The sequence below is a fragment of the Macaca fascicularis genome, chromosome 8 (genome assembly GCF_037993035.2).
Source record: "Macaca fascicularis isolate 582-1 chromosome 8, T2T-MFA8v1.1".
NCBI classification, from domain to species: Eukaryota; Metazoa; Chordata; class Mammalia; order Primates; family Cercopithecidae; genus Macaca; species Macaca fascicularis.
Genome location: NC_088382.1, coordinates 38,029,510 through 38,317,867, shown reverse-complemented (window position 1 = coordinate 38,317,867; position 288,358 = coordinate 38,029,510). Strand labels below are relative to the sequence as shown.

The 288,358-nt window shown below is 37.9% G+C and overlaps 1 long non-coding RNA gene across 1 annotated transcript; it reads right to left on the bottom strand.

Moving 5' to 3' along the window:
• Nucleotides 1-160,604: 160,604 nt before the first annotated feature.
• Nucleotides 160,605-255,521, bottom strand: LOC107130586 (uncharacterized). Its single transcript, XR_001492882.3, has 4 exons — nucleotides 255,346-255,521; nucleotides 247,623-247,830; nucleotides 209,416-209,549; nucleotides 160,605-160,750 (listed from the first exon to the last, which is right to left on the bottom strand). It is a non-coding gene; the product is annotated as an uncharacterized lncRNA (long non-coding RNA).
• Nucleotides 255,522-288,358: the final 32,837 nt, after the last annotated feature.

Here is a 288,358-nt window from a genome sequence, read left to right as displayed (position 1 = left end):
TTTAAGTGGAAAGAGGCAACCTCCCATAAATCTTCCTTTAGTAAATTCATATCCGACCCATGTTAGACAATTAGGTCCCTCATGGGGTATGAACAGAAAGGAGGTAGGAAACAGGGTGGGAAGGAGGCTGGATGCTGCTGTCTTTTTCTTTTGTCTTCAGAAAAAATAATGGCCCCAAGGGATCAGACTTAATCTCCTTTTATGGAGAAGGTGTAGAGAACAAGTGCAAAAGGATGAAAGAAAGAAAGCCAGAAGAGAAAGAAATAGCTTGGATTATTTAAAATCTTCATAGTGGGTTTAAAATTGGTATTATTTATTATTTCCTTGCTTCAGGGAATTCAATGGGCAGAAATCCCACATACAACACAGACAAAAGGCTATCCTTGCTCTTTAAGGGATTCAAGACAGGACTGCCTTAAAGACAGAAGCTGCATTAATGTTTTTAAAAGAGATTGATTTGCAATCTATTTCTGAAGAGTCCTCCTTTAATTATTTATTAATTTTTTGCATGTTTTTCTTTCTCTCTCTCTTTTTTTTTTTTGAGATGGAGTCTCGCTCTGTTGCCCAGGTTGAAGTACAGTGACATGATCTCATTTCACTGCAACCTCCGCCTCCCGAGTTCAAGTGATTCTCCTGCCTCAGCCTCCCAAGTAGCTGGGATTACAGGTGCCTGCCACCATACGTGGCTAATTTTGTATTTTTAGTAGAGAGGGGGTTTCACCATGTTGGCCAGGCTGGTCTCAAGCTCCTGACCTCAAGTGATCCACCTCAGCCTCCCAACGTGCTGGGATTACAGGCGTAAGCCCCCGCGCCCAGCTTCTCTTTTTCTTAGTAATAACTAGAGCTTCTGGAATCTCTGTGAAATCCTGTATCCTTCTTCAAATTTTTGAATGAGCAATGGTGGTGAGATTGAGGAAATCTTAATATCAGCATTGGAAAATATTTTGAAAAAGAATGGAAGGCTCACCAATAACATGTTAGTGCCTAATGAAGGGTTTATTCCATCTGATTTACAAAGTAGACAAGACTAGACAATCATTTCAAAGACTTTTACCTGTGTCAGGGTATGACAGCCACAGCCCTTGTTTTAAAGATCACCTTTGTCTAATCCACATTACCTGGACTTACAAATTTCCCCCTTTAATGTTTTGCAGGTTTACCTATGTGTAAATGTGAGATATGTTTAAATAAAATGTTAATACATGTTTAAATAAAAATGTCTGTTTAAGTGAAAATACACTTGATACATGTTTAAATGAAAATAATTTAAGCCAGCAGATGGATTAATATTTTTCTGAGTCAATGCTCTTTACAAGGTGATTCAATTTTTCCATCAGTTCCTATATAACTCTGTTACATTCAATTGCAAAATGTAGTAGTTTGGCTTAACTATTGGCCTGGTGTGCTACATCGTCCTCTGAGTTGAATACTTTCCATCTCTGCTTGGCTTCCTGTTAAATATTTATTATTGAACAATGTTGGGAATTAGGGGAGATTTTACATCCAACTAAGACACAAATATTCCATGCTGAGACCTGCCCCCCCAGTTAAACCTCCAGATTCTGTCCTTGCAATGCCTGAGTAAAGAACATAAGAGAACAGCAAAGATCTCCTGATTAGGCCAGACTGTGTTTCCAATGTCATTACATTAAAAAAATAAATAAAACTAGTGAGAAACAAACAGTATTATGAGCCTTTTCTTTCCTTTTTCAATTCTTAGGTGATATGTCAGTTGCCTTTGCTTCAAAACATGGTGTAAACAATGTGTTGTACTCATTATAACTAATTTATTTACTTGATTAGTTATTTACTTTTATTTCTGCTTTCTGAAATTGGTCTCAGGTGACAAAAGCATATGTGACATATGAAAGTGTTTAATCAAGTAGTCTTTTCTCTCAGTTATCCTAGAAAAAAATACTTATGCCCTTTTAACTTTGGCTTTCTTTATACATTGCTAAGGTTTGAATATGTACTATAAAGTTCATGTTTTGGAAACTTAATCCCCAATGCAACAGAGTTGGGATGCAGGGCTTAATGAGAAAGGATTAGGTCATTAAGCTTCTGTCCTCAATAAATGGATTGTCGTTATCAGGGGGAGTGGGTTTCTGATAAAAGGATGAGTTCAGTCCCCTTCCTCTCCTTCGCTCATGCTCTCTTGCCCTTCTGTCTTCCACCATGAGATGATGCAGCAAGAAGGCCCTTACAAGATGCCAGCCCCTCAGTCTTGGACTTCCCAGCCTCCAGAACTGTGAGCAAATAAATTCCTGTTCATTATAAATTACCCAGTCTGTGGTATCCTTTTATAACAGCAATAGATGGACTAAGACACTCGTGTTTACCAGTATGAGCCCAGGTTCTCACCTAGAAAGCATGGTTCAGAGCACTTTTAAACAAATAAGGTCAGGTTCATTCTAAAGTTGACAGCACTCATTGGTCTGTTTTCCCTAGCATTCTGCCAATAGATCAACAGGCACCAAAACTATATTTGTGTTTCTCTTCCCTAAAAAAAGTTATAGTTATAGCCCAAGTATATCCATGTCTGTACCACAGAGTCATTTGAAACACGACGTCCCCTCAAATAGTGACTTCCTCTATATTTTATGTCATCTCATCCTGTTTTTGAGAAAAAAAAAAAAAAAGAATCTTGCCAAATGATAGTAACTACAGCTCCTAATATGTAACTTGGAATTCAAATTTTCTATCAGGATGATTTCTCTTCACATCTCTTCTTAGAATGAAAACTGAGTGCAGGGGAAGCCATGGGGAGAATAGCCTCTGGTTTTCTGCCCCACACATAGTTTTCTCTGGCATTTCTGGGATATTTCTCATCTTTCCTGGTATCTGCATTCCAGGATGTTTCTGCTGCTTTCTGAGAAGTGATGATCCCACCTGAGTTCCCTTGTTAGCATCTCCTTTGGGTTCCTTGTTAGCATCTGCAGCTTCAGCTTAGTCCAAGCTCAGACATCCATGACACAGTTCCTGGTGTCAAACCTCATAATGTAAAGCCTTCTGATCTTAATCCCAAGCTTCTTTAATGGGGTTCACTAGAAGAATGAGTTTCATTTAAAAAGTAAAAATTTTGCAAAAAATTATTTTTGGTTACATTATTTTATTTGATGTGTGTGTTTGATTTATTTGATTTGATTCTGACCTGCCTGATATTGTAACTCTTTCCTATATATCGTCTCCTCCTTTAAATATAGAGGTCATCTATAATTTGACGTTGGATACAGGAAAGATACCCATTATAATGTTTCTGCCAACAGGGTTAAAATTTAGGGAAATAAGAAATTGTCAAAATTCCTTATAGATGCTGAATATTAGACCTTTGTTGGATGCAGAGTTTGCAAAAATTTTCTCCCATTCTGTGGGTTGTCTGTTTACTTGGTGGATATTTTTTTCCTGTGCAGAAGCTCTTTAGTTTAATTAGATCCCATTTGTCAATGTTTACTTTTGTTACAATTGCTTTTAACATCTTCAGCATTGAATACTATATAGCCATAAACAAAAATGAGATCATGTCCTTTGCAAGAACATGGATGCAGTTGGAGGCCACTATCTTTAGCAAACTAACACTGGACAGAAAACCAAATATTGCTTGTTCTCAATTATAAGTGGGAACTAAATGATGAGAACATATGGACGCATAGAGGGGAACTACACACACTGGGGTCTACTGGAGGATGAAGGCTGGGAAGATGCAGAAGATCAGGAAAAATAACTAATGGGTACTAGGCTTAATACCTGTGTGATGAAATAATCTATACAACAAGTCCCAATGACAAGTTTACCTAAATGAAATTCCTGCATATGCAACCCTGAACTTAAAAGTTAAAAAAAAGAAATTGACAAAATTAATCAATGAGAACTATTTAGCCACCCTTTTTTTCTGCAAAGGGAAGGAAGATGGTATCTGTAGTGACTCTGAAGCCAATGGATGACTGCAGATGTTATCTTAGTGAAGCAAGTCTGGGCCAGCATTTCTTTTGGAAGGTTCTTGGCTCCTTTTCTATGATACTTTGATTATTGCAAACAGCAGATATCAATGTAAGCATTTATTGTCATTAGTATTCTCTGTGCCTAGGATACTGCCTGGCACAGAACAGTCACTCAGTCATATTTGTTAAATGAAAGACAAATGAATAGATAGATGGTCATGCTGTTGCTACTGGAGGTGAAGATGTTAGAAAGAAACTATGAGGTTAGCTTTTTAAAACGAAAGAAAAATAAAAGAGACAGAAGGGAACGGAAGGTCAGAGCAGAGAATAAACATGAATGCACCACACAGAAGCTACAAGAGAGCCTTTCCGGATTCCTCCATAACATTCATGGCTTTCTTGTTATTCTTAGACAGTCTGACTCTCTCTTTATAAAAAATATCTTATAAATCTTCCTCTATTACCTATAATGTCTTGAGATCTTTATTTTGTTTCCCTTGTTAACTTTTCTCTTTCATGCCTACTTGCTTCTCTCTTTCAAAAACATGAGAGCAATGAAAATCAAGTAAGCCTATTAACAAGATCCAAAATTGCAGGATGCAAAGGCTGGAGAGTCAATGATTGTCCTCCCCTATCCTTCCAGATCCTTGCCAACATCAAATACCCTGATTTGTCAATGAATGACGCTCTCTCAAACCCAAAGGGGTGTCCAAATCTATGTTAATCCATGGTTATAAAATGCATCTTTTTAAGATCAGCAGAAAGTCCATTCTTTTTTTTTTTAATAGCAAGGTCTGGGAAAGCCTAGAAGAAGGGGGAATTCTCTAATGATAGCACAGGAAGCAATGATTTTCCTTTTTCTGACCTTGGTATTTGCAGAGTATCATGGCCTGTGAGGCTGGGGCCACCTTTGTAGGCAGAAAGGTGATTTTGTGGCTCACAGCACTCTGCAAACCTTCCCCACCAGTTCACTGCTCAGAAAGTACCTGTACTAAATATTTTATGCCAAGGCCATGAAAATCCAGGGAATGCAGCTGTCCTCAAAATTTCTCATTTCTTACCTGCAGTGGCAAGGTCACTAGGTGGCTACACAAATGGCCATGGGATAGATTGCATACGGCAGGGCAAGTAGAAAACAGGAAAGGGGTTATATTGAAATGGCACAGAGGCCCTTCTAGAGATTTCCTTCTTGCTAAGGCAATTCACAGAGGTCCTCTAGCACTGCTGAGTTCATGAGCTTCATTGCAAAAATTCTAAAAGGCTTCCTCTTCTCCATTCTGAGTTCTGCTTCCTGTTTTATGAATGTTTACATGTGGTTTTCTCTCCCTCAGCTTCAGAAGGAGTAGGCTCATATTTAGCACTCTTTCTTCATAGTATATGATCTGACTCCACATTTGTCAGCTCTGTAAGCTTCTAAGCTCTAAAACCCTGTTTCCTCTTGAAGGTGCAAACTATTTCTGCCAAACTTATGAATATAGTCAAAGGGAGATAATATGTGAAAAACTGCTTTACAGATAAACTCAACAGAAAAATGTATGTGATGGGTATTGAGTCTCTATGTCACATGTTTTCTTTTCTTTTCTCAGAGAGTCTTCTAGAGACTGAAATTGGTGTTGCTTATGTCAACCCGAAGCTCAGTTAGTATATAAAAATGGAACCCAGAGCTTCCATAAAAGATACCTCTCTGAAAGGCTTTCTAGATGTGAGGTTCAGAAAGGAAAGTTCTGCTTCAAAGGACAAGTTACACTGGAGGAAAAGGAATGCCAGGAATGCCACAGGTATTTACAAAGATCTAAAAAATGTGCTACAGGCAATTTTTGCTCCCAGTCAACTGCTGGACGATTTTCCCATAGTTTTAAGACTGTTTCTCTAATATTCAGGCATTTCATTTTTATTTTTATTTAAAAACCTTTTCCTCCTAATGCTTTTTACTTATTCAGTTTAACATTTTTTCAAATTTACGTATAAAGTACCTTATTCTATTTTTAATCTTTAATCCATTTTCCTTTTACATATTTAAATTTTTATTTCATAGGTTTTAGCCTTTTATCCTATTTTTTTTATTTTTTATTTTTTATGTGTTTAACCTTTTATCTCATTGGCTTCTTGCTCTTTATCTTTTATTATAAATCTCATCTCTTTTATCTTTTTATTTTTAACTTTTAACCTTCTCTTAGAGTTTTAACTTTCCTTTTTTTTTTTTTTTAATGGAGTCTCACTCAGTTTCCCAGGCTGGAGTGCAGTGGCATGATCTCGGCTCACTGCAACATCTGCCGCCCGAGTTCCAGTGATTCTTCTGCCTCAGCCTCCCGAGTAGCTGGGATTACAGGCGCCTGCCACGGCACCTGGCTAATTTTTGTATTTTTAGTAGAGACAGGTTTTCACCATCTCTGCTAGGCTGGACTTGAACTCCTGACCTCGTGATCCACCCACCTAGGCCTCCCAAAGTGCTCGGATTACAGACATGAGCCACTACACCCAGCCAACTTTTCTATTTTTAATTTTTACAAGATGCATTTTATTTTCTCTTCTACTTTACTCTCGGTATTTTAATTTTCCATTTAACTGTCTACCACAGAGTAATTACTTTTAAAAAGTAAAATATAAGTTCTTCTCTTCTAATATTTATCTTTATTTTAAGAACTGTTTTTATAATGATTGGCAAGAAGGAACCTGTATGTGAGGTGTCATACGTGAGAATCTGAACCATAAATCTCAGATGCTTTTTCCATACTCTAAGTTCCCTTAGGAAGTTGTAAATGTAAATTCTATATTTGAATGAGATAACTGGGCTGGAGAAATAATTTGGGGTTCAATAACATGTTTATGGTATTTAAGCCAAGAGACCAAATGAGATCACTTAATACAAAGGTAAAGATGAAAAGAGATGCAATCTAAAATCTGAGCACTAGGGCACCCCAGTATAAGGGGTTGTGATGAAGAGAAGGGCCTAGTAAATGAGATAAGGAGGAGGAACCAGTGAGTATTGGAGGAAGACCAAAAGAATGAGAATTGTAGTGGAGGGAAAAAATATTTTGCTCTATCTATCTTAGGTTCATTGGTTGGGACCCTGCCAGTTAGACTGACAAAAGACAAATTAACAAGATAAGAAAACACAAATTTTTATTAACATGGGCATCACTCACCTATATGGAAGCACTCTATGATGAGTAATTCAAAGGAGGGATTAGAACTTAAGCTTATATGGCATCTTAGCAAAATAATAATAATAATTTTTTGCTGAAGTGATAAGAAAGAGGAAGAGGACTTTGAGCTCCTAGAGGTGGCAAATTGTGGAAAGACAAATGTATGGTGAAACTATTGGTAAAGGAAGGCTAGTTGTTAAGGTATGTTATGTATGTTCTTCTGGAGTTGTCTCTGTTGTTTAAGAATCCTTCCGGCCAGGCTAGGTGGCTCACGCCTGATATCCTAACACTTTGGGAGGCCGAGGCGGATGGATCACCTGAGATCAGGAGTTCAAGACCAGTCTGACCAACATGGAAAAACCCCATCTCTATTAAAAATACAAAATTAGCCAGGTGTGGTGGTGAATGTCTGTAATCCCAGCTACTCCGGAGGCTGAGGCAGGAAAATCGCTTGAACCCAGGAACCCGGGAGGCAGAAGTTGCAGTGAGCCAAGATTGCGCCATTGCACTCTAGTTTGGGCAACAAGAGTGAAACTCTCTCAAAAAAAGAAAAGAAAACAAAAGAATCTTCCCATCATTCCTGGTAAAGAGAAGGTGGGTAAAGAGTTTTTTGTCTGCTGCTTGATAATTATCTTCAGCTCAAAATAACCAATAGTCCAAAGTGGCATATTTTGGGGTGGCCTATTCACCTACTCTTCATGTCCTGAGAGCCAAGTCAATAAATGGTTTCAAAGAACAAAGAGTGAACGACTGTCCCAAGAGCTCCTAGTCATTTAAATAAGCTGATGATTGAAATTGACCTTTATTTTTTTCACATCATGGAGGTTTTCGTTAGCCTTGGCAAGACTGTTTTGGTGGAATGGTAGAAATAAAAGCCTAATTAGAGTTGGTTCAAGGGAAATTTGGAAGAGAACAGGAGAAATGTGGAAATTTGCTTTAAAAAGAAAGAGATAAATTGGGTTGTTACTAGAAGTATTGGGTCAGGAAGGATTTTAAAAGAAGTTAGATAATTCATTTTTTCTTTTTTATGACAGAATTGATTCAGGAGAGAAGGAAAACTTGATATTTCAAGAGAGAGAGGGGCAACAGTCATTAGGAAGATTAAGTGGTTCTGAATTGGAATCTAATGTGTACAACAGAGGGGCTGACCTTAGGTAACACAGCTTAGTCATAGGGCAGCAGGAAGCTATGGATGCAACAAGGCTGACAGCAAATGCTACTCCATTTTGGTGACGCATAGCGTGAGCATGGTGTAACCCTGCAGGTGCGTTAGGGGTCAGCACATCTGAGCTGAGTTAGAGAAGTTGTGCAGCTCTTTTACAAGCCCAGCAGCTGGGTCAGCTTGTCTCTAGGGATTAGGCTCAGGTCTAATCCACATGTCTCCTATTCTGAGGCCCAGGCTCGTGGAATGGCTAAAACACATGAAGGCCAGTGGAGGAACTTAAAGCCACTTGAGACCTTTTGGTTTTCATTTTTTATTTTTGAGACAGTCTCACTCTGTCACCCAGGCTGGAATGCAGTTGTACAATCACGGCTGATGGAAACCACCGCCTCCTAGGTTCAAGCAATCCTCCCACCTCAGCCTCCTGAGTATCTGGGACCACAGGTGCACACCACTATGCCTGGCTAATTTTTATTTTTGTATTTTTGTAGAGATGGGATTTTACTATGTTGCCCAAGCTGGTCTTAAACTCCTGGGCTGAAGCGATCCTCCCACCTTGGTCTCCCAAAGTGCTGGGATTACAGACATGACCCACCATCCCCAGCCTCACTTGAGACCAAAACTTGGAACTGACATTGTCACTTTTGCTCCATTCTATTGGCAAAGTAAGTCACAGTGGCAAATCCAAAGTCAAAATGTGGGGAAATATACTCCACCTCTTAATGAGCTGAACTGATGAGTATGTTTTAAGCGCTTGTAGAAAGAGGGAAGTTATCATTGGTCCTAGAAAAGCGGTGAATTTGTGGATTAGAAATATAGTGGAATGACTGGGCAGATCAAAGAGTTTGTGAATTTGAAGTGAAACCAGTTGACACAGATGTGTTTCCTTCTATGTTCATTCAGCTGTGTGGTTGCTGCCACTGATTAAGGTTGGTGGTTGTATTTAATCACATTTACAGGTTGAGCACTTTTAATCCCAAAATTCAGCATCTGAAATGCTCACCTGTGTCTAGCACTCTGGGAGGCTGAGGCAGGAGGATCACTTCACTCCAGGAGTTGGAGGCTGTAGTGAGTTATGATCCTGCCACTGCACTCAAGGCTGGGTGATAGAGTGAGCAAGACTCTCACTATGAATAAATAAATAAATAAATAAATAAATAAAGTAAAATAAATCTCTTGGCTACCTGTGTTTATCTAGACCTTCAATGCTGCCTTGAAAAAGAATATGAGCAGACAGTTCACTAAGAGAAAGAAAACAGGAGCCCATAAACAGAAAAAAAAAGGGTAACCTTTTTACTCAAATACATGCAAATTGAGAATACAAGGAGATAAAAGTATTCAGCTGTCAAATTTGCAATCACGAAAATAATTATAACATTTAAAACTCCTGGAGTGGGGTCAGAAGAGCAATGTTATAACTGCTAGCATAAACTATTAAAACTCTTCTGGAAAATAGTTTAGCAACGTGCTTCAAAGATAAAGAATGCATTTTTTTTCTTGATTCAGTAATATTACTTTTAGAAATCTATGAAGAAATTTATCAGAAGTGCAGAAAGGTTTATATATAGAAATATAGTTTGTAATAGTAAAATGAAAATAAACTTATGTATTAAAATATATGAATATATAATAAAAATATTAAAAAACTTGATCTATTCCTATGATGGGAGACTGAGACCATTGAAAATCATGCTTTCAAAGAGTTTTTAATGAATTAATAATATACTTATAAAATATTTTGTTAAAATACGTTAATATAACGAGAAATGATATAAAACTCAAAACCGGTTCTCAAGATAATCCCTAGTTACTGAGTTATTATTGTTCATGGAAAGCCATGATATTATCATCAAAGGAAGTTATTTTGGACAATTCCAATTTTTAGCATTTCAAAATGGAGATTATTATTCATTGCATGCCTGTGGTAAAGTATCTCAGGTACCTCATAAATATATATAATTACTCTGTACCCACAGAAATTAAAAATAAAATTTTTAAAAACGAAGATAAATTCTGCACTTCTATTCTTTAACTTATTCCTTAATACCTTGAAATCATTCTTGTGTAAAATGTATATGTGCCATTTGCCATAGAGAACTGAAAGATGAAGACTTCTCTTTGTTTTGTTTGGTTTTGAGATGGAGTCTCACTCTGTCACCCAGGCTGGAGTGCAATGGCGCGATCTTGGCTCCCTGCAACCTCTGCCTACTATGTTCAAGCAATTCTCCTGCCTCAGCCTCCTGAGTAGCTGGGATCACAGGTGCATGCTACCATGCCCAGCTAATTTTTGTATTTTTAGTAGAGATGAAGTTTCACCATGTTGGTCAGGCTGGTCTCACACTCCTGACCTCATGATCCACCTGCCTCAGCCTCCCAAAGTGCTGGGATTACAGGCATAAGCTGCCACGCCTGGCCAATGACTTCTTTTTTATGCATATTACATAGATTTTTGTAAGGAACAATGATTGACCTTGATAGACAACAGGCTCCTTTGTCAACTGACAACATGAGTGACTACAAAACAACTATTGCAGAGCCAATTTAATGACTGGTATACAATTCCTGATACTTAAGTGACTGAAAATCAATAATCATATTTAGTGAGTTAATTTATTTAGTAAGTTGGGTTTATATGGAGTTTCCAACCAATTTATCTTGAGGAATAATAAAGTTATATGGCCCAAGGTAAAAAGCTATGCAGAGGCTACTTATAGAATTTGGGGAGACCTGCTTTATAAAACAGAATTACAAATCAGTTGTAAATGTGAATGTTTATATAGATGAGAAAAAAATAACAAATTACAACTCAAAAAGCCAACACATACTATACTTCACAAGTCTCTAGAATCCTTCCTAGAGCCTCAGACGGAGTCCAGAAATCGGGGGTGCTGAAACTTAAACCTCATTAGCTTCACAGTAAATCTACTTCTGAGTTCTTGGGAGCATTACTGAAAAAGATAATAGTATATAGAGTTTAGGTTTATCTGCTTTAAATATTTTCAGATCTAAATAATAGTACTTATAAGATTCAAAGGCAATGTACAGTTTGTTGATACTTGACTGTAGCAAATGAAAGCTGTTTTGTCAAAAGAATTTTGGCCTTTTTGCCCAGGTGTATTTAGGCAATCTCTGTACAGAGAGAGAGTGGGCTTAAGTGCATAGATGTGTCTTTTCCAGATTCTCAACTTTCATGAGAGGATATGAGCCCAAAGCTTACCTTAGCTAGCAGGTAAGAGATAAGACTCCACACTCAACTGCTCTCCAGACACCTGTCAGGAAGTCCATGGCCTTAAACTCACTGTCCTTAAAGCTTATCCAAAGCTTGGTTGGTGAAAACAATGTTTATTGTTCACTTTCTAGAGGAGATGCATTCAATTCACTCCTCTGAAAACAAATATCAGCTCTTAGTGCAGGGAATGGGTTCCCAGAAGGCTATGCTAATTAACTTGGTGCTATCTGGGGTCATTATTTATTAGTATGTAGGGTCAGGCACATTAGTAAGACTGTCAGACTCTCTTTTCAAATTTCAGTGGTTTCAGTCAGAGATTTTTTTTTCCAGATATCTTTATTCTTATTTCTATCAGACTCTACATACTTCCCCCAGAGCCTAAAGTACATTAAGTTCTACTTTCTGCATGCTGGGACCAGAGTAACCTTCATAATTTGCAAAACAATTACACTTTCATCTTTAGAAAACTTCATATACCCACTTTATATGTGCTTAAATTTCCTAACTTGTGTTTTGAAGTCTACTTTAACACCTAGGTGCTCTTGAATTCTGCTAAATCGTGAACCTCCCAGACCTTGCCCTACACTTTCACTCAGAGCTTATCTTCACTGTTCCATTTAAGCTGAAATGTTCTCATTTCCTGTATCTGTGCGGTTATCCCTCAAAGCATAACTAACTTCCATCTTCTTCATGAGTGTCTTTAATCATCCAAAGCAGAGTTTATCTATTTCTTTCCTGCTTCTTCATTGTCCCTTTGTGTACATGTATGTATTTTCTATGTACTCATTACAGTGTCTTTGTAGTTGTGTCTGTTTTTCTCTCCTCCATAATACTGTGTTTGTATGGGTGGTTTTCTATTCCCCTACAACACTCAGCAGACTTTCTCATATTGATTCAGTACACGAGTAGTAGATGAAAGCTATTTCTAAGTGATTTTGGATGAAAAGAGCTCTCCTCTCTCAAGGTTGACCCTTGAGAGTCTTGGTGAAGTTGTGGCAAAGGTTGAGCACCAATTAGACCAGTGACCCAATTCTGACTCTGCCGTTGTCCACAAGCTAGGTGACCCTGAGAAAATAAATTAACCTCTCTAAGCCTCAGTTTAGTCATTTGCAAAATGGGTAGCATATTAACTACATAAAATCTTACATGAACTAAAGATAGTACAAGTAGAACAAACAGTACATGTTTGATTAATGTGGTTGTTTCACTCTAAAATTTTTGCCCTGTTAGAGGATTGTGAGCTTCTCCAGAGTTGAGTGTCATATCTGCATCTGCTTGAGTCCTGAGCCCTGGGGAAATGTGTGAAATATTCTTGCCCTCATTCTCTAAGTCTGAGTCAAGACTTACCTCTTCAATACTGATCCCTTCAAAAGAGCTTAAACTTGTCTCCAGATACCGGAAAGACAATGTTATGCTGAGAGGTTATGCATTGAATCCTAGCAGGCAAATTGAAGAAAAATTAGCAAAGGCAAGGTTCAGAAGCTCCGATGCATTTTATTCTGCCACCACAAGGATCCTTAGCTTCTTGGATTCGTTAGCTTCGTGGAAAGGGGTTGAGTATTGTCAGCTACTGTTGTTCTCTTTCCTGACTTTTAAAAATTTTATTCCCTAACAGTTAATGTTTTACTAATGTTTTGTGGCTGAGGACTGGCTGAGGAGTCAGTGATTAGGAAGTGAAGGTTGTAGTGTTGCTTCTCACTCCCTATAAAGGCCAGTGACTACATTCTCTTTCGCAAAGACAAATTTCATTCATGTACGTAGAAATAAATAAGTGAGCCAAACCCACTGGGAGATGATTTGCCTGCTGAATAGGAGTGCTACAAAACAATAGTGTGTGTGTGTGCGTGCACGTGCATGTGTGTGTGTGTGTGTGGTTGCGTACAGGTTTAAGATATCTTAAAGTGCCTCATAATGATGAATTTGTTATTGCCAGCCCAGGAACTGTGCATGAGAATACAGTAAACTGTGTTTGGTCCCACCTCTTCCTCAGTCAGTGAGATGAAACATTTTTTATTTCTTATTTTTATTTCATATCTTTACAAAACTGAGAGACTGTGTAAGACCCTAAAATAAATCATATGATCTTTTCCTGGTTCTTTTTTTTATTTAATACTAGCAATCTGCTCTTACTATCTCACCTAGGGAATCATTGCTGTGAAATGATTTATCTGGAAATGGTAAGCTTCTGGTGCATATATCAGCAAGTGTCATTCCTGTAAACCAGCTGTGATTCTCTGAGGAGCATCTCTCATCTAACTCTAGACATCCTATAGTCTAGTAATCTGGCCATTTATACCCTTGATATCTAGCTATACCATCACTCACTCTCTCTGATCTCTCACTCTTTCTCCTCTCACACACGTGCACACACACATACACATGCATACACATACACATACACATACACATACACATATACATACACATACACATACACATACACATATACATACACATACACATACACATTCACATACACATACACATATACATACACATACACATACACATATACATTCTTCCTTCCTTCCATGCTATGGTTCCTTACCATTTCTACCTTTACATGTAATAAAGAAAATTATAAAGGAAAATGAAAAGAAAGCTCAATGCACCATGTCATGTCCAGGTATTTACTTAAACTCAAACAATTGTTTTATGCTTAAGAACTGTGTGCTATGTTTTGGTCTAAAGTGTATTTATTTCAGATAATAAGTTCAATGCTTAAAATGGCTGTATATTTGAGCAGGAGTAGCTCTTCTGAATATATACCTTGATTATTTTGATGCTTAACTATGGCCATCATGAAAGAGTCTATTCCACTATTAGAGTCTATTAGTACATTGGAGATGTCCCTATAAAAATGTTTAGCTGATTCAACAAATAATTAATACTTATAAAGTCTAGATAGACATTCTCCAGATCCCATCCTCCCATCCCTTAGCAAATCTAAATGTCAAGAATCCACACCTTTTTCTACATAAATATAATGACCTCCCCCTTCAGGCTGCTGAGACAGTTCCCCAGAGGGTGACGGAGTCATTGGCTCACATCAGGTTTGTGAGGATAACCAGGTGAACCCAAAGAAAGGACAAAGACTCTTCTTTATTTCCAGCCCTAGATATAAAATAACACCTTTATGTTGCTTAGCTAATCCCAGCACTGTCTCAACAAAAAGATATGTTTTTGTCACTTTCACACACAGATAAGACTTGTATCAAGGTTGTTGGGGAAAGCGTTGCAATTTTTCAATTTAAACAACCGCTCATATCAGTGAAGTCTTGGTTAAATAAATTCCCAGTGAAACACAAGATAAGGCAAATCTATTGGAGTATTAAATGGAAAATGTGTTGCTATATTATGTGTACCAGTGGGGAAAAAAAGGAAGAAGAGAACATCTGGGTATGATCTGATAATTATTCATTAACCAGTGCAATTAATAAATTCTCCAGACAATTACCTTGACACAAATATTTGCTTAAGCCCAGAATTATTCTGTTGATGGTAGGTGACAAAGAGAGCTCAGATATAATCTTTTCCTCCTTTACCCCTGCTGGCCTGTGCAAGACAGTGGTCACGGGGACTTGCTGACACTCAGGGTGTTGCATTTGCTTGTGTTTGGTTGTAGCGACTGGATTTAAAAAATAGGAAAAGACAAAGAGTGGAAACAAACTCTTGGTAGGGGGAGTGATTTGTTTCCCCTCCCCAGTTACAGCTTAAATTAAAGTAATATTCCCCTTAAATAATTCTCTGATCACATTTAAGGGGTAAGATGGAGTGGTTCAATAATAAATGAAAACAACATTAAAAATTTTTAAAACCAACTCATTTAGGAATCAGGAAAATTAAATTTGTGTACTAATATTGACCTAATTTCTTCTGTACCCTTGATCAAGTCATAAAAGATGAACGGGTTATGATGAGGGAGTATTGTAGGATTCCTAAAATTACTTTTGGCTGGAAAGTTGCCTGTCTAAAGAATAGATCTGTCTTTGCCTTCACCTTCATCCCAAGATATCTAAAGGTGTTTAATTAATAAAGTATGGAATGAACCTCTCCGTGAGGCAATTTCACTCATAACACTATCACAACATGCTGAGGACACCATTCTCTAGACAATATTGAGAAGCCATTTCTTGGGATTCAAAGAAACACCTAGTGGAAGACATAGATGTTTTCATGCTGTTTCAATCCAAAAGTAAAGAAAACGCACTGATTTCCAAACAAACACTTTGATATTAATATTAAAACGTCCAATTAAAAGAACCCCGGACTGCCTGTTGGATGCAGAGACAAAATGTGATGATGCCATAGGGCAGGTGGGATGGGAACCGAAGTCTTTCCTGGGAAGCCTGTCTACCCACACTTCTCCTTTGACTGGTAGCTAAGCTGACTCCAACCCAGTCATTTTGCCTTCCCAGGAATCACTCCAGTTTCATTATCTTTTTCCTGAAGTAGTTTAACCAGAATTATACACACTAGTCCAAGTATGGCCTAACTAGCATTTTGTATAAACACTTTTGCCTCTTTAATGCCCCATACTCTTGACTAGTCTAAAAAACTGTGTTAGCCTCTTGGCCACAGAAGTGTATTCTATCAGTCATTAGAAAACAGTCCAAAATGAGGCCAAGGTTCATTTTCTTTATTGAATAGATAACCAGTTTCAGCTATAAAATGGATATCCAGGAGTAATATTTACTAATGTAAATATTATTTACATTGTGAATAATATTTGCTAATATAAATATTATTTGCATTGTGAATAATATTTGCTAATGTGGCATAAGGCAGTGTTTCTCAAACTGAGAAGTGTTACCTATTAGGTGGTCCTGCCACACATTAAAATCAGGAAAAGAATGGAAAGAAAGAAACAAGGATGAAAGAGAAAGAGAACAAAAAAAGGAAAAGGAATAGAAAAGAAAATTGAAAGTATTTCACTATATGGTAAAGTATTGTTTTGTGAACTATTTGTCAGAGTTATATATGTGTAAGTACAGAAAATATATTGCTTATTTATAGGATTGCAATGTAAAGTGTGTTTCCTACTCTGGGTTTTATTCAAAAAGTTTGATTGCTACTGTAAAAGGGATAAGAAATACTACTAAAGCAAGAAAGAATGTTAACTTCAGAAGTTAGCAGGGTTTTTATTCTTTAGATGTCAGACATGTGCAGGAAGAAAAAAAAATGGCAAAAAAAAATAACTATACCCAGCCTGGAAAAAAAAAGAAAGAAAGAAAGAAAAGAGAAAAGAAAACAATTGCATCATCACAGTGAGAGCATCATGGGGTGGACCATGCCTGTGTCTTGTCCTTTCTGTTCTGGACACGTGGTCCTGTGCAGCCAGCAGGGTGAAACTGCGGATGGCCTCTGAGGATGGCAGAGTGAATGCCTTCAATTTCACACTTGTAAAATCAAGCACAGAAGAAGGCAGCCCAGAGATGTTATCTAGTGTCAGAAATTACAGTTAAATATTTCCACTGGCTGTTTCTTTCCCTTTATATTTCTCTGGACCTTTTCTTTCTTTTTTTTTCCCCCTCTAAGATATAATTGAATTAAAAGCAAACAAACAAACAAAAACAAACTCCGAAATGATAGTGATACCTTGGCTGTGCACTTGCATGTCTTTTGAAAATGAGTTGGCTGTAAAGGACATAAAGTTCACTGATCATTTCCTGTGAAGCAGTCAGAAACAGTGGAGGAAGAGGCTGATCTCAACGATAGCTTTTCCTGGCTCTTTTGTCAGCAATGATTGACAGTTTGCTTTAGCCACAGTGATGAGGAGAACATTTTCTCCTTCCCATCTTTGCAGAGGCAACTGAGACTTCAGGCATTCATATCTTTTAAATTACTTATCCTAAGGGGATTTTGATTTTGCTGGGGAGGAGGGAGATGAGGGTTTCTGAAAAGATAGTCCCTGAGAGGATGAAGTTGAACCTTTAACCTTCCCTGAAGTAGAGAGATAGATCCTGTTTGAACCTTGGAGAGAATCCCAGAGGTGAAAATGAGGAACATTTCTGTTTTGGCATGTGACTTTAAATGAATAATTTAATCCCAATTAACTTTTTCTGTAACACCTGATAAAACAGGAATTCTGATAAAATAATTTCATTTTAATAAACATTACTTTAGAGTTATTTACCTGAAGAGCACTGAGCAAAGCACTAGGGGTATAAAGAAGAACACTAGGCTGAATGCAGTAGCTCATACCTGTAATCCCGGCATTTTGAGAGGCCGATGTTGTGGATTACTTGAGGCGAGGAGTTCGAGACCAGCCTGGCCAACATGGTGAAACTCCGTCTCTACTAAAAATACAAAAATTAGCTGGATGTGGTTGCAGGGCTCCTATAATCCCAGCTACTCAGGAGGCAGGGGCAGGAGAATCACTTGAACTAGGGAGGCAGAGGTTGCAGTGAGCAGAGATGGTGCCACTGCACTCCAGTCTGGGTGACAGAATGAGACTTTGTCTCAAAACATGAATAAAGAAATAAGTAAATAAATGAGAATACTAGACTCAGCATCTTGTGAACTCAACATGAAAACAACAAATTTTAACATAGGTGTTGTAGGGAACATTGCATATGTCAAGGAGAATGGCGGGGACTAAGACATGCAGAACCAGACTTCGAGGACCCAGAAAACCCCAAGAGTTTTCCTTGGCCCCTGCATTACCCACTGCATGATAGCAATGCCCACATATCATTGTTGCTTTCACAGACGAACACTTTTTATTCTCACAGTCACCAAACCCGTCTAAGCCATCACTTCCTCTTTTGTGCATTCCAGCAACAGCATCCAATTGTTCGTCCTTGTCATTCTTTGAACAGATCACATAATTTGGCTGCAGGGCTTTCAGGTAAGTGTTTCTTCTTTTCTGCACTCTTATCTTGACTAACTTCTACCGATCCTTTAGGACTCAGATTAAATATCTTGTTCTTGGCCAGACATTCTTTGACCTGAGAGCTAACTACATCTTATGGGCTGCGTGTTCTCAGAGCACCTGCACTTCACACCCACGTTACGTCACACACTGTACTTGAATTGTAATTTCTAGTTTAATGTCTTTCTTCCCTACTACATTACAAATAATGTTCAATACTATAACCCCCTAAATTAGCAAAGTGCCCAGCACATACTAAGCACTAAATATATATCTACCCGTGTTTGAAGCAGTCTCAGAAAATGGAAGTGGGTAGGGAAAGGATGGTTAATTGGGGTGCTTTGGGCAGAGAGGAGAACATAGCAAATACTTAACTCAGAAATGGAATAGTCTAACATACTGTCATTGAGAGGGTGCTGGGGTTGCAAGACCTGAGTCCTGCTTCAGATCCACAGCTTATCAACTGTTAAATATGAGAATGAACTTTCCGTTGACTCTGCATGCTCCTATTGCTCCTAAGATTACACCCACTCTCCTACGTGCTGCATAAAGAGGGAAAAGTATACCACTATGTCACATGTATAACTATGTAACAAACCTGCACGTTCCACACATGTATCCAAGAGTTTAAAGTAAAAATTTTTTAAAAAGAAGGAAAAATATAAAGGAGAAGGCAACAAACAAACAAAAAGACTTATCACCCATAATTCTCAATTTCCTCATTCTGGTATGATGGAACCATAGGAAAGCACATCTAGGTTCATCCAGCAATCCCACTCTATAGTTCCACGACTGCAAATTATTCTCTGGTCTTCTTCATTATGTTTTGTTCATTCCCCTTTCCGAGAAAACTTAGGTCCGTTACAGAAAAGTCCTAGTTCACACAGGAAACTTTGGAAGATGTCTTCAGTGTTTTCTTAGATTCCCTCACGACCTCATGTTTTTGTCTGTTTGTTTTTGTTTTCTGAGACAGTGTCTCATTCTGTTGCCCCAGCTAGGGTACGGTGGTGCAATCATAGCTCACCTTCCAGGCTCAGGTGATCCTCCTGACTCAGCCTCCTGAGTAGCTGGGACTATTTGTGTACCATGTCTGGCTATTTTATTTTTTGTAGCGACAGAGTCATGCTGTGTTGCCCAGGCTGGTCTGGAACTCTTGGGCACAAGTGATTCCCCCTCTCACCTCGGCCTCCCAGAGCACTGGGATTACAGGTGTGAGCCACTGTGACTGGTCTACTTCATTTTTAAACACCAAAGTCTGCCGATTTTAGAGAACGCAGGCCTGGGATCCAGGAGAAATGCCCAGAACTCACATTTCAGCATGTATTAAATTCAAAAATTGATGTTTTCTGTTGTTACTGTGAAAGAAGGTTTTTCAGTTTTTAGGAATGCAGATTTCAGAGCAGTGGATTTCTGAGACACTTCTTCCTTCCTACCTGTTAAAAACTCAGTAGACATAGAGGTTCTTTAGGAGTTATATTTTCAGAGAGTAGAATCATGCCAGGATTCCTCAAAGCAGAATCTGGTATCTGCATTGTTTGGGTTAACTCAGATATGCTGAAAATAGATTTTTACCTACACGAAGATATCCTATTTGAAACATTTCTACTATAAATCATTTTTTAGAAAGTGAGTTGAAATTAGATGGCATGGTGTTGTAAATTGGTATTGAATGGTTAAGTCAGGAGCTCTAGGCAGTGCCATATCAATGGGAAGTAAGGGGGACTTGGGAGGCCCAGCCTGTCCCTTGGGAAAAAGTATTTTATCATGGAAATTGCCACTGCCTGGTGCTAATAAAAAGCAGACGGTCTTTTAATTGGTTTTATAATTGTTTTTAATTTTCTCTTTAGACAATGCTCTACTTCCTTGCTGTCTGCACCTGGGGCAGGGAACCATTTTCCTATCTCCTCTGTTCTTACATCATTGGCTTGGGTTCTTATTTTTGCCATGCGGTAGCCAGCTAAATAACCTGGGGCATGACAATGCAGATCTGAGTCTGTGTTTGCACTTACAAATTTAGAAACTTGCAGGGTTGGTACTCTGGTTTGGAAAGCAAAGTACATTAAAGTTAAGCTGCAAACTTTGACATCATCTGAATTTCTGTAACAAGGACAACTCTTTTCTCTAAACCTATTATTATTCTCTTTCACCTCTAACATCCATACATTATAACATTTTAGTGTTAAACATTTATTGAAAATGTTAAATAAGAAAAAAACTCACACTGTTTTCTTTCTAATCACCTACTGATTCTTCAAATTCCCAGGCTTTTGAAAAAGCATTAAAGGGGACTATTTTCAAACCAGATTATTCTGCTAAGCAAGAAAATTTTTGTCTTGGCTCGCAGTAAACTGTGAACTCTCGATGCTTCCAATAGTCATGCCATGTTTAAGAGGTGAAAAATATCTTAACAAAATTGGATTAAATGAAGTAATGTGTGGATAAATGTGTATATAATATTTTAATAAGGGGAGTAGACTCTGTTTTCCTTCATTATGTCTCCCATTCATGTTGCCCTGAATTTAAAGTACAGAGGAAGTTGTTAAATTACATTTAATAATAGAGCAGGGCGTTTAATGTATATTAATTAACTATCAGCAGATGGTAAAGGGAGTCCTTGCTGAGTATGAATAAGGAGAGAGAGAGAGTTCTAACTGCCATGTAATTAAGCTGAAACTGCAGAAACAATGGAGGTGCGATTACTTTTTTATTAACACATTATACTTACATGTGATGTGGAAGGATTTAATTACTCTGTGACTTCTATTATGTTCATTCAAGTTGCTCTCATGTCGAGTGGGTCTCTGCTCCCGGTAAACACTGTAGAGCAGCCTGAGTCACTTTATTTCTGAGCATTTTGATCATCACGTTGTGCAAGTTGAGAGATGGTCGCGGTGCACCTCTGTGTCTGGATGTGCCTCAGTGCCCCAGGATGGCCAATATATCATTTCTGTTTCCTGCTAAATGTTTGATATGGGTAATTCTCAAACTTAAGAGAAAAGCAGAAGTAAGGCGACGGGAGGTGGGAGTGGGGGGGTGGTGAAATTAGTCTTTTTTCTTCCCTGTGGCACATCTTGGGCTTATCACATTTGACAATCAGGTCTTAGTCAGGTTAGAGAAGTTAGGAAAGGAGAAAACTAACCATTTTCTGCCTTGATGTTGGTAAGCAAGTTAGTCGCTTTCAGTAGCGACGAGCCCATTCTCTGTATTTGCCTTTCAACATTACCAATTTGTGTAAATGTAGATTTATTTGTTCAACTACAGTTGTTACTTGCTGGTCATTGAGATATATTTTCACATTTCATGATGATAAGATAATTTAGCTTTTTCTTTTCTGGTGGTGCTGTCCTATCTTTCACCAATGTTTACATGAAATTCTCAGCAAGTTGAAGATCCTAATTAAACTAAAGAACAAATGATCATCACGATATTACTATAAGCAGAGTCCTTGATTAATGCAGTATTCTATTTTATGTCTCGAATCCATTTTTATTTGATTTTTTTCTTTTTTTAATTATTATACTTTACATTCTGGTGTACATGTGCAGAACGTGTAGTTTGTATACACGTGCCATGGTGGTTTGGTTCTCCCATCAACTCATCACCTACATTAGGTATTTCTCCTGATGTTGTCCCTCCTCTAGCCCCCCACCCTCTGACAGGCCCCAATGTGTGATGTTGCCCTCCCTAGGTCCATGTGTTCTCATTGTTCAACTCCCTCTTATGAGTGAGAACATGAGGTGTTTGATTTTCTGTTCTTGTGATAGTTTGCTGAGAATGATGGTTTCCAGCTTCATCCATGTCCCTGCAAAGGACATGAACTCATCCTTTTTTATGGCTGCATAGTATTCCATGGTGTATATGTAATGCAATATTCTATTATTAACCTTCACCTTCCCTAATCTGGTTATAGGGATAGAAAAATTCATCTCTGGGAGACAATGCATGAATAGCCAACTGTTTGGTGGATCTCAGCATGACAAGTTAACATGAGAAGGAATTTACAAGGCAATGTCAATTTTGGTGATTACTTGTTTCCAGAGAGAAAGGCAGGTAGTTCTTCACCAGCCCCAGTTTTCTATCTGGGAAAGTGAAAGTGTTAGCAAACGGATCAATGACCCATAAAGATAAGGGTTAACTAAGCACCGCTTAAAAACCAACCTCACCACTTTTCCTCTTTGTTATGACAGGACCTGATATGTAACTAGTTCTCTGTCCTCAATCCCTGTCCTCAAAATTGGGCCCTGAAATTCTCACACCAAGTGTCACTCACTGTGACCCCCTAGATTCAAATGTGCCCAATGTCAGGAATGGTTTTAGGAAGCCCTGGTGAGAAATTGAGGTGACTCAGTTGAGCGTCAAGCAGATGTTAACTCTTATCTACTCTTTCTTTTTTACTGATCCCAAAAGGCCAGGTCTTCTCAAAAGGACTTCAGACAAAATCCTCATGTTATCCTCTGATTCCTGTAATTGGGTCTCCATATTCTGGGTTCCAGAGTTGCTAACCTGCCCAGTACTCAAATATCTGTAGAATTCAGATAGTGGAAGGAATGCAGAACAGATTCCATACTCACAAGTGATGGAGCCGAGTTCATATTCCAAGTTTTGACTTTTGGACCTGACCTGTTATTTTATTTTTGATTTTGGAGATAGGTCTCCCTCTGTTGCCCAGGCTGGAATACAGTAGTGAGATCAGAGCTCGTTGCAATCCCGTGACACCCGGGCTGAAGCTATTCTTCCATTTTAGCTTTGTGGTTAATTTTTAAATTTTTTTTGTAGGATGGACTCTCACTATGTTGTCCAGGGTGATCTCAAAGTCCTGGTCTCAAATGATCCTCCTGCCTTGGCCTCCCAAAGCATTGGGTTTACAGGTGTGAGCCAGTGTGCCTGTTAAGTGTTATGATGACCTTGAGATTTTTCTGTTTATGGCCATATCTTTTAGGCTTAGAACTTTATAACTTTCATTTACCCCCCTCTTTGAAATTCTGTCTAGGAGCATATACTCTCAAATTATAGCCATCAAGTTTCAGGGACCAAAACAAATTCAAAAGCAAACACATATGATTTTTTTTTAATGCCATAGTTTAAAAAAAAAAAAAAATTGGCTGAGGCTAATTCGTAGCCTCAGCCAAATTACTTAACTTCTCTGTTTCTTTCTATTAAAACGAGAACAATAATTCCTGCTAAATGACATGCTATAAGGATTGAAGAAACTAATGTTTGTGCTCTTTGCATAGTCAAGGGCAAGAACTACAGTACTAGATACTGGTTTTAAAAGGTAGCACAATCGCTCATTAGTTGTGTGACCTTGGGAAAGTTATTTTGTGTCTTAGTTTTCTCATTTATAAATGGTGATAATAATGGTGTCATCCTTACAGGGTTGTTGTGAGAGTTAAAATGTATATGTATATGTATATAATATGTAAAGGACTTATTATACTTGCACATAGAAAGTACCACGTGTGTGTTTGCTGTTATTATTACAGTGCCTGGCACATAGTTACCACTGGAGTAATTCTGTGGAAGAACCAGGGCAATGCCTGCTGTGTGGTTAGGTGTTCAATATCACACATAGCACCTTGCCTTTCTTAGCATCAATAGGTGAACTCCAGTGATAACTGGGAGTAGTTGATGGTAGGGGTCCCAAATGATTATGAAATTATTACAAACCCCATAAAGTCTCAGGAATAAAATTACAAAAGACACTTTTAAAGGTCAAAAGGGCTCATATATCTGGGATTTCTGTTCTTAAATGGTGTGATTTGAGGTAAACTTTTTTTTTCCTCATTATTTTCTTCTTCCCAGGAGAAGATTCACAGAGATATTCTACCTACCCACTTTTGTGTTATCTCAAGAAATTTTCAATTCAGAGCTTGTTTTAAATTATTAGAGCCTAGAGTTAAAAAGCATTTGCTCCTGGGTCAAATATAAATCCAATTGATTTATCAGATTTAAGCAACCTTTTGCTGTAAGTACAGGAGAGCTGGATCCCTGGTAGCCATTAACCACATACTAGGTCAGGTGTGGTAGGTAGCTAGAGGACTAATATTGGTCCTGAATACATTCAAACACATTCCAATATCTTCTTCATTTGACACTGAAGGAAGAACGTGGCTACAGTTGTGTGTATTATCATTGGTCTGTGAATAACAATTTTTTTCTATCAAGAAAGCCATTTAACAACCTACAGAATTGGAGAAAATATTTTCAAACTATGCATCTGAAAAAGGTCTAATTCTAGAATCTACAAGGAACTTAAACAAATCAATAAGCAAAAACTAAATAACCCATAAAGAAATGGTCAAAGGACATGAACAGTTACTTATCAAAAGAAGACATATAAGCAGCCAACAAATATTTTTTAAAAATGCTCACCATCACAATCATCGGAAAAATGCAAATCAAAACCACAATGAGATACCATCTCACACCAAACAACAGATGCTGGTGAGGCTGTGGAGAAAAGGGAACATTTTTCTACTGTTGATGGGAATGTATAAATTAGTACAGCCACTGTGGAAAGCAGTTTGGAGATGTCTCAAAGTACTTAAAACAGAGCTACCATTTGACTCAGGAACCCCAATACTGGATATATACCCAAAGAAAAATAGATTATATGGAAAATGAATAACGTAAATGTACATGTATCTATATGTTCACGGCGATGCTATTCACAATAGCAAAGACATGGAATCAACCTACGTGGCCATCAGTACTGGAATGGCTAAAGGAAATGTGGTATATATACACCATGGAATACTATGCATCCAGAAAAATGAATGAAATCATATCCTTTGCAGTAACATGGACAGAGCTGGAGGCCATCATCCTAAGCAAATTAATGCAGTAACAGAAAACCAAATACCACATGTTTTCGTTTACAAGTGGGAGCTAAAAACTGAGCACATATGGACATAAACATAGGAAAAATAGGCACTGAGGGCACGAGGGATGGGGACATGGAGGGAAAAACTACCTATTGGGTACTATGCTCACTACCTGGGTGCCAGGTACCCACATTATAAACCTGCACAGGTACCCCCTGTATCTAAAATACGAGTTGAAACAAAAAGTCTAAAAAGTCATTTAAAATATTAGTGGTCTCCTGAAGGACAATAATATTAAAACAATCATTTCAAATTTGCAAGCTGCTTCAAAATTTGCCTATTCAAATCCCCTTACTAGTTTTTTCCAGATAAGAAAATTGATTCTCAGAAGCCTGATGTGCTTGTCACTTGTCATACCATTTAGTTTATATTCCCACGTCCTAACTCTTGTGCTCTTTCCAGTGTTCTTGCCTGACCCCACTGTATTTGACTGCATTGAGGTGGCTAAATCATGCCTGGGAAGCAGTAGTGGACACAGCCTCTAGTGAATCCAGCCCCCAATCCTCATGGGAGCACTTCTTACCTGCCATTACTTGCCAGCTTTAATGAACAAATGGAGCCCGGGTGCAAAGAGGCACCAGACCCTGACAAGCTCGTTGGGTTTACTACAGCTGTGTGCATTGCCAGAACTCCCAGGAATAAGAGTTAGGGTTGCTCTCTGCTTCTGGTAATAAAGCCCAAGTGTCTCATTAGATCCCTGGACCACTTCTCCTTTGAATCTATTGCTTCCTCCCTGGCTTTTGCAGTGTGATTTGCAACTGGAGCTGCTTTCCCCAAAAGTAGGATTTGAAACAAAGATTAGTATATCTAAATGTGCCCATTATAGTTCTAAATGGAAGCTTTTTCTAAAAATAAACTTAAGAAATCAGCCCTCAACTCTTAAATTATAAGACATTATTAATAATTCATTTTTATTAATACAGATAATTCCTCTGGGTTATTTAAAATGCATATGACAGAGCAGGAGGGGTTGCCCAACACAAATTTATTTCCTTGAGTCAGTCTTAATATTTTTCTAAGAAACTAGATAGATGTAGGCAACCTGACACATCACAGAGGGAAAAGAAGAACACAATGTTTCAGAAGAAAAAAAATAGACAAATCCTAACAATAAATAAATCCACCATGGCTTTCAAAAATTGAAAGAGTACAGAAAAACTTCACGTCCAGAAATAAGACAGAGTATTATACGTCTGATAGCAAGAAACATCTGATTTTTCTAAACTCCTAGAGGATTATCTGGGCAGCAAAATGTCCTGTCCTGCTCTGTAATTAAGGAACATGCTCTAACCTTAACAACAGTGGACCCAAGCTCAGTTTCTAGCAAAGGCCCTGGAATTTCAGCATAGTGTGCTCCTAAGCTTCCAACAAATCCCAAGCTATGCAGTCCAAAAAAATAAATTCCTAAAGTGGTATAGGATAAAACTTATTTCTGACCCCGCAGAAGATACAGGACGTGGGTCAGATTACAGCATGTGGACATGAACCACACTGACTCAGGTTTGTGTTGGATTTTACAGGACTGAACTAGCCTCAGCCTTTTCTCCCATTGTTGAACATCAGAAAATGTCCCTGTAGCTCTGGATACCTCTGTTCTATGCAAGTGAGTAAGACTACAAATTTCTCTGTCTCCCTAGCAAGGTTATGCCCAAAGCAGTGCAAGTGATGGGCTTCCATCCCTTAGAAACATCATGCATTTCTCTATATTTTAATTTTAGATTAATTCTGTTATCCACCTTAGGAAATGGAGTAAAGCTTTCCCATAAGGAATGAGAGCATAACCTTTATATTGGGACCCTTAAGAGACAATAAATAATTCAAGCTCGATTTTTATGAAAACTGAGGTCTAAATGTTGGGTTTACCCTTAATTCCTTTCTTTTTTCCACACCCCATACCATGTTTTCTGTAGTTTCTATAGTCAAAATACTTCAAGAAAACCACCACTGAAACACTTCATTGCTTCCTTCCTCATCCAAGAATGCATTATCCATTACCTGTTTTTTTTTCCCTCCTGATTTTCTTGCTTTCACCCACATGCCCTTCCAGCTTATTCTCAGCACAGAGAGATCCTTCTAAACTATGAACCAGGCATCCAATTCATCTGCTCAAAGCCCTCCAATAGCTTCACAGATAGGACATTGGCTTTTAGGACCTGGCTAGATCAAAGATTCCAACTGTGGAGCTCAGTTTTCACATGGCTTTCCACCAACTCAAACAAGTTCTGAGAGCTGACTAGATTGTGATTCTTTACTAAAGGGATTTCTCTTTTTCGTTATTTTCCTTCCAGCACCTAACATATGTCTTACCCATAGTAGGCATTTAATAAATGTTAATACATTGGACTTTTGCCAGGACAGGGTTTGTGAAACCAATTCTGATCAGTTTGTATGAAATCCACCCATTTTAAATTCATAATTAAATATTAGAACCTATTAAAATAACTCCAACAGCATACTTGCAACCAATTAACAAACTACATTTTTTTACCATTAACTGGTCTGATACAAAAGTTATATTAGCCATAAAGATGTAGTCTTTTACAAATTCACTTGTCACAAATCACATATGAAGTATGTGCAGAGGAGACAATGAATCTTTTAGTAAAAGTGAAAGAGATTAAGATTAGTACAAACAGAATATTTGAACTTTTAAATACAGGCACACCTCAGAGATATTAGTGGTCATTTATAGACAACCACAATATCACAATAAAGCAAGTCACACGAAATATTTGGTTTCCCAGTGCACATAAAAGTTTTGTTTATACTATAATGTAGTAAATTAGTATGCAATAGCATTATATGTTAAGAAAACAAAAGTACATACATTAATTTAAAAATATCTTATTGCTAAAAAATGCTAACAAAAATCCAAGCCTTTGGTGGGTCATAACCTTTTTGCTGGCAAGGTTCTTGTCTCAATGTTGATGGCTATGGACTGATGAGGATAGTGGTTGCTGAAATCAATTTATTACAATTTGGGATGCGATATGGTTTGGCTGTGTCCCCACCCAAATACCATCTTGAATTGTAGCTCCCATAATTCCCATGTGTTGTGGGAGGGACCCAGTTGGAGATAACTGAATCATTGGGTGCTTTTCCCCATACTGTTGTTCTCCTGGTAGTGAATAAGTCTCATGAGATCTGATGGTTTTATAAGAGGTTTCCGCTTTTCCCTGGCAAAACTATTCTTTCCTGACTGCCACCATGTAAGACATGTCTTTTGTCTTCTGCCATGATTGTGAGGCCTCCCCAGCCATGTGGAACTGTGAGTCCATTAAGCCTCTGGTTCCATATAAATTACTCAGTCTTGGGTATGTCTTTATCAGCAGCATGAAAACAGACTAATACAGGGTGGCTATGGCAATTTCTTAAAATAAGACAACAAAGAAGTTTGATTCATTAACTGACCCTTTCTTTTATGTGATGTTTTTTTATAGCATTTTACCCATAGAACTTCTTTCAAAATTAGAGTCAGTCCTCTTAAACACTACCACTGCTTTATCAACTAAGTTGATGTAATACTCTAAATTCTTTGTTGTCATTTCAACAATGTTCACAACATCTTCACCAGTAGATTCCACCTCAAACCACTTTCTTTGCCCTTTCATGAGAAACGATTACACCTCTGTGAATTTTTTCATGAGATTGCAGAAATTTGATCAGATATTCAGGCTCCAGTTCTAATTCTAGTTCTCTTGCTATTTCCACCACATCCGCAGTTGCTTCCTCCACTGAAGTCTTGAATCAGTCAAATTTATCCATGAGTGTTGGAATCAATTTCTTTCAAACTCTGTTAATGTTGTTATTTTGACCTCCTCCCATGAATCATGAATGCTCTTAATGGCATCTAGAATGGTGAACCCTTTCCAGAAGGTTTTTCAAAGACTTTGCCAAGCTACATCAGAGGACTCACTATCTATGGCAGCTATAGCCTTACAAAACATGTTTCTCAAATAATAAAACTTGAAAGTTGCTCCTTGATCCATGTGCTGCATCTGTTTGTACATCTCCAGCAGAGCTCTTGGATGACCAGGTGCATTCTTAATGTGCAATAATATTTTGAAAGGAATCTTTTTTTCTGAGCAGTAAATCTCAACGGTGGGCTTGAAATATTCAGTAAACCATGCTGTAAATAGATGTGCTGTCATTTAAGCTTTGTTATTCCATTTATAGAGCACAGACAGGGTAAATTTAGCATAATTCTTGAGAGCCTTAGGATTTCCAGAATAGTGAATTAGCACTGGTTTCATCTTAACGTCACCAGCTGCATTAGAGAGTCAGCCTGTCCTTTGAAGCTTTGAAACTAGGCATTAATCTCTTCTCTTTTGCTAGGAAAATCTTAGATGGCATCTTCCAAAATAAGGTTCTTTCAACAACACTGAAAATGTTATTTAGTGTAGCCACCTTTATCAGATATCTTTTTATTTTTTTTTAATTATACTTTAAGCTCTGGGATACATGTGCAGAATGTGCAGGTTTGTTACATAGGTATACACATGACATGGTGAGTTGCCACACCTATCAACCCGTCATCTACATTAGGTATTTCTCCTAACGCTATCCCTCCCTTAGTCCCCGCCCCGTGACAGGTCCCGGTGTGTGATGTTCCCCTCCCTGTGTCCATGTGTTCTCATTGTTCAACTCCCCACTGTCAATATTAGATAGATCAATGAGATAGAAAATTAGCAAGAATATTCAGGACTTGAACTCAGCTCTGGACCAAGCAGACCTAATAGACACCTATCAAATATCTTAGTTTGATCTTTTGGATAACTTACTGCAGTTTCTCCATCAGCACTTGCTGCTTCACCTTGCACTTTGTATTATGGAGATGGCCTCTTCCCTTAAACCTCATGAAGCGGGTTTATGAAACTTCTGCTAGCTTCAAACTTTTTTTCCTGCAGCTTTCTTAATTTTCTTAGCCTTAGTGGAAATGAAGAGAGTTAGAGCCTTGCTCCGGATTAGGCTTTGGGTTAAGGGAATGTTGTGGCTGATTTGATCTTCAATCTAGACCACCAAAACTTTCTCCATATCAGTGATTAAGGTGGTTTCTTTTTTGAATGTGTTAAATGGATAGCAATGTTAATTTTCTTCAAAAACTATTTCTTTGCACTCGCAATATCACTAATTGTTTGGTACAAAAGGATTATCTTTTGGGCTATCTTAGGTTTTGACATGCCTTCCTCACTAAGTTTAATCATTTCTGGCTTTTGATTTTAAGTCAGAGATGTGCGGCTCTTCCTTTCACATGAACACTTAGAGGCCATTGTGTGGTTATTAATTGGCCTGGTTTCAATATTGCCGTGTTTCAGGGAACGGAGAGGCCTGAAAAGAGGGAGAGAGAGGGCAATGGCCTGTCAGCGGAGCAGTCAGAACACACACAACATTGATTAATTAAGTTAGCCGTCTTATATGGGCATCCCAAAACAATTACAAAAGTAATATCAAAGATCACAGTTCCAGATCACTATAACAGACATAATAATAATAGTAAAATTTAACATATTTCAAGAATTTGCAAAATGTGACACAGAGAAATTAACTGAGCACGTGCTGCCGGAAAAATGGCAGCAATAGACTTGCTGGATGGAGGGTTGCCACAAACCTTCAATTTGCAAAACAAAACAAAACAACAACAACAAAAAAAACACAACAAAGAGAAGTTCAGTAAAACAAGGTGTACCTACAGTGTACAGTTAATTGCAGTTTCAGTGAGGCAACGTTTAGGACTTTCTTTTAAATTAATAGTACTATCAGTTTCATCTTTTATTTAATTCTCTGGGAGAAAATTATCTATGAGCAATAAAAGTTACTGAGTGGTCCTCATGATTTTAAGAGGTAAATTAGGACAGAAAAAGAATTAGCCATAGTCAATTAGCTAATTATGAAGTCAGAGTTACTGTTCTAATACACTTAATATTACTAGTACTTCCAAGATTTTGTGACCACTTAACCAAATGTCAAGTACTATGTTAAGGGCTTTACATGTAATGCTCCTGTAATCCTTAAGAAAACTTATGACAAGGATATTAACATTATTTCCATTTTTATAGATAAAGAACCTAAGATTTAGAAATGTTAGTTTTCTCAAGATCACACAATTGATACTTGATTGAGCCTAGGTTCAAACTGATGTACTTCTGACCCCAAAGTCCATGTAATAGGTCTCCAGCTTAATTAGCTACAGTCAGTTACATGGGTGGGGGGAGTATACTCTTTTCTCATCAAAATACTTGGAAATTAGGTACAAACGTTTATCTGGAGTCAGCTGCTCTTTATAAAAGAAAGAAAGTGATCTGAGAAAACATGCAAGTTTCCACTCATTTGTATAGATACTTAGAAATGGGGGGAAGGATAAACCAGCACCTAATGCAATAGGTTACCTAACAGTGGCTGCTGGGAAAGAATGGAGGAAGGGTAACCAGGTAGAAGGGAGGAGGAAGGGATAACACTTTTTAAAGAAACCTTTGTGTTTAGCTTTGGTAAGGTTTTACGTGCTTGACAAACGAAAGTTTTACATGCTTGCCAAACAAGTAAATAACTAAAATCAACCAGTTTCTTGCAGGAATTCTAAGTTGAATTCAAACTCTAACAAATGACCTTGACCTCACTATGCTTCAGTAACTCAGATAAAAAAATCACACTGAAGGAAGTGTGGGGGAAGAAAAAAAAAACCTGACCTAAATGACTTTAGAAATCCATGGCTTTGATTACATCTTGTAAAAACAGTAATACGAAGTGTTATACACGGATATGGCATTCTAGTTAACAATTTTGGTTTTTATAGGGGTTTGGCTATTAATTCTCAAACAATTTTTATATATAATATTAAAAATTATATATAATTATATACAATTTTATATATATATAATTTTAATCCTAATAAGAATTTAAAAATAAGTAAATATATAGTAATGACAGCCAGACACTATGGTCTAAATGTTTGTATCTCCCCATAATTCATATGTTGAACTTCCAACACTGAAGGAGAAAGTATTAAGAGATGGGACGTTTTGGGAGGTGATTAGGCCCCTCCCTCATGAAAGGAACTAGTGTCCTTATATTAATACAAGAGGCCCCAGAGGGCTGCCTTGTCTCTTCTACCATGTGAGGACATAGTGAAAAGCCGCCATCTATGAGAAAGTGGGCCCTCACCAGACACCAAATCTGCTAGCACCTTGACCTTGGACTTTTCAGTCTCTAGAACTGGGAAATATGTTGTTTACAAGCTACCCAGTTTATGATATTTTATTGTAGTCATGGACTGAGACTCAGATTTCTGAGTGTCAGAAAAAGAAGCTACATATGAGAAAACGGACAAGGCCGTATCTATGTGTATGTAACTAAAGCACACATTTCCTTATCTCTGCCTATACAAAGGACCAAAAGCAAGGACATCCCTAGTAGCAATGAACACATTTAGTGCCCAGATCTTGGTTTCTAAATGCCATTCTTCAATAAAAGGAAGTAGGGTTCCTTGGAGAAGTGATTGGTTACGGGACTGAGGCAGGAGAAATACAAGGTGATCCTGGAATATCTTATAGCAACACATAAAGGAAACATTCTGAATGAACAACAAACACAGGCACCCACTGAAGGAGCTCTTAATCGCCAAGTCTGTCACGATTTGGCATCAAAATAATGAAACTAATAGAGTATAACCCAGAGGGTAAAATAAATATCCACGGAACTATACTGATATAAATAAATAAATGGAAAGTAGAAACAGTTCACTTTTACAGAATTGCAATTAGAATTTTAATGTAGAAGGGATAATGGGAATTAAAAAGTATCACTAAGCAAATACTACATTAATAATAGTTGTAAACAGATTTGCTGATCAGTGCTAAAAGTAGTAGACAAATACGTAATTAAAAAACAAACATTTGTGTAATCATAAAGAATCTCCTCACAAGGTACTTATTTGTTTCACAGGGAAAATAGTAACCTATAAAGTGGAGATACTTACCAGCCATCACCTTAACAAAGTGATCACAGTTAACGTTACCAATACTAAGACGTATAACACCATGTGTTCCCTATTGCGATGCACTGAGAGTGGCACCACATCACTTCTGTGGGATTCTTGCCAAAAATGCAAAACTTCCATCTAATCCTGAGAATCAGACAAACTGAAATGGACAAACACTGTACAAAATAGCTGACCAGTATTCATCAAATGTGTCAAGTACATGAGAGAGAAATAACAAAGGGAACTGTCAGAAAATGGAGAAAAAGGACACCTAATCTTTACATACAATATGAGATTTTGCATTGCATACAAGATTGTCAACTGAATATTATTTGCAAAATTCATGACACTAGAATAAAAAGCCTACAGATTATTTAAACTATTAATCAATCTCAATGTTAATTTTCTGGTTTCCATAATTTTACTATGGTTTTGTTTGATGTTAACATCAGGGGAGGCTGGATAAAGAAAAATACGAGAATTCTGGGTCTAATTTTTGCAATTTTTCTGTAAGTCTAGTGTTTTGAAAATATAAAAACATTTGAAAATGATTCTGAAAGAGCATAATGAGAAAGTACAATCTACATGAAATATGTTCATCCCCAGAAAGAGAGAAGACGATTTAGAACACACATTCTATTGAGCACTATATTAGTCTCCTTGGGCTACCATAACAGAATACCTGTAAACTAAGTGGCCTAAACAACAGAATTCTTATTATTTTTGTGGTTGTCGAGGCAGGGTTTCACTATGTTGGTTGCGTTGATATCAAACTCCTGATATCAAATGATTCTCCTCCCTTGGTTTTCCACAGCTCTGGGATTATAGATGTGAGCACCAACGCCCGGCCATAAATACCAGACTTTTATTTTCTCATAGTTCTGGAGGCTTAAAGTCCATGGCCAAGGGGCCAGAAGGAGTGGTTTCTGATGAGCCCTCTCTTCCTGGCTTGCAGATGACCACCTTCTCCCTGTATTCTCCCATGGCTTTTCCTCTGCGTGTATGGAGAGACAGAGAGATCTCTAGTGTCTCTTTCTCTTCTTTTGGCATCAGTACTATCAGATTAGGACCCCAACCATATGACATCATTTAACCTTAATTATCTTCCAAAAGTCCCTATCTTCCAACAGGGTTACACGGGGCAGTAGTGTTTAGGGCTTCAATATATACATTTTTGGAGAACAAAAATTCAGGTCATAACGAGTACCAACTAGATTCATTATCTTCACCTGCAAAATGAGACAGTGTGTATAGTGGTGGAGATTTTCTATAGAGAAAAGGAGAGAGCAAGGAGGAATAAGAGAAAACAGAAAAGGCAGAGGCTAATTGTGTGTAAGATAATATAGGGGAAGAGTGCATGTCCTCTGGATAAAGACCTGCGGAGTAAGCTTGGTGAGACAGTACCTGCAATTTGATTTCCATATAAATCACAGAGTTAGTGACATAAGAGTCTACATGCTGTGTTTCTATGTGTATGTGTGTGCATGTGTGTAAGGCATAAAAACACAGATTTTTAAATCAGACTGCTCAGATTTTCACAATACTTCTGGAAACAAGAAAAAAAATTAGCAGCAGAGGTAGCTGGATTAACTCATAGTAGCCAAATCTCAGATATAGTCAACCTGACATAAAACTCCATGAAACAGACAAGAATGACATTTAAATGCATAGAACTGACAGAACTACCTTCTTCCTCCCCTCTAAATAATAATGTACAGCCCCATTCTCTAGCCAATTCCACTTCTTAAGTACCTTGTTTGACGTTTCCTTGCAATGAATGGAACCCCTACCAGCATCATTAGCTTTGCAGGATTTTCCCCTGGGAATAGGCAAAGCAGCTGACAGTTCTAACAGGCCAGGATAGAGGGAATAAATAAACAAAAGTTGGGACAAAATAAAGTAAATCCCTGTAGTAAATTGGAGAAGTTTTATTAGCAAAAGTAAACAGTGAAACAAACATTACAGCTCTTGGATACAACAGTGAAAGTAACCCAGACCCTTGTATATGCATGATTGCCATCCAAACCAACCAAATCAAGACTAAAGGATATAAATATTGCCAACTGCTGTGGCATGTGTATTCATAGAATAGGATATATGCATGTAGATACATAGAGTTTTAAACGTATGTTTGCTCAGCTCATCCTCACCTGGAAAAGGCTTATTAAACTAAATATTCCAGGGCTTTTGCTCATTCTGGTTGCTCTTGTAGCCGCCTTTCAAACCCTGGTTATGACTCCGCACACATCCATCAGAATGCAGGTCAGAGGGATCTTTCCATGAATCCAGATGTAGGATTTATTTACTTAGTATTATTTAGAGGCAGCATCTCCCTCTGTTGCCCAGGCTGGAGGGCAGTGGTGCAGTCACAACCCACCTCAGCCTTGAATTCCTGGGCTCACCCTCCTGGGTAGCTCTAACTATAGGCATGCCCCACGATGCCTGGCTATGTTTTTTAATTATTTTTTGTAGAGATGGGGTCTCACTAGGTGGCCCAGGCTGGTCTTCACACCCTCAATCTGTCCTCCAGCCTCATCTTCCCGAAGTGCTGGGATGACGGACTTGAGCCACTGAGACTGTCGAGACCATGGGATTTATACTTCCTTGTCTCTTCTGGCCAAGCAAAATCAATGGTTGCCTATAATACATTGGACTGAGGCAAATACCTGAAGTCATTCACAGTTGAAGCCATGGAGTACATAGGACTGGGAGATTCCACCATGCTATCTCTGAATCATCAGCAAGGGTTTCAGAGCTCTAGAGCATCCCATCAGTGGGAGGATTCATTGACATAGGCTTCCCACAGTAATTGCTGTAAATCTCGGTAGATGTTTGCAATCTGCCTTATGGGCTGTGGTATTCAGTGTGTATCTGGTTTGGACTGGTTTAAGGGTCATCAGGCTAGCAGCTGGTAGAGAAAATGGAAACATATAGTTAAGGAAGCCCTAACCTGGAAAAGAAACAACAACAAGCGAAAACTTATCAAATGATGATGGCAATTGCCACAGTATGCTTGATTAACACGGAGATGAAAATTTGGCCAGCACCGTTATGATTTCATGCACCTCTCATAATGTGTGCAGCAATGTAATAATAGTATTTCTTTGTGCAATGAAATCTTGTTAAATTGATATAGTTTTATTTAAAACAGCAGGAATTTGAGGTAGCTATTTCTCCCTAGTTGACTTAAATATCTTACTGCTCTTAAATAAAATATCAGATAATATATACTTAAGGTCCTTTTTTTACCATAGCTCTCTTAATATAGAATTAACAAGATGTTACTCAATAATTTAGAGTTTTCTGTTAAAGTGCCCATAAAGCTTTCACAAAAATAATGGGGACTATGTCCATACTTCTCATCTGACATGTGGTAAAACTCAAATTCTGGAAGTATGGAAGTATGAGTAATCTTTTCAGGCAGCAGAGCCAGTCTTCTGTATTGTGGATTTAACCACTTGAGATAGAGCTAGACCTAGACTTTGCCACTGCCAATCTGGGCCTGAGTGCAGATCATTGCAGAAGGACAGCAGTACAACCAGAAGTGAACATTGAGAGCGTATGATGTCAAGTACAACTGGCTTGGAAAAACTTACTGCCTCAGAGGGGAACAGCATGAGATGTCCTGAAAGTGAGAAAGAAAGGCAGCTGCAGAGGACACAGACTGGAGCTGCAGAGAGGGAGGTAGTGCAGTGGAAAGTTACATCTGTGATTCTGGAGTTAGGGCTGCAGTTGTTTTCGTTGTCTGCCACTTTCAAACCGTGGGACCTTATGAGGGTGTTTCTGAATGCAGCTTCCTTTCTTTGTTATATGGAATGCTAATCTAAAATGTATGCCAGAGAGCTGAAGTGAGTGTAAGAGAAAAACAAATCCAAAGATAGTTGTGAGGGAATGGATATGTTAATTAACTTGATTTAGTTTTTCTGCAATGTAGACATATATCAAAAATTGTGTTGCATACTGTAAATCTGTACAATTTGTAGTTAATTGAAAAAACAAAGAGCAGGGACACTAGTGCTTTATCTCATAAGATTTTTGTGAGGCTTAAGTGAGCAAAATTGTGTGAAAATGCTCTATAAACTCTAAGGCAGGGGTGTCCAATCTTTTGGCTTCCCTGGGCCACACTGAAAGAATAGTCTTGGGCCACACATAAAATACATTAACACTAGGCTGGGCACAGTGGCTCATGCCTGTAATCCCAGCACTTTGGGAGGCCAAGGTGGGCAGATCATGAGGTCAGGAGTTCGAGACCACCTGGTCAATATGGTGAAACCCTGTCTCTACTAAAAACACAAAAATTAGCCAGGCATGGTGGCACGCACCTATAGTCTTAGCTACTCTGGAGGCTGAGGCAGGAGAATAGCTTGAACTCATGAGGTGGGGTTCCAGTGTGTTGAGTTTGCGCCACTGCACTCCACTCCAGCCTGGGTGACAGATGGAGATTCTGTAAAAATAAAAAAAAACAAAAAACAAAACAACAACAACAACAACAAAAAATTAACACTAAAAAAAAATTGCAAAGAGTCTCATAATGTTTTAAGAAAGTTTACAAATTTGTTTTGGGCCATCCTAGGTGACTTGGGACCTGTGGGGAAGCTTGCTCTAAGGCATTATGTGAACATTACTCATTGTTTTATGCATGCCATGTAAAATGGAAAGAAAAAGTGCATCTTTTTCAAATCGTGAAAGAAATAAAAGTTGTAGCAATTAAAAACTTATATGTGTTATACTAAATTTGGTCTAAGGATATCTCAGTACCTACATAGTGAACTACAACCTAACTTAGTATGTAAACAGACTGAAAGCCTAATCTAAAAATTCTTTTGATTTATTTATTTTTTTTGAGATGGAGTCTCACTCTGTCACCCAGGCTGTAGTACAGTGATGTGAACTCGGCTCACTGAAACCTCTGCCTCCCAGGCTCAAGTGATTCTCGTGCTTCAGTCTCCCTAGTAGCTGGGATTACAGGCGCCCACAACCACGCCTGGCTAATTTTTGTATTTTTAGTAGAGACGGGGTTTTACCGTGTTGGCCAGGCAGGCCTCAAACTCCTGACCTCAGGTAATCTGCCCACCTGGCCTCCCCAAGTGCTGGGATTACGGATGTGTGCCACTGCGCCTGGCCCTAAAAATGTATTTTGTAACACATAGTTTGGTGTCAGTCAATCACAGTAACTGAGCTTCAACCAATCACAGGCTGTGAACTGATCATTGCCTTATTTGGACACGATAAATAAGGCAATGTCCAAATAAGGTAATTGCTGAATTGTAACCAGTCATGCTTTCTCTGTACCTCACTTCCATTTTTTGTCTATAAAATCACTGTCAGCCCCCTTTATCACCTGGAGTTCCGCAATTTGTGACTCCTTTGCTCAAATAAGCTGTTATATTTAATTTGTTGAAAGTTTTGCTTTTAATATGTATGTTGAAAGAAAATTAAATGTTGCAATTACTGTTACTACTCAAAATGTTAAAAGATGATGTTGAAAAAATTTCCTCTGGGTGTTTCTAGGTATGTCTATATTTCAGATAAGATCATATAGTATGTTCTAGACAGTTTTAAAACAACTTCTTTTTTCATTTCACTTAGCATTTTCCCATATTCTTGAATATCAAATTTCTAAATGAGAGAAAAGGAAGTATTATTGATTTACTCCAATAAAATGAATCACTGGCAACTTTTATAAGAAAAATATTTTTAAAATCATTTCTTGGCAAGTACATACTCCTAGCTGCTGGGATTTTTGTTACATCAGCCAAGAACTGTGAATAAAGTGTTGAAAAAATATATTTGAAGCAAAAGCCAATATGGTAATTTAAAAAATGTGTAGGGAGAAATAAAACAAAATTTTTTACTACATAGCAAAGATTATAGAAAAAAAGGATTTGATATGTCCTGTCAGTCGTTGAGGTTTAGAATATTTGCTTATTGTAAAAAATAAAATAAATATAAAGAAAGTCTTAATAAAAAATCACCAGGCACAGTGGCTCACACCTGTGATCCTAGCACTTTGGGAGACAGAGTGGGCAGATCACTTGTCAGAAGTATGAGACCAGCCTGGCCAACATGGTGAAACCCCTGTATCTACTAAAAATACAAAAAAATTAGCTGGGCATGGTGGTGGGTGCCTGTAATCCCAGCTACTTGGGAGGCTGAGGCAGGAGAATCACTTGAACCTGGAAAGCAGAGGTTGCAGTGAACTGAGATTGTGCCACTGCACACCAGCCTGGGTGACACAATGAGACTCTGTCTCAAAAAAAAAAAAAGAAAAAAGAAAATCCTGTAACTCAATGAGTAGTTGAAGAATGTTGATACTAAACCTTTAGCAGCACTTTAGAGACAAACATTGCTATGAGTTGCATTGCCAGCCTCTGGTAGAATAACTGTAGATTATGTCCTGAAATATATATCTAGCATGAGCAAAATACAATCCAAACCCTTGTTACTTTGGTCTGCTCCAAATAAAGAATTTCCTTATAAATGAGTGTTTGACCTAACCTGGAATGTCCCCATCACTTTTGGACTGCAAAATCACTGTCCTTTATACTCCTCAGGTCATTGGCACTACAGTGCATTCTGTGCCCCAAGTGTGCCCATGTTTCTTGGCCAACAGGTTGTACACATATTAATTATGCTCTGGTTATGCATTAGTATAGAATAAGCAGTTCCAAAGCTTAGTGGGTTAATAGAACAACAGCCATTTATTTTTCTTGCTAGTTTGAAATTTGTGCAGTGTGTGTGTTGCAGCCTCATCTTTGAGACCTCAGGTTGATTGATCATGGCTGGAGGCCAAAGGAACTGATTACTGGACAGGCATGTCTCTCACTTTCTCTCTTCTTTCTCTCTCTCTCTCTCTGTGTGTGTGTAACTGTTGTGTCTTTCCATGTGGTTTCTTTAGCATGGTGGCTAAGGGTTAGACTTCTTGCATGGTAGCTCACAAGTCAAGAGAGTATTCCTAGAGTCCTGGGCAGAAGCTGCAAGGCTTCTTTAGGCCTAACTTCAGAGGATTTGGAATTGCCATTTTTTTTTTTTTTTTTTTTTTTGGTTAGGCAAGTCACCTAGGCAGTCCAGATTCAAAGGCAGAGTAGTAAGTCTTTGTCTCTCTCTATGGGACAGCTGACAAAGTAGATGAGGCCATCTTTTGTCTACCACAAATTCTCACATTTAAAAAATGCTTTTCTTAGCCCATGTTTCACTCCTAAGTGGGAGCTAAACAATTGGTGCTCATACACATGAAGATGGAGATAATTGACACTGGGGACCCCAACGAGCAGGAGGGTTGAGAAATTGCCTATTGGGTACAATGTTCAATATTTGGGCGATGGGGATCCAATCTAAGCCATGATGTAATATAACAATGTAACATACAAGCACATGTACTCCCTGAGTCTAAAGTAAAAATAATGTAATAAATTCAGTCAACCAATCAATCAACAAAATGCTTTCCTGTGAAGGAACTGTTTGAAAGAATGAATGAAGAGGATTGTGAGACTGAATGTGCAGATTCATTCTAATTTCCTGACTAATTTAATTTTTTACTAAAAGAAACAGAAAATATGGGGTACAGTAGCATTTTTTTTTTCCAGCCTGCCTTCTGAATGGTTTGATTTTAATGGAGCTAACTCTCAGGACCTATAAATACTGGTATCTGAGCCCCACTGCTTTACAAATTCGAAGAATTTCTCCCCTATTTTATAGTATTTTTAGTTTTAAAAAAGCAAGCTAACATAATTTATACAAATGTTAGAATAACTGCATATTTTAGTTTTTAAGAGATCAAAGTCTTTATTCTACTTTTTCCTCTCTAGTAGGCCGTAACTAATAATGTGCTGTAGGCTGAAACTAAGAGAAAAAGAAATTGTTATTGATTTAATATTATCAGGTGAAATTTGTACAGGAAATTGTTTGACATTTGTTTAAATTACCATTGAATATCAGTGATATTGTGGCAGGTGATGAGTAAAAGAAACTGAATGAAAGGATGACAGATTTAATGAAAGCCAGAAATTGAGAAGTGTGTTGCTCATAGTCTACAGAACAAGCAATGGAAAAATAAAAAATTAGGAGAGATATGAATGAGTCCCAGTAATTGCTCCATGGTTTAGAGAAGCAATACTTGAACTAAAAGAAAATAGACATGATTTACCATTTTATATGATAGTGATTTCACCATTCTGAGATATAGCTTCCCTGTACTCCTTCAACACCCAAGCCTGGCTTATAGGGGTAAGAGTATTGAAGAGACTTGTTTTATTATAATTAGGATTAGATCATAAAACAGGAAAATATTCTCATTTACTATTTTGGACAGCCACAACAGTTTCCTTTATTCTTGTCTTTCTGAAGACTGTCTACAACCCATATTGGCCAAAGGACTGTAGATCCTCTAATAATGATACCTTCCTAGTCTGTCCTTTTCTGATACTTGATATAATTCCAAGCACTTTTACTCCTTTGTTTCTCAGAAGATAATTATTTAAAGCTTTAGAACTGTAGTAACAAAACAGGGCTGTGAAATACTACCTGCAGAAGAGCGACAACTTATGTGGCACTCACTATAACGTATGCACTTTTCTAAGCACTTTTAATAATACCTTTTATCCTTACAACAATCTTATGAAGTATTAATTATGTCCATGTTACAAATGGTAAGGTGGAAACACTGGATGATTAAGTTAATTACTCCAGACATTATTCAAATAGCAAGTGGCAAAGATGTGATATAAACCTACGGAGTCTGAATTCTGAGTTTCTGAGTCCTGATTTGTTATGCTGCCTCTTAAAAGGCTCTGGAGCACATTACTACAGAAAACCCTAAGTGCCCACAAAGAAGAAATTCTATTTACCCAAGGTCAAATTTAATAATAAAAGTTGTGACTTTTTAGAGCTTTTTCAAATCTCAAGCAACCTTCATCTTGAGCTTTGTCCATTGTAGTGAGATGGAGCAGCCTGGGAAGATGGGGAATCTAGAGCTTTCTTTAGCCTTTGCTGTTGGAGATGTGCTGAGAGATAGCCTCAGTCGAAACAGTTATTCCAGCAAGAGGAATATGATTTCTGGATAGTTTGTGTGCTGACTCTGAGCAGATGTGGGTCAACGACATGATCAGCATTATGGAAGTGTGTTTGTAAGGTCCTGGGCATGGCTACTCAGAAACTGGTGACAGAAAAATGGAAACCACAGGGGACAAGCAGTTGTTATTGGAGAAGTCAATTGCTGAGGATGCAAGGCAGAGCTCAGTTATGGAAACTGGTGATCAGGAGTAGAACTAGTATAGAGACAAGGAAGTCTTGTTTTGTATCTTTTAATGTTACACTAGAACCTCCTAAATCCTTCTTTTTAAAAGGACAGAATAAGCCAGGTGTGGTGACTCACACCTGTAATCCCAGTACTTTGGGAGGCCAAGGTGGGGGGATCACTTTAGCTCAGGAGTTCAAGACCAGCCTAGGCAACACAGTAAAACCCTGTCTCTACAAAAAATAGAAAAATTAGCTGGGTGTGGTGATGCACACCTGTGGTCCCAGCTATTCGGGAGACTGAGGTAGGAGGATCACTTGGACTCAGGAGTTGGAAGTTGCAGTGAGCCCAGATTATGCAACTGCACTCCAGCCTGGGCAGCAGAGTAAGACCTCGTTTCAAAAATAAAGAAATAAACAAATATAAAAAACACAAGGGACAGAATATAAACACAGATCAGTTTGTCAGGAACAAAGGATGTGAATGAAAAAATGTGAAAGAAAAAACAATGAAGTCAGTTTATTGGGATAAGGTATTTAAAAGCAAGAACAAAATAAAGTAAAATATATTATTAATTTTTAATATGTACACATTGTTGAAAATAGGGAACACAGAATATAAGGAAGTGGGGAATAATAGCTGACTTTAATATCCTTATTAATTGTCACCGCTTAACATTAGATATATTTTTTCTAGTAATTTTTAAGTATGTATCTGTGTTTAAGTTATATAAGAAACTGTTTTATTTCCAGAATTGTATCTGCTGAACATTATTATATTGTAAACATTATTCAATTAATCATTATGTTTTGAAAAATGTTATTTGACAACGTGTTTTAATGTTGCATAATATTCTACCCCATGAGTGTATTTAATTAATTTCATCATTTCAACATTTAAATTATCTTCTAATTTATTACTATTATCAAGAACACAGAAATGAATAGTCTTATATGTAAATAGCTATGCACATCTTTGGGTTTTTTAAGCACCAATTTCATATATAAACTAGTCAGGTGAATTATTTTAACTTCTTAAAGATTTTTACTAAATTTTGCCAAATTGTTTTCCAGAAAGGTTGTACCTATTTCCCCTCCCACCACATGCTTGAAATATTACCTTTTATAATTTATTCAATTACTGCCGTTTTTATGGCTGAGATTGGAATTGTGTCATTCTTTTATTCAATAAAGAGAATACTCTATACATGGAATGGTTATTATATAAACGTTGTGTGCCCAGATTTGAACTAGATTCCATGGAATCTGACAGTGTCTCATATTTATTTTATTTTGCGTTTTAATAATTAAGCAGCTAGCAATGTTAACAGATTTTCATATGTATATTGATATATTTATATTTCTTCTTTTATAAACTTTCCATTAATGTTTTTTGATCATTTGCATTATTAGCCTTTTTTTGGAATGATTTTTTAAGGCCAGATCAAATGCTGATTTGATCCTGATTCAAGTATAAGAATATTCTGAGAGCTTTAAAGTATTACAAAATTGTTGATTCTAGTTGGTTCTTATTTGAACTGATTTACTAATTGTTTTAATTTATTCATCCACTTAGCCACTATTCATCAGGCTTCTATTACATGTTCAAACTCAAACATTCTCATAGGCACTGGGAGATATAACAATAAGCTGCTGTTTCTACTGTCAAGTTGATCACAGACCTGTAGCAGAGAAAAATAATGAGACAAGCAATGGTAGACAGGATCATTTGCCATTAAACAGATGTAGATTTTTTTTTTTTCTATTTGGCATTCATTAACTTGCCTTTCCTAGTAAATAATGCTTTCCTGTTTTTTTGTTTTTGTTTTTTTTTTTTTTTTTGGCAGGCAGTGCTGGCCTCTCTTTTCACTCTAGCAGCCAAGAGTTGGTCATTTGATGCTGATAAGATACTTTCATCTAGGATTTAAATTTTAAGCAAATGATGCAAACCTCAATGGCTGTGCTACTAGCAGTATACAGTAATGATGGCACAAGTGTCCTTCAATAGCAGAATACCCAACTTCAGTGGCTGTGTACTATCAAGGCAGTGGAAGTGTCCTGATCAGGGTGTACTTGCTAAAGGACTATGATGATTCTTTCTGCTTTCTAAGATCATGTAGCTGTCTTTATTTTTGTTGATTTTCCAGGCCAGTACTTACTTAGACTTGGGAAGTTTCTCTGAACCATTTAGATTCTCCCAGAAAATTTCTTTTCTTTCTCTTAAATAGTTAAAGTTGATTTCTCCTATAGCCAAATGCATAAAAACTGAATCAAGAAGTTCAGTGCAAAAATATAAAAAGAAAATACAATTCGGGCTCGGTCAAGCAATGAACAATTGAAGTTGGTTTCATTTTTAATTTTCAAAAAATATCGGGTTTTGCTTGCTTGTTTTATTTAGCTTTGGTTTTATACATTGTTTGGGTTAAGGACTTTATTTTAAAATAATTGCTAGTTCCAAACACAAGTGAACATAATCAAATGACATAAAATATATCTGTAGAATACTGAAGAAGAGTTCAGTTTGTGGCAAATCTTGCTCTTTTTGCCTCAGCGATGTTTTAGCTGCTAAAGTAAAAAATTTGGGCATCCTGTTTTTGGAACTTGTGATTTTTCTCTCTTTTCTATATAACTTATTCATGTACTGCTTGTGAACTCTTTCGTAAGTTAATATTTAAGTCATGTACATGTTTTTCCTTTAACTCATGTAAACTCTTTGGGAGAAACTATAATGTTATATAATTCTTTGTGCTATCACTGTACTAAGAATAAATTGTTGAATGAATGAATTAATGGGAATAAAAAGAGAGACAGAAGCCTTATAATACTGAACGAAATAAGAGGCTGAAGGCATCATTTTGCTTAATGAAATAAAAACATTCAAAGACTTTGTGATGTGCTAAGTCATATAGCTGGTGGATGACAGAGGCAGGGGTTTTGTTACAGGAGAAAGAACTCTAAGGAAAGAAGACCAATGAAGTTCATTGTTATCCATATAAGAGAAAAATGGTCAGAGAGTCAACATAGTAGCAAATTTCTCTCTTGAAAGTTTTTAAACCAAATGTATTGTTTAAAATGTTATTAAATTGGTTATTGACATGTATCAATTTACAAAGAGCAAAACTAAATTTATATTTTATTTCTTTTTAAAATTTTGACTACCTTCTCATATAGACACAGAAGTAAATTACCCAAAGATTGTGAACCAATGAATATTTTTAAAAAGCACCCATTCATTCATAGGTTATCAGTAGAGCCATGTTTAAATAAGAATATGGTATTTCTCTATGGTTGCCCATATATCTCTTTAGGAATATATTTATTTATTTTATTTTTGAATCTAAGTTTTGGTTACTTGGATACAAATTTATAATTTATGAAAAATCATTAAATATTTTTATAGTTTGTTCAATGTTGTGTTTTATATTAACAAAACTTGAATTAAAATATTATATAAAATAAGCTTGTTTTATATTGTTTAACTGTTAGTAAAATAATGAGAATGTAAAATTAGCTTTTTAAATTTTTTTCTTTAGGAAAATATTAAAATGTGAAACAAGTTTATTTTGTTTTAGTATATTTCCATTGAGTGCAATATCAAACAGGATAGCATATAAGCCACAAGTGTACAGTCCAGTTAATTTTTCTGAACTAAACACACCCATGTATGTCTGGATGAAGACAGAAAATATTTCCAGCACCCCAGAACCTTGAACAGCTCCTTGCTTCCCTATCCATTATTGATTACTATCTTGACTTGTAACTTCAAAATTGCCTGATTTTGAACAATATATGTATAATCATGAATATGTATCTATGCACTATCTTGTATCTGTTTCTGTCATCAAAATTATGTTGGTGGTACTTATACATCTTGCTGGTAGTCATAATTGTTTATTTTTGTTGTTGTATAGTATTCCTTTATATCACTATTCCTTATAGAATTCCCTTATACTACAATTTACTTATCTATCCTACTGCTGGTAGGTTATGTGGGCTGTTTCCAAATGGTGCTGCTGAAACATTCTTAGACATGCTGGTTGGTGAATACACAAATACACACACACACACACACACACATTTAACAAATACTTGGAAATAGAATTGCTCAGTCATAAGATCCAAAATTACAAAAATTTTAAAACAACAAAGTCCTCAGTTTTTAAAATATATTCCCCATATACAGGAATGGGGAAGAATTATTAGGCAATTGCAAGATTCAAAATGATCTCCCTAGAGGACATGCTTCCTCAAGTGTGTAGCTTAAACCAGTTGGCAAACATCTCCAACAGCTTATTTTAGCGTCATCACTTAGCCTTGCAGGAATATTTACATTTCTACCTGTGCAAGATTGTCTCTATTTAAATAGGCTCTGAAGTGTCTTCTATGCTCCCGAGGCAAATTAAAAAGGAAATCCAGGAAGAATTGACAGGCTGTTCCCTAGAACTCTGAACAATTCTAATTATGTTACAATACATTTAGATGGTTTAGCACGGAATAGTCTGCCTGCCTTTTGAGAACAGAAGCCCGAGTAGAGTTTCCGCAAGGTACTTCTCTTGATGTGCTTAGGGAAGCTTCAACATTACATGTTAATGCAGGAAACAACTGTAGGTTTTTGTACTATTTAATTCATTGCTGTGTTCGACTTGTGTTTTTCACGTTCAATAATATAGACAGTTTCATGATGATGATTCTAAACCCGAGTCTCCAAGGGTTACCATTTAAATCATCACCTCCATGAATGCCTTCATTTTTGCAATCGCTCAGCAGAGTTAGGTTCTGATTCATCAGCCACAAGCTGGGCAAAACCCAAGCCCTAGAGAGACACAAAGGTAAGGGAAGGGGAGCACCCAAGCAGGAGAGTAATTTATTCAGCTTCAACAATTCCGGCTCACAGGAACTTCTCTGAGTGCTGTGACAAGCCTCAGCATCAGCTGCTCCCAGCCTACTTGCAGGGAGTCCACCAGAGTGTCTGTTTCGTGTTAGTGTGTTAACAGCAGGAGCTGAAAAGTTCTCCAGACTGTCTTGTCCCGGTTTTTAAATATAAGCATCCTGTGTGACATATCCTGGAAGGAGAGGAATACCAATAAGGTGGAAATAAATGAGCAGAGCTGTCTCAGACAGTAATGTATTTCCAAAGGTGTCTGTGGGGAGTTGGTGGGGATGGCATAGTTACTGCCTAATTTGCTTGGCTTTCTATAATCATTTCCATTTATCTGCAATCTAGTTAAAAGCTACTAGCTAGTTTATCCATTTCTACATGGGGATCCATTATAAAAAAGCACTTCTTTTTGCAAAGTAAGATCCATTCTTACCTATTCCCCAGAGTGAACTATCAAAGGATAAATTATTTTCTAGATAGGCACTCCACATCACTGAACAACTCAATCTATGTTCTTTCATCTTCACAGCTCTCTCACTCTGTGTAGTTCCTGTGCTGGTTCATTAACTGTTTCTAGTCAGGGCTCCCCTTTTCTAGCAAGCTCCACAATCCCAGAGTTCGAGCCTCATTCTCGTCATGACTGGCTTTTCTGTTTGCACTATAAACAGTCAGTGGAAAAATAAGTAGAGACCTCATTTTTATTTGTAGATTAAGCTGTATTTTGCAACTATTATTTTTGGGGGCCAGAGGAGAATTAATGATAGGCTTTAGGGGCCAATACACGAGAGCTATTTAAATGCATATTTATCAAAATTAAATAAAATGAGGCTTTTTGTTTCTCAGTCACACTGGCCACATTTCAAGTGCTCAATAACCCCATGTATCTAGTGGCTATCTTATTGGACAATACAAAGTATAGAACATTCCCATCATCAGAAAGTTCTATTGGATAGTTCTGCTCTACTAGAGAGTCAAATCCTTGTGAACATGAGCCTTTTTTTGGGCATCCCTGTTGCCTGGGACAGTAATAGGGTAGGTGTGTTGTAAAAATAAATAAATAAATAAATAACTCTACTTTAGCAAAGTTCATCTGATTTGTGAATTGTCAGGGGAATCTAATTGATGTCCTGTCAATGCTATATTTCAAGTCATGAGATTTTCTAGTTGAGAAACATTCCTCCTTAGAGGTCCTTGAAAGTTACATATAATTCATTCACAAAACAGTATGGAAGGAAATAAATAATTGTATGATCTTGTTACTGAGAAATGAGAGATTAAAACATTTGCAGATACATGTCAATAACTAAATAATACTGAGGAAAATAAACTAAGAAATGCTATCAGGAAACCCATGATTAATTGCTGGGGGAAGCACAACTGTTATACAAGAAGTCTAAAGAATAAGAGAGTGGGTGGATGGTTGCTCTGTGGAAGGCTTTACAGAGGAAACAAAGCCCTGCTCATCCTTTTGCAGAGGCTGGTGTCATTAACACCTCTGATCGTGGTGAGGCCTGTGACAACGGTCTGACTGCAACAACATCAGTATACCTTTTATCACTCAGCATAATTTCAGAAGTCTGTAGCTTAGTTGGGGGCCATTTCCTGCTTCCTGTGTCGTTCTCAGAATCTAATGCTCTGTCAGAAAAGACCCTCTTCCTTGAGGGAGAAATTCTGTCTTCTTGAAAAGATGATGGTAGCTCTGCACTCTTGTTGGTATCAGTGAACCAGTCTTTACCAGCTTTGGCATTAGACTCTCTGATCATCCCCACTCCAGGAGCCCAGGCATCCCAAGGCCCCCATCCTGCAGACCTCCTGGAGGCTGCCCATTCACACATACGATTTAATTACCTCTGGCAAAGGAAGGAGAGAGGATTAAGGGCTGATTAAAGAGCTTACAGAAAGCAGATGAGATTAGAAGAATAATCCTCTGGAAACCCAAGGCTGCAAGAGACAGATCCTCTGGGGCAGGTTGTGTGCTCCTGCAGTCTTTGCTGCTCCTGTGTCACTTACAGGAAGAAGGCACACTGGAAAGTCGGGTCCAAGAAGAGGTGCTTTACATGGAGGTTGCACAAAGGGACAGAGAAAAATACACAGTATAAAATATATAGATAAAACAGAAGCAATTGCTTCCCATCATTTTATGAAGAAGCAAAGAAGGAAGTATTTATGAAACATGATATATGCCACACTTTTTTTTTCTGGGTGGTATTTTATTAATTAGCATTTATTTAGCAATACATTAAGCAAGTACTCTGATAGGCATCCTATTCAAATTTTAATGTTAGAGTTAGCAGAAACTACATAGAAGACATAGTGTGGTCTCATCCTCACCTTTAATATTTCTGTAAATAGAGGGCAGGTGTGGTGGCTTATATCTGTAATCCCAGCACATTAAGGAGGCTGAGGCAGGAATATTCCTTCAGCCCAGGTGTCCAAGGCTATAGTGAGCTATGATCTCACCATTGCGCTCCAGCCTGGGAGACAGAGCAAGACTCTGCCTCAAAAAAAAAATTTTTTTTTTGTAAATATTTGAGATGGTTCTATGGGGAAAATGAGCATGCTAATTCCTGGAAAAGAGAGAAACTTGCCACCAAAGAAATTTCTCCCTTTCCTTGACTTGATCATAACCCAAAAAGCATTAGCTGCCCAGAAACTTTCCCCATCACCTTGAGTTGTCAAAAGTACAAAGAAGCAGAGGGCAAAGGAAGGCAGAACTCCAATCAGCTTTGTGAGGTTTCTGGAAGCCTAGTTTTTCCTTCAACATGTCACCGTTTAAACCCAATCAGCTTCTATTACACAGGGCAGGAGTTTGATGAGCTCGTAACCTTATAAACAGTTCTCTGGAGAGATGTGGTGAGGTTATTTGAATATAATTCATCCAGGCAACAAATTGGCTCATCACTCAGCTCACAAATCTTTCTGTGGACCAGGCTGCCAAAACAGGAAGAAAGTTCCCCTCTGTAGAAATCTTCCTCTAAACGTTGTTAATTTTATGGAAAATCCAGACCCCTTTGAGAGTAAAACATTAATAAAGATAGTAAATATATATATAATTTTCTGAGTACCAGGCATTTTTCACAATTCTCTGTCTTCCAACTATCCAATAATTTTTCTAGTTAGAAGGAGTTATTCTCATTGTATATATGAAGGAAATTGAAATTCTCAGGCATAAGTATAATACACTTTCCAAGTTATACACCTGATACATTAAGAAAGCTGTGTTCAAATTTAGGTCTTTCCTGTTTGAAAGAGAGTTTCCTTCTAGTAAATCATATGGTTAGCTCATCTACTCTGAAAGCAAAATTGTATTAGGTTGGTGCAAAAGTAATTGCCAATTTTGCTACTAAAAGTAATGGTTCCAGGTGTGGTGGCTCATGCCTGTAATCCCAGCACTTTAGGAGGCTGAGGTGGGTGGATCACTTGAGGTCAGGAGTTTGAGACCAGCCTGGCCAACATAGTGAAACCCTGTCTCTACTAAAGATACAAAAAATTAGCCGGGCATGGTAGTCTGTACCTGTAATTCCAGCTACTCGAGAGGCTGAGGCAGGAGAATTAATTGAACCCTGGAGGCAGAGGTTACAGTGAGCCTAGATCGCACCACTGCACGCCAGCCTGGGTGACAAGAGTGAAATTCCATTTTAAAAAAAAACCCAAAAAAACCCCAAAAAACCCAGCAACACTGCAATTGCTTTTGCATCAATCTAATAAAAAGATATGACGTCCAAGAAAAAAAAACTTTTCTACTGGTTATGATGGGATAAAGTTGATTTAATGGCTTGATTTATTTTGAACATGAGTGAATTGATCCTCTACTATGAGTTACTTGTCACAATGTGTCTTACAGAGAAATTGTCTTAATTTCTGATTCAATGAAACAGCAAATTTCCCTTTGCCACAAGTTTCAACTTAGGATTCTTCAACTATTGAGACATCCTGAAAGCTTGACATGGTAAGCAGTGGGAAAAGGATGTGACTGCCAGCCTATAGAGGAATATAAGACAGTGCTTAGAAGCAAGAGCAAATTCAAAAGCCAGGCAGGAAGTCCAGCAGTGTCTACCTGTGGGGTAATGGAGAAAGAGGACTTTCTTATAAAAATCACAGGATTGACTGTAATACAGTTCTCATATTTCCCTAATTAATTATTCTTTGACGCTTGGATATAGACAACTCAGAGAGTGTAGTGAAGTGAGTCTACGTTAGGATTTGAACTGGTACAGAAGAATCTAGAAGGCTAGAAGCCTAGTCACAGGGGAGGAAAATTCCTTTCTAGTTGAACACTGACATTACCAAAGGCATTTCTTGAGTATAGAGTTAAGAGATAAAATAACTGTAAAGAATATAATTAAAAGGAGAAGTAATGATCATCATTATTATTATTTATCAGAATTTTGATAGCACTGATTTATTATAAGCAAGCATCTTTTTTTATTATTATTATTATACTTTAAGTTCTAGGGTACGTGTGCATAACGTGCAGGTTTGTTACATATGTAAACTTGTGCGATGTTGGTGTGCTGCACCCATCAACTCATCCGCACCCATCAACTCGTCATTTACATCAGGTATAACTCCCAATGCAATCCTTCCCCCCTCCCCACTCCCCATGATAGGCCCCGGTGTATGATGTTCCCCTTCCTGAGTCCAAGTGATCTCATTGTTCAGTTCCCACCTATGAGTGAGAACATGCGGTGTTTGGTTTTCTGTTCTTGCAATAGTTTGCTGAGAATGATGGTTTCCAGCTGCATCCATGTCCCTAAAAAGGACACAAACTCATCCGTTTTTATGGCTGCATAGTGTTCCATGGTGTATATGTGCCACATTTTCTTAATCCAGTCTGTCACTGATGGACATTTGAGTTGATTCCCAGTGTTTGCTATTGTGAATAGTGCCGCAATAGACATACGTGTGCATGTGTCTTTATAGCAGCATGATTTATAATCCTTTGGGTATATACCCAGTAATGGGACGGCTGGGTCATATGGTACTTCTAGTTCTAGATCCTTGAGGAATCACCATACTGTTTTCCATAATGGTTGAACTAGTTTACAATCCCACCAACAGTGTAAAAGTGTTCCTATTTCTCCACATCCTCTCCAGCACCTGTTGTTTCCTGACTTTTTAATGATTGCCATTCTAACTGGTGTGAGATGGTATCTCATTGTGGTTTTGATTTGCATTTCTCTGATGGCCAGTGATGATGAACATTTTTTCATGTGTCTGTTGGCTGTATGAATGTCTTCTTTTGAGAACTGTCTGTTCACATCCTTTGCCCACTTTTTGATGGAGTTGTTTGTTTTTTTTCTTGTAAATTTGATTGAGTTCTTTGTAGGTTCTGGATATTAGCCCGTTGTCAGATGAGTAGATTGCAAAAATTTTCTCCCATTCTGTAGGTTGCCTGTTCACTCTGATGGTAGTTTCACTTGCTGTGCAGAAGCTCTTTAGTTTAATTAGATCTCATTTGTCAATTTTGGCTTTTGTTGCTGGTGCTTTTGGTGTTTTAGACATGAAGTCCTTGCCCATGCCTATGTCCTGAATGGTATTACCTATGTTTTCTTCTAGGGCTTTTATAGATTTAGGTCTACCATTTAAGTCTCTAATCCATCTTGAATTAATTTTTGTATAAAGAGTAATGAAAGGATCCAGTTTCAGCTCTCTACTTATGGCTAGCCAATTTTCCCAGCACCATTTATTAAATAGGGAATCCTTTCCCCATTTCTTGTTTCTCTCAGGTTTGTCAAAGATCAGATGGCTGTAGATGTGTGGTATTTTTTCTGAGGGCTCTGTTCTGTTCCATTGGTCTATATCTCTGTTTTGGCACCAGTACCATGCTGTTTTGGTTACTGTAGCCTTGTAGTATAGTTTGAAGTCAGGTAGCATGATGCCTCCAGCTTTGTTCTTTTGACTTAGGATTGTCTTGGCAATGTGGGCTCTTTTTTGGTTCCATATGAACTTTAAAGCAGTTTTTTCCAATTCTGTGAAGAAACTCATTGGTAGCTTGATGGCGATGGCATTGAATCTATAAATTACCTTGGGCAGTATGGCCATTTTCATGATACTGATTCTTCCTTTCCATGAGCATGTATGTACTTCCATTTGTTTGTGTCCTCTTTTATTTCACTGAGTAGTGGTTTGTAGTTCTCCTTGAAGAGGTCCTTTACATCCCTTGTAAGTTGGATTCCTAGGTATTTTATTCTCTTTGAAGCAATTGTGAATGGAAGTTCATTGATGATTTGGCTCTCTGTTTGTCTGTTACTGGTGTGTAAGAATGCTTGTGATTTTTGCACATTAATTTTGTATCCTGAGACTTTGCTGAAGTTGCTTATCAGCTTAAGGAGATTTTGGGCTGAGACAATGGGGTTTTCTAAATATACAATCATGTCATCTGCAAACAGGGACAATTTGACTTCTTCTTTTCCTAACTGAATACGTTTATTTCTTTCTCTTGCCTGATTGCCCTAGCCAAAACTTCCAACACTATGTTGAATAGGAGTGGTGAGAGAGGGCATCCCTGTCTTGTGCCAGTTTTCAAAGGGAATGCTTCCAGTTTTTGCCCATTCAGTATGATATTGGCTGTGGGTTTGTCATAAATAGCTCTTATTATTTTGAGATACGTTCCATCAATACCGAATTTATTGAGCGTTTTTAGCATGAAGGGCTGTTGAATTTTGTCAAAGGCCTTTTCTGCATCTATTGAGATAATCATGTGGTTTTTGTCTTTGGTTCTGTTTATATGCTGGATTATGTTTATTGATTTGCGTATGTTGAACCAGCCTTGCATCCCAGGGATGAAGCCCACTTGATCATGGTGGATAAGCTTTTTGATGTGCTGCTGGATCCGGTTTGCCAGTATTGTATTGAGGATTTTTGCATCAATGTTCATCAGGGATATTGTTCTAAAATTCTCTTTTTCTGTTGAGTCTCTGCCAGACTTTGGTATCAGGATGATGTTGGCCTCATAAAATGAGTTAGGTAGGATTCCCTCTTTTTCTATTGATTGGAATAGTTTCAGAAGGAATGGTACCAGCTCCTCCTTGTACCTCTGGTAGAATTCAGCTGTGAATCCATCTGGTCCTGGACTTTTTTTGGTTTGTAGGCTATTAATTATTGCCTCAATTTCAGAGCCTGATATTGGTCTATTCAGGAATTCAGCTTCTTCCTGGTTTAGTCTTGGGAGAGTGTAAGTGTTCAAGAAATTATCCATTTCTTCTAGATTTTCTAGTTTATTTGCGTAGAGGTGTTTATAGTATTCTCTGATGGTGGTTTGTATTTCTGTGGGGTCGGTGGTGATATCCCCTTTATCATTTTTTATGGTGTCTATTTGATTCTTCTCTCTTTTATTCTTTATTAGTCTTGCTATCAGTCTATCAATTTTGATGATCTTTTCAAAAAACCAACTCCTGGATTCATTGAGTTTTTGGAGGGTTTTTTGTGTCTCTATCTCCTTCAGTTCTGCTCTGATCTTAGGTATTTCTTGCCTTATGCTAGCTTTTGAATGTGTTTGCTCTTGCTTCTCTAGTTCTTTTAATTGTGATGTTAGAGTGTCAATTTTAGATCTTTCCTGCTTTCTCTTGTTTGCATTTAGTGCTATAAATTTCCCTCTACACACTGCTTGAAATGTGTCCCAGAGATTCTGGTATGTTGTATCTTTGTGGCGTTCTCTGTATTTCCTGAATTTGAATGTCAGCCTGCCCTACTAGTTTGGGGAAGTTCTCCTGGATGATATCCTGAAGAGTGTTTTCCAACTTGGTTCCATTTTCCCCCTCACTTTTAGTCACCCCAATCAGATGTAGATTTGGTCTTTTTACATAATCCCATACTTCTTGCAGGCTTTGTTCATTTCTTTTTCTTCTTTTTTCTTCAGGTTTCTCTTCTCGCTTTACTTCATTCATTTGATTCTCAATCGCTGATACTCTTTCTTCCAGTTGATCAAGTCAGTTACTGAAGCTTGTGCATTTGTCACGTATTTCTCGTGTCATGGTTTTCATCTCTGTTAATTCGTTTATGGCCTTCTCTGCATTAATTATTCTAGTTATGAATTATTCCACTCTTTTTTCAAGATTTTTAGTTTCTTTGTGCTGGGTATGTAATTCCTCCTTTAGCTCTGAGAAGTTTGATGGACTGGAGCCTTCTTCTCTCATCTCGTCAAAGTCATCATCTGTCCAGCTTTGATCCATTGCTGGCCATGAGCTGCGTTCCTTTGGAGGGGGTGATGCACTCTTATTTTTTGAATTTCCAGCTTTTCTGCCCAGCTTTTTCCCCATCTTTGTGGTTTTATCTGCCTCTGGTCTTTGATGATGGTGACCTACTGATGGGGTTTTGGTGTGGGTGTCCTTCCTGTTTGTTAATTTTCCTTCTAACAGTCAGGACCCTCAGCTGTAGGTCTGTTGGAGATTGCTTGAGGTCCACTCCAGACCCTGTTTGCCTGGGTATCAGCAGCAGAGGCTGCAGAAGATAGAATATTGCTGAACAGCGAGTGTACCTGTCTGAATCTTGCTTTGGAAGCTTCCTCTCAGGGGTGTACTCCACCGTGTGAGGTGTGAGGTGTCAGACTGCCCCAGTGGGGATGTCTCCCAGTTAGGCTACTCGGGGTCAAGAACCCACTTGAGTAGGCAGGCTATCCGTTCTTAGATCTCAACCTCCATGTTGGGAGATCCACTGCTCTCTTCAAAGCTGTCAGACAGAGTCGTTTGCCTCTGCAGAGGTTTCTGCTGCTTTTTGTTGTTGTGGTTGTTGTTGTTTAGCTGTGCCCTGTCCCCAGAGGTGGAGTCTACAGAGACAGGCAGGTTTCCTTGAGCTGCTGTGAGCTCCACCCAGTTGGAGCTTCCCAGCGGCTTTTACCTACTTAAGCCTCAGCAATGGCAGGCGCCCCTCCCCCAGCCTCACTGCTGCCTTGTGGTTAGATCGCAGACTGCTGTGCTAGCAATGAGGGAGGCTCTGTGGGCGTGGGACCCTCCCGGCCAGGTGTGGGATATAATCTCCTGGTGTGCGGGTTTGCTTAAAGCGCAGTATTGGGGTGGGAGTTACCCGATTTTCCAGGTGTTGTGTGTCTCAGTTCCCCTGGCTAGGAAAAGGGATTCCCTTCCCCCTTGCGCTTCCCAGGTGAGGAGTACCTCCCCCTGCTTCAGCTCTCGCTGGTCTGGTCAGGCTGCAGCAGCTGACCAGCACCGATTGTCCCGCACTCCCTAGTGAGATGACCCCAGTACCTCAGTTGAAAATGCAGAAATCACCGGTCTTTGTGTTGCTCGCACTGGGAGTTGCAGACTGGAGCTGTTCCTATTCGGCCCTCTTGCTCTGCCCCCTAAGCAAGCATCTTATGGTTTAGAATTCTGAAGCCAGTTTATTCCTTCCTGGTTAACTAAAGTAAAATGTTATTTATCAAGCCCTTTGAAGACACTTCTCACTTTGTTCTTTCTGTTTTCTACTCTAAGATCTCCTCTAAAGCCATGTTGATTATCAGCTACTTATCATTGTGGTGTACAAGATGGCATCTATTCTGATTGTCCTGGTATTAGTAATGATTCTCAGGCACCTTGGTTATAGAGTTTGCCAAATATTTGCAACTGTCTTCCCTGTTGAGTGGGATATTAACTGTCCCACACAAGTACTCCCTAACTCACTTTTTTAAATCTCAGAATTTGAGTCTCTTTTACCTGTAACTTAGTAATCTGAAAGAATAATTTCTCATGATCATTCAGCATACTATGTTTAATTTGCATATTTAAACATATATAGTCTGTAAACATTCTGCTCTATCATCCTTTTGTTTATTATTGTAACCATCATTTCCGTAATTTCCAATACCTTTGACCACTCTGCTTTCATTATATTTCCATCCTTTTTTCTCCTTCTCTTCTCTTTGTCTTTCCCCCTGCCTCCTTCTCTTTCTCACTCTCTTTCTCTCTCTCATTTTCCTTCCCGTTACATTATCTCATATCTAAAAATTTAAACTGTGTTTAGTTTCTTTTTATTTTAGGTTTCTGTGTTTATTCTGTTTTCTTATCACCTAATTGTTGTGTGTTGGTTCCTAAGAGTCATTTTCATAAATTTTTTCTCTCAACCTTTTTGCAACTGAGGTTTTATAATTTGGTCACTTTTTTTAGCTAGAGAATATTTCCTGAGCTTTGGGAAAAACCATTGTTTTTCTTGCAGTTAATAAGGATTCCAATTATGTGGCCTTGGCTTGTGGCATAGTGGAGGACACAGTAAGGGAATTTGTGGCCAGGCAGGCTGTCTTCCCAGAACATGAGAAACTGTAATACATTGCCTTCAGAAGTCACATAGCTAAAGCAAATGTCTGAAGCTGATGGAGTTTCAAAGCACTATAGGTGTTGACTACTATGGAGAACTGGACAGTGTATCATGTTTACTATACTTTGGTTTTTTTGACAAAGTTTAAACAGTTTAAACACATTTTTTTCTTTTTTTTGCCAAATGAAACAAATCTTCTGTCTTCATGAGGACCAAGTCCCCCTTAACTTAAATTAATGAATCCCATTTTGTCTTATGCATTGAGCTTGTCTTCTGGGTATAGGAATTTCTTGTGCCTTTTGGCAAAAACAATTTATGTAGGACATTGCCCTACTTCTATAGCACTAGCTCCCTCTTTGACTGTCTCCAGTGTCAGAATTCCTAATTATTTTGTGAGAAGTAAACTTGACTTGCAGTTTTACCCTGAGGGCAAATACTGGTGCCTGCTGATATGAAAATGCATACTTGACACAATTTTTCTACAGCAGTTATTAATTACTGCCAAGATATGGCAAATTGCATTATTACTTAGCACATATTCACTTCTGCTTTACCTTTATCTGTGGGAGGATTATACTTCCTGCCCCACTAATCCTGGGGTTGGTCACATGTCTTACCTTAGCCATTGCAGAATCATATGCCACATTTACACAGAGGCCTTTTAAATATACTGTATCATTTGCTTATCCTCATTTACTCCTGAATTCAACATTAGAACACACTCCAGGTAACTATGGCTTCTGTAGTCTGAATCCTGGAAAATAGAAATATATAATAGACCTGAGTCCCTCCCAAAACCTAGAACAGAGCCACTGCAGATCTGTAAGCATGACATAAGTGTTTGACATCATGAATCATTGAGATCAAAGGACTGTTTGTTACTGCAGTAGTTAACTAGTACAGAATTTGGTACCAGAAACAGAGTAATATCATTATAAAAACAAAACAAAAGCAACTCCTAAAAACATAAACTAAAAGTAATGTCATTATAAAAACAAAACAAAAGCAACTCCTAAAAAACATAAACTAAAATATATACTATTGCCTTTAGGGAAGGAAAGTGAATTGCAAGAAACTGTTATAGAAAACTGGACAAAGACACAATCCATGCTATTGCAAGGGCAAAACAGTTGACTAAACTGTGTCCTGCAATATCTCGAAGGTAGTCAAGATATCTGATAAATTCATGCCGTTGGTTAATGCAGTAGAAAGAGAGAATGTTGGTAGCTGAGTTAATAGTTATTGGTTATGTTTGAGAAGGTTATATAAGAAAAAGATATTAGTTCATGAAAAACAAAATAAGAAATCAGGAATGAAAGAAAAAAGAAATAATCCATAAATGCTGGCAACTTCAGCGTTGAAGGATGCATCTGTGTCTCCTTGACAAACAATCAAAGATAAATTGGAGAGCAGTTTTAAGTGAGAAAACCCTGGTGAGATTGAGATCAAGACTGGAACTCAGGGCAAAAGCACTGAGGCCCTAACGAGGGTACAACCATGACACCATTTTAAAATCCACCGATTGATTAATCTGACTCCAGATTATCCTTTTAACTGGTCAGAATGACCCTTATAATAGACATAACAGGAAAGAGCATGTTTCTACTGAGGTCCAAGAAGCTCACAGTTAGGAGCTCAGAGTTACATCTTGCAACAAATTGTGGATGGAGACATTGGCGTATGGAGCTGATGGAATAAAATAGATAAAAATAGATCAAACAAAAACAAAAAACACTACATTTTTGACAATTGTGTTTCTAAGCTGGGCTAAAATGTACTGTACTCTGAGTTGTAAAATGACCCTTAGGCACCCACATTTAGACAGGCAGAAAATGGTAAAAGTGCTTCTCAGCCAGTCCAAAGGGAATATTTTCAATTACCCTTTTCAGATGTGTCCAAAGAGAAAGTGAAACGGGAAGAAATTCTCTAAGGTAGAGTCAAGAGCCAATGGAACAGGATGGACTGTGGAGTTACTCCCAGGAAGTAAAACTTGTGCTTGATGAGCTCTCTACCATCTCAGGGAGGGTGCCTTGAAGTTCATCCAGCTGGGTTTCAGAATTGCTGTGTCTTCCACACTCACCTTTTCTGGATGTGAGTGTTTGCTGTAGTTATCCTGCTTCTGGTCCAACATTGTATGCTGGATGTTGTGGGAGCAGATAACTTGTTATTTTAGGTCAGAGTCTACAGATCAAGAGGACCTATATCTAGACCTGATAAAGAGATTATCCTGAGGTTCTGGATTTCAAGCAAGGTACCACATTGGAATAAAGCTTTAGGGTTTCTTCATTGAAGAAAGTGTGAATGCAATTTATATTTTGAATTATGTGGATATTTATGACTAAAAAGAAGGACTGTGGTAGATTTTGTTATTCAAATAATTACACTGTTCTCCCCATATCCTCTGTGGATTGGAGTATAGGTCTTGTCACACTGATTTGGGGCTTGATTATGTGACTTGCTTTGACAAATACATTGTATCCCAGTTCCAAGACTAGGCAGTGGAGACATCACCTGCTACCACTCACCATATGTGCTCCAACCTATGACCATGAAAACAGAACACCCCAAGTAGGAGTTACTATTTTAGCCTGGGTCCTGGAGTAAAAACACATTTGGAGAGGATCTGAACCCAAACCACTTTTGAAGTGAAGCCTCTGTAGCTGACTTTCAGACACAAGAGTAGGAAAATAATGTTCTTTGTTGCAAGCCAATGAGATATTGAGTGTGTTGTTGTCACAACAAAAGCTGATTAATACACCAGCCTGCTAACCTGTGGCCCATTCTTTGAATTTGATTCCATTGACTGAGTTCTTTTTCTAAATTTCTGCCAAGAAGACTCACCTTATTTATGTTTGAGAATCTTCTATTCAGTTGCATATGTAAGTTCCTCCGTTCTGTTGGGATTCATTCAATATGATCTATTTATATCTTTCAGAAATCACTGTTCAGTCTAGGGATAGTATTCTTTCATTTTTCCATGATCACCATAAGTTTATTCGTATGTTTTAATTTATTCTGCCTTTTGAATGGAATTTTAAGAGCGAGAACTCACACAATTAGTTGGTCACCTTGACTAGGCTCATCTTTTGAATCCCATTGGTTTTAGAATTGTGTATCTATAGGGAGACTTGCTAGATAAGGAGGACATCTCTTGTTTGTGGGAAGGTTTTCAGTCCTGGATAGAATGATATTTCCAATGGCGGAGGGGTGGGTGGTATATAAAGTACCTGAGAGAATGCACATGTCTTTCAGGGACTGCATGGACCCACTGCACCTTTTTTTTTTTTTTTTTTTTTTTTTGAGACGGAGTCTCGCTTTGTCGCCCAGGCTGGAGTGCAGTGGCCGGATCTCAGCTCACTGCAAGCTCCGCCTCCCGGGTTTACGCCATTCTCCTGCCTCAGCCTCCCGAGTAGCTGGGACTACAGGCGCCCACCACCTTGCCCGGCTAGTTTTTTGTATTTTTTAGTAGAGACGGGGTTTCACCATATTAGCCAGGATGCTCTCGATCTCCTGACCTCGTGATCCGCCCGTCTCGGCCTCCCAAAGTGCTGGGATTACAGGCTTGAGCCACCGCGCCCGGCCACCACTGCACCTTTTTAATAACCCATAATAATTCACTAAAATCAAGCAAAGATTTTCTGATCTAGATACTCAGAATCTGAATGATTTGGTACCACTGATGAAACTCAAAGATTCTAGCCAAACCTAATAGCTATTATTCATTAGATAAGGCTCAGAGGTTCTTCTGTTTTCATTGAGAGCTACTAAAACAATTTGAGATATAGAAGAAGGATCCGTTTGGAATTGATTCTGAATAAATTGAGACAAAAATATAATGCCAGGAGGTGTAGGGGCCAGAGAGGAGTTCTCAAGGGAGCCAAATGGCTTGGGAATCACAATTGCCTTCTAACTTGAAACTCCATGCCATTAAGATTCCTATAAATACATTGCTATTTTCAGTAGCTGGTGCTACTGGAATCTTTTACTCCAAGTTATAGATATTCATATTATTCTGACAGCTTCTTTTCATATTAGAAAACTGGCCACCAAAATTTTTCTGTAGAAAAATTATATGTTATATGGTTTGGAGCTAATAACATCACAAGCTAGAAATTGACTTTCTCTAATTCATCTAGCATCTTCTTTCAAACAGTTCTAGTGCTCCCCTTTTGCCTTCTTCTGTCCCATACTCCTAGCCTGAAAGTACTCTGTAAGTATGCTTTCAGCTTTGCATGTTGCGGAAAGCATTACTTGACCTCCCTCTAACTTGTGTGTACAAAGACACCCACATGATTTTAATTATCGTATCATTTTTTTCCAGAAAACACCTACTGGATGTTATCTGGTTATTAGAAACCTTTTTGCCACCAAAACAAAAGAAATGTAGAAGAACAAGTAAGCCAGATAATTCCTAATCTTTTAGCCTTCTAGAATACCCTCCTTAAATATGCAAATGGAAGGATACATATATGTGTGCACTTCTGTGATCATGGCAGTGAAATCAGCTTATGACAAACCTGTTTCACCTTTGTCATTTGATCCTAACTACATCCTTTTCCTGGTATATATTCACAGCACATGTTGGCTCTTGCTGTGCACCACATCTACTTTTTCATTTTTCCTAAGCATCTCCAAGGCGTGTAACCTTCACAGGCCTAAAATCTACTAATCATCCTTCCCTATGGGGCACATAGAACTAACGATGATCATGCCCTCACCTTGGTGCCAGCATGCTACTATTTCTATCAGCTCCTCTCTCCCTAGAGAACCTTCTCCTTTTCACTTCATCTGCTATCTCTCATGTCCCAAGCTCACAGTATTCTCTTATGCAAAGCAATTTAGGTCAGTCTTTCCTTTGATGACTCTTAGCAATCTGAAGAGGTTTTTTACATCTCATAAAGGGGTCTAAACCTTAAAAAGAGATATAAAATCTTGAATGATGGCTACCTATTCATGGAGCGTGCAGAAGAAAAGCAGTCATTTAGTTTCTCAATCTTCTTTTGCATCCTGAGTCTTAGAGTAGGATTAGCAGCACTAGCTTCGGCTGTGCTCCCAGTTGTGGGGCAGTAACCATGGTAACCATTCTCCAAGATGATCCCAGGGGATCCTGACTCTTGGTAGTGACCTATGTTTAAAACCTCTCCCACATTCTACCAGCTTTGGTCTGTGTGACCCATAAAACATGGAAAGGGCAATGTTATATCATTTCTAGGGTTATAAAAGACATTACCTCAGCTTTTGTTTTGGTTTCTCTCTCTCTGTCTCTCATCGTTTGCTCTGGGGGAAGCAAATCTACAGAGAGGCCAATGTGGAGAGGAGCTGACACCCTTTCCAATAGCCATGTCACCTTTTGCGTGAGCTTGGAAGTGAACTGTACAGTCCCAGTCAAACCTTCAGAGACTGCAGCCCTGGCCAACAGTTTGGCTACCATGTCATCAGCAGCTCTGAACCAGAATCAGGTAGCTAAGCCACTCCCAGTTTCCAGACCATCAGAAGTCCTGTGAGATGATAAATGTTTGCTGTTTTAAGCTGGCCCATTTGGGACAATTTGTTATTTAACACAGAGCCAATATAAGAGTAAAGCCATGAAGCTTCTCCGTGTTTACTTTCCACCTGTAAAATAATGTGATATATTCTTACGCCATAGAAATAGTTTCTAAATTAAATACAATGATAATAGGCATTGGGAATACCTATTTAGGAAGGAAAATGTTACTTAAATCCAAATTTTTATGATCGCTCTCTCATTTACCATACAAATAAATTATGTAAAGAGGAATCTCTAAGTTTAACAGTTTTTGGGATACAAGAATTGTGATTTGGGGCATACACACAGACTGGGTGGTCTTTAGTATGTCTGAAGAATAAAGAGGGGCCAGGTACAGTAGTAATCCCAGCACTTTGGGAGGCCAAGGTAGGTGGATCATCTGAGGTCAGGAGTTTGAGACCAGCCTGACCGACGTTGTGAAACCTGGTCTCTACTAAAAAACAAAACAAAACAAAACAAAAAATTAGATGGGCATGGTGGTGGGCACCTGTAACTGGAGATACTTGGGAGTCTAAGGCACGAGAATAGCTGGAACCCAGTGACCCAAGATCATGCCATTGCACTCCAGCCTGGGCTACACAGCAAGACTCTGTCTCTAAATAAATAAATAAATAAATAGGAGGTTGTAGGTTTTACAAAAGGATTAAGTGTTATTTATTGACTTTTCAGAAAACTCATTGGCACAAGTAATGTTTTGAGGAACTGGAAAGTTCTGACTGGTGGTAGATAAAACTAGTCTTAGAGTTGCAGAAGGTTGTTCCAGTAGCTATTAGGTAAAACTGGTTTCAAGTTACAATAGGCAGCTTCAGCAGCCAGATTCGCAGAGAATTATATTCTTAGAGTAATGTTGTATGCCTTGAGTGCTTTTTAACCCCTGCACTCTTGACTCTGTTTTGGTTGAATATGACAAGAATGCCCTAATTCATCTGATAAACTTTCACAATTCCTTATATAAATCATTTATGAATGCTATTTTTGATAATTTTGGGGGGGTTAGGAAGGAAATAAATATTGAAATTTTTTCTTTTTTAGTCAGCCAACAAAAATAGTGAGCATTTATCCATGTAATTATACTTTATCAGAAGGATACAACAAATTTTTTTTGTCCAAGATCTCTTTATATTCAGAGTTAAATTTTTAATCACTGCAAAGAAGTGAAGTATCACTAAGATAGTTTGCATTGCTTAATCATATTCCTTGGCCTCCAGGCAACCATTAGTCCTTACAGGACACTTAAAAAAAAAAAAAAAAGACTTAGCGTCAAATTAGTTAGTTAATTAAATTAAATATCTATGGAATGTAAACAGACCCTCTTGAAAGTCAGTTGGAAAGTGTTTGGCAGATAGACATTCAGCAGTTGAGTGATAATTTTTCACAAATCATGACCTGTCCATATAACCTCTCTGGACTTTGAAAATTCTATGATGTACTTCAATATATTTGGTGATTTCTACAGGTTCTAATTGATTTTCCTGGCACATGTCAGGAAATCATTTTGCATGTGTCTCAATGAGGAAGATACATAACTTTCCTTCCCTGTATCTCTCTTTTTATGTCCTGTCAAATACATTCAGTATTATGCATATATACCATTAAGATCTGTCCCTCTGTTCTTCTGCATATGTAATGACTTCCATTTAAACTAAACTTAGAAATCCATGTAAAACTCAATGATTGTACTGTTATTCAAATATTATGATACAGCGATAATTGGAAAAGTAGATAATTTCTACTCTTGTCTAAGTTTATAAATACGAGGAACAACAATTTTATCAAAATGTATACATTTTATTGGTGGGTTATTAATGCTTTTAATATAGATTTTAAGATATCCTGATCTTAAGAAAGTTAAAACTTGAATGAAAGATTTTATAAATTGAGGAAGTAACACGCTGATTGCCTCTTCTATATGGAATGTTTTTATATATTGCTTTATCTAAACTTACCAATGGCCCTTTGAGGTTTCAGATAGAGAGAATGATGCTCACAAAAATTAAATAATTTGCTTAGATACATAGAATGTAAGAGACCAACTTAGAATTTAACTCCCATTCTTTCCTCCAAATATTGTGCTCATTCTAACATACATGATGGAGTTTGGATATTTGTCTCCTCCACATTTCACATTGAACTGTAATCCCCAGTGTTGGAGGTGGGGCCTAGGAACATGTGTGTGGGTCATGGGGGTAGTTTCCTCATGAATGGCTTCCTGTAATCTATTCTGAAGGTAGAGCTGATAGTATTCACTGATGAGAGAGTTCAAATCATCAAGGAAGACGCTAAATTTTTTGACCCAGGAAACTAGAAGAATCAATTGACACTTAGTGAAAGAAGAAAGACTAAGATCAAGGCTTTGGTGGAAAGGTCAGCATGTCCACTTTAGATGTAATCAATTTGACATGCCTAGTATATATCAAGAAGAAGTTGCCTGGTAGGCAAGAGGAAAAACAAGGCTAGAGTTCAGGGAAGAGATAACAGGTCAAAAATATGAACTCGGGGGCTAGTAGCACGCATATGATATTTAAAGCCATAAGTCTTGATGAAATCACCAGAACAGATTTGGTGATTTCGTGAGTGGCTTGGTACCCTCCCTGCTATAATGACTTCTGATTGTTAAAAAGACCTCCCTCTCCCTCTTTCTGTTTCTCACCATGTGACATACCTGCTTTCCCTTTGCCTTTGCTGTGATTATAAGCTTCCTGAGGCCTCACCAGCAGCAGAGGCTGGCACTATGCTCCTTGCACAGTCTGTATAGCCATGAGCCAAAATAAATCTCTTTTCTTAGATATTCCTTTATAGCAACACAAAATGGACGAATACAACATACTATCACTTTTCAAAGGATGCTATTAACTTTACTGTAGTCTTTAGTCTGTTCCTACTAAAGCAGTATCAGTTTGAAAGAAAATTCCATCTATGTTTAACCTGGGAAATGGAAAAGAATCTAGTACTTGTGCTTGGTAATCAGGCTATTACTGAGCTCACATTACATGTGCAAGCCTTTCCTCATAAAACTTCACAACTTCTCATTTAAAAGCCATTTCAGCCTTGGTTTCAGAAAGTGAAACAAAAAGAAATAAGACACAATGATTACCATCAAGGAAATCAAAGATTTGCCTAGAAAATAATTAATTGTATCCATAATGACTCAAAAAAGGCAAGTGTCCAAAATGCAGGTTGTTGATGCCAAATATTTTCTTTTACCATCTTAGTGATGGGCTGCTGTCATGCCTAAAATGTCTGCATATGTTAATGAGGGAATGCTGGATATACATACATTTATTTTCCTAAAGAAACACACAAGTAATAAGAGAAGAATTTTAATTTTATTGCCTTTATTCCCAGGATCTCTCTCCAGTTACTTAAATAAAATGGTTTTTAATTAAGAAGACTCTCTACAGAGGGACTGTATGAGTCAAATAATGACAAAACTCCATAGAGACACCTTAGCTATTCGGGGTGATATGTAGGCTATAGTTATAGAAACCATTTTTTCTAACCTTCCGGATGCAACAAAGGCCTTTTGTAATTTTGGTGTTCCATCTGAAATGTTACGATAATCTCTCTTTGTTTCAGACTAAAACCATATTTTTGTCTACATAAAAATGCTTATTATTGTATAATTCTCCTCAAATGACAAACATGCTATCAAAGCAAAATAATTTTATATATAAATTATTTTAACAGTAAATGATCAATTATTAAAATACAGATCAAACCATAACATGCTAGAATTTGCAGAAATAATCTTGACTAGCTTCTTTTCCAGTTGAGAAAACTAAGACTCAGAAAGCCTAAGTAATATTTTACTTAACTGTATATACCTGTTAAGGTTGAACTCGTTTTTGGTCAAACACTCACTGTTCTGGTGATTCCATCAAGATTCATGGCTTTAAAAATCATATGCATGCTACTGGCGCCGAAGTTGATATTTTTGGCCTGTTATCGCTTCTCTGAACTCTAGACTTATTTTTCCTCTTGCCTACCTGGCAACTTCTTGGTATATGCTAGGCATTTCAAATTGATTACATCTAAAATTGAGACCCTGACCTTTCCACCAAAGTCTCGGTCTCGATCTTTGCTCTTTCAGTAAGTGGTAATTGATTCTTCTAGTTTCTTGGGCCAAAAAGTTTACCATCATCCTTGATGACCTAAACTCTCTCATCAGTGAACACTATCAGTTCTGCCTTCAGAATAGATAGAGAAAGTTATAACCATACTTCTTACCATCTCCCCTTTCCCTTGTCCGTGTCAATACCATCTATCATATGCAGAGTTCCAGTAGCCTCTAACGCATCTCCCTATTTCTACCTATGTCTTTTTGAAGTCTATTTTTCACACAATAGCCTGAGTGATTGTATTAAACTCTAAGTCAGTGTATATCTCATCACTAATCAAAGCCCTCCAAGAGGCTCCTTTTCGACGCAGAGTAAAAGTGAAAGCCCTGCACAGGCTACGGGATGTTTCCTTCCATAGCCATCTCCTCCTAGCCTTTCCTTCCATAGCCATTCCCTCCTTCTCACACCACTCCCTTTGCTAACTTCCTCTACTAACTCCTGCTACTTACATGTTTACTCACTATGTTCTGGTCTCCCTGGTTCCGTGCAGTGAATTCTTTACATGTGTCAGGCAGCTTCCCCTATCATGCACATTTGCTTCATCGTGGAGGTTGCTATCTCAAACGTTCATGTGCCTAATCTTTTACTGTCTTTAAATCAATGCTTCAGTGTCACTTTGTCAAGGAGGTCTTCTCTGACCACTTTCTTTAAAATTGCAACCCTAGCTCCCAGCATCCCCTGTCTCCCTTTTCTAATTAGAGTGTAAACTCCATGAAGGCAGAGATTGTCTGTTTTGTTCAATAATTTATACATCATATAGAAGACATTAAATGGCATACAGTCTGTGTTCGAAGGAAAATTTAATGAGTGAGTGAGTGAATGAATGGATGAATGAAAATGAATAAATGCTTTTGGTAATGGATAGTGATCTATCAAAACATTGAAACATTGGGAAAATATCTACGTAAGGGCCCCTCAATTTCCATACACACACACACACACACAAATATAAATCTGTAGAATCATAGTCTTAAAGAAAATGTTTTTTATTTTCTTTTTGCACATGAATCATCGTTAGTGACATTTTGGCTATTTAAAGGCTATGGTATCATGTACATGGTTTTTCCATTCCAAAAGTGCCAAAGTCACCTGGGAGCTGATGTTATTCTGGGTCATTTGAATTTGTTCTTTCTGTCTTTGAAAGAAAATTATCAGTGATTACCTTATTTAGTGGTTACAGCTTAAAATGGTGTTGTAGATAGTTAGTGGAGGTGAGATGGTGAGTATCTGATTGACATTCTCAGTTACAGATTGTAAGAAATATAATTTGTATTTATTTAAGCAATATGCTTAGCTTTGTGGATGTGGAGTGTGGAATGATAAACATTGAAGACTGAGAAAGGTGGAAGGGTGGAAGTCGGGGAGGGGATGAGAGATGAGAAGTTATTTTGTGTACAATGTACATTATTTCAGTGATAGTTACACTAAAAGCCCAGAGTTTACCAGTACACAATATATCCATGTAACAAAACTGCACTTGTAGCCCTTACATTTATACAGATTTTAAAAACTAAAAATAAATAAATAAATAATATATATAACTTTAATAAAGGATAATTGTAGAAATCTGCTCAACATTTACCTAAGACCACTCCAGTCCTAATCCCACTTAAACCATTTCTTCATGCGTCTCTGCTGCATTTATGCAAACAGTTGCCTTATTTGTAAAACTTAAAATTTAAGTAACTATGAATAAGTTGTGAGGTCTTTAACATAAAGAGCATACTCTACATTTCTCTGAACTTGCCATAGGACTGGTGACTCAGGATTCAACAAATGATAGCCAGTTTGAATGAAAACCAACCAAAATAAAGAGTGTGAATATTTACTTAAGACCACTGTGTAGATTCTTTGTGTCTTTGAACACAATGTAAAAGGGCTCATTAATTTTATCAGTTTAGTGCAAGGCTGTGTCAGTGCTGTTAATTTCTTAGCATAAACTCCTAGCAGGCAGGACTTTGTTGAACTTTTCTCTGAACAGCAGTGTGTGCAAAGGGATGCTTAATAAATGCCATTAGACAATGATCGCTGGTGTTTAATATTTATTGAGCACCTATAGGGACCTTGAGACCTTGGTCCAGGATGAAAAGCTTTAAAAAAGCCTGTACCTAATTAATGAAAACATGGTCCCTGCTCCCAAGGAGCTTATCTGCTAAAGCACACAACACTGATGTGGGTGCACAAAGAAAATTAATTTTTTTAGCTAAGTGCCGAAAACAACCACCTTTATGAAATTGCAGAATTTATCTTGTTCTCCTTTTAACTTGTTTTCTTTGTGAGGACCTCATGTTAAATGTCTGTCAAAAAAAAGTCAAGGTAGAGGATTCTGGAAACAGACCAAGGAGATGAGGCAATGAAGAAAATAGGATGGTAATAGATGGTGTGCTGGTTGGCTATATGGCTAGGGGGATGGAGGAGTTGGGGAGAAATAGAATTTCTGTAGGTGCTCATTATGTTTTTTAAGTTTTTCAGTGATTATAATACACCATCATTATCATGCTTCATTAATATTTAAGTTCACATTGCAAAGGAAACCAAATAGGGATGAATCAAATGTTGATTTTCTTTCTTTTGAGCAAGCTAAAAAACACAGCAGTGACAGACGGCAGGACTGGCATGGATCTAAAGCATACAACAGTGTATTGCAAATGTGCTGTAATTGGGATGTTTGTCCTCCAAACCTTATGTTGAAATATGATCCCTAATGCTGAAGGTGGGACACAGTGAGGGATGTTTGTATCATGGGGGCAGACCCCTTCATGAATTACTTGGTGTTGTCCCGAAGGTAATGAGTGAACTGTCACTTTTATTGGTTCCCATAAGAGCTGGTTGTTACAAAGAGCCTGGCCCTTCCCCTCTCTCCCTTGCTTTCTCTTTCCATGGGATCTCTGCACATGCTCCTCCTCTTTGCTTTCCATCATGAGGGGAAGCAGCCTGAAGCCCTCACTAGAAGCAGATGCGGGAACCATGCTTCTTGTACAGCCTGCAGATTTGTTATCCAAATAAACATATTTTCTTTATAAATTACCTAGCCTTAGGTATTCCTTTATAGCAACACGAAACAGACTAAGACAGCATTGTTTCCTAATGCATTCATTTGTAGACTGCCAGAGATTAGTGAATGGGAATAAACTAGAAAATAGTTATGAATTACAGCTCTATTTTTACTTTTATCATAAAAATTTAACAAGTTTTTCATTTATTTTCATTTCATAACTTGTATATAAGAAGGTCAATCAGCACAGGTAAGTGTTAGCTATATGTGACAGTAACATCTGTTCATATAATTAAAATGTTTGTTTTATGCAAAAAATTTATTGAAGAAAATAAGTGTCATTCCCAATGTACACAAAGTTATCTTTTGTCGAGCATTTTCTGTTTGATGTTTAACTATGTCATAATTTCATTCCCGGTTTCCCAGTATGGAATGATAGTGTATTAGGGACATTAGATTAATAGTCAAAATCCAAAGGAATTGAAGTTTGGGAGCAAACCAAATAGATGTTAATAGCTAAAGTCATAGAGAAGCTAAAAGCAGAGACAACAATGATGGTTCACAGCAAAGGAAAATATCAAGTTAGAGCTGTGAGAACCAGTCAAGAAGTTGAAAACCCATTGCTTATTCTTGAAGCCAATAATTCTTAGATAGGGTCAGTCTTAGACTAAAACTATAAAAGGCATTGCAATGCAACTAATACATAGTTACTTATACGCGCGCGCACACACACACACACACACACACACACATATCATACCTCACACTGTCTCAGACTGAGTAAATTAAATAATATAATATCTGAATAAAGTTAAGGAAAGACTACAGGTGCAAGAAAATTAAACGAGATGACAAGATTGTTGTGTCACAAAAGATGAAAATCCTTTCACTGTGTGCTTGGCTTCTTTGTCACTGGTCCTATTGTTAATGACTCCCTTCTTCTAATCACATCATGTTGCACTTAAATTTGACTCTATTTCAAGGCCTCTCTCAAAAGCCATCTAATAAGGTCCCTTATCTGGTTCATTCAAACAGATGTGATCTTTTCATTCTCTGAACTCTCCTAACGTTTTTTAGATGGTTCATTTGAAAGCTATTATATTGTGTTGTGCTTTATTATTATTTTTGTATGTGCCTCATTCTTCTTAAGTAAAATAGATGCTACATTTGGGTATGACTTATTCAACGTTGCAGATCCTGAAAGGTTTAGCACAAGTACCTGCACCTAGTCAAGAAAGAAAAAGTAGATTTTAGTTGTGATGTTTGTAAGCGTGGAGAAAAAGGCCTGGCCTTAAACATATACTTGGAAAGTCATGTGTACCTACATCCCATCATAACTGTGCCTATAGGTGCCCACTGTAGTTAAGACCCTTAACAATGACTAATAATTTAGTAGGATTAGTACCAATAAACTAGTAGGATGTTTTGGATAATTATGTACAAGGAGACCAAAATAAACATTTTGAGACTTGGGACAATATTTTGCTGTAGAACTTTGTAACTTTACTCTTTGGGAAATACTGTGTTCACATAGTGAAGGTGGATATGAAATTCCTTTTGAATTTCATGGGCATCCTAGAACTCTTGTTCAAATTCACCTTTTATCCTTTGATAAACCAACATTTAGATCCAATTTGTTCAGTCTCATTTCAGGCAGTATTACTGACAGGAACTCCATCATCTCAAAGTATTTATTAAGATTTTAACTTGTACTAATCACTGTGAAGTATACAGAAATGAACTGGACAAAAATCTTATTCCTGCAAGCTTCCTAATGTACTAGGGGAGCTCAAGTCTACTTTAGAAAAGGGATAAGGACCATGAAAGTTGCAGGAGGTGCAGGGTAAGAGGGTGGAGGAGGCATCTCCCTTGAGATCTGAAGGATAGGTAAAATTTTAATTAGAGGCCAAGGGAAAGAACAGTGCATTGAGGAAATTGCAACTGTCATAGGAAATGGACCATCACTTTTGTCTCCAAGACAGAAAGACACCTAAAATTGTTGGGAAGGATGACTGCTTTCCAAAAGTGCATCCAGTGTCTTTTCTCTACGGAAGGTAGATTGCTAGCCATTTCTTCACAGTCATTTCATTCTTCTGTCAAGCGGGGACACTTTAAGTGTTAACTAAATCCTTGACTTCAGAATAAGTGCAACTTGGAGGGAAAAAAAGATAGTGCAAGATAAATCCAGTAAGGTGGATGATCTTTCTGTCTCTAATCGTTCCAGCTTTTTTAGCCTTGAGAAGTAAAGGTGCAGATATGGTTTTCTGGTCTGTGTCTTGGGGAAGGGATGGAGTTGTTGAGAGTAGTAAGCAGTAAAAAGGCATTCTGTGTTGCCCTGGGAGGTCCCTGCTCAGTACTTAGTAGCACATGACTGGCACTTGAGATGGGGAATTTGGGGAGTTAACCAGTGTGCACTAAAGCTTGTTGGAAAGGTTCCCTTGGGGAATTACACATTTTAGTGGAACAATGAAATTTCATCGACTGAGAAAGGCTAAACAAAAACATTTACCAAAGGTCCTGGGAAGTAGAAAAAGCACTAGGAGAACTGTGAGAGGAAATTATTCTATGAAGCACCACATACTCTAGTTTGCCTGTGAGGCTTTCTCTCTTCTGCACTGGTCTGCTCAAGCCCATGGCAAGCACCTGCATGCAGCACCTGGTCTGGAGGGCCTTACTCTCGCTGTCTAGTATCCCAGCTCTTGACAGCTACTGTTGGGTCTCTGAACTGGGACCTCTGTTGTCACAGCTACTCAAGGCTTCTAGCTGCCAGTGAATCTTCCCTGATGAAATGGTCCATCTATCCTAGAGCCAGGCTCTGTCTGTATTCTAAGTTGAGAATTAGATAAACTGGTGAACAATACCTAGGACCATGAATTAATTGAAGAGATCTAGATGGTACCCATAGGAACTTCTCTCTTTTCCCACAAAACAAAGTCTTTTGAAGGGCATCTCTAATAGAGTGATGTTCATGCTGGGTAATGGTAAACATTGGTAATGGTAAACACTGATGATGGTGATGATAATGTTAATAAGAAAAATGATCACAAGCATAATAGAAAACTCATAGCATTTCCTATGTCCCAGACTTTTTTTTTTTTTCTTAGAAATGGGATCTCACTCTGTGGCCAAGGCTAGTGTGCAGTGGCATGATCATAGCTCACAACAGCCCCAAACTTCTGGGCTCCAGTGATCCTCCCACCCCAACCTCTGGAGTGGCTAGGACTACAGGTGCATACTACCATGCCTAGATAGTTTTTAAATTATATTTTGTAGGGACAGGCTCTTCTTATGTTGCTCAGGCTAGCCTCAAACTCCTGGGCTCAAGTAATCCTCCAGCTTTGACCACCCAAAGCATTGGGATTACAGGTGTGAGCCACTGTGCCTGGCCAGACATTATTTTAAGTGCATTACATAGGTTAGATGATCCACCAGGAAGACATGATGTGTAAGCTAAAACCTTCCAATGTTACCTATACATAGCTCCTATGGCAAAGACTGACTGGATGCTCAAAAACTATTCTTTCTTCCTGGACACATAAAAAGATTACATATTCTGGTCTTCCTATGATTAGGGATGAAATTTCTGGTCAACGGAAGGTGGGTGAAAGAGTTTCACATCACTGCCTGACTGGGCCATCACATGTCACAGGTAATCCTTAACATTCTTCCCTCTTGGATGGTAGGATGCAGAGGATCTAGTGGAGGACTCCAAGGAGACCCTAATGCATTCTTTCACACTTGAGGTTCTGTGAGCAAGTTAAGGTCCATCGAAAATTATTTGTGTGACTATTTCCTCAGTCCTTCCCAGGATGGTACATAGTTAGTGGATGCATATGAGTTACTTTAATTCCTTACATTCATAGATCTCTTAGGCCATTAGATCTCAAGTTTTCTCTGGACTCTGAGAAAGTCTGCATTAGGGGATAACGGTCCCATAGGTGGAAAAAGCCTAGATCCCTGTGTCACCCTTTGACAGAGAATTTTGCACTTGGCTTTGCAGAAGGGAAAATGAACTATTTTTGTGTAGACTCACTAAGATTTGGGAACTTCTTTATTAACACCTCATAGATTAGCCTGCCCTGGATAATTCCTCTTTCACCAGCTCTTTCAGGAATAAGTTTTCTCCTGTCTTCTTAAAGTGTTGCCGCATAAAAATTTGTCTGTTTGGAGATAAAACATTTATACAACTTTCCTGTTACGTTCAATCATCACAGTACAATAGGCCTTTTTTTTTCTTTTTCTTTTGTTTTTTGTCCTGGCTCTTCTTCAGGAACATCATCAGGAACAGAATGATTCAATCTGGCTTGAAGGATGGGGTATCTACCCAGAAAATAATAGGGAATTTCTTACCAGTGGTAGAAGATAGGCTGAAGAGACCAAGGGAAATACTTGAGAAAAAACCTTGTGAAAAATGCATTCCTTGAAGTGAAGGGAAGGTTCTGAAATGTGCCCATTATTCTAAGAGTCCATGAATTTTTTTCAACTGTCTAAATGGCTAGGTGGAAAATGATGAGATTCTTATGACTCAGATACATAGACTAAGTTAAAGCCTCTGTTTAAATGGAGGTGCATTATGCAGTTTGAATTCATTGTGGATGGGGAGTTTTCATGGATCCACAGTCATCCTAAACCCTTTCAGTCACCTTAAATTAGCAGGTGAAAAACTGTCTTCCTAGTCTTTGATCTACCAATGAAGTATCCAAGCCCAGTATATAAGTAACTCATTCTAAACTGCTTCTTACGGTCTTCATTTCCTTATAAGGGCTCCCATGCCACGTAAAACTCATTTTGAATTTTGTGCATTTCATATGTTAATCTGTGTTATGTCAGTTTACATATTAGACTCAATGGATGGAGGATGGAGAAAGCAAGTAACACAGTGAAGACGGGTCAATATGCATCACCTCCAGAATCTAATTCCAAGGGCTCTCTTTTCTAGGAGGGAAGTTAGGCTAAAGATCTCTAAAGTGTCTGATAAGTTTTAACGTCTGATAGTACAAAACAGACAAGATGTTGGCGATGATTATTTATCCTCTCACCTATGCTCTGAGTGGATTGAATAATGCAACACTTAGTGAAATCCCAGGGATTCTTTCATTGTCTGCTTTCACTAGGCTTGCAAGTGGGTGGTTGTGGGGATGAGGAAGATGGAGCAGAACCCTGCTATACAAAGAGAAGATGTATTCTTGCCTCATTGCTTCGCATGTTCCCAACTAAACTATATGTTACTTAAGCAGAACACAGTTTTATAGTCTTTTGTAAAACCTCCTCCCCATCCCTAACCAGTACTACTCAGTAAATGTCTCAGCATTTAATAGATGCTGAAATTGATTTATTGATCTCCATATGTGACAAACTGCATGCTGTCATTATGCATGACTCATATTTATGAATTGTTAGGAAAATAATGACTAATTGTATTTTTTAGAAATGACATGAAGCTTAGCACTCTTAAAGACATTTATACAAAACTTTATTATGAAGACAGTCTTTATTGTTTGAGCAATCATGCACTACTTAAATCCTCCAAGTTATAATAATAAGAACATTAAGTTTACAGCATAGATATTAAAATATTTGAATATTTTAATAAAGCAAAATGGTAAACACTTTTGAGTTTAACTCTTTCCTTCTTAATCTCCCCTACTTCATTGGAATAAGCCATTACTTTGGATGTTGTCTATATAGGAGCAACAAAACTTTAACTCAATCCTCCATCCACTAGATCTGACAAATAAATTGACATAACACAGATTAACATACTAAATGCATACAAATTCAATACAAGTTTGACATGGCATGGGAGCCCTTATGAGGAAATAAAGACCTTGAAAGGCAGTTAGAATGAGTTACTTATATACTGGGCTTGGGCACTTAATTGGTAGATCAACAACAAGGAAGGTAAAGATTCGTTTAACAAGGTTTCTTTGTACAGAATTCCTTTGGCCTCAGCTTTCTCATCCTTGGGGATAAGAACGTTGCATCGTCACATGGACATTTTATCTTCTGTTTTTAAGAAACAGCCCAAAGGTCACAGTGATCTTTTTGCAAATGCTGTTTTATTTAAGTGCCTTTAACTTAAATAGTCAAAATGCCAGAGTGGTGTATTTCCGACTCCTTCATCTGTAACATTTTTTTCCTTAGGACTGACCTCTTGATAGGGAGCATATTGCCATTTCAGGCTTGTGTAGTACCCACATGGTGTCATTCATACCTGGAAATTTAAGACCAATAGCATTTGTTGAAATAAATTAGAATTTTTAATCACAAACATCCATTGGATACCTACTATTTTTCAGGCAGTGTGCCAAGCACTTTAGGTCATGAGAAAAACAAGAGGAAAAAGGAAAGTCATACTAAGATAAAAGAGCAATGAATTTCCCTGATTTGATCACTGTATATTGTATGCATCAAAACATCAGCTGGACATGGTTGTTGCACCTGTAATTCCAGCACTTTGGGAGGCTGAAATGGGTGGATCACTTGAGGTCAGGAGTGCAAGACCAGCCTGGCTAACATGGCAAAACCCCGTCTCTACTAAAAATACAAAAAAACTAGCTGGCCGCAGTGGCATGTGCCTGTAATCCCAGATACTCAGGAGGCTGAGGCACAAGAATCGCTCGAACCCGGGAGGCACAGGTTGAGAGAGCCAAGATGGCACTGCTGCACTCTAGCCTGGGTGACAGAGTGAGACCCTGTCTCAAAAAACATAAACAAAACCAAAAACCATCACTAAATATCCCATAAAAATGTACAATTATGTATCAACTTTAAAAATTAATTTTTAAAAAGATAGAAGAACAACTAGAGGAAAGAAGATTGTGATTTCTTAAAGAAAAGACATTTTGCAAACTTGGTTTTATAAATTAATGCACTGGAACATTCAGCTCCTTTCAGAATGGCATGGAATAAATCCTGATTTCAGTTCTTAAGGGTTCCTCTGTTAAAATTCTCAATCAGTGTAGATGGTGTGGCTAACTCGGTTAATTAGAAAACACAGGCCTGGGGTTGGTGGCACCAGGGTTGACCTTGTTGTAGAGCAGTCAGTTCCACTTGTTTCATTGACACAAAATGTGCCCAGCCTAGTAATCCTAGAACAGTGCTAATCAAAGTGTGGTTGAGAGATCCCTGCTGGACCGTGGGACACAAAGACAGTGAGAGTAAACAATGAGAAAGAATTTAGAAACTTTCATAATAATTTATAGACTAATTTTATGCCTGTTGAACCTAATAATAATTTTAAAATTAGAATTGGTATTTTGGATATTTTTAAATTTTTATTTTTCTGTTAAATGACTTTTAGCACATTTTACAAAAGTATTGACTCACAATATATTACAAATAAAAACAAAATCAAAACATATCTTTCTCACAGATAATTTGGAAAGAATTGATACGGAATATATTGTCTTGGATGCATGTCTTGGATACAGGCACTAGCTCTAGGCTGCATCTGTTGAAATGCCAACTCCATCATTTTCTAGCTATAAGATCCTAGGCAAATTGCTTAACTTCTCTGTGCTTCACTTTTGTCATTTTAGTGTGGGGTAACATTTGCATTACCTCATTGGACTGTTGTGAAGATGTGAAACACTTAGAACAATGCCTGGCACATGGTAAGGGCTCTTGTATCCTTGGATAGAAGGGGTAAGGCAGCAGTATGGCATCATAGCTGTGGTGACAATGTAGGGAGTTAGAATCTCAGAGGCAGTTTCCACTGGCCCACTGGATCCCACAGGAATCCTCTCCAGAAGTAACCACTTTGATATGCTGAAAGAGTCTAACCCTTCAGAAAGCATAAAAGTTTTGTAATTTTATTATAGCCTGTCCTATAGCATAACAATGAATGATAAGAGATTGTTTACAAGCTAACTTGGTCCAAGGCTATTTACATATTTACATATTTCTAAACCGTTTCTGTCTAATGTACCTCATTCTTCCCATTGATTGAGATCGAGTGACTTCATATCATACCTATATCCACCTCCACTGGCAGATGAGTTCCATTCTTCCTTATACTTTTTTCCCCATACTGACAGATATGTTTCTATTCCTTTATCTTAACCTTGCTCTATAAAGTAATTTATGGGAGTGGAGCACGTATTTGATTCCTATACCCTCTCCCCAACTCCAGATTTTCCTTCTCTTGCTATTGCTCAAGACCAATTACATTCTTATTCTCTAATGTACCTCTTGAATAGTAAGCACATTCAATCCAGGAGAAAAACAGATGCAATTTAGAGAAAAAAGTCAAGGTGAGGCACTGGAAACTTCTTTCAATATTGGCTTATTTGTCCAGTTTCTATGTTTGTGGAATGACAGAATTAATTGTTTATGTGTTTGACTGATATGTTTGGGGCTCAGCTCTACTTCTTAAAGCTCTGTGAGCTTGGGCAAATCTATGCAATTTGAGCCTGAGTTTTCTTATTGTCAAAATGATGACAATTATCTTGATTTATATGGCTATTGTGATAAGCCGTAATAGCCACCATTTAATGAGTGTTGCTATATATTCTATGGAATGAATAAATTATATCTAACATTTAAATTATACATAGATTGTAATCTAAACAATGACTTAGGAAGGTAGGCATGGTTATCTCCCCAGTTATAGATAAAGAAACTTGAGTTTAAAGACTGTTGGTAATTTTTTTCTGGGTAACACAACCAGTAAAATTAGAGCTGGGGTTTGAATTGAGGTCTTTGACTGAAAACCCATATTTTTGCCTTTTTAACTTCAAGGGAGTTGACAGAAGTGAGTGTGCCTTGTAAACCAAGTTTTTGATATCACACATTCTCATCATCTATTCCACTTCCAGAAAACTCCGTATCAGGTCAGTAGTGTGATCTTCAAAGCCCACCAGCAATCAGTCCCAATTAATTTCCTAAGCAAGAGGAGTTAACACTAAACTGTTGTATTCCAAAGCAGCCAGAAAAGTCTGCCGTTTTTAGTTTTTGCTGCAGGCATCTTCACTGGTGAACCAGTTGCCAAACCAGATCTCTTTTTGAGGCTTGCTCAAACTCTTTGGGCTCATTTGATAAAGAAGCCGACTCCAAACCATGCCTAATCTTTTGCTCCATGGGTTCTGTTTGGGAATTGGCTCATAAGCTGCTCTTCTAGGGGAGGGGGGAAAATGAGAAAAGAGAGAGTTATGGACTGCGAAAGCTTGCCCGACAGGCTATCTTTCCTGGAATTAGCTAGAAAAGCAAAAATGGATGTTTATTAGAGGGCAAATGTCTGGCATTGCTGTGTTCGTTGGGCATTGCCATTGGTAAGACTCCTTAATGGTTGAGCTTGGAAGGTCTACACAACAGCTGTGCCCAGAGATAGCACACATTGAGCACAATTAGGGTAATATTTCCTTCATTGCCTGAGCAATGGAAAAGAAGAGCGAAAGAAATGTATCAGGCTTTCATCTCAGGCATGGGGAGACAGGGGATGCCAGACAACTACAGAATGGCAGTCCCTCTCACCCAGATATAATTGAGTTGTTTAGTCCATGAAAAATAGTAGCAGAAGTCACTCATATCCAGATATAATTGAGTTTTTTAATCCATGAAAAATAGGAAAGGGGAAAAATATGTATCATCTCACCTTACAAGACAATTAAACCTCTGAATGATCTATAGAGTAATTATGAGAAAACAGTGGAAGGTATTTATGGTAGTGTGCTATCAAAGCAAGTCTTCAAAAAAACTAGCCAGGCACGGTGGCATGTGCCTGTAGTCCCAGGTACTTGGGTGGCTGAGGCAGGAGAATCACTTGAACCCAGGAGGTGGAGGTTGCAATCAGCCGAGATTGTGCCACTGCACTCCAGCTTGAGCAATAGAGGGAGACTCCATCTCAAAAAATAAAAAGAAAAAAAGAAAAAAAGGAAGTCTTATCTCTTCCCAGGTCTGCCACTTTTTTTCTGGGATGTAAGGAAAGTCATCCTGAATTGTGCCTCAGTTTTTCTAATTGTAAATTGGCGATAAGGCACTAATTCTTATAAACATCAGAGATATTTTATAAGAATCAAATATGGCAATAGATGTGATATTGTTTTGAAATGTAACTATATATGATTACATAAATAGTAAGTATTTAATGGTGAAGAATATTCAGTATCTGATTGCATGCAATGGAAAATAAGGGAAAACTATCAGAGAATCCCTATGTTTATTGTGTCAGTTTAAAAATAAGCTCTTAAAAATCACACTTAACTAACCACTTCTCTTACATTTTTATTTGTTTTGATTTTTACCTTTTCAGCTTCTCTTAAAAAGTGCTAATTACAGACAATGCTTTACACAAGTTCAGACACATTCGCTTCATGTCTTTTAGAATTCAGCACTTTTCTCAAGAAAATGGTGATTGACAAAATTATCCTAAAGGTAGAGAAACCCTAGATTCCACTTTATGTTTGTCTCATCTGCCAGTGGGGGGAAGAATCAAGAAAAGAATTCAAGAGGCAATTTTGACACACACACATATCTCTATGGCAACATGAAACCTCCCATAGATATGCCTGGAGCCGAAGCAAGGGTGAAGAGCTTGTTCTATGTTTCTTCTTTATTCTTCATTCAGGCTCTGGACTACATACCTACTTGATCTTTCATGTAACCTAAACTTTGGTTTGGATTTCTCTTCTTGAATACCGTTGTCCTTTGCAAAGGCACCTGACTAAGGAGTATCATATAAATATCTTTATAATGAGCATGTTTTTCCAAAAGCAAATGACATTGAAGAGCCACATTTGCTTGGTTTTCTAAATTCTTATGTATTTCTTATAATATTGGTTTCTTTACTTTTACCACCTATGATGGTTAACTTTATGTGTCAATTTGACGGGGAGTGCCCAGATATTTGTTTAAACATTATTGTGGGTGTGTCTGTGAGGGATTTTTTGGATGAGATTAACATGTAAATAGACAGAATGAATAAAGCAGATGGCCCTCCTAATGTGGGCAGGCCTCGTCCAATTAGTTAAGGCCTGAATAGAACAAAAAGGCTGATCCCCATCTGAGTAAGAGAATGCATCTTGCATTATGACCTTCAAACTGGGACATTAGTTTTTTTTCTGCTTTTGGACTCAAACTGAAAAATCATCTTTTCCTGGGTCTTGAGCCTGCCAGCCTTTGGACTAGAAATTTACCATCAACGATCCTGGTTCTCAGGCATTTGGACTCACACTGGCACTACACCATTGGCTATCCAGCTTGCATACCTACCCCGCAAACCTTGGAATTTGCCAGCCTCTATAACTGCATGAACCAACTCCTTATAATAAACCTCTTGGCTCTGTTTCTCTGGAGGACTGTGACTAATGTAGTAATAATTTGTATTTTTAGTTTTCCTATGAGAAAAGATTGGGCATTCCCTAAGAGTCTATCTTTTCCTACATTGATTTTTCAGGTAAATTTTAACACATCAAGACAGAAAGAAAGGCAAGCAATCAAGCAAGCAAGCAAGAAATAAAGAAATTGCCATGTTTGAGTGTGGGTGTATACATAAGCAACTCATATATGGATAATTTTTCTAAGATAAAGGATCTTTATTATATTTAAGCTCATCCTGCTTTTTAAATGTGTATCTAAGTATTCTTACTTGTTTCTTGTTTAGCAATTTGGCTATTAATCCTTCTTTAAAAAATAGTTTGCTAATGTTTTCCATCTAAAATATGTTATAAGATATGGCTTCAAACCTTCAGCTTAAGCATTTCTTCTTTTTCAGGTTTGGATAGGGTTTGGGTCAACTCTGGGTCAAAAATATATTAGGTTAGTCTTTTCAGATTGTATTCATATCCATATATCAAGAACATACTAAAATTGAAATGGCTTCTGTTGGCTGCCCTCTTAAATCAGTTGACCTTTTGAGTTTCTTTTCCAGTTGTGGTTTTCTCTTTGCACTGTGTCTGTACAGTTTATGTTGAAAGTGGTACAGAAAATAATTTCTTAAAACTTCAAAGCCCTATACATACTTCAGTTTATTTCATGTCTTCCTTAGACCAGATAACTATACATTGCAAAGATTTTTGGAGTAATATGGTAGTATTGTGTTAGAAAGGACAACATGCTGGCAAGCAACCCACTCTATAGGTACTGGATTTCTAACTTGGAGTTGTGTAACTTTGGGTAAATCACTGAACCTGATTGATGAAGATAGCACTGCCCACATCACAGTACCTGGAGAACTAATGATATAGGACTTGGAAGATTAATTTGTAAGCTGCTAATTATTATAAGCATGCATTAAGTTATTCTTTATTTTTGAATTATATGGCACTTGATTTTTGATCCCATATCTCTGAAATCTCATTCTTACAATACACCAAAATAATTATCTCTTATATCCTTGGTATTACAGAATAAGTATACATTCCGAAACCTCTAAGCATATCTAGCTTAGTTATTCTCCAATATCTTATTGTATGTGGAAATGTATGATATACTTTCTTTGGGATATTTTATTAAAATATGACCCAGAAGTTTCTTGCCGGGGCTGCTCAAGGTCTCTGCATTTCATATAGGCAGTTGTCCTTCTGGTGGGATTGATTTGGCCTTGTCATCTCAGGGCCTTTTCTGGTGATAAACAGATCCCCAAGAGTAGTCTTATGTCTTCACAGGATAGATAATGTATACACAGTTTTGAAGGGTAAGACATAAAAAGTAAAGCTGCAAGACTTAAATGATTTAACTTAGCACTAAGCTTAGGAAGCAATTTATAACAGATAAAAATTATAAAAGTAGAAGAATTGTTTAGTTAAAAGAATAATGGAGAATCTGGAGATCTGGATTCTAACCTTGTCTCTACCATGAAATAACAGTGAGATTTTGGGTACAACTTTTAGCTCAAGTTTAGAGTTTTTACTCATTGTTTTAAAAAGGTGTTTGTACTATAGATCTGTAAAAATCTTTTTAGCTCTAACCTCTCTTGGTCCTCTCTTCAGTACATACTCTCTGTTTGTAGGAGATAGCAACAGTAACCCAGGGGGAAAAAACACCTTCTTCTTTGTCTCTCATATTCCATCTTCCAGCTAAGAAAATATGGGAACTGAATTGCCTCTAGCAGTGTGTTATAATAGATTCAATCATTCAAAACAATAAACAATATAAGCTCGCAATGCTTATTATATTGCCACCTTTTAAAGATGTTGGATTAGTTGTGGTTCAGGAACCTGTATGTTTCAACATAAATCAGATCCTCTCAATAATAAAAATACAATTATGAAGACTGAATAATAGCATCCATTTATTAAGTACTTACTATAGTAAGTACTTTCCATACTCACCTCATGAACCTTCACCACAGTACTATAAAACAGGAACTCTATCTCCACATTATAGAGGAGGATTCTGACGTTGAACAATATGGCCAAATCACACAACTGGTAAGCAGCAAATTGGGAGATAGATTGTAGTTTTGTGTGACTGACTTACTGGATTTTCTTGTAATCTATTAGTCATCAAGTGACTTGTACATGAAAACTAATGCATATATCTTATTCTTGATCCAGTGTGCATCTTTAGGAGTGTCACTCAGATTTTCTTCTCTTTAGTTTTTCTACTTTCAAAATAAGAACACTAAAATTCATGTACACCTCACATAGATGTATGGTAATGCACAATAAAGCAATCAGACTTCCAACATAGATATTGCCAAGTTTTCTTTTCTCTTTTCCCTCCGTCCTTCCCTTCTTTCCTTCCTTCCTTCCTTCCTTCCATTCTTCCTTTCTTCCTTCCTTCCTTCCTTTCCCTCCCTCCCCCCGCTCTTCTCCTTCCTTCCTTTCTTTCTTTTTCTTTCTCTCTCTCTTTCTTTCTTTCTTTCTTTCTTTCTTTCTTTCTTTCTTTCTTTCTTTCTTTCCTTCTTTCCTTCTTTCCTTCTTTCTTCTCTTTCTTTCTTTTTCTTTCTTCTTTCTTTCTTTTTTCTTTCTTTTTTTCTTTCTTTCTTTTTTTTCCTTCTTCCTTTCTTTCGTTTTCTTTTTTCTTCCTTTCTTTCTTCCACACGTTTTTGCCCTTCTCCAAGGCTGGAGTGCAGTGGCACAATCTTGACTCGCTGCAGCCTCAACCTCAGGGACCCAAACAATCCTTCCACCTCAGCCTCCTCAGTAGCTGGAACTACAGGAACATGCCACCACACCTGGCTAATGTTTTTGGTATAGGTAAGTTTTCTTTTTTGTAACATTGTCCATCCTCAGCTTGATTCTGCAGGAATTCACAATCTTATTTTACAAGTTATTTTACATATCTTTAAAGGTAAAATGACAGAAAAGAAACTGAAGATTTTGACTATACTTAGGATAATCCTGTGTGTGCAAGGGATACCTACTAATTTTCAGTTCTTGATAATGAAAAAAATAATTTGAAGCAAGAAGGAACACAGATTATCAATTCGAACACGGGGAGGGGTTTTATGACTTACTATACTTGCTCATGGCTTTACTGTTTCATCCTATAGGCAATGCATTTCCTTAAGAGATACACAGGTTCTAAATAAATATTAAAAAGAATCACTCTGGAAGAAGGTATTTCAAAAAAAGAAGAAGAAATTAAAAACATATTATTCAACATTCCCTTTAATAATTCAAATCCTCTTTGTCAGACCTCTGTGCCCTGTGTCTGGAATGTTCTCTCTAACTGACTCCCACTTGCCTTTAAAAACTCTCTTGAAATCCTTCTTGACAATAAAAGTGGTTTAGCTTCATTGGAAAGAAATAGGCAATTTCTTGATCAATTTACTCAGAATATATCAATGTCATTTTTATTTTTAAAAATGTGCCCTAAGATTTCTTTTAGAATATAGGACAAAGCATGATTTGATTTTAACATATATGCTGGCTAGAGATAAATTATGTGTATCATTTCATCTTTTATGTGTGAATTACATTTCTCAAGCCACAGCAATGAGGAGTCCTTCAAGAGGGTGAGTGTGGGTCAACACAGCCTTAATCTATAGCTCCAGTTCCCCTTTGGCTTAACTGCTTGAACCAGCCTATTCAAGCCTTTTCTTTAGGGCAGTGGTTCTCAGCTCTAGCTTTACATTAGAATCCAAGAGGATTCTAATCACCTTTGCTAGGAATTCATGCCAGGCCAGTTGAATTTGGGTTCCTCAGGGTAGGGATGGTTTTAAGATGCTCTCTACGTGATAATAAGTATAGTCAGGGTTGAGAACCTCTCCTCTGCAGCAAGAGAGTTGAGATAAGTTGCTATGGTCAGTTACCTTCTCTTCTGCAGCCTTCTGTTCCCAGTGGTTTCCATTCTGCTTAACTCTAGAATTTTACTCCTGCTACCTGCTGTCGGGTCTGTTACTGTCAGCTGAACCCGAAGCTGACTTTGAAGTTTGTTGGTGTCATTCCATGAAGTATGTCCCATGCTGTTCTAGTCTCACTTCAACAATCACCATGCTGTAATGGAAAAGGGTTTTAGCCTCTCAGTAATAGTATTACTGATTAAACCCCAAACAGTGACTAGTTGGGCTTCCCTTTTAAAAAATCACTCATGGTCCGCCTGCGAGGCTGAGGCGGGCAGATCACGAGGTGAGGAGATGAAGACCATCCTGGCTAACACGGTGAAACCCAATCTCTACTTAAAAGATACCAAAAATTAGCCAAGCGAGGTGGCGGGTGCCTGTAGTCCCAGCCACTCGGGAGGCTGAGGCAGGGGAATGGCGTGAACCCGGGAGGTGGAGCTTTCAGTGAGCCGAGATCGGGCCACTGCACTCCAGCCTGGGTAACACTGAGACTTTGTCAAAAAATAAATAAATAAGTAAATAACTCATGGTATTACCACTCTGTTATTTAGTGCAGGTGTTCAGTCTATTTGGAGAGCAGTTGTATATGTCTTCCCTTAAGGAGCAGGTCACAAAATATTCAGGTTAGTACCACACAATATTTCTCTCAAATCACTGCCTGTACTGACATTCAATGACTGTCTTTATAACAAGAGGCACACCAACTTTGTTTTCATTTTAAGTGAGTGACTTTCTCAACTGATATACTTCTCTAGTGTTTAGCGAACTATTACCAACTATGTCCCTTCTTTTTCCATTCCAATTCTGTCATTGGTCATTTACTACAATATACCTTAACACTGCTTTTCCCATTATATTTATTTGGTTCTCATGGAATGGAAACTTCCAACAATTTGCCCTGACAATATCCAATTGCAACAGAATAACCCCTGTTCCCTTACTCAGGAATTCTGTATATGTATATGTGTGTGTTTGTGTGTGTGTGTATGTGTATGCATTTATACACATATATTTATAAGTGTAATATTTGTATGCATATATACATATATATTTATACACACAAGCACACACATAAATATACATATATTAATATAAATATGTTCAGTTTACATATTCAAAAGAATCAAGCCCTTATAAGGCAGTTACTAGAATTTGTAAAACAGACTCATTAAATGTTTGATGAATGAACAAGGTCAATGAACATTGCCCAATATAAGGCAGTCTGCGATGAAAGCCTCAAAACTTATTCATTATGATGATCATAGTAGTGGTGTTGGGCTTTCTGAAGAATAGGAACAGAAGTTCACATCCCCTTTGCTTTCTTTTTAAATTTACCACATACCACAACCTTATTGTGTAAGTCAGGAAGATGCTGGTCCAGAACCTCATAGGGATAAGCCATCCCTGATGGCCAAATCAGGTGGGACAGGATCACATGCTTGCTCTGAACCCTTGCCTCACGCAGAAGCTGGTTACAATCATCGCTGCTGCTGTGACATGTAAGCAACAAATTAGGCATCAATCGTGTGGCTCAGTGAACAGAAGCAGATATTCACCCTCCAATGTGTAAATCCATTTAGCTGTAATTTCTGGCTGCCTCAGCTAGAGTTAAGTCCCTGACAAGTTAAAAGGATGCCTGACAGGTAAGCCTGTTTCTCCTTGGGGAGATGATAAAATGGGGGACGGTGTGAGAGATAAGAACTGGAGGAGGGGAAATAGAGTCCTTTGGGGTTTCACTTACAAGCTATTTATGTAAAAAAAAGTAACTTCTGAACCTGCTGCATTGAGTGGCATTATCTTCTGCTTGTGTTCAGCAGCTGGTCATTCTTCCTCCCTTTTGCCCACCAGTCCACAGCTTCATTGCTGTCTGACTTAACAGGAAATAACTATCTTCCTACCCACAGACCCATCAAAAATTGGTAACGCAAGGGAGCAGTCAGGCTAGCCTGCTGGCCACTCATTTCTTATCTATCATCTGGCAATTTTTTAGTTTGACAATTGCACCTCATATATTTTAATATTGGTTTTGAAAGAAGAAAGCGGGGAACTTCCATTTCTTTACAGCTCCCTGTAATTTCAACTTGCTCTTTACTTATGTATGAAGTCGACTTGGGTGGAAAGGTTAGAAGCAGATGAATTTCTAGTTTCAGAGCCTAGGGAAGGCCAATAAAATGCGCAATAATCTTAATGCTAAGGCTTCACAGAGCTGGAAGCATGTTTTATATTCATGGATGACACTCCTTGAAAATGATGACAAGGACCTCATATTTTTAAAGACTTCTTTTCTTTGATCTTTCTTACATCCTAACACCCATTTAAATTTTTTCAGACAACCGTATAAAACAAAACAAAGCAAACCCAAAATAAAAACAAGACCTCATTATAATTGAAAGGGCTTCCTAATGCATTCAGGTCCAATGGGCAAAAAACAAAAAAAACAAAAAAAAAAAACAAACAAACAAACAAAAAAAAACTTTGTTTTATTTTAATCTTTTTTGGGCAAACCGAAAAACAGCTGACTACTTCTCTAACCCCAAATATTTACTCGTCTTTCTACCTATAAACTCTGCTTTTCTTAATTTTTATTCATGAATCAGTTTGCTTTATATTGACTGTATGCACATTAAAAGATTTGGTTAGAAACTCCAGAAGTCACAATAGGATTTCATATTTCTGTTGCTATAGGTATAAACAAAACATTATATGACAATACTTATTTTTTATGGTGATGAAATGAAGCTGCAATCACCCTGACTTTTCTTCCCATGGCCCAAGGATGAAATAGAGAGAAAGAACCAGGGACTGATCACTTATGCCTGTAATGTTGGCATTTGGGAGGCTGAGATGGGAGGATGACTTGAGCACAGGAGTTGGAGACCAGCCTGGGCAACATAGCTAGACCTGTCTCTACCACTACTATTATTAATAACAATGATAAAATTAACAGGCACCATGCCATACTCCTGTAGTCCCAGGTACTCGGGAGGCTGAGGTGAGAGGATTACTTGAGTCCAGGAGTTTGAGGCTGCAGTAAGCTGTGATCACATCACTGCATTCCAGGCTGAGTGACAGACTGAGACCTTTTCTCAAGAAAAAAAAAAAAAAAAAAAGGCGGGGGGCGGAGGGGAGGACTCAGGAAAGCGGGGAAGGAAAGGAAAATAATGGAGAAAAGATAAGATAAGGTGTCTTTATCAAACATGAGTTGGGGATGAGTTCAGAGATTTGAGCCACTGTGCATTTTATATGTCTACCCTTAAACGTCTGTTCCATCCTGTTCTAGAAGTTTATATTCTATTCAGTACCAGCAATTATACTTATCACTCACTGCACTACAAAGCCTCAAAATAATAGCATACTTTTATGGAGATCTGTACTTTTCAAAGTACTCTCATTTTCATTATGTCATTTTATCTTAACAACAACCCTTGAATCATAAAATTGTATAGTTAGAGCCATCTATACCATTACCTCTAAAATAGTCCCCCAAATTATGACATAGTCTCTGTTTTTGGAGAGTTTACCAGTATATTAGAGAAGCAATTCAATTTTCAAAAACTTGTTTTCCTTATAATGAAAAAGTAACACTTGTTCATTTTTGAAATTACAGAATAAATAATAAAATCTAAATCACTTTTACACTCACCATCAATAATTAATTGCTATCAATATTTTGATATATTCCTATGCTGCCTTTCCTTTTTACATATTTAAGTAATTAGTTGGGAATGAATTATTACTGCAACAGCCAGCACATATATATCTGTATTTGTTGGTCCTTAAGATAGGAGTCAATTCCTAGGCATGGCCTGGTTATTAAAGGGCACCCAGGCACCAAGACAAAGGGGTGAGGACCAAGAATGAGAAGACGTGGCAGAGGAGGGCATGGAGGAGCTGGAAGAGTGAGAGCCAAGAAAAGTGATGGAAATTGCAGAGCATAGCAATGTAAGTCCTCCCTGTAACCCTCCTTATCTTCAGTAACTCCAATGAAAACTTACACATTGCTTTGTGTGAGTGGGCTTATTTTTACGGAAATAGATAAAAGGATGGAGCATTTTTACCTGGGGTGATAAAACCCTAAAACATCACCTGTAAATGTAGGTGTTCAGGAGTGCTTGAGCCCTTGGGAATGAGCAGAAACTCCGGGGATGGTTTTGTATAACATTTCCACAAATTCTGACTGCAGGGTGGAAATCAAGCTTTAACTAGCTCTCTGAGAGCCAGTGTACTCCCTGATAACCTCTGAGTTGTATAGACAGATATAAAATGTCTTTATATAACATTGTCCAGATGATCTAACATTTTCCTTCTTGTTTTACAGTTTTGTACAGTATTATTTATCTTATAATAACATATGATATGCTTTATAGTATGGTTTATAACATGTATCTTTTGGCATATATTATATATGTGTGTATATGTATATATTACTGACATGGGGTCTTATCTCCATTATTATCATTTTACAAATACTATGAGCATTCAGGTATATAAGACTCAAATGATATGTCAAGTTATTTCTTAGTTAATATCTCCAGATGTGAAATGTTTGGTTCTTAGGTTATGCATTCATTTTATATTTTTGACATACATTTCCAAGTTTCAAAAAAATCTGTCACCAATATACAATGCCATCAACAAAGAGGAAGTACTCAATACCCCTTCTACTAAATTTTGTCTGTCTATCCAGCTGTTGAAACATTTTTGAATTTTCATTTTGTTGTCAAGTGTGTTAGAGTTCCTCCTGGGTTTGGTGAATCAAAATACTCATATCACCTGTCTCATTCGAGACAACAATCACAAAAAGAAAGTTAAGTGAGATAAAGCATGGAAAGAGCCTTTGGAAAAACCATATAAAATTAGAGCCGGGAAACATTCATTGAATATTGCTTTTTGAAAATGATTCATCAGTCACTGCTTTATCTGTATTTGTACCGCATGTTTACAATCATCATAATCTATAACGATTATTGATTACCATTTGTAGTATCATAACGTGATTTACTTATTTACTTGTATATTTAACCTCTTCCTGACACCAGCACCACGAAGCAGTGAAATAATACTGATTTGTACAACATTCTGAGGGCAGATGATTTATCTCATTAACAGCAACAGAACAGATGCCATAGAAATTGCTTCAGAGAGGAGGTGACTTATAATTTTAGCTTTCACAAACCAAAAGATGCTCCCTATGTGGAAACAGAGCTAAAGGGAATTCCAGGAATAGAGAACATTGTTTTTAAAAAGCACAGAAATATGAAATAGTAGTATGGTGTGTTGGAAACACATGAGAATGATTAGGTATAACTAAAGCATAGTATTGGGGCTACAGAGGAAGGACCTGGAAAAGAAAAGACAGTACAATATCCTTAGTATTCTCAAAATAGAAGTTGACTTACTTTTTGTTAGACTTACTCAAGTTGACTTTAATTCAGATTGCATCAGGCTCAAAAGCAAGAACTTCTATCCTGTCTTCCAATATGTAACCAACTAAATAGGAATGAGGAATAGTGAAAAGAAAATTGAGGTCTCCATGTCTACAGGGCTTCATATCTAGGTTTTGTTGTCATCACTTTATTGGTTTACTCGTTTGCTTTCTTTCTCTTTTCTTTTTTTCTCTCTTTTTTATCTTTTATTTTATTATTATTATTTTCTTTTATTTTTTGAGACAGGATCTCGCTCTGTTGCCCAAGCTAGAGTGTGGTGACACCATCTTGGCTCACTGAAACCTCTGCCTCCTGGTTCAAGCAATTTTTCTGCCTCAGCCTCTTGAGTGGCTGGGATTACAGGCACCCACCACCACACCTGGCTAATTTTTGTATTTTTAGTAGAATGAGTTTCACCATGTTGGTCAGGCTGGTCTTGAACTCCTAATCTCAGGTGATCCACCCTCTTTGGCCTCTAAAATTGCTGGGATTACAGGTGTGAGCCACTGAGCCCAGCCTATTTCCTTTCCCTTCCTTCCTTCCTTCTTTCCTTCCTTCCTTCCTTCCTTCCTTCCTTCCTTCCTTCCTTCCTTCCTTCCTTCTTTCCTTTCTTCCTTCCTTTCTTCCTTCCTTCTTTTCTCTCTCTCTCTCTGTCTCTCCCTCTCTTCCTCTCTCTCTCTCTCCCTCTCTCTCTTTCTGTCTTTCCAACATTATTCAGGCTTTTCCAGGTAATGGGATGAAGTGAAGAAATCAGAATTACTTCCCCTACTTCAGCCGCCCACTTGTTTGAGATGTCTTAGCCTTCATTCTCTATAGCTTTCTTCCTCTGATAAAAATGAGTTTCTACCTTTTCCTCCAAACTGCCTGGACTTGCAATTAGGGTATATTCTTGGAAGTAATATTTGGGGTATGCCAAATTAAGGGTACTTGCCTGTCTTATAAAGAAGTTCCAGTAATCCAAATCAGCAGTCCAAGGGCAAGCAGAGTCATCCGATCCTACCTCTGTAGGTGTCGTTAGAAGAGGTGAGACTGAGGAGTAGGAGATGGAAATCAAGGCTGACTCAAAGAGGGGGATAGATAGCATTAAGAGTATCGAGGTAGTCTTAAGATGAGCATCAGAATTTCGGGGAGATTTGGGGAAGTTCAGACAGGGCCCCATTCAGCATCTGAGACCATGGGTATCAGATCCAGATATGGGGTACTGGAAACTGACAAGAATGAGGTGAAAAGGAATGAGCAGGAAGTTCAGTTATCTAGCCAACAGATCTACAATATGCTGCAAGGTTCTAGGCTCAGGACGGAACTGAATTTGCCACTGAAATCAAAGAAAACATTGGATGGATTGAGGTCACAGTTAAATTTGGGGACTGAACACAGCAGTTTGGCTCTCATGTGGGTGCCCTGAGATAGAGGTTAAAGTCATAGACTCACCCACTGATGAGAAAGATTTCCCTGATAGCTGTACAGGCTTACACATCATTTGTTCGGGAGACTGTGTAGAACCAAGTTCGTCGTGGGGTAAATAGGGATACCTGAGGACTGACATCTGTCACACCTGGGACAAGTACAGGTTGGATTCCGTGATAAAGCTCTGCTCTCTACTGCTGTGAATTCTTTTGTGACAGTATCTGAGGTGAAACATTGCCAGATATTGTGCCAAGAGGCCTTTCCATGGGTCATAAAAATGCTATAAAAACATGAAAATTGCTGCCATAAAACAAAGACTTATAACAAAATAGGGAAACTCCTAAATTCAGAAGCTAAGAGAAACTGAGAAATGAAAACCATTCTACATATTCCAAGGGGTGGGTACAGCACCCCAATAGCCATTTGTATAAGCAAGTGGCATTTGCATTTATAATCTACTTTAGAAAATATCTGAGCATTTTGCTGTTGAGTAAATGGTCACCTGGCTTCCTCTTGAATTCATCTCCCACTTGAGTTCCAATTTCCTCTGTTCTCTTTTTGAAAAGGGCCTATGCTGGTCTGGGCAACATAGTAAGACCCCATCTCTACAAAAGAAATTTTTTAAAAAATAGCCAAGCTGATGGAGTGTGCCTTCATTCGTAGCTACTAGGGGGGCCATGGCAGGAGACTCGCTCAAGCTCAAGAGTTTGAGACCAGCCTGAGCAACATAGTGAGACCCTGTGCCTACAAAAGATTTTGAAAAAGTAGCTGAGCAGGATGACATGCACTTGTAGTCCCAGTCACTTGGGAGGATGAGGTGAGAAGATCACTAGAACCCAGGAGTTTGAGGTTGTAGTGTGCTATGATAGCACCACTGCACTCTAGTCTGGGTGTCAGAGCAAGACCCCAACTCCTAAAAAAAAAAAAAAAAAAAAAGGAAGAAGAAAGTATCCACAAAAACTCATGTCTTTGGAGACAGTGGTTGTATCACTTTGATGTCTGGGAATAATGGGGCCTTGTTAAAAGCATAATTCATAATAAGGTTATCAACTGGTACTCTATAAAAACTCATTTGAAATATTCCTTACTGATAAATCTGAGGACAAAGCTTTCTTCCTAACAATGGCACCTTTGCTTTCATTTCCAATATTTGTTTTTCCAATAAAATGTCTGGATATTCATTAACACTGGTAATTCATGGTAAAGAGTTTGGGGGAATACATTTTCCATATGCCTTGTATGCAGATGTGGCTGTATTGAGACACAGTAAGTACTATTCATATTTCTGTTATAAAATTCCGAACATGCTTAAGCAATAGTCATAAACGCATTAAATAACACCATCCCAAGCACTAGAATTCTCTGTCTGCCAGCTGGGTGAGCTTCTACTATATGTCATTTTGATGTAATACACTCCCATTTCTGCTGTTATTAGATGCAAAGTATTTGAAAAGATGCTAGATTGAATTGAATCTGATTACTTCTGGGGTTGGGTTTTTGAGATATTGCCTATTTTCCTAAGATACACTGTTCTGTTTTATTTTTAATCTCACAAATAAGTACATACATTCCGACCCCTTCATTTCTCTCTTCTCTACATTCATGGCTCATATGGGATTCCTGATTCTTATTTTAAAATGTAGTCAAGATGTAGCCATGAAAAAACAGTAGTTTGTAGGTTCCAACAGAGAGAAAATAAAATAATGGAAGGAAGAAAAAGGAAAGAAAGGAAAAAAAGGGATAAGAAAATATTTTTTAAAAATGTTTAGCTTTTGATATAATCATAGATTAATGATCTGCTGCACATTAAATAAAAATCCATAGTATACTTATTTGTGCTTCTTCAATTTTTACAACTCTGGGTCATTTCAATACACCTCTCTAATCACCTACTACTTCTTATAATATTTGCCTTATTCAAGTACCTTCCTTTGGGGAAACTCACATCCGTAGGAACACATTTAATTAGTTCTCCCAATTGTCTTACACATTAGAAGACAAAGAAAATGTGTGGTTCAGTATGGGTCACACGGGTCTGTGTTAACTGAAGCTATAGAACATTTTTATGGTCATTTTCTTGAACCTTCACTTTGAAAAGTCACATATGTTCATAAGTATAGTTTCTCAATCAAAATGTGAGCATGTATCAGGATAATGTTTTCTATCATCACCTCCAAAAAGTTCAAATCATATCAATTCATTTATGTGAAGTCTCAATTTCTCCACTGAGCCTTCAAGGATGAAATAGAGAAGTTGTATCTTAGAGCGGGGGTCCCTAACACCAGCTGCCAACTGGTACTGCTGTGTGGCTTGTTAGGAACCAGGCCACACAGCATGGGGTGAGCTGCGGATGAGGAAGCATTACTGCTTGAGCTCTGCCGCCTCTCAGATCAGCGGAGGCATTAAATTCTCAAAGAAGCACAAACCCTATTGTAAACTGTGCATGCAAGGGATCTAGGTTACATGCTCCTTCTGAGATTCTAATGCCTGAAGATCTGAGGAAGAGCAGCTTCATCCCCAAACCATCCCCCACCCTGCCCCTTCTGTGGAAAAAATGTCTTCCATGAAACTGGTCCCTGGTGCCAAAAATGTTGGGGACTGCTGCCTTAGAGAGAAAAGTAATGGTGTTCTCTCTGTAGAGGATTGCAGTGTGAATCTTGCCCAAGCTCTAGAGTTCAACACATTGAACTCATATTTACAGAGAACATATGTATAAACAAGAATGCCAAAGAATCATTTATAATAGGAATAGTACTTCCTAGAACCTGTAGTATTCATAATTTCCAGCCAGTACTTTCCTGATGTCATCTCAGGGATGACATCTCAGGGGAATCAAATAAACAATTAGAAATTTGATTAGTGAGCCAAAATGCAGAGCAAAGGAAGTGAATACATGTTTTGGAGGGCTGAGTGTCCCAAACCACACAGGTTACACATATACAGACAGACTGTTGGTTTTTGCCCATACAGTATCAGTCTCTCCCATGAACCTTGAAATTCATTGCATTACATCTCAGAAGGTAACTTTCTTTTTCTTTAGTACCCTCCTTCCCTCCCTCCCTCCCTCCCTCCCTCCCTTCCTTCCTTCCTTCCTTCCTTCCTTCCTTCCTTCCTTCCTTCCTTCCTTCCTTCCTTCCTTCCTTCTTTCCTTCCTGGTACTTGGAGGACATCTCTCTGCTGTACCATATCCTGCCTACAGTGTTTACCTAGTAATTATGTTCCCCTTTCTTCCTTACACAACCAATTATATTGCAATGTCACCAAGCCTTTTTTCTTCTTTATAAAATGTGACTTTCAGTACTTCTCACCTTCCTTTGGTGTCTCAATACCTCCTGCTGAAAAATTTTAATAATATCCTATATTTATTTCTTTGAACTCAGTCTCTTTTCTGAGTCTCTTTTTTTCAAATAAGTCTGCATATTGACACCTAATCAATCTCCCTAAAACAGTCAAATGCACTTGCTACTGATCTCTTTCAATTGTTGATAATTTTCCATATTCTGAAGTCCAGATTTCTCAACTTGGGCTCTAACATCTATACCTGACCGTGATGGTTAATACTGAGTGTGAACTTGATTGGATTGAAGGATGCAAAGTATTGTTCCTGATTGTGTCTGTGAGAGTCTGGTCAAAGGAGATTAACATTTGAGTCAGTGGACTGGGAAAGGCAGACTCACCCTTAATCTGGGTAGGCACAATCTAATCAGCTACCAGCAAGGTCAGAATAAAAAGCAGGCAGAAGAACATGAAAAGATTAGACTGGCTTAGCCTCACAGCCTACATCATTCTCCTTTACTGGATGCTTCCTGCCCTCAAACATCGGACTCCAAGTTCTTCAGCTTTGGGATGTGGGCTGGCTTCCTTGTTCCTCAGTTTGCAGATGGCCTATTGTGGGACCTTGTGATCGTGTGAGTTAATACTCCTTAATAAACTCTCCTTTATATATACATCTATCCTATTAATTCTATCCCTCTAGAGAACCGTAATACACCAACCTACCTATCAAAAATCATCTGTCATAGTTCTCCAATAAAAATAAATCTGTCCTCTCAGTCCTCCTTCTTCCTACCATTCTGATTTTCACTTTACCCTTTTCTTGAGAATATGTCTCGCTTTGTGCTGCTTCTCCTTTTGAATCACCATCTGCCTAACCCTGTCCACTATCTAAAGTCTAGATTCAGTCTTGCCTTTTGTAATCCCACTTATTTGACTTCCTAGGTCATGTTCCGGGAACTCGTGCTTATTCTAAATTTGCATTTATAAATGTTTGTTCCCTGAACTAGAATGCAATTTCTAGGTGATTTACAATCTAGTTAGTTTATGACAAGTACATATAACCACAGCAACAAATATACTTTACTAATAACTCATTAGGAATATTATTTTCAAATATTTTCACATTTGCCATAGTTGCTGCTAGCTGTACCATGTGGTGAAATCTCAGGGAAAAAGAAGTGACTTAGTCATCAGCCATGTCACACATGTTTAATAGTTTATGAGGTGACTTGTGGTGAGAAGCACAATGAGAAGGAACTCGCTATAACAAACACAAAGTGATTTTGAAATGGGTGATGATAATTTATTTTCTTCACTATTTCCTGACGATGAGTTAAACAAAGTTAAATAAAGGCTCGCTTAACATATCTTAAATTACACCTGCATGAAGGTGTAGTCTGTATTGACTCCTCCCTCTTGACCTAGTGTTTGTTTTTCTATTATGTCTCCTGAGAACACTTCTCCAGTTTTCCTGCTATGACCTGCCAAAGCCACTGCTCAATTGGGCACAGACCTAGTGCATTAGAATTTTCTCCCCAACCTCCTCTCCAGCTACAGTCTGAGGAATGGCTACTAGACAACAAAAGGACTCATTACTTTCAAATGTCAATAAACTAGAAACATGAGCATATCTCATCCTCTCCAAATTTGGAGGTTTCTTGATGAGTACACAACATACACTTGAATTAATTAGTGGCAGTTTGGTGCAGCAGAAAAGTGTATAGGTTTTGAAAACACTCAGAAGAGCTCCAACTCTCAGCTCTTTATCACAAACTGTGAGACTTTGAACAAGTTATTTAGTTATTATGTGCTTGTTTGTCTCTATAGTTAATGGAGAAGCAACAGAACTGATTTACTAATGTTGTTATAGGGCCAGCATACTGTAGGGGTTAATGTTGCTGTTCTGAAAACAAACAGCCCTGTATGAATCATGGCTCTATTACTAATTAGACTTCTTCTTAATCATAACATGGGAAGAATAATAGTACTTATCTCATAGGGTTGCTGTGAAGTTCGAATGAGTTCATGGATGTAACATACTTGGAATAGTACCTGCCAGATGGTAAGTGGGTGAGTGCTAAATAACGGTCAGATCGTATTTTTATGGAGAGGACTAAGTGAATTAGTCTACCACACTGTCTGGAAAGCTCTAAGGCTCTGTAAACATAACCCTCCCCACCTCTCACTGCCATACACACTCTTTCCTCCCACTCCTCCTATTCTCAGAGTATGGAAATGTATGAAGTCAGGGTTCCATTTCCTGTAATGAACCACCAGGCTCTCTGTCTCTCATCCCTTCTGTTCTCAAATTTTGGGTCTCCTGACTCCTAGGAGCTGAGCTTGCATGCCATAGTGAATCCTGGTTCTGTAAGGCCTGAAACCTATGCAATGTGGGGAACCCTATTTGAGAAAAAGAGCATGAAATTGCTAATAAAAAATTGAGTGCCAAAGTAAATATTTGTAAAGAGAAAGCTATTGCAATAAATTATACACTTAAAATGTGGTAGAAAGAACAATCATCAGAAATTTCAGAGAAAAATGCATAGCTTTTATTAATTAACTGACACTTCTAAACTACTTTTATCCTATATGATTTTGCTACAAACTCTTTGGAAGCCCCTTTTTATAATTATTTTTAATATAATATTCTCTAGAGAAGAAGATAATTGAAATAAAGTTGTTTTAATTACTAATTGTTTTACAAAGTTTGTTTCAGCTTTACAACTCATTGATAAAGTCATATAAAATTTTAGAAGCTCGTCAACTTTGAGGGCTTTGTAAAGTTTTATTTCAGATATAAGCACAGTTTGGAGGATTTCCTCAAAGACTGGCTTCCGTGTTCATGCATTTTACATCTTGTTTCCCTTCCGTTGCACATGTAATTTTCTGCCAGAAACACTGATACCTTCACACCTGGAGAGCCTGTGGCCCTACTCTTCTATACTATTGCTCCTATTAAGGTGTTCCACACCTGCAAGATAGTATCACACTTCATACCTGGACACCTGTAGCCCTACTCCTCTATCCCATTGCTTCAGGTCACTAGACACGTGAGTGGTAGGGGTATTCCACCCCTACCGAGATATTCCACACCTGCCAGATAGTCCCACACTGAAATCATGGTCAATCATATATTCAGACATGAAAGTATCCACAAACTACATATATATTCCACAAAACCCAAACTAAATATATTCCCAAGTTGATTCCACTTAGATTGATCTCCCAAATCCTTGTAGCCATTCTCATACCACCTGACACAAAGAGAAGTGTGATGGATATGAAGATGGAAGAGAAATATATGGTGGTTGTTACCAATTGCTTGTAAAACGTCATTTGTTTCTGAAACTTTACAAACATATACAACCCTGTGGACACATTTTTAGGACCCCTCTCAAGGCCTTGACACAGCAGGTTCCTGAAGGTAAGCATCCTTTTTTTTTTTTTTTTTTTGAGATGGAGTCTCACTCTGTCGCCCAGGCTGGAGTGTAATGGCATGATCTCAGTTCACTGCAACCTCCACCGCCCAGGTTCAAGTGATTCTTCTGCCTCAGCCTCCTGAGTAGCTGGGATTACAGGCAGGAGCCACCACGCCCAGCTAATTTTTGTACTTTTAGTAGAGACAGGGTTTCATCATGTTGACCAGGCTGGTCTTGAACTCCTGGCCTGAAGAGATCCTCCCATCTTGGCCTCCCAAAGTGTTGGGATTACAGGCATGAGCCACTGTACCTAGCCAGCTTTTCTTTTTAATATCCTCTGTGTGATGTCAACTATGTCCTTGGTGACTTATCATCTAAGAAGACAAAGTCCTGCCATCAGCATTTGAGGTAACCAGACTCTTTTCTTCACATGACCTAATTTTTCCCCATTTTCCCAGTACTATTCACACCTCTTCTCTCTTAGTTCTTCAAGCTTTCTTTCTTTATGACTCTTTTCCTCAAAACTAAAAATAGGATTAAGAATCCCCTCATTACAAAAACAGTATTAAAATCTACTTCCCCATTATTTCCTTATCTCATAATCAAACTATAGTCTTATCTCTTATTTCCTTTATCACTACAATGACCGCAAGAGGAGTTACAACTTCTGCCCACACTTTTTCACTTTCATTTTAAAATCAACCTACTGAAATCAGGCTTCTTCTTCTGCAATCTATTGAAAATACACATGTCATAATTATCTATGACCTACTTGTTAAATTTAAATGCCCTTTTGATTTCTCAGTCTATGAGACCTTCACATAGTACTTTGATTGCTTGTGACATTTGGATTTTTGAATTGTTGTCATTATAATATATGAATCCTAACTGGCTGGGTAGGTACACATTGCTAAGAGCAAGGTTCATATCTGAGCATATGACTCATTGGGATTGCATATATTAAGTTCCTGGATCCCAGCTCATCCCAGTCCAGCTTATCCTCCTGCATGCTGAGATCTAAGCTCTTGTTATGACATTTCCCTCATCGAGAGGCTGTAAATAACATTCTCAGACCACATATGGAGCACTGTGAGAACTGATGCTCATTAAGTGTGTTAAGTGAAAGTCATGAGTGGAGTACCAAACATTAGCTATAAATCAAAATTAACAAATGTGACTTGAGTTCTCAGGAGGCAAAACACTTCGAATCTTAAGTATTATGGCTGTCAGGAATCACATTGAAAGATGTATTTCTACCCAAATATGTGCGTAGATGAAATGCAAAGAAGAAAGCTGTCAAGATAGACCAGGAAAAGGAAATCTGTTGCTTGGCCCTTGAAACAAGCTAATTTAGCATTATAAGTCATTGGAGTTTCCTTCTCAAATGGATCCATGTGGAAAATCCAGATGGCTGAATACCCAACTCATAAATGTGAAAACCAAATACATTAGCTCCAAGGCTTGAGTATAGTCAAGGCATTTTACTTACTTACTGCTGAGCATTTTTAAGATCATTTGTATTTAGGAAAATAATATATAAATGATTCCTTAAAAAATATTAGTTCATGCTGACTTTTCCAGCAGCTAGCAGTAAGTAGGGTTAGTAGGGTGAGGAAAAATACTAGGGAAATTAAGATAATTTAGAAAAAAATAATAACAGGCATCCTCTATCTACCAGACACTCTGCTGCTAGATATTGAGGCTACAAAAACGTAGCACTCTTATGGAATTCACTAACTCAGTGTATTACTGATGTTAAGAAAGCGGAAATCATCCTGGACTCTTCTATCTCCCCTATCTTCTTCCCTATCATTTAATAAATTAGCAAGCAGTATTGGGTTTACCTTCTGAAAGTCTCTTCAACATGTTCATTCATCCGTATCCACATTGCCACTGCCTACTAATCTCTTAGCTAGATTATTGCAATTGCTTCCCACTCCCAATACATCCTTCTCACTACCTTCCAAGAGCCCTTCTTTACTAGAAAATCAGTTATGTTGGTCTCTTGCTTAAAATTTATTAATGGCTACCTAGAGCCCTTTTGTTTATGTTTCTCTGCATAACCTAAAACTCTTCCTTCTTGTGTTATCTCAGTTCTCACCTTTATCTTCCACATAATCCAGTCTTTCTGAGTTACTGGCTATTTCCCCAAATGTTCCATGTTCTAGTATGCATTTATGCCTTTGTGCCCTTACTCCTCTGGCTGGAAGGACTTCATTTTGTCTGCTTGAAAACATGCTAGTCATTCTTACATTTCACCTGCTGTTTGATTTTGACTTTAAATCTTCACTGACTATCAGGCAAACTTAGATATTCCCCACTTTGTATCTCCTCTCTTCCTTGCACTTATTTCCATTTACCTTCTGTCATTCTTTTCCCCCACTTAATTGTAAGTCATTTAAAGCAAGGATCATGTCTTTATGTCTTCATAGTCTAAGTGCCTAACAATGGTTGGCACCTAATAGGCATGCATTTAAATACAGACTAAAAGGCAATAAAATAAAATCAGACACATACTTGCCCTTATATGATATCTTAGCCAGGTTTCTCCAGGAGGCAAAACTGGATGAAAAAAAAAATCATGCATCCCTACTTTATTAATACGTGTAATTCCAGAGAACCAATGAATGAGGGAGGAGGCTTGCAAAATAGAAAAGGCAGGAAAGTCAATATAGATGGTAGATCATGAGCTGGTTACTACAATTGATTGCTCTTCTGCATAGAGTTGTCATTTGAGAGACCATATTGCATTTTAATGAGGTCCATATCAATGGCAGAAGGGAGAATAATATATCTACTGGCTCTCAACTCTCCTTAGACTAAAGTATTCTCTGTGGAACATTAATCCCCATCCACTTCCAACATGTATGGAAATGGGTGTTGAACAGGTTGTGTAGCACTTAATGCATCAAGACAACAAAAAATTCTGGAGCAAGAGGAAAGAGGCATGTGACAGTGGCATGAAGCAAGACATTGTCATATTGTGGCTGGAACAAAATGAATGGCCAAGGGGCCAAAGAAAGCTGTGGCTGGGAAGATCTGAAGTAGTGTGCAAGGGTTCTCTGATACAGTTCAACTCCTGAACCACTCCAATACCCTTTTACTCTATTCATGTCTAGTTCCCATTTTACAGTAATGCCTATTTTTAGGGAGTAGGGGGGCAGAGTTTTGCTCTTGTTGCCCAGGCTGGAGGACAAGGGCACGATCTCGGCTCACTGCAACATCCGCCTCCCAGGTTCAAGCGATTCTCCTGCCTCAACCTCCTGAGTAGCTGAGATTACAGGCACACGCCACCACGCCTGGCTAATTTTTGTATTTTTAGTAGAGATGAGGTTTCATCATGTTAGTAAGGCTGGTCTTGAACTCCTGACCTCGTGATCCACCCGCCTTGGCCTCCCAAAGTGCTGGGATTACAGGCATGAGCCAAATGCTTCAATTTTTAAGAGAAAAATATAACCCCCACTTCTCCTAGGATGGTATGATATGAGTTTAAATAGCTGACTAGCCGTAGCCTCTGAAATGTTTTAAAGCAAATGAAACAAGTTAAACTCCCTGATATTGCAGCTGATCTTGAGGACACATCTGAGTTTCATCATCTGTTATGGGAAGTCAGGGACCCCGAATAGAGGGACCTGCTGAAGCTGTGACAGAAGAACATAAATTGTGAATATTTCATGGACATTTATCACTTCCCCAATCAATACTCCTATAATTTCCTATGCCTGTCTTAATTTTAATCTCTTAATCCCGTAATCTTCATAAGCTGAGGATGTCTGTCACCTCAGGACCCTGTGATGATTGCATTAACTGCACAAATTGTTCGGAAAGCACGTGTATTTGAACATTGTGAAATCTGGGCATCTTAAGAACAGGATAACAGTGATTTTCAGGGAACAAGGGAGATAGCCTTAAAGTCTGGCTGCCTGTGGGCCAGGTTGAACAGAGCCATATTTCTCTTCTTACAAAAGCAAATAGGAGAAATATCACTGAATTCTTTTTCTCAGCAAGGAACAGCCCTGAGAACGAGAATGTGTTCCTAGTGGGAGGTCTCTGAAATGGCCGCTCTAGGAATGTCTGTCTTATACAGTTGCAGATAAGGGATGAAATAAGCCCCGGTCTCCTGTAGCGCTCCCAGGCCTATTATGATGAGGAAATTCCCACCTAGTAAATTTTAGTCAGACTGGTTGTCTGCTCTCAAACCTTGTCTCCTGATAAGATGTTATCAATGACAATGCATACCCCAAACTTCATTAGCAATTTTAATTTCACCCTGTGCTCTGTTCCCATTTGCCTTGTGATATTTTATTGCCTTGCAAAGCATGTGATCTCTGTGACCCACACCCTATTCATACACTTCCTCCCCTTTGAAAATCACTAGTAAAAACTTGCTGGTTTGGTGGTTTGAGGGGAGCACAGAACCTGCCGACCTGTGATGTCTCCCCCAGACACTCAGCTTTAAAATTTCTCTCTTTTGTACTCTTTCCCTTTATTTCTCAGACCGGCCAACAATTAGGGAAATAGAAAAGAACCTATGTGAAATATTGGGGGTGGTTCCCCTAATTATCATCTGCTTCCTATACTCTCCAAACAGAGTGACATCACCTTCACCAGAACTTTGTCCTTTGGTCAGGTAGGCTGCCTAATAGAAAAATCAAACTACATCCCTGAGGGATCCAAGCCTTTATTGCCTTGTTTTTCTTGGGTAATTGTTCCAATAATTCTCTGTTGTTATCACTGGGCAGAGAAACATGATGCAATTTTTCTCAGCAAATTTTAAATTCTAAATATAGTCTCATTTCTCACATTTGTTGGCAGCAATTGTACATCTTTTTTGGTATTTAGGGTTCGTTACTGCATGAGTACATTACCTACATTTTCTGACTGTTGACACACTGGCGTGAAGAGCCAAAAGAGACCACATGGTCATAGCAGACTCTGGTTCATTGTAATACTTATTCTACCCTACTCAGAATCATTTCTCTTTTGGGGAATGAGAAACTCTAACCAGCCAACACCAGTCTTATGGAGATAGCAAGCAAAGTTCTGAAAGTAGGCCACTTGAATGATAGTGAAAGACCAATGCCCTAATTATGCTGACGGATCCATGTGGAGTCAATTGGTTACCAGAATACAAAAGTCTGGAAAACATCTCAAAAGACCCATCTTGAGTTCTACAATAGTGACATTACCTATAGGAGCATTTGGGGAAGTTATGGGACAATGGCTAGCAGATGTTTAATTACACCTGCGACTCTTACTAGCTGTAAAAATTTCCCTTAACTACTCAGTCTCAGTTTTTTATCTGTAGAATGGGGATGTTTATAACAGAATCCACAGCAGTGGAGTGCATACACACACACACACACACCCCATGCATATATATGAATAAAGAGAATTATAATGATTGTTATGGATAAATGAAACAGCACATGTTCAGTGGCCTGTTATGATGGAGAATGGTGAGTTTGGAGAACTAAAGAGGTTTGATACAGCTAATGCTCAAGTGTGTACAAGATGAAAAGCAGCAAGAAATAAAATAGAAAAGGTCATCTGGTACCAGTTCCAATAGGGATTCTGCTGCTTGATTAAGGATTTTGATCTTTATCCTTTAGGTGATGGGAACCTCTGAAGGGTTTTCAGCAGATGAGTGACATAATCAGACTTTTATTTGAGGAGAGTAACTCTGATGAGTTTGGAGATTAGATGGGGTGGGAGCCTGCCACTTGGAGGCGGGAAGATGGGACACTGATTAAATGGCTGATTCAGTATTGCAGGTAAGAAAGGAGACTGAATCAAGATATGTATGAGTATGCAATTTTTTTTCACTTTGCCCTTCATCGTCATTCAAAAACTATTGTTTTTCTCAAAATACAATTTTTGTAACATGTCTTAATAATTCTCTATTTAAACAGATTGAATAACACATCCTCATGGGATGAGCACCAGTCACACTGCAGTCTACCAATATGCCTTGCACACTTTCCCAAATGCTGCCAGAGTGCCATCCCTGCTGGGCCGGCTGAATACCAGCTCATTTCTCACTTATACAATCAATGATTTCTTCTCTTCTTCCTTTCTGCATGGGCACTTTGCTGAACATAGTTTTGTTTTTGCTAGGCTGAGTAGAAAAAAAAAAAAAGACTTGTTTAGGTAAGATGCTTCATTAACGAATAGTGCTCTCTTGTTCCTTTCAAGCTGTCTCCTACATTTTTAATTTACTGGACAATGCTAATGAACTCAAATGGGACCTAATGGTTTTCCCTAGGGATAGAGAAAGTTTGAAAATTGCTAAGTAAACATGGCATAGTGAAGACAAAGCAATGCCAAATTCAAATCTTAATGATACCACACATTACACAGGTAGTAAAGGAGAGGATGTCACCAACGTTTGCTTTTTCATACACATTAAAATTTTTAAGGCTAACTGTTCCAGAAACAACCATGTTAAATCCTTTTAAGCACAAAATTATTGAAAAATGAAACATAAAAATATTTTATTATTTATATGAAAGATTCCAACCTCTCAGGCACATAATCTTAAGTTGGTTTTTGGGTTTTTTTTAGTTTTTTTTTTTTTAATCAGAATTTTCTTCTTGAATCCAGAAGTCAGTCCTCCATTTGTAATTGTAAAACTTTTTGAATTATATGTTTTAGCTTTTCTAAATCTGATTTTTATTTCATAGAAAGGAGGAGAAACCTATTACAAGTGGCATTGTGATTTTATAATCTTAGGGTGTGTTATTTTCTCCAAGTAAGTCTACCTGCCTTTAACAAATATATTTATTTCATCCTTATTGACTCTTTATTATTAGTTCTGTCTTTGGATGAGAGTCTGTTCTTTTCCAGAGAGCATGTCCTTATTTTTTTTTTCTTTGTTACGGCATTTTCTTTTGTAGTAGCTGGCAATTTGTGATTTCACCACACACTTGGCAGATATCCTTATTCCTCGTAATGATCACATCAACATCAGCAATGAATATCAATGATAATGATGTCCCTCTTCAGGCTCTTTCCTAGGCTGATGCATCTGGCCTCCTTGAATGGCATTCATTAGAACCAAGCACCAAGATAATAATCACAGAAGCCAATGATGCCAGCCTTTCTCTCTTTGACCAATTACCTCCTGGACCTTGTTCAAATGGAAACCAAACCACCCTGAATAAGTTTATTCATCTTTACAAGTTAGGAAAATACATGAGAAGCTACATATAAAACCTCGGAGCTCATTTTTTGGATGATGTAAAGAGATGTTCGTTCTAACTATATAATATCAGCATTTTCTTATGCCATTGTTTGTCAGCACTGCAAAGGGGAGAATGAGCTTTATACAGATATTCAAAGTGATAGTGTATAAAGTATTGAAAGTTTAGGGCATATATTTATATTCACAACTCTAGGATAACCTGATGGTCATTAAATTAAAGTCTGTACTAATATTGGATTAAGAGAGATTTCTGAACTGTTATATCAAAGTTATATGAATTTGGTGATTAGTGGCTATATCAGTCAGATACTTATCACAATATAAATTTGTAATGAATAACAAGAAAAATAAAGGGTAGTATTATGATACTCATGTAGGATACCCAATTTTTTTTAGTACAACATGGTAACTGGAAAATAAACACAGTAAAGAAATAGAGTTATTAGCAACACTACAAAATCAGACTGAGAATGAGTCAAAATATCAGAGTGATGATAAGTTTTTGTGGAAAGCAGCTGGAGCTCCTAATTAAATCATAGTCTACTCACTTTGAAAGTTCTGATTTCTGACATTGACATGTATACAAAACATACCATATGGTTGCCATTTTATAGGCATGTTTACATATATGTTAGTACACATATATATATACAAATATAAGCGTATTTGTACACCAAACTCCTCATAAAAGGCTTAGCACAACTTTAAATAATTTTACAACAACTGTATAATCTTCATTAATTGATATTCTGCTAATCATAACTTTCTTTTAACTGGTGTTTCAGAACATGTACAGTACCATTATGTTTAATGATACTGTAGTATAGCTTAATAATTTAAAAAATGGATTTTGGAGTTACTGCTTAGAAACCAATGAAAGGAAATTATTTGAAAAGTACAATAGTGTTTCACCAGAATGTTCCATTTTTAACCACACTAGGTAATAAGGAGTTAGTATTTTTATGTTAGTCCTACATTTACTTATGTTCACTGATATCTGCTTTTTATCTCAGTTAACTTATACACTTCTCAAGGACAGGGCATTTGTTAAAAATATTTGTGTCTATGTCTGGTTATGAAATCACCTCATAGATTGTGCTAATTTAGATACTATTCTGTGTTAGTTGTGATAGCTCAATTAAGCTGTACACCCAGTGCTATAGGCAACAGACATCCAAGTGTTAGGTAAACCCAGAAGTGAAGGATCAGGAACTACTCACATATTGGCTAAGAATCTCATCAACCATGAGTTTGACACACATGAATAAGTAAGTCATTACAAAGCTTTGTTAAAAAAACATTTTAATTTTGTTCAAATGTTTTAAGTGTTTAGAGAAAAAAAGTTTTGGTTCCTAAAGAGAAATACAACAAAACAGAAAAATAAAGAACTCCATCTCAAAACAAAAAAAAGAAGAGAAAATACACTTGCTATTCATTAAGTGGAAGTGGATCACCATAAACGTCTCATCCTTATCATCTTTACATTGATTTTTTGTTGTTGTTTTTGTTGAGACAGAGTCTCTATCACCCAGGCTGGAGTGCAGTGGCTTGATCTCGGCTGACTGCAATCTCTGCCTCCCAGGTTTAAGTGATTTTCCTGACTCAACTTACTGAGTAGCTGGCACTATAGATGCGAGTCACCACACCTGGCTAATTTCTGTATTTTTGTTAGAGAGGGAGTTTCGCCATGTTGGCGAGGCTGGTCTCAAACTCCTGACCTCAAGTGATCCGCCCACCTCAGCATTCCCTAGAATTACAGGCCCACCACGTGTCTGCCTATCATCTTCACATTGAATAGGCTGAGAAGGATGAAGAAAAAGAGGAATTGGTTTTGTTGTCTCAAGGGTGTCAGTGGCAAAAGAAAATCCACATGTAAGTGGATCCACACAGTTCAAATCCATGTTGTTCAAAGGTCAAGTGTATATTGAAGAAAATTCTGCCATGTGTCTCTAGACCAGCGGAAGGAGTGGAGTACTTTTCTTGAATATCTATTTCCCAACTGCGTGAAATGTTAGGGAGATGAGAATTACTGTTTATATTAGTATTTGGAGGAGTATTTCCTTCTAGCCACCATAATATGCAGGCTTGATGATTTAAAAAAAAAAAAAAGATTAAAAAAAAAACAAAAAACAACTCCTTTTTTTGTTTGTTTGAAAAGAAGACAGAAGAGGCAGATAAATGAATATTTGGAGAGAATTGGAAATAATAAAAAAGCCATCATGGTTTTCTCACAGATAAAATCCTTTGCAATCTGCTTATCTGTAAGTCTCCTCTATCACCTGGAATCTACTAGAAAAGTAGTTGGAGAAAGTTGGAAGCTAAGAATGGACAGTGCCCAGGGCCAAAGTTAAAGGCAATCCTCAAATATAAAAAGAAGAATTTGCATCTAAAAAGCATTCCACAAGAGTTTACTGCGGAATGTTAATTAATAGATAAATCCCAAAACGTTTAGGATATCAAATATTCAACTATGCTTTGCAAATCTTGTTATTTTATTTTTATTTATGTATCTACTTATTTATTTTGAGATGGACTCTTTTTCTGTCACGCAGGCTGGAGTGCAGTGGCACCATCTCGTCTCACTGTAACTTCTACTTCCTGGGTTCAAGCAATCCTCCTGCCTCAACCTCATGAAGAGCTGGGATTGCAGGTGTGTGCCACCATGCCTGGGTCGTTTTTGTATTTTTAGTAGAGACGGGGTTTTGCCATGTTGTCCAGGCTGGTTTCCAACTCCTGACCTCAGGTGATATGCCCACCTCGGCGTCCCAAAGTGCTGGGATTACAGGCATGAGCCACCTCACCCAGTCTTATTTTATTCTTGATCTCTATGTTGACCCCTATCAATAAGTTCATGTCTGAGCCCTTAGATTCTTTCACCAAATCAGAGTTAGAGCATCTCCCCATGATTTCATATATGAACAAAATAGTGTGTATCTGGGTGGAACATCCCAGAGGTATTTTTCCCAGTTCTTCCACTGTGTGTGTAGAGGTCATCTACGGCTTGTGACTCGAGGAGTGCAGGGAATAAACACTGAAATATTCCTCCTGTATGGCTCCCAGTTGCCATAAATTTTGTCATCATGTCCTTTAGGTTTCCTCAAGGTAACACTTCTCTGAGAGTATGCCACCCTGTTACAACACTTAGTTATTCACTATAACATATACCTGGATTGACATTTTTTATCAACTTGCTTCTCTTGTGCACAGTTACCTGTGACTAAGGAAGTGGGGGTATTTGAGATTATGGGAGACAGAAAGGAGCATTTTGTACGTGAGAGACTACGTAGGCTTTTGGTCTAGGTTAGGACACATAGTGGGGTCCCTAGGTAGCTGAAGTTTTTCCAGACACAATGCTGTTTATGCGGATCTTGGACATTCACAGTTCATTTTCCTTTAGCTCTTTTTTCAAAATAATCCTCTGATGCAGATAATAACAATTTCTCCTTTTACTTATGAAGAAGTTGAAATTCAGGGAGAATTTACATAGCTTATTCAAATTTATGCAGCTAAACAGTGATAAAGCTGAGACTTACCCAGAGTCTTCTAGTATTAGTCCATTTTCATGCCACTAATAAAGACATACCTGAGACTGGGAAGAAAAAGAGGTTTAGGCCAGGAGTGGTGGCTTGCCCCTGTAATCCCAGCACTTTGGGAGGCCAAGGTGGTCGAATCATGAGGTCAAGAGATCGAGACCATCCTGGCTAACACGGTGAAACCCGGTCTCTACTAAAAATACAAAAAATTAACCAGATGTGGTGGCATGCACCTGTATTCCCAGCTACTCAGGAGGCTGAGGCAGAAGAATTGCTTGAACCTGGAAGGTGGAGGTTGCAGTGAGCCAAGATCGTACCATTGCACTCCAGTGGGTGACAGAGTGAGACTCTGTCTTTAAAAAAAAAAAAAAAAAAAAAAAAGAAGGAAAGAAAGAAAAAAGAGGTTTAATGGACTCTCAGTTCCACATGAATGAGGATCCGTCACAATCATGGCAGAAGGCAAAAAGGAGCAAGTCACATCTTACATGGATGGCAGCAGGCAAAGAGAGGAGAGCTTGTGTAGGGAAACTCCCATTTCATCAGATTGAATGAGACCCATTCACTGTCAAGAGAACAGCAAGGGAAAGACCCACCCCCCATAATTCAATCATCTCCCACTGGGTCCCTCCCACAATACATGGGAATTATAGAAGCTATAAGATGAGATTTGGGTGGGGACACAGAGCCAAATCATATCACTTCTGATTTCAAATTCCCTGTTCTTTTCACCAGAGTATGAAAGGCTTCAACTCTAAAATGATATTTCTAAGTTCCACAATTCCGCCAAAGATTGGTTTTAAAATACATGTTAGAGGTTTTACTAATGATTAGTAAGAGTAACGACATTTCTACATGAGGGAGAGTATGTTCACTGTTCAGAGGACTAGTGTGAGGTTGCAGCATATACGTGTGTAATGTATTAAAAATCAAACACATATATGATCAGAAAACAATAGAGAAATTTTATTTAAGATCACAGGTACCCCATTGTTCCCTCAGTGATCATATGTCTACCAACAAGCAAGTAGGCAGACACAGAGATCTGTTTGTCAGGCAATCTCATTTTCTTCCTGCCACCTCTAATGTGACTATCTCACCACAATAAGTATGATTCGATTGTTTAAAATATTTTGTCATATGAGCTTTTTTACCTTAGGCATTGTCTTTAAAAACTAAGCTCTTGGGACTCAGCTGTATGATGTTCAATTTGTTGTTTTGTAACAATGTTTTTGAATATGCCTGCATAATATTAGTTCTATATGATGTTATACACATAAGTGAACAAATTCTGAGTTGTATTAATAAATTAACAAGATTGACTGCAGGATTTTTCAGTTCCCTTGATATGCAAATGCAAGTGTGAGTCTCTAAGTTGGGGAGCAAAAATATATTGGGCCAAATTTTCTAGTGTGTGTCATGGGCCTTGCATACTTGGGAACACATTTTCGGTTTTACACACACATACACATATACACATGCACACACAGTCATATAGAGAGAGAGAGACACACACATACATGTATATAATTTTTGTATATGAAATGTAGAGCTGTTAGCTTTTTGTGATGAATTATACAATCTCTAATGTTAGAAAGAGGAAATAGGCAATTTTGAGATGGTTGAAATAAAAGAAAAGGAAAAGGAAAGGGACATGTCTGGAAGTTTCCATTGTATCTACTGATTCAGGACTAAACACCCAATTGTGAAAAGGCTTGAGGTTGGAAAGTATTTTCTAGATGCTGGTCAAACTAGGTCCCAAGACACCACGTGGAAAGATTGAAGGGACACTGAGCATGTGCAGAAGAGAGATGTGTCCCCTGCCATCCCTCTTGTCCACCCAACCCGAATCAGAGGGCAGACTGTTCATTTAAATGGGAGGGCTGACTAAACATCTAGTCATTCTGCAGCATCACCTGAAAATCTCAGGGTGGACCAAACGGGAAGGGTATGATACCAGTAAAGGATAATTTCTGAAGGAAATAATGTTTATACTAGAAAAAGAGGAAGCCAAGTCCTGTCCTGACACTCTCTTTTGAAGCCATTTGCTTCACTCATCTTCAGGTCCTCATGAAGGAAACTAGTATAAGTAATATAGCCTAACAGGAATGAGCATTCTGGCTTTTTCTGTGGGGAAGTTTGTGGGAAGACTTAGCATACTTCATTGACCATCCTCAGTTGTTCTGAGAGGCATTGTAGCCATTTTGGCTACAAACCAACCTGCTGTACTAGTGTGGTTGACACAAACTACATATGAATCATCAAAGGAATTTATTTCAAGGAATTTTACCATAGCAACATTGACCTCTATCATTCTTGAGAAAATGAATGTTAATGTGAGATATTCCCAACACATTTTTAGGAAATTACAGTAGATAGGATAGAATCCAATGGGACAATTCCAGGCATCCCTGGAAACTAACTAATTTAAAGCTAGCCTTCAGGCTTCCCACCATCCTGTCTTCACTCAAAGTCTGTGTTCTTCCACTGTGGAAGATATAATAATAACTATGGGCCAATGGGACCTGTGTGACAGGATAGAGAGTCTGCAAAATACATGTCCAAGATCAGCCATGAGACACCACGTTCCACAAAAATCCATTCATCTTCATGAAAAGGAAATAATGAAATAGTTTTAAGATTGTGAAATTCATGCAGGCACAATGCAAAGTCAATATAATATTTTCTTGTTTAATATGACCATATCTCTTTGTTTAATTGGATCACAATCAAAAGGATAGTTTGATACTGTGTGTGTAACTGTGTTCAGAATCAGGAACGTAGTTAAGCCTTGTATTTCTTAGGATTAGAAGAAATAATTCAAGCACAGAATTTCAGGGGAAAAAACAAATTTCAGAAGGAAAGGTAGAGAGAAACATATCTGGGTAAAGACAAGATAATTTTCACCTCTTCTTTAACATGGCATGCACACACAAGCACATCTACCACACACCCATCTACACAGAATTTTTTTTTATTGGACTTCATGCCTTCCCCTCAGCTTGAAGTAAGGCAAAACTTTGGACTGTTGACAATGATAAATAATTGATGATACCTTATAAGTTTGCTCATAAACATCTAAATATCAGAGAAATACTCTGTATACTACCGGAAACTATTTAGATGTTCATCTGGAACCATCTCAAGATGATTATTCATTAGGGCTGTTCTCTCTTCCTTATATTGCCAGGGTTGGTTACGTGTGTGGCTAAGAGGGAGAATGCTTACCTGTACCCTGTGATGTAGCACTCTAATAAGGGTTGCTGACAGAGACATTCACCAAAAATATAGTCATCAGTTGTCTGTCACAGTGACCAAAATACAAAATAATACTCCATTGGGGCTGCTAATTAAAAAATTATGACATAAAGAATCATATATTTTAGAACCAGAAATAGGACTTACTGCCATTTTGTTAATTATTTTTCAACTGTTTTCCAGTTTTGTCTTCCTTTATGGTAATTTTTTGTGGTGGCTTCCTTTGATTCTTGTTTTATTCTTTGGTGTATTTACTAAAGGTTTTTAAATTTATTGTTACCATGGGATGTATGTAAAATATTTTATAGTTATGACATTCAGTTTTAAAATGACAACAATTTATATACACTCTACCCTTTAACTTCTCCTCCCATTCTCATTTTATGTTATTGATGCCACAATTTATATCTTTTATATATTATGTATAATTAATAAGTTATTTTAACTATGCTTATTTTAATACTCACCTTGCTTGTACAACCTGCAGGACTATGAATCCAATAATCCCTTTTTCTTTGTAAATTATCCAGTCTTAGGTCTTTCCTTATAACAATGCAAAATGGACTAACACAGCCTTCATGGACATGGATGTTCATTTGCCTCTCCAAATTTGGGAAGATTTCTGTCATTTGTTTCTTTAAATTAGCTTTCTTCCTCTTTTTCTTTCTCTGCTTCTTCTGGCATCCCTAGAATGTGTATATTGTTTCACTTCATCATATCTCATAAGTTCAGCAGGCTTTTCTTCACTTTCTCGATCTTTTCTTTGTTTTTTTCCTCTGACTAATTTCAAATTTCTTTAAGCTCACAGAGTCTTCAATCTACTTGACTGAGTCTGTTGTCAAAATTCTCTATGAAATTTTTCCAGTTTAACCATTGTGTTCTTTAGCAGAAGAATTTTATGTTTTTTAATCTCTTTGTTGATGTTCTCATTTTGTTTGTATATTATTTTCCTAATATTGTTTAGGATTCTATCTGTGTTCTTTTGTAGCTCACTGAGCGTCTTTAAGACAATTATTTTGAGCTTCTTTAAGACAATCATGAACTTTCTCAGGTAGTTCATAGATATCCAATTCTTTAGTGTCTGTAACTAGTGCTTTAATTTGTTCCTTTGTTGATGTCATGTTTCCCTGATTATTTGTGATCCTTATTGCCTAGTATTGATTTTTGTCCATTGGAAGAAGTAGGCACCCATTTCAGTCCTTACAGAAGGGCTTCATCAGGAAAAGCCCTTCACCAGTCAGCTCATCCATATATTCTTGGCAAGCTGTCTAGTAGTGTCTGCAGTTAGGCTTATTGCTGGAGTCCTTGGGCAGATGGATAGGGTGCCTGGGTAAGCAGATAGGCAAGAATGACACTGGGTTTACAGGTCATAGTCTGGTTTCTGTGTCTATGTGATTGAGCCTGGAGCTTGGTTTTCCTGGGGTGTGCTCAGATTCTAGGTTCATGAGGGACAGCCTGGTGCTGTTGTTCATGAAGCAGACCTATTTACTGCATCTGTTGTGGGAAGTCAGGGACCCTGAATGGAGGGACCAGCTGGATCTGTGGCAGAGGAATATAAATTATGAAGATTTCATGGACATTTTTCAGTTCCCAAATAATACTTTCATAATTTCTTATGCCTGTCTTTACTTTAATCTCTTAATCCTGTTATCTTCATAAACTGAGGACATACATCACCTCAAGACTGCTGTGATAATTGTGTTAACTGTACAAATTGATTGTAAAACATGTGTGTTTGAACAATGTGAAATCAGTGCACCTTGAAAAAGAAAACAATAACAGTGATTTTTAGGGAACAAGGGAAGACAACCATAAGGTCTGACTGCCTGCGGGATCGGGCAAAAAAGCCATATTTTTCTTCTTGCAGAGAGCCTATAAATGGACATGCAAGCAGGAGAGATATTGCTAAATTCTTTTCCTAGCAAGGAATATTAATATTAATACCCTGGAAAAGGAATGCATTCCTGGGAGGGAGGTCTATAAATGGCTGTTCTGGGAATGTCTGTCTTATGCAGTTGAGATAAGGACTGAGATATGCCCTGGTCTCCTGCAGTACCTTCAGGCTTGCTAGGGTGGGGAAAAACTCCGCCCTGGTAAATTTGTGGTCAGACTGGTTGTCTGCTCTTGAACTCTATTTTCTGTTGTTTAAGATGTTTATCAAGACAATACGTGCACTGCTGAACATAGACCCTTATCAGTAGTTCTGTTTTTGTCCTTTGCCTTGTGATCTTTGTTGGACCCTTATCAGCAGTTCTGCTTTTGCCCTTTGTCCTGTTCCCTCAGAAGCATGTGATCTTTGCTAGACCCTTATTAGTAGTTCTGCTTTTTGTCCTTTGAAACATGTGATCTTTGTACCTACTCCCTGTTATTACATCCCCAACCCTTTTGAAACCCTTAATAAAAAATTTGCTGGTTTGAGGCTCAGGTGAGCATCATGGTTGTACTGATATGTGATATCACCCCCGGCAGCCCAACTGTAAAATTTATCTCTTTATACTGTCTCTCTTTATTTCTCAGCTGGCCAACACTTATGGAAAATAGGAAGAACCTAAGTTGAAATATTGGGGGTGGGTTCCCCCACTATGCATCTGTGGGAGTAGGCCTAGATCCTCTGTGGAAGCCAGTCTCAAGTGTGTGTCTATGGGGACCAACCTGGTGCTAGGCTGAACCTTAAGCCTGAGTCCACAAGGGATGACTTGGTACTCAGATGGCCCTGAAGCCTGAGTCCCTGAGGCTGGGCCTGTGTCTTACATATGCTAGAGCAAGTATTGATCCTGAGTTAACTGGAACTTGGGCCTTCAGGGATCAACCTGGAACCTGGGGCCAGCCTGGTAGTGGGGAAGGCCTATAAGCTTGAGTCAACAAAAGCTGTTTTGTAGTCTGGGTTCACAGCATTGGTCCTGGAGCTTGCGTCTGTGGATGCCAGCCAAAGCCAGGCTCTAATAATGTGGGCCTGAACCCTGAATCTACTGGAGCATGGGGATTTTGGAGGTAACCTAAAGTCTAGGACCCTGGGTCTGGCCTGGTGCCTGGGGCCACAGGGAATGGCCTGAATTCTGGATCTGCAGGCTAGGCTCATGGGGGCTGGCTTACAGCCTGGAGCCACAGGGGCTGGTCTGACTTTGGAGAGGACCTGAAGGCTATGATCTTATGGGACAGGCTTGAACCCTGGGTCTGCTGGAGTGAGCCTGGATTCAGGGTCTACAGGAATATTTGTCTGCAGCTGCTGGCCTGGAGCTGGGGCCATAGGGGTAACTCTGGTACTACAATGGGCCTGGTGATAGAGTCTGCAGTGTATAGTCACGTTCACTTCACTTTCTTTGACCCACATGAAGGGTGTCTCTCTTTGCACTGTTGCCCAGGCTTAGGGGAAGGATGAAAAGGGTAATGTAAAACAGTGTTTCTACCATCTTCAATGTATGTTTTCTTATTTCTTTGTTACACTCAGATGCTGTAATTTGTCACCTGAATTTTTTGGCTCTTGTGAAGATATTTTTGTGCATGGATAAGTTGTTCAAATCAATCTTTCTGCAAAGGACCAGCACTGGAAAATCCTATTCTGCCATCTTGCTGACACTATTCTCTAAAGTCTCCAGTTATTTAGAATCATTCTATTCCTCCTGGTAAGGAGAGGAATCTTCATTCCTCACAAATGAAGATTTCCTTTAGTAGTGTAAATTTCTCTTACAAAAGGATACCTTTCTACTCAATTTCTCCTGAGTGTACAGTTTCTCAAAATAATCAACTCAAAATAATATTTATGGCAAAGAAGCATATTCTCGGGTGGGATATTCAATTTTCCTATAATTTCTGTACCCAGTACTGTTAAGTAACACTTAGGTTGTATCCTACTTTTTTGTTTTACTTCTATGCATGACATTGGTACATTTCCAATAAGTAATGGCTTTACACACTTCTTCAGTTCTCCCCTAATAGTACAGCTTTGTATATGGAATCTCCTAAGTCAAAAGTTTGCCAGTATTCTTAAGATTCTGATACGATATTATCAGATGCCTTTGAATCAGAGCAATTCCATCTTGAATAGGGACCGGATAAAATGAATCTGAGACTACTGGGTTGCATTCCCAGAGTGTAATGCATTCTAAGTCACAAGATGAGATAGGAGATCAGCACAAGATACAGGTCCTAAAGACCTTGCTGGTAAAACAGATTGCAGTAAAGAAGATGGCTAAAATCCACCAAAACCAGATGGCAACGAGAGTGACTTCTGGTCATCCTCACTGCTGCACTCCAACCAGCACCATGACAGTTTACAAAGCCATGGCAACATCAGGAACTTACCCTATATGGTCGAAAAAGGGGAGGCATGAATAATCCACCATTTGTTTAGCATATAATCAAAAAATAACCATAAAAACAAGCAACCAGCTGCCTCGGGGCTGCTCTGTCTATGGAGTAGCCATTCTTTTATTCCTCTACTTTCTTATTAAACTTGCTTTCACTTTACTCTATGAACTCGCCCTAAATTCTTTCTTGCACAAGACCCAAGAACTTTCTCTTGGGACCTGGATCAGTACCTTTTTCTGGTAACAATATAATAGCATCTCTTTCTGAAAATACAAATGTATCTACTACCAGCTGTTCTCAGGAAAAGCTATCCTCAGTGATCTATCACTAACTACTTCAATGCATTAACAAGATGGCATGCTTAAGGCTCTGTTTTGTGCCACTGTGTTCTATTTGCATGGTTTCTTTTTAAGCTTCTTATTTTGAAAATCCTGGGGATCATTTGAAGTGACTAGGGATCAGACAAGTGAAAGGAGGGAGAAAAGAATGCAAAATATAAGAGAGAACCAATGACCAAGAAAATAACCCCTTGTTCTATCAGTTCTGGAATCAAAACAACACCATTGTCTAAAAGCAAAATAAAGAAATACAGTGGGGCATGAAATTTTACTGGAATACTGGTCAGTCAAAGCAATTGCAATGATATTTTCCATTACGACCAGAAAGATACAATTTTCACTGAGAAGGGAAAGTCAGGAGAGAGAGATGTAATGATGGTTCAAGAATTCCTCTTGCCCTGTGTGTGTTAGTTATAGCCTCTTGCCTTTGAGCAGGTTAAGCCCTCTTTAAAGCTCTCCTAAGCTACGGCTCCAGGGTAACATTTAAACAGCTTACACTCTGCCTTGAGTCACAAGCGAAGGTGAACTTATCAATTTTTGCAGCCATGCCATTCTGGGGAAGCGTTTGCTTTTTTAATTGCTCAGCTAGGGTTCATTGGACATAATTGAACAGCCACCTGATTAGAGGGCACAGGCTGAGAACAGCAGGAACCAGCTGTCATGAGTCTCCTGCACTTTGAGTGGGTTCCTCCTGCCGGCTTTCCCCCTGCTGGGGTGAATGAAACTGAACCATTCACTCATGCTACCTTGACTGAGGAGGTGAACAGGAAGTCCCTTCAACCCAGCCAGCTAGCCAGCAGCAAGAAAATAGCCAGCCAAGTGTTTCTCTTTCACAACCAGATGTTAACTGAAAGCTTCAAATTTCAGGGATTTCATTAAATGTGAGAATTACACCTCCTCCTCATCACCTGCAAAAAGCAGCGGACTCCCTGGGGGAGAAAGGCAGCTCCACTTGCAGAGTGCCTCTTTCCTGGCTCCCTGCTGACATCTTTGAATAGGGCTGATGCCATGAAAAGGGATCTAGTTTCTAATCCCTAGAGGCCTTAGGACAGGAAGCATTCACATGGAAGGAAAGAGAACATTTTCTGTGAGCATTTGTCTTTGCCATTGCCATAGTTATACTAACTAAAGTTCATCAGCTTTTGAAAAACAATCATCTTGCAATGGAAACAGCTGCTCCAGTTTGATCTTGCTGACAGCTTTCTAAACACTGCAGGCAGAGACTTCTTCTAAGCCCACTCACTTCTTCTTAGCCCACTTAATTTGAGTAAGCAAATCTCTCATAATTATCCATAATCTCTCCTACTCTTTATATCACAACATGATAGAATTTTAAGTGGGTAGAAGCAAAGATTTTGGGATAGTCTTATTTTCATGAAATTTATTTATTTATGAAAGTAATAATAAAAGTGTGACGTTATATGAATGAAGTTGCCAAAAAATAAGGCCAATTATGCATATGCTGTATTTGACTTAGTACATTACTTCTTTAATCTCTAGCCCATGTAGGGAGAAAACGGATAAACTTTCCCTTTAACCTCTGAAGTTTCACTCAAAAATTAACTTACGAAGGTAGGTTAATTTTGAAACCATCTTTGCAAAACTTATAACAGTGAGAAAATAATGACAATGAAAGAGATCTGATCTAATCAACCCTCATCTTGCCTTTAACCTCCAAACTGCCCTAGGTGATTCCCAGGCTTGGGCCAAGCCCTTCCCCAATTCTATGCCACCTTTATAAAACTAATGAAAGGCCACCAGTTTGGGTGGATGAGGGGCCTGAATTCTGCTAAAATGTAGGTGTAATTAAACAATTACCAGCTGTTATTCTGGAGGTTATAAGATTTGTAACTTCCCCAATTCACTATTGTGAAACCTAAGATTGGTCTTTTCAGATGTCTTTTCAGGCTTTTGCATTTCTGAATAAATGGCCCCATTCAGATGACTCTTGGCTCAACCTGTCTTGTGGCCCCCACCCAGATGCAGATTCAATCCATGAGGATCATTTTCCACACTTTTATGATTGCATTCCCAACCAATCAGCACCACCCATTCCCCTAGCCCCCTGCCCACCAAACTACCCTTGAACCCCGCCTCCAAATTTTTGGGGATATTGATTTGAGTAATTACTGTCTCCCACATGTTGTGACCAATCTTGTGTCAATTAAAGTCTTTATTGTAATGCCATAATCTCAGTGAATTAGTTTTGTCTTTGTGTAACCGCCTAATGGGTTCACCTTGCCACTGCCTACACAGGGGAATTATAATAGAGAAAGAGTAATTAATGAAGAGCCAGCTGGGTGGGAGACTGGAGTTTTAACATTACTCAAATCAGTCTCCCCAAGCATTCAGGGATCAGAGTTTTTAAGGACAACTTGGTGGGTGGAGGGAAGCCAGTGAGCCAGGAGTGCTGATTGGTTAGGTAGGAGATGAAATCATAAGGAATCGAAGCTGTCCTTTTGCACTGAGTCAGTTCCTGGGTGGGGGCCACAAGATCAGATGAGCCAGTTAATCAGTCTGGGTGGTGCCAGCTGATCCCTGAAGTGCAGGGTCTGCAAAATATCTTAAGCACTGATCTTAGGAGCAGTTTAGGGAGGGTCAGAATCTTGTAACTTCCAGCTGCAGGACTCCTAAACCATAATTTCTAATCTTGTGGCTAATTTGTTAGCCCTACAAAGGCAGTCTAGTTCCCAGGTTCCCAGGCAAGAAAGAGGTTTGTTTTGGGAAAGGGCTGTTATCATCTTTCTTTTAAACTATAAACTAAGTTCCTCCCAAAGTTAGTTCAGCCTATGCCCAGGAATAAACAAAGACAGCTTGGAGGTTAGAAGCAAGATGGAGTTGGTTAGGCCAAGTCTCTTTCACTGTTTCAGTTACAATTTTGCAATGGCAGTTTCATCTACAGTGGGGAGGAAGAACCCATTAGGCAATTACAATTGGAGAAAAGGCATACAAATTTATTAATGTGTACAAGGGGAAAATCAAAGAGTGATTACCCATCTCTCAATGGAGTTTAGAAGCTTGACTATCATCCTGGCAAAACAAGTTACAAGAGGAGCAGAAGAGGAATTCTGTTGAGGGGCAATAAATGGTTGCTAGAGAGAATGAACAGAACAGAATGAATGGTTCAGGGAACTTGTAATTAGTTCTGTTTGGAATTTGAATGATACTGAGAGACAGACATCACCTTGGGAAAAGGTCTGTTCAGGTGTAGTTACATAGTTGGTCTTCTTTTCTGCAATGGATAATGAGATAACAGTTCCTCAGTCCTCTTAGTGTTCCTGGTGGGTTCTGAAAATAAAACAGCTTCCACTTAAAGCTGACTCACTAAGGAAAACAACTCTTTTGTTTTTGTTTTTTGTCACCTCAGTATGTTCCTTCCTTAGCAACTTTTAACCAGAATTCTTTCCTAAGGGGTCAGCAGAAACCAGCTCTAGAAAACAAGAAATGGATAACTCATTTCTTCATCACCTTTAGCCAATCATCCAAGGTCACAACTGACTTCCCCGCCTTCTTTGAGGTTCCAATGTAGTAGCTCCCCGGTTTCACAATGCATTCTTCCTAATAATATTAGAGACCACTGACCATAGAGTGGTTTTGGCCAGTCTAGGAGGATTTGCAGTGAGGATTTTCATATTCCCTGCTTCAGCGTTTGATGTCAGAGGGCCAATAGCTGCACCCTCCAATCATGCTATTGCCCTATTTTTTTGTACATGGAACCCATGAAGAGGCATGGTCCTCAATTGTGCATGAACATGTTCCTCCTTTCATAAATATATGACTCCTCCTATGGCTTATTGAATAGTATATTTGGCCACCCTATTCAGCATAAATCCCCATCTTATTCTTCTGACCTTTGAAGTCCTTGTTTTTGGATTTCTGGCCAGAGGGTGCCCTTCCCAGTCAGTCAAAATGGCCACCTGCTGGCTGCAACCCTTTATGAGAAATAAAATTCTCTTTTCCAAATGTATGAACCTCATTATTCCATAGTTGGCACTGTAATCCAGGGATGTGCTGCTCCAGCAGCACTTTTTGCCATATTTATTGAGAAAAACACATTCTGTTTTGAAGTTGACTTTATGAAATGTACCTATATGTCCAGAAAATGTCAATCTACATATTTATCTTGAAGTTGACAGGCTGGAAGGAAGCGTGCCTTTGTAGAGCTTGCATATCATTGCCCTTTCATGGCTGCAGGCGATAATTTGCTACATTCTTGTTAACATCTATCCCTAAAAGCATCCCCTTCAAATGGTCCTGTGAACTGAATTGACCTCAGAAGTGAAGAAAATGAAATTGTAATTAATGTGCAGATAGATTCACAGAATACTCTGTCCTAGTACACAAATGTTTGTAGGCTAATTTCCCAGTTGATGATGTGGAACTCAGCTTAGTCAATTGGTTTGGACTTGTGAAAGCTAGTGTTGTGGACATCTTGTTTTTTTTTTTTAACAGAGAAACAATGTGAGGGTGGAATCGAAATAGATTCTGAGACATGTTTCTTTAGATCATGAATCCTTTAGATCATGCATTCTCAAAGAGTCTATCACTCCCAAAGGGATAGAAATGATTCTTATTTTTGTGGGTTGAAAAAGTATATATGCTATACATATGCACATATATATATATATATATATATTTCTATGTGTACTTCATAAATAGTATATCTATAGTATTGAAATTTCATGGGAGGTGCAATTAGAAAAAAATTGTCTAAAAAATCTTCCATGGGGGAAAATAAAATTGAAATAAAAGTTAAGAAACACAGCTTTAGAACAAAGATAAAAGGAAACTAAAATAGAAATAAAGACTGCTTAAAATTTTTATTTAAAAGCAAATTAAAATTGAGAGAGCATGAACCTGGTGAAAGAGAAGAAAAGACAATGTTTTTATAGGGAGTGAAAATACACAAATCATTTTCAGCTTACAGGCATAAATAGGCAAGTGATCTAAAACTTACCTTTAGAGATAGCAAGCACCTATTAACAGAAAGAAGAGTGAAAGCACAGAGGTCTCATTTAATAAATTAAGTGTATGCTGAGTTAGTAGAGTAACATAAAGTTGCACTTTTAAATTATGTTAATTCTATGTAATCTGTTTTGTAAATTCCTTCTTGCTTTTGTGACACTAAGTTGCTCATTTACATTGACTAAGAATGCTGTACTTCAGAGGACAGAACAGAAAAGGGTCTGGCATAGTCAGGGCCAGATTCATGGACATGCAACCTGTGCAGTCACACAGGACACCATATGTAGGAGGACCCTGTGCTTGGTTCAAGACTCTTTGGGCAAAGGAACCAGCATTTCATTTTGTACTATGTCCTGCAAATTAGGTAGCTGGTTCTGAGTAGAGTACTAAAATAAGGGCAGATAAGTCTAGTCTTTGCAGAGATATTTCCCTTTGCCAATTTGATTTCTCAAGGCGTTATGAGAAGAAAGCTGCTAGGGGAATTTGTAGACAAACTCTTCTTGCTTAAGTGTTCTAGGCGTAATGATTTACTAAACATTTGCAGAAGTGAGATAACATAGTGTCTTTAAATGTGAACATATATCCTACTTATAAGAAAGTATTGCTACCACCAACTTCAGCTTCATGCTGTTACTCAATTGTTCTTCCTGTATGATCCTCAGCTCCATTACCATTACGATTGCCATAAAAAATTGCAGGTGTTGTAGCTTGGAAACTGATCGCTTAAAACATGATTCTTTAACATTCTGAACTGAAGAAGAAACTTCAAGATCTCTTTGACCTCCCTGCCGCTATCTCTCCTAAAGAACAAGACAAAGTTGTTCTCTAAAGTTCTTTTATCCACTAAAAGCTGACTCACCTGTCTTTTCTTGGTCAGGAACTCAATTTTTAGGGTTTCTTTGGGGTTCCCTTGGCCAAAGGGGGAATTCCTTCAGTCAGTATTTTATTTTTTCTTTCTCAATGGGGACATTGTCATGGGGCTAGAGAAAGAGTTGGATAGAAAGTTGCCTGAGGCTAAAGATAAAGGGCACAGATAGAAGACTTCAGTACTCTGGTCAGATTCCCAGGCAAGGAAAGAATGGCCAAAGGGCAGTTGTGAAACACTAACATGAAATACTACTTTTCCTAAAGGTAAGATCAAACTTTCCCAGATCTTTTTAAATGATATTATTCTATTGGTTGATGAATTATCTCTTCTATTGCATGAAGACATGGCAAAAAGATTAAAGCAAGCACAAAGCATTTACTTCCATATAGCAACTAGCTCACCATGGAATGAGGTTTAACTCAGCTTGAAACAGATAGCATAATTTAAAGCAATTTACTATCTTGGAATTATATTGCTTGGACCACTCTGAAATTATATTGCTAAAGTAGGATAGCTAGAAAAAATAAAGATCAGTGAAATCATCAAATCCCCATTGTACCTTATTATATCAGCCTTTTTTATGCTTAAACCCACCATAACAATTCCTGAAATAAAGAGATACACAAGTTTGTTTTTTTCCATCTAGGAAGAAACTACATAGCAAGCAATGAAACGTCAAACTGGAAAGGGTCGGAGAGAAACAGGAAACTGTCTGTTGAGAACCTATGCTTGGTGAATAGAAAATCAGGAGACATATTAATAATTCCTGGTGGAGGACCCCATGATGTTGTTCATTGCTTATTCTTGCTTTTATGCTTTAATTCACCAAATGGTCATTGAGCACATATTGTATGCAAACAATTATACTAGATGTTCTGTGAGATAGAATTTAAACTATAGTCGTTTTTCTTCCAATCCTGCCTTTTCCAATATTTATATATATTTACAGGGTTTTATTTATATTGCAATAGAGGCTCGTTTCATCTGTCCACCTCCTAGCATCCACACATAGCTTTAAAGTTCTTTTATAATTAGCTTGAATGTGTATGAATGAAGCCCATCCAGGAGCATGTAATGACTAACCTTCCCCAGGCCTGTAAAATATTCAGCAGTGCAGTATTATTTCTCTAGTCATATTAATCTAAGTTTGGGGTGAGAAAGGAGCAGGGAAGATGAACCTGGACCTTTTAACTGAGAAGCATGTTTCTCAAAGACTCAGTCCCTCCAGGTCATAATTTTTTTCTTGATATAAGATCCATAATCTGCTTCACCATTTGAAGTACAAGAAAGACTACTTTTATTGTTTTCGGTTAATTACTTGGAAACCCCACTTCCTATTACTATTAACAGATCATTCAGTGCCTGCCTGTTAATAACATCCTCCATTATCAAACAATCCAAGAACTTCAACGGGTTTCCTCAGAATATAGGACATAGGAGAAGAAGGGTTCCTCAGCCCTCTTAGGGTTCCTGGCGAGGTCTGAACATAAAACTGACAAAGACAGACAAAGGAGAGAAGCATAAGCATTTATTTAATAAATTTTACTTGACATGTGAACCTCCATCAGGAAATAAAGATCCAAAGAAACAGGGAATTCCGTCTGCTAAGGGAATTGTCTGCTAAGTCTGATAAAGAAGTGGATAGTTGGAGAGAAACAAATGAACAAAAAGGGTTAGGATTTAAGTCATAAACTGGGGGATAAATCAGCAAGGTCTGTTTGTTCAGACTATCTTCTGTGTCTTTTTGTCTTCAGAGATAATGACATTCCTTCCCTCCGGGCATAGGTAGAACCCCTTTTGGAAGGAGGGTCTTATGATTACCTATTTCAGGGAAAGTTCAGCTGGGCTTCATGGCCCATTTCGGGGGAGAAGGGGCAAGTGGAATTCTGTTTCTATGGCCCATTTCAGTGGATAAAGGGGTCAAGGACATTTCAGTTTCTTTGTTCTACTTCAGGAGAGAGGGGGTTGGGAAAAGTTCAGAAAGACCACCCTGCTTTTTCCATTTTCTCAATTTTCTTCAGCTTAAAATACTCCACATGCCAAGGTGCCATATTTGGGGATATTGTGTTCTGAGCTCCACCAAGGATAGTATTTATAATTCTAAGAATGGGAACCTGATTGTTCCCAGGAGTGCCTAGTTTCAGGACTTCCCTAATAATTCTAAATAGCTCCCTTGAAGCGTAAAACCACCTATCCCACACAATTTACTGTCTGTATTATGAGTTGGCAAGTTATGGCTTGTGGGGCAAATCCAGCCTGTGGCCTGGTTTTGTATAAACCCATGAACAAAGAATAGTTGTTTATTTGTTTGTTTTCATTTTTAAAAAGTTATAAATAAAAGCAAAAACAAAAGCAAGAAAGAACATAAAATAGAGTACTTATGTGGTCCTCCAAACCTAAATATTTGCCATCTGATAATTTAAAGAAAAAGTTTGCTGACTAAGCAGCTATGTTTTCTGGGGCATATGCCCTGAGGTTCATCATTGCATACCAGGAAACTTTAGGACGTGGACATACATGAGGATTTTAGGAGTGGAGGTTTAATAGGCAGAAGAGAAGAGAAGGAGAAACAACTCTCTCTATAGGGAGAGGTCACCGAGTGGAAAGGACTGGCTGGTGGCATATGTGCCAGATTTTATAGTCAAGCTTGAGGAGAAGGTGGCTGGTGTACACAGGGCTCACAGATTGGTTTGATCAGGTATGATGTTTACCTGATAGTGCATGCAGAAGGCTTGTCACCCCGCCCTAATCTTATTCTGCAAATGTTCTTTTGAGTTGATTGGTGCTATCTTGTCTGCTTCTTCCTGTACACATGGCTGGCAGAGAAGGGAATATGGAGCCACCATCTTGAACATGTCTAGTCCCTAGTTCCTGCTGGCTTTTACCCATGTGAGCTTCCAGCTTGCTTTTATATGTCTGCAGCTTGATTTTACAGGCTGCTGTTCATTAAAAAATGATTTGTGGCTATTTTTTATTAAAAGGAAAAGTCTTACTGAGGACTCCTATACCCTTACTATCTGCCTAAATAATTTCTTCTTAACTCCTGTATCACTCCCCTCTCTGGAGTGGTAACGCTAACTGCTGTTATGGGGTGCTGGACTATGATTCTTCTGACTACTTCCTGATGAAAAGAGCACTTGTATAGGGAACAGCAGCTAGGGCTCCTCCTGTTGTTGATCTAAGGGTCCTTGGAAGAAAAGTGTGTCTATCTGTGGTTCTGTCTGCAACATCATTTGAAGATTGATTGCAGTCAGCCATCCTGATGAACTGTAACACTGGTTTGTCACCACCAGATGTTTCTGAAACATTAAGATAGAAGTAACATTCTGACTGGGTGCAGTGGCTCACGCCCATAATCCCAGGACTTTGGGAGGTTGAGGAGGGTGGATCATCTGAGGTCAGGAGTTTGAGACCAGCCTGACCAAAGTGAAGAAACCCTGTCTCTACGAAAAATACAAAACTAGCCAGGTGAGGTGGCACATGCCTGTAATCCTAGCTACTTGGGAGGCTGAGGCAAGAGAATCACTTGAACCTGGGAGGCAGAGGTTGCAGTGAGCTGAGATCACACCATTGCACTGCAGCCTGGACAACAAGAGCAAAACTCCATCTCAAAATAAATAAATAAATAAATATTTATTTTTTAAAAAATAACATTCCTTTTAGGATAAGTAGCATTGGATTTGGGTGGCTAGAGTAACTTTAGTGTTAACCTTGGCCAAATCTTTCCTGTAACTATTAATCTCTTCATGACTTCCACAGACCATCTAAGACATGCTTAAAATTTCTGTCTTGTCCTAAACATCCCTCTTTTAAACAGCCAACTATTCTCTTTAGGACAAGTATTTACCATACAAGATCCTTTTTCATATAAAATCTCTTTGCTTTATAACTTTCTTTGCATAGCTGGGATATGACATATTACCAAACCCAATAAGAAGTTCTAGAAGATTCAGTGATAGTAAAACTTATATGCTTCCTTTATGCTGGTAAGTATTATCCCTGCTATAAAAATAATAATTAAGCAAAATACCACAGCAATGGGAACTCTCTGTCCAATAATTCAGTTAGAAGGTGCTACCATGTATAGCTCTACTACAAATAGCAGAGTGAGTATAGCAATTCCCGCAAGGGTGACATAGTAGAGTATTTCCATCTAAGAGTTTACTTGTCAAGAAGTAAAATTTCCATTTGGGAGTCTATGAAGTTCTTTGTTTTTTATTTTCCCAAAGAAACCTCCAGGTTATGGACATTCTACTCACTTTCATTACCTATCAGAATTTGCAGGTTAATTGCCCAGAACTAGCATATTGGTCCAGATTTTTACATTTTCATCCCTTTTTATTTCTTCCAAGCTGCAGGAGATCACCATTTGATTCACAGGAATAAGCAGTGTTAGTCTACAATGTAGGCAGAAAGCTTAAAAACAATTAATGGGAATAGGATTTAATGGCAAATGTATAATAAGCTTTGGAGCACAATTTCTCTCTGCAGTCCTCGTTTTTGGTAAAAACAAATTATGATAGGACACTGTTGTTTGTAGAATAAACTGTAGTCTTTTACTTGGCCTGATTATTTGCATAAAGTGGAGCAAGAAAAATTATTTCTACATAGGACTTTTTGATTGACTTTGATGGAACTCTGTTCCACAAAGATCTCACATAAGGCCTCTTTTAGCTGAGCCCTGCCATGGGTTTATATCCTTAAATACCTGTGAACTGAGTGACCCTTTTCTCTTAAGGTCACAGGATAAACTTGGAGCTCCTATACCTGTTAGAAAGTGACATTCTTTACAGACCACAGGTCAGGAACCCTGTGCAGGGACTGTGTAGGCAGGGGTATGTGGCCAATTCTCCCCATGGGGTTTTATCAGCTCTGTGAGTTGAGATTGACTCCTTAAAGGGAAACACAACTTTCCAGTCAAAGCCTTGGTAAAATAACAAGTTATTTCCAATTGTGTCCTGTTGCAAAAGAAAAATGGATTCTTATTGCACTGATGCAAACAACTGTATTGCCATAAGTTAAGAGTACTCACAGATAGTTTCCAAATTCTAGAGGAACCAGACAGAGAGAAACAAACATGCTCCAAGTTTTGTTCACAGGAGTTTGCCTTACTAAATTATTAAAGGCCATAAATAGATCAAAGTAAGTTTCCTTGATTCTGAAAAATAAACAAGGATCAGCAATATTCCAAGCATACATTGAACAGGTTGCTTTAGCTTTCTTAGTGCAGTCCATTTAGTCAACTCTTGCTTTACTTGATAATTTGTGAACATTTCAGTTCTTCATGAGTCCTGTAGGTTTTTATTCTCTATACCAATATTATAATCTTCAAAACTATTAAAAACCTGCATTTGAGAACACATGTTAAGTTCCTATAGCTTGATTATAAACCGTCTTTTGAGAAGGAACAATGAAAAACAACAACTATCTGCTAATGACAAAATTTCCAGGTTAGTTAATATTAAAAACATGACTGACAAAGAAGTTTAACTATTCCCATGGTTTACAATGACTTTAACTTTAATTATTGATAGCAAATACTTAGACATTAGATTTTAGAAATCACATACAATTTTGGAACATATGTTAGTATTACTCAACAAAATATAACCTAAAGAAGATTGGACATCATTTTGGCAATCTTATACAATTAAACATGTCAAATAATCCTGTTTACAACTTCTCTGGATGTTTCATGGGCCATCTGAACCATCCAGAAAGCCAGGCATCAGGAAACACAATTTTGAAACTTGGAGTTTGAGTTTTGGGACACCTGTTAAATATCGAAGGTTTAAAACACTTGATGTTATGAAATAGAATTCCAATTGCTATCAATTATGTATTTTGCCAAAATGATGACTCAAAAGGCAAAAATCTTTATTAGCCTTTACTATTACATGAAAATCCTGTGCAAAGCCAAATTTTACACTTGAATAAGTTTATTAAAGTCAAACCACCTTTTGATGAAACCTTACAGAAAATTTCATCTAATCATAACCAATTTGACCATGAGGTAAAATCTTTACAAATCCTTCATAAACCCTTTGCTACAACACAGATTAGCATCTTAGGACAACCTTCTGTGCTTTTATTTCAATACTCAATTTATAAAAAGACCATGTAATACCTTTTTGAATTTAGTTAATGTTTACACATTTTTTGCAAGACTAATTTTTATAATCTTTCCACAACTTACTTGAACGGTTAGCTTTATCTTATCAAATTTAAGATAATTCCTTATCCCTGGGAAAAATTTACATTTCCATGCTTTCTTATAATCTTTTGCTAAAAACCACATATTACTGTTTTTATGCACCTTGCATATGAAACCATTTAGTGATCTCAAATACATGTTGCACTATTAATTCTTAGCAAATTTTACTTTTGGTGAAAAACCTAGTTAGTTACTGATTTTAATTATGTACAAGGTGTGGAGTCAAGGACCCAGACAGAAGTACAGATAAGGTCTGCTTCTTTTTAGCATCTAACTCCACGTATCCCAGGCCTTACCTAGCTGTAAAGCAGGCAATATACAATCTTGGAACATTTAGCAAACCTAGTATCTAAGATGTATAATTAAGACTATTTGCAGTTTGACAACACTTGCATTTTGCGAATAATCCCTAAGACTATTTTTATTTCTTAAATATTTAAGGAAGACGAACTAAAAAATATTTGATTTCAGTGCGTATTTTTCTTTAAGTCAATTACTTAGAGCTATTTTTATAGACATTACACGCAACACATATATATCACCACAAAGTGATAGAAGATCCAGCACTTGCAAGATTTTTCATTTTCCAGTTTCTTAATTGGCTTATTGGCTTCAGGGTGGAGCCTTTGGAGGAAAAGGGCTGGGATAGCAATGCATTTTTAGGGCCTAATAAGCAGACACAACTGAAGGCAAAGACAGATCCCCAAAATTAAGGGTGCCATTTTGTACTGGATCTTGGATCCCCCCAGAAAAGGGAGATACTGTGGAAGAAGACAGTGCAGTGCTTCTACCATGCATTTCATTGCAAAGCAACCCAAAACCGATCACCTTATTTTGTAATCAACCCATCCTCCATGAGAGTGTCATCTCTCAGTGGGGGATGGGGATATTTCTATAGCTTTCAGATGGTCATGAGCATGCTTCTCTGGTTCAAACGTGCAGAGTTAAGTATCCCTCCATAACTACTATTAGTCATCCCTTAAAGTGTATTTCCTACCTAGTTATTGCACACCAAAGCTCTCTCGTAATGCAAGATAATTTGATACCCCCAAACATAAAACTGTCAGATAACACAATGCAAAACAGAACAGACCCTTTCTTCTGAGAGAACAAAGAGAAATCTATCCACTTCTAATTCCTGGGATTTGATGAGGAAAATATAGGTTTCTTTTTTCTCAAAATGGGGTCCGTGTCACCTTCTGTTTTTCCCAAGGAATCCCAGGGTACAAGAAGTTATCTTAGGGCCTCTCAGGCTTGCATTAAGAGTGGCAAGACAAAAAATGGAGAAAAATAATTCAATCGGCTGAGAAGAAAAAAACTTTTTCTAAAAAAAAAACAAGATCCAAGAACATAAAAACATAAAAGTATTTAAGTATACCTGTAACTTTAATATCCATTTTTAATTAAGCTGAGCACTCTTTAAGAAAATTCTTTTAAATTCCTTGTTACTCTACATTAGCTACACCAAGCAGTTACAGTTTTTGGCTTTTGAACTTTACAAAAAGTAATTTCACAGGTGAAACCAACGATCCCTAATTAGGTTATGACTTAACCATGAGTGTAAAAGATATTTTTAAAGACATGATAAACAGCTTTAAAAACCATCATTGCAAAACTGTGACTAAGACAGTGAAAGATATCTGACCTAAACAACTCCATTTTGTTTCTAGCCCCCAAGCTATCCTTGCCCATCTTTGGGTTTAGGCCAAACCAACTTTGGGAGGAGCCTGGTTTACAGTAAGTCTAAAACAAAGATGACAACAGCCCCTTCTTAAGATATACTTCCCTTCTGCCTGGGGACCAGACCAAAAACTTAGCCACAGAATTAGAAACTATGGCCCAGAAATCATGCAGCTGGAGGGGACAAGAATTTGACCCTCCCTAAACTGCCTTCAAGATCAGTGCTTAAGATATTTTATAAACCCTGCCCTTGATGGATCAGCTGACCCCACCCAGATCAATAAACTAGCTTATCTGATTTTTTTACCCCACCTGGGAACTGACGAATTACAAGAAGACAGCCACCATTGCAAAATGGCAGAGACTCTAACAAAGTATTCCTACTTGGTTGCAGGTCATGTTCCCAAGGACATAAAACAAGATGGAGAACTGCAGCAAAGTTTATTACTGATCGTTTTTTGGGCTGGCTTGAACAGCAGGCTCATGGGGTCCTGGGTCTCCATTCTAACATAACGTACCCTTTCTTTTGACAGAAGCATACAGAAAGACACAAAAAGCACACCAGAATGGCTACAGCTTAAGACCAACCTCACAAATCCAACCTCACAAATTAAAACTTTACAGAAAATATAAACAATGATGTTTATTATCCATTTTGCCAATTTGAATAGGGAGAGAGAAGCCAAAAGCTCAACTAGTAAACTTTTACCTTTTTGCTGGCATGTCAGGCATCTGGGTTCCCTTCCCCCTAAATCAACTCTAAGTCAAGCATTTTAAGGTTTGGCAAAATTAACTTTTCAGAGTTTTGAAGAATATTATAAAAGAAGAGATGGGAACAATTTTAAACTGTAAAAGAAGAAAAAACACCATAGAAAAGTCTGGAGGTTCCAATAAGATTGTCAAGAGGTACTGCCCCTCTTCCTATTGGAATTAGTGTTTCCCCTATTTCTTCACCTTCCCTATTTTCTCTTTTCTATTATGGCCTACTATAGGAGACCTATGGTCATCTCTGAAATTCTCTGCTGTTTTCAGAGCTGGCTGCTTCTCAGCAGCAGTTAGGGGTTGGTTTAGGAGCAGCATAACATTCCTCCATGAGAGGTTAAATACCTGAGTTAAATTTTGGAAGGCTTCTATATACCTATCAGGTCGCCAGGAAATCAGCCAAGTCTCCCTCTACTTGCCTAAGGTCCTGCAATGAGAAGGGAAAATTAAACCTAGTAGCATTACCTCCATTGGGCATTTCCTGTAGGAGTAAGAGTGAAAGTGGGGAGTAGGAAATTTTGGATATGGTGGAGATGGAAGAACTTGTGGTGTGGTTGGAGATGGCCCCAGATAAGAGGGACTAGAAGGGCTATGACACCCAATAGCTGTCTCAGATGGTTCCCCCAGAAGTTGCTTTTCTAGTCTTGGGGAATCATTCTGTTTGGGCCTGCCTTATATGATTGCTAAAAGGGCTGGGTTGATTTTGTAACACATGCAAAGGTCTAGTAAGAAGGCCATGGCCCTGTGCAAAAGAAAATGAGCAACTTTTTCTTCAAAGTCTAAGGATCAGTGGAGTCTCTGTGCTTCAGAATGCACTCCAGAGGATTACAGGCCTAATATGATAAACAGAAGTGAGAAAAAGGGATCCCTTTAGTCTCCTTCCTTTTGGTGTGATCCAGGGTGGAGAGGAAGACAGTGGAGGTGTCCCCTCTGCTGTTTTTCCTGCCATGGTTCCTGGGTCCCAGCACCTTGTTGAATGTGCTGCCCATGGTTGAAGGCATGACCCCCAGCCATGGAACCAGAGGAATTAAGAGATTAGGGTTAGTCATGCTCACCCATGTGGCTGTTGTCCTATGCCCATGATTTCCCTTTGACTTCCTAGACTTGTGTGACCAGCCTGCCTCCCTGAAAAGTGGATCTCGGGGGAGACTATGTGACTGTGGCATTTGGGCAACTGTTGTACTTCCCTTCTTAATGGAGAAAGTGTGATGATTTGCGCTCTATATCCTTCTATTATGGCCTGTGCAAAAGTGTTTACCCTTAGAGAATGGTTTCAGTTAACTTCCTAACTTAAAATCCCCTTACTAATTAAGTACCATTCTACTTGGAAGCATAATAGGTGCCTTAAAAGAATATAGGGACCGAATGGCCGTTTTCCTGCTGATGGGACCATATTGAGGCTAAAATTTGGCTTTTGAGGATATTTTACTCCTAATTGTTGAAGGCAGAATTTTCTCATTTACAGAAGCAGCATAAAGCCTTGTCTCTAGTAGAGGGGTCCAAAAAGGGAGAACTGGGAAGTTAGAGTGTTTCACTAAAAGACTGTGACAATGTGTCTCATGGAAAGGATCCCTATTCCACTAGGTGTCACTGTTGACCTTGAAATGCCATGTGCTCTCAAGAACAAGGTAGAGTGACCTTGACATGCCATGTGCTCTCCAGACCAAGGTCAGAGAGTGACCTGAAAGTGCCATGTGCTCTCCAGACCAAAGGCAGAGAGTGATGCTCACTGTGTGGGCTACCCTATGTTCCTAGAAAATCAAAACAGCACCTTCCCTTGAGCTATATCCCTGGTTACTACAAAATTCCCTGATTTTCCCAAACAAGATTACTTCCCTGAACTGTAAAACTTCCCAAACATTCCATACACAGAGAGGATAAGAGGTATGACTGTCACAGACAGAAAAGGAGGAAATTACAATAGAAAATCCAGAAGCCTTTGGATAACACCAGAGGGTAGCCCCAGCCAGAAATCCTGTTGCCCCAGGACTTCTTTCAGCCCCATGTGACTGCTAAATCCTCTGTGAAAGAAGCTGGTTCAAACATGGTCAACATGCCCAGCAACCTGTTGGTGCTGGGGGACTCTCCATGTTCTCCCCAGTAAGCCTGTCACCCAAGTCTTGTAAGACTGGTAGCCACTCTAATTGTTTTTAAATGGCTGAAGGGTGCCCAGTATTTGGTTTGATTTGATATTAAAATGGAGGCTGAGATCCTTAAAATGAAAACATTTAGTCAGAATCTGCTCCTCTACTCACTGTTTTGATATGTGTTGTATCTTGTTATCTCAGATGAGCCCCCATTATGAAGCGGCTACATTGTCTGGGGTATATACCCTGGGATTTGTTGTGGTGCAAGAGGAAAGTTTGGGACATGGACACATATGGGAGTTTAGAAGCAGAGGTTTCATAGGCAGAATAGAAGAGAAAGAGAAACAACTCTCTCAATAGAGAGAGGGGGTCTCTGAGAGGAAAGGACTGGTTGGCAGCTAATGTGCCAGATTTTATAGTCAGGTTTGAGGCGGCAGTGTCTGATTTACATAGGGCTTACAGATATGTTCAATCGGGTATGATGTTTATATAGTGCACAGGGAAGTCTGGTGTGCCCCCCAATCTTATGCAAATGGGCTTTCAAGATATGTGTGCCATCTTGTCTGCTTCTTACTGGACATGTTGGCTGGCAGAGAAGGGAAGATGGAGCTGCCATCTTGAATGTGTGTAGTCCCTAGTTCCTGCCTGCGTTCACCCATGCAAGCTCCCAGCTTGCTTGTATATGTCTGTAGCTCAACTTTACAGGCTGCTCTTTGTTAGAAAATGATTTGGGGTTGCTTTAATTAAAAATAAAGCCTTACCAATGACTCCTGTAACCTTACTATCTGTCTAAGTAATTTCTTCTTAACTCCTGTATCACAACCACTAATATCCATTAACATGATTTTATCATTTCATTGTCATTACTAGTATAACTTCACAATTCCAGGAGACTCTTGCCCAGGAAAATTAATTGTAGATAACTTTATTATTCATTACAACAACTTCCAACTTCCAGAACGACTAATCAGCTCTTTAATAAAGAATCAACACAGGCAGTTTGCATCCTAATACTCTTGAACTTCTCTCTTCAAAATCTTCCTTTGGCTCTATCTTCAAATCCTAAACTATTTTATCATGATTCCTGCTCAGTACTAATTCTTTCCCCAATCCCCATTGCCATAACTCAAACTTTAGTATCTCAGTAGGTAGACTTTATTCTTCCACCTCTGATAGGAAAACTATCAGATTCCACTGAAGCAGTAGTCTCTCTTAATGCAATAAACAGTACACTTTCCTTTGTCTTACAAACATGCTTTTCAGATGACATTTGGGAAACTTTTAAAGAAAAGATAACTCTGACACTTGTTAAAAGAGTGAGGAAAACTATTTGAGACCATTGTGATAGGTGTCAAAGCCATCATGATAGTGAAGAGAGATCAGAATCAACTTCAAATACAGCAAAAACAGCTGGGGACTTACAGCCAATGAGAACAGTGAAAGGATGAGCGGGTGTAAAATTACTAAGAGGAGACATCAAGGATAGAGGAGATTCTTGCTAAACCTACTTAAAGAGATTCTTGATAAAGGCAGGCCAGAGTGACCAAGTACAAGGGTAGAGAATAAAGAATTACATCAGACATCATCGAGAGTGATCAGATATCAAGGGTGGGGGATTCTTGCTGGACTGACTTAACAGAATTCTTGCTAAGATTGAACAATGCAGACCCTGTGAGGATGGGGACCAACATGAAGGTATTGTTGGGAAGAGGGCTCAGAGGAACCTAACTGAAGTTTGGTCATGGAAACTGTCTTTGTCATGAGGTAGCATTCTCTAGCTACTCTCTACAAAACTATTCTGCTTTCTTTCCTGTTGCGGGAAGTCAGGGACCCCGAACGGAGGGACTGACTGGAGCCGTGGCAGAGGAACATAAATTGTGAAGATTTTATGGACATTTACCAGTTTCCAAATAATAGTTTCATAATTTGTTACACCTGTCTTACTTTATTCTCTTAATCCTGTCATCTTTGTAAGCTGAGGATGTACGTCACCTCAGGACCACTGTGACAATTGTGTTAACTGTACAAATTGATTGTAAAACATGTGTGTTTGAAAAATATGAAATCAGTGCACCTTGAAAAAGAACAGAATAACAGCAATTTTCAGGGATCAACGGAAGACAACCATAAGGTCTGACTGCCTGTAGGGTCAGGCAAAATAAAGCCATATTTTTCTTCTTGCAGAGAGCCTATAAATGGATGTGCAAGTAGGGAAGATATCACTAAATTCTTTTCTAAGCAAGGAATATTAATAATTAATACCCTGGGGAGGGAATGCATTCCTGGGGGTAGGTCTATAAATGGCTGCTATGGGAGTGTTTCTCTTATGCAGTTGAGATAAGGACTGAAATACACCCTGGTCTCCCGCAGAACCCTCAAGCTTACTAGGGTGGGGAAAAACCCCGTCCTGGTAAATTTGAGGTCAGACAGGTTCTCTGTTCTTGAATCCTGTTTTCTGTTGTTTAAGATGTTTATCAAGACAATACATGCACCGCTGAACATAGACCCTTATCAGTAATTTTGCTTTTGCCCTTTGTCTTGTGATCTTTGCACTTTGCCTTGTGATCTTTGTTGGACCCTTATCAGGAGTTTCTGATTTTGCTCTTGTCCTGTTTCCTCAGAAGCATGTGATCTTTGTTCTCCTTTTTGCCCTTTGAAGCATGTGATCTTTGTGACCTACTCCATGTTCTTGCACCCCCTGCCCTTTTGAAATCCTTAATAAAACTTGCTGGTTTTAAGGCTCAGGTGGGCATCTGGTCCAACCAATATGTGATGTCACCTCTGGTGGCCCAGCTCTAAAATTCCTCTCTTTGTACTCTTTCTCTTTATTTCTCAGCCAGCCAACACTTATGGAAAATAGAAAGAACCTATGTTGAAATATTGGGGGTGGGTTCCCCCAATACTTTCCTTTATTGTGGATAACCTATCTTAAATTATCTTATTATCTTTAGTTACTAAGTTACTTTTAAATTTTGTGTCTCTGCTACCAGATTTTAAGCTCTTTATTTTTTATTTGTTAAAGACAGGGTCTCACTCTGTAACCCAGGCTGCAGTGCAGTGGTGCCATCACAGCTCATTGCAGCCTCCCAGGGTTCAAGTGATTCTCCCATCTCAGCCTTCTGAGTACCAGAGACTGCAGATGCACACCACTGCACAGGCTAAATTTTGCATATATGGGGTTTCATTATATTGCCCAGGCTGGTCTCAAATTCCTGTGCTCAAGTGATCCTCCTGACTCAGCCTCCCAAAGTGTTGAGATTATAGGCTTGAGCCACTGCCTCTGTCCTACACTCCTTAAGGTGAGAGATTAGGTTGGTTTTGTTTGCTGCTGTATTCCCAGATCCCTAGATGAGATCTCATTATGTCGTAGTCACTCAAATATTTAGTTAATGAATGCTTGAATTGCCTTGAACAGGGTTGTAAGATGTCACTAATGAAAATAAGTCTTATCCAGTTCTAAGCATTCTTGGCCACTGCTGTGTTGCCTTTATTACTCCAGATCTTGATACCGTCTGCAATGGTACCTCACACTGAAGTTTGCGAAGCAGCAACCATTTGCATTTCCTAATCACATTCTCAGCTTTTACTCTTAAAGCAAGGTTATCATATCAGGGTTGCTGGATCCAGGAGACTTTCCAACCTCAAGCAGATGCAGGAGTCAGTACCAAGTATTTTCAGTAAAACCTTTCAGTTCTCAAGAAAAGCCTGTATTATCATGACTCTTTTCCATTTCTGTTCTTTTAAGTTCCTCTTGGACAGTCTTGGTCCTTTCCTGCCAGCAGATCTCAGTGAGGAGCCTTTCTGTAGATAGATGAGATTTGGTGCAGAATAAACCTCAAAAGGGAAGAGGTCAGATTCTCCATCTTTTTCCTCCAGGATGGGCTTTAGGCAAATTTATCCAGTGACCAGTTTTGCATACCAGGGTATATTTGGAAAAGATGTCTTTAGGTCACAAAAGGTCTTCCTGCTTATCCTCCAAGGTTAAGCTTGGGTGACTATTAAACTAATATTTACATAACCAAAGGGGGTTACTCAAAGGCTGCTCTTCAAACAAAGATTTGTTCAAGGTAAATTTTTGTATTTCTCTAAGCCTAGGTGGTATACCTTGTGATATGTGACACATCTAGATTCCTCTTCAGGAATGAAAAACTACATGGCCGTTGCTGGGAAGTTGCAGGAGACCAGCTATCAGGAGTTATCTCCCTTTGGACTTACATCTGCTGAAGAGAGCTGAGGTCATATCCCTTCCAGGGAAATTTCCCTCATTAATGACTGAACTGTGTGGGAATAGAAAGACCTAGCCGTCTTTCACTGACTTGGAATATCTCTGAATTTTCATTCCAGCTTCAGATTATCTGTAGTATTGACTAGGACTCCCATGAAAGCTACATGGCAGTTCAACTTCCCTGACCAATTCTATTCCCCGTTCATTCCTTCCATGGCTATTAACCCTAAGGGCACCTCAAGCAAGTGAACACAACATGACCACTTGTAATGATAATTATTTTTATTGTTAAAAAACCAACACCATTATAATGAAAAATAATCTGTGACAATTTACTTATAATTTGAAAATAAAGATACTAAAGTTTGAATAGTAAACAATGGCTGAGTTGAATAGTAAACAATGGCTGAGTTTCTATTACAATAAGATGAAATTTAAAATGAAACTTAAAAAGATAGTTAAACAATATAAATGACTATAGAGTGAATGAAATTAAGATTAAAATGTACCAGGGAAAAAGGAAGGTAACTTGCCTGAAATTTTGCAGACAGTGCTGACTGGTGAGCCAAATAGTAATTCACATTTGCATTTGCTTTACCATTTCTAAAGAATTTTCACATACACCAAACTTTTTTGACATCTCTAGAAATCCTGGGGGAGGAAGGTGGGTAAAAAATATTTGCTTTGCAAGAATTAGTGAACATGCTGAAATATACTCTCTCCTCCACAATGTAAGATAAATCTTAGATCACTCATTACAGGAGATCTGTGAGAATAAAGTAAAATGTTATTTGAAGCTATTTAGCATAGTCCTCAAATGTAGCAAATGCCTTATCAATGTTAGCAATCACCATCATCACCATCATCCTCCCTCCAGCTCCTTTATAACACCCTTACTGAAGGTACAAGATAGAATTTTGTAGTCTGCTATTGAGATTCCAATGTTGGAACTAAGACTCTAGGAAGGTTAAAAACTTTACTCAAGATAAATGGGATAGTAAGAGTCACAGTTAAGAGTACAACCCAGGTCTCCTGAGGTCCTGTTCAGAAAGTTAGGACTTTCAAAATGTGCTGGAGTTATGCATTAAGCCTCAGAGAATCTGGTTTCTTCCATCTGGTAGATACCAAAATCTGAGAAACTATGTGAAATAAAGTGATTTTAGTGTAAATGTAATAGATTTGTGCTCATGGCAAGTCAATACATGGTAACAAGTTGCAGAAGAGAAAGAAATTTAATAATAGGGCTGTTGAATGAGGAGACAGGAGGAAACCTCAAATCAGTCTCCCTGAGGAGCTTAGAGTTAGGGTTCTTAAGGGTTTTGAAATGGACTAAAGTGTGGAGATTGTTGATTGGTCAAGAGGCTATACTGAAGTCATGAGACAGGGAGACAAAGAAAGGGAATTCTTATGCTGATTTGCTTTCTCTGTAGGGGTCTTCAAATTGGTTAGTGTCAGTTATTCTGCTTGAAGTCAAGATCTGCTTAAGCAACTCTTAAACCAAAGCCTTATGATCCTAACATGAGAAATCCTATCTGTAGAAACAAAGGAAATGCAAATGATCAGTAACTAGTGTTAGGTGACTTTTGGTTACAAGGAAGTGGGTTGAAGGACTGCTTAATTATAATTATATTCCTGTCCAGAATTCTTATTAATCTTGTGAGGATGGCTTCATTAGTTAGAGTGTAAGACAAAATCTACAAGAAATTTTTGCTCCCTGGATTTTCAATTCAACCTATCCTATAACAGGATGAAAAGTAAACACCAGGCATTACACCTTCAACAGGGATGTGATGGGACTTAGATTATGAAGTTGTGTGATTGGTTAGGTCTATGATTGAAACATAAATATGGTTATTAATGTGATTTAATATGACTTATTGCCTCAACATCCTTAGACACCTCCCTGTCCACACTCATGTGTAAACCTTCTCCATTTCCCCCTTGCTCTCCCTCCTCTGTTCTTGTGGAAGAAAAATGACGTATTGCATTTGTTTCCATGATGCTCTGGAGATTCTGCTCAGTGGATTATTTTTGTTTACTTATCTATTTTTTTTAAATGGAGGTTAATTGAGGAGATTTACACAGGCTTGTGGGGTGCTTTGGGTACAGGCAAGCTATTAGCTTCTAAGATCCTTTAGTCCTGACACTGAGTCACTCTGCTTTAACACCACAAAATCTGAAGTGAAGTGAAGTGTTTGCAAAGAGTCTCTCTTGTGTTACTCAAAATATGTATCTTCTCCCTTAACACTGCCTAAGCAAACTCAAACTTGCCAATTAGCAGTTTCTTGCTGCTGAATTCACCCTTGCATTTCCTACATTGTTATTTTTAACTTAGGAGATAAAACTTCTATGTCTCCATTTCTAAGTAGAGAATACTACGGGCAAAGGTGAAGAGCTACTAAGATGTTTTCTAACTTTATATCTGTTACAAAACAAAAGCAACAACATAATTCATAATGAGTAAGAAACTTTTTATTTATGAATAAAGCAAGGGAAAAAAAAAAAAGCAAAAACAAATCTCCCTGAACCCAATTGCCTGAATAAATGCAGATGTTTTGCTAGAGTTTCTACTGTGGTCTCGCTCAGTGGTTGAAAAGAATGCTGAACTTAATAAAACTTAATAAAACTGTGGTACACATGGAACCTGCTTTTCCCTCCTCACTTTGTAATAATAGATGGCCAGATTAAGTAGGATAAAAGAAAAGATATAGAAAGTTCTTAGGCAGGTATAGTAGACTTCTAAGAAAGAACCACTAAATATTAGAACCTAAAATATGGAAGATAGTACTTGGAAATTATTATGATACCTTCATTTCCTTTCTTCTCATTTAGTGTTTCTGAAATATTAGAGACAGCAGATAGGGGAGTTGTACTTATTCTTGATGAAATGGTCTGTGCAGGGTCTCTCAGCATTGAGAGTGAAGATGAGGAATTGAAACCAGAGGGGATTCACAAAGTGAATCTATGTGATGCTCTTCAGAATTTCTGAATAATCTATTTTTTCTTGATGAAACCAACTTATTCTTTTATGTTAATCCCCACTCCCACCTCTAATCCTGAGACCCTGAGATGTCTCTTGGTAATCCTCTTATAGGCAATTCTTAAATTTTAAAGTTTCTCACAAAAACAACAATAATAACAATAAAGGTCAAATAGGTATGTTTGCATTTTATAGAAAAATTAAATATTTATTCCCAAGGCCAAGAATTTTACAGTGTTTAGTCCTCAAATCAATTTTGGAGACAAATTGTAAGAACTGCTAAGGCAAATTGCTAAAATGAAACTCTTCCATAAATGTCTGTATCGAAGTGGCCACAGGAATGGCGAGCCAGTCTGAAAGCACAATTTTCCTTCCTCTCACATCTCTGCTCAGAATTAGAATTGCCTCTTTGTCATACTAACAGGAACAGATTTTGAACTTTCTGTTGAAAAGAGACCTCATGGCTGACATAAACTCAGGATCTATCAAAAGCAAGGACAGGAAAGCATAGAGGTTTTTATGTGATTTTTTACTTCACTTTGTTTTGTCTGCAAATTTAAAAAAAAAAAAATCCTATTTTATTACAAAAAGTTTTAAGTAGAAGAGATATTAAAAAGACAGTAGGGCGAATACACATATACTTTCTACTTAGGTTTTAAAATTAATCTTTTATTCTAATGGTTTTATTTAATACTACCCACCAGTCCATTCTTCTAATTATCCATCAATCCACCTACTTTCTTTGATGCATTTCAAACTACAGAATCAAATTATAGAATTGTGTCTGGGGTTTGCTCCTTCCAGTGGGTTCGTGGTCTCACTGACTTCAAAAATGAAGCTGTGGACTTTTGTGGTGAGTGTTACAGCTGTTAAAGGTGGTTTGTCTGGAGTTTGCTCCTTCAGATGTGTTCAGAGTTTCTTCCTTCTGGTGGATTTGTGGTCTTGCTGACTTCAAGAAAGAAGCTGCAGACCTTTGTGGTGAGTGTTACAGCTCTCAAAGATGGCACGGACCCAAAAGTGAGCAGCAGCAAGATTTACTGTGAAGAGCAAAAGCACAAAGCTTCCACAGCGTGGAAGGGGACCCGAGTGGGTTGCCCCTGCTGGCTGGGGGTGACCAGCTTTTATTCCCTTACTTGTCCCCACCCATGTCCTGCTGATTGGTCCATTTTACAGAGTGTTGATTACTCCATTTTACTAACCTCTAGGTAGCTACAGAACGCTGATTGGTGCATTTTACAATCCTCTTGTAAAACAGAAAAATTCTCCAAGTCCCTACTTGGGGCAGGCAGTCCAGATGGCTTCACCTCTCACAATCAACTACTTTTTACCACAAACCACTTCAGCACACATGTTATCAATTTGCTTGTTTTGTTAACTTACAATTCTGTTTGCAAGAAAGCTTTATAAAGAACCCATGCATGTAAGATCCTCAAAAGGTGTCTCCATTTCAGACTTTTATAATCACCCATTTATTACCTCCATTATATTTAATATTATAATAATTTATATAAAATGTTATTCATATGAATTAAATATTTAAATATTACAATCACTTAATTTTATAACATTAAATACTATAATTCAATATTTTTATAATAATATATAGTTTCAAATTAGACCACACCATTTCATAAAACCAAACTATTACACCATACATCATATTGGAAAAGCTTGAATTTTTTATTTTAAAGCAAGCAGTATAGAACAGAATTAAATTAATAACTAAAGTTTCTTGCTCCTGTTCCCATTACTAGCCCTATTGATTTCTGCTGTTTCTGTTTTCACTTCTACAGTTGATGGTCACCTTAACGCAAAGTAACTTACATAACAATAATAACTTCATTTTGGGATGCACCAACTTTAGACCACACAGCTCTATTGTAAGAGATAGGAACTCTTACCTACTTTTTTTTTTTTTCTTTTTGCTCTGCCCTATTTTAAAAAATATGTCCAACAGCTAGGTAAAGTTCAAGACTAGCCTAGGCAACAGTGATACCAAGATCCTGTCTCAGAAAAAAAAAAAAAAATCAGGTTTAGTTTTAGTGTTTAATTTTACTTATAGTTATGTGTACAAATATAAATAATATTCCTGAACTCCTGTTTCATGTTCCATCAACTTTAGGAAGTGCTTCTTAGCATCTCAGTATCATAGGAGAAAGACAGTGGTCTTAAAGCCACCCTTTACCTCTTGTTACTTTTCTGCGATAGCAACAGACTCACGAAGATTAAATAGATTTGGATATTTTGCAGGCTTTTTCTCAAAAATAAACAAAGTGAATCTGTCACTTCAAGGAAAATAATAGGTTTCCATTGATAAAATTTGAGTTTCAAATGAAAATTAGGATATTAGAAAACTTGTATCTATCACCACAGCTTGACATCTTCAGATTCTAAAAGACTTTTCTGGTCAGGTTGCTGATCATTTTTATAAACGTGATAATTATTATTATGTAATTAAATGGGTCAACATGTGGAAAATAATGCATAATTCTCTGTGCCAATATTTTCTAAATAAATCAGGTATATGTGATATCATAATTTATGAGTAAAAGAGCATGTTACAAGATAAGCCAGTACACTTTTTTTTTTTTTTTTTTTTTTTTTTTTTTTTTTGAGATGGAGTCTCACCCTGTTGCTAGGCTGGAATGCAGTGGCACTATCTCAGCTCACTGCAACCTCCACCTCCCAGGTTCAAGCGGATCTAATGCAGCAAACAAATATGAGAATTCAGTTGGCTTCTACTAAATCAGACATAAAAGAGATTTGCAAGAATGAAAATCAATGTATCTCTCTCATTTTTTTTGAAAATATATTTATTTTTCATAAAATTGCTCTTTGTCTTAATTCAGTGAATTTATTTTTATTTTTAAGTGAATAAATGATATTTACATTTTAAAAATCCATTTTAATATAATAAATGTAAAGACATATAACCTCCATAAATACTCATTGACATCCTCAACAATTCTCTACATTGGTCTTATTGGCTTTCTGTCTTCTAGAAATGGGTCAAAATCTCTTGTCTAACAATGAACCCCCGCCACTTCTTTTTATTCTCAGTCTTATAATGGTTTTATTTCCTTTTAATACTTTCTAACTATACAAGCTTTATTATTAATATCAGCATCACTATTTTTACTTCAGAAGAGTTTCGGGTGAAAAGGGAGTTTAACTACATTGCCCCCAAAACAGACACCATTTTAAATAGATCATAATGATGGCAGCAGTGACCCATCTATAGTGGCCGCTGCCAAGACACCAGCTACAGCACGGAGATGTGGCTGGGGCTATACACTCCACAGAGCAAGCAGGAGCCCTGCCCTCCCCAGGTGCCACTGCAACTGCCCTGTCGCACTCCAGACCGGTTGTCTCTGTGCTCTTGGGGCCCTGGAAAGGAACCCTTCATCTCACTGCAGGCTTGGTAGTGCTTGCTCCCAGTATCTGGTTTCTCCTTGCTCCAAGTGCCCTCTCCAATCTCAGAGGCAAGGTCGGGGCTGCACGCTCCCAGCACTGGCGAGAGCCAGGCAAGGGGAAGCCTCGCCCCTTCTGAATTGGTTGGGCAGGAGCTCCCTAGTTGCAGCTGCAGGTACCCATCCCTGGTGGGGACCCAGACATCTCTGTGCTCGGGGCCCAGGAAGTTTCACGTGCTCTCCAAAGACTTCAGAAGTGCCTGCTTCCACTGCCTGGCCCTTCCCTGCTCCCAGGACCTGCTCTGATTGTGGAGCAAGGTTGGGGCTGTGCCTGGGTGCTGTCGTAGTGGGCATGCTCAGGGCAATGGTGACATGCCAGCTTCCTGCCACTTCCGGACTTTGACCCCTAGAAGCATGAGAGAGAAACCGAGGGGATGCAGCCTGCAGGCTCCCCTTGTCATAAACAGCCTGAGTGCCATGAAGCTGTGGGAGGCAGATTCCCTCCTGGGTGGAAGGGGGCTGCCATGGTGAAGCCCCACCTTCAGGCCAGGGAGGGCCTGAAGCCTGGGGACTGGGCTTCCAGTCTTGCCTACCAGAGGAGAAACTCATGGTGCATTTTCTTTGGCCCACTCATGGTTGCTCACGGACTAATCAATCTGTACTTCCCTCTGAAGGGAAGAAAATCCCTGGACTCAACCAGGGCAAAGCAGACTTCTTCAGGTCTTCCTTTCTGCCGAAAGCTGCAGACTGTTGGGTTGACCAACTGCAGAGAGGAGCTACCCTCTCTTCTGAGAGCTGAACACTCCTATGGATGACCTGCCTGGAGGGGAGGCCCCCACTCCAGGGCCTCCTCTCTGCTGAGAGCTGAACACCTGACAGGACAACCTGCCTATGGAGAGGAGCTACCCACTATCCACTGTGGGCCTCCTCTGAGCTGTTATAACACTCAATAAAGCTTCTTTTTCTCTTGCTCACTCTCCACTAGTCTGCATACCTCATTCTTCCTGAATGAAGGATAAGAACTCAGACAAAGGCACCATTGGCCAGAGAGGCTTCCGGCCAGAAAAGCAACACCCCCAAAGACCTCGTAACAATAATATCCACGATATTACTTTCCATATCAAATGTGTACACTGAAGTATAATTTTTTGCAAATTTATAAAATAATTTATTGATACATATGTATGAGAGATAGATACATGCATTAATATAATTTATATGTACATTCAGAACTTGTTTTAAGTATGAAAAACAGCATAATGTAGTAGGGACACAAGCAGCAGTCAGAAGTCTTATAAGGTTACTGATTAGCTAAAGAAAGAATAATCCCACAGATTCTTGGTTGGAATGGACCCCTGTTACAAAAGACAGATTAACAAGAAAAAAAAACCCAAAAGAAGTTTATTAACACATATGTTTCATATATACATGGGAGAGAACTAGGGAATGAGAAGTTCTCAAAGAGGTGACTTTGAATTTCCGCTTATTTATACAGCATCTTCAACAAAGAATGATAAATGTTTAGAGAAATGACAAGAAAAGTATCTAAGGATGGAACTTGGGGGAAGGCAAATAACTGGCAGATGAAAGCTGGTTAGTAAATCTGGCTAATGTAGCTTCCTCTGGTATTATCTCCACACGATAGGGGTCTAAAGTTGTTAACCTTTATTATTCCTGGTAGAGGGGAGGCAGGATTTTTTTTTTTAAATAAATTTACATCCTGATTTTAAGTAGATAGAGGTAAGGCAGAGAGCTTCCAGCATCTGCATCTTCTTAATTGTTTTCAGCTCAAGAACATTTGGGGTGGCATATTATGGTCTCCCACAGTTGGGAATTTATAAGATGCAATTTTACATTTGTACAATTTAGCTCCCCAATTTGAGATGGATGTTGCATTAAATTCATATATAAGCTTCTTTTGATATGTAAGTCAAAAGAATTATTAAATGAAACAAAATATCATAGTGTAATTAATAATTTAAATAAAGTATTATTCATTATCTACTATATTAATGACCTTTAACTAGGAATGTCTGGGAATGCAAATGTATGTATGTGCATATATAAGAACCCTTGCCCTCAAGAAATTATTAATACTATTTATTGGATATGTAGAAAATGAAAACAGAGTACCAAGATACCAATTAGTAATGAGATTTTTTTTCTTTTCTCTTTCTTGTTTTCTTTCTTCTGTGGAAATAGATGAAGATCAACCAAATGAGAACAAAGGCTATGTATTCTGAGCTTGCTGTAGCTAAGGAAGTCAATCACTATCACTTGCAGTTTGGCAGATACTCAAAGGCAGGCAGAGGAATGGGGAAGCTTCATAGTGGAAAGGAGGGAAGGCTTCAGGTGTACCCAGATTGGAGGCTGTTGGCATGGGGAACCTGCGGGTGGGCTGACTAGAAAAAAGGCATCCTATGGGATTAGGGGGGCATATTTGGCTTTTCCTGGTTGATCCTAAATTTGAAGTAGGGTTAAAAATTGGGGGAGTGGTCAGCTATTAATCAAGCACAGGCAATTTTGGGTCTGTTCTTCTGAAAGTTATTGTTTAGCTTCCTGGATCGTTAATAGAGATAGCATTTTCGATTCCTACAAGTCTGACCTGTAGCAGGCCAGCTTCTTGGGCTGGTTATTGTAGGTATGGGGGTGAGTATTCTTAGCAGATTTCTGACTTCTGTAGGTTGTGGGTGAAAATTCTGTTTTTACATATGGTTTGGCCATTGTCTACCTATTTGGCCTCTCACTTCCTTTCTTTCTCCTGCATGCTCACTAGCTTTTTCTTTCCTTCTTTCATTCTTTCCTTTTATCTTTCTCTCTTCCTTTCTTTCCCCCCTCCCTCCCTCCTTCCTTTCTTTCTTTCTCTCTCTCTCTTTCTTTCTTTCTTTCTTTCTTTCTTTCTTTCTTTCTTTCTTTCCTTCTTTCTTTCTTTTTCTTTCTCTTTTTCTTCCTTCCTTCTTTCCTTCCTTCCTTCCTTTCTCTATTTCTCTCTCAGCCTTTTTTCTTTTCTTCCCTCCCTCCTTTCTTTCTTCCCTCCCACTCTCCCTTTCTCTCTTCCTTCCTCCCTCCCTTCTTTCCTCTCTCCCTTCTTCCTTCCTTCCTTCCTTCCTTCCTGTTTTTGTTTGTTTTAGCATTTTGCCCCTGAGAAGGAGGGAAGGGAAAGGAAAAAAGAAGAGAGGGAAGTGAAAAGAATAAGAAGAGAAGAATGTTGCGATGTGATGAGTCCGGGAGTTGCGTGCTGTCAAAGTGCCCCAAAGGGAGGTAAATGAAGGACATTTGATAGTAAATATTGAGAAGGAGGAGGTTGAATGTCTACAATGAAGCTGTACATGTGCTGCATTGTAAACCCCATATGTGTTCCTCTCTCACCTCCTCCCTCATGCTGCAGTTTCCAACTACCAAATCCAGACAACTGAAGTAAAAAGCACATCTGTGAACACTCTGTGTGTTTGTATATGTGTATGTATTTGTGTATATGTTTGTGTGTTTTGTCAAAAACGAGCAAGTAGTTAACAAGAGCACACTAGATGTCTTAGTATTTTAGGTAGATTAATCTTGAGTTAACATTCTCCTTCATGCCTGACACATACAAGACAAAGTTCCTTGTTGACCAAAGAGAAATATAAAGAGAAAGACAAGATTGTTTGATTTGAAAACCTCAGCATTTCCCACTGTAGCTAAAATGAGTAAGCAGGTAACTGTAGCAGATGACCTCAGCCTCACCTTCCTCATTCTCATTTCCAGCGAGTCGTCGTTTTCAGAAGTGCCCCTTTGAGTGATGAAAGCACTTTCTGTGAACATGTGAATTTGCCCTTTAATGTACCTATGACCAAGCAGTTACAGATCACACTCTCTTGGCTGTAATTTGCTCTGTTTTATAGTTCTCAGTCCTATGTGGCTCCCTCTACTCAACATTCTTTCCCTGCCCCTAGCTTGAGAGATCAATTTCAGATTTACCGTAAAAGGCAACAATACTTTTTATAAAAACAAAACAAAACAGTGAAGGCCTACAAAGTTTGATCAGAAATTTAGTTACAAATTTTGGAAAGGAAAAAGTAGAAAAAAAATCACTAAAACCCAATTGGAGGCATGCGGTCTACAGATCATAGGCGGTAGACACTGTCCCTGGCCCTATCTCATGCCTGTAATCCCAGCACTTTGGGAGGTCAAGGTGGGAGGATCACTTGAGCCCAGGAGTTCAAAACAAGCCTGGACAACAGTGGAACCCTATTTCTACAAAAGTTTTAAAATTAGATGAGCATGATGGTGTGTGCCTGTGGTCCCAGCTATTCAGGAAGCTGAAGTGGGAGGATTGCTTAAGCCTAGGAGTAAGAGGCTGCAGTGAAACATGATTGCACCACTGCACTGCAGCCTGGGTGACAGAGAGAGACCTTTTCTCAAAATAAAACAAAGTAAAACAAAATAAATGAAACAAAGCACAGATGGTCAGTTTTGATCTTATCTAAATGACTTTTCTCTTTTCACTGCAAGGCAGAAAGGTGATGATTCCTACAATATTTTGGAGTTGTATATTGATCATTGTCTGATTTCTAAATTACACACCATCCTTCTCAAATTGGTGCCTGTTTCACTTATGTGAATTTAAACTCATTTATTAGGAGATTTTATTGGAGGAAAGTGCAGTCATTCCTTCCTGTTCATAGGTCTGCATCCATTCAACCAACAGTGGATTGAAAAAGAAAAAAAAAAAGTTGCATTTGGACTTAATATGTACAGACATTTTTTCTTATCATTACCCCTAAAGAATATAGTACAACATCTATTTAGCAAGCATTTACATTGTATTAGGTATTATAAGTAATCTAGAGATGACTTAAAGTATATGAGAGGATGTGCATAAGTTATATATAAATATTACACTATTTTGTATCAGGGACTTGTGCATTCATGGATTTTGGTATCCAAGGGGAGTCCTAGCACCCATCCTCTACAAATACCGAGGGACAACAGTATACCAATATATTATAGTCAGGTAAGAGCACTGGGGTCACACAATACGGTTTTAAATCCTCGCTCTACCACTTACTAACCATGTGACCCTGAAAAAGTTATTTAATTTATCTGCACCACAGTTTCCTTCATCAGTGAAATGGAATAGCAACGGTGCCTAGCTCATAAGTTTCCTATAGGGTTACGTGAAATTATTTGTAGAAAGTTCTTAGCTCAGTGCTTTTCTAGCTCAGAGCAAATTATCAATCAATATTTAAAGTAATAATGGAAGCCAACTGGGGGATGGGGAATCATTCCTTCAAGGAATGTGGTGTTCAAGAAGCAGGTGTCAGGAGAGAGAGTCTCATTCAATAGGTATTGTATTTATTTTGAATTTTCTGATATCGATATTTTTAAAAGCATTCGTTTCTTAATGTATTACTCTTGCCAAAATTTAATATACTTAAACATATTAAATTTTAAACAATACCCATGCTTAGGGTATTATTGATATTATCTATATTTTCTGTCTTTTCCCCTGGGGTTCGTTATGATGTCAATTATTATTTTTTTTCATTTTGTGACTCTGATACAGTCTTTAAGCTAAAGGTTATTATGAAGAGTGAATGATGATTAAAAACATTCATTAAATCATGTTTATCTTCCTCTGGTCATATATTATCATTTGTCTCCTTTGGCAGAGTGCTCCCTAATTTATTAAAATAATTATTGTGAGTGTAGATTGTCCTATTAAGGGACCACTCTCGGTCAGTATTATTCAGTTATTCAGTAAAGTGTTTTGAAAGGCCTGGAAACTCAAACAACAAATAATTAAATGTTACAATAAAATGATTAGACTACCAGCTTTTCTGTTAGCAACTTCATACCAGCAGGTTAAATATCTGTCCTGTTCATTTTCTGTTGTTAGTAGAGACTGGGTTGTCATGTTGGCCAGGCTGGTCTTGAACTCCTGGGCTCAAGTTATCTGCTCCCCTTGACCTCCCAAAGTGCCAGGATTACAAGCCTGAGCCACGACCATGCCCGGCCTTGTCCTGTTCATTTTCATATTCTCACAAACACTGTGACAAATTGTAGATGTGTGATAAATATGTATTAAAGTGAATTAAAATAGATTATCTCAATTCCCTTTTTAACTGTATGGTTATTATTGAATACCAAACATTTGAGTCAAAGGAAGTTATTTTCATTAGACCAAATAGTATTTCTTGCCTGCTGTAGAATATTATGAGAATTTTGAATTGTAAAATAGGTGGTTTGGGAGATGGGAGGTTATTCTAAAATAATGATTTTAATATAAAAAGTCTAGGACTCTCATAAAAAAGTTAAAGAATTCAATTTTTTTCTTAATTAGAAAAAAATAAGAGATTAAAAGTTCAGTAATAGATTTAGCTTGATTAAAATATAATAAACATGAAAAATAAAATAGATAGATACTGTATCTTAGTTTATTGCTCACATTTTGAACATGTAATGCACTTTAAATTTCCCTATCCATCCATACTTCCATATGTCTATTCAATCAGTAATATTTATTGAGTTCTTATAAAGGGCAAGTACTAAATACACTCTCCCCAGGTCTCATGGAACATTCAGTCATATGAGATAGGAATGGACCAAATTAAGTAATGATACTCTGTATATGTGGAAATGAGATTGGGGCTTGGAAGAAAAGGAATATTCTAGGGGAAGAAAAGTTCATCTCAGGAAGTGACATGAGTAGAGATCAGGGTGATTATGAGTTTATTCAACAACAAAGAGAGGACAAATATGCAGACACAGGGAACTGCATCTGTCAAGATCCTGTTGCAGAAGGAAACATGGCACATTTGGGGAACTGCAGCAGAGTGAGTGTGACAGGGCTAGGCAAAGAAGATGTCAAGTAGGGCTTCCAAGGCAGGCAGGAGCTTGACCAAACAATGTCTTGAGTACTGATATGGTTTGGCTGTGTCTCCACCCAAATCTCATCTTGAATTTCCACGTGTTGTGGGAGGGACCCGGTGGGAAGTAGTTGAATCATGGGGGCAGGTCTTTCCCATGCTGTTCTTGTGATAATAAATAACTCTCACGAGATCTGATGGTTTTAAAAATGGGAGATTTTCTGCACAAGCTCTTTTTTTTGCCTGCTGCCATCCACGTAAGATGTGACTTGCTCCTCCTTGCCTTCTGTCATGATTATGAGGCTTCCCCAGCCACATGGAACTATATGTCCAATTAAGCCTCTTTCTTTTGTAAATTGCCCAGTCTCGGGTATGTCTTTATCAGCAGCATGAAAATGAACTAATACAAGTACTTTCTGTTTTCTTATCTTTAGAGGAATATAGAACACTAAAGAGTTTTAGACAGGGGTGAGGTAGGGAGGACATAATCATATTTGTATTTTGAAATAATCAATTTACCATGATATTGGAGAATGAATTATAGTAGATTTGGGGAGACCTCATAATGAACTACTATAGGTCTTCAGGTAGGACAGGTTGGCAGCTTGGGTTAGGTTAGCAACCATGAAGACGGAAAGAAGGAAAGAAATTCAACAGATATTCGCAGTAAAAAGTCTTTGATGGGCCTCGAGAATGAAAGAGAAATGTAGGCCGAGGAAGAGAGTTTCTGATTTATATAACTGGGTGAATGATGATGCTATTCTACTAGATAAAAGGCACTGAAGGAGAAATTGGTTGTTTTATCCTGTACATGGATAGATAATCATGCAATTGCTTTTGATTTTGTCATATTTGAAGATATTTGAGGAAGTAGGCAGAAGTATTGGTGGACAGTTATACACATAAATCTGGAACTCAAGAAGAGAGGCCTTTGCTGAATCATTGGTATGATAATAATGCTAAAAGTATGGATTGGAATAGAATCCCTAACCAATATTGTAGAGGGAAAGGAGGGTGAGAATCTGAACTTTAAGAAAATAAAATATTCAATGCCTGTGTAGAGAAGGAATTTTCCAAGAAGCATAGAGAGATTGACCAGGGAGGCAGGAAGAAAACTAGGATGAAAGAGTTCCAGAGGCCAATGGAAGAACATATCAAGAAGAAGAAAGGGGTTAACTCTATCAAATGCTGCTGAGAGGTCAATCAACATGATTTCCTTGAATACTCTAATAATAGTCTTTTCTTTGCAATGATTAGGAAACACACTAGATTTTTGTCTGAGTAAAAGATTGAGGATGGAGACATTGAGATTAAAAGTTTGGCTTTGACAGAGAGGAAATAGAGGATGAGGCTTGAGTGTTATTGGGATCCAGGAAGAGTTTTTATGAATATAAGGTGTATATCAACATGTTTCAATATCAGAGGGAAGATTTGACTTAAGGAAGCAATGAAATATCCAGAAGATAAAAAGATATTAATATTCAAAGTTTCAGGGATTTTAAGAAGTGGTGAGCAGGTGGGATCCAATGAACAGGTAAATGAAATGTCTAGCCTTAGGCAAGTAAATAAATAATATCTCTATTTTATCAGAAAATAATGATGGAATAGTGCAGAAACAGACAGTGCAATAGTTGTTACTGTGAGGGTAAAGACTTTTGTCTGGTTGTTTCTATTGCTCTGATAAAATAGAAAACAATCAGCTAACAGCATGAGAGAAGTGCAGGTGGCTTGGAATTCTGAGGACAGTGAAGAAAGTGTGAAATAGTTGTTGTGAAAGTGGGAGAATGAGTTAAGTTGAGACATATGGGGAGCCCATTAGAAGTTGATGATTGTGTCTTCACGGAAGCAGTTTGCCCTTCTGTACCAAGTAGTACTTGGCTATAGGGAGTAGTTGTGGAGAAAGAAGATAGCAGGGGTCTTTCACGGTTGGTGTTTGGCTGAAAAAAGTGATGAACAGCAGTGAGCAAAAGATCTTGCCAAACGGACCGTAGGACCTCAACTGGATGATGGGGAAAGTGACAAAGTAGAAACTGGAGGTCTAGGAGAAGATAAAGGGTTTAATGTACAAGAAAACTTGATGAGCTGAAAGACATCAGGAAGAACTGAAAAAATAGCTAGAAGGAGGGAAAGATGTAGTTATAGATTAATACTTTTAAATTTGAAATTTTTAACAGGGAACAATTTCAGTAAGTGACCAGGTCCTGGCTGTGTCTACGGGAACAGATAGCAAAACTAGAGTGAAAAACTCATTGAAGATGAGATCACCAAAGACTGATAAATCCAGGATATGCAATGATATTGAAGCCACCCTGGATGATTTCACAGCTTGGAGTAGTGAGGAGGATTGTGATCAAATAATAGAATCTTCAATAAGTGGGCATGAGTGACTGGTAGGTTGGTGTACCCAGCTGGAAGATAGAGCAGAATAATCCAATAGCACAGACCCCAAACTACCAGAGCTTTCAACACGGGAGAAAGACATGTATACTGATCTGCAGTAATGGTGACAAATGTTCCAGTAATGATTGAAAGCACAGTGGGTATTACAGTGGAACGGAGGGAGCTAACTCTACTTGGGAGGTGGGAAGTCTAAAGAGGACCTCCAAAATGACATGAAATTTTAGCTGTTACTACTAATATGAATCATTGCTGTTAACATATTAATTATGATTCAAATGACAATTTCTGTAACAAGAAATGTGTTCCTTATAATGTTTAAACCTAATTTCTGTAATGAAAACAATTATCTCCAAACATATGTCCTTCTTTTGACCCTGGAAGTTTTCTTTTTCTTCCTTTTTTTGAGACAAGGTCTCATCACACTGTCACCCAGCTTGGAGTGCAGTGGTGTGAACACATTTCACTACAGTCTTGACCTCCTGGGCTCAAGTTATTCACCTCATCCCCTCATGTAACTAGGACTATAGGCGTGCACTACCACACCCAATTTTTTAATTTTAATTTTTTTGTAGAAATAAGATTTCACTATGGTGCTCAGGCTGGTCTCAAACTCCTGGGCTCAAGTGAGCCTCCTGCCTTGGCCTCTCAAAATGCTAAGATTAGAGGCATGAGCCACTGCACCCAACCTGGACTGTCTTAAACGAACCACATCCTTAACCAGATTGCACCATTTCCAATAGTTTCAAAGCCGTAGGATTTGGATGTTCAGTGCATTATTTCCAACGCCATGAAGTAACATAGCAAAGCTCCTAGAAGGGGCTGGGCATGGCAGCTCACACCTCTAATTCCAGCACTTTGGGAGGCTGAGGTGGGCGGATCACTTGAGGTCATGAGTTCGAGACCAGCTTGGCCAACATGGTGAAACTTTGTCTCTACTAAAATACAAAAAATTAGCCAGGTGTGGTGGCAGGCACCTGTAATCCCAGCTACTCAGGTGGGAGGCTGAGGGACAAGAATTGCTTGAACCCAGGAGGCCGAGGTTGCTGTGAGCCAAGATCACGCCACTGCACTCCAGCCTGGTGACAGAGCGAGACTCCCTCTGTCTCGAAAAACAAACAAACAAAAAACAAATAACAACAAGCAAGCAAACAAACAAAAAACAAAGCTCCCACAATATTCAGTGTGCATTAGGGGGATTGCTTAGGGAACATCTGGGGGCATTGTTCTAGGCATGCCTGTCGGAGGGAAAACTGTGTCTTCATCATTATCTAACCCTCACATGAAAGTTCTTTTCAATACCTTGTCTTCATTGGATGCACATGGTTAATGAGGAAATGCTTTTCTTGCTGCATTCTTCCTGCCATCGTTATGGTTTCTGGCAAGTAATAATTTATTTAGTAGCTGTGTTGTTTCTGAGTATTATAGTCTTCTTTACTCACTCTTAATGTGTAAAGTGCTTTAAAAACCTTGCAACCATCAAAGTAAAAGATGCAGCTCAGTGCCTCACTCCCCGGCATTGCCACAGGGCTCAATAATCTATAGATCATGTAATAATTTCATTTAGCAGCACAATAAAAGTCAAATTAGTTTCCATAAGACAGTTATGTATGATAATCTGGATTACTGTGGCCTCCTACTGACTGTATTAGCATTGTAATGTTATTTCTGCTTCTGGGATTCTGGTGGAATTTTTTCTTCAGTTTATATTTATTGAATCATTATGAAAAGTGAGTTCTCAATGTCTTGAAGAAAGAGAGTTATAAAAAAATTAATGTGCAGTGATAATGATCTTAACTTCCAATGCATCACTTTTCTTTCCTTTAAAGTGGCTACTTTAACTGCTGGGTTTTCAATGTACTTGAAAATGTGGCACTATGAGTTTGAAGCTGAAAACTAATGGCTAAAGCCTGTGCCTCTATCCCTTATGGCTCGTCTTTGCCAGAGGCTTTCTCATCTCCTACAGTGGTATTCTACAGGTATATGGCAATGGAGAGTCCACTATTCTGTCTGCATTTCAGAGTACTTGGCCATGATTCCCAGTCTTCTATGTCAGTTCCTCCCGTACTTCATTTCTGGGTTTTGGCATCAAAAAGAAAGAAAGAACATAGAGGTGTGTGTGTGTGTGTGAGAGAGAGAGAGAGAGAAATATATATATATATTACACACACACACACATATATATAACACACACACACATACACAACAGTTTCATGGTCAAGTATAGCACGATGTATCCTACACGACAAATAAGAAACAAGGTCACTTTTAATAGGATTAATCTGCTGTGTCTTGATATTTCTGAAACATTACGTTCATACATCTTCTTAGGACCCTTTGGTAATATATAGTTAGCTGTGTAGCTATCTTTCAACCTGACCTTTCTTTTAAATATTTTCAGGACTTATCAGGATGCAGTTATTGCTAGAGAGGGTGACAATTAGGAGAGCATTCCATCTTAGGAACAAAAAAATCGGTCCTGTGGAGTTTCAGTATCAGACTTATAAAACTCATAAATATAGACTCATATTCAGCCCACAGTTAGTTAGTTTGTAATTTGTGAACATCAGGCCATTCTCTCTGCTTCTGCTTTTACCAAGGAGCTCCTGCTGGCTGGATTGCTCATCTCCACGCATCGGTACATCCTTAAAGTGTTTTTTTCACCCTTCTTACTTGCAGCTGACTCACTTCAGTTCACCAGACAGCATAGTCACCATATCCTGTTATCTTAGAGCTGCCGTGTGTGTCCAACTCAGCAAAGTTATGCACCGTAGAACATCATTCAGGCCTGGGAGACAGGGCTTGGTAGCAGGAACCCACTGTGAATGATACTTTTTGGACATTTTTCATTAGGCACAGAGGAAACTAAAGCAGTAAAATACACACTGTGCTTGCTACTCAAGAGATACTTATGTTAGAAATGGAAGGACATAGAAAGTGGTAAAGGACGGAAGAGAAGAAAGAAGCCATGAAGGAAGGAAGGAAGGAATGAGAGGAGAGAATTAAAGAGGGAAAGAGGAACGGGAAAGGAGGGCAAAACAGAACAAATTTACAGCAAGAAACCTGACTTTATTCTTTATTTAAGATTTTACCCTCTTAGAGAACTTAACCTCCCAGAAAGAAAACACAACACAAAAAACACAAAGCAACACAAGGCAGTGCTTCAGCATGATTCTGGGAAGTGTTTCCTTTATTCACAATGCAAATAGATAACAACAAAATTGATAAGAAAATATGATTGAAATCACATCATGAAATTAGTTACATTCAGTTTACTTAAAATTAAACATGTAAAAGAACATAAATACAAACTATATATAGTGAGCAGCATTAATGTGAAATGTTGATTTTTTATTTATTTTATTTTATTTTTTTTGAGACAGAGTCTCCCTCTGTCACCTAGGCTGGAGTGCAGTGGCATGATCTCAGCTCACTGCAACCTCTGCCTCTTGGGTTCAAGTGATTCTTCTGCCTTGGCCTCCCAAGTAGCTGAGATTACAGGCATGCACCACCACACCTGGTTAATTTTTGTATTTTTGACAGAGACGGGGTTTCATCATGTTGGCTAGGCTGGTCTCAAACTCCTGACCTCAAGTGATCCCCCTGCCTTGGCCTCTGAAAGTGTTGGGATTACAGGAGTGAGCCACCATGCCTGGCCTGAAATCTTGCTTATTAATGACTGGTGAAATCTTTAGTCAGGGGCATTTGTAATGAATTCTCTTTGTTTTAGTCCATTCTAGACCTTATTCTGGTTCAGTTTCATTTGTCAATTATCTGTGCTGTCTTTATTTTTGCTAAAGTACATTTTAGCAAAATATAAAAGCCATGACTGTGGCTTTTAAAATAAATGCAGAGAATTCTCAATCTGCAATTGAAAAAAAAAATCAGAATTTCAGGATAGCCATGCTTCATCAATTATAAACTCATAGCCCTACTTATCTCTCTTCTGATTTCTTATTTTATGTCAGTAGCTTTGTTTCTTTCAATGCCCTCATTACAAAATGACTGTTGCAGGTGCTCGTTATCATTAAATGACAGCTCTCTCTCTGCTTTGCTCTGGGATGTGATGGTTGAAGATATTATACAAACTTCCTTGTCTTTTTACAGGAGGAAAATAATTTTCAACTTTAGTATTAATTGCAAAAAAACCCACACCATTAAGCAGAAGTCAATGACTTGATGCAACTTTCCCTCCTAAATTGCTAAATTGCAAATTAATTATTCTCCTTCCCTTTTAACATTTCCTTTCCACCTTCCAGTAAGCAGCTCTGTTTGCACCAGTGGTTTTTCTGTTCAGAATTTTTATGCTTCAAATTGTGGATTACCTTGTTTTGGGACAACAGTGATTTAATGTATAAGGCATGATGTGAGGTGCAATCCCATTGGTTTCTTTTAGGTAAAATAAGTTATTCAGAAGTCATAAAATGTGCCATTAATTACCATTAATGACAATTGACGTTGGGTTCTGATGATTTGGAGAAAGCAATGCAACAATTAGTCAGAATAAGGAATTATTTTTGGTGTTACTCTTCCAGCTGACTCAAATTCTGCATTTCTTGTTTTTAATAAAAATGCAAACTTGGTCATGTTAATTTCCTGAAACAATATGCTGAAACAAGGTTAAAGAGCATGTACATTCTAGAAAAAAATTAATTTGTTGTAGATTAATATGAATTCTGGTTTTTAATATTTCTGTCTGCTTCTCCAAAATTCTTAGGAGATAAACACCTTGGATAGGGAAATGTTCTACCCCTGAAAGGAACATTTGAGATATCAAAACTGAATTGTTGTTCTAACCCAACAGTGGTAATTAGTATCACCTAGTATATGAAAAATACACATTCCTGGGATTCTATTTTCAGAGATCCCCATTCAGTAAGTCAAAGGTTGAGCACAAGAGTTTGCATAGTAAAAGAGTTGCACAGTTTATACTGATTCACATACTTCATTGATCATATTGATCATTTCCCTAAGCTTATAGCCCTTACTATGAACAACTTATAGAATAGAAGCCAGGTATATTATATTCCAGTAATTGTTACTGAAGGAAAAATTGTGACTGCATCATCACTCCTGTATTGTCATACCCTCAGGATGAAATATTAAGTCAAAGATAAAGACCCATGCACAGATGAGATGATCTAGATTTGGACAGCGTTGGAGAGTCAAAGGATTTAACTGGTACAATTTAATGTGGTGCAAGTAGCATATATAATCACAGCCTTAATGGGAACACGGATTAGATGGTGAAAAGTGGGTTAACATCCGGGGAGAGAGACAGAGAGGTAGAAGTCAAGGAAACTGTGAGGCACAAAATGCTACAGGGAATATCAAGGTGTTTAGATCAATATATGCAAGCAATACCCTTACAGCAAAATTCCATAAAATGGGCACTGTTGCTCCATCTGACCTGCATAAGTGCTTGTTGCTAGGGCAGGACTGCCTCCCTATCCCTACCCCCTATTCTTTAAAGGGACGTCAATTTGAGAGATTGCTGCAGGATCAGTATATTGAGTTAGATTTTCACACATCAAACATCATGTTTGATCTCTGTTTACATCTTATAATACAACTAAACAATATTAAGAGTGAAAATTTGGAACAGATGAAGAAAATAACGTTAACATTGTACAGAAAAGCCTAAAATAAGATTTTATAGTAGATGGTTCTAAAATTGGTAACTTAATCAAAACACATGATACTTTCAAGGAAAATTGATAAAATTAACTAATAGCCAAAAGTAATTTATAAAAGGCTTAGAAATCAACCTTTAATTTCCTTTAGAAATTAAAGGAAAGGAAATGAGAGATAGAGCAATGTCAGAGAATAGAACCCAACCAAACCACAGGCTCAAGTCCTCTACATTCACCCGTACTAGCCTGACACATCAAACAGGTATTTTTACTAAACTAGAATCCCCTCACAGAAACAAAAATCATAAAATAAACTATTCCGAATCAAGACCAAAGCTGTGAATTCATTGACTAAAATCTTTTATTATATAAGTCCTACACTAGGTGAAAGAGTTTGTGATTTTATTTTGTTGTTATCCTTATTGGGTTGAAATCAAATGGACAGCTAAAGCAGTTGTATCCAATTCAATTCAGTATATAATTAAATGTGTATCTCTTATATGCCAGTCACTTTGTTCGACATTAGAGAACACAGATGAATAAAATGACATTTCTTCTTTGAGGAGTTCTTAATCTGGAAGAAGAGACAGAACAGTAAACAATTAGCTGTGACATAACATGCAAACTGCACAATAGAAACCTGATCCTAGTGCTGTGGAAATAATTACACATTGTCTAGGGAAGGACAGGGAGGTGGGAAGGGAAGTCCACAGGGAGTGAGTGACATTGGAGACTCTGAAGGATGGAGTTTCTCCAGGTGAGCACAGAGAAGAGAGGGAGGGAGGGAGGGGAAAAACCCAGGAATGGAGACAGCATGGAGTGAGTAGAGCATTCCAGGAGTAGCGGCCCAGCATCTAGTGTGGTGACAGTGAGGGTTGAAAAGGTAGTGTGCAACCAGGTTGCTGTGGTTCTCTGTCTTCAGTGTGGCCGCGGGGGCAGGGTGTGGAGCACATAGGGGATACAGAGTTGGAGGCTTTGGATCTGCATTCTTTCTCACCACTAATAGCACTGTGATCTTTGACAAGTTATTCCTTAATTGTGCCTCCGTGTCCTCATCTGAAAATTGAGAATGATAAAAACAATTTCAAACTCAGGGTATGGTTTTAAAGAGATAGTGAAATGAAGAATTTAGAACAGGGCCTGTCACCTAGAAGTGAGACAGAAATAATATTTGGTGGTCGTAGAATAACAGACAAATCCAGGCAACAGTTTTACATGATTAGAAAAAAAGAAAAGAAAAAACTGTTGAAATAACTGCACAAGCTAGAGGCTGATAAAACCATGAAAACCAGGGTGTGGACTGTCATGTGCAACCATGTGAAGAGACCACCAAACAGGCTTTGTGTGAGCAATAAAGCTTTTTAATCACCTGGGTGCAGGTGGGCTGAGTCAGAAAAGAGAGTCAGCGAAGGGAGATAAGGGTGGGGCCGTTTTATAGGATTTGGGTAGGTAAAGGAAAATTACAGTCAAAGGGGGGTTGTTCTCTGGCAGGCAGGAGTGGGAGTCACAAGGTGCTCAGTGGGGGAGCTTTTTGAGCCAGGATGAGCCAGGAAAAGGAATTTCACAAGGTAATGTCATCACTTAGGGCAAGGACAGGCCATTTTCACTTCTTTTGTGGTGGAATGTCATCAGTTAAGACAGGGGCAGGGCATTTTCACTTCTTTGGTGATTCTTTAGTTACTTCAGGCCATCTGGGCATATACATGCAAGTCACAGGGGATGTGATGGCTTGGCTTGGGCTCAGAGGCCTGACATGGACCAATCTGGCTAAAAACACTGGATGCAACATGGCCCTGGACTTAACCTAGATTTTCACCCAGGACCTCATTATCCACTCATTAACATCCTAGATCACACACCCACCTGTGCCATGACAGCTCTGGGAACATTTTTATTTGGTGTAAAAATGGGTGACAACACAGTTCCGAGAAATCTCCACCCTTTTCCAGGAATCTTCTTGAGTAATTTACCCCTTGGTTAAAGAAACCCATAAATCTAGAAGCCCCAGGCGCCACTGCCCAACTCTCTCTTGAGTACACCTACACTCCCTTTTCTTGAGTATGTACTTTTTGCTTTGCAATAAATCTCTGTACTTTCGCTATTTTCCAAGTTGTCCTTGAATGCTTTCTCACTGTGGTGTCAAGAGCCTGGACACTGGCTTGGATCAAGGTCCTACTGGTGTCTGGGGACCTTCCCTAGCTCACCAGTATCAGAAGTATACTAAATAATGTTAACTACTGTCAAAATATTTTGGTGGTAAAGAACTTGGAAGGCAAGATGGAATGATGATTAATGGCCTGGACTCTGGTGTCAGACAGACTGGGAAAGTATTTATCTTTTGCCATCCATAGAACCTTGCAAGTGTTACTTAACTTCTCTGTACTTATAAATTACCAATCATTGTAAAGTATCACAATGTGGTTTTGAGAACCGAGAAAGTCCAACACTTAGGAAGTACTCAGTGAGGTTAGCTGCTGTCCTTTCAGAGTCATGAAAGAAGAGGTGAGGGTCTGTGTGGGTTAGGAAGGAAATTAGATGTATTTGGCTCCTGTAGAAAAACATGATAAGAAAGCAACAATAAGAGTAAAATGTAAATAGTTTAATTTGGCATTTGGAAGCAAATGGCTAATGCTTTGTGGTGGTGATCGATGGTGGTGGTGCTATGTGTGTACGTGTGTGTGTATTTCCTTAGAAAATACAGCTTTTAACTGTTTTTAAAAGAGATGGTCATTTGTGGCATTTGCTTGGTGGATACACTGGCTTCGAGTCTTTCCATTCTTCCAAGCATAATTTCCACAATCAAGCAGAGCCAAAAATCTCTCTCAATGCAGTCAGAAGCAGGACTCCTGACTCTGAGCATTCAAAATACATTTAGCCTATGAAGCTGTTTGGCATAGACACTGATTTCAAATGGCAGAAGCCACGGTTTGCTAGGATGGGAGAGGCAGCAGCATGAGGAATCTAGCCAGAATGCTATCTAGAAAGAAATCTAACTGGCATGCTAAACCATTGATGTGTTTGTTTGTTAAAAGGCACTTTGAAAATAATATATTTGAACTATCACAAATCATTCTTGATTATGATTAATCTGTTGTTTTTCAAATGAGGAAAAGGAGTTTCAGACATGTTAGGTAAATTTGCCCAAAATTTCACAATAAGTCAATAGTGGAATCTGTTTGGTCTCCACATTCTCTGTATACATTCTAAAACATCTTTCTGCATGCCAAGTAAGGTAGTTGTTGTGGGCAGAAGTATAACTTGAACCATATGTTTTCCAAATGGAAGTAAACCACAAGGCATCGCTCCACCTTCCTGGTCATAACATTGATTTAAATGAGTAACTCTGACTGTGCTTTAGAGATGGCTTTACAGAAGCAACTTTCAGTTCATGTGTACATTTCCCTGGAACATTATTAGTAAAACTGATCACTTCTCAAATTTGAGGAAACAAAGGCAAGCCATGGACTCATGTAAGTAAAGCGGAAGACTGTCACCTTCTTCAGTCCCATAATCCTACCCTATGCTTAGAGGAGCAGGAACTGCCTTTAGGCTCTCAAGACACTGATCAGCATCCTGCCTTGCCATTCTTGAATTGTTTCTATTCCGTCTCAGGGCATCGATCCTTAAATTTGCTTCGATTGTCTTAATACCATGGCAAGACCCACTTCAAGTCCGATACATAAAATTCTTTAAATTAAAAAAATTGAGTTGGAAGATGTAGAAGTCTGTAGATGTGTGATGTGGATGTATATATAGTGAGATGGGCAGGGGACAAAGGGGTGAGGGAAGGGCAACTGCAGCTGCAAGTTTAATCTAATCTGCCAGCCCCCATTAAGACTCTTCCTCTTCCTTTCATTTCCAGGACTTGAAGCTTGGAAATATCAGGGTTAAGAGAAGCCAAAAATTTGGTGGCACAGGCGGAACATAAGAAACAGTAAGGAAAGAGAAAGGAAAGCCATTCTTTTTTTTTTTTTTTTTTTTTTTTGCAGCGCCTCCCTCTGTCACATAGGCTGGAGTGCAGCGGTGCAATCATAGCTCACGACAATCTCTAATTCTTGAGCTCAAGTGATCCTCCTGCCTTGGCCTCCTAAATAGCTGGGAATATAGGCATGCACCACCATGACCATCTAATATTTTAATTTTTCATAGAGACAATGTCTTGCTTTGTTGCCCAGGCTGGCCTCAAGTGTCCCTGCTGCCTTGATTTCTCAAAGTGCTAGGATTACAGGCGTGAACCACCACACCTGGCCAAAAGTAATTCTATTTGTTGTATTTTCATCCTTAAATTCTGTCTCTCATCTGTAAACATCCTTGTATGATCATGCGATGGCCCACGTGTCCCCAGGCTCATTAACCTATGCAAACTTTGCTTTATATAAAGCAAATAAGTTCGTTTGGACTCTCATGCTACCGTCTATGGAAGAAAACCTACAATCTCATGTCCTTTTCCTTTGGGATACCAGGTATTTTGGGAGGGTTTACAGTTTCTTTCCCATTTTTTTTCTCTTATCTCTTGTTTCTGATTCATCCTTGTTTAATTTTGACTCATCTTCTCTGTTCCACACCCCTTAGCTCTTCTCAAAGCTACATTTTGGGTGCTTAAAGTTTCTTTTTTTTTTGGAAACGGAGTCTTGCTCTGTCGCCCAGGCTAGAGTAGGGTGCAGTGGCACAATCTTGGCTCACTGCAATCTCCGCCACCTGGGTACAAATGAGATTCTCCAGCCTCAGACTCCCAAGTAGCTGGTATTACAGGCGTGTACCACTATGCCAGGATAATTTTTTGTATTTTTAGTAGAGACAGGGTTTCACCATCTTGGCCAGGCTGGTCTCGAACTCCTGACCTCTGGATCCACCTGCCTCGGTCTCTCAAAGTGTTGGGATGATAGACGTGACCTAGCGTGCCCAGCCAGGTGCTTAAGGTTTCTTGACTTTTAAAAATGTCACTCACACGTGTGTAGCAGACTTTTTGATGAAGATCAAGAGTAATGAATGGGACTGCACACAGTCATCATAGAGTCAACAACTTGAAATCTAGCATTACCATGCCTTTTCTCATGAAATCTTCAGGCATCCTCACCTCCATCTCCTGGTTGTCTTAGCCCTTCAGATTCCTGGTCTTTGTGCAGGGCTAACCCCGCCTCCTCTCACTAGTTTTCGTGTCTTCTCCCCGTTTATAGGTTTTTTCATCCTCTCTTTCCAGCAATGCCTAGAAAAAAATAAATTTTTTTCCCTTTATTTTATTATGCATAGTGCTTTAGCTTTCCCTGGTCTTATTTCCCTTGTCTAGTCACATTTTGAAATCTAAAATCAAAATGGCTCATTGAATCTTTTTGGTAAACAAAAGATTGCTCTTTCCTCAAACTAATTTTCCTGCTTTAAAACAATAAAGTCTTTGGGTGAAATCTTAGTTGGGATAAAATTCAGTAAAAAATCTCTTCACAGCCTGTGGGGTTGAGGGGTAACACATTGGATTTAGCTCAGTAACCAGTGAACTAGCTTGAGCAAAGCATACAAAGAAAATATTGCCTGCTTTATTTTACTTTTTTAAAACAATTTAAGTCAGAAAACTTTAAAATCCACTGGGGAAATTTATGTAAAGTTGCTTCTCTTATTGTAAGAAACCAAAGGTTCAAAAGTACTTCCAGTGCCTCATGCCTGTAATCCCAGCACTTCGGGAGGCTGTGGCAGGTGGATCATAGGTCAGGAGTTCGAGATCAGCCTATCCAACATGGTGAAACCCCATCTCTACTAAAAATACAAAAATTAGCCGGGCCTGCTGGCACACGCCTGTAGTCCCAGCTCCTCGGGAGGCTGAGGCAGGAGAATTGCTTGAATCCAGGAGGCAGAGCTTGCAGTAAGCCGAGATTGTGCAGAAGATTGCACCGAATTGAATATAGACTGAGAGCTACTGATTCAGTGCCACTGCACTCCAGCCTGGGTAACAGAGTGAGACTTCATTTCAAAAAAAGAAAAAAGAAAAAAAAAGTGCTTGCTTCCAAGCTTTGTGTGTTTTGAAAGTTTCCATGAAATACATCTTGTCCAGTTTAACATTTTTCTAGGGTTTAGATGTGACATGGGGCCTAAAAAATATTTGCAGCTGCATTTGCCACAAATATATAAGGAATACAAGAACAATGACAGGGCGTGGTGGTTCGAACTTGTAATCCCAGCACTTGGAGAGGCTGAGGCAGGAGGATTGCTGGAGCCCAGGAATTTGAGGCTGCAGTGGGCCAAGATTGTGCCCAGGAATTTGAGGCTGCAGTGGGCCAAGACTGTGCCACTGTAGTCCAGTGTGGGTGACAGAGCAAGACTACTCTGTCTCTTTAAAAACAAGCGCGCACACACACACACACACACACACACACACACACACACAGATGAAAAAGGAAAGAAAAGCGGTTTCAAGCAAATTAGTAGCTCTGAATCTACATTCAATATTCAATTTGGGGCAATCCCCTGCACAGCTGTGCTGCAGACTCCCATTATGACCCAGAAGAAAAGGGAATCTCAACAAGTGATTTGAAAAGGTTGGACAAATAGGAAACATTCACACATACAAGAATGTCAGTTCTTAAGTCAACTAAATATTAGGTTGGTGCAAAAGTAGGCCGGAGCGGTGCCTCATGCCGGTAATCCTAGCACTGTGGGAGGCCAAAGCGGGCGGGTCATGAGGTCAGGAGATCCAGACCATCCTAGCGAACACGGTGAAACCCCGTCTCTACTAAAAATGCAAAAAAAAAAAAAAGAAAATTAGCCGGGTATGGTGGTGGGCGCCTGTAGTCCCAGCTACTAGGGAGGCTGAGGCAGGAGAATGGGAGAACCCGGGAGGCAGAGCTTGCAGTGAGCCGAGATTGCTTCACTGCACTCCAGCCTGGGCGACAGAGTGAGACTCTGTCTCAAAAAAAAAAAAAAAAAAAAAGAGTAATTGTGGTTTTTGCTATTACTTTCAAATGGCAAAAACCACACTTACTTTTGCACCAACCTAATAGATGGGAGAGCAGGAGCTTTTTTATGTCCTAAAAATACCTCAGAACTCACCTTGCCCATGTACTCAGCTACACACAATTCTAGTGGTTCAGAGAGTCCTGCTTTGTGGTGCACTTTCATTCTGAAAGACTTTGGTGAGTCAGAAGAGCAATTTGTTTGAAGCATACTCCAAAAACTCGAGAAATCTTGCTATTCCGAGCATGGATGCCCCTGTAACCTAATATTTCTATTGAATTTATAGACTGATATTATGAATACGTGTTGGGTAGTGGGGCAGGCGTCTGGGTTAAGGGTTCTTTCAACTATTGATCTCAGCACAATAAACAGTAAGTGGTGCCACTGGAAATTGGATTCTGATGTGATGGAAACATGCTGAGTCATCGATTACAGTTATACCCCATGTGTTTCAGGGACATTTATAAAGCTGTGGGGCTAAATCAAATCTGACTTGGAGAATGTACAGAAAATATTTGCAGAAAGCATTGGTGGGGGCAGGGAGATTGTCAAAAATATGACTTTAAAAAGCAGTGTTTAGGGTATTTCTGGAATAATTCTGGGCAAACCACAGAGATGTCTAAAGCTACTTTGAGTGTGCTGAATTAATTGACTTCCTAAAAATTAAATGCAAAATACATAATTTTAGTAATGCAAATTGTAACAAGGACACAAAATAGTTTATGTGCTCTAATGCCTATAAATAGCTTTTGAAAAAGCCCAAATGCCAGGCAAATAAAATATGCCCCTTATACATATATTGACTCCTATTAAAACTAGGGAGGATTAAAAAAAAAAAAGTCGTGTTTTGGTAACAAGTACATTTTTTAAAATCCTTGATATAAACTATGCTAAGCAAGAAACTGGCAGATAAATGCTGAGATACAAAAAAAATCTAAAGATGCATGGGCTTCTTTTTTTTTTTTTTTTGGAGATGGAGTCTCACTCTGTCGCCCAGCCTGGAGTGCAGTGGCGTGGTCTCTGCTCACTGCAAGCTCCGCCTCCCGGGTTCACGCCGTTCTCCTGCCTAAGTCTCCCGAGTAGCTGGGAGGGACTACAGGCACCCGCCACCACGCCTGGCTAAATTTTTTTGTATTTTTAGTAGAGACGGGGTTTCACCGTGTTAGCCAGGATGGTCTCGGTCTCCTGACCTCGTGATCCGCCCGCCTCGGCCTCCCAAAGTGTTGGGATTACAGGCGTGAGCCACCGCGCCCGGCCAGATACCTGGAATTCTTAAGTGATTAATGATAAAGATTAGGATTTAGAGCTGGAAATAAAGAAGTATTTGCTAAATGATGTAGATATTGATGATGTAAATTTAACTGAGGCCTCAAATTTGAATGGAACCTCCCCCCCACCCCCGCCCCCCGCATGAAGAAATCTGACTTTTGTAAATATTCTGTTACTTACCCTTTCTGGTCTATTAAGCAATAGACCATGATAACTGCAAGCAGTGATCGAAGTGTTGCAATGAATTTGTAAACCTAACCACACTTTATGATTTATCACCACATTTTAAGGCGGTGTGTTTCCTTTCTGTATCATCTCGCCTTGTCAAGGAATGTAAGAAATCCTTGTGGGGTGGCCATTGCAAGTGTAAAGCACTGAACTTTGAATGAAGAAATCCATAGTTCAGACTTCACTTTTCCATAACTAGATGTATGACCTTGGGCAAGCCATTTAATTTCTCAGGATAGTTAGACTAAATAGTGTTAATAATTCCAGTTTATTATATGCCAATACACTGCTAAATACATTCTTACACCATTAATAATCCTTTGAAGTAAATATACTTTCATTGACACACACACACACAAAACAGAGTTTTAGAGATGTTAAGAATATTGCCCAAGGTTGCAGGGCTAATAAAGAGCAGAAAAAGGATTTTAATGGAGACGTTTTCATTCTAAAACTTATGTTCTTACTCAACATGCTGTGGTGCCATTCTAAAAATATATGCATTTTCCAAGTTAGCTTGGTAACATAATGGTTAGGAGCATAGATTGGAATCCGGAAAGCCTGAGTTTTAATCCTGGTTATTGACACTTACTAGTTTTGTGACTTCAGTAGGCTACTTGCCCTTTGTGTATCTGAATACTCTCATCTGTAAAATGAAGATAATAATAGCATATCCCCCTTACAGTAGTTAGAAATTATAAGTAATACATTTAGAAGAGTGTCTGATGTATACATTATGAATATTACTATTTACTGTTATTTTCCCTCAAACAAAATGGATATATATATATATACTGAGAAAAATGTGAAAATACAGTGGGATGACAGAACAAATATTTATTAATATCCTAATATAGTCAACAAACCTGTCCCAGGTTTTAGGAAATGCAACATTAAAAAATATTGACAGGTTCTATTGTAAACAGCAGTCATTCTACAGAGTGAAAATTCTTGCCTTCTTGTTACTTCTCTAAATAAAGTCTCCTGGAAGGTGATTTTTGCTTAGAGAAACTGATATCTATCACACTGCACTCTCCTTTATCATAGGTGACTAAGATGTCAGGCAAAGCATTTCTTTTTGGAAAATATTAAGTGATAAATTACTGGTAACTTAGTTTTCTGATAATTCCTTTTAAAATGCATTCTTTTATAGATTTAAAGATATTATATTTTATTTATTATGACCCTTTTTTTTGTGGCCTGGAGAGGATGTATTAATACTTCATGATAACTTATTTATATTTATAAAGCTTCAAAGAAAATAAAGCTTCAAAACCAAAGGTTTTTAGTTTGAGACTTTTATGTGGTACAAGAATTGGTGTCTGAATGATGGAAAGATTAATTTCACTAGTGGAAAGTAGTTTGTACTTAAAATAAAAGAAAATTAGTAATTTAATAGGTGACATTTTCCACACAATTATTGCTAAGGTATGATTAGAAGTTATGATATTTGAATACTTGGTGAAACTTATATATTTTACAGAAACCCAAAGTATTCTCTGATAACAGTATGTTGGAGATATAAAACTTAACTGCCTGATTAAATCAAGTGAAGCATTTCTGAATTTGCCTAAGGTTACAACCTGAAACAGAGATAAAATCTGGAAATCATTTCTGAATCAAAGTCTAGTAAATCACTAAAATCCAACTGCGTGTCACACATCGTATATAGTGTGAGGGTAGAAAGAGAAATTCAATAAGCCAACAAATACTTACTGAATGCCAATGTATGTCAAGCATTTTCTTTCCACTTGTCACAAAGCAACCTCAGAGTTCTGCATGTTATCACTACTTTTAGTTTGCAGGAAATGAATCCTATTGGGGTTTGGATTCAGCAAATAGTCACCCTTTCTGTGTTCTACTGTGGGTGGTTTATTTTCCTACTTCATTGATGACAGTGGGCTGGGCCATGGACTTGATTTAGCCAAAAGGTGTTGTAAAACATGATTCAATCTGAGACTTGAAATGTGCTTCTCCATTAGAGCCATCTTTCTGTGTTTTTGCCATTGCTACAAAAACATTGTGACATTGGCAGCTCATTTGTCCACAAAGAATTGGAGATATTTTGAGCAGAGCTGCCTTAGGTGACTGTCTCTGGAATCCTTGGTAACTGAGACAATCTAAGGAATCTGCAGATCTGCAATTTGAAACAGACTCACCCCAATTTACCAAAAGACTTTTGAGCATAATAAACAGTGTTTGCTGGTGCATATCACTGAGTTTTGGGGTATTTTTTATGTAGCAATAGTTGACAGATACAATTATGCTGACTGAAGTCACATAGTTAATAACTGGGGAAAGAAGATTCTTGCTTTCACATTGCTTAACAATCTAGTCAGTAGAGGAAGATAAATCCAGAGCAATAGACAGTAATTGATAATCTAGATCATACATTTTAGGCAATATTATCTCTTAGAATTTCCACAGATGAAAGATTAGTGAGAACTGGAATGTAGATACAACATTCAAAATGGTAAAGTAGCCCAATATCTCTACTGAGGACACTAGGATTGTCACTTTAACATAGGTTTAAAAGCTCTAAAGGGCAAGTATGTTTGACAATTAGCATCATGCCAAAATCCTGAACCAATGACATGGGTCCTAAGGCCATTAAGATGCTCTTCTCTGCAGTGCCTGGAAGAAATCTCAACAGTCCTTGTTAAAGCAGTACTCTAGGGAGTGACGATCAATTGATAAAAGTTGGCATGTAAGCCAAAATCTGTGTCTCCCTCGATCTTGGCAGAAAATCTATCAAGAGATATTAATATGTTGGGGCTCATGGCACAATACCCAAAGTATGGTGCTCTGGCCTGCTAAATATTTAAAATGAAAAGAGATTAGAAGGGCTGAGACCTCTCTGACTTTCTCTTGCCCTCCTATCTCTGACCCCTCATTCTCTCCGAAGCCAGTTATAGAAACCAGAGTCCCTCTTCCCCAAGTTAGGTCAAAGAGACTAGAACCTTTTCCTCCAAAGGAAATCATAAACCTAGAAAGGCCATTCTCTTCCTTCTCCATTCTCCCTTGAATCTGTCATTCTAGAGAGGTCCTGCCCTGTACCCAGGAGGAAAGAATGCTACATATAGCAGCCAAGAAGAATCTGAACAGACAGGCCTTGGTGGGGTTCCCCACTACCTCCATCTGTTACCATTAGGTCATATTGATTTTTCCAATCACATTTTTACATCACTGCTAGGCAGTTTTGCTTGGGTCTATGGGTATTCATTTCTGAAAGCTCTCGTGTCACATAAAATTTTGCTTAAATAAATTTGTTATGCTTTTCTCTTGAGAGCCTGTCTTTTGTAATATACCTGCTGGCTGTGACACTTATGATGGGTGAGGAAAGGGATCACATCTTTCTAACCTGCAGTTTTGGCACACAACCCAGGGTGGCTGAGACAACTGACTTGCTCTAGAGCCTGCAGATGAGAATCTGGAACAACTGACAAATAGCCAGGCAAGAAACGGTAAGAACTTTGTACTAAGGTCAGCTCTCCTGGATCTCGGACTGTAGTGCCTGGTTGAGAATAGAAAGTAAACATTTCTCTTTATCCCTCCCCTTCTAAATTCAGGTTAGCTTGAGAAAATCATTTGTTTGGATCATGAGTCTTTTGTAAATCTGGTTTTGGTTTGGGGATACCCATTTCTTATTGGTCCTTTCCCTCTCAGGGACAGCTTTCTCTTTCTTGTCTCATTTTGTGTCCTGAGAGTTTGACTTTGTGACCAGTGAGAACACACTCTGATTTCTACCAGCTGGAGGACAATATTTTACACAGTATCTATTTAAAAATTGTTTCAAAAATATATTTGGTAACTTAAAACCAAATATTTTTTATCCGTTAAGTGAAATTAACAGATACTCATTATCGGGGTCATTTCTAAGTAAGTTAAAATAATGAAACATAAATTGCTAAGCATAAATTTAAGTTTATATATGTTGGCATCTCTTCTTTTCACATGGTATAGGGAAGCTAAATACATTTGGTTCTATTAATAAAAATTGAGATAAAGTGAGTTTTTAAAAATTATAAAATAGTGAATGCAGATGTAATACAGTTCAAAATGCTTGCTAGATTTCACTAGAAGTAAAGATAACTAAGTTCAGTATTAAGTAATGTGACTACATTACTAGAAATTATAAGGGAAACAATTATGTATTTGAGAAAAGTAAGGTGTATTTGATAAGGAGAAGTATGAGGAATTAGTTTTTCTTCAAAATACAAAGCTAAGCATATGAAAAAAGGTTATAAAAGGTTTGTGTAAATCTTATATTGTATGATTAAAACTTACTGAGATTGAATGAATTTATTTAAAAGATTTCATTAAAAATTAGCTTTAGTATTAATATTACACAGATGCAGAAGTCAAACTTAGTCTGTTAAAACAGAATATTGGTCTGAAAATTTAGTTTTCTTTTTTTACAAGCTGTTGCTTAGGAAACAAATATTATATGTTTTATTAAGATTTTTTTGTAATTATTGTTGTCTTTTATTAGGCCTTTGATTACTTAAGAAAAGTGAGTCTTCTTAATGTTAAAAGAGGTAAGTTGTTTTTTGCAACTACGTGACCTTCTGTTTTTGCCTTTAAAATATTTTGTTGTTGCTTCGATTAAACAGATAAACAAGAAGACCCTATTCAATTGTTTAAACCTATTTACATTTTTGACAAACTTCCCTTAATCCAATTCTAAATTTAGTCTTTTGACCTTGAATTAACTTTGGAATTTCCCAGTTTTGCTACTGAAAAACTGAAAGGATGTGTGCCTCACCTTGTACAAGAGCAATAGTAAATGAATTTGGCTTATTTATATGTTAAATTATGTGAGAAGCATTGCCAAATAAGTGATGCCTGCCATTGATATGAGTGTTTCAAAGTTTATATAAAATTCCTGGGAATCTGATATGTTATCAATCATAATTTTGGTAATTATGTTAAAATGTTATTATATGCCATGAAAATAACCAAATTTCCTCATAAGTTGCACCATCAACTTGATGAACTCATCAGATTTTCAACCATAGTCATTTTAAATATTTGTAATTCAGTTATTGTTTTGATTCTTTTTAAAAAGTATTCCTAGTCAGCTGCAGTATGAAATAGTTTGATGATCAGTTTTTGGCTTGACTTCTTATCCTTGAGAGGCTTCTTAAAAGTTTAGTCTGAAATTCCTTATGAAAATTTTCACCAAAGCAAACTTAAAGAGATCCTGTGTGGTCAATCACTATTCTTGCTGTACTTATATAAATGATCAGACAAAGTTTAATGAGTTTAGACTTATTTTGCAAACAAATTAATGTCACTTTGATTATCTTTGGCAGAAATGGAGGTAATTGTAGAGAGAAAAATTACATTAAAAAAACTACAGTACACTGATTATTAGATTCTAGCTCATTATTTCTGAGGATTTGTTATCCACCTGAAATCTGGACTGGATCTTAAATTCTTCCAGTTTCCTCTTATATCTGGCTATGATCCTTTAAACTAATATTTGTAATTTTTCTCTAACCCTTCTAGCTTGGCCATTGAAATTAAGACTGCCTTCTTCCTGAAGTCCCACAAACTGAAGCTAAATGACTGATACAGACTTCCAAGAAATCACTACAACCACTTATATTGAACAGCTTTTGTGCTTGTTGCTATATGAACTACTCAGAATGTTTACTGGGACACCAGAAACAAATTGCAAATCAGAAAACTCTGTCAGAATATCACTGCCTATCCTCACTCTGACTAAGAATGCTTTGAGCCTAACATATAGAAATCTTAACTGGTTGCCCTCTAGACCCCAAAACTGAGTTCATAGTTTGTTCTAACTATTAACCTTTTCTTTCTTTCTTTCTTTTTTTTTTCATAGAAATGCTTCTCATGAAATACCCAATTGTTCAAACTATATACAGGCCTGACTTTGGTAGAAGCCCATCTGCCACACCACCTCCTAAAGTGAGACACAAGTGCTGTTAACTGTCGAACTTGACTTAGCTCTCTCAGGACTGAGAGACTGGTTCAATGGCTTATGAGACACAACAGCATCCCAATTTCTTGACTGTAAGATTTTTGGGTAAGTTTCATTCAGGGGAATGTTGAGGCTCAGAACATGACATCCTAAAGAATGGTGTTTGTTCATATTGAGCATTTTGAAGACAAGGACATTGGAAGGGCCTCAGAAACAAGGTCATTCTGACCTTTTCCTGCCTTCCTGAATTCCACTCCTCTTTCTTCCACTGAAGGCAGTCGTGGAAACCACAATTCCTCTTCCCTAAGGCAGGTTGCAGAAAAGAGAACTGCTTCCCCCAAAGCAACCCATACAACTTAGAAAGGTCACTTTCTCCCTTCTCCCTCCTCCCTTGAGAAGGACCCTCATTTCAGAGTCCCGCCCACTATCTGGGAGGAGAAATGGTACACAGAGAGGCCAAGGAGAATCTGAACAGAGAGGCCTTGCTGGGTTCCCCTCCCCTCAGCTACTACCCTTAGATCACATTTTGTCCAATCACATTTCTACATGGCTGTGCATTCTTCATCAAAATTAAGCCTAAAAATAGAAAGTTTTCTGTAGGTTTTGGATTTCACTTTTGGGGGCTCCCATGTCAGGTAATACTCTTTGATTGAAAGATTTTTTATGCTTTTCTCTTTTTAACTGTCTTAAAGTGTGAACCATCCTGCCTACCTGGCTGGTGTTTCTCTTTACTCCTTTTTGCCTTTCTTTTCCTGGTCATGTCTTGTACCTTATGAAGAGCTGTTTTTGAACTTATGGAGTTAGCCATCTCTGTCTTGCTTAGTTACTGCTGTCAGTCTACCTGTTCTTTAGTCATAGCAGGATTTTAAGCTCACTACATGCTTCTACCCCTTGTCTCTCAGCCTTCTCCTAGATTTCTTTTCCTTATTCAATTTTGAGTCAACTAATTCAACAAGTCTTTTAAAAGTACCCTAAATTCTCATGACCCTTTCATTTTGTCCTAATAAATTTGTTGTCTCATTGCCTCTAATGCAGATGGGGCATGCACCAGTCTAGGCCACTTTGAGGCAATGGCAGAGAGAAGAGGAGAAAGAAGTGGGGACAGAGGAGTGGAAGTACAAGTGCAAGTAGGGATGGCACTTACCTCCCTGCCACAATGCCTGGTTGGCTGAAGATTCTATGACCATTCTAACTTTAATGGACTAAGCCATTCACCTATAAGGCACAGAATCTTTTTTTTTTTTTTTTATTCTCATCCTTTTATTTATTTATTTATTTTTCTTTTTTTCTTTCTTTTTTTTATTATTATTATACTTTAAGTTCTAGGGTACATGTGAATAACGTGCAGGTTTGTTACATATGTATACTTGTGCCATGTTGCTGTGCTGCACCCATCAACTCGTCAGCACCCATCAACTCGTCATTTACATCAGGTATAACTCCCAGTGCAATCCCTCCCCCCTCCCCCTTCCCCCCTCCCCATGATAGGCCCCGGTGTGGGATGTTCCCCTTCCCGAGTCCAAGTGATCTCATTGTTCAGTTCCCACCTATGAGTGAGAACATGCGGTGTTTGGTTTTCTGTTCTTGTGATAGTTTGCTAAGAATGATGGTTTCCAGCTGCATCCATGTCCCTACAAAGGACACAAACTCATCCTTTTTGATGGCTGCATAGTATTCCATGGTGTATATGTGCCACATTTTCTTAATCCAGTCTGTCACTGATGGACATTTGGGTTGATTCCAAGTCTTTGCTATTGTGAATAGTGCCGCAATAAACATACGTGTAGGCACAGAATCTTTATTGTTCTACATGAAATTGTCATTTTGTTGCACTCAATGACAAAGTACCATTCAAATGCATTCATTTTCTCTAGTACTCACTTGCTGTCATCCTTTTCAGGGATCTCTTTGGCTCTCGTTTGGTTAATGGCATCAATCCCTAGCAAGCCTCTCAGATTTAGTCTTGTTCTCTTACAGGTCACCCACTATGTTGTTTTCAGGGTGAACATTTTAACAGTTAGAAAATGATAATTTGATTATTCCTATTTAAAACCCTCCTACAGCTTTGCATTGCTCTTGGAATGCAACTGAAACTTTGTGGGAGTATTTCTCCCATAATCTATGTTATACCTAACTCTGTATTCTCTTACCAAGTTCCATGAACTCTTATATTTTACACTTTATCATCTTGTATTCATTTTGACATTCAAATGTTCTATACTTCCTTATTTCATGGCAGTTGAACATGTGTTTTTTTTCTTACCCTGAAGTTACATTACTTTTTTCTTTTCTCAGTTCCTCAAGCCAGCTTCAATCTAAGCCCTACTGCCCTTAGAATGCCATTTCTAATGACTAGATAAGAGGAGTTGCCCTTTTAACTTTTCTAATTGTTCCTTATATACTTGCTAAGTAGTAGTTATCAGAATTTATTATCATTGATTGTTTAATTATGTCTCATTTCTACTAGACTGAAAGTTCATGCAGTAGTTATCACAGATGTCTTACTCATCCCTCTATCTCCAGTGCTTAGCATAATACTTGGAACATGATGGAACAAAAAACAATTCATCAAATAAGCAATTACATTATTATAGCCTTGGTTAGATGTACCTCTATAGACTCAGTGACTCAGTACATTCTGGGACAGGTTAGGCTGATTCATTGTGAGTCATCAGGTCCATAGGAAACATCAGTAGTGAGGAAGCAAGGAAGATAATTTGAGGATATGTATTTGAGGGACTTGAATCCTACTGTAGTTGCTGCAGGCAATAAGGGGATACCTCCTTTCCTAAGGTACCTTCACCTGAGTGCCCTCTGGTCAGTTTATTGGCAACTTTCTAGCAAGGAAAGTTAGGATAGCTAGCGATTACTTCTAATCATTTTTGATTCTGTGGCATCCAGACACAGCATATCATCTGCAATTACGCTGGCAGCTAAATGGCAAAAATTTTGAGGTAAGATTTGATATAAATAGAACAAAGAAACCTTGATCTTTATTGAAGATGCATATTCCATTGCACTTAAAAAGAAAGTATTCATTACTCTCAAAAGAGGTGGCAGAAATTCATATTAAAAGTGGAAGGTTAAAATTTGATGGGTTGTTTATGTCACCCTCAAACATCTTTGTGATCATAGACAACTAAAGAAGTATCAATAGGCACATCTCTTCCTTAAGAAAGCTGGAGAACAAAGAGTTTCCTATATTACTTTGCTTTCAAATTTAGGTGTCATATTTGACATCTAAACATATGGAGAAATGCTCACCAAATCTGATCTTTTTTGTTGTTGCTGTTGTTGTTGTTGTTGTTGTTGTTGTTAAATAAAGTCAATTCAGAAAAAAAATGTCATTCAACCCATAAGATAAAAGCAAGTCTGTCTGTGAATAAATTAGAAGTAAATGAACTTGAGGAGAGAATACACTGATTCATACCTCAAAAGGCATGATTTAAAGGCTGTTGTGTAATGAACGTTATGTTTTGTATTTGTAAAAATTGGTATATCACTATGAGATATTTTTAACATGGTTAATGTTATGTTTAATATGTAATTGTTATGTTTACCATTGTCATTTACTTCGCTGTAGCCACCCAGTAGTACAGAAAAAGGAAGGGCAAAATATAGATAGTAATGCTAGTGCAATTAAATAGACATCTCTTATGTTTTCAAGATTCATTTGCAGCACAGCGTATTCATGATTCATGTAACTGTTGCTCCCACTAGGATGAAGAACCCTACAAACATGCTCAGCCTCAACAAATGAACTAAGGATCCCTTGGGCTGCCTTTCAACATGGAGAGATTGTTCTTTGTGTTCAAGGTGATGCTACTGGTGTATTAAATACTTATTTCCCACTAAACAAATATCAGCAAAAAGACCAATGCGTAATCAAAAACTGAAATAGAAAAAAAGTATTAAGGTTTGTTTTGAGAAAGCTCTAATGCTCAGATGTTCAGTGAGTTTCCCTAGTGGACTTCCCTGTCTCATGGCCCTCTCAAGTCCTCTTTTCATACATTTAAAGTTTTTCTTTAAGAAATCTCCTCCCTATTTGCTTGCTTTCAACTTCAACTGGCAAACAATATATCTTTTCAACTCCACAATACTAGCCGTCTAAAAGGAGAAAATAGAACTATCTATTCCATGTCAGCTTATCCCCAAATGAGGTCCCAGAACAGCTTCTTCATGAAGAATAGCCTGGAATATTTTGTATAAGCACTTATTTCTGGATCTTACCCCAAACTTAGTATGAAAGAATCTCTGGGGTGCATCTCATGAATGCACTTGTCTTTTTTTTTTTTTTTTTTTTTTTTTTTATGGAGTCTTGCTCTGTCTCCCAGGCTGGAGTGCAGTGGTGCGATCCTGGCTCACTGCAACCTCCGTCTCCCAGTCTCAAGCAATCTTCCTGCCTCATTCTCCCGAATAGCTGGGATTACAGGTGTTCACCACCACACCTGGCTAATTTTTGTATTTTGAGTAGAGATGGAGTTTTGCCATATTGGTCAGGATGATCTGGAACTCCTGACCTCAGATGATCCACCCACCTCAACCTCCCAATGTACTGGGATTACAGGGGTGAGCCACCGTGCCCGGCCAAGAATGCTCATTTTAAACCATCTCCCCATGTGATGACTCTGACACATGCTACAGTTTGATGTTCCTGTGGTTTGACAAAGGGAGAGTTGAGATAGAGTAGACCTTAGCTGAGGCTGTGCCTGTCACCTAGGGAAAAGCTAGATTAATTCGTAAGTGTGGCTTATACTATAAATAGAATAATAGTGGCTAACATGTAACACTTATTAAGTGCTTAACACATGCCAGACACTGTGTTAAATATACTTATACATGTTACTTCATTAATTTTTTACAATATGACCATGAAACAGATGCTATTATCACCCCTAAAGAATGAATTAGACCTTTTTCAGCGTTGAAGATGTTACATAACTTTGGTAAAGTCACATGACTACTGACACCTAACACTCAAAATAATTTTATCTAACCATTCTCACCATAATATCTCCCAGAAAGAAATAAGCAAAGATTTGGTATGTAATGATCAAGTCCTCTACAGACCGGTGAGATTACATAATCCTTGCTCTTGTTTAGTTTTATAGAGAAAATAAGATGGACATAGCCTCTTTTTTTTTTTTTTTTTTTTTTTGAGACGGAGTCTCGCTCTGCCACCCAGGCTGGAGTGCAGTGGCCGGATCTCAGCTCACTGCAAGCTCCGCCTCCCGGGTTCACGCCATTCTCCTGCCTCAGCCTCCCAAGTAGCTGGGACTACAGGCGCCCGCCACCTCGCCCGGCTAGTTTTTTGTATTTTTTAGTAGAGACAGGGTTTCACCGTGTCAGCCAGGATGGTCTCGATCTCCTGACCTCGTGATCCGCCCGTCTCGGCCTCCCAAAGTGCTGGGATTACAGGCTTGAGCCACCGCGCCCGGCCGGACATAGCCTCTTAAATGTGATTGTAACTTTCTAACTTTTCTAGATTATCTCTTAACTATAGGTCTGATTCTTCTTGTATACTCTAAAGAAAACACCATACATCAAAATTTCCTGGTTTGAGGGATCTCCTCCTTCTTTCTCTCTAATAGTATTCCTTCCTACATTTTTCCCTATATAATAGCTGTGTTTTTTTTGCAATTCATTGATATAACAGGTATTTATTCAATATCTACTATGTATCAGCCATTGTGGTAATGTTAAGGACACAGTTATAGACAGCAGTTTTAGTCTATGCCTTCGAATAAATAAGCCATATAAACAGTTAACATATATGCTTAGTATTAAGAAGGAAACATAAAGGCATGAGATATAAAATCTCTGGAGAAACTAATTTTATTATTTATTTATTTGTTAACTTCACCAGGACCAGCTGAAAAAGAAATCAATTTTAATTAAGATTATCCAAACCTTTTTTTTTTATTTTTGGAAGAGCTGACATTTATGCTGAAACCTACAGCAAAGTGAAGAGAGGAAAATGATCCTATAGAGAAAGAATGACAAATTCAAAGTTTCTGAGATGACAAAGATCTTGTATGTCAGAGGACTTTAGAGAAGGCCTGTGGAGCTAGCATTCAGTGAAAAATGAGGCTAGTGGCCCAGTTCTGAGTCAGTATCCTGCAGGGAGGGCTCAGGAAATTGGGTTATCTTCTGAGTTGAAAGGGAAGCCACTGAGGGGTTTCGTGCAAGGGAGTGACATTGTTATTTAATTTATTTCTTAAGAGGCTCTCTTTTGCTAACATGTGAAGAAAAGATTGGAGGGGAATGAGTCACTGAAAGACCAGTCTGTTGTCTATTGCATTATTTTGGATAAGAGATGATGGTGGTCTAAGGGGATGATTTTGGAAATAAAGGATGTGGATGATTTTGAAATATTACATGCACATGTAATTAACAGGATATGCACATGTGTTAAATAGAGGGCAAAGGGAGAGAAAAGAATCAAAGTTGACCCTTAGTTTCTAGATCTAACACCCTTGAGAAAGCTGAGACGAAAAATTTAGAAATAGGGGATATTTCTGGGATTAGGTAGGGAAAAGAGTGGGAAAACAAGATTGATTGTAACAAAACTTTGTTTTAACAAAACTTGAGGTGTCTATGAGAAAAATTAAGTGTGGATGGCTACTGGCTATACAACCTTAAGACTCAAAAGAGAATTCTGTAATAGAAAGATAAATGTAAGAATAATTAGCATAGATATGCTATTTAAATTCATAGAAGTAAATGAGATGATGTAGGCAAAGAAAAGTATTTAGAATAGAACCCTGTGAGGCTCTAACGTTTAGAGGTCAGACGAAAGAGGCTGAGAAATCAAAGAAACTTAAGAAAGAATGGCCTTAGAGGAAAGAAGAAAACAAACAGAGCATGTTGTCATGGAAGCCAAGAGAAGAGTGTATTAGAAATAAGAGAATGTGGTCAAGTATATTGAATGCAGGTCAAGTAAGATAAAGACAAATAATTTGTACATTCAATTTAGCACTATGGTTATCATCAGTGACCTTAACAAAAGCAGTTTCAGTGAAGTGAGAGAGAGCTAAACCAGATTATAGAGGGTGAAAGAGTAATGGAAACAAAGCACGGTTTCAAGAAACCCTACCATAATCCAATGAACTTGGTCCAAAAATTGCAATTGTATAAAATGTGGAGGGCTGTCATTTCAAGGTTAATAAAATGACCTGTGCAGCAATCATGCTGGTAGTTGTAAGGGTCCAGCTGTGTGATCCACATTCATCCAAGTTCTGGCTGTAATTTGCAACCACATAACAGTTGTCCACTCTCGTTCAAATATAGACAGGGATGATTCTGGATCCTGTGGCCGTCTGGACTCCCATGACATCTGCAGTGATTGTGATGTCTCCTGATATTAGAGTGATTGAAATTGTGCTGGAAAAATTCTAGGGATTTAGTGTCTACTCCCTGCAATCCAAATTCAATCCTGCCATTCCTCAGCCTAAACACTCTTCTTATTCTTCATTCCAAAGTAAAGAACTTTAACCTACCCCATCTTGAGACTGTAGGTTGGTCAGAGAACTGAATCAAAGTGCCAATCATTTTATATCAAAATTTGAGCTGTAGATTTTTATTATGTCTAAAAACTTTTTGCTGCAAAGAAAAGTAAAAAAAAAAAAAAAAAAAAGAGTGATATATGAGGTGGAGATGAGAGAGTTTTTGTTTGTTTAATGTTGTTTAAGATGGAGCTAGTTAAATATGTAAGATGCTAATGGAAATAATATAGTAGATGAGCTTTCTTAGGAAAACAAAACTGCTAACGGTAAGGTGGACAGCAAGGACTGTCAGCACATGGAAAGATGAGAGCCTACTTGTTTGGGTTTAGTGCAGGATATCTGATCCTGAAAGGGCAAAAGGAGAAGGAAGTAAAATTGCTGATTTAGGAAAACATGAGACTCCTGCGAGAAATTAGAGCAAGGGGTTGGGCTCACATCATAAGAAGACTCAAGTTACTGGAACTGGGACACGAAGCAAAAAATTGTTTTAGAAATGAAGCACAAGTTTAGAGGCAAAAGATCAGAGCAATAGCAGCAAAAGTTCCAGCTCAATGTTAAATTTTAGGACTACCAATTCTGATTCCAGTCAAGAGACAGCTTAAGAGACCTATACCCAAGACAGGGCTAAGTCAATACCTGGTGATTCAGTTCGTATCACAGAGCTGGACATTAGAGGGATATATGGCCAAAACCATTAGATATAACTCCTTAATTGAATATTTCTTTCTCTGAAGACTCAAAACATCACTTAAAAATTATCTATCAACTCTACTTTCATTTCAGATTACTCAACATTTAACATACTTTTCTATATTACATTTTGTAATACATTTCCTGCCTCACTTTTTACATTTCTATTGCAAAATGTCATAAAACAGAAGAATACAGGTTTTATAATCCTACACACCTAGTTTTAAATCTTCAGTCTGCTCTTACTACATATGTAATATTTTACAACTTAAACCTAAGTACTGATTTGCTTTTTGTAAAACAGTGTTAATACCTGATAATTTTAAAGTATTTTTTAAAAATAAAATGGCATAGTGTATGTAAAATATCTAGTGTGATGGAATACATAGTAAGTACTCAATAAATATAAGTTTCCTTTTCCTTTCACAATTTATTCAGCATAGATTAGAAAAATATGTGGTCAAATGCTCCCTGTTCTGTTTGCATTCTTTGGTTGCTTTATTCTTTTGACAATAACTTTGACTACGTTCATATCCCTAAAATACACTTAGTCAAATGCTTAATAGATTTTCTTTATCAACAACACAATCTCTATATTTAGATCTTCAACTATCTCTTATGTAAATTCTCAAATTCCGAGTCAGACTTGGCCACTTAATGGCTGCTTAAAAATATGCTTCTTCAGACCAGTGTTTCTCTCTGCTGATTCTGTTTAGAATGTTCTTTCTAATTCTCTCGACCTAACAAAGCTCTATGCATCAAGGCCCAGATCTAGTAGTGTCTTTCATCCACAAAACCTTATGGTATCCCTGAGCCCTTAATGAATGTTTCTCATCCAAAATCAGCACTTATTGTTTTTACTCCTCATGTGGCAATTAATCTTATATAAGAATTGCCATCTGCAATGCTCCCCAGCAGTGTTAATTCTTGGTTCATTCAGTGCTAGATAACTAAGAATTGTGCTCTCCTTTGCTAGACTTTAGTTAGTACTATACTACTTTCTGAAACTAGAACTGGATAAGACACTGGACAGGAGCAATACTAGTAGGTGCACTTCATTCATTTTAGTACCTGAAGATCCTTTCCATGGAATCTGACAAATATCTGGCTACCTGCCAACATTTCAAGGCTCCTGATGGCCCTTCTCATTCTCCTTACACATATATTCTTTGACTCTCCATTGGGAGTTATTTTTTCTTTCAAGAAAAAGTGGTTTTGATGTTGAGAAGGAAAAGAAAAAAGTAGAAGAAAGGAAAACAGAGAAAACATCTGTCCACATACATATAATTCAAGTAATGAACCATCAAATATTTTCATACTTCTATGCCTTTTATAAAATAATATTATCCAATTTTAAGTTTAGTTTTAAAGCAAATAAAATAAATCTAAAAGCCTCAGCAGGTTATAAAAGATTTCTTGGAGGAAAACACAAAAATGAAAGAAAAGAGGATAGCTGAAATTTATGTGGATGATATTTATAAGAGATAAATTAACTTAGGCAGTTATTTATTTATTCATTCAATATATATTTACTGAACATGAACTAGATGCAAAGCAACTTGGCTCCAACCTAGGCACAAAGATGAATAACCCATTTGCTTCCTGGCTATTAGGAAAGATACATGTTAATCAACTTATCTTATTAAAAAACATGAAATTGGTGGCCAGGTGCTGTGGCTCACGCCTGTAATCCCAACACTTTGGGAGGTCAAGGAGGGCGGATCACCTGAGGTCAGGAGTCTGAGACAGCCTGGCCAACATGGTGAAACCTCATCTCTACTAAAAATACAAAAGTTAGCTAGATGTGATGGTGGATGCCTGTAATCCCAGCTACTCAGGAGGATGAGGCAGGAGAATCACTTGAACCTGAGAGGCAGAGGTTATAGTGACCCAAGATCGCACCATTGCACTCCAGCCTGGGTAACAGAGTAAGACTCTGTCTCAAAACAAAAACAAAAACATGAATTCGTGATAATGTCAAGAGCTGTAAAAGGTGCCCAGCACTATGGTAGCCCTAAGGACTTTGTCCTAGAACAGAAGCACATAGAATGCTTTCTTAAACAAAATAGTAATTACCTAGGTAAGGAAGTGGAGATTTTCTAGGTAGAGAAAATTACATGTGCAAAGGTCTATGCTATGATGAAATGTGAAAATTACGATGAACCAAAAGAAGGTCAGTGGCATGGGTGAGAATGATTGTGAAGAACAGCAAAGGGCAAGAGGAACCTGGAGAAGTCAATGCCAATGACAAGCCTTCCTGGCCATGAGGAGGCACTTGCTGTTATCCGAAGATCATGGAACTATTTTTAATTGTGTAAGATATGAGGAAGAGTGACACAAATTAATTTTAATTTTCAAAAGATCACTCCAGCTGCAAAGTTGCAAGAAGAAGAAGAGCTTTTGGGATAAATGGTTAGGACACTGTTGCCATAATTTAGGCAAAAGAAGATGGGGGAATTAAAGACCGATATAGAGATAGAGGGATTTAAAATATTTTTTAATGGGTAAATTAATAAACAACAATTATCAAAGAAGACTATGAGGTTTTTGACTTGTATAGCTCGATGGTAGGTGGTAGCTCTCACTGAAACAGAAACATTGGAGAAAAACCGTATTGGTGGCAGAGAACATACAGGTGATTTGTTTTGAACATACAGTTTGAGATACCTCTGATACATCCAAAAGAAGGCATCACCGTGCAGTTGTACATACAATAAAAATAATTGCTAATACTTATAAAGCATTTAACATGTTCCATGTTCAAGTGATTGAATATATCAACTCAAATGTGTTCTGGAAATCCAAGGAGAGCTTAGCTAGATATACAACTGTATGAACTACCTGCATTTAGATGGTAAATTTATCTAAGATTTTGTATAATATTACCTAGAAAGAAAATATGGAATGAAAAGAGAAAGATTAGGATTGAGTCTTGAACAACTCCAATTTTTAATGCCTCATGGATGAATTTTTAAAAAACAAGGAAAGAGAAGAGGAGTTGCCAAAAATGTAGAAAGGAAAACAGGATAATGTTGCTTTAGAAAAACTAAGGGAAAAGAATGCTTCAAAAAAGGCAAAGTGGTTATCAACACCCAGTGCTACCAGGAAGTCAAGTAAAATGAGGACTGAGGAATATTTGTTGATTGCAGTGAGACACAGCCCGTGGTATCAGTAGTAAGAGCTCATTCGGAGGCATGGTAGATGAGATTCTCTTTTTATTGTGTAGATATGTGAGAGAAAGGTGAGAAATAAAAGAATGTAAGAATAGGTAGCTCCTTTGAGAAACTTTACTCCAAACTGAAGGAAATATGTAGAGGAGAAGAGAGAAAAAGGAATAGATACACAAATGAGAAGCTGAGTGAGCATGTTTTCTTTTTTAAAAGGAGAAAAATTTGAATGAGTAAAACAACAGCAACAGTAATCATATTCAAAACAACAACAACACAAACATTGGAAAAAAATCTATTAGAGATTGAGAGGCTGACTATAAAATAGAGAAGCAATAATTGATTGTGAAATTGTTCTTGAGAAATCAACTGAATAAAGTTAGGCTTGTATAGAAGAGTGACAGAGAACGTGGATTTATTTGTTTGGTATCTTGAAAATGAAGGCCGGGCACTGTGGCTCACGCCTGTAATCTCAACACTTTGGGAGGCTGAAGTGGGTGGATCACGAGGTCAGGAGATAGAGACCATCCTAGCCAACACGATGAAACCCCGTCTCTACTAAAAAAAAAAAAAAAGTACAAAAAAATTAGCTGGGCGTGGTGGCAGGCGCCTGTAGTCCCAGGTACTCGGAAGGCTGAGGCAGGAGAATGGTGTGAACCCGGGAGGCGGAGCTTGCAGTGAGCCGAGATCCTGCCGCTGCACTCCAGGCTGGGCGACAGAACAAGACTCCGTTAAAAAAAAAAAAGCCAAAAAGAAAAGAAAATGAAGAAGATACTGTTTAACGGATTGTATTTTTTTGGTAAAACAGGAAGGTGAGAAAACTAAATGGGGAGTTTGAGGAGAAATAGTCTAAGAGGTAGTGGGTGGTAGAGTGAGTAAACAGAAATGTGGTAGGACTTTTGAGTAGTGTTGAAAGATCATTTGAGATTGAATCACAAATTTACAATGCATGCCATCTTCTGTGTTGTCTGTCTCTTACTAGCAACATCAATGAGCTACTAAGAGATAGGCATGGAGGAGTGGATAATTGATATATTGGCTATCATAAGGTTCAACTGTGAGTAACCAAAAAACAAACAAACAAAAAAACAAACCAAACCACAACAACAATCTATGATAACAATAACAGTAGCTTAAGAAAAAGAGAAGTTTTCTCTCCCTGAACATTCACTGACTTTGGGGATGTTCTATCTTTCAATGTTGGTCGTGCTCCAGTGTTCTATCTAGTTCATTTGCTGTGTATGGCTTTTTTCCACATTCACATCATGAAGCAAAAGAGTTTCTGAATTCCAGTTGTTATGTCTAAATTTTAACAAGCTTAAAAGGGGAAGGAGTGAGCAGAGCAGGTGCTCTTTCTCCAATGATACTTCCTGAAATTTCACACAATGTAGTCACATGGTCACCACTAGCTGAAACAGATGTTGACATCTTTGGTATTTATTCCAGACTTCCATGTACCAAAACAGCATTCAAATGTTCTGTTACTGAGTACAAAGGGAAGATTAGCTATTAGATGGAACCTAGAAGTCTTTCTTAGAGTTGGGATAATTCAGGAAAAAAAGTTTGTCAAGGTGGGTGGTGGTAGTAGTTGCAAAAGAAGCATCTGGATAACACAAAGGCTGTGGCTGAAGTGAGATGCTTAGATTGGGATTTCGTAGGTGAGACAATGATAAATAATGAAGTAGCCAAACCATGCCAGAGGATGTCCATGGACATGAGGTGAGAAGCTGAGACACATGTGATTAAGTCTCAGAAATTCATGTTAATGCTGTTCCAAATGACAGCAGAGTTTGGAGCAGGGAGAAAGCACATTCCAGGTATTGAACCTATTCATGAATTAGACATTATCAGAGGCATGGCAAATTATAACAGTAGAGGACAGGAGAGAAGGATATGGCTGAATATCATGAGCTTTAGAGAGATAGACTTTTAAGATTATATTGGTGGGGTGATGATCTGAAAGCAGCAATGAGTAGCAAAGATAAATCTAGATCAATTTCTAGTTTGAAGATATAAGCTTGGGGAAAATAAACTGCCACCATCTCAGAGTCTAGAGGAATCATTACCCTCTGAAGATCAGCAGGTGTCAGTTAAGGCAATGAGAAAAGAAATTAAAGACTGAGATGTTTGTTGGTCCATGAGGTGCAATTTCATAGAAAGTTTAGAAAGTCAGAGAGGCCAGGATGAGGGAGGGTTTCAGAGCAATATGGAGATGATCATGGGGTAAAGGATGAATGGGAACGGTAGGAAAACAGAGAGCAAGGGAAGGGACATTTTGTTTCTACAGCCACCTTGACTTGGATGGACCCTGGACATAAATAATGGCCTGGGAACTTCTCACTCTTATGAGGTGATGGCAGATCCTGAAGGTAGAGACTCCACATGTATCAGAGACTGGATGAAGAGAGAATCATAGCTGGAGTTTCACTGGTTAGTTGTCTTGATGATGGTGATTCCAGGAACTTGGAGGCATCACTCACTATCAGTGGGCTGATATTAGACCCACTCAAATCATTCCATGCTAAAATACATATTTAAAAATAAATACAGTTTAAAATGTTTAGTCTTATGTCTAAATTAAATATATATTTTATAAAATATAGACATGCATCAAGAAGAAATTTTTAATCACTGGTATTTTAATCTTTCCAAGCAAGTATCTTTTAAAGAACAGGGAAAATACTGTATATTAAGTATATAATGCATGTAGAAATTAATGCTTTTGTTAAAAAGTAATTAAATGTATTCAAAGTCTGTACCTTTTATATTATTTTTGGTTCTTTCGCATAGTCCATGAATGCTGTACCTTCGCATTTCAGTTAATGGACTCTGATTATAATTTTACTGCCTTAAATCATTACCAAGGTTTAGAGTTTGCATTTGCTAGTTTATTCTTTCTAGCCTTGATTTATGTAACATAGAATGAATGGCAAGGAGTGCAACATCCAATGGTTCCATTATCATTAAAGTGGTCAATGGTAAAATGCAGTTTCCCAGAATCATAAAAAATCGAAGCTGGAGATAAAGTTAGAAATCATCGTCTAAAATCCTCTCATTTTACATGAGGAAACTTGAGCATATGAGTTCTTGAGCACAGCAGGGTCTTGTCATCAGTCACTGAGCTAGTTAGTAGTAGGGATGAAACTAGAACAGTTCTCCTATCTACAGAGACCGTGCTCTCTCACTGCTTCGCTTCCATGGTATTTTCTGTTACCCTCTGAGTACAAACTGCTCTGAGTGTCTATTCAAGAACAGGGCAGGCAGCCATCCCCTGTGCTGATTGGTGACATCTTTTGTGCCACCAAATAATTGGTGACATTTTTAAAGTATCCCTGTATATAAAGTTGCCCTTCCTCTTACCTGTATTCAGTGTAAGTTGCCTATGGGCAGAGATATGATCTGGTTCACCCCGTATTCCCTCAGCACTGAGCACACTATTGCAGACAGATTGGACCTTCAATAGTGTTTGCTGGATGAACACATGGCCAAGTAATTCTACTTTTTCTCCTTAGGTAGGGTGGGATAGGAATTTTTAATAATGTGCAATATTTGCTTTGACAGAGGAGTAAATAAAGAACATCTGAGTGAGAAGCAGTGTTGCTCCATCAGAGGCACAGAGTGAGCCGCCTATATGGTGGCCCAGCCAAGAAAAATAGGTTGTTTACGGTAGGGGATGTGTCCTGAGGGGGCGACTCCCTGGTGAGGCAGAAGCTGGTTTGGGGAGGGATCATCTCATTTATACAGAGATGGGAACAGTCAGGTTAGTTTGACATATCTTTGAATGTTTTTATTATCTTTGTAAACCAAAGTTCTGAAGTGTATCAGGGCTCAAAGCCAGGCTCTCACTGTGAATAATGAACTTAAATGAGGCCTTTTGTGTTGATTATCTGATGATTCATTCTAATGCAGCCGTCATTTTGGGCTATACTGAGAAAAAAATAGAGGATGTGTTCAGGTGGCATTTTTGATTCATGGCCTTTCTTTTATAATTTATTATTCTGAGGTATTCAGTTTGAAAAGCAAATAGTTTGATACCAAGTGATAGATTATTTTTCTTCAGTGTGAAGAAAGCCACGTTGACAAGACCGGAGGAGGGGCTAACAGTGGGAAGGGAGAAATTTCTGTCCTCATGATCCATCAGGAAGTGGGGCTGACTCTGAAAATGAGACACTCTCTGTATAAAAGGATCATTTGTTGAAGCCTTTTATTCCTTTAATAAATAATTTTGAACACAAGCCTAATTTAATGTCAAGGCCTTTACTAAGCACAGTGGAGGAGTAACAAAGTGGAAAACCGGCATAGGCTCTTAGGGAGAGACAAAACATGTTACAGGAAATGACTCAAGGGTGGTGAAAAGGCCTCATAACAAATGTACACTAGAGGTAAGCAAAAAAATGAACAAGGAAAAAGGGCAAGGAAGTGATCATAGTGAGATAGAATTTATCAGGAAAGGCTTTGGAAGAAAACCAAAGATGTTAAAATCAAACTCAATTCAGGCATTTGCAGAAAGCTGAGCTCTGGAAGATCAGGTGTGTAGATGTGGTTGCAGAATCTCTGCTGTCTTGAGATTACTTTAAGAATTCTGAGCAGAGAATAGGGAAGAGAAAATAATTATGAAACTCTACTAAGGGGCAGGAGTGGTGGCTCACACCTGTAATCCCAGCAGGGGGATTTGGGAGGCTGAGGCGAGTAGATCACTAGAGGTCTGGAGTTCAAGACCAGCCTGACCAAAATGGTGAAACCTCATCTCTACTAAAAATACAAAAATTAGCCAGGTGTGTTGACGAGTGCCTGTAATCCCGGCTACTCGGGAGGCTGAGGCAGGAGAATCACGAACCTGGGAGACAGAGGTTGCAGTGAGCCGAGAATGCGCCATTGCACTCCAGCTTGGGTGACAAGAATGAGACTCTGTCTCAAAAAACAAAAAACACACAAACAAAACTGTACTAAGGATATTTTAAAAGATCAAAATAAATGCAAAATATATATTATTTTATGGAGAAGAATATTGTGATAATATAAATGCTACCCAAGTTTATCTATATATTCAAAACAATTCTAAAAAAATCCCAAAAGTCTTTTATGAACTGGATTCTACGATTGTTAAATTTATCTGGAAGAGCAAAGTGCCAACGATAGCTAAGAACTTGCTATTCTTTTCAAAAAGAAGTAGAAAAAGGTTCTTGTTTTTAGGACTTTTCATAAAGCTTTTGTAATAGCCTAAGGTCGTGAGCCTAGGAATAAATAAATTAGGCAGAAAGATAGACAATAGAGCTGAGATCCGATCCACATCTTTCTGTGTCCATGTTAGAGAAAGAATATAAAGCTAATTTGGAGCGAAAATCTAATTTCAACTAGCAACTTTTACAAAATGTTGTTAGAATTTTAAAAAAGTTGTAAGTACTTGGCTAGCTAAAATGGATCTCTTTAATCTTGAGTTCCATTCTCCAGTGAATGTCACAGATGTGGGTGCCATTTATTTGGTCAGTGTTTTTTAAAACACATATTTTTGATTTTTAAAATTGAAAATTTAATTTTTAATCATTTCTTTATTTTAAGTATATAATTTTCAAAAAAAGTTAAGTTGTATAATGGCCTTATTTGGACCCCTTTAAATGTTGATTCCTTGGTGAAGCAGCTCCTGACTCCCTTTGACCAAATAAATTGCTGTGTTCTTTGAGTTTTCCCAGCTATCTGAACAAATTCTCATTATAATGTCTTTTATTTAAAAAAAAAAAAATCTGTCTTCCCTTCTATACAGTGAGCTCATCAAGGGAAAAGGCAATGTCTTTTCATCTTTGTGTCACTTGGGCTGAACAGGGCAGTTAGTTTATGGTTAAGCATTAAATAAATATTTATTGAAAGAATAAAAGAATGAATGGATCTTTCCAAGATGGTTTACATAAAGTACTTTCTGGGCCTGGAACACTACTTAGGGAATCATTTCCAGCATTGTTTTACAAGTCACTGATGAAACAGGAATGGGGATGTTAAAGACCCAGAAGTAAAAACAAATGAAAATTCAATTTCTCCAGAAAACGTTTTCTTTTCCATTGCAAGCACTTTAAAGTTACATAATTTATTCTCACTACTAAACTAGTAATTTCAGAGCAGCAAAAACAGTTATATTTTATGCTGTTGCATGAGAACAAAAGGTATTAATTATATTTGTGTGAGAAAGAATAAAAGGTGCTTTAAATTCTAAACAAAAGTGATTTCTCAATGACAAGAGGCGAACCTATTAAAATCCGATACAGAAAAGAAAAGTTTGGCAACTGCATTGTAATAGACATTTTTGAGAATGCTGCAGGGACAATGATGCTTGTCTACCATTTATTTCAACCTAAATAAGACAAGGAGCAAAAGCGACCTGTCAGGAATATTGCATAAATTGAGTTAGGAACTAGCCCAGTGCATTGGTTTAGGATACACTTGTGAATTTCCAGAAGAGGTTTCTATATCCCTCTTCACATAGTTAATCACTAGTTTAGTCGTTTATTCATATATACACATTTCTACCCCACTGTATGTTTTTATTAATACAGGGAATATGACAAAAAATAATTATGCATCTTCTCTAAGTTAAAGCCCCAATTTTCCTTCTTAGAAGCCTTTATTAGGCAGGACTTGCCATGTCGCCAAAAATCAGTAGTTTATTTTTATAATTTGAAACTGTGAGCTCTAGATATATCTTTAAAATCAGTAATTTGGGTAATTGGTATAGTTTGGGTTCTGATTTCATTATGAAGATCTTTTTAAATAGCAATTCTCATTTGCTCTATTCTACTTGCATTTGTTGAAGCATGTTTGTCATCAGAACATACTGTTTCATAGCCATTCCGTAGACTTCAAAAATTAAAATAGCATTGTATAGGGGTTAGGAACAGAGACTCTGGAGCCATACTATCTGGCTTTGAACTTCAGCTGTCACTCACCCACTTCATGATCTTGGGCCCATGGCATAACCCGTCTGTGCCTCTATTCCATCATTTGTAAAATAGTAGTGATGACAATGAAAGTACCTACTCATAAAGTTATTTTAAGATTTGAGAAATTACTCTCTATATTAAATCATTTACTTATTTATTTTTTTTTTTAGACAAGGTCTCACTCTGTGCAGTGGTGCCATCTCGGCTCACTGAATTCTTAACCTCCCAGGTTGAAGTGATTCTCCCACCTCAGCCTCCTGAGTAGCTGGAACCATAGGAGTATGCCACCACATCTGGAATTTTTTTTTTTTTTTTTTTTGTAGAGATGGGGTTTTACCATGTTGCCCAGGCTGGTCTCAAACTCCTGGGCTCAAGTAACCTGCCCATCTTGGCCTCCCAAAGTGTTAACACATTTAGAATAAAGCCTAGCACACAGGAAACATTGTGTGTGCTTATTATTGCTATTATTATTTTTGTTGTTATTGTTGTAGGTTTCTGCCAGGATACCATACTATTTTAACCATAGCATCTTCCAACCTACTCGCTACTTAAACAATCCCCAGAAAGGCAAAGTGAAGGACTAGTGTGGAATCAAACATGTATAGACTGGCATTGTAATGTATTTGCTTGAAAATAAAGCAAATATTGTCTATGAGTCACAGAAGTACCATCCACCCCTTTCATAGCACCACTACCCCTGGATACAATTTGAGAAACTTCACATTATTTACTTTTGTGCATCAGTGAAGAGCATGGGTTAGCAAACTTTTCCGTAACAGTCAAGAAATCATGTATGTTCAGCTTTGTTGGTTATACAGTCTCTGTAGTCATCTAATAGTGCATTATGAAAACAGCCACAAGCCAAAAGGTAAACAAGTAGATGCGACTGTGTTCCAGTAAGGTTTATTTAGAAAAATAAACCTGGGCTGGATTTTGCCCATAGGCTATAGTTTGGTGACCCCTGATTCAGAGCATCAAAGACACTGATTTTAGTTTTTAGCAACTCTGTTGACTGCACATGTTATGATTTGGTGCAGAGTAAGGGGTGGCTAATATCAGCTTCTGCTTTCTTCTCTGCCTCTATGTTTTCTAGCTCTATCCATGGAGGATTAAGTTATCCATGGAGGATTAAGTTGTGAGTCCTAACTATAGATTTGGACGCTTGTCGACTCCCTTTCTTTTGCCCTCCAGATCAACACTTCAACAATCTTGTTGGGTTAGTGTATTAGTGTGTTCTCACAATGCTGTAAAGAAATACCTGAGACTGAGTAATCTATAAAAAGGAGAGGTTTAATTGGCTCACAGTTCCACAGAATGTGCAGGAAGCATGGTCAGGAGGCCTCAGGAAATTTACAATCATGATGGAAGGCAGAGGGGAAGCAGATATTTCTTACATGACCAGAGCACAAGGAAGAGAGCAAAGAAGGAGGTGCTACACACTTTTAAACAACAAGATCTCATGAGAACTCACTCACAATCATGAGGACAGCAAGAAGGTAGTTCACCCCATGATCTCATCACCTCCCACAAGACCCCTCCTTAAACACTGGGAATTAAAATTCGACATGAGATTTGGGTGGGGACACAAATCCAAACCATATCATTCTGCCCCTGGCACATCCCACATCTTATGTCCTTCTCACATTACAAAATACAATCATCCCTTCTCAACAGTCTCCCAAGTTCTATTTTTTTTTTTTTTTTTTTTTTTGAGATGGAGTTTCACTCTTATTGCCCAGGCTGTTGTGCAATGGTGCTATCTCAGCTCACTGCAACCTCTGCCTTCCAGGTTCAAGTGATTCTCCTGCCTCAGCCTCCCGAGTAGCTGGTATTATAGGCATGCACCATGACACTCAGCTAATTTTTTTTTTTTTTTTTTTTTTTTTTTTTAGTAGAGATGGGGTTTCTCCATGTTGGTAAGGCTGGTCTCGAACTCCCAACCTCAGATGATCCACCCACCTTGGCATTACAGGTGTGATCCACCGTGCCCAGCCCCAAATTCTTAACTCTTTCCAGCATTAACTCAAAAGTCCACAGTCCAAAGTATCATCTGAGACAAAGCAAGTCCCTTCCACCTATGAACCAAAATAAAAAACAAGTTAGTTACTTCCAAGATACAACGGGAGTACAGGAATTGGGTAAATATTCCCATTCCCAAAGGGAGAAATTGGCTAAAAGAAATGGGATGCAGACCCTGTGCAAGTCTGAAACCCAGTAGGGCAGTAATTAAATCTTAACGTTCCAAAATAATCTCCCTTGACTCAATGTCTCACATCCAGGCAATACTGATGCAAGGGCTGGGTTCCCAAGGCTTCAGCCAGCTTCGCCTCTGTGGCTTTGCAGGGCTCAGTCCCAAAGGCTGCTCTCAAGGTCTGGCTGGCATTGAGTGCTTATGGCTTTTTCAGGTGCATACAGCAAGCTGTCTGTGTATCTACCATTCTGGGGTATAGAGGATGGTGGCCCACTTCTCATAGCTCCACTTGACAGTGACCCAGTGGGGACTCTGTGTGGGGACAGCAACCCCACATTTTCCCTCTGCACTGAACTAATAGATGTTCTCCGTGAGGGCTCTGTCTCTGCAGCAGATTTCTGCCTGGACATCCAGGGTTTTCCATACATCTTCTGATATCTAGGCAGAAGCTCCCAAGCCTCAACTCTTGCACTCTGCCTACCTGCAGGCTTAATTCCACCATGGCTTAGGGCTTGCACCCTCTGGAGCAGCAACCTGAAAACCTGGGCCCCTTTGAGCCATGAATGGAGCTGGAGCAGCTGGGATGCAGGGAGAAGTGTCCTGAAGCTGTACAGGGTACTGTATGGGGCCCTGGACCTGGCCTACAAAGTCATTCTTCCCTTCTAGGCCTACGGGTCTGTGACGGGAGGGACTGCTTTGAAAGTCTCTGAAATGCCTTTATAGCCTTTTTCCCATTGTCTTCGGTATTATTGCTCCTTTACTTTCATTCAGTTGTGCAAATTCCTGCAGCCTGCCTCAATTCCTCCCCTGAAAAGGGGTTTTTCTTTTCTCCCACATGAGCAGCCTGCACATTTTCCAAACTTTTACACTCTGCTTCCCTTCTAAATATAACTTCCAGTTTTAGGTCATTTATTTGTTCACCCATATGAGCATAGGTTTTAGAAGCAGCCAGACCACATCTTGAATGCTTTGCTGCTTAGAAATTTCTTCCACTGGATACCCTAAATCATCTTTCTCAAGTTCAGAGTTCCACTGATCCCTTAAGCAGTGAGTGGCACAATGCCACCAGGTTTTTGGTAACATAAAGCAAAAGTGTTCCCAACAAGTTCTTCATTTCCATCTCAGACCTCCTCAGACTGGACTTCATTGTCCATAGTACTATGAGCATTTTGGACACAACTTAACAAGTTTCTAGGATGTTCCAAAGTTTCCCTCATTTTTGTCTTCTTCTGAGCCCTCCACACCCCTCCAACCTCTGCCTGTTACACAGTTCTGAAGTTGCTTCCAAATTTTCAGGTACCTTTATAGCAACGCTCCACTTCTGGTCAATTTTTGGTAATAGTTTATTCTCACACTGCTACAAAGAAATACCTGAGACTGAGTATTTTATGAAGAAGAGATATTTAATTGGCTCACAGTTCCACAGGAGGTATAGGAAGCATGACTGGGGAGGTCTCAGGAAACTTACAATTATGGTGGAAGACGAAGGGGAAGCAGTCACATCTTACACAGTCAGTGCAGAAGAAAGAGAGAAAAGGGGGAGGTGCTACACACTTTTAAACAATCAGATCTCATGAGAACTCATTCACTATCATGAGAACAGCAAGGGGGAAATCCACCCTCATGATCCAGTCACCTCCCACCAGGCCCTTCCTCCGACATTGAAGATTACAAGTCAACATGAGATTTGGGCAGGAACACAGACAGGAACACAGACTGAAATCACATCTGTTGGCGTGATGAGAGTGGTGAGGTTGGATGCTAGCCCATGGGGACTATATGACTGGGTTTCCACATCCTCTAGCTTTCAGTTACGTTCATCCAATATGGATCCTAGTTAGAGATCAAAGAAAAAAGAGAATTGAGGTCAGGGTACTTCTTTCTCTACGCCTTCTAACTCCCTTCCTGTGACTACCCCAGGGTGACTGTGTTCTTCCACAGAAGTACTATTCTTCTCAAAATGAGCAACATACTATAGCACTCTTTTCCTCTTTGGTTTTATGCACTCCTTTTTGACCTCATACTTTTGAGCTTATGAGAAATAAACTCTGGATGACCAAACTCTTTCTTGTGATTCCCTACCCCATCTATGGAGGTAATATTTTGGGAATGAATCCTTATTGACATGTCCTAATTTGAGTGTTTGATCAGTTTCCTGTTGACACCTAGGCTAACGAAGACTTGGTCTCTCAGAATAAACCCTACAGGAACAGAACTGGCATCAGCAGGCTCAAAATCAATGTCTTATGAATCTTAGCATTTGTTTTATTATTGATTAGTCCTGCAATGTAAGGTTGGAGTTTACAATAAAGAGTAGTCAATGTTGACTGTACAGTTCTCTGAGTCACACAGCATGTTGGGAAACATTTCTCAAGAAGTTCTGAAGAGAAGTAGTTATCAGAAAGTTAGCATAGTATCAGAGAAATGAAGGCAGAGATGAAATCTCTGAGAGATACAACTGGCAATCCAAGGATCAATACAAATAGATCAACTTCGGTTTTAGGCCAAGCACCAGATGAGGAGGAATTTGATCTGGTGAATCAGAGAAGAGCGCAATTTTTGTGCTAAGACAGAAAGAAGTGGGTACTGAGTGTAAGAATTTCAGGTCCAATGTAACATGTCTGTTTTGCTGGATCTGAGTTAACCCATAGGTCTGCTTCTGCCTTGCCTTGGGTGTGGTACTGAAGTATACATATCTGAAACTGTCTTCTTGAGATTCTTTCAGGTCATTGGAAGAAATTCCATCTAAGTCCATAGTATCCACCAGACACTATACCAATCCCTTCTATTTCCCTACCCCACTGTGTTGAGTCCTCATTCTTTGTATTCTAAACTACTGGTTGAAGTCCTATTATATCACAACATCCAATAACTAAAATGCAACAACTCCTATATAGTCAGAGTTCTGAGAAATAGAATCAATAGGATATATGTGTATATATATATGGAGAGAGAGAGAGAGAGAGAGAGTTTTCTTTTAGAAAAACTCTTTTAGGAAAACGTTTGTCTGATTATGGAGGCTGAAGTTCCAGTGATGTCATCTGGAAGCTAGAGATCCAGAAAAGCCAGGGGTGTAATTCTAGTTTGAGTCTAAAGATCTAGAAACCAAGGGTGTTGATGGTGTAAAGCTTAACTCAAGGGCAGAAGAAGATCAATGTCTAATCTAAAACAGGCAGGCAAGAAACAAAAGAGGGTAATTCCTTCTTCCTTTGCCTTTTGTTCTATTTGGGGCCTCAATGAGTTAAATAATGGCCATTCACATTGGGGAAGGCAATCTACTTATGGAGATCACTAATTCAAATATTAATCTCATCCAGAAACACCCTTACAGACACACACAGACATATTTAATCTGAGTACACGTTGGTTCCAGTAGTTATCACATAAAATTTACCATCATGCTTTATTTTGTAAATTCTTGCCTTCTATCTGAGATTGGTATGTTTTCTCATCAGAATTGAATCTCCTGGAACAAACTCATTGTATAGGACCTTCTAGCTGTACTTGTGTAGACCAATATCTATAGCCAAGTTAATTGTCTCAGAACCATGTCATAAAATTCAGAGAAAAGGACTCTGACCAACAGGCTCCACCTTGATTCACTGAGTGCTGCCCGTTCTAAATGCTCTGCTACTCTAACTCCTTTCTATTTTGAAGTTGGCCTGTCTGAAAATTCACTGTGTTTCTTGACCTTGAAACGTCCACACATTTATACACGCGTGCACATTCAGGGAATGCAAAATGACCTTTGATTTCAAACTGCATTTGGTTAAAAGCAACAAAATCTAAGTGTGAAGTATTGAGGAATCAGAAAACGCATCTACTGAGAGTACAGGATGCAGAGATAGTCATAGTTTGCATCTTTACAAGAAAAAAGCCAGGCCAAAAATGATATATGGAGAGTGAGAAAAGTGCAAACTAATGGGTGGCTGGCTAAATTCATCTTCAATAATTCATTTAGATATAAGTAGCAGAATAGAGCCTGAGAAATCTGAAAATGTCAAGAAGAGAGACCTATTAAATGACTTTCCAACTGTTATCCAAGGTCAGGAGAAACATTAGCTTGAAACCATGAATGTCCTGGTTCCTAGGTTCCAATTTTAATAACTAGATGATGTATCCTGTTCTTCCAGGTGCAATCTTCATTCACCGAGGAATGAAAAGGAAACAAACCCAGAGATAAACAAACTTATTCCAGATTATCCTTACTTTATCTGTTAAAAGGCATTTGTTTAGTAGAAGTAGCAGTGAGTGTGAATTATTCAATGCCCATATCCTTCCCAACTTTAAGGATTTTTTAAAATCCAGGTATAAAGACCATTAAAAATTGATAAAGCATTTGTAAACCCTTAGCAAATGAACCGTCAAGGGACACATTAATAAAACATCTTTTAAAATCTCCGTCTCTGAGCTGATTCTCATCATGCTGTCCCAAGGCAGAGTAAACCACGCTGCTTATCTTGCAGCTCTTGGTACTACCCAGCATGTCTAGCAAGGTGAGACAGAAGACAGAGGGCAGGGCCTTTTAGGAAACCAGTGCCATCTTTCACACAGGTATCCACACTCCTCCAGCTGATTCACAGCTTAGAACGATTCCCTAAGTAAATAAATCCTTAGCCAGAATTTTTCACTGGGTCACTAAATATAAATTTATAGATGGGTCTTTCGACATTTCTATTTGCAAAGCAAAACATTCAAGATCCTAGGGGAATTGAAGTGTTAGGAATTTAGGAGGAGCCAATGAAAGTTTTCACCTTGGGGTCACTGTTCACATTCAGCCCAGGCTAAAGGAGCAGTCAGGGTCACTGAACAGCACAGCTTTGAGGCAGTTAAGCGACTTGGCTCATCTTATTCTCACTGGCTAATGCAAAAGATATAAAAATGTATTTTACTGACATGGCATCTTTCTTCTTCGCAATGAAGAGCAATGCAGACACAAGAAGAAACCAGCTATTAGCATATCAACCTGTCACTGCCCTTGGACAGAGCAGAGGTTGTCAAGAAAGCTTAGTGTAAACAAGATCAACAACAAGGATGTGGAATCAGGAGCAGGAAGAATTTTCTACAATCCTATAAAAAGAACTACCGACCTGGGGTGTGACTAGAGATTACCTAGTAAGCACGTATTCATCAAGAAATTTGTCCCCATGTCAAGGCACAGAATAGTCATTTTAGGGATGGTGAACAATTTTGTCATTAGCAACACCCCAAATACTTACTGAAGTCTAACTATATGAATGACTTTGTTGGCACTGAGTGTATAATGATATCATAAGACCCAGTCTGTGCTTTCCTGAGGATATCACTCCATTTTTGAAGGAAAAATTCGTAGGTAAACAGGAAAATAATTTTTCTAGGTGGCACAAAATTTCCAGGTATCAGAGAAAAATCGATTTTACAGAAGTACTGAGATGAGATGGGCGTTTTAAGAGTCTACAACTGATATAATTAAGGACATTATAGGATAATAAAACAGAAATTTTCTTGATTCTTATACATTTTGACCTAATTTACTTAACACTGTGCCCACTTAGAATCCCACTTCGGTTCAGTTCTGCTTCATCCAAATGAAGGAGGTGAACCTCTCATTTGCAAGAATCCTAGTTGAGACACAGAGTTTAGATTTATTGCTCTGAAGGAAGTCCAGAGTCTTTGTTCATCTTTAAAAAGTACAACTTTACCAAACTTATATCAAAATTTCCAAAAGAGAATAAAGCCATTTCTCTGTATAATTTCCCCTGATAATCCCGTTAGCTTGTGTTAGGGTTAGAGTTTGGGTTAGGTAAGGATTGGAATTCATGTTGCCCCACATTTTCCTGATTTACAAATAGAGGTTGCCAAAATAAAGACATATGCTCATTCCAGGAAGACTTCCTCTTTGTTTCATTCAATTGCCTACATATTTTGTCCTCAACAACCCCAGGGTGAAATGATATAATCCACCCTCATTCAAGAGGCATTCACTCTCACCTGGACTAATGCATCCTCCTTGTAACTGGTCTTCCTCTTGCCATTCTGGCACGCTTATAATCCTGTTCTACACAACATTCAGAAGGGTCTTTAGCAATGAAACTTAGTCTATATTACCCACCTGCTTAAGATGCTCCTTTGCACAGCCCACTAGAGCTTTATGATGGTTTCCCCAACTTCTATCCATCCCTTAATGTTGACCGAGAACACATACCCACATACTAGCCACTTTTTCTTTACCGTGCCTTCTAAGGTCATAACTATCTAAGAAAGAGACTTGCTCTCTGTTGCTTGTCCATAAAGCACTCTAGTAAGAGATATTTGCATCTTCAGTTCTTTCTTTTCCTTCAGGCCTCAGCTTGAACATCCCAGAGGCTTTTTCTGATTATTCAACTCCTCTACTATCTACCTCCTCATGCATAACAATGCACCCCACCTCCACTGCCTGGTCACTCTCTACCACATGACTGTTTTATTTCTTTTAAAAATGATTATAGTGTTAATATGTTTACCTTATTATTTTATTTGCTTCTTTTTTTTTTTATTTTCTCTACCCCTACCTTCAATTAGAAATGCATCAGGAAAACAAGACTATGTTTAATGTTCACATTTATGTGACAGTGCACTTAAGATATAGTCCCTACTCTTAAGAAAGATATGTAGTAAAGAAAATAGGGAATACACCTAAATAAGTATGAAAGACAAGTGCAAGAAGTACTATAAGTGAAGGTGAGCCACAGATTGGAAGAGGTCAAGGGAAGACGACTTCTAGTTACAATTAATAAGGAAAGCATTGTGATTGAGGTGATTCTTTAATTGACAAAGGATCTGGGATTGAGGGTGATTTTAGGTGACTATTCCACTCAGGCTAAAGCATAGGCAAATATTTTTCAAGACATATAGAAAATGAACCCCAAGCTGCCATCCAAGAATGATGGAACAGAGACCAAGTGACGCAGCCAAGGCCCTCCAAAGAATTTTATTATTTCTTTCATTATGTGGCAAAAATATTTCCCATCATTCAAACTAAGAAATTCAAGGCAGTTTTTCTTAGATTTGAAAACAGTAAATAAATAACTTATTTTAAATAATTATATTGCCTGGCACGGTGACTCATGCCTGTAATTCCAGCACTTTGGTAGGCCAAGGCAGGTGAATCACCTGAGGTCAGGAGTTCAAGATCAGCCTGGCCAACATGGTGAAACCCTGACTCTACTAAAAATACAAAAATTAGCCAGGCGTGATGGTGTGCACCTGTAATCCCAGCTACTCAGGAGGCTGAGGCGGGAGAATCACTTGAACCCAGGAGGCAGAGGTTACAGTGAGCGGAGAACGCGCCACTGTACTCCAGCCTGGGGGACAGAGTAAGACTCTGTCTCGAAATAACAACAACAACAACAACAAACACAATAACAACAACAAAACAACCCGTTGGCAGGGCACGGTGGTTCACACCTGTAATCCTAGCACTTTGGGAGGCCGAGGTAGGCAGATTGCCTGAGTTCAGGAGTTCAAAATAATTTGGGCAACATGGTGAAACCCTGTCTCTACTAAAATATATATTAAAAAAAAAAAAAAACAGGAAAGAAAAATTAGCTGGGCGTGGTAGTGGGCACCTGTAATCCCATCTATCTGGGAGGCTGAGGAAAGAGAATTGCTTGAACCCGAGAGGCAGAGGTTGCAGTGAACCAAGATCCGGCCACTGTACTCCAGCCTGGGTGACAGAGTGAGACTCTCTTTCAAAAAAAAAAAAGCAAAAATAAATTATATTCTTCTGTAAAAGGAGCATATTCACATAGCTTATGTATAGCATATAATCAAATACTTGGCTACCTATAATAAACCATGCTTTACTTCCCTTGGACAGGAGATTTTTGCTTAAATAATAGAAGAGATAATCTCAAAGAATCTTAAATCCAATGTTTCTTCTTCCCAATTATTGTCTCCTCAACGACAAGATACACACTATTTTTGAATATATAAACAAACTAACTGTCTAAAATAAAAAAATAATAGCTGTGACTGTAGATGCAAAAGTCCTGGAAATTATTCTTTGTTACCAAAAATGGTACTCTCTTCTCCCAGATGATATTTAAGCCCGCGAGCACCCCAATCACTCACTCCCTGTTCCTCACCCAGATATTTGCTCTCGTAATAGTCTTGTTCTTCTTACAGCAACACAGTTCTCTCCAACAACCTCCTATATCCTTATAGGCAATGGGCTGTGTCCATCCCTATTAACACAAAGGATACAGTGAAATAGATCTTGAGGTACCATGTAGTGCAAAGCCCAGGAAAGAGGTTTTGACTATGACACGGCCCTAGTTGCTTATGAGTACTGTCCGATAAATCACCCAGTTAGACCCCTACTGCCACTTGGCTTCTGTGCTGCTGTAGTCTGATCTTTTTCAAAGCAAAGTCCACCCAGCCATTAAAATAAATAAGGAGACCATTACTGACTTTCAATCTCTTCACAGAAAAATAAGTTAAGAACAACCACACACAAACACATATATACATAACACACTCCAAGACTAGTGTCACTGAAGATTTCATCAGCTGTCTGACAAGAAGATATTTAATTAACTCTCCTACCTGTCTCTCCCTGCATGATACAAACAAATCAAGGAGCTTTGGAAGAATAATTAATTCAAGATGTAAAAGCAGCGTCAGATTAAAAAAAAGAGAGAGAAGGAAGCAGGAGGATTCTGGAGTGCTTAATTTTCATTAAATAGCACCCTTGCTAAGAATTTTGCCACCAAGCATGCCTCTGAGGTCAGGACTTAGCATGTCCTGATCCACCAAATGTATACAATAAACCTGAGGGTCCTAACAGAGGGCCACATCAGAAGGTGAAAGTATGCCTTTGGAAATGAGTGCATCCAGAGTATTAAAGTAGCTCTCCAATCTCATCTTTGGAAGTGTGTAGGTTGGGAGTTCTCAATGGTGAGGGTGGGTGGTGGCTCACACCTGTAATCCCAGCACTTTAGGAGACTGAGGTTGGCAGATCACCTGAAGTTGGGAGTTCAAGACCAGCCTGACCAACATGGTGAAACCCAATCTCTACTAAAAATACAAAATTAGTCGAGCGTGGTGGCACATGCCTGTAATCCCAGCTACTCAGGAGGCTTCGGCAGGAGAATCGCTGGAACCCGGGACGTAGAGGTTGCAGTGAGCCGAGATCACATCACTGCACTCTAGCCTAGGCAACAGGAGCGAAACTCTATCTCAAAAAAATTTAAAAAATAAAAAAAAGTCAACTATATCCTGGCTGGGTACGGTGGCTCATGCCTGTAATCCCAGTGTTTTGGGAGGCTGAGGTGGGAGCATCACTTGAGGCCAGGAGTTCGCAGCTGCAGTGAGTTGTGATTGTGCCCCTGTACTCCATCCAGCCTGGGTGACAGAGCAAGACTCAATCTCAAAAAAAAAAAAAAAAAATTTCCCTTCTGTCAACTTATGTGTACAGAGGAACTCTAGCCTCTCCTCCTATATATAACCACCCCTACCCAATGGGAAGAGATGTAACTTTCTTAATTGATGAATTTGGAGGAAGTGCTTGAGTGTTCTTGGTTCTGCTCTTCCTGCTCTCCACTTTGGGGCTGATCTTGTCAACAAGAAACTTCCATTTTCTGATAGACAGTTCCTCACAAGTGAACTTTGATTTTCCTGTTTTTCCTGTCATGGGAATGAAGCATGAACAAGATCAGTGTATCACAGATATTACATCACTTTCTCCAGATTTGCACTGTTTTGTAGTAACGAAGCTACTATTTTGTTCTCTATCTCTCTGGTGTCTCCTTCTCTCAGTGATTTTGGAATTTGGAAAAGGAGGATGGATGTATTTATTGATACCACAACACCTCTTTCACCTTGTGGAAGGAATGTTTAGATATCTGTTATGATTTAAATGTGTCCTCCAGAGTTCAGGTGCTGGAAACTTCATCCCCAATGCAACAGTGTTGGGAGGTGTGGCCTGATGGGCATTTAGGTCCTGAGGGATCTACCCTCATGCAGAGATTAATGCTGATTATGAAAGAACAAAGTCTGTGGTATTCCTTTACAGAAACACAAAATGAACAAAGACAATACCATAAAGATAATTTCAATGATTTTCTGTTTTCTTTTGCTACATTAATAGAGTCTTAATAACTTTTTGACTTCAGGCAAACCAGGATAAAATTAAAAGGAACAGTCACACAATCAGAAATTGTTCTTTTTAATATGTTTTGATTTGAAGTTATGAAAGTTAGAAAATGGTCTTAGGAAAGAATTCTCAAATGGAGGGATGTGGGTCAGGAAACCCTACATGCATTTATAAGAAATGTAAGACTGAGAAAAAACTGTCATTTACTTCCTATAGCCTCTGTCTACTACATTTTCATTAATAACAGTTTGAAGAAATTTACATTTTTTTAAAAAGTAGCCACACTTGCCAGGCTTTCAGCAAGGAGAGTCATTTGCTTCCCTCGTTACATCTTTAACACTAGTTGGTTCTTCATGCACTGAAAACAATCCTGTTCCTGGTGGCCTCAGGCCCTCTCTTCTGACTCTGATTTTCCTCTTCCAAAACTTCTTGATTAGCTGACTGTGCAGATCTCTTATGTCAGGTCAAGTTTTGTCCAGCTCTTTCTTCCCAATACACTTGGTGCTTTCAACCATCTCCTGATTTTCAAGCGTTATCAGTCAGAGGCTTTTTCTTCCTCTTTGCATACCAGACATGTACAGTCAATAATAACCTCCTCCTAACACTGATACCTCAAACACTTCTGGATATCAACCCAGGCGCTCTACAAATTTGGAAGGATTAGTGACTACTTTTGCTATGTACCCAACACTTTAAAAATGTTATGATACTTATATCAATACAAAAGTACATAGGCACAAGGTTATTCACTGCAGCATTCTTTGTAAATGCAAAATATTAGAAACAACCCAAGTGCCATACATAGAAGAGTGCTTGAATAAACTAAAGTATAGCCACACAATAGAGAAGTATGCAGCAATAAAAAAAAATAAGAAGATATCTTATTAAGTAAGATGGATGAATTTCTTGGATGTATTGTTAAGTAAAAAAAATCAAAACACATATAAATATCTACGGTATGCTACTTCTACTTAAGACAGAGGAATACAAGAAAATATACATATACCTGATAATATATGCAAAAATAAATACAGGAAAGATAAACCAGAGACTAATGACATAACTTACCTAGGTGGGGAAGTTGACATTAAGGTAAAAAGGATGAGTAAATGAAAATGGGATAAAAGGATTGGCAGGAGTCATACTTTGCTGAGTACAACTTTTGTTATAGCTTTGACTTGTAGAACATATCAAAAAATGAATGAATGAAATTTACTCATTGCTGGAGAAATCATAAAACCATATGTGTGTGTATATGTGTGTGTGTGTGTGTGTGTATATAGCCATGTGTATATGTGCATGTGCATATGTATGTGTTTGTATTATACACATATTTCCTAAGAGTATTTATTGCAAGCACCTAGAAGCAATAATATCTTAGTAGGCATCAGCTCACCTAGCATCTAGATATTGATTTCTAAATGCAATTTCCCAATAAAGAAACTAGGACTCCTTGGAGAAATAGTTGATTCCAAAGTTGAGCAGGAAAAGTACAAGTTAAGCATGGAATTTTTGTGGTTCCAGAAAGTCAACAACTACTCAGAAAATGATGGAACCATGTTCAAACAACTCAGAGTCTAATTTGACATACCTCTCAATGGTCAAATCTAGGAAGAGTCAAGCAAAGAATATACACTGATGGAAAGAGATTATAACCCATACAATAAAATAGATATATATGAGTCCATATTGATGGAAGTAAACAATTAAATAAATAGATCGGGAAGAAGAGATAGCTCTTCTTTACAGTAAAATTCCAATTAATTTGCAGGAATAATGAATAACAAGTGACCATTAGGTAATCAACACATATGGATTGCAGGTAGGAATCATGGGTAGATAATAAAATTAGTAAACAGAAGTATGAGAAAAGGGACACTTGTATGGTCACAAAATATCTCACCATAAGACATTCATTACAAGGAATAAATGGTTGCCTTACAGTGATAAAATCTGGCAGGCCTATCTTCATCAAGTGATCAAAATTAATATCACTAATAACAAGCCATAACATCATGTTCTCACTGCTTTGTTGTACTGAGGAGGACTCATCACACAATCATCACAATGCTACACATTGGGCTGCATTCTTGACAGAAATGTGTAATCTTAACCTAATTATAAAAATAAATCAGCCAAGTCCAAATGGAAGGAGAGTCTAAAAGATAAATTGTTAGTACTATACAAGACAAAAGTGTTAAGGTCATGAATGACAAAGAAAGACTGAGAAACTACCACAGACTGGAAATCACTAAACAGACTTGAAAACTAAATGCACTACCAAATTTGGAATTGGATCTTGGACCAGAAAAAAGGACATTAATGAGAAAATTGATGAAATTTGTATAATACACATACATTAGTTAACAATCTCTAAATTTGAATGATATCAATGCCAGCTTCCAGGTTTTGGTAATTGTAGTATGGCTATAGAAGGTGTTAACATCAGGAGAAGCTGGATGAAGAAAATTTGTGTTACTTTTACAACTCTCTAGTAAGTCTAATATTATTTCAAAATAAAATTCTAAAAAATTCTATACTTCATCCTCTCATTAACACTATTATGTAGATATTACTACCCCCACTTCATAAATGAAGAAACTAACCCAAAGAGAAAGCACCAACATTAAGATTGCTAAACAAATGAGATGCTGGATCCAAGTTTATTTGACTACTACTATGAACAGGTATTTTCAATATACTACACTGCTAAATCTTTCCTTGGTTATTTAATTCTAAGATTAGATGGGCTCTATGTCATCTCTTTTACTTATGGTACAGACAATAGTAATAAAATATTCCTGCTTTAGATAGACAACAGAGGCCAAGAATAATTGTGTGATATTACAACAAATTGAAGAGTGATTGAGGACATGAACACTTCCAAATAGACCTAGAATTAAAACCAACCTACCAAATTCATCAGAGAAAACAGTAATATCTCTGGACTCTTTATGCTCTATATTAGATGACAAATTCTTTTAGTGCAAGGGCAGTCACTTAATGTAGAGTATAAAGATGCTGTTGTCTATCTTATCTTGAACACCTAACATTTTTCCGGGAACTACTATATAGCAGACCTCATGCTTAGAGCTTTATATACAGTGTTGCATTTCTTCTTTGCAATCTTCCATGAGTTAGGAACCAACATAATCTCCATTATCTCAGGAAGATATATCATGGGTTAGGTATCTTGCCTGGTGGGAAATTTAGATCCACACCTTCTATCTGACTACAGAGCCCATGCTCTTCCCAACTGCACATAATACTCAGTGTAAACGAAGTGTAAGTGCATTTAACTGTAATATGTTGTTCTCTTCTTCATTTGGTATCTTTGAAAACTCAGTGTGCTTCTAGGACACACTTATGACTGCTGGTTTCTTGAAAAGGTCAGGCAGTGTCCCTGAAGGTGCATTTTTCCATCACACACCATGCAAGCATATCTCTTCCAGCTCTGTCATTTATTGTTATGGATTTCCTATATTTTCAATTATGTTCTTTTTTTTTCAGCAGATTAAATCAGATTTGAGGACAATAAAGGGTTAATGAAATGATCTTGGTGTAATTACTCATTATAAAACATCTCCCTCTTGGTTGAGGCCTTATTTGGAGAAAAAAAAAAAAAAAAAAAAACCCTCCTGGGGCAGCAGCAACAAAGGAAGCTGATAAAGGAAGGGAGAGCCGCCTGTTCTTTAGTGAGTTTTATTGCAAATGGAAAAAACATGTTACTTGTCAAAGGCATTATTAGGAAACTCACTGAAAGATAAAAAGTGGAACCAAATAAAAGAAACCCCTTCAAAAAAAAATAATAATAACAGCCTGCTTTGCTTCTTCTCATTGCTCAGGAATGTTTGTATTTGCTTGTTTAAAATGACAGTTTGAAATGTAAGATGGAAAATGACTGGTTGACACGAGCCTTTGTTTTCTACTCTGTGCCTATTGTATCTGCGTGCACTGTATATGTATAAATCTTGCCAACCCTCCCTCCTCCCCTCTCCAAAGTGTCTGGATAATGACACGATTGGGATGCTTAGTACTCAAAGTTGTATCTTAATTGAAAGAGAAAGAAAAGGAAAACATTAAAAAAGACAGCAATAATAAATATCTGGGGTTGTCTTTTACCTAAAGTGAAATGGATTTACTCTATACTTAATCTTTATTACCTAGTCATTTTGTGGAAGGTGTTTTGGTTGATGCCTGGCTTTTTTTTTTTTTTTTCTACAGCAAAAAGCATTTATATAACTCAAGCTGTTAAAATCATGGATAGAAATGCCAAGGTTTTGAGGTTTTGCCTCCCTCCAGTGTGGTACATCGCCATCTACGAACCTGAAGTCATCAAATCCCCTTTTCCAGTGATTCACTGGTGCTAAATGAAGCTAAATAAAAAAGCAAAGATCAAAGCAGAAAATCTCAAGAGATCTGTGTGCTTCATATTTTAGACAGCTTTCTACATGAAACTACTAAGGAGTAGATGGCAGAAAAACATTGGATTCCAGTTCTATCTCAGCCCTCATCTGGTTTGAACACTAGAAAAGCTTCTCGCTAACACCTTTACCATGAGTCTCATTGCATTTTAGTTTTTAGTTGTATAGGTGTCTTCCTAAAAAGCAAAGTTAATCATGGCATTTCCCCATACGAAAGAATATTTTAATTACCTCAAAACAAAGAATAAAATTAAAATTGTTCAGATAGACATTTAAGGCCCTTCACAACTGTAGCCTTTTCTAGAGTCTTACCACTTGTTTGTCATCTTTGTCATCTTTGACAGGCTTTGAAAAGTGGAATAGGAGGGACGGTAGCCTCTGACAGGGCTTGGTAGATTACTAGGTGAGTCAATATGATTCTTTCCCTGGAGTTTGTGTTAGGAAATCTGGAGGGGAATCATCAAATTGTTAACAGAAAAGTAAGTGGACAGATATAGAGATAGATTTGAATTAATAGTAAAGAGAATAAAAATTGAGAAGCTTTGCTGCAGATATTTCTAGAGCTGTTTAGGATTCAAACGACTGACTTGTCCAAGCTCAGAGACTAGTTTTGCTACTGTTTCTGCTCCTTCTTAGCTTGGATGCTTTGCTTTGCCTGGCTTCCCTTGAAATCTGTGCATATGGCTGAAATCCTTGTTTACTTATCTACATGTCTATCCTTAAAATGAACTCTACGTAGTTTAAGATAACCACAGTTGATCCTTGAACAACAACAAGGTCAGGGTTGCTGAACCCCACACCCTGTGCAGTCAAAAATCTGCATATAACTTTTGACTCCCCAAACACTTAACTACTAATAGTCTATTGTTGACTGGAAACCTTATTGATTACATGAACAGTCAATTGACACATATTTTATATATGTATTATATCCTATATTCTTACAGTAAAGTAAGCTAGAGAATAGCAGAATGCTATTAAGAAAATCATAAAGTAGAGAAAATATATTTACTATTTATTAACTGGAAGTGGATCATCATAAAGGTCTTCATCCTTGTGATAAAGGTTGAGTAGGCTGAGGAGGAGGAGGAAGGGGAGGGGATGGTCTTGCTGTTTCAGAAGTGGCAGAAGAAGAAGACAATCTGTGTAAGTGGGCCCTTGTAGTTCAAATCTGTTTTGTTCAAAGGTCAACTGCATAGTGAGCTTATCATTCCCAAACATCACCAGCATGACCAAATTAAGCTCTGCCAACAGGAATGAAATGGTAGATTGGCCCTAAACTAACTTCACCTGGAAAATACTAACTCTTTTTTAAAGTTCTGGGTCTGATATCATGTCCCTTGTAAAACCACATTGCCCCACAGAGAGCTTGGTTCTACACTGTTTCCCCACATATTTTGCTTCTATCTCTGTTACAGCAGGTAGGGAGTTCCTTGGGCTGCCCCAACAAACCACCACTTACTAATTGGAGACAGAGGACATTTCTATTCTCACACTTTTTAGGTCTGAACTCCAAAATCACTGTTGGTAGGACTACGCTCCCTCTGAAGGCTCTAGGCAGGAATACTTTATTGTTCCTTTTGGTTTCCAGGGATTCCTGGTATTCTTTAGATAGGGAAGCATAGCCCCAGTCTCTGCCTGTCTTCACGTGGCCTTCTTCCCTTATCTTTGTGTGTTTCCTATTCTGTCATTCTTTTTTATTATTATTATACTTTAAGTTCTAGGGTACATGTGCACAATGTGCAGGTTTGTTACATATGTATACATGTGCCATGTTACTGTGCTGCACCCATTAACTCATCATTTACATTAGGTATATCTCCTAATGCTATCCCTCCCACCCCTCCCCACAATACAACCCAGTGTGTGATATTCCCCTTCCTGTGTCCAAGTGATCTCGTTGTTCAATTCCCACCTATGAGTGAGAACATGTGGTATTTGGTTTACTGTTCTTGCGATAGTTTGCTGAGAATGATGGTTTCCAGCTACATCCATGTCCCTACAAAGGACACGAAGTCATCCTTTTTTGTGGCTGCATAGTATTCCATGGTGTGTATGTGCCACATTTTCTTAATCCAGTCTGTCACTGATGGACATTTGGGTTGGTTCCAAGTCTTTGCTATTGTGAATAGTGCTGCAATAAACATACGTGTGCATGTGTCTTTATAGCAGCATGACATAATCCTTTGGGTATATACCCAGTGATGGGATGGCTGGGTCAAATGTTATTTATAATTCTAGATCCTTGAGGAATCGCCATACTGTTTTCCACAATGGTTGAAATAGTTTACAGTCCCACCAACAGTGTAAAAGCGTTCCTACTTCTCTACGTCCTCTCCAGCACCTGTTGTTTCCTGATTTTTTAATGATCACCATTCTAACTGGTGTGAGATGGTATCTCATTGTGGTTTCGACTTGCATTTCTCTGATGGCGAGTGATGATGCTCATTTTTTCATGTGTCTGTTGGCTGTATGAATGTTTTCTTTTGAGAAGTGGCTGTTCATATCCTTTGCCCACTTTTTGATGGGATTGTTTGTTTTTTTCTTGTAAATTTGATTGAGTTCTCTGTAGGTTCTGGATATGATTCCTTTGTCAGATGAGTAGATTGCGAAAATGTTCTCCCATTCTATAGATGGCTTGTTCACTCTGATGGTAGTTTCCTTTGCTGTGCAGAGGCTCTTTAGTTTAATTAGATCCCATTTGTCAATTTTGGCTTTTGTTGCCGTTGCTTTTGGTGTTTTAGACATGAAGTCCTTGTCCATGCCTATGTCCTGAATGGTATTACCTAGGTTTTCTTCTAGGGTTTTTATGGTTTTAGGTCTAACATTTAAGTCTCTAATCCATCTTGAATTAATTTTTGTATAAGGAATAAGGACAGGATCCAGTTTCAGCTTTCTACTTATGGCTAGCCAATTTTCCCAGCACCATTTATTAAATAGGGAATGCTTTCCCCATTTCTTGTTTTTGTCAGGTTTGTCAAAGATCAGATGGTTGTGGATGTGTGGTATTATTTTTGAGGGCTCTGTTCTGTTTCATTGGTCTATATCTCTGTTTTGGTACTAGTACCATGCTGTTTCAGTTACTGTAGCCTTGTAGTATAGCTTGAAGTCAGGTAGCGTGATGCTTCCAGCTTTGTTCTTTTGGCTTAGGATTTTCTTGGCAATGCGGGCTCATTCTTGGTTCCATATGAACTTTAAAGCAGTTTTTTCCAATTCTGTCAAGAAACTCATTGGTAGCTTGATGGGGATGGCATTGAATCTATGAATTACCTTGGGCAGTATGGCCATTTTCACAATGATTCTTCCTATCCATGAGCATGGAATGTTCTTCCATTTGTTTGTGTCCTCTTTTATTTCACTGAGCAGTGGTTTGTAGTTCTCCTTGAAGAGGTCCTTTTTGTCCCTTGTAAGTTGGATTCCTGAGTATTTTATTCTCTTTGAAGCTATTGTGAATGGGAGTTCATTCATGATTTGGCTCTCTGTTTGTCTGTTACTGGTGTATAAGAATGTTTGTGATTTTTGCACATTGATTTTGTGTCCTGAGACTTTGCTGAATTTACTTATCAGCTTAAGGAGATTTTGGGCTGAGACAATGGGGTTTTCTAAATATACAATCATGCCATCTGCAAACAGGGACAATTTGACTTCTTCTTTTCCTAACTGAATACTCTTTATTTCTTTCTCTTGCCTGATTGCCCTAGCCAGAACTTCCAACACTATGTTGAATAGGAGAGGTGAGAGAGGGCATCTTGTGCCAGTTTTCAAAGGGAATGCTTCCAGTTTTTGCCCATTCAGTATGATATTGGCTGTGGGTTTGTCTTAAATAGCTCTTATTATTTTGAGATACATACCACGAATATCAAATTTATTGAGAGTTTTTAGCATGAAGGGCTGTTGAATTTTGTCAAAGGTCTTCTCTGCATCTATTGAGATAATCACGTGGTTTTTGTCTTTGGTTCTGTTTATATGCTGGATTACGTTTATTGATTTGTGTATGTTGAACCAACCTTGCATCTCTGGGATGAAGCCCACTTGATCATGGTGGATAAGCTTTTTGGTGTGCTGCTGGATTCGGTTTTCCAGTATTTTACTGAGGAGTTTTGCATCGATGTTCATCAGGGATATTGGTCTAATATTCTCTTTGTTTGTTGTATCTCTGCCAGGCTTTGGTATCAACAGGTACCAGCCATTGCAAAAACATGTCAAAATGTAAAGTCCATCTATGCTAGGAAGAAACTGCATCAACTAGTGAGCAAAATAACCAGCTAATATCATAATGACAGGATCAAGTTCACACATAACAATATTAACCTTAAATGTAAATGGATTAATGTTCCAATTAAAAGACACAGACTGGCAAACTGGATAAAGAGTCAAGACCCATCAGTTTGCTGTATTCAGGAGACCCATCTCACATGCAGAGACACACATAGGCTCAAAATAAAGGGATAGAGGAAGATCTACCAAGCAAATGGAAAACAAAAAACAGCCGGGGTTGCAATCCTAGTCTCTGATAAAACAGACTTTAAACCATCAAACATCAAAAGAGACAAAGAAGGCCATTACACAATGGTAAAGGGATCAATTCATCAGGAAGAGCTAACTATCCTAAATATATATGCACCCAATACAGGAGCACCCAGATTCATAAAGCATGTCCTTAGAGACTTCCAAAGAGACTTAGACTCCCATACAATAATAATGGGAGACTTTAACACCCCACTGTCAACATTAGACAGATCAACGAGATAGAAAGTTAACAAGGATATCCAGGAATTGAACTCAACTCTGCACCAAGCAGACCTAATAGACATTTACAGAACTCTCCACCCCAAATCAACAGAATATACATTCTTCTCAGCACCACATCACACTTATTCCAAAATTGACCACCGAGTTGGAAGTAAAGCACTCTTCAGCAAATGTAAAAGAACAGAAATTTTAACAAACTGTCTCTCAGACCACAGTGCAATCAAACTAGAACTCAGGACTAAGACACTCAATCAAAACCGCTCAACTACATGGAAACTGAACAACCTGCTCCTGAATGACTACTGGGTACATAATGAAATGAAGGCAGAAACAAAGATGTTCTTTGAAACCAATGAGAACAAGGATACAACATACAAGAATCTCTGGGACACATTTCAAGCAGTGTATAGAGGGAAATTTATAGCACTAAATGCCCACAAGAGAAAGCAGGAAAGATGTAAAATTGACACCCTAACATCACAATTAAAAGAACTAGAGAAGCAAGAGCAAACACATTCAAAAGCTAGCAGAAGGCAAGAAATGACTAAGATCAGAGCAGAACTGAAGGAGATAGAGACCCAAAAAGCCCTCCAAAAAAATCAATGAATCCAGGAGCTGGTTTTTTGAAAAGATCAACAAAATTGATAGACTGCTAGAAATACTAATAAAGAAGAAAAGAGAGAAGAATCAAATAGACACAATAAAAAATGATAAAGGGGATATCACCACCGACCCCACAGAAATACAATACTATAAACACCTCTATGCAAATAAACATCAGAGAATACTATAAACACCTCTATGCAAATAAACTAGAAAACCTAGAAGAAATGGATAATTTCCTGGAAACTTACACTCTCCCAAGACTAAATCAGGAAGAAGTTGAATCCGTGAATAGACCAATATCAGGCTCTGAAATTGAGGCAATAATTAATAGCCTACAAACCAAAAAAAGTCCAGGACCAGATGGATTCACAGCTGCATTCTACCAGAGGTACAAGGAGGAGTTGGTACCATTCCTTCTGAAACTATTCCAATCAATAAAAAAGGAGGGAATCCTCCCTAACTCATTTTACAAAGCCAACATCATCCTATTCTGTCTTTTTAAAGTGCATTCATCATTGAATTTAGGCACCGTCACAACCAAAAATATCTCATATGAAGATCCTGAATTAAGTACATCGGCAAACATTCTTATTTCAAATAAAGTCACATCCTGTTGATATTGGTGATCATATCTTTGGGGGACCACAATTCAACCTAATACAGAGCAGTTATTACATTATTTCATAATTTACTTGGCTTTTCTTTGAGACTATAGTCCCTCAACTGCAAGACTCACCGCTTACTTTTTTATATCCTGGTATTTAGCAGTATCTGGCACATAGTTGAAATTCAATGAATAACACATTGAATAGACACACGAATAAAAATACTAAGCATTTCTCTCTATATTTCTAGGCTTTACTTTCCTAATATTTAAAATGAAAGCCTTAGTTTATTTTTAGCCACTTTTAGCATTTGATTAGTAGAACAAACAGGCAGAACACTAAAGTTTGGACCTCTCGACCTTCCAGAAAGTCTTTCTGAAAAAATTGTCCCTTACAGTCTTTGATAATTTAAAATAACTAGCTCTGAAAATAAGTCTTTTTTTAAAAAAGGTTATTCTATGCAATGCTTGCTTTGGAGGTAAACCTACATACAGGATTAGCATTAAGTATATACTTAATGCCCTTATGGAGACACATCTATTTTATAAGTCAAAAAACTGGGACTATGAACAGATAGGTAAGAACATCTTTATGGCAATAAAGTAAAATAATATTTTAAATCAATCATAATTGATACTATGCTGTACAGCCCAGATTACTCCTTCAGGACTGAGACAAACATTTCACGCACATCTGGGAGTAGCTGTGCAGATGACCGTGCACAGATGAGTCACTTTCAATGCCCTCTGTGGAAGAGAACTTTCTTGCCTAAATCATGATCTTCACTGGGGCCAAAGTTCAACCAATGGCAGGTCAATTGTGGGGAACCATAACGGGTCTAAAGACCCAGACCCCATTCCACCAGGATAGGATGCTTCTGAAGGGCCACCTTGGCACCAGAGATCTAATGGGATCAACATTTCAGTTAAAATTCTCCTTTGGCTTAATCCTATTTCCAGACAGGCATCAGTCCTGAGAGCACCCTCCAATAATTTTGGGTACACGTCTCTGTCCTAGAGTCTCTTTCCCTTGGGCCTACACCTAAGGTACCACACCTGTTCCAAAAGATAATTTAGCATATATTCTGTTTAGCTTTAGTCTTTTTAAATTTAGTTTTTAGTTTTTTAAACTGAGACATTGTAATTGTTCATATCGAGGGGGTAAAATTGGATGTTTCAATGCATATCTATGTTGTACAATGATCAGAATTTATTTGTGCTATCTACTTGCAACTTTGTACCCATTGACCAACCTCTTTCCATCCTCTCCCTAACCTGTCCCCTTGCAAGTCTCTGGTAACTACTCTTGTACTCTCTGTTTCTATTCTCTTTCTTTCTTTCTTTCTTTCTTTCTTTCTTTCTTTCTTTCTTTCTTTCTTTCTTTTTTTAATTCCACGTATGAGTGAGATCAAGCACTATTTGTCTTTCTGTGCCTAGCTTATTTCACTTAACATGATGTCCTCCAGGTTCATCCATGTAGTCACAAATGACAAGACTTCATTCTTTTCTATGGCTGAATAGTATTCATACACACACACACACACACACACACACACACACACACACACACACACCCTTTTCTCCACATTCTTACTAACATTTATTTTCTTTTGTGTTTTGGATAATCGTCATTCTACCTAAAGTGAAGTGGTACTTCGTTGTGAATTTGATTTGCATTTCCCTGATGATGTTAAGCATTTTAAAAACATCCCCGTCGGTGATTTTTTTTTTTTTTTTAAGAAATGTCTGTTAAGGTCTTTTGCTCATTTTTAAATCAAGTTACTTGTCTTTTTGCTGTCTAATTGAGTTTCTTATGTAGTCTGGATATTAATACTTTGTTAGATGTATAATTCGTAAGCATTTTATTTTATTCTGTAGGTTTTCTCTTCTCTCTGTTAATAGCTTCATTCGTTGTACTTTTTAGTTTTATGTAATCTCATTTGTCTATTTTTGTGCTTTTGAGGTCTTGTTTAAAATATCCTTGCTCAGCCAATGTCATGCAAGCTTTCCTCTGTAGTTTCTTCTAGTAGTTTCATAATTTTCCATCTTGCCGGGCGCGGTGGCTCAAGCCTGTAATCCCAGCACTTTGGGAGGCCGAGGCGGGCGGATCACAAGGTCAGGAGATCGAGACCACAGTGAAACCCCGTCTCTACTAAAAATACAAAAAATTAGCCGGGCGCGGTGGCGGGCGCCTGTAGTCCTAGCTACTCAGGAGGCTGAGGCAGGAGAATGGCGTGAACCCAGGAGGCGGAGCTTGCAGTGAGCCGAGATCGCGCCACTGCACTCCAGCCTGGGCAACACAGCGTGAGACTCCGTCTCAAAAAAAAAAAAAATAATAATAATAATAATAATTTTCCATCTTACATTTAAGTCTTTATTCCATTTTGAGTTGGTTTTTCTATATGGTGACAGATAGGGGTCTACTCTCATTCTTCTGCATGTAGATATCCAATTTTTCCAGCGCTGTTTATTGAAAATACTAGCTTTTCTATAATCTGTGTTCTTAGAAACTTTGTTGAAAATCAGTTTGCTGAAGATCTATGAATTTACTTCTGGGTTTTCTATTCTGTTCCACTGACCCATATCTGTGTGTTTGTGTGTGTTTTTTTTTTTTTTTTTTTTTTTTGAGACGGAGTCTTACTCTGTCACCCATGCTGGCTTACAGTGGCCTAGACTTGGCTCACTGCAAGCTCCACCTCCCAGGTTCAAACCATTCTCCTGCCTCAGCCCCTGGAGTATCTGGGACTACACGCGCCCGCCACCACGCCCAGCTAATTTTTTGTATTTTTAGTAGAGACTGGATTTCACCATGTTAGCCAGGATGGTCTTGATCTCCTGACCTCGTGATCCACCCTCCTCGGCCTCCGAAAGTGCTGGGATTACAGGCGTGAGCCACCGCGCCAGGCCTCCATGTCTGTTTTTATGCCATGGTTATTATATGTTGGTAGCATATTTTGAAGTCAGGTAGTTTGATGTCTCCAGCTTTGTTCCTTTTTGCTGAGGATAGCTTTGGCTGCTCAGAGTCTTTCGTGGTTTTATATAAATTTTAGAATTTTTTTTTTCTATTTCTGTGAAGAGTGTTCTTAGAATTTTGATAGGGCTTGCATTATATTTGTAGATCTTTTGGGGTAGTTTTAACTACCATTATATTGGCTATTTTAACAATACTAATTGTTTCAATCCATTCCTGTGGGACATCTTTCCATGTTTTTCTGTCTTTTTAAATTTCTTGCATTAATGTTTAATAGTTTTCGGTGTAGAAATCTTTAGCCTGTTTATTTCTAGGTAGCTTATTTTTTGTGGCTATTGTAAATGAAATTATTATTATTTATTTATTTTTCAGATAGCTCACTGTTGGCATATAATGAATTTGGTATTTTGATTTTGTATCCTGCAACTTATCTGAATTTGTTTATTAGTTCTAACAGTTTAGTTGTTGTTGAAATCCTTAGTGTTTTCTTATATAAAATCATGTCATTTGCAAAAGGGACAATTTGACTTCCTCTTCCCAATTTGGATGAATATATATATATATTTTTTTCTCTCTCTCTCGGCTAATTTCTCTGGCCAGCACTTCCAATACTATGTTGAATAGCAGTGGTAAAAGTGGGGATTCTCATTTGTTCTTGATCTCAGAGGAAATGTGTTCACCTTTTCTCCATTCACAGTTAAGTTAACTTAATTCACAGTTAAGATGTTAACTGTCAGTGTGGCATATATAATCTTTACTGTGTTGCACACCTTTTATGCCTAATTTGTTATAATTTTTATCATGAAGGGATATTGAGTTTTGTCAAAGGACTTTTTTGCATCTATTGAAATAAACATATAATTTTTATCTTTCTCTCTACTAATGTGGTCCATCACGTTTATCAATTTCTGTAAATCATCCTTGCATCCCTGTGATCACTCCCGGCCAAGATCCCTCTTCTTGGCTTGAGGACTGCTGCCTTCTTGAGTCTACACATGGAGGAGAAACAGAGAGAAAGTAAGCTCTCTGGTGTGTCTTCTTATAAAGGTACTAATCTCATCATGAGAGCCCCACTCTTATAAAGCTAATAACATCTCAAAAGACTAATTTCCAAGTACCTTCACATTGGAGGTTAGAGCTTTACTATGTGAATGTCATGGCAACACAATTCAGTTCACAGTTGTCATTGATATGTTAGGGCACAGAATCATTTTACTTACACTTCTCAGTCTTTCCTCCATTCCTAACTTAACCAAGAACCATTTCTGTAGTCTTTGATAGATGGGAGAATAGAAATGTAGGAACCAGGGTATCTTGTTTCCTTATATAAATAGTGTTCTGTTGATCCTCTCCAATTGCTTTTTGGAAAGGAATGCTGATGCCTATGGCCTGGGGGAACATGCACAGTCACTGCCTTGTATGCTGAGCATCTTTCCCTACGCGTATGGACATTCCCCCGAATTCTTCAGAATGTGACATCTGTGAAAAGCAACCACTGGTATTTTAGAAATCTCTGGGGAAAAAAAAAAGAAAACATAAAGTGAAGGGGCTCATTGGAAAACCTAAAATTATAAATACTGTAGAGATATGTATGGAAAATGAGATGGAGATAAGAAAGAAACAATGCACTAAGTTGCTTTTAGTGACAAACTTCTCATCTATTTCAGTGGGAACTGGAAAGTATGAGGCATAAGGTACTAGATTTGAATCTTGCCTCTGTCATGTATACTCTATATAACCCTGAGTCATTTCCTTTGTGTCTTTGAGCCTCACTGCTTTGCTTGCACAATAGATCTAAATTATATTCTGATAATTAAATAAGAAAATATGTAAATTCAATTTTACCTTTTACCTAATATAGTGTAAGCTGGCACCAAATATTTGTTCTTTCTTCATCATATTCCATAAGGTTCCACAGGGTATACTTTTGTTAGACATTGTTTTTAGACATTGCTTCCATTTACTTTTGTTTACCTTTATTCGAAAGTATAAACAGTGAATTGTATACTGTCATGGCCTGAATTAGACTGAAATAATGCAGTATGAGAAGATGACTTGAATTTGGGCTCTGATATCAGTTAGATTCAGCTCTGAATCCCAGTTCCATAACTTACTTTATTTGTAACCTTTGGCAAGTTTGACTCTCTAAGTCTCAGTTTCTTCATTTATAATATAAAGATAATAATTGTAGTACTTGTTCTTTGGCTATTGCTAAAATAAGACAAAATAATGTGTGTATAGTGTTTATCTAGATGTCTGACCAATAAAGTGAAAGAAGTGGAAGATAGAAAGGGAGAACGAAGAGAGAAGATGAGCGTTTGAAAGTCATAAAAAACTTTAGAGTAAAATCATTTCCATGGCTTCAAACTTCCTTTGGTCCCACTTCATTCCTAAGAAGTGGAGGCAGTGTGCCACAGGAGAAGGAACACGGGTTCAGGGGATTATATTCATTTTCTAGAGCTGCAATAACAAAGTATCATGGACTGAGTGTATTAAAACAATGGACTTTTTAAAATCTCACTACTTGTTTTGTCCTTGTGTGTCTGTCTCTGTGTCCCTTGTTGTCTTCTTATAAAGATACCAGTCATATTGCATTAATGGTCCACCCTACTCCATTATGACCTCATCTTAATTAATTAATCTAACTCATTTACAATGAACCTATTTCTTTTCTTTTTTTTTTTTTTTTTTCTTTTGAGGCAGAGTTTTGCTCTTGTTGTCCAGGCTGGAGTGCAATGGCACGATCTCAGCTCACTTCAACCTCCACCTCCCAGGTTGAAGTGATTCTCCTGCCTCAGCTTCCCGAGTAGCTGGGATTATAGGCATGAGCCACTGCACCCTGCCAATGAACCTATTTCCATATGAGTTCACATTCTCAGGCACTGGGGATTAGGACATCAACATCTGTTTTTGGGAAGCACAGTTTAACCCATAACAAGGGCCGAAATTCCTGGGTACAAATTGCATATCACCTTCATCAACCTCTAGCTGTGTTCATTGAGTCTAATTTTAACCAAATCTCCCTTCCTTCTTCTCTGAATTAGGAATTGTAATACCCATTTAACTGGTTTATTGTAAAGAGTAAATGAAATATTTGATATCTGTTGTTATGTATATCAGGTACCCCAAAACTTTGGTGAACAAATATACACATAATTATTCACCCACGGAAATCCATATGTGTATGTTTAGCAATATATTCTGATTATATAAAATATAATTGAAAGTACTGGAATAAAAAAAGGTTATTCTGGTTCAGAGAATTTTTTCATATTCTAGTTTTTGTCCAAGTGAATTGTTTTAGAAACTATATCAGAACTCTGTTCTGATCACATTGTTTCATAATTCTCAGTAGAAGAAAAAAACAAAAGTAAGCAAAATTAAAAATTCTACAAGCTCAATTTTGGAGTCGTAATACTCATACAGCTTGTTATCATTTTTAGTTGACAATTTAGCCCTATTCAAGTCCCCAGTAATTATTACAGTCCTCTTGGTTTGTGTAAAGGATGAGTGGTTTTCCTGTTATAGAGTGGTTATTTATTTGCTCTATTACTTAGAGAGACTTGTGGGTGTAGCAGTAAATTGAAATCAAAATGATAATTTAAAATGTCCTCTTTGTTGTTGATTCATCTTCTGCTTCCAATGAACTGTGACAAGCTCAGCAAACCCATTCATGCCTACTACACTTGTATATGTCCTCACAAGACATGAATGCCTCTACATTCAGCTAGATGCTTATAAATTGTATCTCCATGTCACCCTTAAATGAGAAGGTAGGAACACAATATAGCTTAACATAAGAGCAGAGTTGTACTAAATGCCTGAGTGAAGCTAAAATAGTAAAAACTCTGTCCTGTTTTCAACAAGATATGTGCGCATTGTACATACAGCATTTTATTTTTAACAAAAGATCATTGATGAAAGTCTTTGCATTACAGAAAGTAAATAGCATAATTGAAGGAAAACAAACCTACCTGAAGTACTAACATCTATTTTGTCCCTTTGAGACACAACAAGAAAGTTCATGTGGCGGAGTCTTGGACCAATGAGAACTGGGAATCAATGCTAATTTTATAACAGGTCAAAATTTTAGGAATCAACTTTTTACAAAGATTCAAAATTAGCTTTTTTAATTCTCTTATTCTTATATAATGTAAGTCAAGATATTATTTAAAAATATTTCACACTGGAATTTCTCATTCATTTGCTTGCATTCCCTGTCTCTCTCTGTGTATTTATATTATGTTTAGTAGTTCCTCTTTGACTTTTTAGGTCCACTGGTACTTTAATTTTGGAATTTTATATTCATTACTTCCTTAGGTTTCTCCTGCTATAGATAACAATCTGTTTCCTTAGCTTTTTAAAACTTATTATTTCTAAATGGATCTTTTCTCATTTTTCATACTCATCACCACACTTATAATTGCTTGTTTTCCATCTGTCTCCCTTCTTTCTTGCCTCTTGGGGCTTCTTAAAATCTCATCGGAAGCTCATCAATGAACCACACTATTAGGAATCAAAGTGGAGTGCTCATAGATAACTATTTACATCAAACAAAAGAAATATGGGAGATTATCAGGGCTTCTGGCTAATTCTGCTCTTTTCCAGGACAAAGACCCATAAATCATGTGCTAAGAAAGATTGTCTCATAGCTTCCCAGATACTGGGGATGGCTCTTAACAGAAAGACAGGAAACGGAGATTAAGAGGATAGGTTCCTCAGGTAAAAAAGTGCTTAGTGCATGGAGAACCATAAACTAGGGGGAATAGTATGAGCTAAGGCTATGGGCGAAGGGTATCTTGCAGGTCATTTCAGACCGGTTAGTACAATGGTGGAATCAAATTGAAGTATAATTGAAAGTTATTGAAATGGTTCAGATAGGACAATAGTATTAGCCAATTCATTATACGTTGGATTTTTCTGAGCACTATGAGGGTAATGAATGGAGAGGGATGGTGAGGATAGATGCTAAAAGGCGTATGGTCAAAGAAAGTTAGGGGTCGCTTCAGCAAGATGAGAGAAGAAAGTGCGAATATTTTGTAGGCATTAGTAACACAGTCCAAAAACTTCTACAAATCAGAAAGCAAAAGTATGAGGTTGGTGTTTCCAGGTATTTTTTTTTTTTTTTGAAGGACTGCCATTTTGAAGAGAGAAATCCTTGGAAAAATAAGAAAGTTAAATTGGTTGTGATATAATTATGCCCTTTTAATATTAATATTCCCCAAGGTTTAGTGTCCTGTAGTAATTTGTGTTGGAGGGATATACTAACTACCAGATTATTTCTTATTTTAATATAATACTTTATTATATTATTCTATATTATATATACAATGTGTTATATTTTATACCAAACACCAGGTTGTTTTTGAAAGGACTACTATTTTGAAGAGAGAAATCCTCAGAAAAATAAGAAAGTTACATTGGTTGTGATACAGTTATGCTCTTTTAATATTAATATTCCCCAAGGCTTAGTGTCCTATAGTAATTTGGGATATACTATTCACCAGACTCCATCTGCATACCCAGTCCCTGGACCTTGCCACTTTACTAACTGCTGTGTTTATGTAATTTAGATTTGGTCACATAGTCTTACTGTCATAGTGTTTTGATCAAATTAAACTGATATAACATTAAATCATGATTGTAAGAAAGAGTTGTATTGAGTGTGCTTTACTGCTGGGTAGCTGCTTCCTGTGGAGCAGGATGTGCACCATACACCCATATTTAATGACCTTGCATCCACACTGACGACCTCTTATTGTGCCAATGAGATCTCCACCCCAGCCTCCATCTCTCTCTACTGCAGCTCCTCATGCGCCTTTGCAAGTGCTTCTCTGGCTTCCACTGCCAGTACTGTCCTTAGTTTAACTCACCCCATCTTGATTCTAACAATGCTGAATGAAAATTCCCTCTGTACTACTGCAATTTTGTTCTCCTGGAAGTATTGGTCTAAAACATCCACCATAGGTTTTGAAATGCATCAAAGAGAAAAATGAGAATGCCCATCACAAAGCAGCCAGCATGTGAGATGTGGGATGCATACACATAGCTGGATTGGCATGCACTGCACCAGAAGGTAAATCCTTTTTTCTGTTCATTCAAACAAACCATTTGGTTCTTTACAGGTGCACGCTCATTTCTTATCACTTATGTTTAGTATGCCTCCTGCTATAGTTTGCCTTTTTTCCTTACTATCATTCCATTGGACACAGACCATAGTCCTTCATGAAAACCACAGACTGTTATTTATAAAGTCCTTTCCGGTGAAAATATTTCATTTCTTAGAACACTCCTATAAGGTACCCATTTATATCCCACTTGTGTCCCTCTTGGTTTTGTTTCCATGTTTTTCCTATCATTTGTTAGATCTTGATTAACTTAATAAAACATCAGTAGAAAGGTTTATATATATCTTTTTTTTTTCTCAGCTTCCTGACCTAGGATATTTCTGACTTATTTTCAAAGCCCTTTCTATGTTGTTTCTAAAAGGTTTCAAATTCAATATAATGCAATTAGCTGTTTCCCTGTCGTTATTTTTTAAAAGAATGGCAGGTATAAATCTTGAAGTCCATCACCATCAATGTTGTCATTTCTATCCATTTGTCTAATTGCTATTGACCATGGAAAAGTAGTTTTTGATTGAGGTACAATGTAAAGTAATATTGATTATAGTAAATGAACTTTTCAGCAGTTGCTGAATCAATTAGGGAAAAAATATCCAGAGTTGCTTCTAATGTAACAAAGTCCAATTTTCATGTCACTGACTCGTAGCCCTTGTTCCTTGCTTGGTTTAGGCCTAGATATTTAAAATAAATCCCTTCTTTTGTTTAATGTCAAAATCCCATTGCCCTAAAAAGAAGGATAGTAAAAATAAGTCTGTACTCCTGCTGTTCGAATAGAACAGAAGGAAATGAGAACAAAACCAGATTTTACTTTTAATCCTTCAAATAAGAAGCTTTTCTGCATGCATTTAATATCAAAGCAATATACATTGCATTCTAGGTTAACAATCAAGAAATCCATATCAAGAAGATATCAGCAGTTTTCAGCTGCTATCACACAGGAAGGAGGCTCAGCTCTGATTTTTCTGAGATGACTGATAATGATAGCATTGTAGGTGGATGAAGCACCTTTCACCCTGAAATGCTTTATAGAAATCACTCGTGACAGCTGTGACTACTGATGCTTAGGCCTCTAGGGACTTATATGCAGCAACAGAAATGCCACATGGAGGGAAAATGGAGAGAGAAAAAAGAAAAGGCTACATTACAGGGATAACCTTATGGCTAAAGACCCATTCAGGAGCAGGGAGGACCTCTTCAGGTATACAGTACTCTCAAGATATGAAGATGGGGGTCTGAAGGTTTACAGCCTTGTGATCTGTTGTTTTAATGTAACTATTGAAATTCATGCTAGCCTTTGATCTCAGGGCCTCAGTGTCTCTGGGGTGTAAAAATTAGCAAGTTCAAATGTAATATTAGAATAGCTGTTATTCCATGTAATTTTTATTGAATTTTCATAGCAATCTCTGCTGTATCATAAATGGGTTGGATTATTTCTGTGCATATGGGTGCTCAATGTCTAGCAAATCTGTGTATCATTATTACCTAAAATTCATAGCTCACCTTTAATAAGGCATTGCAACTTACAATATTATATCATATGTTTTTTCATTTGAGCCCCCACCTTTCATAAGTGATAGGAAGGAACTTTTTCTGTTGTTGTTTTGCTTTTGTGTTATAGAAGGAGATATTAAGGCTTTCAGAATTTAACAGACTCGTACAAAACAGTGAAGGCACCAACTGATTATCTAACACCAGATCCACTAATGTCTTCCTCTAGACAATATTACTAAATGATGACTGAGGTTACATTTTTTTACATTTGTCAAGAAAATATTCCCTAATAAAACCTTCCACTCCTATGCCAACGATTCTGGAACTCCTAATCCACTAAATAGCCCTTCTTTGAGAGTACACATTTTCTTGGTAATCTATATACCTATGACTGTAGTCACTTCATTTGTTTTAGAGTTTAGAGGGTCTTTTTAGAGTTAAAATTCACGTTGTATATTTGAGTGATTCATACTGGTGTTAATGACCAGTTTTTTCTTATGCCAACATTAGCTAGGTATGCTTTTAGAAAAAAATACTGAATATGTCTGTTTTACAGATTGCTCAATGAATTTCATTCCTCTGGTTCCCAGACTAAAAGGACTGAACATCTTCATTACAAAACTTGATTGCTACTAATTTATTATAAGACAATAATTAGTGTAATTATATTATCCTCCCAAATAAATCAACTACTCATTTCCCACCCTGCCTTTCTGCAAATATAATACTTGCCATGGTTCTAATATGAGAGTGATCAAGACTTTTGCCAAGGTAATAAATAATGTAATCTTGAGCATATAGGGAAAATGAATTAAAATGAAAATTTTCCACTCACCCCTTATATATGACTCTATAACATTCTTAAGATTGTTAAATTATGATTATAAGGAAGAGTTTTATTTGGTGTACTTTACTTCTGAGGAGCTGCCTCCTGAGAATGCTTGAGCAGGTTCTGCACTGTGCTCCCATGTGTAATGACCTTGCAGCCACACTGATGACAATAATTATTTAATTCAAACATTAAGTGCTTATTTTGTGCCTTTTTTCCTAAAAGTTAGGAACATCATTAAACCAGATGGCCTAGGTGTCTGCTTTCATAGAACAAGTATTTCAGCATATGTGTGTGTGTGTTGTGCATGTGTGCCAGAGGGATACACATAAACAAACAAGAAAATATATCAGCTATTTATGTGATATGAATAAAATAAAATGGTATGATGTGTAAGTGATTCAAGGACTCTTTTAGACTAAGTGGTCAAGAATTGTATTCCTGAAAATATGACATTTAAGCTAAGATCTGAATGATAAGAAGTATACAAGCAAGCAATGTTCTGGAAAGGAGTATTTTAAGTAGAAGAAACAGGAAGTCCCAAGGCTGTATGAAGAGAACATGTGTGGCTGGAGTTTAGTAAACAAAGGAAAAGTGATACCAGATAAAGTCTTAGAATTAAAGAGATGAAGAGCAAGTTGTGCAGTAACTAACTAACAAGATTAAAGAGTTAAGATTTTATTTTAAACACTGTATAAAGGGATAAGAGTGTTTTGAGCAGTGGAATGACATGATCTGACAGATGTTTTTTAAAAGATGCTCTGGTTATAGAGTGATAGAGGATACCCAGCAGGGACACCAGTTAATAGTTGCTTCTGTTTTCCAAGTGAGAAATAAAGATGGCATGGTTGAGGATGCTCTTCATGGCTGTGGTCAGGATATATTTTGAAGGTACAGACAATAGAATATGCTAATATCCTACATATAGGATGGATATTTTATATATAAGAAAGTAAGGCATTAAAATCAACCCCTGTGTTTTTATCTTTTTTTTCTCCTTTTCTTTCTCTTTCTTTCTTTCTTTCTTTCTTTCTTTCTTTCTTTCTTTCTTTCTTTCTTTCTCTCTCTCTCTCTTTCTCTCTTTCTCTCTTTATTTCTTCTTTCTCTCTCCTTCCTTCCTTCCTTCTCTCTTTTTTTCTTTTTTTGAGACAGAGTCTTACTCTGTCACCAGGGCTTGAGTGCAATGGCATGATCATGGCTCACCACAACCTCTGCCTCCTGGGTTCAAGCAACTCTCCTGCCTCAACCTCCCAAGTAGCTGGGATTACAGGCAGGTGCCACCACACCCGTCTAATTTTTGTAATTTTAGTAGAGGCGGGATTTCTCCATGTTAGCCAGTCTCAAACTCCTGATCTCAGATGATCCACCCGCCTCAGTCTCCCAAAGTGCTCGGATTACAGGCATGAGCCACTGCACCCAGCACCCTTTGTTTTTATCTTAAGCACCTAAAAAAACTTTGTTGTCATTTACTGACATGGAAAAGTCCAGTGTACAAGCAGGTTTGTGGTGTTGAATGGGTAGAATACAGAGTTATTTTCTAGATATACTAAGCCTAATATGCTGTTTTTAGATACATACTCAAGTGAGTTGCTGAGTAAGCTGTTTGATAAGCATATTTGGGGCTCAAGGGGTGATTGAGGCTATAATTAATTTTTTTCAGTATTTGATTAATATATATTAAACATTCAATGGAAACTTATCAAACATCTATTGAGGTCAGGCGCTAAACTAGTAATTAAAACACGGAGAAATATCTGTTCTTAGTCTGATTGTAGTAACAACAGAAAATCTGAACACAATATTTTGTGTTATGATGTAGATATGTAAAGGATGCTATGGGTATCATGAAGTTTAGAAGAGATCATGAGTAAACTGAGCCTTTAGAAAAATGTGAGAGCCAGTTGAAGCAGGCAGGATAAAGATATTTTAGGTGCAGTCATATGGAGGTAAATGAGAGCTTAACTTTACCATGTGATTTTAGCATAGGTGACATGTGGTAAGGCCTTGGATATTACACTGTTTAAATTTTCTTTTAAAGCTAATGGGAAACAGGGTAGGATTACAATCAGATTTTGTTTTTAGAAAGAATTCTCTAAAAGCAGCTTGGAGAATAGATTAGAAGAGAATAGTATTGAAGACTGGTTAATCATTGCATTCATTTTCTGTTAATGGATGAGAAATAACTACTAATGCACAAGGGACTTAAACAAAACCCATGTATTAGCTCACAGTTCTGCAAGTAAGAAATTGCGATGGGTTTGGCCGGTGTATTAGTCTGTTTTCATGCTGCCAATAAAGACATACCTGAAACTGAGCAATTTACAAAAGAAAGAGGCTTAATTGGACTCACAGCTCCACATAGCTGGGGAGGCCTCACAATCATGGTGGAAGGCAAAGAGGAGCAAGTCACACCTTACATGGATGGCAGCAGGCAAAAAAATAGCTTGTGCAGAGAAACTCCACCTTATAAAACCATCAGATCTCGTGAGACTATCATGAGAACAGCACAGGAAAGATCTGCCCCCATGTTTCAATTACCTCTCACAACACGTGGGAATTCAAGACAAGATTTGGCTGGAGACACCGACAAACCATAACAGCTGGATTCATTGTTTAAGGTCCCACAAGGTTGACAGCAAGGTTTGGCTGGGAAATACTTTTATTTGGAAACTCTGAGACCTTTCCTAAGCTGCATCTCACTGAGGAGCATCATCAGAAGCTTAACACTGTGGAAGGAAAAGCTATGTCACTAAAATAATGAGTCATGAAAAAATAATTAAGCAAACAAAAATAATAAGCCTCAGGGAGAGGTAATGTCCAGAGTTGTCAAAATAATATATTTTAGGCAGGGTGTAGTGGCTCACTCCTATAATCCTAGCACTTTGGGAGGCTGAGGCAGGTGGATCATAGGCGGATCATTTGAGGTCAGGAGTTCGAGAAGAGCCTTGCCAACATGGTGAAATCTCATCTCTATTAAAAACACAAAAATTAGCTGGCCATGTTGTTGGGCACCTGTAATCTCAGCTACTCATGAGGCTGAAGAGGGAGAATTGCTTGAACCCAGGAGGCGAAGGTTGCAGTGAGCCGAGATCCACCACTGCACTCCAGCCTGGGTGACAGAGCTAGGCTCTGCCTCAAAAACAAAAACAAAAACAAAATATGTACATATATATGTGTATACATATATATACATACACACACATATATGTGTATATATACACATATATATAAAATACACATATATATAGAGAGAGAGTCCGGTTTCCAAAAACAAAAATTATGAGCTATGCAACTATAAAACTATGACCTATATACGAGAACAAAAAAAAAAAAGCGTGCAACAGAAACTGCCTATGAAAGTGACCAAAAGTTGGATTTAAAAGAAAAAAAGACAACAAAAGTAGCAATTATAAATATGTTTAAATAACTAAAGGAAACCATTATTGAACAAGTCAAGGAAGATATAATAGGTGGGAGCAAAGTTGTATTAGGCTGAGGAAATGACTCCAGATGGCAACTTTAAAATCCACAAGAAGTAATGAAGATAATTAGAAATCTTAAATAAGAATGTTTACATATAAAAATCTCTAACTTGGAGTTCTTACTAAGTTTTTTTTTTATTTTCTCTTTCCTCCTCTCAGCTTCTTTGAGACATAAAATTATACACAGTAATAATTATAACAATACATTGTCGGATCTGTACCATTATTAGATATAATGTGTGTAACAATAATACCATAGAAGTAAGAAAATACATAGAAATATATAGCAGTAATATTTATATGTCTTCATGGAAATAAGGTAATGTAAACCTGAAACTGGTTCTGATAAGTTATGATGTATGTGGGAAGTTATAGAATATCTACAAAGAAGCTACTTTTAAAATAGAGAGTAAATTTTTAAAAACTACTATAGAAATTAAGTGCCTTATTAGAAATTATTTGCTTAAGGAAAAGGAAAGCAATAGGGGGAAGAGGAACAAAATAGATATGAAAGACATGTAAAGCAATAATTAAAATGGCAGTTGTAAATCAAACTATGTAAAAAATAACAAGTGCGAATGGATTAAACAATCCAATTAAAAGGCAGAGTTCATCAGATTTGATTTAAAAAACTATATACTATTTACAGGAGACACACTTTAGATTCAAAGATATAAGTAAAAGGATAGAAAAAATTTTATCATGCAAAAAGTAATTACAGATAGCTATCGCAACTACAATAGTATAAATCAAAATAGACTTTAAAACAAAAAGTCACTAGAGATAAATATTATCTTTTTATAATGATAAAAGGATAAAGTGATCAGGAAGTTATAACAATGGAAAACATACATGTATTGAAGAATGAATAATCAAAATACATAAAGCAAATACGTTACCAAAGTAAACGGAAAAATGGGAAATTTACCATAATATTTAGACTTTAATACATTACTTTCATTAATGGATAGAACAACTGCCCTAAATATCAACAAGGAAATTGAAGATTAAAACAGCAACATGAATTTACTACACTTAATGATGTCTTTAGAACACTCTACCCAATAAAAATCAGAAAAGGAAAAGAAGGAAAGAAAGAAAAAGCTCAATAAATTTAAAATAATAGTAATAATACAAAGAATGCTCTGCATTCACAACATGATGAAATTAGAAATCAATAACAGAAAAAGATTTTGGAAACTCACAAATATGTGGAAATTAAATAACAGACCCCTAAATAGCCAATGAGTCAAAGAAAAAAGTCAAAAGGGAAATCAAAATACTCTTAATGAAAATAAAGATGCAATACAGCAAAATGTGTAGAGTGCAGCTAAATAGGTGCTTAGAGGTAAATTTACAGTTCTACATGCCTTTCCTAAGAAAGAGGAAATATTTCAAATTAATAACCCAACCTTCAACTTCAAGACATTGGAAAAAGAGGAGCAAAAAAACCCTACAGAAAGCAAAAAGAAGGAAATGGTAAGAACTAATGTGGAAATAAAGTGAAGAATATTAAAAATTAAATAGACAAAATCAGTGAACCTACACTCTTGTTCTTTGAAAACATGAACAAAATGGACAAACCTTGAGAAGTGGGAGGTGGGGAGGATAAAAAAGCATGTAAAACTAATGGAATCATAAATGAAAGATGGGACATTATCGAAAACTACACAGAAATAAAAGCAATAATAAAGTAATATTTTGAACAACTGCGTGGCAATAAATTAGATGACTTAGATAAAATACACAAATACCACAAAATAAACAAATATTCAAAATGACTTTTGAAGAAGTAGGCAATATAGAATATAAGTGATGTAGAATGTAGGATAGACCAAGAACAAGTATTCAAAAGCTGCCAACAAAGAAAAGCTCTGGACTTAGATGGCTTCACCTGTGAACCCTATCAAACATTTAAAGAATTAAAATCAATTCTTCACAAACTTTTCCAAGAATGTAAGAGGAGAAACTCTTCTCAACGCATTCTATGCAGTCAGTATTATTCTGATACCAAAACCAGAGAAAAACAAACATCTAAAGAAAAAAAAAAAGCTACAGACCACCATTGTTTATAAATATGAACACAAAAATACTCAAGGAAATATAGTCAAATTAATTCCAGAAACATATAAAACAATTATTATTCCTGACAAAGTGGGATTCATCCCTGGAATGCAAAGTAGATTTAACATTCAAAAATCAATTAATGTAATACACTATAACAACAGAATAAAGAACAGACACGATATGATCATCTTAATAGACATAATAAATTTAATAATATGTAATACAATTTTATGGTAAAAACATTCAACATATTATAAATTAAAGGGAACTTCCTCAACCTGATAAAAGTCATGTAAGAAAAACTCATAGACAACATTATACTTAATGGTGAAAGACTGCATGCTTTCTCCCCAAAATCGGATGACATAATCTTGTATGCAGAAAAATATTAAGGAATGCACTACACATATATTAGAACTAATAAACAAGTTCATCAAGATTACAGTGTACAAAATCAGCGTGTGAAAATCAATTATATATTTACACACATGCAATGAGCAATCTGGAAATGGAATTGAGGAAACAATAGAATAAAATGCTCAGGGATAAATTTAATGAAAAAAGTGCAAACTTACTCTGAAAACTACAAAACATTTTTGAAAGAAATTAAAGAAGATCTAAATAAATAAAGAAAATATTCCATGTTCATGATGGAAAGACTCCATATTGTCAAAATAGAAGATTTCATATTGTCAAAATGGCAATACTTCTCATATTGACCTACTTATTCAATGAGATCTCTGTCAAAACAAGAGATATATGATAAAAGTGTTCTAAATTTTATTGAGGTAATGGTGAATGCCTCTGAGTACACTAAAAAAATTGAATTATCCGCTTTACATGGGTAAGTTGTATGGCATATTAATTATATCTGAATGAAGCAGTTTAAAATGGAAACTTAACAAAGAAAGGGGGGAAAGAGTTAACACTGATTCCCATAAATGCTTAGTTCTAATATTTAAAAGTATAGAGAAATTTACATTTTAAAAGTAATAATCTCTAAAAAATAGCAGAACATCAACAATTTGATTAAGCTGTTCCTTCTCTTACAATGTTGCTTTGAACATGCTCACTATTTTGATATTCTATTTTGAGTCACCTCCAGGTTATCACACTAAAGAGATGGTGCCCCCGAGTGAATTTATGGCCCAGGATGGAGTGTTTCTCTCTCTTCCCTTGTTCTAGTCTTCTTCTACAGATACATTCAAATAGCTTGGTAAATCCTGCTTTCCTCTCTAAATGCTCACAGAACACTCTTTCATCGGTGAGTTCTAAATGTGGACCAAAATGGGTATCAAACTCACTTTTAATAATTTCAACAATTTACCTTTTTCTACCCTTGAAATTGTGTTACCTCAACTTCATTCTCTCCCAGTCATGACGACGCATTTTCAAAGTTTCCTGCTCATATTTTAGGGATCTCAGTACTTTGAGCTCAACTCCTTACTTCTCTTAGACTCCAATTTCCTCTTAATGATGTTTCTTGTATATCTATCTATCTATCTATCTATCTATCTATCTATCTTGAAGCTCACCCTGTTTTAAAGCCAAAGAGGTGTTGACAAATTTGTCCAGATAGCTTTCATTCATTCATTATCACTGTGCCATCAATACCAAGCTAAAAGTCTATCTTTTATCTTTTCCTTTAGAAAATGTCTTTCAAAACTTCTTTTTTTTTCAAAGTTGAATTTAACTTTATTTTATTTTATTATATTTTATTTTATTTTATTTTATTTTATTTTTTGAGACAAGGTCTTACTCTGTTGCCCAGGCTGGAATGCAGTGGCTTGATCATAGTTCCCAGCAGCCTCAAACTCCTGAGCTCAAGCTATATTCCTGCTTCAACCTCTCGAGTAGCTGGGACTACAGGTGTGTGCCTCTAGGCCTGGCTAACTTTTTCAGAATTTTTAAATTTCTAATTTTGGTGGGTACAGAGTAGGTGTAAATATTTACCAGGTACATGAGATGTTTTGATACAGGCATGCGATGTGAAATAATCAGATGATGGAGAACAGGGTATCCATCTCTCCAAGCATTTATCCTTTGTGTTACATACAATTCAATCACTGGCTAATTATATTCTTTTTCGTAGAGACAAGGTCTTTGTCGCCCAGGCTAGTCTTGAACTCCTTTGCTCCAGCAAACCCCCTGCCTTGGTCTTCCAAAGTGCTGGAATTACAGGCACGAGGCACTGCGCCCAGCATTAGCTTTTTTTTTTTCTTTTTCTTTTTTAATATTAATTCACAGGGTGCCCTTTCTGTCATATACCATTTTATAATGATAAATTATTTTCAGCATATTAGTTTGAAAATTGTATTTCTCCAAAAAGTTTCTGTATGATTTCCTCGTTTTTTTGTTGTCTAAGATCTGAATTTTATCAGACTAGCTTGTTCCATAGCAAGTCATTCTTTTACTAATCTTTGGCTATCTAATGAGTAATCAAAATACTAGATGATACTGATTTGAAGTTTACTACGTGTCCACTTCTTTCCATCAGTTTGATATGGATTATCATATTTAACCATTACAACAACAATATGCAGGAGGTATCCTCTTTAGATGAGGAAACTAAAGCACAGAGGGTGGCATAACTCGCCTAATCTTATCTGGCAGGAGAGTAGTGGAGTTAGAATTGAATTCTGAAAGTCTGACCTTAGAGATTGTTATCTTGATCATTGTTATAGTCTTCCTTCAGCCCCCTGACCTCTGTCCTTGGTTCCCGGATGTCCCAGGAGTTCTGTGAATTTTTTTGTCTGTTTGATATTTTTATATGTGCACAGGATCAAGTACCTTCTTTTCTTAATATTCATTGCACTGGATAACCTTTTGTGTCTGCTCCATCCTCATCACACGAGCTTACTCTAGGATATGTTAAAACAAATATAGATGAGGTTTAGAAGTAGAAAGAGTTGGTGTGTATATGTTTTATACCACTTGTTATGTTATGTAGGTGTCAGTTAAGTTTTGAAAGGTATGCTGAATACCGTGGGAAAGAATGTTTCTAGTAAAAGGAGCAGCCCACGCAAAGGCATTGCTAGTGGTTTGGTAGGTAAGAGGACAGAGCACCTGGGAGGTGGGCAGAAGTGAGGCTAGAGAGGAGGAAGTAGAGGGGAGAAAGATCATGATAGGGTGGTAAGTTATGTGAAAGAGTTTATGATGTTGGTCGGGCACGGTGGCTCACGACTGTAATCCCAGCACTTTGGGAGGCCGAGGCAAGTGGATCACTAGGTCAAGAGATCGAGACCATCCTAGCCAACATGGTGAAATGCCATCTCTACTAAAAACACAAAAATTAGCTGGGCGTGGTGGCGCATGCCTGTAATCCCAGCTACTCAGGAGGCTGAGGCAGGAGAATAGCTTGAACCCGGGAAGCAGAGGTTGCAGTGAGCTGAGATCATGCCACTGCACTCCAGCCTGGTGACAGAGCAAGACTCCGTCTCAAAAAAAGAAGAGTTTGTGATGTTATCTTTAAGTTTTTGTGAGGGGAATAATCAAATCATTAAAATTTTAGAATTAATTTAAAATCAAGTAATAAAAACTATGCTACTTTAATTTTTGTGTAAAAAGGATATGCAGCAAATGTGGCTAAATGTTAGCATTTTTTATATTTGCTTGCTAGCAAAAATAACTATTTATAAGTAAATATATGGATTAATATTACATATATTTTAATAGTTTATAATGAAAATAGTAAAAATAATAATAAGCACTACCATGGTGGAAGTGAGGGGGAAAATTGTGAGTCTAAAGCCCAGAAGAGACTAGAAGAGAGAGAGATCTTGGTAATAAGAGGGAAAAGAAGGAAGGAAGGAGAGAAAGAGAGGAAGAAAGAGAGAGAGGGCAGGAGGAAGAAAGGAAAAAGGAAGGAATGAAAGAGGAAGGAAGGAAGGAAGGAAGGAAAGATAGAAGGGTGTTTAAAGGGAAAAAATAAAATGAGATGTCAAATATTCAGATCAGTATGTATGGGTTAAAGGAAAAAGTTGGCATCTTTCTCATTCAGAATCTAAAGTTCAGGTAGTAGCTAAAGATGTGGGAGTATATGATATGGCCAAGGAAGACAGTGTAGAATAAGAGGAGGAAAGGGAGCCCGAAGTGTCTAACTGTGGAAAATATCACATTTAAGCGGCAAGAAGAAGCAGATATGCTCAGCTTAGAGTTTTGAGAAGGTTTTTTTTTTTTCCATGACTGTATTGTTGACCTAATTTTGGGGGTGAAGACCTTATACCTGTACCTTAAACCATTCAGCCTCTTGGTAGTGAGCCAAAATGTGTTCTCTCAAGTATACCTGAGTTATGTGCTGTTTCCTTTCCACCTGGAGGCTGACCCAGATTGTGTCTGAAAGTGACCCTGCACTTGTTTATTGCCTGTTCTACATTACTCATCCCTGATTTTTAAGATACAATATTCCTGCTAAGTTTCGTTGAAGTAAGGTACAATTCCGAGATTTTTTTTATTCATCATTCCAGTATATTTGCCCATTTTCCTGCCCCCATTTTAGTTACATTAAATAAAGTCTGAAGATATTTTTAGTCGATTACTGGGAAGAATTCATCTACTTGCTTCTATTTGCTTAGGATTAGAACTTCTTGATTGCAATATGAAGATTGATAAAGTGACAAGCAACTTTGTCTACTACAGTATATTGTTTACTGCAGCAATATAACAACTGAAATTAAAAACCATGATCATTTGAGTCCTCCCAGTTATTCCAGATACAAATCAGGTAAGTGAACTTGGAGTGTCCTTGAGATTCTATTTTTTTAAATTTATTTGTTTATTTACTTTTTATTTTTTTATTGTTATTATTATTAATATTATTATTATACTTTAAGTTCTAGGGTACATGTGCATATCGTGCAGGTTTGTTACATATGTATACTTGTGCCATGTTGGTGTGCTGCACCCATCAACTCGTCATTTACATCAGGTATAACTCCCAATGCAATCCCTCCCCCCTCCCCATGATAGGCCCCGGTGTGTGATGTTCCCCTTCCCAGGTCCAAGTGATCTCATTGTTCAGTTCCCACCTATGAGTGAGAACATGAGGTGTTTGGTTTTCTGTTCTTGTGATAGTTTGCTGAGGAGGATGGTTTCCAGCTGCATCCATGTCCCTACAAAGGACACAAACTCATCCTTTTTTATGGTTGCATAGTATTCCATGGTGTATATGTGCCACATTTTCTTAATCCAGTCTGTCACTGATGGACATTTGGGTTAATTCCAAGCCTTTGCTATTGTGAATAGTGCTGCAATAAACATACGTGTGCATGTGTCTTTATAGCAGCATGATTTATAATCATTTGGGTATATACCCAGTAATGGGATGGCTGGGTCATATGGTACATCTAGTTCTAGATCCTTGAGGAATCGCCATACTGTTTTCCATAATGGTTGAACTAGTTTACAATCCCACCAACAGTGTAAAAGTGTTCCTATTTCTCCACATCCTCTCCAGCACCTGTTGTTTCCTGACTTTTTAATGATCGCCATTCTAACTGGTGTGAGACGGTATCTCATTGTGGTTTTGATTTGCATTTCTCTGATGGCCAGTGATGATGAACATTTTTTCATGTGTCTGTTGGCTGTATGAATGTCTTCTTTTGAGAAGTGTCTGTTCATATCCTTTGCCCACTTTTTGATGGGGTTGTTTGTTTTTTTCTTGTAAATTTGTTTGAGTTCTTTGTAGGTTCTGGATATTAGCCCTTTGTCAGATGAGTAGATTGCAAAAATTTTCTCCCATTCTGTAGGTTCACTCTGATGGTAGTTTCTTTTGCTGTGCAGAAGCTCTTTAGTTTAATGAGATCCCATTTGTCAATTTTGGCTTTTGTTGCCGTTGCTTTTGGTGTTTTAGACATGAAGTCTTTGCCCATGCCTATGTCCTGAATGGTATTACCTAGGTTTTCTTCTAGGGTTTTTATGGTATTAGGTCTAACATTTAAGTCTCTAATCCATCTTGAATTAATTTTCGTATAAGGAGTAAGGAAAGGATCCAGTTTCAGCTTTCTACTTATGGCTAGCCAATTTTCCCAGCACCATTTATTAAATAGGGAATCCTTTCCCCATTTCTTGTTTCTCTCAGGTTTGTCAAAGATCAGATGGCTGTAGATGTGTGGTATTATTTCTGAGGACTCTGTTCTGTTCCATTGCTCTATATCTCTGTTTTGGTACCAGTACCATGCTGTTTTGGTTACTGTAGCCTTGTAGTATAGTTTGAAGTCAGGGAGCGTGATGCCTCCAGCTTTGTTCTTTTGACTTAGGATTGTCTTGGCAATGCGGGGTCATTCCTGGTTCCATATGAACTTTAAAGCAGTTTTTTCCAATTCTGTGAAGAAAGTCATTGGTAGCTTGATGGGGATGGCATTGAATCTATAAATTACCTTGGGCAGTATGGCCATTTTCATGATATTGATTCTTCCTATCCATGAGCATGGTATGTTCTTCCATTTGTTTGTGTCCTCTTTTATTTCACTGAGCAGTGGTTTGTAGTTCTCCTTGAAGAGGTCCTTTACATCCCTTGTAAGTTGGATTCCTGAGTATTTTATTCTCTTTGAAGCAATTGTGAATGGAAGTTCATTCATGATTTGGCTCTCTGTTTGTCTGTTACTGGTGTATAAGAATGCTTGTGATTTTTGCACATTAATTTTGTATACTGAGACTTTGCTGAAGTTGCTTATCAGCTTAAGGAGAATTCGGGCTGAGACAATGGGGTTTTCTAAATATACAATCATGTCATCTGCAAACAGGGACAATTTGACTTCTTCTTTTCCTAACTGAATACCCTTGATTTCTTTCTCTTGCCTGATTGCCCTAGCCAGAACTTCCAACACTATGTTGAATAGGAGTGATGAGAGAGGGCATCCCTGTCTTGTGCCAGTTTTCAAAGGGAATTTTTCCAGTTTTTGCCCATTCAGTATGATATTGGCTGTGGGTTTGTCATATATAGCTCTTATTATTTTGAGGTACGTTCCATCAATACCGAATTTATTGAGCATTTTTAGCATGAAGGGCTGTTGAATTTTGTCAAAAGCCTTTTCTGCATCTATTGAGATAATCATGTGGTTCTTGTCTTTGGTTCTGTTTATATGCTGGATTACGTTTATTGATTTGCAAATGTTGAACCAGCCTTGCATCCCAGGGATGAAGCCTACTTGATCATGGTGGATAAGCTTTTTGATGTGTTGCTGAATCCGGTTTGCCAGTATTTTATTGAGGATTTTTGCATCGATGTTGATCAGGGACATTGGTCTAAAATTCTCTTTTTTTGTTGTGTCTTTGCCAGGCTTTGGTATAAGGATGATGTTGGCCTCATAAAATGAGTTAGGGAGGATTCCCTCTTTTTCTATTGATTGGAATAGTTTCAGAAGGAATGGTACCAGTTCCTCCTTGTACCTCTGGTAGAATTCAGCTGTGAATCCATCTGGTCCTGGACTTTTTTTGGTTGGAAGGCTATTAATTATTGCCTCAATTTCAGAGCCTGCTATTGGTCTCTTCAGGGATTCAACTTCTTCCTGGTTTAGTCTTGGAATAGTGTAAGTGTCCAGGAAATTATCCATTTCTTCTAGGTTTTCTAGTTTATTTGTGTAGAGGTGTTTATAGTATTCTCTGATGGTAGTTTGTATTTCTGTGGGGTCGGTGGTGATATCCACTTTATCATTTTTTATTGTGTCTATTTGATTCTTCTCTCTTTTCTTCTTTTTTAGTCTTGCTAGTGGTCTGTCAATTTTGTTGATCTTTTCAAAAAACCAACTCCTGGATTCATTGATTTTTTGGAGGGTTTTTTGTGTCTCTATCCCCTTCATTTCTGCTCTAATCTTAGTTATTTCTTGCCTTCTGCTAGTTTTGAATGTGTTTGCTCTTGCTTCTCTAGTTCTTTTAATTGTGATGTTAGAGTGTCAATTTTAGATCTTTCCAGCTTTCTCTTGTGGGCATTTAGTGCTATAAATTTCCCTCTACACACTGCTTTAAATGTGTCCCAGAGATTCAGGTATGTTGTATCTTTGTTCTCATTGGTTTCACAGAACATCTTTATTTTCACCTTCATTTCGTTATGTACCCAGTAGTCATTCAGGAGCAGGTTGTTCAGTTTCCATGTAGTTGAGCAGTTTTGATTGAGTTTCTTAGTCCTGAGTTCTAGTTTGATTGCACTGTGGTCTGAGAGACAGTTTGTTATAATTTCTGTTCTTTTACATTTGCTGAGGAGTGCTTTACTTCCAATTATATGGTCAATTTTGGAATAAGTGTGATGTGGTGCTGAGAAGAATGTATATTCTGTTGATTTGGGGTGGAGATTTCTATAGATGTCTATTAGGTTTGTTTGCTGCAGAGATGAGTTCAATTCCTGGATATCCTTGTTAACTTTCTGTCTCTTTGATCTGTCTAATGTTGACAGTGGAGTGTTGAAGTCTCCCATTATTATTGTATGGGAGTCTAAGTCTCTTTGTAAGTCTCTAAGGACTTGCTTTATAAAGCTGGGTGCTCCTTTATTGGGTGCATATATATTTAGGAGAGTTAGCTCTTCCTGTTGAATTGATCCCTTTACCATTATGTAATGGCCTTCTTTGTCTCTTTTGATCTTTGATGGTTTAAAGTCTGTTTTATCAGAGACTAGTATTGCAACCCCTGCTTTTTTTTGTTCTCCATTTGCTTGGCAGATCTTCCTCCATCCCTTTATTTTGAGTCTATGTATGTCTCTGCATGTGAGATGTGTCTCCTGAATATAGCAGACTGATGAGTCTTGACTCTTTATCCAGTTTGCCAGTCTGTGTCTTTTAATTGGAGCATTTAGTCCATTTACATTTAAGGTTAATATTGTTATGTGTGAACTTGATCCTGCCATTATGATATTAACTGGTTATTTTGCTCGTTAGTTGCAGTTTCTTCCTAGCCTCGATGGTCTTTACATTTTGGCATGTTTTTGCAATGGCTGGTACCGATTGTTCCTTTCCATGTTTAGTGCTTCCTTCAGGATCTCTTGTAAGGCAGGCCTCTCGGTGACAAAATCTCTAAGCATTTGTTTATCTGTAAAGGATTTTATTTCTCCTTCACTTATGAAACTTAGTTTGGCTGGATATGAAATTCTGGGTTTAAAATTCTTTTCTTTAAGAATGTTGAATATTGGCCCCCACTCTCTTCTGGCTTGTAGAGTTTCTGCCGAGAGATCTGCTGTTAGTCTGATGGGCTTCCCTTTGTGGGTAACCCGACCTTTCTCTCTGGCTGCCCTTAAGATTTTTTCCTTCATTTCAACTTTGGTGAATCTGGCAATTATGTGTCTTGGAGTTGTTCTTCTCGAGGGATATCTTTGTGGCGTTCTCTGTATTTCCTGAATTTGAATGTCGGCCTGCCCTACTAGGTTGGGGAAGTTCTCCTGGATGATATCCTGAAGAGTGTTTTCCAACTAGGTTCCATTTTCCCTCTCACTTTTCAGGCACCCCAATCAGACGTAGATTTGGTCTTTTTACGTAATCCCATACTTCTTGCAGTCTTTGTTCATTTCTTTTTCTTCTTTTTTCTTTTGGTTTCTCTTCTCGCTTCATTTCATTCATTTGATCCTGAATCGCTGATACTCTTTCTTCCAGTTGATCGAGTCGGTTACTGAAGCTTGTGCATTTGTCACGTATTTCTCGTGTGACGGTTTTCATCTCTATCATTTCGTTTATGACCTTCTCTGCATTAATTAGTCTAGCTATCAATTCTTCCACTCTTTTTTCAAGATTTTTAGTTTCTTTGCGCTGGGTACGTATTTCCTCCTTTAGCTCTGAGAAGTTTGATGGACTGAAGCCTTCTTCTCTCATCTCGTCAAAGTCATTCTCCATCCAGCTTTGATCCGTTGCTGGCGATGAGCTGCACTCCTTTGCAGAGGGAGATGCGCTCTTATTTTTGAATTTCCAGCTTTTCTGCCCTGCTTTTTCCCCATCTTTGTGATTTTATCTGCCTCTGGTCTTTGATGATGGTGACGTACTGATGCGGTTTTGGTGTAGGTGTCCTTCCTGTTTGATAGTTTTCCTTCTAACAGTCAGGACCCTCAGCTGTAGGTCTGTTGGAGATTGCTTGAGGTCCACTCCAGACCCTGTTTGCCTGGGTATCAGCAGCAGAGGCTGCAGAAGATAGAATATTGCTGAACAGCGAGTGTACCTGTCTGATTCTTACTTTGGAAGCTTCCTTTCAGGGGTGTACTCCACCCTGTGAGTTGTGGGGTGTCAGACTGCCCCTAGTGGGGGATATCTCCCATTTAGGCTACTCAGGGGTCAGGGACCCACTTGAGCAGGCAGTCTGTCCCTTCTCAGATCTCAGCCTCCGTGTTGGGAGATCCACTACTCTCTTCAAAGCTGTCAGACAGAGTCATTTGCATCTGCAGAGGTTTCTGCTGCTTTGTTGTTGTTGTTGTTGTTGTTGTTGTTGCTTAGCTGTGCCCTGTCCCCAGAAGTGGAGTCTACAGAGACAGGCAGGTTTCCTTGAGCTGCTGTGAGCTCCACCCAGTTGGAGCTTCCCAGCGGCTTTGTTTACCTACTTAAGCCTCAGCAATGGTGGGCGCCCCTCTCCCAGCCTCGCTGCTGCCTTGCGGTTAGGTCACAGACTGCTGTGCTAGCAATGAGGGAGGCTCCGTGGGCGTGGGACCCTCCCGGCCAGGTGTAGGATATAATCTCCTGGTGTGCCTGTTTGCTTAAAGCGCAGTATTGGGGTGGGAGTTACCCGATTTTCCAGGTGTCATGTGTCTCAGTTCCCCTGGCTAGGAAAAGGGATTCCCTTCCCCCTTGCACTTCCCAGGTGAGGCGATGCCTCTCCCTGCTTCAGCTCTCGCTGGTCGGGTTGCAGCAGCTGGCCAGCACCGATTGTCTGGCACTCCCTAGTGAGATGACCCCAGTACCTCAGTTGAAAATGCAGAAATCACCGGTCTTCTGTGTCGCTCGCGCTGGGAGTTGGAGACTGGAGCTGTTCCTATTCGGCCATCTTGCTCTGCCCCCCCAAGATTCTTTACTGGTGACCTTAGTACTGAGCATAAAGCTTGGTACTGCAGGAGCACTGCAGCCACGTTATTCTCTCTGAGGTTTAACTCTTTGTATTTATTGCCAGCACTGCACAACTGCCAGGTTGTTTCATTTGTTAATTGTTCTACAGTGTTATTGTCGCTATTGCTTTCTATAAACTTATTAATTGTTGAATGTATATAGACCATCTTTCAACAGTTAGTATAAGGTCTTCTTTAGGGGTGAAAGCATGTTTCATACTCCTCTTGAAAGCGACAGTTTTTGGCATAATGCCAAATATTGGCATTGTACTCAACAAAACCTTTTGATTTATCAATTAATGTACTGATTACTTACTATCATTCTTATAAAACCATGGTAGGTAAAATAGAAATACTAATGATGCCTTTGCCTTTTATATGATTGCTGTGAGGATCAAGTCAGGTGTGAGAGGGGAAGTTACTCCACTAATGTTACGAAGACCTATTGGGTCATTAAGAGAAATTCCGTTGAAATTGTTTATTTTACAGGATATGCTTTTTTGCCTCCTGCTTTAGAATTTCATCAAAACAAAGAAAACAAACAAATCCTGAATATACACTGAATGGTTTGACTCTAGTTACAGATTTTTAAAGTTTTGCTCCAAACCTGGGCTGACTCCAATTCTAAAGACAACTGAGCAGGCTAGTTGGGAAATTCTTACATAACTTATAAAATAGAGACCCTAAAGGTTTTTTTCGCATAATGTAATATAATATAATAGAAAAATACTTTTGATGTGTTGTTAGGGTTTAATCCCTTCCTCTTTGTCACCATTAATGAAGAGAATACTCCTCTAAGATCAAAGCAAGGATTTTGACCTGTGTTTCCAAACGCTGTGCAGTGGTACTCCATACCATGTCATGGCACCTTCCTTTCAATGACATATCTTGTGAAGTTAAGTTTGTAGCAGGTTTGATAAAAAGCAAATATGGGATGAAAATTGGGGTGGAACAGGAAATGAAGATGGCTGTATGCAATCTGATTCTAAGGTTTGAGAAGTCGTGCAGTGCCTAACAGTGCTCACATGCCAACCCCAAATAGAGTAGTGCCCCCTTATCCATAGGAAATATATTTCAAGACCCCCGATGGATGCCTGAAACCGTGGACAGTATGAAACCATACACATACTGTGTTTTTTCCTATACATACTCATCTCTAATAAACTTTAATTTATAAGTTAGGCACTGCAAGTCATTAGAAAAGTAACTAATGATAAGTTAGAACAAGTATAACAACATACTGTAATGCAAATTATGTGAATGTTTTCTCCTCCTCTTTCTCTCAAAATACTGTAATGTTTTCAGATCACAGTTGATGGCGTTAACTGAAACTGCGAAAGTGTAACTGTGGATAAGAGGCGACTACAGTTTTGGGGATAAGAATGAAATAAGAATATATTTTTATTTTATGTGTATTATATTTTCAGAGTGCTAATAAGTTGTTAAGACATAAATACTTGCTAAAGTGTTTGGATCTACTTTAATAAACTGAACCGTTAGGTCTTCATTTTTGCCCAAGTGTGCTGTAAAAAATTATTGAGACATTGTGAGCACTGAGGATCAAGAAAGATTGGGAGCTACTCACTTAGTGCAATGAAGTATGTTTGATTTTCCGTAAGCCAAATCTTCTATATCTGCTTAATTTTTATGTCAATTCCTTTACTCTCCTATGACAGTTTTAAGAGATTTTTTTTGTACAATCTGTCTAAGTAAAATACATTTTTCTCATAGGGCACCCAGGAGAGGTTCTGATATATGAGTGTCACCTTTTGGATTAAGTCACTTCACCACTGTTGGCCTTGATCTCTCCACATCTATGAAATAATTTGATATTATGTGATATCCCCAGTCTCTTTACAATCTAGAATTTGATATTCCCACTCTGTTTACAATCTAGAATTCCGTAATACTATAAACTTGGAAGATTCTGAAAATATCATTAGAAGGCCATCAGATGGTGGAATCAAGAGAGTTCTTCACCCACTGTTAATTAAAGAGAGAATTCATATTCTGTCTGGAAGCAATGGCCTACAATTTTGACATCTGATATTCTGCACTGATGTGGGCATTGTCCAAAGTAAAGGGTACCAGAGAAAGACCCTGGATAAATAGGTGTCAACGCTCATGGTACATGAGACAGGAATGTCTGAGCATTGTGGAGCAGGCAATTCTTCAGACTTTATAATTTTGCTTAGGTCTTGGAGTTGGAGGAAGGATGATGTAGAAGAAAACATGCTACCTTGTTTTTGATAGCAATGTACTTAGAACTCAGTCCTGTTCTTTCATATGTCCAAAAACTCATGTCATATGTGTAAAGAAAGAGTTCACAACTATTTTATTTTGCTCCTCTACAGGGAGGTTGATAATGTAGCTAAATTGTGAATACAGGCAGAATCATCTCGCTGGATATTTATGGTGATATAAGGGTCCGTGACATAACTTTTCTAATATTGCAATAGCTGCTTTTATATATAAATAACTCTTAATTACAACTTAAGAATACTTTTATCATCCTGTTGATGTTCTTGCAAGCACTATCGAATGCTTTTGCAGTAGATTTAAAAACAAAAACAAAACTCAGCCTATTTGCAGTTTACATTTTCCTTACATCCATCACCCACTTTTGCTTTTCTATGCTGTGAGTAGTGCTCTCATGCCTTCTCTGTGTGTTGTCTTAGTATCTGTCACTTCCTCAACACTTTTATCCTTTTTGTCTTCATCATGTTGGTTCCTCTGTGGCTGAACTTGATTTTTCTTTTTTTAATTCAGGATGCGGTTTCTCTCTGATGTTTTTCTCGCAGTACTTTTATAATCTGTAATGCATTTATTGTTCTTTGCAGAACCTTGTCGTTGCCATGTTCATTTGTTTTTCCAATAATCTTTATTAGATCTTTTACTTTGTATTTTTTCAAGTCTTTTAAATCCCTTCTTATGCAAATTCTATTTTTTATTTAACTCTCTTAACTTGCCTTGTCTCTGATCTTCCTTTGACAACTTTATTACAGTTTCTTTCATCATCTTTACTCTTTCTTATGTCTTTGTAATATGATCCTCCCACTTTCCTTTTACTGTTTCTATGATTCCACTCCTATGTCCCCTTTCCCATTCTTGGCCTTATAATTTAAAATAATTCATTATCTTACCTCATCTTTTTGTCTCTCCCCCTTCCTTTGTTTGGAATTGGTCCTTTACAAAAGAATTGTTTACCCAGAATGGCTTTCTTAGTTGTTTAAAGGAGGACCAAACTGATATTGCCAAATACCTAAAGCTTTACAAAAATCAAGGTCTGAGAGATGACAAATTGAGGGTCAGGTCTGAAGGGCAGCTATATGACTTGAAAGAAGACGTTTAACTCAGGCAAAATTATATCATTTTGTAGGTTATATGTGCCATTTACATTCCATAGTTTCCTAAATAAGCCCTCCAAAATACAGGTGATTTCTAGTTTCTTGGCATTTTTAAAATTTTTATCTTGCTCTGTTGCTCTGGCCGAAGTGCAGTGGAGCAATGATACCTCATTGCAGCCTCGAACCCCTGGGCTCAACCTTCTGAGGAGCCGGATTACAGCCCAGCTAATGTTTTCTACTTTGTATAGATGGGGTCACTATGTTGCCCAGACTGGTAACTCTTGACCTCAAGCCATCCTACCACCTCAGGCTCTCACCCCCCCACCTCAACCTCCCAATTATCTGAGAACCCAGCAGGTTCCTGGCATCTTTTATTTTCTCTCTAACCATTAGAAACTAAAGTCCAAGTTTCTAAGTTAACATAAAGCCTATAATTAGAGTGAAGAGAGTCTTCTCCAACCTCTGAGCTAACTTGGGATGGGGAAAAAATATAGTAGACAACTTGTTACATTTCTTTTTTCCTTTTTTAAAATATTTGCTTTTAAAGCTTGGCTGCTTCTTCAGAATGGGGTAAAATAAAAATAAAGCTGGGCCAGGTGTGCTGGCTCATGTCTGTAATCCCAGCATTTTGGGAGGCTGAGGCAGGAGGATCACCTGAGGTCAGAAGTTCGAGACCAGCCTGGCCAACATGGTGAAATCCCGTCTCTACTAAAAATACAAAAAGTAGCCAGGCGTGGTGGCATGTGCCTGTAATCCCAGCTACTAGGGAGGCTGAGGCAGGAGTATTGCTTAAACCCAGGAGGCAGAAATTGAAGTGAGCTGAGATTGCATCATTGTACTTCAGCCTGGGTGACAGAGCAAGACTCCATCTCAAAAATAAATAAATAAAGCCAATTAATCCCTTCCTGCAATAGGATGGTCCCAGAAGAAGGCCTAATTGTTTGATAGTAATTGATTAGTGAGTATTCTCCTAGTAAGGCATTGTCAGTGCCCTTGCTATTTCTAGGTGATAAATATCAATTTAGTATACTGCTCTCTAGGATAAGAGGCTCAGCAGAGTGCTGGGCTCAGGAACTTATCCAGCTGCTATTGGATATGAGCATTCGGTAGAAAGGACAGCAAATCTTGGCTGCTAGTAGTAAGGTAGCTACTGCTGAGTCTTCCCTCAAAGCAAATGGCACGTTAGGCAGAGCATCGTGTTATGAGTCTGATAACCTGAATCCCTGCCTGAGTTACTGACCTGGGGCTGTAGTTTGACACCTGTCATTTCTCTCTCTCCTTCTAAGTTTGCTCATGCAGAAGATGAATTGGTTGCACTCAGTGAAGTCTAAAAATTCCTTTCAGCTCCTTCTCCTTTGTCATAATGTTTCAAGTTCCATCATTAAACATTGATTTCTTCTGGTTTCTAAGGCTTTTAGGTTTTCAAGGATTGCCATTAAAATGCGAACCTGAGGGGAGGAATAACATATTGGAGTGTTTTTAGCCCATATATTTGAGGAGGTTTTGACTGATCTCTTAAGGGGCAGGCCATTTGGGAATAAGGCATGGGTGATCCACCAGGACAAAGGGGGCTAGGAGGATCAGGGAGGGACAAAAATGGGGTGACAGAGGAGACAACAGACATAAAGAATAACTAAATGCTAGTTTCTTTTACGTACATTTTATCAATTCCTGCAGAAAACCTGGGATTTAGTCATTGCCATATCCATATTTCATATGAAAAACTGAACTTCAAAGACCGAACATGACACATGTACAGTTACTTGGAGAAGCAGAGATAGCATGGGAACCCAGGCTGTAGGATGCCAGGGTCTATGCCCATGTTCTTCCCACTACAGCCAGCTACTTTTTGCTTATTGTTGTTTACAATGTTACCTAGAGTGAGTTCTGCAGAAATAAAGCACTTCACCTAGATTGTCACATTCAGTCCTCATCAGTGGATACCATTATTTTTTCCAGCTTTCCAGAGGAAGACCCTGAAGTTTAAAAGTTTAGTAGTCTGAACAACAGCACATAGCTCATATCTCAGGGACAGATATAATAGGTATATACATGGCAAAAATTTTTTGGAACTTTTGACAAAGACCTTAATGCACACTGTATTGAATCACTACTGCTGAAACAAACAAACAAACAAACAAAAAAACCACAACCTTTTCTTTCCCTCTCTTTGGCTTTTCTATCATATTACTCATTTCTAATAACCTGAAGTTTTAAGAAATCGATCCCCTTTCCCATCTTTACTTTTTATCAGAAAACTATTTCCTGTGGGCCTCTTTCAATTCAAACTGCCTCAGTCTTGGATCTGAAAGTCAGGTTATACAACCTGGTTTATTCTTTTTAATAAATTCAGAATTTCAAGAGGCACTTTTTCAAGTTTTATATGTCATAATTAATTGCCACAAATACTTCTTGTTGAATAGCTAAGCCATTTCTGGAGTCAAATTTTATAAAATTTGTCTTCTTTCAATATTACTAGATGGCGTTGCACAAATTATGTCATCTCTCTAAGACCAACTTTCTATAACTATAAAAGAAAGGAGTTGTACCAGAGAGTCCGTAAGATGACTTGCAGCTCCCAAATGGTGTGCTTCTTACCATGCCAAAGCCTTCACTAATTTATCTGAAAAACATTGAGAGCACAGAGTGTGTCAAGTGCTGTATAACGCATTGTAAATGTGATCATTAGGTAGCCCTGTGTCAAGGAGGTGAGAATCTGCTGGAGAGCTCACTGAGGTAGAATTACAACACTGATTTATGTTTGCATGCTGCTTACATATATTTAACTCATGTTTTCTATGTAATTTCCCTTGTGTCTCACACTATCCACCCCATAACAATATGCATTTCTACTCTTCTTCCTTACCACCATCAATGGTTCCATTCTCAATCTGCCAAGATTTCAGGCTCCCCCAGCTTTCTCTTCCATACATAAAATCATCGATAGAGGTAGAGTTAATAACAAATATATATATTTGTTAGAGTTAATAACATATATATGTAGAGTTAATAACAAATACACACACACACACACACACACACACACACACACAGGCTGAAGTGCAGTTGTGCAATCCCAGTTCACTGCAGCCTTGATTTCCTGGGCTCAAGTGATCCTCCCACCTCAACCGTAGCTAGGACTGCAGGTACATACCACCACACTTGGCTAATTTTTAAAATTTTTTGTAGAGATGGGGGGGATCTTTCAATGTTACCCAAACTAATCTCAAACTCCTGGGCTTAAGCAATCCTCCAATGGCCTCTCAAAGTGCTGGGATTACAGGCATGAGCCACGGGACCCAATTGAATTTTATTTCTTATTATATTTAGAGTGTTTAAAGAAGTATAAATGTAATAGAGGTTTTAGGCTGGGAGGAGACAAGCTAGGGAAAAGTAATAGGCAATGGACATAGTGATGAAAGGGATGCTTTAGTGTGAAGGATATACCCATTAAAAGTCTTCCGCCCACCCCAGTTTTTTCTGGGCCTATGACACTTTTGAGCTGTTTTAGTCTGAGTCATAAATTGGGATACAGTTGTCAGCTAGTTTAGAAATCTATTAGCGTCTTGGTGTTTGTATAGTTTGTTATTCCTTCATGGACCCTTTCTCCACTTAGCTTTCTGGATGCATCCTCTCTTGACTCTTCTCTCTCCTTCTTTGTTCCTTAGCAGCCTCCTTTGCTAGATTCTCCTTCTATTCTTAGAAGGTTTCATGCCTTAGAATTTGCTGATAATCCTAAATTCACCTTCCACCACCATCCTTCCTAAACTTCACATTCATATATCCAACTACTAACTCAACATCACTAGCTGGGTGCTTAAAAGGCATCTCAAAATAGTGTATCAAAAACTCAACCTCTGATGTCCCCTCATACTCATCCTTCACTAGTCTTTCCTGTATTGGTTATAATCTCTTCATTCTAATGACTTGGATCCAAAATCTGGACGTCATCCTTGCTTCTTTATTTTTCCCCTTTACTTAGCACACCAAATCTATCAGTAAGCCTTGTTGTCTCTACCTTCAAATTATATCCTGGAAATAATATACTCCTACCTCCACCTCTACCACCCTAATCCAAACCATCCACATTTGTATCATAGACCAAAGCAGTAGTCTTCTAAGTACTTTGTCTGTTGGAAGCTTTTTTTCTATTTTTCTCATTACAGCCACAGCAATCTTTAAAAAATCTACTTTTTTTTTTTTTTTTTTTTTTGAAACAGAGTCTCACTCTATCGCCCAGCCTGGAGTGCAATGGTGCTATCTTGACTCGCTGCAACCTCCACCTTCCGGGTTCATGCAATTCTCCTGCCTCAGCCTCCTGAGTAGCTGGGATTGCAGGGACACACCACCACACCCGGCTGATTTTTACATTTTTAGTAGAGATGGGATTTCTCCATGTTGGTCAGGCTGGTCTCGAACTCCTGTCCTCAAGTGATCTGTTTGCCTCAGCCTCTCAAAGTGCTGGGATTACATGCATGAGCCACTGTTCTTGGCCTGAAAATTTAACATTTAATAGACTGTGAAACCTCTTACTTGAAATGCAACATTTTCCCAAAATATGAGCTCCCTACCATAGCCTTCAAGGCAATGCATAATCTTGCCCCATACACCTTTTCTATCTTATCTCATGATTCTTCCTGGCTTGCTTCACTGACATTACAGGTCCTTTTACTGCTCTTCCTGGTATACATCATCTCATTGTGATTTTGTATGACAACTTGGCCAGGCTATAGTCTTCACACATTTACTCAAACAACATTTCAGGTGTTGTTGTGAAGGTATTTTGTAGATGTGATTAACATCTACAATCAGTTGGGTTTAAGTAAGGGCTATTAGCCTTGATAATCTGTGTGGGTCTGATTCAATCCGATGAAAGGCTTCAAGGGCAGAGCTGAGGTTTCTGTAAGAAGAGGAAATTCCACTTGTAAACTACAGTCAACTCCCACCAGAGAGTTTCCTGATGGTCTTCCTTACAGATTCCAGATTCACCTAGCCAGGCCCTAATGCAAGCCAATTCCTTGGAATAAATCTCTCTCTGTCTCTCTTTCTCTCTCTCTCTCTATATATATGTATATATATATATATACACACACACACACACATACATACACATACTAATAATCAGTGCTATGAGAAACAGAGCAATATTATATATAGGTTTTATGTGTAATTATATGTATAACACCTATGTAAAATATTACTCTATTTACATATTGCACTCTCTCTATATATATATATGTGTGTGTGTGTGTGTATAATGGTGCAAGCCAATTCCTTTCAAGAAATCAATCTCTATTCACATTTCATACACACACACACACGTGTATACACATATATACACATATGTGTGTGTGTATGAAATGTGAATGATAGAGAGAGCGATTGATTTCTTTCAAGGAATTGGCTTGCACCATTTTCATATATATATACACACATACACATATATATAGAGAGAGAGCGCAATATGTAAATAGAACACTATTATACATAGGTTTTATATATATTATTATACATAAAACCTATTTATAATATTGCTCTGTTTCTCATAGCACTCTGATTGATGCACCCATACACCTCATTCTTCTCTCACAGCTTTTGCTTTTGCTGTTCCCTGTTCCTGGAATACTTTCTTCCAAATATTTGCTTGGCTCATGCTCTTACATGATTCAGGTCTTTGATCAGTTGGCCCTTCCTCAGAAGGGACTTCTTTAAAAGTGACCCGAGTGACTCCATATCAGTCATATTTTCTTCCCCTCACTGCTTTATTTCATAACATTTACCACTATCTGAAACTATGCACTTGGTCATTGTCTCTCCTATTCCCCAAGACTAAGCTCCATGATGGGGTGCGTTTCATCTGTCTTGTTCACTGCCATATCCCCAACCTCTAGATCAGTGCGAAGTCCAGGAATGCATAGTATATCTTTGTTGAATAGTGAGGAAATAGGACACTGTATTGATTTATTGGAGTTTAGAGGGTGGTCCTCAGAGGGAGAAAATGGCTAAAAATGTAGAATGAAAACTATAAAAAGCTTTTTACATCTGCCAAATTTTCAATCTTAGCATTCCTTCTTTCTAAAAATAATTTTTAAAAATCCAGACTTATTATCTGCACTTCTCTTTCCCATGTTATTCTATACCAGATAATTTTCTTTTATTTATCAAAAATTTACTTAGAACCTAGTAGGTAATAGGAATGATTAGACAAGCCAAAAACAACCAATCAGAAGGGAGAATTTCTCAAAGGAAGGACTTGTAAGCTAAGATGTGATAAAGCCAACTAAGCAAAGAGTAAGGGAAATGAACAGGGTAGAGAAAAGTGCATGCATAGTGGCCTGGAAATGAGAAAGAACATACTGTCTGAGGAAATAAAAGAAGATCAGGTTGGCCAGGTGTGATGGCTCATGCCTGTAACCCCCCAGCAATTTGAGAGTCCGAGGCAGGCAGATCACAAGGTCAGGAGTTCAAGACCAGCCAGTTCGAGACTAGCCTGGCCAACATGGTGAAACCCCGTGTCTACTAAATGTACAAAAATTAGTTGGGCGCGGTGGCACACGCCAGTAATCCCAGCTACTCAGGAGACTGAGGCAGGAGAATTGCTTGAACTCGGGGGTGGAGGTTACAGTGAGCTGAGATCATGCCACTGCACTCCTGCCTGGGCGACAGAGCAAGACTCCGTCTCGGGGGTGGGGAAAAAAAAGAAGAAGATCAGGAGATCAGGTTGACTAAAGTACAGTTTTTGAGAGAATGTATGTGAGTGCATTAAGAGGGTAGATAAATCTGGAGAAGTGTTAGAGCATGAAGCTCCTTTCAGCTTAGTTACGAGTTTTTAATTCCGTCTGTGGAAGATGAGAGAATAACAGCAGCACTAAGTAAGACTAATATGTCACCTTTGTGATTCAGTAAGACATTTTCAATACAAGAGCAGAAAGAGCAGTGTCACAAGGAGTTTTTGCATTTATCGTTGCTTCTCCTAAAACCTCTGAAACTTACGGGTTTCACTAAAAACTTTGTTCATGCATTTTAACCTCAGGTTAATGAAAACAAACAACAGCACAATCTATCTACCAACAACCAAGAGAAACAAAGATAGAAGACTTATTTCATCCTGTTAGATTCAACATCTCCAAAATTTATCCTGGATGGAGATAGAGTAGCACATTTATGTATGAAATGTGAATAAGGTTTGGAATTAGAATGCTTCAGACCCTAGCTCTGCCTTGTGTTGGCAGAATTCCTTAACTTTCTGAAGTTTCCTACAGGTCATGCATTAAATGAAGCTACTGAGAATACCTTATTCTACAGGAAAATTGTGTTAATTAATGTATGGTGAGTTACCTGGTGAAATATAAAACTCTGGATAAATGAGTTATAGTCATCTTTGCCTCATGAGTTCACAAGGTATTTGACATCAAATAACCAGCTTATCATTAGAAATTATTGCTGTGGGATGGGTGGAGTGGATTTAATGTAATCACACATGGAGTCTTATAGCACTCTGAAGATGGAGGGTCTATGCAGGAAGAATAGTACCTGCCAAACGAGGATAAAATACTACTCATCACCTCAGGAGGCATTGATTATGTTGATCCTACAGACAGAACATTACTGTCATAGGGAACACAGAAAAGACACGGCTTATCCATGTTATGGGGGAGAGAGATACAACACTCCATGGCCATTTCCAGTATTTGGGGGGTTATATTAAAGAAACGATCTCCTTTCATTCAAATCAATGAAAAAAGGCTTGGAACTTAAGAAATTCATCTTGAGCCAATGCATAAAAACTCTTTGGGAGAGACCTTGATTCAAGACATTGACTCACTGGTACAGAGGTAAAAAGAAAGTCCGACAAATGAGAATTCAGACTATGCTTCCCTTTGTAACCCTGATTGAGCGGCTATGGGTTTCCTGGTAACAAGGACCTGTAGGGTGACGTAAAACAAAGAAAATTTTTAAAAGATCAGGATTATATTTACTTTTTATTTTTCTTTCTAGATACTATTTTTGAATGAGAGATTATTATTTATTATTCAAAAATAAGATCAACTTTATGCAATCAATCATACAGTAAAGAATCCCTCCAGAAAGAGGAGCTAGAGACACATTGGGGCTTAAGAAAATATATATTTTTAAGAAGGTGGCAGATACACGGGTGTACACATACGGAAAAATGAACCAAGCTGTGCATTTAAGATTTGTATACTTGACATCACTTGAGAATAATGTGAAAACAAGATCACTCTGTCCAGAAATTAAATATGTAGCTAGTTTGGCTTGTTAGAACATACCTATTATAGCCAAGATTCTGGTGCTCAGGTAAGTTAAACCGAGTAAAATATCTCTCCTCTGGCCAGGCATGCTGGCTCACACCTGTAATCCCAGCACTTTGGGAGTCCAAGGCGGGCGGATCACAAGGTCAGGAGATTGAGACCATCCTGGCTAACACAGTGAAATCCCGTCTCTACTAAAAATACAAAAAATTAGCTGGGCGTAGTGGTGGGCGCCCGTAGTTCCAGCTACTCGGGAGGCTGAGGCAGGAGAATGGCATGAACCCGGGAGGCAGAGCTTGCAGTGATCCCAGATTGTGCCATTGCACTCCAGCCTGGGCTACAGAGCGAGACTTTGCCTCAAAAAAAAAAAAAAAAAAAATTCTCTTCTCCAACACCCATGTCAGTGTTACAGGGTTCCTGCTGTAGAAGCCTATTTCTGTTTGCATGTGCAACATATTACTCCATAAACATGAGAAAAAGACCTGATATAGCCACAAGAGTAATTTCTTTCCATCTGGCCCTGCCGAGGCTTTCAGCATTTAAAAAGAGCTGAAAGCAGTTTGTTTTAGCATCTCATAAAGCCCCTTCCTTTAACCAAGGGCCAGCTTTCTACTTCTACTTCTTTGATGATAATGGCTCTTATTAGAGAATGCACAGTGGTGTTTGTGGCTCAGTTGCTACTATATACACCTTCAAAGGCCAGAAAGCACAGGCAGTCTCTGGGATCCTTGCATCTTGGTGCAAAGTCCTTCACACTCTATTGGTAGGTGGCCCTCCTTCCTAGAAATTCTTTCTCTCTCTTCAGCTCTGCTGAGACTTGCTCGAGGCCAGGGCATTGAGTGGTGTGTACTAATGACATACTGGATGTAGGGTGAAGACAAGAAGGTGGAATGGCAAAGAAGATGAACTAAGTTCCAAAATACTGACTTTAATTGCTTTTGCCTGTTAAAATAGAGTCATGTAGAAGGACAGCTAGGGGAGAAATAGACAAAGCATTATGTGTTGCTGAGACCATCCCAGAAGCTGCTAATAGTGGAATCTTTCATGATTCAAATTATTTTCAATTCTTCTATAAACTCTTCAAATTATAACTTTACATTGCCTAAGTGTTTCTTGGTGTTTTATCATGATAACGACTAGCATTTATACTCTACCTGTAACACCAATAGGTCTGTGGGTAGTTCCAGAATGGTACATAAATTCTAATACATAAACTAATTAGAGAAAACCCCTCTGTTTCAATCAGATCTAGAGAAGGAATAAAAATGTATAGTAAATGTGTCAAATTTAATATACTTGGCAAGAGAAGGCATAAATATGATATAATACCGATACTCATAATGGAGTGCTTGAAAAAAATGTAATGCCCCTTCCTATGGATGTTCATGGACTTTTCAGGAATTATCTGGTGGCAGATGTAGAAGTCACTGCAGAGGAAATGCATGAGGTTTAGTTGAGTTCAGATGTAAGGTTCTGAGCTGCTTTCTGCCAAGCAGGCACTAAGTGATCCTGAAGCAGTGAATTTTGACTGACACGGGGGCTTTTCTTAGCCTTGCGGTTAGCTAGACAACTGAATTTAAAAATGTCACCAGCTCCTTAACTCTCAGGGTCCTTATCTCTGAAATGGATTCAATAATCGTCGTCGTTAAAGGTGGTATGAAAATCACATAGGTGGTCAATAATTAGTAGTTTTATCTTTTCTCTGCTCCCTAACATTTATGCCAAGCCCATTGTATCCTGAAAACACTTCTCTTACTGTACCCTTCACATGTTCTTCTAATTGATTGTGTATGTATTTGTCTTTATATTATATTTTGAGGTCCCTGAGGTTGAGGGCTTTGTTCTATGCATGTTTGCATCCTTGTAGGCCAGTGCAGTGACTGTCACATGGTAAGTAATTTTAAGATGGTGAACCAAGGAAATTATTTAATGCCTAAATTTTATTAAATGAGTTACTCATTCAGTTAATTAGTCATTTTTTCAGAGGCAAAGGAATTAAGATAATAGGATACTTAAGCTGCTGTGATTTAGTAAAAGAATTGATGGGGATATAAGGTTGATTAGAAAGCTGTCCCCATGGAAGCTGAACTAACCAGGCCTGAGGAAGAGCTGGAGCACTCTGAAGAGCACCACATAGCTCTGATGACCAGTCATTCTGTCATTCTCTCAGGAGATCCTGATCCTCCTGACTCTGGATATAAAAGAAACTTGGAGAGTCCTGATATAGTTTGGACATTCACACTCGCCCAAATCTCATGCCGAAATGTAATCCCCAGTGTTGGAGGTGGGGCCTGGTGGGAGCTGTTTGGGTCACAGAGGTGGATGCTTCATGCCTTGGCAATGTACTTGTGGTAGTGAGTGAGTTCTCTCCATACTGGTTGTTAAAAGTGTATGGCATCCCCACCCCCTCACTCTCTCTTGTTTCTGCTTTTGCTATGTGATGTGCTTGCCCTGCTTCACCTTCAGCCATGAGTAAAATCTCCCTGGGGCTTCATCAGAAGCCAAGCAGATGCCAACACCATGCTTCCCATAAAGCCTGCAGAACTGTGAGCCAGTTAAACCTCTTTATAAATTACCCAATCTCAAATAGATCTTTATAGCAATACAAGAGCGGCCTAATACAGTCTCATTTAGAGTGGGAGATCATCTGATGCTGGGACCTAGTAATTATCAGGGCCCACTCATTCCTGGGCTGAGCCGGTCCTCACCTGTGCTAATGGTTTCAAAAGCACGATAGATCACATATGACATAAGACTTATGGGTTTCCATTTACCTCATCTCAGGGTAGCCTCCAACAAATTCCATGATATCCGGGTGTTATTTCCCCACTTTTCTGCATGGAAAACAGGCCCAGGGATATTCAGTCCATTTACTAAGCTCACATAGACAGTAAGTTAGAGATCTACAATTTAAATCTAGGTGTGGCAGATGCCAAAGCCCATGTCTGTGCTTTCCTCAATATTTTGTGGCTGCCTCAGGATAAAGCCTAATAGACATAGTTTATGAAAGGCAAAATTTTTATAGAACAAAATACCTCTAAAATGGGCATAAAACCTCATTTACCAACTAAATAAATTCCACTTTGTTTTTACATGACATACCACAATCTGCTGGGACTAAGGAACTTTATGGGGATTGCTACAACTCAAGGTGTCGTCAGGGGACAAGGGCATAAGTCATATCCTTTCTTAGATTCCAAATCTGTCCAGAATTTCAGTCACTTTGCCTTCACAATGGGAACATGACTCAGGATGTGAAAGGCAAAATGGCAGGTCAGATGGGAGGCAGATCATGTAGAACCCTCTGAGTATGGCTCTAGTGTGTCCATCTAGACATAGAAAAGGGAGGACCATGGGTAGCTTGGTCACTGGTGATAAATAGCCTAATGGTCTCACCAGCCTCTTCGCCCACCCACATGCATGAGGAGTTATGATCTCCCAAGTCACTGGTTCTCAAGCAGGGAGACCTCATTGTGGCTGCCTTGAATCTGTTAGAAGCATGGAGCCATTTAACACAGTTTATTTCCTGAATATAGAGGGTACACCCAAGCTCATGTTTGGTTCTGAAATCCAGGGTTTCATTAGAATGTACAGTATATTTCAGAATAGCTGAAGACTAAGGTGAGACCTGGGAGAAGGACTGAAAATTCCCCTTGAGAATCATGGTTTGAGATATTTCTGGGACTATTCTTCCTCTCTTTCCTGGTGGAGTATGAATTGAGGTGAAGGTTTTCACTTCTCAAAGCTATCCCTTTTAGAGAATCCAAAGAAAAGGATAGATGGTCTAGACTATCACATCCTGATAGATTAACATATCCTAAAGAATGTTTCTGCTTCTTCTCACCTGAAACCAAAAGGTAGGGTCATGTCATTTTAATTTTGAAGGAAGGACTTTTTTAGTGTTCAAACTTGGCCATGGAACTATCATTTTATGTGAAATGCATCTACCTACTGTTGTTTAAAGCAGTCTTGAGGTGAAAAGAATTACCACATTCCTTTCCTTTTTTCCTATATGCTAAGCCTGTGAGTTTTCATCCCTTTTTTTTTTTTTTTTTTCCTTAAGACAAGGTCTGGGCCGGGCACGGTGGCTCACACCTGTAATCCCAGCACTTTGGGAAGCCGAGGCTGGCGGATCACGAGGTCAGGAGAGTGAGACCATCCTGGTTAACATAGTGAAATCCCGTCTCTACTAAAAATACAAAACATTATCCAGATGTGGTGGCCGGCATCTGTAGTTCCAGCTACTAGGGAGGCTGAGGCAGGAGAATGGTGTGAACCCAGGAGGCGGAGCTTGCAGTGAGCTGAGCTCGCGCCACTGCACTCCCACCTGGGTGACAGAGGGAGACTCTGTCTCAATAAATAAATAAATAAATAAATAAATAAATAAATAAATAGAAAAGACAAGGTCTGGCTCTGTCACCCAGGCTGCTGGCTGGAATGCAGTGGGTCACTGCAGCCTCCTCCTTCCAGACTCAAGTGATCCTCCTACCTCAGCCTCTCAATTATATATACATACATTATGTGTTTTGTAGCAACTTTGCAAGTATTATGCAGATTTCAAAATCGAGGAAACTGAAGTTCAGACAGTTGTTTGGTTTGCCCAGGTCCATGAAGTAGGTAGAAGAGAGTTGTTGTTGCTCCCTCATACCAAATATGTGATATCTTTTCCAACTTCAACAACAAGTTTTCCAGTTTTCTGACACCAATTAGGTATCTAACAATTCAATTCAATTCAATTCTGAAACTATTTGGAGTTAGCCCAAACCCCACAACTTAAGGGCAGAACCCCAGAAGACTTTCCTACCTCAGGCATTAGCTGCAAATGAGGTGTGCAGGACACCTACATTTCTACCCAGCAGACTACAAATTGAGTTCCCATGACCCCTCTCAGGTTTGTTAATTCCCAGAACAAATCACAAAACAGAGCAAAGTGCTGTACTTACCATTACTTTTTTTTTTTTTTTTGGAGGCACACAGAGCTTCCATGCCCTATCTGGATGTGCTACAGTTGTTTTTTGCTTGTTTGTTTGTTTGAGACGGAGTCTCGCTCTGTCTCCCAGTGTGGACTGCAGTGGCACGACCTTGGCTCACTGCAAGGTCCGCCTCCTGGGTTCACACCTTTCTCCTGCCTCAGCCTCCCGAGTAGCTGGGACTACAGGCGCCCGCCACCACGACTGCCTAATTTTTTTTGTATTTTTAGTAGAGATGGAGTTTCACCGTGTTAGCCAGGATCGTCTCGATCTCCTGACCTTGTGATCTGCCTGCATTGGCCTCCCAATGTGCTGAGATTACAGGCATGAGCCACTGTGCCCAGCCTGGATGTGCTATAGTTTTAACACCTCAGTGTGTTAACAAATCCAGCTCTCTGGACGCGATTACACAGTTTTTTTATTTTTGTTTTTTGTTTTTTCTTTTGAGACAAGGGACCACTCTGCTGCCCGGGCTGGAGTGTACCTGCGTGATTATAGCCTCAACGGCCTGGGCTCAAGTGATCCTCCCATCTTAGCCTCCCTAGTATCTAGGACTACAGACGTGTGCCACCACTCCTAGCTAATTTTTGTAGTTTTTGTGGAGATGGGGTTTGAGATCCAAGGTGAATCTAAAACTTCCAACCTACTCATAAATGCTTGGTCTCTCTGGCAACCATTCCCAACCTCCAAGCTATCTAGGGAACCCCATTTCCTGCCTCAGGTAAATCACTGTTCTACTCTCTACTTCTATAAGAACATTTTATTTTGTTTTAGAGTCTACATATAAGTGAGGTCATGTGGTATTTGTCTTTCTGTGCCTAGCTTATTTTGCTTAATGTTACATTTTACAGGTTCATCCATGTTGCCACAAATGACAGAATTTCATTCTTTTTTTTTTTTGTAGCTGAGTAGTATTCCATTGTGAATATATATATATATCACATATATGTATTTATCACATATATATGTTGTTGTTGTTGCTCCCTCATACCAAATATGTGATATCTTTTCCAACTTCAACAACCAGTTTTCCAATTATCTGACACCAACTAGGTATCTATCTATCTACCTACCTACCTATCTATCTATCTATATAACATTTTCTTTATCCATCCATTCTTTGATGAATACTTAAGTTGATTACATCTCTTGGATGTTAATAGTGCTACAGTAAACACAGGAGTGCAGATACCTCTTTGATGAACAGATTTTCCCTCTGCTTTGGATATATACCCAGTAGTGGAATTGCTGGATCATATGGTAATTCCATTTTTAATTTTCTGAGGAAATTTAATACTGTTTTCTATAATGACTGTACTACTTTACATTCCCACCAACAGTATGTAAGAGTTCCTCTTTCTCCACATTCCTGCCAACATTCATTTTTGACTTTTTGATTACAGCCATTCTAATTGGGGTAAGGTGATATCTTACTGTGTTTTGATTTGTTCTTCCCTGATGATTAGTGGTGTTGAGCGTAGTTTTGTGTGTCTGTTGGCCATTTGTATGTCTTATTTTGAGACACTTATTCATGTCCACTGTACACATTTTAATGGGATTATTTGGTGTATCTCCTGTTGAGTTGTTTGAGTTCTTTTATATTCTGGATATTAACCCCTTGTCAGTTGCATTTCTTGTAAATGTTTTCTCTCATTCTATTTCTTTACTCTGTTGTTTTCTTTGCTGTGCAGAAATTTTTTAGCTTGATGTGATTACATTTGTCTATTTTTGCTTTTGTTGCATGTGCTTTTGAGGTCCTAGTCAAAAAATCTTTTCCAAGACCAATGTCATTAAGCATTTTCCCTATTTTTTTAGTGGTTTCATAGTTTAAGGTCTTACATTTAAGTCTTTAATCTATTTTGAGTTGATTGTTATATATGGTGAAAGATAGGAGTCTAGTTTTATTGTTCTGGATACGGATTTCTGGTTTCCCCAGAGCTATTTATTCAAGAGACTGTCCTTTCTTCAATGCATATTCCTGGCAACTTCGTTGAAAATCAGTTGACTGTAGATGTGTGGATTTGTTTCTATGCTTTCTAGACTGTTCCATTAGTCTGTGTCTGTTTTTCTGCCAATGCCATGCTGTTTTTGTTATTATGGATTTGTTGTATGTTTTCATATCAGGTAGTGTGATGCCTCCATCTTTGTCTTTTGGCTTCAGATTGCTTTGGCTATTTAGGATCTTTTATGATTCCATACAAATTATAAGACTTTTCTGTTTCTGCTAAGAATGTAATTTGTATTTTGATAGGAACTGTGTTGACTCTGTAGATCACTGTGCGTAGTATGAACATTTTAGTGATATTTATTCTTTCAATCCATGAACATAGGATATCTTTCCATATATTTGTGTCTTTGTTTCATCAGTGTTTTATAATCTTCATGTAAAGATCATTCATCTCCATGGTTATATTTATTCCTTCATATTTATTTTTGTAGCTATTGTAAATAGGATTGCATTCTTGTTTCTTTTTCAGGGAGTTCACTATTAGTGTATTTAAAAACTACTGATTTTTGTTTATTGATTTTGTATCCTATAACTTAATTGAATTTATTAATTCTAGAAGCTTTTTGGTAAACTCTTTGGGACACATATATATGAATATATGTTACATTATATATATGGATATATAATTATATATTCACATGTATACTACATATTAAGATATAAATATATAATTATATATCTATAGCATGTATATTAGGATGTAATCTGCAGACAAGATCAGTTTGATTTCCTCATTTCCAACTTGGATGCCCTTTATCTCTTTCTTTTCCCTAATTGCTTATTGCTCTGGCTAGAATTTCCAATACTACATTGAATGGGGTGGTGAAAGTGAATGTCCGTGTCTTGGTCCAGATCTTAAAGAAAAACTTTTCTTCCTTTAGTATGCCATATATGGCCTTTATTATTTTGAGGTATGTTTTTTCTATACTTAATTTTTTGAGAGTTTTTATCGTGAAGAGATAGTATGTTTTGTCAAATGCTTTTTTTTCTGTTGAAATGACTGTATAGTTATTGTTTTTGATTCTGTTAATGTGATGTATCATGTTTATTGATTTGTGTATGTTGAATCATCCTTTTATCTCTGAGATGAATTATAATTGATCATGATGAATAATTTTTAAATTTATTGATGAATTCAGTTGCTAGTATTTTGTTTATAATTTTTGCATCTATGATCATCAGAGATACTGGCCTGGAGTTTTCTTTTTCCTTTGTGTTCTTGTCGGGTTTTGGAATCAGGTTAATTCTCGACTCGAGGAATAGTTTTGATGTATTCCTTCTTCTTAACTTTTTTCAGAGTTTGAGAGCAATTGGTGTTAGTTCTTTAACTGGAGAATTCAGCAGTGAAGTCATCAGGTACTGGGCTTTTTTGATTGGGAGAGTTTTTATTACTTCCGTCTCATTACTTATTATTCATCTGTTCAGGGTGTCCATTTTTCATGGTTCAATCTTGGTAGATTGTATGTATCCAGGAATTTATCCATTTTCTCTAGATTTTCCAGTTTGTTAGCATATAGTTGTTCCTAACAGTCTCATAATAGTCTCTGATGATCCTTTGAATTTCTGTATTATGGGTTGTATTGTCTCTTTTTTCATCTCACATTTTATTTATTTGAATGTTTTCCTTGTTTTTTTTTAGTCTAGCTAAAGATGTGTCAATTTTGTTTATCTTTTCAATAAACCAACTCTTTGTTTTGTTGTTTTTCTATTTTTCTTTTTTTTTTTTAGACGGAGTCTCGCTCTGTTGCCCAGGCTGGAGTGCAGTTGCATGATCTCGGCTCACTGCAACCTCCACCTCCGGGGTTCAAGCGATTCTCCTGCCTCAGCCTCGGAAGTAGCTGGGATTCACAGGCACATGCCATCATGCCTGTTTAATTTTGTATTTTTAGTAGAGACGGGGTTTCACCATGTTGGCCAGGCTGGTCTCCTGCTGTCTTATGTCGATAGTCTAGCTAAAGATGTGTCAATTTTGTTTATCTTTTCAATAAATCAACTCTTTGTTTTGTTGTTTTTGTATTTTTCTTTTCTTTTTTTCTTTTTCTTTTTTTTTTTTTTTGATGGAGTCTCGCTCTGTCGCCCACGCTGGAGTACAGTGGTGCGACCTCAGCTTACTGCAAGCTCCACCTCCCGGGTTCAAACCATTCTCCTGCCTCAGCCTCCTGAGTAGCTGGGACTACAGGTGCCTGCCACCACACCCGGCTAATTTTTTGTATTTTTAGTAGAGATGGGGTTTCACCGTGTTAGCCAGGGTGGTCTAGATCTCCTGACCTCGTGACCCGCCCACCTCAGCCTCCCAAAGTGCTGGGATTACAGGTGTGAGCTACCGCGCCTGACCTGTTTTTGTATTTTTCTAAATATCTATTTTGTTTGTTTTTGTTCTGATCTTTGTTATTTTTTTCTCCAAATAATTTTAAGTTGAGTTCATTCCTGTTTATTAATTCCTTGAGGTATAACATTAGGTTGCTTATTTGAGAGCTTTCTGGTTTTTTTTTTTTTTGTTTTTTGTTTGTTTGTTTGTTTGTTTGTTTTGATGTGGGCAGTTATTGCTACAAACTTCCCTCTTATGACTGCTTTTTCTGTATCCCATAAGATTTGGTATGTTGTGTTTCCATTGTCGTTTGTCTCAACTATTGTTAACCTTTAAAAAAGTCTTCACTAACCCATTTGTTGCTCAGGAGCTTGTTGTTTAATTTTCACGTGTTTGTACTATTTCCAATTTTCCTTCTGTTATTGATTTCCAGTTTTATTTATCATGGTCAGAAAAGATATTTGATATGATTTAAATCTTTTAAAATTTGTTAAGACTTGTTTTATGACCTAATTTATGGTCTGTCCTGGAGTATGTCCCATATGCTGATGAAAACAATGTATACTCTACAGCTCTTGAGTCTTAACAAGAAATTTACCTCAAGCTTTTGTCATTTCACTACTTTTTCAAAGAGCCAACTGAATTCTCTCTACTATTGTCTAAAGAACAGGAGCATTTTTCAGTATTTGATGAATATCCTCCCACTTCCTCAAGGTTAAAAAAGAAAAATGTCAGAGATTTTCATTCTATCCACATAAAGAAACGTCTTTCATTTGGTATAATTACAGCCTTTACTGCCTGGTTTTGACCTTTGCCTCTCTGTCATTCACATCTTGGGCCCTGAAAACTAAAATATACAAGAAAACAAAACTGGCATAGATGCCACTTAATATGGCATAATTTAGTGTGTTGAAGAACAATTCTACATAGTTCTAAGCCTGTTTCATTTTTCTTTTAGGGAGATAGCAGAGTAATTACATTTAGAAATCTATCAAGAGATAAAGAAAAGGGAGATGATAGAGGAAGAAAATTCCTAGAGGGGTAATAAATTAATTGTCATATATTTCTCAAAAGTTTCTTGATTTTTCCAAAATTGCCATCTCTAACCAAACTCACAAGACAATATAAAAAGAGGTAGAAATTCCTAAAAGACCCCTTATTCATTGATTTATTCTTCACATGTATCAGGGCCCTACACTGGGCTGTCCCTGTCCTGGGCATTGGCAATAGGCTGTTGAACAAGAAAAAAAATTCTGAAGTCTTGAAACTTCATACTAGTTGGGAAGGATTTGAGGAATAATAACAATAAAAACAAATAGAAGAATTCTTATCCTCGGTATTAATCACCTTGCCAAGCAATTGATTTTATATATATTTAACATACATATATATGCATATATCTGCAATGTAGCACATTACACTATCTTGTTTCATCTTCACACAAAACTGTTTAATCAGCATTCTTAGTACTCATATTTTGAAGATAAGAAACATACTACTGGTTTAAGTTGACTGACATAATCACTCAATGAATTAAAGAAATAGCTTGAGATACTTTAAGCTCACTTTTTAAATTCCAAATCTTTTCCTCTATAGTGTGATAAAAATTCTGAGAAAAAGAGAATGCAACAAAAATTTAAAGTCATTTAAAAAAAAACTAAAAGGAAGAAAAAGACAAAACAGATAGATAATGGCAAACAGAAACAAAAACAATTTCATTTTTTTTCCACAAAAGCTACATTGTCTTACCCATTTTTTTTCCTCTAATTATGTCACCCGTTTTCTTACCCAGAAAGGGAATTGTGAAAATTATCTCTAACATTTCATTTAAGCAAAACAAAAAGGAGGACACACATAAGAAAGTCAACTGTTGGAATGAGTGCAGAACACATTTATGAGAGGGGGGAACAGAAAAGCACATATCTAAACTTGCTTCCTTAGCATCCTTGGCAGACCATTTGTCTTTACTGAAAGCACTTAGAGGTGTTTCCTAGGTAAGGATTTAATAATGTAAGGAGGTAAAACAGAAATATCCTGTACAAAGTAAGCGGAAAACGTATTTCCCTTGAAGAAAGGTCCCTTCTGGATCAGGTCAGGGAGAGAGCTTCCCATCTCCAAAACTTCTGACAAGCTGATTTCCTTTGAAGTCATTATAGCTTGTTCAAGCCTCAGCTGCACTCATTTTCAGAATACCCAGGCTGGAGACACACTTCTAGATGAAGAATCATGTTTGCTGAATCATCTCTCTTCTTTGGTCACTAGTTGGCTAGCCAGTCTGAGTATGGTAGCAGTGTAAATTCTAAATAATATCTCCCAGTGTCTGGACCTCACAGATGTCATAAGCAATAGAGAAATCCAGGAGAGTTTAAAAATCACTCTGTGAGTGATGCTGACAAGGACATGGGGAGCTGAGAGAGTATATCAACTACCAGTGGTGTGCAAGATGGTTTGAGCAATGTGTGAGTTTGGCCAACCAAAACGTGAAAAAACTTGCTTTCTTATTAATGTTCCTAGAAGCAGATAGCCTTCACAGTCAAGATAGTATGCCTGGGAGATCACAGAATCAATTTTATTTATTGACTGGTAGAATAACAGTATTTTAGAGGAACTAGGAAAACCTCTGGTGATCATATGGTCTCGCAGTCTTTCTTTTTTTTAAGTTATCAAATGCCTTCTTGATTTTATTAACATTTCATAAATATGAATTTAGCACCTAGTTAGTTGGAAGCATTGTTTTAGATATTTAAGATGTAAAAATGAAGAAAGGTAGGCAGAGAAGCCCTCCATCATGAAGCTTATATTCTAGCAAATATATGTGGGTAATCAGTAAGAGCCGTCCGGGCACTGTGGCTCACGCCAGTAATCCCAGCACTTTGGGAGACTGAGGTGGGCACTTTGGGAGACATTTATAAATGTAGAAACTTGGGTTCCCATAGTTACACAAAGTAGTTTTCAGGCATTCACATATTCAAGTAGTGACAGAATCAGGACTTAAACTCTGGCCTCTGGCCTCTCAACCTATGGTTCTCCTAGTACCTATCAACAATTTTACTTTATGTTCTCAGGAACTTTCTTGTTCCCAGACTGGCTTTTTTTTTTTGGGATCAGTTGAATTTCAAATACCCTTTTAAGTTATACTAGAGTGCTACTAAACTTTAATTTGTTCAAGTAAGAACTTTAAAAATAGAAATCCAAATTAACCACAACAAAAAAAGAAATCAACGAACAAAGACATATCAATCAAAGAATAAACGTATAACTATTGTTGTCATCGTTTCTTCTATACTAGGAAAAATCAACAGGAAGAAATCAGAAAGCATTTATTCTCACAATGAAAGATAGTCCTTAGTAAAGCACAATTGGCAATTAGACACTGGTTCTCATACTCACTTGCCTATACTTATGTGTTTGTATGCTCTTTATTTTTGTTAATTTCCTTTATTTTTTCCAGGTTGTAAAAATTCCAACACAGATAGTTTTTTCTGTAGGATTTTCTAAGCCATGGACTTTTACTGAGTGGTATGTGGGAAAAATAACATTGTCAGTAAACATCTTGCTCTAGTCGTAGATCTTCTTGTCATCTTATCAATCCAGCTTCTTCTGGTGGATCCAGATTATGTTCACTTTGAAGAGGAAGCAGCTCTTCTGCTCTTGGCTACTAAGTTGGCTTCTGAAGAAATAATATCTGCTCTGGAGAAAAGGCGTAAACTCCATTCCTCCATGAACTCAAAAGGGCACATTGCCATCATACTTCAGAGTTTAAAAGGTCTCCCAATCTTTTATACTCAGAAGTAATGACTATGTCTTACTTTTAAGTTCAATTTAATTCAGTTGAGTTCAGAGTAACTCAATCACCATCTGTTGGATGCTTGCTTGTATGATACCATATACAATTCCAGGGGTTCAAACATAATATGCCTTCTAGAAATACACTTTCAATTATAGTAAACCACATAAAATGCTAAAAACTGTCAGAGAAGTATATATAGAGTGTTTTAGGAGCGAAGAAAAAAAAACAACTCATTCTGGTATGAGAGCAATGGGATATATAATATCAGGGAAGGTTATAGAGAGGAAAGTATGGTTGAGTTGGAGCTTGAAAGATAAGTTAGAGTTTACAAGACAGAAACATGAATCAGGATAAACAAAACACATGAGCAAAGGTGAAGCGATATAAAATGGCACATGGGAGAGAAAAGAATAATCTGATTTGTTGGGAGGTGACTGGAAAGGAGACTGGCCTGATTGAGGTCTGTCCATGTCATGCAAATAATTTGAACTTCATCCTCAAGGATTCTTAAGCAAGAGAAGAATACATCATTAACAGCATATACTGGGAATAGAAAGTGGCCTGCTGGATTTAGCGGGAGAACAAATTAAAGGCTAGAAGAATAGTTTGAAGACTGTTAAAATAATCTGGGCAGAGGATGTTATGGTTGTGAGCTAAGCAGGATGAATTGAAAGAAAGGTAAAAATTCAAGATGTGATCTTCTTACCAACTCAAAGTCACTGTAAAGTTCCAATAATCCCATCCCTCTGGCATAACCTCCATTCATTTGAAAATAACAGTATTAATTTTGGCAAAGCAAGGCACCCTAGTAAAATGTAAAATATAGATAACCACCTCAGGCTGCATCCTAGAATCGCCGTGATGGGTAGTAAAAACCATCCTCAGCCAGCCACTAAGTTAGACTCTATAGAAATTCTTAACAGCAATAATAAAAATAATATAGCCCTCTAGAAAGTTAGAAATGTACTTGAACACACAGATTTTTATTAGCACCACAAACTTTTCATCAGGCTTCACACATTTGATTTGTCAGAGTAGTGATGTGATACGTCAATAAGTAGAGAGCATCACAGGTGAGCAAGTCTGGGCTTTGCATTTCACCCTGAGTTTTACTGGCTGAGATCTTCATATTTATCAAGAATAAACTTGCTTTTGTCTTGAAATCTGTTTTGACTTACTTTTTTTTTTTTCTGGGTATTCGAGCTAGAAATGCCAGAAATGGAATCTCAAACTCAGATTCATTTATATTTTCTCATTTTATCTATAAGCATGTGATGTCACACTCTACCAAAGTTGCATGTCAAATCAAAGGCAGATCTAAAAACAGAGGCAGCTGCCCTGCCTCTGAATCTGGTGCTTTTTTGTTTTTGCTACACTCTGCTGTCTTTTCAAGGAATTCCTCTAAAGAGTTTCCTTCCTTTGAAGACTGCAACTATTATGACATGTACCATTCAATGAATTCATATGAATTCAACTCACATTTAGTTCCTGATGTGTTATTCCATTTTCTATTTCCTCATTCTTCACCCAGTACTGTCTCCCGCAGTTTCTTGCTTTGACTTAGTTAAGCTCTCTTCATTTAGCATCATTTTTGTCTTGACATTTTCCTCCATCTTCTTAGTTTTTTATTTTGTTTGATTTTTGCATCAAGCAGACCTGCTTTTTTTCCTAAGCCAGAAGCACATTCATTGCATAATGTTTACTACTTTTTAAGCACATAATCAGAGAAAGCCTTTCTGTATTCTGTGAATTCAACAAGTTAATCCCTTATGGGGCAATCCCCCTCCAACCCTGTTATTACACAAAGGTTTTCTGTCACACCATCCATTCCCCAGTCTTCTCTTCTGCAGAGTTCTCATAATCAGAGGTTTCAGACCTAATAAGAAAATCTGAACAATTCCACATTTCACTTTCTCTGTAACTTGAGAATAGGTGCCGTTAATTTATTCAACAAATAAGCTGAGTGTCTATGTGTTAGACACTCCTCTGAATTAATAGGATTAATAGCTGGCTGAAATAGATATAAAGTTTATTTGCTAGTGAGTGAAATAATAATGAAACAACAAATGCCACAAATAAGTATAAATTGAGAAAAGTGATGTGGAAAAAATCAACATGCATAGTAGGATAATTAATTTAGTATGCCATGCAGGATACAGGGCAGAGAGGAGAGGTGGGGAGAAAGGTTTGTGAGAAAGTAATGTAGAAATAGAGATCAAAGGCAGGATGCTGGTAGAAAATGGGGAAGTAAGCGGGAGCATTGCAGGCCAACAAAACACTGTGTCCCTGACTAAGGCAAAGTCTGGTTGTGTTTGAAAACTTTAAGGCCAATGTGTCTAGAATCTGTTGAGCCAGGAAAAATGGAACAAGATGAGACTAAAGAAACAAGCATGATTTAGATCATACAGGGCCTCACAGAGTGAGATCTTGGGATTTTATTCAAGTGCAATGGAAAGTCTGCTAAGGGTTTTAAGCAAAATAACAACTAGATCATTCTTTTATTTTAGGAAAATTCTAAATTCCTCTTGGAGAATGGAGGAAGGAAGGAGAGAGTTAGGTGGAATGGTGAGGAGACCACATACGAAGCGATTCTCTGAATTCTGATAGGAGTTAATGGTGGCTCTGAAAAGAGATTTTGGTCCAGGGCCTCCTCACTGCAAAATGATAGAGACACAGTTCATATGGTTGTTGGTACACATGGTGCTCACTGGAATTTGTAACAAGTGGCTCACTTCTTTGCCTCTTCTTTCCTTTTCTTTTCTTCTCTTTAATCCTCCTTTTTTTCTTTTTTCTTTTTTTTTTTTTTAATTTCTTCCTATACCCTAAACTAATTTTCTTTGCTTTGAGGCTATTCTAATTATATAACTTGAAGCAATATGTGTGATATTTAACACATATTGGCTTTGCAATATGGCTTTCAACAATAATGTAATAGTAGCAACAGCCTTTAGCGTAAGTGTTTATTCAGTGTCTTATGTTCCTCCAGTTCCCCTTATTCTATTCGCAATTTGGATTTCCTTTTCAAACTTGTCTTTAAATACACCATTAAGAATGCATGACTTTCTTTACACACAAAATAATAACAAATCATAAGATAAACAAAAACCTAAAAACAAAACAAACAGACGAATCAATAAAATATTGTGGAGGTTTTCCATAAGGAAGTTGAGATGGTAATGTTTATGTGAAATTTATTTCATATCTATTAATAAGGGTTAAGTAGTTTTGACCTGCTGGGAGAAATTTTAGAGATCACATGGCATAATTTCAAATTTTTTAAAGATGAGAAGGGAATCCCAACCAGAGTTAGCAAAATCTGGGGAAAATATAGGTGTCTTCACTCTTGGGCATTTATCTAATTATAGTTCGTTGACTTTTTCTTTGCTTCCTTCTTTTTGTTTTCTTTAAAAGCTCCATCTTTCCTGCAAAATTCCACTTCCTTTTAACTATTGTGATTTCTACTGCAAAAATCTTATAGATAAGCAATGCAATTTTCAACTAGTTGGCTAATGTTCCACACTAATAGCTTTTCCCATTATCAATTGAATCAGAACAATAATTTTACCATTCAAAGCCCAGAGTTGTATTTGTACAGCCATATTTGACCATAAAGTAGGTTCATTCAGCTGATTAAGAATGGCTTATAAATTCTCATGTCATCTACTGTTACTTACACCAAAGGAAAAACATCCCTGCCTTCTCGTTCACTCGTCTTATTGCACAAGCTGATAGAAATATCATTCTTGTAGTCAATGAGAATTCAATTACACCAATTTAAAGACTTGTATTAAGAACTTAATGGACTGTTTTCTCTCTCTTATTCTGGAAACTCAGCTCATTTCCCACAGAATAATTTAATGTGCTTTGTTGATATTTGACAAGTGGCCTTTGTTCTAACCTTCAGACTTTACCATTTTACCATGCATACCCAATCTACACTTTTCTATTTAATCACAGAAATGCTTCAAGGCAAATATATATTTTTAAATTTTAGAACATATTGTAAGGTGGATTTTTTTTTTGTATTAGCAATGTACTAAAAATATAAACTACAAAAATTCATATATTTTTTACTGGGGTCCTTGTGGCTTAGAAACAAGGGCCCAAAATGCTAGCAGCCTCAGTTAGTACTGTGTGCGTATTGCTGTAATATATGTTAACCAATAGCTACAGGTAAAGGTTACAACACTTACATGTTGGTCCTGAACATAACCTGGAAATGGGAAGCTAAAAGTTTGCTGCTGCTCAGTCTTAGCAGTATCATGAGTCCACTGTGACAGCCACAGAGTGGAAAACATTCACACAGAAAGTTTCTTGTTGGCTACTCCAGGCAGCCTAGGCTGCAGTTGAACTGCTACTCTGTTTCCTGGAAACCAATCCTAACTATACACTCACTCCACAGCTAGCTCAGGTTATGATTAAAAACCATTCAATACATTTATTCTAAGAGTTCAAATTTCTTTTCCTATAAAAAATACATATAATTTCTAGGCAGTCAAAATAGTCATAAAAATTTTGAGAAGGTTTATTTGGGACTTAGGCCTATAGGTGTCAGGCCTGTTTTCTTTACATGAAGATAATGGAATTGATTAGCAATAGCTCCCACCCCTCATATTTAGTCTTGGTTCCTACTTGGTGTCTGCTGCCATACTAAAGATGGAAACCAAGCAAAAGTCATGTTGATTAGCAGTGCTGTATCCTCACTGTCTCTGATTCTCATCCTACCTGACTCATCCCCAGGACCAGTTCCCTGTTGAAGGAGAGAAGGGAGGCTTTTGTGGAGCAAAAAATGCATATATGGGCCGGGCATGGTGGCTCACGCCTGTAATCCGGCATTTTGGGAAGCCTGGGTGGGTGGATTACCTGAGAACAGGAGTTCGAGACAAGCCTGGCTAACATGCCGAAACCCCATCTCTACTGAAAATACAAAAAATCAGCCAGGCGTGGTGGTGGACACCTGTAATCCCAGCTACTTGGGAGGCTGAGGCAGGAGAATTGCTTGAACCCAGGAGGCAGAGGCTGCAGTGAGCAGAGATTGTGCCATTGCACTCTAGCCTGGGCAAAAGACCAAAACTCTATCTCAATAAACAAACAAACAAATAAATAAATAAAGCATCTGTGTGTGTATATGGAAGTGCACATGTAAGAATATTTTGAGGCGAAGGAGAATAATTTTTTTTTTTTTTTTTTTTTTGAGACGGAGTCTCGCTCTTTCACCCAGTCTGGAGTGCAGTGGCGTGATCTCGGCTCACAGCAACCTCCGCCTTTCAGGTTCAAGCGATCCCCTGCCTCAGCCTCCCAAGTAGCTGGGATTACAGGCATGTGCCACCAGGCCCGGCTAATTTTGTATTTTTAGTAGAGACAGGGTTTCACCATGTTGGCCAGCCTGGTCTTGTGCTGTCTTATGTCTATAGACACATTTACTGACTATGGTTTTTTTTTTTTTTTTTTAAATGTAATTGAGTGAAATGATTTCCTCATTGGACATTCTTCAAGCCCTTTAAGCTCACAAAATGTCCACTCTTCCAGAATTATTATAACTGTGACCAAATCACATAGCTGGTGATATCTATTCAGTGATGTGAACTCTTCTCTTTTGGTTCTTTTTTCTTCGCTTTTACATTTTCTTAGATTCATTGTCTGCACATAAGTCGTTTGGTTGATTTTTTTTTTTAATTTCTAATTTTTATTTCAACAGTTTTTGGGGTACAAGTGGTGTTTGGTTACATGGGTAAGTTTTTTAGTGGTGATTTCTGAGATTTTGGTGTACCTGTCACCAGAGGAGTGGGCACTGTAGCCAATATGTAGTTTCTTATCCCTCACCCCATCCCAACCTTCCCCACAAAGTCTCATTTTTAAAAAAAATATAGTATCCAAATATAAAACAATTAAAATAATGATATTCATCTTCTCTTCTCTTTTTAACATGTTAAGTAATTGAACTTAGAAAATAAAATGCTAAAACTTCAAAAAGTGGAATACAAGCAGGAGTTTAAAATTGCCAGCGTTCTTCTTTTCAAGGCCAAGTTTAAAGACTGACATTATGATGGAATAAAACTCCTAAATTAGGTGTCATTCCTTGAAATCAAATATAAAATCAAAGATTTCCTTTTATCTAAATTAATATAGATTATTTACAATTTGTTCAAGTCTTAAAAAGTTTTTAACATCTCCTGAAATTAATGGGGCTTCTTTCCCTAAGGGACAAATCTTTGCTTAACATGATCCTGCTTCCCATTGCAATTGATTTCTGTGTTTGTGAGATTGTCATCAATCTGCAGCATCTGATAATAGAAAGGCAAAATATTTTTCTCATCCTTGCCTTATCATAAAATACCACCCATCAAGTGGATAAATAGATGAACCAGATCGAGAAATCACAGGTTTGGGTAAGCAGCAGGGTTTTAGGAGCTGCTTATCTCTTTCCCTTTTCTGCCTTGTGAGAAATGTATTCACTGCTAGTAATTTCTCAGGTACCCTTCACTGGGGCCTAAGGAATTAGAAACCAACCAACCAACCAACCAACAAACAAAAAACCTGTGTACCTACAACAATGCCTAAAGTTTCTAATCTATAAATGCTGTTGACTTTCCATGAGTAATGAAAGGGTCCCTGAGACAAAGTCTATACAACAACTCAATATCACTTATCACTTTGAAAGTTCAAAAAAATTAAATAATGGAATTTATCACAAAGATGCCTCTTCACATTCAGTCTTAGTGTCTGTTTTCATGGAAACTCACAAGGCTTTCACATCAACCACTTAGTTTATTGTTGTTTCTCTTATGCTATTACTCAAGCTATAAAACAAGTATAAGATTGCTTCTCAATCATTTAAGAAGATTTCTTTCTGAAGTTATTGTCACTAATTTCAGAGCAATTCATTTACAGCATCCTGCCTAGGCTGTCAGTGAGTCTAATGTGAAGCAACATTTAATTAGCTCCTACTATGTATCCACTTTTGTGTTATTTGAGGTTTATCATCTCATTTAACCTTCACAACAATTTTAAGATTTTTTTTATTGTGAAGATGGGTAAATTAATAATGAGATCTTCCCTAATCACCCAATAATTAAGCAGAAGATTGCAGAGTTGAAGTTAAATATTTTAAGTGTGGGATTACAGAGATTTTGTTATTATTGCTTGCTTTCTTACGTTTCATAATTTAAAGTCTTCCAAATTAAATATATACTAAGTTAAAAGATAAACCAAGCACATGTGTTATTTTTTTAAATGGCCCCTGTTTGACTCCTTTCTCTCCGTGGTGATGATGTAAGAAACTAGAGCTCCGTTATCTTTCAGTGTCCAGTGAGGAGGCAAGGAGTTTCAGTTTGAAATGTATCAATGAGAGCAACTATTAAAGTGAACAAGTCTTTCTTCCCTCCCTCCGTAATCCTTCCTTCCCTCCCTTTTCTTTGTGGCACCAAAAATATGACCATTGCCAAGACAAAATATGATTGGGATTGGGTGATTCCAGCATGAGATAACAGATGGCAATGTCTGGCCTGTGTATCTGGGACTTTCCAAAAAGCTCTCAACTCAGAATATTACCACAATAAAGTATGCAAATAAGAATACAGATCACATTAATGGGCCTGTGCATGCACACAAGTTTAGAATGGAAGGGCAGTAGTGTTTGACATGCGGTGCTACTGAAACGGAATGCTTAATTACCCATAGGTCAGGATTAGAGAGAATATTATTGAAATAAATAACAATTGGAAATCATTGTTTAAATTTTTTATTAACTATTTAATAGGGTTTAGTAAGTAAGAATAAGCAATTTTGCTGAATAATTACCAAATAATACTGAAGATTAAATGTGAAAAAAGCTTGCAACACTCTCAGGGGGGTCATACTTGTATAGGGGAAATAACTTTATTATTCATTCTATAATTTTCTTTTCTTTTAAAAAGTAATTTTCTTTAATTTTTCTGCAGATTGTATTGTCGAACAGTATGAAGAAAAATATGTTAGAGTTGTAAACCTTTTAGTTAAGATTGTTAACATAACTTTAACTACAATTAATATGATTCCATATATTTTAACTGACCCTTTTTTATATTGTAAAAGGTATCTGTGATTTTCAATCAGTTAAGCATCCCATTATCTTTGATTAATGCAGTAGTAGGAATTATTGCAATAAATCTGACAATTGATTCATTTATTTTTGATAATCTGAGTCTTCCAACTGTTGGATGAGTTCTTCAGAGTCACTGGGAAGCTCTTGCCGAAATCGTAATTCACGGTGGGCCCCTTGAAGGCATAGTCATGCTGTAGTAAAACTGTTAACACAATTATACTTGTAGTCATTTTGAATAAAACATCCATTGACGGTCAGACTTGTGGCAGGACTGGAGGCGATAGATGTGCTTTCCCTTGTCTGTGCTGACCTGGCTCTGAGTCCCTAATGTGCTACCCGTGAAACCAAGCTTGTGCCTTTCTGTGGTACCAGAACTTCCAGGTAACAGTTCCCTGGTGAAAGTGTCATTAAATTGACTTCTTTCACCACAGAGAGGGTACCATGAATTGTTCTCACAAAATATAAATTAATTCTAGATCTGGGTTTGCTTTTTTTTTTTTTTTTTAATCATTTATCTTCTAGCACTATCATATGAGAGAAACTTTCTGGATGCCAATGAAATCTCAAATTACATGAAGTCCTACAAAGTGACTTAATTTATAGTGAAGGAAGCTAGAGAATGAATGGATGCCTATGAGATTCACAGATCTTAACCTTTTATCTCTCAGAAGCAGCTGATCTTAGAGAGTGGTGGAAGAGCTTATTAAAGACATGGTTACAGCACCACCGCAAGACAAGACGCAGGAGTCTGTGGTGTTGCCTTTAGCACATGGCCCAGTATCTGATCACGCTATCAGTATACACTGCTATTTTTCCCATACAGGTTCAGGCATAAAAACACAGAAATTGAGTGAAATTCCTCACAAAAAAAAACACACCTAAAACAGCAAAACATTTGCTTCCCATCTCAGTGACTTTAGGCTTTAGAGCCCAGTGGAGGAATGCTATCATTGGTGAACACATCCTCGATCCAGTGAAATAGGATTCTGCTCTTCAGTTTAAGTTTGCTTATGCTACTGAATGAAAGGGCAAGGAAAAAGTTCCATTATGGGTTGTGTAGATTCAGCCAGACTAACAGGAGAAAATAGTGTTGTTATCCATTGAAGGTGGGAAAAAATGCATGAATTGCAATAGGTGATCACCAGCAACACTTATCATTGTTACATACACAAGTAGATGTCCTTGGGATCTGCATGCGACTTCAAACAAGAACTCTGGTCATAAGTCCAAGGTTCTGATTCCTTCAGTAATACAAGTTTGCACCTCTCTCCTGGGTAGAGAAACCAGGTTATCCGAGATGCTAACTGAAGGTAAATGGAAGCATAGTAAAGAAGGAATATCACAGATGTCATCCACTTCAATTGCCTTGGGTACAGCTGCAGAATCGAGGACTGTAATCACACTGTGGACTGAAAAGCACAGGGGAAGCAACAGCATGTGGTAGGTATGGGCAGGCTCTGAGGGCCAGCTGTGTGGATTGCACACTGGCTTACTAACTCTGTGGCCTTTTAACCTCTCTGTGCCTCAGTTCTGTTCCTCTGAAAATGTGGATAACAATGGCATCTACCTTCTAAAATTGCTGTCAGTACAACATGATACAACACAGAAACAAGTACAAAATTAAGTGTGTAAGAAATGCTACTTACTAACTAGAAAGGTTATTGTTAATATTATTTATTGCTATTGTTTCTCCTCCATGCAGTACCATATATTTATGTAGTTTTATAAAGCTCTCTCCCTTTTTCCTCTTCATTTTTCTTACTATTGAATATAGGACTTGTTGGTCATATTTAACTTTCACATGCAGTCAAGATTGCTGAATATTGATGAGGTAATAGCAAAATTAGTAGAGAAATGGATATCCAGAGATTCTGGACAAGAAGCTACATGGGGTAAGTGGTGAGATTTTTGGATCACCTCCCTTTAAGGAAGGGCCATTATTAGTAATAGAAAAATAACTGCATTTCAGAACTGTTTATTTTTATGCACTGAAACATTTTCCAAAGTGTAAAAAATTGGGTATATTTTTATTTGTGGCAGCCAATGTACTGGATTTTAGTGGGTATTTTGCCTTTTTACCTTAACCCCAGTATTGTCTTCTAGTTGTCTGGGGGAAGTTTCCTTCTGGCAAGGAAGTCCTAGTGGGGCCCATGGACACTTAATTGGTCTAAGAGCTTCCTCTCTGGGAGGCGTGTGCCTATAAGCTAGTATAGATAATTGGTTACTCTGACTTGGAACTTTGACTCTTTAGAAAGTGATGTAAACCTAAAGTTTCCAGTCTCGCATTTGTTGTAGCAACTGCCTTTCCTCCTGTAGCTTGCTTTTGCTCATTGCACTTTTCCTTCAGGGCATGGGGATGAACATGGGAAGACTGAAACCAGTGAACACCATTGGCCTCCCACAGCAACAACAACAACAAACCGGTCAATCTTTCACAATAACTCTCCAAAATGACTAAGATCTAAGGAAATAAAAGATAGGAGTTTTGAAATAAACCTTTAAAAGCCACTAGGGGAGGAGAAAGCTAACTTCAAGAAAACTGCCAAGAAGAGATGAAAGTCTTCCGCATGAAAAGCGCTTCACCTCTCCCTGGAGTAACTTCAGAAAATACACCGGTGTGTCTGGGAGGGAGGTGGTGAAAATATTCTCCTCTCCTCGATAGAACTGGCCCTAGAGCAGATAGATACTGCTAGAGGTAGAGGGGAGCAGGGGGAAGTATGAGGAAAATCAGAGGAGGTCAAGTGTATTTTGTCAAATGTAACCCAACAGGTAAATATTTCCGTGCTTCATGGCTAACTCAGAGTTTGGCTTCTGACAAGGCAGGAGGTACAATAAATCTAAGTCCCGGCCTGAGTGTTTGAAGGCATCTGAGCAATCAGATTCTGGCTCTGCCACTGAGTTATTTGTATGTTTTCTTTAGCTTTTCATTTTGTTTTCTTTTCTTACTCTCTTTCTTGCTTTCTTTCTTGCTTGCTTGCTTGTTTTCTTGCTATCTTTTGTCTTTCTCTTTTCCTTCTTTCTTTCTTTCTTTCCTTCTTTCTTTCTTTCTTTCCTTCTTTCTTTCTTTCTTCTTTCTTTCTCTTTTTCTTTCTTTCTTTCTCCTTCCTTCCTTCCCTCCCTCCCTTCTCTCTTCCTTCCTTCTTTCTTCTTTCTTCTTTCTTTCTTTCTTCTTTCTTTCTTTCTTTCTTTCTTTCTTTCTTTCTTTCTTTCTTTCTTTCTTCCTTTCTTTTCTTTCTTCTTTCTTTCTTCTTGAGACAGGGTCTTACTCTGTCATTCAGGCTCAAGTGCAGTGGCACAATCTCTGCTTGTTGCAACCTCTGCTTCCCAGGGTCAAGGGATCCTCCCACCTCAGCCTCCTGAGTAGCTGAGACCACAGGCCCACACCACCATGCCCAGCTAATTTTCTTTTTATTTTTGGTGGAGACAGTGTTTCACCATATGGCCCAGGCTAGTCTCGAATTCCTGAGCTCAGGTGATCCACCCACCTTGGTCTCCCAAAGTGCTGGAATTATAGGCATGAGCCACAGCTCTGCTCTAGTCCTTCATTTTATAATATATAAAATGAGTAGAAACTCTGTGGTGTTCAACATGACACATGTATACATATGTAACAAACCTGCACGTTGTGCACATGTACCCTAGAACTTAAAGTATAGTTTAAAAAAAAGAAAAGAAAATGTGTGGTGTTACCTACATCGTAGAGTTGAGTCTAATATTAAATGAGGTAATATAAGTGAAGGAAGTGCATGTATTTAAGGCATATAAAACAAAATGACAATTCTACTTACAAAGTTGAAGTATGGAGTTGCTCAAACCTGAATGAGTAGAAGTGCACATTTTGATATCCAGAGTAATCACAGCACAGTCTATGAGATACGTACACCCTGTGTAGGCGCTGGAATGCTCACAACCAAATCTCAGCAACAAGGGGATAAACATGTTGAAAATGTGGAAAAACGATCTCCCTCATTCATTCCTCACTCATTTGTATGGACTTAGAGGAAACTCTCCTAAATTGAGTTATTATAACTGTTTCTCCTGCCCCAGTTCTTTGCCTATGCTCTTCTGTAGTTTGGAAATGGAGAATAAAAAGAGGTCAGGTATTGACCTGGCATTACCAACCTGGCTGCAGAATTTAGCACTTCATTATTGCACCACAACTCCCCAAAGTATTGACAAACATAGTAATTTAATTAAGAACCTCATGGGGAGAACAAAGCAAAAAGAAGCATCTTAAATTCCCTTTAAATACTTCTAATATTTTCTAAAGTCCCTCTTCACCCGTCAGTTCTTAGATTTCCCCTCAATGCTATTTATATTTCTCTCTGCGTCTCCTCTCTCTCTCACACTCTCACTCTCTCTCTCAATCTGTCTCTCTGCCCCGAGCCCCATCAACCCCACCACCCTGAACACCAGTGGTCCCACCAATTCCAGATGTCTTGTCTTAGTATGAATCTCACACAATCAGGTATCATCCTAAGGGGACTTCTCCTGTTAGGAAAAATAAACTTCTCCCCACAGAGTTAGTTTAAAATCTTTATAAATACAAAACTTCTCCATTCCAGTCCTTGGGCACTCCATCAACAAATTCTCCTTGACTTACTCTGTACCTCGCTGACCATCAGACACTTGAAAGCATTCAATTCTGGATCCTTTGAGGTTGAGTAAAGCCACAAGCCTAATTCTGTCCAATGAGTATTGAATGTTTGAGTGACCTATCTATGAATTGAGCATTTACTTGCTGTTGATATTGTTCTCTAGAGTCTCATTTCTTTTTTCCTCTGCCACAGCAATGGTTCTGATATAGACTGAGATGGGGTGCTCTTTAGTCTAGGTCTCAGTGTGAAGAAGTGTGGAGCCTAGCTCCCAGCTGATCATTTCTGAACATGTAACATAGGTGATAAAAAACAAAACAGACCAGGCACAGTGGCTCACACCTGTATCACTTTGGGAGGATAAGGAGATTTATCACTTTGGGAGGCTGAGGCCGGTGGATCACCTGAGGTCAGGAGTTTGAGACCAGCCTGGCCAACATGGCAAAACCCTGTCTCTACTAAAAATACAAAAATTAGCTGGGTGTGGTGGCAGGTGCTTGTAATCCCAGCTACTCAGGAAGCTGAGGTAGGAGAATCGCTTGAACACAGGAAGTGGAGGCGGCAGTGAGCTGAGATCGCGCCATTGCACACCAGCCTGGGAGACAGAGCAAGACTCCATCTCAATAAAATAAAATAAAACCTTTTGTCTTAGAAGCTACCAATAATCTGAGGGTTGTTTATTACAAAGAATAGCCTATTCTATCCTGACTGATACAAATCTTCAATCCTAGAAAATCTAAGTCGCTCTATAACAGCTTTATAGTTGTCCTTAATCTGTCATTGAGTCTGGTAGCAATTTCCCTTCAAGACCACCAATTCCTTTGTCAAACTCTGTGACTCTCTAAAAATGGCTAATTTCTCACAAAAATATGTAGAAAGGCAGAGTCTATTATATAAATCTAATTTTCTAGTTTCTTAAATTTTCATCTCAAAGAAAATTCTCCCTCTGCATATTCCTCTTTCTGATAAAAAGAGAAATTCTCTAAAGAATAGAGCAAAATTTCTGTAAACAATCTATTTTTCAAAGTGACTACCATTTAAAATTATTGTTTATGGGCTGTCTGTGAGGTTTGGCTCTTTAAGTTGTATAGAGCGTTAAAGATTGAATTTTGTAATTAGTAAGAAATAGGTTCAAATGCCTGGATTTAGGCCCATTTGTAAGGGAATGTGTTTGAGCAAATTATAAAAAAAGTCATACTTTGAAATATTCTCCAATAAAATGGTCACAATTCTAAAACATCTCTCAAGGGAATTGTGAGGATTTAATTAGGTAATGTACTTTAGGTCCTAATTATAGCATCTTTCAAGTAGTAAATGCTCAATAAATATTAACTATTATTATCATCTTATAGTCAGTAGATAGCCTAAAATAGTCATATTTACTGCCAAAGAAGCATTTGTGGCAGAACATCATTATATTTACTTGGGAAAGGTATGTGTATGTATGTGTGTATATCTATACATAGATATTTATATACATTTTAAAAATATGTGCATATGTATACATCACTTTAAGAAACACTGTTCTTATCACAATTCTCTGAGCAAATGATGCCCTTATAGGATTGTACTTTTCAGATTTAGTACCTATGCACATTTAGTAGTCATATTCTAAGAGTTCCTATGGTTAAAAAGAAATAAAAAAACAAAATCCTATGCCATTGCAAGCTGTAAAAGTAATCCTGCTGTACATTTCTTATATAAATGGTAAACAACATACATGGATTTTTAGAAAATATACTTTTTATTGCTTGAAGAAAACATCCAAATGGTATTAAAAAGATAGTTTTGTTGACAGGGATGTGTATAATTTGTTGTCAAGAGATGGCTAAAGAGTCTTTTTAATTTTTTTTTCTCTAAATAGCTCCTTCTACTCTTTCAGATTTTTTTCTCACTTCTTCTCCTCTGTCCCTCACTACCACCAAGTCACATAAAGATACTTATAGGCAAGTAAGAACAGAGAGAGAGAGAGAGAGAGAGAGAGAGAGAGCGAAGCATCTAATGAGAAGCAATATATCATGATTGTGCTAGGTACTTTCATTTGTAAACGTATTTCATCTTTATAACTGTCCTCTTGCTGTGATTTGGATGTTTGTTGCCTCTAAGCCTCATGTTAATATCTGATCCCTAGTGTTGGAGGTGGGGCCTAATAGATTATAGGATGTGCTTGGATCATGGAAGTGGATTCCTTGTGAATAGACTAATGCTCTCCCAGGACGGTGAATGAATTCTTGCCCCATTAGTTCCTGTGAGAGATGATTGTTAAAAAGAGCCTGGCACCAGTCCTCTTTTGCTTCCTCTTTCATTATGTGATCTTTGCACACACAGGCTCTCCTTCATCTCCCTTATGAGTGGAAGCAGCCGGAAGCTCTCACCAAAAGCAGATTCTGGCACCATGCTTCTTGTACAGTCTGCTGAAGCCTGTAGCCTTCTTTTCTTTACAAATTACCCAGCCTCAGGCATTCCTTTATAGTAACACAGGACAGACTAAGATACCTCTGAAATATATGTATTATTTCTTTCTTTTTATGTAGATGAGGAAAAAAAGAATAAGAGCTCCTGAGATCATGTATCTATTCTGAATTGCTAAAGTTTGCACTGAAATGCAGGTTGATGCTGAAAGTAATGTTATTTCATACTGTTCAGTGTTCACTATGTGAGATTACTGATGAAGACCTTGAGGGCAGACTAAACCATGCTCCTCTCAACTACGCCTGCCATCTTTTTGTTTGGATAAGGACTCTAGAAATAGTGGGATTTGGCAGACATTTGTATTTCATGATACAACCCATCAGACTTTTTAGACCAGATGAACACTTCTTTGGTTCTCACACAAAAAGGTATATTCCTGTGTCCCATGTTTAAATGGAGTTTGCCAAAAGTCTATACATGTTTTGCCTTCTCATTTAACTGAGTAATTGCTGATTGGACATTTAATATGCAACTTTAACAGCCAGCCCTTTGGACACTGTCTCTGTAATGAGTTCATCTTATTGTACATGCAATATAGTTTCAAAAGTCCACTCTTCCTTTAATCACCAACACTAAAAGATCCTGATGTTTTTCTTTTATGCAGCACCAAATTAATCATAAAAGCAGTATGTTAATATTAATATTGCTTCACGGTAGATCAATAGCTTATTACCTTTGAATCAAACATTTCCATTTTATGACAATACTTCACAGTACAATTCAGAAAATCTGAGCCGATAAATGTAGGTAAAGATTTAAATTGAATTGTTTTATCTTTTAATCACTCAACCAAGCTCCACTTCGGAAGCATAATCTGCTTAAACTGCACACGTCCCCACATCCACTGGAATAAAATGAAAGCAAGGTTTATGGCATTTCTGTCTCATTTTTTCCAGTAATTCTCCTTGATGGATTGCTGGGATTCACAGAGTTGGGGAAAATCACTGCCTACCAGCCATCCAGGCAGATCTAGGATGCTTGAGTGCTGTTGCCTTATTACCCTTTTCCTTCATGGCTGCATGACAGAAAGTGCAGGGGTTTTCCGTGAATTCATCATACTGTTCTTCCCATAGTAGAAGGGAAAAAAAACTGTAACATTACGTAATATAATCTGATGTACAAGTTTGCCTAATTTCAAGAGGAGTAATATTTGATGCCATAGCCTAAGATGGGTTTATGTGTATGGTTCTTGGCTTAAGGAGTGTTAGTGACAGCCTGGCTATGCTCAGGCCACTTCCTTATCTGGAACAAAACCCTCAGAACAACAGGGATGGTCTGGGACCCTGGATTGGTCTGGGACCCTGGATTTCTAGGTTTCTCCTTGTAGAATAATACTTCAGGGGAGAGCAGCAGGACAGGTATGGAAGGTACTCCCTTTGATGGAACCATTTCTTTCTCTTTCTCCTGCGTCTTATAGTCAGGTCTGCATAGAGTGGGTAAAAGATCACACAAGTGAGTCTTCATCATAAACCTCTTATGGTCCTAGTAGTTTCAACAGCTAAGCAAGTTGCCAATGAGTTGCTTCTTGAGAATCAGTTCGACATTGGCTGGGACTTTAGGGGGCCCCAAAGCTAAGACTGATTTCAGGCCTGAGCCAATGGCCAGAAGGAGTGGAAGGTCTGTGTGTTATAAAAATATAAAGCAGGTTCCACTCCCTTATTTTCTCTTATTTATCCTTTTTCTTTCCTCTCCTCACATTTTTCCTTTTTTCTTGTTTTTATTACTCAGTTTAGTTTTGCTTTTATTTTCACTTTCTTCATCTTTTTTAGCTGCCACATGGAGTCTTATTAAATGTTCTTTTACATTTAATGCTGTTGATATATTTTTGTTTCTTTTGATGTTGGCAAAGAGAGCAAGTGGTTGAAAGAGCTTTTGTCTCACTGAACATTACATGGCCAGAAACTAAAACAGTTTTTAAAAGAAACTAAATTGAGAACTTCTGCTCTGGTCTTAGTATTTACATTTGTTCCTAAAAGCTTAGCGTTTTAAAAACTGGGCAAATTAGTTTCAGAATTTAAATTGTGAATCTGTCACTTTAGACAAAAAAACAAAAATGGATGTGCAGATGATAGTATGTAAAGATTATGTTAGTTGCAAGGGTACTGTTACCTGACACTAAGCCTATTTGAGTGCAGTTAGATTTCACATGCAAACAATACTTCATATGTTTCCCTGCTGACAGCATATCCCCTTTCTTGAGTTTCAATTATTTCACACGAAATGATATTTGTGGGCTATTCCATGAAAAGAAAGAAGCTATGCTCTGGGATATAGACATTTCATTATTGTTAGAAAAAAAAATAACAGAAAGAAGTATATTCTTAATATATCAGACAATACATCTATAAAACCATTTTGTTGGTTTAAGTGACAGATTTGCTATTAACTAGTTTGGGGAAAGACAATTCAACTTTCTGGGCCTCATTTCCCCTAATCATGAAAGGCAATAATAAGATTAAGTCATAATTTAAGTTCCTTCCAGCTCTAACACCTGACTTTGATGGCAAATTGTTGTGTACCCCAAAGGCAATTTAGCCTCACAGCACTCCTAAGGCAATAAGTGGCACAGACTTTGACTAATCAAACCCTTTTTAGTAATATTTTCACTGTTCATCAGTAGCACTGTTGATGATGGTTTTAAGTTGGTTGACTTTCACTTTAGCTTGGGCCATGTTGCTGGTTTGGGTTTAGAGGCGTAAGGGCCTTATCAAAGAAGGCTGAAAGTAAGAATTTTTGAGTATTTACTCTGAGCCTCACTCTGGCTAGAGAGAGATGCAAACATTTCATAACAACCTGTGAGTAAAGCATTATCAAACTGAGAATGTCCATGACAAAAACTGAAAAACAAAAGTCAGCTAACCCATTCAAGGTGTAACTGATTAGTACAGCCAAGACATGAAACGAGGCTGCTTCATTCCAAAACCGAGGCTTCACTACCTGCCACTCCCAGGTCATTACATGGCTGTACTGCTGGCTATGGGGTCCTGCGGGGCTCACTTCCAGGTTTAGGGTTGATCTACATGTCTTTGAGGACACAGAATGAAGAGCTAATCCCAATGTAGGGCATGCCCTTTCTTCTCTCAGACGGTGGAATAGCAGAAATAGAATCAGAAACACGCTACACCTCTTCCACTCCAAGCTGATACATTGTCATTTCCAATCATATTCTACTGGTCTAAGTAATCCACATGGGCAAGCCCAAAGTCAGCGGCACCTGGGCACACACTTTATGTGTTGAAAGGCATGGTAAAATCTCACAGCAAAGGATGTAAGTAAAGGAAGCTACTGGAGATAAGAGATAGCTGGGGGAAAGCAATCTGTTTTGTGACACCAATAAATAGATTGCTGGGTGGAGTTTGGAAATTTCTTTTCTTAGAGACAATCGAGAGTAGTAGTCCAGGCACTGTGGCCACACTTGTAATCCCAGCATTTTGGGAAGCCAAGGTGGGAAGATTGCTTGAGCCCACGAGTTTGAAACCAGCCTGGGCAACAGAAGGCGATCCTATCTCTCCAAAAAAAAAAAAAAAAAAAAAAAAGATCAACTTGGTGGTGCACACTTGTAGTCCCAGTTTTGTAGGAGGATTGCTTTAGCCCAGGAGTTTGAGGCTGTGGTGAGCTATGATTATGCCACTACACTCCAGTCTGAATGACAGAGCAAGACTCTGTTAAAAAAAAAATTCCACAACCCAACAAAACAAAACAAAGAATAGGAGGAATGAATAGCTTAATTTTCACTTTGTGAAATTCTAACAGCAAACAAGGTTATATATCCAATATTCTGTGATTATAATATAGGCATCATTTTCTTGTAACTTTAAAAAGGAAATATTAAATAGACAATATTCTTCCTGGTATATATCCACATTTCCCATTAAATCTGTTCATTTATTATATGCATTGCCATTATTTCTGAAATAACTGCATTATTTTATTATTTTAATGATCAAATCTTGGATTCTGTGTTATATAGTCCATCCTCAAAAAACATTCTTTAGGTTTGGGCTTCTTGCTGGCTGAAATGGTCCTTGACCATTGATCATCCACTATCAGTGTTAAAGAAAACCAAGTTCTAATTGCTCATAATTTTCAATATGAGAACATTTTATTTTTAAATTGGGGCATTCTAAATTCAAACCAACTATACTTTGTTTTCTCCTAAACAAAGTATTCTGTGTTTTCTATGTGTATTTTTTTAAAAGAAGTATGGTAGATTGTGGATTTCTGGCAAGAGCAAACCCTTAATGAGCTAACTTTGCATGGTAAGGTAACAACAAAGTCAAACTTTAAACTTCCACACTCTTGATTTCACTGCAGAATCTACTCCCTTTCATCTAACTGCAAAGACACCAAAGACGACTCTTGGCTTCCAGGGAGACAGTTCACATTGAGGGTTTGCTGAGCTGAGCTTGTTTATTTGCTGCACAGATGTATTTGTCTCTAAGCAACAAAGGAAAGCCACCACATTGAGGTCACTCTAATTATTCATCTGTATGCAAGAAATAGTCTTCTGAAGGAACCCTTTCCACCCCTTCTTTAATTATGATTCGTTTCCTATCACTGAAGGGATTAAACCGAATGTGCCAAATCAAGGTAGAGATATTAGCACTTTGGAGTGCATTGAGTCAGTTCTTAAGCGAAATGTGAGTACGGTTCTTAAATCTTTTACTAAGACTTAAAACGAACTAAGATTTATAGAGATACTGTTAAAACGTTTTTAGGGGTTGGTTTAAAATTATAGCTTCTTCTTATGTCACCAAACATACAAAAGAGCAAGAAAACAGACTTGTTTTATGAATTATGAAAGGTAATTGAAGCTACAGAGGGGTTACATTAAATTTGGAATAGTATATAGTGAATTTTAGAGAGAAGTGTTCAAAAAACAAATCATTTTTGGGAAATAATAAAAATTGTTATCAATTATAACAAGTACTTCATACATATAAATTTTTATTTTTTTATAAAGCGTATTCAATAACACTATCTCATCTGATCCTCCTTGTAACTCTGGAAGTCATATTAACATAGTTTTTGCTTCAGATAAAGAAATTAGTAGCCCTTGTCATGCAGTGGTTAACTTCCAAAGTGTTTATGCAAGATTCTGTAACAATATCATATGTGAGTCAGAATTTGTGGCAATTTGAACAGCTTCACTTAAAGTTGATTTATCTTTTTATTAATAAATTTATTTTATCTCCTAAGGAAATGAGTTATATAAGCAAGACTGCTAATAGAATGATTAAATTACCTAATAGAACACAATTTTTCAAGTGTTATAAAGTATTTGAAAACATTCATTGGCTATAGTGAAATTGATGAACCAATTAAAAATCATTCTAATTAATTGATCAAATTCACTTTCTTTGAGATTTTCATTAAGATATAATCTGTGTGGACATTTTTAAAAAAAATTTGTTATTATACTTTAAGTTCTAGGGTACATGTGCACAACATGCAGGTTTGTTACATATGTATACATG